At 45.1% G+C, this 285,304-nt stretch overlaps 2 protein-coding genes across 7 annotated transcripts; both read left to right on the top strand.

The window, feature by feature from the left end:
- The first annotated feature begins 57,359 nt into the window (after positions 1-57,359).
- Positions 57,360-277,866, top strand: LOC147609091 (uncharacterized). 6 transcript variants are annotated; one of them, XM_086788802.1, is made up of 33 exons: positions 57,360-57,582; positions 61,692-61,835; positions 82,095-82,250; positions 82,522-82,686; positions 82,799-82,917; positions 92,942-92,989; positions 103,911-104,075; positions 104,177-104,373; positions 104,522-104,641; positions 104,748-105,018; positions 139,176-139,320; positions 157,140-157,216; positions 157,406-157,495; positions 158,756-158,799; positions 159,825-159,891; positions 190,501-190,601; positions 190,683-190,737; positions 202,186-202,281; positions 202,460-202,528; positions 202,640-202,684; positions 202,760-202,855; positions 202,949-203,026; positions 231,695-231,788; positions 248,046-248,125; positions 248,212-248,274; positions 272,854-272,991; positions 273,099-273,187; positions 274,201-274,282; positions 274,359-274,442; positions 274,595-274,669; positions 276,699-276,826; positions 276,945-277,084; positions 277,177-277,866. In XM_086788802.1, the coding sequence occupies exons 1-32, from the start codon at positions 57,525-57,527 to the stop codon at positions 277,063-277,065; spliced, it is 3,360 nt and encodes a 1,119-aa protein (XP_086644928.1). In that variant the 5' UTR covers positions 57,360-57,524; the 3' UTR covers positions 277,066-277,084; positions 277,177-277,866. The 6 variants fall into 6 exon arrangements, with proteins under 6 accessions (XP_086644928.1, XP_086644929.1, XP_086644927.1 ...); XM_086788803.1 differs by having other exon boundaries at positions 104,745-105,018; positions 190,516-190,601; XM_086788801.1 differs by having other exon boundaries at positions 104,745-105,018; positions 277,231-277,866.
- On the top strand, positions 118,349-120,770 carry LOC147609092 (uncharacterized). The gene is made up of 2 exons (XM_086788807.1): positions 118,349-119,887; positions 120,011-120,770. Exons 1-2 carry the CDS (start codon positions 118,467-118,469, stop codon positions 120,633-120,635), a joined length of 2,046 nt encoding a protein of 681 aa, XP_086644933.1. The 5' UTR covers positions 118,349-118,466; the 3' UTR covers positions 120,636-120,770.
- Positions 277,867-285,304: the final 7,438 nt, after the last annotated feature.

Here is a 285,304-nt window from a genome sequence, read left to right as displayed (position 1 = left end):
ATGTGCGAGGGATCAAGAAGACTTATTATTTGTCTCTGCCATTACTAAGGCTGGCTTAGTGGTAAGGATGACAGATGTATCGTTCATGATCATTGTGATGGCAAGACAATCGTAACTTCTGGTACTTTGTCTCATGGCCTTTACAGGCTAGATGTATATGAAAGACAAAGGCATGTTGCATGTGCAATTTCTGCCACAAAGGCAATGGGTGATGCTAAGTTGTGGCATGCACGCTTTGGTCACTTAAACTTTGGCAGTTTGTTGCGTTTGCATAAACATAACATGGCATCTAAGCTGCCACATCTTGAAGCCCCTATCAAACATGTTTGTGAGGGTTGTATTCTTGGAAAAATCCACTGGGCATCATTTCCCAAAGATGTTTCAATTAGGGCTGTCCTAAAATTGCAACTTATACACAGTGATGTATGTGGTCCTATAAGGACACCATTTATTGGGGGCTACCTCTATTTTGTCATATTTATTGATGATTATTCCAAGCGTAACTGGGTATATCCATTTAAATAGAAGTCAGAGGTTTTTATGTGCTTTAGACACTTTGGTGCTATGGTTCAAAATGCTTCTATATGTAAGATTGGTATCCTGCTTAACTGATCGAGAAGGGGAGTATATATTTAAGGAGTTTCATGCATACATGGCTGATAATGAGATAAAACACCAATGTGGTGTGTCTTATACACCTCAACCAAACGATGTAGCTGAACATAAAAACAAGTCTCTCATGGAGATGACACGCATGACCTCATGATTTCTAGCTTATATTTAAGGAGTTTCATGCATACATGGCTGATAATGAGATAAAACACCAATGTGATGTGTCTTATACCCCTCAACCAAACGATGTAGCTGAACGTAAAAACAAGTCTCTCATGGAGATGACACGTATGGTCAAAAGTCTGGAGTTACCTCATGATTTCTAGCTTTGCATACAATTATGCCTTTTGAAGCTTGGAATGGCAGAAAGCCCTCTATAGCCCACTTATGCATTTTTTTGTTGTCTTGCTTATGTACTTGTGCCTGAGCAACTTCGCGGTAAGCTTGATGACGATAAGGCTTTTAAATGTATTTTTGTGGGATACAACTCAGAAAATAAGGGTTACCATCTCTATCATCTTGCTACTACCAAGTAGATTCTTGTGAGTAGAGATGTTGTATTTGTGGAAGATGCAATTCAACTCTTGCTTTCGTGTAAAAAACAACAAAATGTATGTTCGCAGGACATACATTTGACACTCTTCTTCCATTATTCAATGTAGGACTCATTGATATAGAGCATTTGGATAATCCAAGGAATACTGAAAATCAGCCCACATAGGTTACAAATTAGCATATTTTTTAGCCCACAAATCAGCCTATTGATGAGGCAAATGTGGATAATGTAGTTGATAAGGAAAGAAGGAAAATTGTGGAGTCTAAAAGTATGCCAAAATGGCTGGTACAAACACTATGTGATAGCAAATTGGCCACTCCTTTGCCTAGCAGAATACGTGCAGGCTCTCATCATGCATCTCTTGTTGACACATGTTATACTCTTATTACCAGTTTATGTGATGAAGAGAAACCTGACTCTTTTGATGAAGCAAAGGAATCTAAAAAATTGGATGAGTGCTATGCAATCTGAGTATGATTCAATACTCAAAAATGGGATTTGGTAGACTTGCCTCTTGGCAAGAAGGCCATTGGTGCAAATGGGTTTACAAGCTCAAATGTAAAGTGAATGGCAGTGTTGAGCGATACAAAGCTAGGCTTGTTGCAAAGGGTTATGCACAAGAGAAAGGCATTAACTATGGTGAAACCTTTGCACCCACATGTCGTATGACTACCATGTGGACTATCATTGCATTTGCAACACATAAAGGTTGGAATGTACATTAGTTGGATATCAAAACTACTTTTCTTGAATGGAGATTTGCATGAGGAGGTCTATGTATCTCAGCCTCGTGGTTTTGTTCAAAAAAGTCAAGAATCAAAAGTATGCAAATTAAAGAAATCTTTATATGGTCTTAAGCAAGCTCCCAGAGCATGGTCTAAAAAGATACATGCACACTTGGTTTTTGCAACAGCCCACTGATAGTACCCTCTATATTAAGGGGACTGAGGATGTTTTATTAGTCATCTTGTTATACGTTGATTACATGCTACTCACAGGCCTTAATGAGGATCATATTTCAGCTTTTATAGCTAATTTAGAGAAGTCATTTGAGTTGTCAGATCTTGGACCATTGCACTATTACTTGGGCATTTAGTTTTAGCATCGTAATGATGGCATTGTTATGCTGCAGAGGAAATACATAGATGCATTGTTGAAGAGGTTCAATACTGAAGACTGTAAACCTGTGGCTATACATATGGAGCCAAGTTTACGACTAAGTCTTGAAGATGCAGATGACTCTTTTGATTATGGCTTGTATCAAGAAGCTCGTGGATGCCTTATCTTTTTGTGTAACACCAGGATTGATATTTAGTATGTGATCTCAATATTGAGTCCATTTATGCATAGCCTAGACACACACAAAGCATTGGCAATTTGTCAAACTAGTGTTTCGTTAACCTAAAGGGCGGTGCACTATGCACTTTGGGTTATTTTATTCCAAGGTGGGTAAATCACAACTGCATGCATTTACAGACTCAGACTGAGCTGGATGTTATAACCCACGAGTGTCCACGAGTGGTTTTTGCTTTTGCCTTGGTGATTCATGTATATAATGGCTCAGCAAGAAGCAATCCACTATGGCCAGTTCTAGCTATGAAGCAGATGACTATAGGGCAGAGCTTACAACTACAGCTACGTATGTTCGACTCAGAAGCCTTATTATTGATTTGGCTATATGTGAGTCCTCGGCCACAACCATGTTCACTGACAATCATAGCGCTATGACAGTTGTTGCGAGGAATCTAGTTTTTCATGCTCACACAAAGCACATTGAGGTGCACTATCATTATGTCATGGAGAGATGCTTTGCAGGGGAAATCAGCTTCGCTTATGTGCCAACACATGACAACTTGATAGAATTGTTTAGGAAGGCTCTCCCACCACGAGAGAAGTTTGAAGCTTTTCGCAAAGCTTTAATCTTACTTCCCTTTGGGAAATAGTCTGGGATCCCTATCATCACAGTCCAAAGAGCTTGGCAAATCTCTATACTTCTAGTGCCAACTTACCCCTTGTTCACGTCATCACTCCTATAGGGGGGGATTTGTAGCCATCTTTAGGAGGTTTTTTTCCCTTGTGCTAGTATACATCCATCTTGGGGTATACCTATCATCTCATTGTGTGCTCCCTTGAGCTTCTCAACTGTGTGTCTGTGTGTGTGCGCGCGTGCATAGTAACCCTATTTCCAACACTCACACCTTCATCCATGATGAATATTTATATAGTTTCAAAGCTTCCTATTATAGGCATATGTGTTTAGTGTAGCTTCTTGCAACAATCTGTTGTAGCTTTCAAATAACATATACGAAAAAAAACATTTTTTTCAATCTACAATGGATCTTTATAATCTTTTATAGATTGGGTAATTTTTATGCTATTTCTAAGCTCTTCACAAAATTTTAGATTAATTTTTTGTTCATGAATCAATGAGAATGATTCTCACTAATACGTACTTTTTAGGTACCAAAAAATAGGCATCCAAAGGAGAGCTTACTCTACAAAAATTACATGTATAATCTGGTAAAGCTTTCTTCTATATAGTTGTAGAGCACATTGTGTTCTATTGGCCCTTAGTTTTTGTGATTATAAAAAGCTAAAATCAAGAAAATATTAATTCTACAAGGACATGCAATCGTGTGAGAAGTTCCAATTTTCAATACTCAAGTGGCAATATACAAAATTAAAATGGGCAACATTAAACATGCTCATAAGAGTTTGGGATATTTTTTGGTAATACATTGGTCATTATTAAGCTTCTTTCTTGCATTTATTAAAGTGGTACTTAAAACATTAGTTTGATTATGGAGCTTCTTTCTTGCATTTCTTAAGGTCGTACTTATGTTTGAGCTCAAAGCTCTTCATGTTTAGTACCAAATTGACACTCATTAATGTGTCTAGTTTCTTCATGGCATTTATAGAAAGTGAGTGCAATTCATTTCTATTATATTTCACAAAGGATCGATCTGTTCATGGGCTAACTAAGAGTAAAAACTTCCAATTTTTTATTCTGGTTAACATTATAAGCATGTCCATGCCTTTAACTTGCAAATTATTTTTAGTTATTTAAACAGGATTTTCCAAGTTTGCAAGAGTATCACAATCATGGCACTGAGACTGATAAATATTTCCATTATAAGTAATCATCGAGGGAGGAGATGGGCTCCTTATAAACTAGCCCTAAGGTTAGTAGCATTTCTGGACCTAAATTTTGGAAAGTAGTGTGATGCTATGGTGGTGGTGATTATGTGACAGGTTTTCCACTCCCACTTTCACACCATTTCCACTTCCACACTACTTCTACACCTCTTTCATTTCCACTGCCAATGTTGTCTTAGAGCCTACTAAAAAAATAAGTGGAACATGCATGCCATAGAAAGCTCATTTTAAATGAATCTTCATAATAGACTTCACAAAGTTTTTCTTACCTCACTAAAATAACCACAATAGGCTTCTCTAAGTTTTTCATACCTCACCAAATAACCATACTCTCAGGCTAGATATTGAAGGCTTTGAAAGTTAATTTCTAGAGCATGGAAAGATTCTTAACATTTACTTTGTAGAGCATAGAAACATTCTTAACATTTACTTTTACAAATGGAAATGCACTAAAAGCATAAGGTTGTTTTTCTATTTATATTAAAACCATACTAATATATGTAGATACACACATAAATCTATAATTGAATATGGAAAGGAATCGCTGCTATTTCAAAGGATGGTTTACAAATAGATTACCTCCAAGGGCTTACTTATATGGCTTGCATAGTTGCGAATGATCAATACAAAATACAAATTCATTAAAGATATGAAGGCATTGCTACTATGTGAATTTTTATATTGATTACTCTATCCCATTTTTAAAAAAAAATATAAAAAAAACATTCACTTTCCAACCCAATAGTCATGAGTGCAAAAATGGCTTTCTCAAGGTTTGTGGTCCTAATTGCATGGCAACTACACTATTATGGTGGTCCTAATTGTATGGAAACTACACTATTATAATGGGAAATACAAGTCCTATGTTAACCCACTAGATCAACCCATTTCTCCCTGTTCTAGCTATCACCACCTACAAGAGCTAGCACCAGACTAATGGGAGGGTGGACCATGCCACAATTTTACCTACACCTACTCTGCACTCTCTCTCTCTCTCTCTCTCTCTCTCTCTCTCTCTCTCTCTCTCTCTCTCTCTCTCTCTCTCTCTCTCTCTCTCTCTCTCGTCTCCTTCATGTCTCTACTCTAACAAACAACCAATCTAGCTTCTTGAAGTCTTTTAACTTAAGTACTCATTCCAACTAGAAGAGTTAGCACCATACTAATGTGGGGGAGTGGACCACACACACCACGATTCTACCTATGCTACACTCTATCATCTCATCTTCTCCTTCCTACCTATTCTAACCAATAACCAATCCATATACTTTGAGCTTTTTAGCTCAAGTGCTTGGGTGTATCCAAGCTCCATAGTCAAGCCATGCCTAACAACTTAAGTGAGAACAAGAAGTGGAAACAAATATGAAAGTAGAGCATAGAAGCGAAAGCGAAAGCATGTTATTGGGTGTGAAAATAGAAATAGAAGAGGCTTAGAATTGGTGTGAAAATGGAAGAGGTGTGGAACTGGAAAGAGGTGTGAAAGTGGATGTCAAATTGGTAATCGAAGAGGTGTGGAAGTGAGAATGCAAGTGGTGTGGTTATTTACCCAAGCTCTTGTGAAGGCCAATCTTGTTACTGGGCTCTCCTTTTGCCTTCACCCTTAAGAACCATGCATTTGTATGCTTACTTCATCTCCAAGCAACAAAAGGGCATAAGCAATGGATGATTTATCTACCATTGGACACTTACACACATTCTCACGTTTACACATCATCCCAGCACTCCTCAATCTATCTTCTTTTCCTCTCTTAAGCCCAACTCACTCTTCCACTCCTTTTACCATACTCAAGTAGATTCACTCCACTCTAGTATGAGAATTCAATTAAGAGATTGATTATTTACTTAAGAGAACCCTTATGCAAGCCTCCCACACTTTCACAAGCCTTAATCTCTCAAGAGAAAACCACAAACTTATGCAAAAACAACAACATAAAGATCTCATCTCAGATATCAAGTACATAGATAGCTAGAATACTCAGATATCAAGAGAGAGAATCACAAATAAAGTAGTGAAGCGCCCAAAAAAGGAAAGAGAGTAAATACCAAGAGAGAAAATTGCAAATAGACTAGTGAGAAGCACCCAAAAAGGTAAAGAGAGCAAGAATAGTTCGTAATGTTAAAATGGTATATAAAATTCCATAGAGTATAGAGAACTTGACTTATAGGCATGTTGAGTCATGGATTTTCATAGTTATAATGGTATATAAAAGTCTGAGTATAGAGAACTTGACTTATAGGTATGTTGAGTTATGGATGTTCACAATTGTCTACTAGTGTCCATATCTCACTTATTACTTATATATCATCTTAACCTTTATTTTCCTAGCTCCTAAACCATTGAATATTGGCCTAGGAACATCCTTTGCCATCTCTAGTGTCTACTGCTAAAATACTTGCTCTATAGTGGAGATTTAAGTCAACAATAACTTCATGGGTTTTGATTCTTGGGTATTCGGAACCATCTTTAAATGATGTAGACATTCAAAATGACTTACATCATCGTCTTTGACCTTGTTATTGGCATCTTTTAAAATGTGTACCTATATTTTGTGCCCATCCCCAATGACTAGATGGTGCTTGTGTGCATAATCATTTTGCCATTTTTCTAGACCTTGCACATATAAATATCACAGTTGCTCCTTGCCACCTTGGAATCATCGATATCTAATTCCTTTGTTCACCTTTGATTTCAATTGACTCAAACCATTGACTAGGTTAACATCACCTTCTTTCTACTTGACATCATGTTGGATTGCGACTACATGACTAGAGGTGTTGATGATGAGGCTCATAATTTGATTATGTTTGCATGATTACATTTTTACATTTATTTGATAGGTCTAAAACTATTGCACGTGTTGTTATTATGCTTTTCTGAATCCATTTGCCAACAAGAATGATTAACTGATTCGAAGCCCTATTACTATGTGTTAATTGTTATTCTCAAATGTGTTAATTGTAATTCTCAAATGTGACACAATAATGTACTATATCTTTTCCATGCATCTTAGGTATCTCTAATTTTGCACCACAACTTAAGAGAATCTTTGCAAGCTCCATGACTTAGCATCCATTTATGTAATATTTAGACTATCATATTTAGGCTTTACTCATCACAGAGTGCACTGCCATTAGTTAATCTCCAGACTATTTCAAGCTTCTCTTCCAATTATGATGATTGGATGATTTTAATGATGTCCCCTATCCTTGTGGCCCAAAGAAAATGAACACCTGAAAGACCGTCTGGTCAATAGTTCCTTAGCTCCATGGGCCAGCATAAACAACCCATTCTTTGAGGCATGACTAATGTTTTCTGAATTGCTAAAGGCGGATATAGAGTTGCCTCAGTACTTTAAAAATGCAAAAAGAATAAAGTCTATACTTTCTCAAAAACCTCTTTCCCTGGAGCACCCATACACCCAATTTTTATTCTCACAGTAGACAACTGAGGGAAAGAGAGTGCTTCCACCTAGAATGCCACCACCTGCAAGTATCAACACATGGGAATGGAGCACCGGGGAGAATCAGTAGCAGCAGAAGGAGCAAAAATACCTTCTTCAGATAATCCGGAAGAGTACGAGGAGGTTGCCCAGGTTGAGTGGAGACCAATACCAAATGGCAGAAAAGAAGATACTGGGGAAAACCCCACTCAGACCAATGGTGAGAATTTTTTATAAAAAGATATCAAAAGCAACCAATAGGGGTCTAGTCTGTTCAGAAGAACATGCAGACAAGATGAAAAAGATTAAAAAAAGCGCCACCTGCTCTGATGAAATTTACATTTCGGATTACACTCCCCTAGAGATGCTCTTCAAGTTCAAACAAAAATTTATCAAGGGAATTGGTCCAGAAGCAGAAGCTCTATCACATCGGGCATGCCAGGTGTTGTGCCTCATGGTGCAATGGTAGCGGGAGGGTCAGTGTGGCAGTTGGCGGAGTAGTCAACCCAACCCACAACGCAAGACGTGAGCACCACCTTGGTGTCACACGTGTAGAGGTTGAGGACTGTAATCACCTTGGAGCCGTTGCAAGATCAAGAAGGCACAACTTAAAAGAGTGATCAACTAGTGCAGAAAAGAGAGATGGATGAGGAGAGTGTGCTGGTGTGTGTGTGTGTGTGTGTAGACTCAAGGTCTGTGAATTACAGTATAGCCTTGTAAGCTTGCAATATTAATTGTCTTTCATGTCATAAAGCTTGTAATGTGTCAGAGTCTTACAAATGTCTTCTGTCTCACTTGTAATACTTCTAGAATGAAACAAAGGGCACACTTGTTATTACTCTTCCTTTTTGTGTCAATTGCTACTCTGTAGTGAATGATTATGTTATAGTTCTGCTCATGCGTACATGCTAAGTGAGAGCTAAGTGAGGAAGGGAGTGATGCACATTCACTACACTCAAGCCTGCCCACAAGAGAGTAGTCCAGAGAATTCCCCACAACCACTTTAGAGTTGGTGTTTGAACCTTGAACCTCTGGCGAGAGTCTTCATGTCTTCCATGGAATTGCCTGACTAGTCTGCCACACTAGATTGTTGTCTTGCCATTCCACTAATAGGGAAATTAGCAAGAAACAACCATGTTGCTAAGTGTCTCCACCATAGAACCATCACACCAAGTGTCGTGTTGCTAAGTGTCCCCATAGAACTATCACACCAAGTACCCCAACTCTATCCTTGAATAATCTAGTGCCAAAACCCAAATTCATTCCATACGGAGGTACATGTTACAAGTGTGGATGTGAACATGCTCTTAAGGATTATCTCAATGTAGTGACAACAATCACCCTAGTGGTAGGAGCATCAGCCATTTTGGTGAGCCTGAACTTGTTAAGTGTACAAGAAGGAATTATTTATACGGCCCCCCTTAATGCTATCACAAGGCTCTAGACCAAGACAAGGGTGGCTACCAAGGAAACATCTAAGGCATGTCAAAAGAAAAAAGCTCAGGCTTCAACCTTAAAGCCTTTAGCCAAAGAGCCTAAGGCGTAAGCCTCAAAGGTTGCAGTAGTCCCTAAAAAGGCTAAAGGATAAACATAGGTCTAAAAGAAGATGCATCTAGTAGACACATCAATAGGCACTAATATCTCAAGTATCTACATTAATTCTCATCGTTATAGCTGTCCAGGTACATTTCTAGATGGGGGACCATGGCAGGTGCAAGCCTGACCCATACCCATCACCTAGACCTTTCTCAAACCAATAGGAACCCTTTGTGGTCTCTTCCTTGGCCCCACCACCCATTCATCCACATTGCCTCTTTTTTGAGTGCTTGCTAACACTAAATCCCTTAAGCCGCAAAGGCCGCCTAGCTTTTTTTACAACAATTGGTAAAGTCCAATGCTATGCATCAACAATCTAATGATCTTGCTTCCCCAAGAAAAGGGATATCAAGTAAATGTTATAGCTAAATTCCACTGCTATGTATCAACAATCTAACAATCTTGACTCCCTAAGAAAAGGAATATCTAGTAGATGTCAAAGAAAGCAGTAAAGAGAGTTGAAGAAAGTAGTGAAGAGAGTCTAAGAAAGTAGTGAAGAGAGTCGAAGAAATCAGTGAGTTGGTTAAATCTTTCAGTTTAGAGAGGAGTATACACGCTTAGTAGAAACCTTCCACCTATTGCCCATGTATGTGCATATTTCATTGTTGCAGATTTCATGATTATTTTTCACCTTCCACCCATTTACCATGTACATTGTAGGTATCATGATTCATTTCACAAACACATGCACTTGCTACTAACCTCAATCCTCTAAGTATATTTTTGGATGGTGTAGGTATCATGATTATTTTTCATATCTTACACCTCATGATATGCACACACACATGCACTTGCCTACTAACCTCAATCCTCTAAGTATATTTTTGGATGGAGGATCATGGGGGGGGACATGCCTATCCCATGCTATAACCCAATGTCTCTGGAGAACCCTTGATCTCTTAGGTGCTTCAATGTATGCAACCCTCTACTTTTACTCCAATTCAACACCACCACAAACTTGCCCTGGCCGACATATTCACCATGAAGAAGCCTAATCTCTCTAAGCATGACACTGTGAGATCCCTCCGTAATATCCTATCATGCCAAGACATCCTGAAGTGCCATCTACCTATCATGGTGGCCTTTGGTGCTCATTCCCCCATCAGAAGGTGTAGAAAATTTCTTCTACTAACTACCTAGTTTTGATGGCTCCTAGCCATTTACTCAATAGAAGGATGCCTCACATGAAGAACTTCTACATCACCTATAGCTTTCATGCTACCTCCATAAGCTGCCTACCACCATGAGGGCTACCGAAATATTTTTACCAATATGCTCTACATTATCAAACTATGGAGATTGGTCTCCCAAACCATACCACTTAACCTTACAAATTAGATTATAGATTTCATAGCAAAGTAAAATTCTTCACTAGCCATGCAAGTGCTACAACATAGTGACTTTACTTTGCCATGCAAGTACTAGAACAAAAAAAAACCCAAGAATGGAATCCTCTATTATGGATGCTCTTCTCTATCTTAGTGAGCCATGCAGCTTTTGGATTGCATCTTCACTACTTTCTACATGCTTGCCCTATTCCATAACATTACTTGTAGAACAATTTCAAACGGAAGTTGTTTGGCCTCTCACTCCCTCCTCTTGCAAGCTTTACCACTCACGCTTCTTCACTTTGCTTCCTTTACCTGTATGCATATCCAAGTTCTAGAGCCTTTCATTCTCTTTCTATGCTCTCTTTTTATCTTTTTCCCTTTACAATTTTATCATTCTTAGGTATCTCTAATCTCCCACCACAACTTAAGAGAATCTTTGCAAGCTCCATGACTTAGCATCCATTTATGTAATATTTAGACTGTCATATTTAGGCTTTACTCATCAAGAGTGCACTGCCATTAGTTAATCTCCAGACTATTTCAAGCTTCTCTTCCAATTATTATGATTGGATGATTTTAATGGTGTCCCCTATCCTTGTGGCCCATATTTGGATTCAAGCTATACTTTGTAAGCTATTAAGCCTCACACAATTGATTATCTAAATACTTGTCTACTTACTTGCCTATGATTCTTTCCTTTTTAAAATTTGCAACCTTGTATCTTGTTTTTGCTTAAAAGCTCAATTTCTACTTGGCTATGTCCTTGTAAGTGAGAGAGTTTTGATAGGCTACATCTTTCACACCGATTGTTTAACCCTTTTTGTGCAAGGGTCATTAAGGGACTTAGCTTAAAGTCAATTGTTCAACCTCTTAGTCGTGGAAGCTACCCTCAAGCTACTCGTGTTGACATATCCACTCCATTCTCATGGTATCGTGATCCTCATTTTGTTGGGTAAGCAAAAATGCTTGAAAGATAAATTATGACCCTCTTAGTGGAGGCTCTTGTTGGAGGTTGTAAGAGTGAAGTGAAGGAGTTTTGATAGGCTCCATCTTTGTTTAGGCCTTTGTGTGGAAGGGTCATTAAGGGACTTACCTTAAAGCCAATTGGTCAACCTCTCACTAATGTGAGCTACTCATGCTAACATAGCCACTCCATTTGTCACGGTGTCGTGATCTTCAATTCTTTGGGTAAGGAGAAATGCTTGAAAGATGGACTATGTGAGTGCTACCACTGACATATTAATGGGAGCTACTCATGTTAACATATCCACTCCATTGTCACTATGTCATGATCCTCAATTATTTGGGTAAGGAGAAATGCTTGAAAGATGAACTATGTGAGTGCTACCACTCTCACACACACTTCTTGTAATATACAAGAGTAAGAGGAGCACTCTTATCACCTAAACATGGAAGCGATCCCTCTCTCCTTACCCTCTCTCCTTAGAACACTCTATCACTTGAACATGCAAGCAATCCCTTTATACACCATTTAACCTTGCTTAGCACACAATGAGAACATCACACACTAGAACAAGAGAATAAGTTCAAGTTTGGATAATGGGATTGTCTCCTTTCTCATTGGTAAAAATGTATTATATACATGACTACTTTACATGTGTCCATCCATGACTATACACGTGTTTATCCAAGACTATAGGTTTAACATGGTCTAAAACTACTATGGTTTCAGATCTATGCAAGTCAAGAGCTTACCTGCCTTGCCAAAGCATGTGTCCTTGGGTCTTGCCTTAGAGCTGCAATCTGCAATTTCCTTATGCGGATGTACTAGCTCGTCGGTCATGTCCTCACTCTGTTATTACATCAAAATACTCCTTTGCTAATGGAGTAAAGGTAGAGCTCTCTATCTCTAGATGGAGGCAAAAAGAGTTAGTCCTTCGTGATAGTTCTCTCTCACAATAGGTAGGGAATGAAAGAGAAGCTGAAGCAAGAAGACAACCTTCAATCACACCTATCTAGCATGCATCCTTCAAGCAAGCAAGATTCAATGGCATAAAAGTGAGCAAGAAGAGGGAAAAGGAGAGCTCATGAGCAAACTATTACAGGAGAATGATTGTCCACCATTGCTTATTGTAAAAAATGAATATATACAAGTGACTAGTTTTCACACTAGGTTGGCCAAATTTAAAAACGGTCCAGATTCTATTATTACTCCTAAGCAACTATGTACACTAAGTTTGTAGACTTTTCCTCATTAAACGCATGTAAGGTTGCTTTACATGTTCTAGCATTGTCTTACAAAAGTTAAGTGCCTGTTCGAGCCAGTAAGATGGCAAAGCGCCTTACAATAGGTCAGGTGGGCAAAATTGTGTTAACTTGTGCAGTGGTTAACAGACCCCCCATTCCTAACGGCAGTGGCCACATCCGCATCAGCCAAATTGGTGGTAAAGTTTCTATCTAGGTGGATGGTCAAGGATACACCATGAAATTGGCGATTGAGGCTAAATGGTATAGTTTTAGACTGATCCACACTGGTGGAAGGCAAAGTGGTGGGAAGCTTTGGGTAGCCCTCATGATAGGCAGCATGGAAATGTAGAGGTTTTTTGTGTAAGGCCTCTGTTGGTGGTGGAATTGATGTGGATCCTTCAATGTCAAGTGGTTGGTAGAAGCAATCTACACCCTATAATTGGTGTAATGAGCACCAGGACCATGATGGAATCATTTGCATGGATAGATGGTGGTCTGGATCTCCATGGCATGACATGAGAGTGTCTTGATTCACCATATATGATGCTGAGAGAGATGAGGCTTCTTCATTGGCGAAAACGTCAGCTATGGTGAGCTTGTGCTGTGGTGATAAATTGGAGTCAAAGAAAAGGTGACATTCATTTTAGCTATTTGGAGAGTCAAGGGTTCTCCAAGTGATGGGTCATAGCATGGGCCATGCTTATGCTCGCCATGGGCTCCCCATCTAGAGATGTACTTGGAGGGTTGGCATTGTTGAGGTTAGTTGCATGTGCAAGTGTTTGTGTGTGTCGTGATATGTGAGAAGTGGGAAAAATGTGATGTTTGTAGTGTGAAATACACAGGTGGTGTACATGGGTAGGTACCCCTACATGTGTACACTTCTCCAAACAAATACTTTTCCAATTCAACTACTTTCTTCGACTCTCTTGGCTACTTTCTTCGCCAATTACTTGGCATCCCTTTTCTTGGGATATCAAGATCATTATATTATGTTAAGCATGGTAGATGACTTTTTGCATGGCTATGCCTAGAGTTTTAAAGGAGCTGGTGCCCTTTGTGGCTTGAGGATTTGGTGCTGTCAAGCACTTGGATAGAGGCAGTGTAGATCAAATGGGTGATGTGGTCAAAGATGAGGTTTGGGTGATTTGAGGAAGACCCATGCGATGGGTTATACCATGGGCCCATGGTCCCACATCTAGAAATGTACCTGGATAGCCATTGGTTATGTGGTGCAATGCAAGTTCATGAAAGGAAAGTGCCCATGTGTCTATTACATGCAAAGCCCATGGATATATTGTAGGTGGTGTGCATGGGCATTGGGCAAAAGGTGAGCCTGTGTAGAAGCTTCTTTTGATGAGAACCCCTGTGCCTAGAGTTTTAAAGGAGATGGTGACCTTTGTGGCTCGAGGATTTGGTGTTGTCAAGCACTTGGATAGAGGCGGTGTAGATCAAATGGGTGATGTGGTCAAAGACGAGGCTTGGGTGATTTGAGGAAGACCCATGCGATGGGTTGTTCCATGGGCCCATGGTCCCGCATCTAGAAATGTACCTGGATGGCCATTGGTGATGTGGTGTAATGCAAGTTCATGAAAGGAAAGTGCCCATGTGTCTATTACATGCAAAGCTCATGGATATATTGTAGGTGGTGTGCATGGGCATTGGGCAAAAGGTGAGCTCGTGTAGAAGCTTCTTTTGATGAGAACGCTAACGCTCTACTTTCTTTGACACTTTTTATTATGCCTTCTTTGACTCTTATACATGGTTTTAGATTGAGAATTTGTTGTTGATGTTAAACCAGACTAGTTGATAAGATGGGTGTGAGTGAGGTTGGGTTGTCCATGAGAATGGAAGAATATAGGGCACCAAGTATGTCATGTACATTAGTAAACTGTGAGCTCGCACACGGTCGAATGGATCTGGTCTTTTTTTAACCTCTTTTTGAAGTGTTGGTGTCTCTTTGGCCCGGTTCTTAAAGCATGGCAATGTTGGCAGAAATAAGTGAAACATTACAAAGCTTTAATGACTTTAAGGCAAATTCTAGATTATCAGACAATGCCGACCTTGGCATGCAGCTTTGGATTTACCTAGGCAACTCTGCCTCATTTTATTAGCATGGTTCTGGGCATGTTTTGCACCTTGGAGGGAAATGTGGACCCCGATTAATTCTTGGGCTTTCGATGGCTTCAGTTGCGTTGCTAGCTCTTCACCCCAGTTAGGTTATTTTCTTAGTTATCTTAGGGAGGTTTTCATGCGCCCTCTCTCTCTCTCTCTCTCTCTCTCTCTCTCTCTCTCTCTCTTTCTTCTCGTCTTTTCTCCTTCTCTCTTTCTTCTTCTTGTCTTTTGTCTTACTCTCTTATTGAGGGAGTTTTTCATGTGCCTCTCTCTCTCTCTCTCTCTCTCTCTCTCTCTCTCTCTCTCTCGTCTTTTCTCTTGCTCTCTTTCTCATATTATTATTATTATCATTTAAAAAGCTTACGTGAAGATGTGGCACTTTTTTTCCTAGATATTTTTTTGGTAATGACATGGTATTGTGAGCCATTTGGGTGTTGATGTGGCAACATGAGCCTACGTGGTGATGATGTGGGGACGTGGGCCTACATGTGATGACATGGGAAATTTTTTCAAATATTTTTTTTGGATGATGATGTGGTAGCATGAGCCTATGTGATAATGTTTTGGTCTCAAGCTTGTGTGTGTGTGGAAATTTTCTCCAATAGATTCAAAAATATAAGGTAATAATTTTAAAGGGTCTAAGGGGGAGAAAAATTAAAAGGAGCTAAGGAGGGGTAGTTTTTAAGGGGGGGTGAGCATACATGTATACATGTGGGTACACATGCAGGTGAGTGTGGGTGTGTGTATGTACTTGTAAGTACATGTGTGTGTTTTTAATGTTTGGTCGTTTTTAAAGTTTTGATATGTGTGTATGTAAAAATAATAGAAAGTGTGTGCTATGTTCCCTCTACTTTCTTATGTTTTCACTTTCTTCTTTGCCCTTTCTTAATTGCTTTCTTTGACTATTCTTTTTGCTTTCTTTGACCTTTTTAATGAGATTTTGTGATTGGCATTGATCATTATCTGCCTGCTGGAATAGGTGACGCACCTATTTTGGCCGACTTTTGACGAGGCTTGAGAGGGAGGTTGGGGGGGCGGTAGGGAAGTGGGTGGTGTAGGGTCTTCAACTACATCATAGGCTATTGAGATCGAGTTGGAAGGAATATCCTGTCTTAGGTATGTTTGGAGATGGTCATGGGGATCCATGAATTGGTCAATTGTTGCCTTACACTTTACTAGGGTTGCATGTAGGGTTTTTGTGTTGTTGGTAGCCTTGGGTTGCCATTGCCATCTCTCCTTGGTTCTTTTTGTTGTGGCTGAAGGGCTTGGGAGAACTGATGGTGTGACCTTAGGGACCCAAATGCTTATGTTACCTTTATAATACCCTTGGGCCACTAGGAGCATGTCAAGCACCCACCATCTTTAGGTAGCACATTTTTTTCAGGGTTGTCTTATTTGACGATTTGGTGTGAACTACACTGGTTTGAGTAGCTAGAGTTATTTTTTGTCCAGTGTAGTACACTTGGGCCTCCGACAACTCCCTTTTGATGAACTGTGTTTTTAGTTTAGAGTTGGGGTTTAGTGTTGTGCTACGTGGTCCAGTGCGGCTTTGACTGGTGTATGTTGGACCTTTCTCTTGGGCACCCAAATATTCCTCAGCCCTTCATAGTAACCTTGTTCTTGGAGTATTGCTTTTGGTACCCACCACTTGTCGTCGTCTCGCTCTTCTCATTATGAAACATTAGTGTTGTTGGGGACTGATGTCCTGATTCTACAAGGTTAGGTGTGTTAGCAATACTAACGTTTTTGGGTTAATTTTTAGGTATGTGAGCACTACTGATGTTAGTTGGGTTAGTTTTTGGAGAGACCACTTGTATTGGGGGGTACTTGATGGCACAAAGGTTGATCTTGCTTAAGTGAGGCTTTTATTGGAGCTTGGTCACTTATCCTTGTAACCAAGTATAAAATAGATCTCTTTTTAAGTGGCTTGACTGGGTGTGGGGTACCTTTAGATGTTTGATGGGTTGTAGTAGTTTTGTGATAAGAAAATTATGTTTTGGTGTTGAAGTTTGATAAGAAATGAGATCCTCATATGCTATTAGGACAGTTGTAGTTCGTGAGTCCCAATCTATTTGACATTGATTTTTCCCCATCCATCCTCGTTATTAGAGGAGGACTTCGTCATACATGGTACTACATGCATAACATATAACTTCCCTTCTAAGGGTTAATTTCCAATGTAAAACATAGTAGTGAATGATCATATGCATGAGGTTTTGAATGTGTCTACTCCTTTAATTGTCACTTTTGGTGGGTGTTAACAACGGTTGTTGCACTATGTACCAAGTTGCATTGGGACATTGGGTTATGGCTAGCACCCATGTCAAGGAGTGCAAGCCTGTGTTCTAGGCCAATCCTTGTGGTCATGCCTAGTCAGAGTCTAGCGGGCATCACCTCCCAATCTTTCTCTTCTAAGTCAACAACTTAGGCCATGTTAACAATGAATACAATGCATAACTTTTCTTGTCTAGACTTAGCTTCTCGCTGGGCCTCACGTTTTAGTGTGCGTTCTTTCATTTTCTCCTCTTTTAGTGCACCTTTTTTAGTCTTCTCCTCTTTCTTCTCATAAATGGCTTTTGAGGAATTTGCAGGTCAAAGGGACATAGTGGCATCCAAGTTTACAACCCATTGAAGAATCCTTGCATGTCCGCACAACCCACTGAAGTTTACAACCCATTGAAGAATCCTTGCATGTCCACACCACCAAGCATTTCAATTAAGTTCCTTTATGAATCAGTGAGATCACTTAATTTGGATGCTCTCTTGAGATCGTGAGTGACAATGGCACACATTTTGTTAATCAAGTGATACAACGCCTCCTTGCTGTATATAGCATGATTGTAAAAAAATTGAGGCGTAAATAGTGGTTTGATGACCAACTCAAAGATAAAAAAAATGAATGAGGGCAACATGAACCTCGTCTACTGCACAAAAAACCACAAAAAGAAACTCAAATTCAAAGGCTTAGGACCTTTTCTAGTTATTGAGATAACCTCGTAAGGTGCAGTGCACATAGAAACGCTCGATGGCATGGAGATGGCAGGATACTTCAATGGTAGCAAACTGAAACGCTACTATGGCCCACTCACTGATAAGGGCCATCCATGCCAAAAAATAATTAAAAAATAGCATAAAGATATGAAAGAAACAGCCCAACGGGAAGCCAAAGAGTGGCAAGAAAAACGCCAGGGCAAAAACATCATGGTCAACATAGCCCAAGGAGTAGACCTCAAAGAAGAAGATTGGGCAGTGAAACCCGCTTAGTTGTGGTTAAGAATGACCACCCGATAAGTTTCACCCAAAAATTGGCTCTTGTCGATAGAGGAGTTAATCACAACTTAATGTCCTATGACACATGGCTCTTCCTCGGGTGGCCCTCATTAAAAAACACCCCAGCCGCCCCAATGGTCACCACAGTGGCCTCACAATTGACTAACTGTTTAGGCACAATCACAAATTTGTTCCACATTGGCAATAACCCCTTGGAAGGGAAGTTTTACATGATGCCTACTGAAAACATGAATGAAGAAAATCTTCTAGGCCTTCAGGCCCCAAGGCACACAAGGTTAGAGATCTCGCCCCTAGGTACCCAAGAAGCTCCTCATAACCCAAGGATATTATGAAGGTGCTACAACTCTGTGGATCCCCTGCTGATCCACTTTCCAAACTCGCACATCGACAAAACTAGCTCCTCGTACCTCTCGACGGCCCCCAATTCGCCGACAACCACAAGCCCATAAGGTACATGAAAACCACTGGCAAAAACACTTCCCAAGGCTGACCCATCATCGAACACAACCTTGGCCTACTTCAGGTGGATCCCAAATCCTCTACTCCAAGGTTAGAACTTCTATGAAGGCAATCAACAAATTTGGGTCCTCTAACAACCAAGCTACACTATTCCGACCCCGATCATCCCAAACTTATCCACTCTTCGATGGAAGCCCAGGATAGCCTCCACCACTACTGCATGGGACAAAGGGGAAGACAACTTCAAGAGGACCCCTTGACCATCCAACCGCAGTCCACAGTGATATACCCTTAACACGTTGGCTACCCCCCCACCCTTAACGTCCCCTGAAGACATGGCCATTCCATCTTGAAGACACGACTGTTTCCTTGTCAAAAAACAAAGCCACGCCTATATGTTGCTGAAGACACGACCATATCCTTCTCAGCACCCAAAGACACGGTCGTACAATTTTGAAGCCACGTTGTACCATCTTGAAGCCACGCCCGTGTCTTTCCTGGAAATCTATAAAAAGGAGCCCACCACTTTATTTCCCTCACTCTTTTCTCTCTCCCTAGCCAAACTCTTGCTAATTTTTTTCTTGAGCTCTCATCTTTCTCCACCAACCTCTTATTCTCAGCAGCATGGCCGCGCACTCAGACTCGTGTTACAAGGTCCTTCCCCATACCCCCCTAGAAGAAGAAGCACCTAATGGGGGACCATTTTGAGGAATATGGGAAGCACCCCACCTAGTTGTCAACCTAGGTGAGACTCTGATGCGCCAAGTTAGTGGCCACATAGTCCATAGCCTTATGAAGAATAATCATAAGGTGGAGCACACGCTCCTTTACTACATAGGGCCATTGTAGACCCGACAATCGTGGCCTACTTGGAGCAAATCGGGCTTGGCGGCCTACCCACATTGGAACCCTAGGGCTTGGACTTGCTGAACTACCTCTTTTTTATCGAGACCTACTATGACACCAACACTGCCACAAGACAAGTGCTAGATAACGAGGGGCACCCCTAGAAAATCCATCTCACTCTCCACCTCATTCGAGAGGCATTCCATCTCCCGCACATGGAGCAGTCTTATATTCACCTCGCCAATGCCATGCGCCACATTCGTGGCACTTGTAGGGCTCCACCACCAAAAGGACTGGCACAACATCACCCAACAAGAGTTGGTCATGCCCACCCGTGCCCTCTCTTTTCTTCTCACCACCCGTTGGACCGACCATTTCAGTTGGTGCCACCTATCTACTCTCACCTGGGTACAGCAAGGAGTGCCTATGAATTGAGCTGACTACCTCCACAGAGAGCTCCACGCTATCTTTGCAAACCCACAGGGAATCTCTCAGTGGCCTCACTCCTCACACGGAGGTCCTCTATCATGCCATAGGGTGGACTGACCTCCCTAGAGCCATCTAGTTGGAGGGTACCCCCGCCATCCCCACCCTTCTCCATCCGCCTCGCTCCTCTCCCACCTCTCCACCCCCCAAGCGCCATCACCTTGATCCTCTCACCAACAACAATAGGAACCTGCTCCCCCCCCACTCCCCCGTTTGTTGGAACAAATACAGAGGCATAGGTTGTTAAAGCCAACCAAGGCTGCTGAAGAGGAGTAGTAGCACCGCACCGAGTTTTTTGATCAGAATCTATTTGAGACACCCCCGCCTCATGGGACCTCTCTGCCCCCTCCTCACTTCTCTCAAGCCAGTTCCACCTCCCCCGCCTCCTCCAATGCAACACCTTGGGAGCATACCGGCAACTTCCATAAGAGGCATATTTAGAGGCCATCCGTTCCACCCACGATGCAATACCAGATTTCACCCAGGGCTTCTCTAGCTTGGCTCGAGAGCTCATGACCCAAATGTAGATGCTGCTAGCAAAGGCCAATCAGCAGAGCCAGAAGGCCCTCCACAAGGCCACAGTGGCCAACCATAACCTCCGAGCAGCCCTGGAGGATCATGAGTGTACTCTCACCAACACATTGGCCTCCCTCATAGAGCTTCAACACTAGCTCTAGGTTGCCCAAGACGCTGAACAACAAGCTCTCCAGAAGCCCATGACCTTCAACAAAGAGTGGCCCAAGTTGAGGAGGACCACCAAACCATAAGCCTTGCCTTCCAGAAGTATAGGGAAGTCACCGAGGAAGCCCTCTGCCACACAAAGACTCCCAACTCCAAGCCGTCAAGGCCCGGGCCACCCAACCTCCACCCACCCCCTATGACCCAGTGCGGTCGAGAAGAAAGTTGACACATTGATGGACACCGCCACCGAGATCCCCGCCCTTGCCATCCCTCCCCAAACTCCACCCAACTCCTTGAGCTCAACTTCCAAGCCATTTGCCTCAACCTCCTCCAACACAACATCTTTCTCGAAGAGCCCATCTCCCCCGCCACCTTCTCATACATACTCACCAAGCTTCCCCCACCTCCATCTCACTTCTGGCCACCATTTTCTTCCAAGGTTAAATCTCCTTCACCCAACCTGACACACTCTTTGATCTCCCCACCCACCCCCTTTATGCCACCCTTGTTAATTGGGCACACCTTCTCAGGTGTGCGGCCACCAAAGCACTGATGAAACCATTGACCTTGTTGTCCCCGGTGGGCTTTGCACCTATCCCTACTCCCCTGCCTGCACCAGAGAGAGAGAGAGAGAGAGAGAGAGAGAGAGAGAGAGAGAGCATTATAGGAAGCTCAACCTCTACTTCAATGAGAGAGTAGACGAGAGAAGGAGTAGACGGAGGGAGTAGACAAGAGAATAAGAGAGGGAGAAGAGAACATACATCAACACCATCACTCACCGACACAATCCCTAAGCGAGCATTCAACAAAGAAGAATAGAAAATACAGTAAACTTCAATCACAAGAGTAAGAAGACTCAAACTCAATCGTGAGAATGGGATTATGTCTTTTCTCATTAGTCAAAATGCCTCTTATATACAAGACTCTTTTATACAATGCCCGATCGCCAAAGTAATAACCATGGGGCCAATGAGTTGGTCTAGGCTAGTTTCATTACCGGCATTTTACAAGTCATAAGCTTGAAAATTTTCCATAATTGTTTTACCATGAAGCATATTGCGGGGTAAAAAACTATGGCTTGAATTAGTTACTACGTGTTTTGAAGTAATGTAAGCTAATGTGGTTAACATATATATACACACAAATACACATAGTGTGTATATATATACATATATGTATGTGTGTGTGTGTGTGTGTGTGTGTACACACACACACACACACAACTGGTTATATATATTTATATTTAAATGTATAAATATATACAAATTAGATAAATATTTGTATCCATCATATAAAACAACATACATAAGATATTTAAAAGAATATTTGGGATAAAATTTACCAAAATAATAAGCAACTCATCTTATTAATTGTTTTGAACACCTTGTAGCTTGCCTTGCTCAAATTTGGAATAAGTACCAAGAAAAGAAAAATGATCAACTCTCTTTCACTTCTGCTCAACACAATTTACAACATAAAATAAAATGTGTGTGAGAGAGAGAGAGAGAGAGAGAGAGAGAGAGAGAGAGAGAGAGAGAGAGAGAGAGAGTTATTCACACATGCATGCAATATTTACATATAAACATGCATAAATATATCTATACATAAATTCTTTACATCATATACATATATACATACATACATACGTCAGTGTGTGTGTGTGTGTGTGTGTGTGTGTGTGTGTGTGTGTATGTATATATATATATATATATATATATATATATATATATTATGTACACACACACACACACGTGTTCTTTTTATACACACATGAATGTATGCATAATATTTTCTTAACAAAACTCTAAAAAAAACTAATTATACATACATACATACATACATACATACATGAATATAAATATAAATATGTGGTGTTTAATATACTTGTAACAAAATTCTTTTTAAAAAATTTACTAATTCTACTCTTGTCATCCACTACTTATAAGCTTTGCCTTGTAAGGCTAGGCTAGCTTTAATGTGGGACAGTTATGTTCAGGCACATTTCTTAAAAGATGCAAATCTTGGCATTTTGTAGAAAAATATAAACTGTATCTTTATTTCTCTCCTTCTCTTCTCCACTAAAAGTGGGTGCCTTTAAATCTTTGAATACCATGCCCTGGTTTCTTGTTTTGGGACCCTCTTCAATTATGGTTTCATTCAACCCTTTTTCTAGAGTTTTTTCCCTTCCCTCACCAATGTTACTTTTAGATATTTCTTTTGCTCCCAATCCTTCTCATCCCATCAAGGAGCTAAGAAGACCCATCGTTTTTTCAAGTTTGTTTTCCATATTAGATATTTTTTCTTTCATCTCCTTCATTTCCATATCCTCATAATCATTAAATTCTAAATCTTGCATATCTATTTCATTTGGTTTGTAATATTCTCTTCCATATGGAAAGAGGACATTAGGTTTTCCCCCTTCTCACCATTTTCATCCATCCCACCTTGACAAGCCATTTACTCTAACACTAAGCAAAATGAAAAATTTCTTACAAAGCAAAAAAATGCATCACAATGACCTTACTTGGTTGGGTAATTATGAATTGTCCTTAATGATGTGAAGAATAATTCTGCTGATTCCTCCTTGTTAATATTAGCTTCAATGATCCTTCAAGGTTGTCTTGAACTCCACTTGCTCCATGTAGAACTCCAAAGTATGCCCAATTTATTAGGCAAAAGGTATTTTGTATGGATAAGATTTGAGAAATATAGGGATTAGCTTATGAAAATGAATAGAAAAGAGATTAAGGAGTATAGATTAATGGGCATAAGAATAATTAGAGTTAGCAATGAGTAGCTCAATGGAAACATGGAAGAGAAAGAACTTGGCTCTAATACCAATGTATTGCTCCTTGCATTATAAGCTAGAGGATTTGTAAGACTAGTAGTTTGATTATCCACCCAACCATATCCCAAATGGACCCTAAACTCATGATTATATAGGCCTAAATGATGCATGACCTTCCAACTTCAGCCCCTTCACCTTTCATTGGCTAATCATGTCTTTTCATTTAGCCAATGACTCTTCAGCTACCCCTAGAAGGGGCACCCTCTTCTGTGTCTCTTGGGCTTCCATTGTGCACCATTTACTTCCCCTTTTACTTTAACTTTTATGCCTATTAACCATTGCTTAGGTATTTCCTATTATTTAAAATCCCCTGAACCTTATTTATATGCAAACCTTTTGCATATAAATAATCTTTCCTAGTCTTATCTTTTAGTGTTTCTAGTTAGTCTCATAACACAAGCACCAGCTTAGATTATCATCATGATCACAATGTATAGTGTGATCTATTGCCCTGGTGTGTGTAGTCGACGTTGTTGTCATTGGCACCATTGGTAATGTGAACGATATCAAAATCAGCAGAGCAGCTAAGATTTGAGCTTTCTGCCAAAGAAGAGAAATTGAATGACTTGATGTACCAAGTGAATCATCTGAAGTAAGCCATGACAGGGCATCACAGAGTAGGATTGACAAGAAACTCAGTGTAGAGTCACCTTGGCTTCATCACCTTTTGTTCAATCCCCTGGTGCAGGGTATACTAGAGGGGTGTCATGAGCTCCATCGTTATGTGTGTGTGTGTGTGAGAGAGAGAGAGAGAGAGAGAGAGAGAGAGAGAGAGAGAGGAAGGAAGGAAAATAAAGAGAGGCGAGAGATTAAATGACTGAAGAGAGATTGAGACGGAGAAAAAGGAAAGGAGAGAGAGAGAGAGAGAGGAAGGAAGGAAAATAAAGAGAGGCGAGAGATTAAATGACTGAAGAGAGATTGAGACGGGGAAAAAGTAAAGGGGAGAGAGAGAGAGAGAGAGAGAGAGAGAGAGAGAGAGAGAGGAAGGAAGGAAAATAAAGAAAAACTTTGTTTCTCTTGTCTTGAGCCAAGACATGATAAAAGTAATTATCCTAAGTCCCAAGAAGAAGAACTTACCGAGAATGGTAATGATAAGACTAAAGGAAAAATAGTGCACACTTGAATTATTTTCATTGGGGAAAACAATTTCGAGAATCTATTTGCATAATACACTAACATTTGGGCATAAAGGAAAATATATTAGATTGCAAGGAGAGCACAATGTACCATCTTATCCTTTAATGATATGTAATATTGAGCTTCCCAAAAGCTTCATCAAGATAATAAAATAGAACAAATGTTTTTGTGTTATGCAATGCCTCAATTTAAAAACCATCGGAAAAAGTTTGATTCAAGTATTTGTGAAGGTGCAGGGTAGCAACATCACTACCTCTATAATAAAACAAGGGACTACTTTCATAGCAGGTGGTAAGTAGAAGGAGGTAGCCCACCGATAGTCTTGGATGAGGAAGATTGTCGGCGGGCAGGACCTCCTGGTGGGAGGTTAACTCACTTAGGCGTCATGGCCTTAGTATGAGATTATTCTCTTAATCTTGTATTAATGGTGATTATCCCATATCTCAGCTTTATGATCACTCCATTCCAATTGGTATCATATCTCTTGATTCAAAGAGTGATTAGAAGATTAATTATTCTTAAATTATTATTAATCTAGTTTTTAGAATGTATTTTCTTGATCATGATTAGTGATAAGTTTTTTTAGATTATTATTAATCTAGTTTTGAGAATGCATTTTTTTAAATCATGATTAGTGTTAATCATTCTTAGATTAGGGATTTCCACAATCTCAAAATGCATTTTCTTGCATTTTTTGATGTTCTTGAAAATCTTCGTGATTTTCTTGAATGTTGTAGAAATTTTGCATGAATTAAAGTCTTTCCATCAAGTCTTCACACAAATCCCGGTTTCGTGTTATTATTTGCAATATCCTTTGAGTTCTTTGCATTCTTGGAAAGATTCTCGGTTACTGTGTAGTTTTGGTGAAAGATTCATCAAGAAAAGTGTTGATTATCAAAGGAATTGGAGAGAGATTGTAAAGATTGTAAAATATTGGTGCAGTTTCAAGAAAGTGTATAGAATATAGTTGCTGTATAGTTTCAAGTGCAGAATTGAAGAACATTGGAAGATATGTTTCACGATCAGTGCAGAATTAGACTGATTGCCATTTGGGCATCTCAAAGACGAGGCTACGTGCATTTCAGAGAGGAGGCATACTATCGTTGGTGCATCTATCTGAGAGAGGAGGCATACTATCGTTGGTGCATATGTTTCATCACTTTGCTAGAGCCTCATTAGCAAGCGCTTCATTAAACATGCTAGCCTCATCAACGTTGTCGGGACTATGTGCACAACAAACCTGAGAGGGGTCCGAGACACCTTGAAAACATAATCATAAGCATCATGAGATCTATAGGCCATGGCAACAATTTCTATTCAGATCTCTGAGAGAAAAGCAAGCGTTTCATAGTCTTTAGAAAATTATCTTGATTTGCATGGTTCTGATCGAGCTTGAAGCGTACTTTGCTAGCTAGGCAATGCATCACAACTCAGCAACTCAAACAAGAGACAAACTCAACTACTCAATTGCTTCAACAGCATTCATCGTAGACAACGCACACATCGGCTTGTTCTCAGATCCATCATTGAACAAGCTTGCGCTTCATGAGTAAATATATTCTTCCTCAAGAGGTGGCATTTCGTCCAGCGCAAGAAGCCATGCTTGGTGATTATTATAATTATTTATATTCTCCTTCAAGAGGTGCCATTCCCTCTAGCAGCGCAGCCACACATTTGTGCTTTTGTAGCCTTGATCACGTGCATTAGCACATTTGTGTCACACATTTGGGAAATTTTGTGAGTTTGTTTACACACCTTATGCCTTATTGGTGGTTGTTCACATGCGTCTCACTCTTTGAGAATTTTGGATATTCGTATGATGTCGAGGTGCAACTTTTGTGTATGTATGCCTTACGGGCAAGCTATGCGCATATCACGATTATCAAATGTTTAGTTCGAATGAGTAGGCAGCATTATCATACTATTCTGATGAGCACAAGGCTATGTACATGTATACATCTATAAATCCTTTTATATGGGATCAGATGAGGAGCTTTGGTGCCTGCTTGGATTTCATTGACCGATTTGGGACCCTTTCCACACACTAGTATGTGTGGGAGGAGTGGTATGCATGCAAGTATGGGTTTAATCCATATCATCCCACACACTAGTATGTGTGGGAGGAGTGGTATGCATGCAAGTATAGGTTTAATCCATATCATTCCACAGAGGAGGATGATGATGATAATTGTGATCCAGCTATGGATGATTATGTGGGTGATGATGATCATGGTGGTCATTCATGGGATACATTTGGTGAGTTATGGCAAACACTCAAAACCACCCAATGTTTCAGATGTGAATATCTCAAGCTGTTCATGCCGTGGAAAAAAAAAGGTCGGGATTTTCAAGTCATTGGAAACCCTCCCTGATCACTGCACAAACTTGTAGATAACTCATTGCACAATAACAATTGACTCATTCAAAAAGAACAATTTGCAACTTGAGGAGAAAAGCCCAAATATCCAACAAGAGCTATGTCAATCTACTTCAATCTAAAGACACATGAGAAGTGGCCATCATGGCACTTTTCACTACAAAGGATGCAAGGATTGTAGAACTAGAACAATAGTTGACACAAAAGTAAGTTGCAAACCTATTGAGCCAGATGAAAATATGAAGCATCTCGTGGAGTGCACTTCACAACAAGCCTCTTATTCACCAATATGAACAAAAGTAAGTTGCAAACCTATTGAGCCAGATGAAAATATGAAGCGTCTCGTGGAGTGCACTTCACAACAAGCCTCTTATTTTCACCAATATGAACAATCACCTAGCATGATGAGAAAAGAAGGGAAGATGCAAGGGTCGATCTCGGGGGCATGCGCTTGGCCCTATAAGGGTTAACTCCTCAATGTGAAGCACTAGGGGCTCACTTTCCCACCACTTGTGTCACTCAAAAGTGGAGCTTACACGTGCTAGGTAGAGAGAAAAGAGGGAAGGAGCTATGGAAAGCTCAACCTCTACTACCTCAATAACTTCATGTGTGCAAGGAGGGTGAGAGAGATAGAGAAGAAGGAAATGGAGGAGCATAACCTACAAGCACATACACAATCAAGCAAGTAAGCATGAATAAGCAAACAATCTCACAACCATAACCACACAAGAGAGAAAGAGAAAAGAAAAATCTCAAAATGTGATAAGGGGATTGTATGCTTTTTCTTCAAGTCACTTATATAAAAGAGCTCAAGTCATCCAATTGGGGGCCCCAAAAGCTAGTCTAGGCTAATTTCCTAGTTAATGTATACACTACCAGCATTACGTAAGTCATAAGATCAGTTTTGATTATCTTCCTACATTACACATGTCGTAAGCTTGAAGATTTTTCAATCATTAACATGAAGTGCATTATTGTAGAGATTATCTTCCTACATTACACATGTCGTAAGCTTGAAGATTTTTCAATCATTAACATGAAGTGCATTATTGTAGAGTACAAAAAACATGGCTCGAGAATGTTTCTGCTTTCAAAGTAATGTTAGCGAACGTGGTTAACATCTATACTTGGGAGTCATGTGGTGATAAGATCTTTTTTTAGATGTTTTTGCATTTTTATGGAGAGCGATGGTGTGTTTCACTGCTTCTGAAAACATCATAAAATAAGTTGAGCAAAGATATTAGTTCTCCTTCTTATTCAAGGGGGGAGGTCTTTCGCAATTAACATTGGCTATGGTTCTTCAATTGGTCTAGCAAGATTTTCTTGTTTGACCTTAGTGGGGGGGCATCATATGAAGCATGTGGTTCTTTGCCCCGTACTTCTTTGAGCCTTCTAATCAAGTACCACCCTATCCCTAATGTTGTAGGATTTGAAGTATCCGAGCACTTTCCTTAGATCTTCTTCTCGAGGCTCAATGAGCTCTTTACAAGCTAGCATGACCCTTGCATTTTTCATCTTCTTCCCTCATCGTGCAAGGCTCAAGTGTTCCTAAATCGGTGGACATCTTTGGCACCCTAGCTAGCTTAGGACTCATTTTTTCTTGTCTGTTTTATTATTAAATTGATAAACTTGGTGCAAAATGGAGCATGGAGCAACCCTTCAAGTTCCAGTTGCATGTGTGTAAGTAATTAATCTCTCCCATATCCCTTGAATCACAATCTCTTTCTTCTTGCATCTGCTAATTTTTTGAGTTTTTGTTTGTTCTAGGTATTAATCTCATCGTTAAAACTTGTAAAACACCATTAGGTTGCATCGAAGATCTCATTAAGTAGATTAAATACACCATCCTATCAAATCAAAAAACCAAAAAATGCATCATTAAGAATTAGATGGATAAAACCTAGATTTTTTGGCCAAAACTATGAAAATTTCTCTCTAGTTTACTTGCGTATTGTGCTTGATATAGGCTATGAACACATGTTCACAAGTAGTAGGAATGCACGTTCTTACATCTAACAGGGGAAAATTTGAATATTCTCATTAAGAAAAAGGTCAAAAAATATTCTCTCCCCATAAATGGCCATAATGATAAAAATTTGCTAGTCTAGGTTTGAATCTATAATTGTAGAGAGAGGAAATCGTAATGCACATGCATATACATATCAATAATACTTTAGGTTCAAAAAGGATTGAACACTGGAAAAAGTGGGGTGGCAAGGTAAACTTGAGCTTACCCTCGGGTACTCTCTAAAATGAAACCAAATTATATGCTAGAATAAGTTAACTTAGGGAGAATAAATTAGATTGGATATGAAAAGGATAGAGAAGTTGACTTCATAATCGAGGAGTCACGACATCTTGTTAAGCCCCGAGGAGCCGTCTTCATGTGACTTGATTGTGAGAATTATGAAGGGAAACACCTGATGGAATCATCTACATTTCCTTACATAAGGATTATTCTACCTTAGAGAGCTACTTGGATAGCCACGCATTGGGACATTATGATATGAGGCCCCAAGTGAGTCACTCTACCCTTAATATAGTTTTTGCCACTAGATTATTGTGTAGATAAACGGGTAGGTATCTCTCAACTAGTATCAGAGGTCTCACAAACTAGTATCAAAGTCGAGCCATGTTGAGATTTATAATGAAGTTAGCTAAGGTCCAAAACATGTAAATAATGGGCCATGGGCAAGGCTACTATAAATAGGGCCTTGGGTTCATTGTAGGGATCGTTTAGTCATTCATATCTTGGACACCTACATGTACTCTTGGCTCCTTTCATGGAGATGACCTTTCATGGTCTAGGGCTCATGACAAACTTGATAGCCATCCTCATGGTGAGAGGTTAAATCACTATGAACATACCTTCTTGCTACATGTGCATATGGATTTCTTCTATTTTCATCATAATAACATGGATTTATCATATGTTTTTGATGCCCATCAAATGGATGCTAGATTTGGAATTTATGTGTTGATTTCTTGATCTTTGGTCTAGATCCATTTCAGTTGGTATTAGAGCTTTGCTTTTGATCCACTCTTTTGAATTTTCTTAAAAATCTTTCGAGTGTTCTTGATTTTCTCAATGTTCTTGACTTTCTTGAATTCTTGATTTTTTCTTGAAAATTTTCATATTTTCCTTGAAAATCTTGTTTCATGCACGAAATACTTTAAGATGACCTTACAAGGATTAGTGGGTCTAGAGATCATGGAGCTTGACTAAGATTTGATCTCATTTTTGGAAGCATTACATCAAATTTGGAGTAATTTTGATGACCGGGCACAAATCATGGAGCTTGACTAAGATTTGGTCTCATTTTTGGAAGAATTACATCAAATTTGGAGTAATTGTGATGACCGGACACAGTCTGAACCAAAAATTGGTTAGGTTGGGCAAAACTTGAAGGTGTGGACCTGCACATCTCCTTCTCCAATTTCCTCTTCACATTTTTATTTCCATGGTGGAATTGAAGCAAAATTTCTCATCTCTGAAGTCTTGAATCAAGTCATGGAAGGGATTCTCTTGGTTTTGATGCATCAATAGCTTTGAATGGCAACAATTCCATTTACCCACGACTATGTGTTTCTCAGGTTACATTGATGGTGTTGAAGCTTGGGAAGGTTAAGCATGGCCCTAAGCAAGAATAAGCTTTGCTTAAATCATTCCAATGGAGTCTTTTCTTGATGATTTTGACCGTGAGGTTGCCCATGAAGCCGCCTGCGTTTTGTTGAATTTGGAGAAAGGAATGATGGTCATCAACATCTTCATCAATTGCAAAGCCTTCCTTATTATGATATAAGCTTCCATTCAAGAACTTTGTACGATTTCATCAACATTTTGGTGATTTAGGAATTCTCATGAAATTAGGGTTTCACCTAAGCTTTTTCCAAAATTAGCATCAAGTTTCTCTTCTCTATGCTTTCTTCTCCCCGTACATGTGCTCAGTGTTTGATTCCACCCAAGATTTAGGGCTTCTTGGCTCTCTTGAATGATTTGGGGTTTTCTTGAAAATTAGGGTTTCTAATTAAAATTTTTAGATCCAGGGTGTTAATTCTCTTCTCCCATCTCTCCTTCACCCTCTCATATCATTGATTTATAATAATAATAATCACAATTCTAGGGTTTCTTGAGAGAGAAATAGGATTTTGGGAATTGCCTTTAAAATTAGGGTTTGTGGTGGGATTTCTTGAATTTTCAATCCACAATCCTTCTTCCATTGATCTTCTCTATACAATCATGTATTGGTTGATTAATTTTGCGAAGGACATTAGGGTTTTGGGAGTAAACAGGGTTTAGGGAAAGATTCTTGCATATCATGGGATTTTTATCATTCCGCATATAGCTTACATTGCTTTGAAACTCTACTTGCTCTTTATCATTCCCACACATTTCCTCAATCATTTTACCCTATGCATGCAAACAAGACAACAATTAGATTGAAAGAAGAGAAGAGTATGCAATCATTGATACTTCTTGCATTTGTTATGTCTTGGTGAGGGCATTGTTTGTTGCTCTTTTATTGGATGACTATTGCAAGCCTTGAAGCAAAGGATGTTGATGAAGGAAGGGTACAAGGAGCATAATGCAAGCATGATTACATGCTAAAGTTGTAATACACATGATCATGAGTACATGCTTGGATTTGTAAGCCATCAAACACTCTACTCTCTTTACATTGTTAGATTCTCAATTAAATTGTACAAGTTCAATTCAAACAAGTACTAGAATATATCATGTTATGAGAGGGTACCCTTGGCATTAGTGGAGAGGCCAAGGGGGAGCATGGCTTGAACTCTCCTTGTGAGTGCTTTTGGAAAAGCAGCAGGTTAGGTACATGGTATTCAAGACATGGGGCCTCAACTCTTGCATTCGGATTTCAAAATTTGGTAAGAGGAGGGTAGGTGAGAAGGCTTGGCCAAGAGATCGGTAAGCAAGATCTCTCCATTGACTTGCTGCATCGAATCAAATGCAATTGATAATCAATGGGATTTTACAAGGATGCTTAGTTGGTATTATCTTGCTACTACTTAATTCTATGCTCAACTAATGGTGAAATGCTCTCATCGATTTATAAGTATTATTACATACGTTAGTGTTTTAGCTCAATTTGAGCCCTTTTTTAATGGATTTGCATGATAATTAGTGGGATTTGCATAATATTAGCCCTATGTTTTTCTATTTGTAAGGTGTCTAGACTACAAAGAGAGTATGTCTATTTATAAGGTAGACTACAAAGAGAGTAGTCTATTTGTAAGGTATATATACAAAGAGAGTAGTCTATTTACAGGTAGAATACAAAGAGAGTAGTCTATTTGTAAGGTATATGTTTAAGAGTTACGTTCTCTTATAATTCTTTATTTTAGCTTCTTTGTTGACCCTTTGAGTTAGGGCACAAGACATTTAGCGTGTTATATTTACAAATTTTTATCTCTACTACATTTGTGCATTGAATATTTATGGCTCCACCCTCCCATATATATATATACATATATGTATGTATGTATGTATACATACACACACACACACACACACACACACGCACACACACACACACACATACACACAGATATATATGTATGTATATGCATGCATATATGTACGTGTGTGTGTATGTATATGCATGCATATATGTATGTGTGTGTGTATGTGTATGTATGTATATATATACATACATACATATACATCTCATGGTGCTCAACTCCTATTACTCACAACAAGTTCCAATTAGACTAATTAATTAGACTCCTCGAATTAATCCCAACATGATTACGTTCATAGGCGTAAACACATAACACCAATAATACGTATACATGTATATTATTGGTGTTATGTGTTAATGCCTGTGAACGTAATCATGTTGGGATTAGTTCGAGGAGTCTACTTAATTTGTCTAACTGGCACTTGTGAGTAATAGGAGTTAAGCACCACGAGAGTGTTGATTGAGGTGTCCCCTGGATGGTACAAGCATGGTTTGTGGGAGTGCTGATCACGGTGTCATGTAGAGTATTTATGGTAATTTTTAATTTTTTTAAAATTTAATTAACATCGTACTTCAGCATTGATCGGCATTGTATTTGTAATTACAATTTATATTTAGTGGTTAGCATGTCTTAGATGTGTAGAAGATCAATTTATTTATTGTGAAGTTAGTGCATAAGGTGCTAAGGTTGTTTTAAAAAACAAGACCCAAATTTGATTTGAGCAAGCTATTATTAGCTCCATGGGTCTATTTTTGGCAATATAAGATATAAATACTCCATATGGGGAAGGGGAGCTGGAGGGGGCATATTAGACTAATATGACGCTGTGAGTCTTTTTTTATTTTTTTCCTTTGATTTTCTATTGGTTGCATATGTTTGTTAAGTCTCATTATTGGCTCCATGGTTTTGTTTTTGGCAATATAAGATATAAATACTCTAGATGGGAAGGGGAGCCACCATCTGGAGGGGGATGATCGGAACTCATGTGCTATTGGGAGCCTTTCTTCTTTATTTCACATTTCTATTTTTTGTTACCATGTGTTTGTAGGTCAAGTCTCATTTGAGAAAACCACATAGGAAAGCCTAAGAAGTATGTTCTATCCATGGAGATGTTGGCTTGGCTATGTTAAGGCCATGGATTCACATGGTGGATTTACATGAAACCTCCTACACTAACAAACAGTTGGAAGTTGACCTAAAGAAGATCACCCTCCCAGCTAAGGTGGTGGCCAATAATGGTGACGAGGATCCCACGAGCTTTGAGCAAGCCAAGCTTTTCCGAGCCACTATATGCAAGCTCATCAAAATCAAGGTAGAGGCAGAGAAGGAAGCTAAACTCAAAGAGCTAACCCAGCCTCAAGAGGACGATTTGAGGTAAGAACCTGAATACTTGAAGTCCTACAACATTAGGGATAAAGTGATACATGGCAAGAAGGCTTAAAGAAACCCAAGAACGAAGTTTCACGTTTCTTATGATGGCCTAATTAAGGTTAAGTAAACCTCATTGGCACCCTGGTGAAAAACCTAAGCTAGTATTCATTTTCAAAGACCTCATCTATGATGAGTAAGGAGGAGAATCAGTAGCCTTCCCTAAAGAATTTCAAGATGTTTTCACTTGAAAGTACACTAATATGAGTCACTATTCATTGCTAAAGACCTCACCCATATTAAGAAAAAAGAAGAGTTAGTAGCCTTGCTCAACAAATTTCAAGATGTTTTTGCCTAGAGGTACACTAATATGAAGGGAATTCCTAGAAGTACACTAATATGAAGGGAGTTTCTTTGAAAGTGGTGAAACACACTATCCCTCTCATTAAAGGCCAAACCATCAAAATAAAGAGCCTAATACACATGAATTCCAAGTACAAACAAATGGTAAAAGAAGAGCTAGACAACCTCATCACAATGAGATCTGTGTATGAGAGATTAAGCACACCGAGTGTATGTTGTCACTGATAGTCATCATTTCCACAAAGAATGGAACTTAGAATGCATTAATAATCTTAAAAAAGTTGATGCCACCATAGTCGTCGATCACTATCCCCTACCATACACATTGACCACATGTTAGAGATAGCCGAAGTAGAAAAGCTTATAGTTTCTTTGATGGTTTCTTAGGTTACAACCAAGTGACAATCGATCTAACATATTAATACAAGATAACATATAGAATGGGGAACCTATACTTATCGCATCATGCTATTCAGTTGGACCAAGATATTAATACAAGATAACATACATAATGGGGACCAAATTATGCTTATCGCATCATGCTATTCAACTTGACCAATGCCCTCGCCACCTCCAACACTTGATGTGTATAACCTTTCTTCTCAAAACATTCTAGAGATATTCATTGGTGACACCTTTAAGGATCTCCTTCTCAAAAACATTCTAGATATATTCATTGGTGACACTCAAAGTGGATGCTCATCTTAGACTTTTTTTTGAGAGATACAAACTCTATCACATCTCGTTGAACCCACTCAAATGCTAATTCTAGGTGTCATCTTTGGACACATCATTTTCAAGAGTGGCATCTCCACACATGAAAGTAAGATCCATACCACCCATACTACAAGCGAGTATAGAGATTCATTGGATAGGGACTAATGAATGTCAATGGACATACAAAAAAATAAAGAAGGAATTAGCCAAGTGCACCCATCTTGTGATCCCCTAACTAGGAGCTGATTTTCCATGTGCATCATTCACTATTAGTGGATATGTGTTGGCACAATGCCGAGGAGCACAATAGATAGAGGCTTTAGACATGATGTACATTGTAAAGAAATGATTGTAAAGAAATGCTGGTTACAATATTTATTTTCTTTATCAACCATCAAGCCATGCTTTATCTAGTGAATAAGACTACGGGATGCATCACCAATAGATGGTTGCTCATCCTTTTGGAATTTAACTTCACAATCACCATGATAAAGAGATCAATGCATGTCCATGCTAATCATCTTTCCAAAATTGTGAATGAAGAACCCCCTCTAGGACTAGAAGAAGATGATATTCCCAACATTCCTCTATTTCATATATTGATGGAGAACCCTCTCTATGGTGGAAGATGATGACCCTCCACATTGCCCATGTATCGAAATGGAGCAAATCCCACTTCTTGGCCAATGGAGTTTTGATATAATTTCCCATCTAGAGCTAGCTAGCTTTAGGAAGGCCGCGCCCTACCCCCTATCAATTGATAGGGGGTAGCAACGGGAATACTTCAAGATGGAATCTTGAGGAAATGTGTTATGAAGATGACTTCATGGCGTTACTTGATTAAGCCCATTCAGGCATAGGTGAAGAATAATTTGTTTGTAAACACAACAACTTGTAAGGTTCTCCAAGTATGTCTATGATGGTGACGCGAAACAGAATTTCTCAAACACTATTGTGATGAATACCAAAGGTTGCCATGGTCCAAAAGAAGTATCAAATGCCCCTAACTCCTGTAACAATCATTTAAAATATACATCTTAGACTTTGTGGGTCCTATTAGCCCAACCGCCGCTAAGGGAACCTAAGCATGTTTTATCATAGTCACCATAAACTACTTCACCAAGTGTGTTGACGTTAAAGCTACCATCAAGTTCCTTTATGAAAATTTATTTATCTATTTTGGCTACCCACTAGAAATAGTGACTAATCATGGTATGTTTTATCATAGTCACCATAAACTATTTCACCAAGTGTGTTGACGTTAAAGCTACCATCAAGTTCCTTTATGAAAATTTATTTATCTATTTTGGCTACCCACTAGAAATAGTGACTAATCATGGTATGCATTTCATGAACAAAGTATACTCTAAGAATTCCTTGTGGTGTATAAAAAGTTAACATCTTACTACCCACAAGTGACTTTTGGCACCAACAAATTTTGTGCACAATGCATTCTCACTAAGATGGTAGATATGCATAAGCATATGTATATATAGTACACACACACACACACACACACACACACACACACACACACACACACACACACACATATGTATGTGTATATATACATACACACACACACACACACACACACACACATGCACACACATATATGTACATGTGTGTGTGTGTGTGTGTGTGTGTGTGTGTATGTTGTGTGTGTGTGTGTGTGAATATTGGTATTGTAGGTTATTTATTGTGTTAAATTTTGAGCTATTGTATTATTGATGTTATATGTTTTTACCTATGTTGTGATTAATACTAATGAGTAATAGGAGTTGAGCACAATGAGAGTCCTGATTAAGGTGTCGCATGGATGGTGGTAAGATCATGGTGTGTGCAAGTGCCAAACATGGTGTCATGCAAAGTATTTATGGTAATTTTTAAAATTTAAATTTAACATCTTATTTCATATTTAATCGGCATTGTATCTATAATGGCAATTTATATTCCAAAGGCACTAAGGTTGATCGATGGGTCTATTTTTCGTAACATATGATATAAATACTAGCAGATTGAACCCAATACGATGATGTTGTGAGTCTTTTTTCCATGTTTTGTACTTTGATTTTAAGTTGGTTGGATATGTTTTATGAAGTCTTATTATTGCCTCCATGGTTTTATTTTTGATAATATAAGATATAAATACTCCAAATGGGAAGGGGAGCATGGACCCCATGCGATGTTGTGAGCCATTTGTTCTTTATTTTGCATTTTTATTTTGTATTGGTTACATATGTTCGTAGGTCGAGACTCATTTGAGAAAACCACATAGGAAAGACTAAGAAGTATGTTCTCCCCATGGAGATGGGGAGAACATGGCTTTGCTGTGTTAAGACCATGAATTCACATGGTGGATTCACATGAGACCTCTTATACTAACAAATAGCAGGAAAATTGACCCAAACAAGATCACCCTCTCAACAAAGACAATGGTGGGCCAATAACAGTGATAAGGAGCCCACAAACTCTGAGTAAGCCAATAATGGTGATGAGAGGAGCTCACAAACTCTGAGCAAGCCAAGATTTTCCAAGCTACTAGGATGCAAGCTACTAGGATGCAAGCTCATCAAGAGGCAAAGAAGGAAGTTGAACTCAAAGAGCTCACCCAGCCTTAAGAGGAGATTTGAGGTAAGTAGACAAGTACTTTAAGTCCTACAACATTGGGGATAGAGTGGTACATAGCAAGAAGGCTCAAAGAAGCCCATGGGTAGAGAGCCTCATGCCTCTTATAATGGCCCGTTCCTACTAGCACCCTTGTGAAGAGCCTAAGCTAAGTAGACGAGTACTTTAAGTCCTACAACATTGGGGATAGAGTGGTACATAGCAAGAAGGCTCAAAGAAGCCCATGGGTAGAGAGCCTCATGCCTCTTATAATGGCCCCTTCCTACTAGCACCCTCGTGAAGAGCCTAAGCTAGTATTCTTTCCAAAGACGTCATCTGTGAGATGAGTAAGAAGGAGAATTGGTAGCCTTGCCTTGCCTAAAGAATTTCAAGATGTTTTGGCCTGAAGTGCATTGATATAAAGGGAATTACTCTTAGCCCAAAGACCTCACTCATATAATAAGCAAGAAGGAGAACTAGTAGCCTTGCTTAACAAATTTCAAAATGTTTTTTCCAGGAAGTACACTAATATGAAAGGAATTCCTCCAAAAGTGGTGAAGTACACCATCCTTGAGGCAAAAAACCATCAAAATAAAGAGCCTGCCACACATATGAATCCCAAGTATAAATAAATGGTAAAAGAAGAGCCTCATCACATGAGATTTGTGTATGAGATCAAGCACACCGAGTGTGGTTATCACCGACGATAGTGATCATTCCCAAAAAGAACGAAAAGCTTAAAAGAAGAGCCTCATCACATGAGATTTGTGTATGAAATCAAGCTCACTGAGTGTCATTATCACCGACGATAGTGATGATTCCCATATAAAGAACGAAAAGGTTGATGCCACCACAATCCACAATCACTATCCCTACCATACATTGACCACATGTTAGAGAGAGTCATCGAAGTACAAGCTTATAGTTTCTTGGATGGCTGCTCAAGCTACAACCCAAGTGATAATTGATTTAACCAATAAATAGTACAATATAATATTTACTACAAAATGGGGAACCTACGCTTATCATGTCATGATATTCAAAATGAGAAACCAATCAATTTAGCCAATAAATAATATAAGATAATATTTGCTAACCAATTGATTTAACCAATAAGTAGTACAAGATAATATTTACTACAAAATGGGGAACCTATGCTTATCACGTCATGATATTCAGCTTGACCAATGCTACTTCAAAAGATTCAGGTTTTCCATAATAATTTGGCTAGACTCAAAGTTGAAGCATGATATGAAAGAAAGCATATTTCTAGAGTTATAGTCGTGGCTAAACTCAAAGTTGAAGCATAATATAGAAGAAGTCTATTTCTAGAGTAAACTTCTCAATATCTTCATCCCACTATGTCACCACATATATAGGGGTTGGTAGGGTTGACCAAAGTAATACTCCTTATAGCTGAGGTAATAGGTTATGACCATTGCTCTATCATTGGTGGCCATATGCTGGGATGCAACCTGAATGGCTTGTTGTTCCTTAGTGAAAGGCACGTTCCAAGCCATTTGGCATTTTTGTTTATAGGTTTTATTACTTAAAATAAAGGACAAATTACAAACATGGAAAACAAACAAATATCTCTTTATTCCAAGGATTTAATTATGTACATTAAGAAATTTCATCAAGCCATCAATGCTCAAGTCTCGCTCTCATGGACCGATGATACATATGTACGTATTTAGAAGCACACCTAGTACTTGTAATTCTACAAAGTTTCTAATAATCCTACATTTCACAATGGTGAATCCTAAGATTACAATATAGAGGTCCATTAAGTGATACCCCATGCTTACCCTCTTATGATGTCCAATCTTATGAGTATCTTATGAGAGCAATGTTCTTTGACAACCTTTCATTCTAGCTGCAAAGTGCCAAGATCAACTATCCTAAAAACATCTATGTCTCTACTCTTCCATGGTCAAAAAATAGATATGGTCGAAATGTCCCTCTAAGGAAACTTGCTGAACGTCTAGCTGCTTGAAAGTGAACGCTACGACGATGTCTTTCTCAGTTGAAAGTCTACGTAAGGTCTAAGTATCTGTTGCTCCACTTGAAAAAGAAATCTAGTAAAATACTATAAGTTTCAATTTTAGGTCATGAATTGTGCAATGAAATTATATCTTAAGATTGTATTCTGAAGTCTTGAAATGGATCTAGACCAAAGATCAAGGAATCAATACATAAAGTCCAAATCTAGCATCCATTTGTGATGGGCATCAAAGACATATGAGAAATCCATGTGATTATGATAAAAATAGAAGAAATCCATCTGCACATGTTGCAAGAAGGGATGTTTAAGCTCTCACGAGGATGAGGAGACTCAAGCTTGCCCCATGAGCCCTAGACCATGAAAGGCCATCTCCATGAAAGAAGCCAAGAGTACATGTAAGTGTCCAAGATATGAATGACTAATGGATCCCTACAATGATCCCAAGGCCCTATTTATAGGAGCCTTGCCTATGGCCCATTATTTACATGTTTTGGGCCTTAGCTTTTGCTTCATTTACAAACCATCCCTTCCTAAAGTTTCTATCCTCAAAATTATAGGAGATATCTACAATTCAACATAGCCTCAATTGAAATTAATGAGAAGTGGTGAAGGCCCAAAATATACTCTCCAAATGTAAGGAAGTCCATGAATCTTTATCTCCCCCAATGCATATATGTGGGACTATTATGGCAGCCCTTGTTGTAGATGAAATTCTTTGAAAGATTTTTCATGAAAACTCTATGAAATACGCTGCAAATGATGTATACACTTAACCAATCATGTCCCGCATCATATTCTATCATTGTGATGACCAATGAAGCTTGTTGGAGTAGAGCATCGACCCCAACAATGGACCTCACCAAAACTGTCCAAAAATTATAGATGCATATAATCCCAAGTATTACCCATTTTTTCCATACAAATCATGCCACTTGGTCAAGAAATACCTTCCTCAAGTAGCCCATGTTTCTTTCCTTAACTCCCTTGTCCTTTTGTTCACAATCCTTTCCGGCTCATAGATGATCTCCCCTTCTTCATCCATGGGAGGTAGCTCTTCAATCTCTTGTGGAAGAGTGCCCACAAACCTCTTTAGGTTTGACACATGAAACACATCATGAATTCTCGTAGAAGAAGGCAAATTAAGCTTGTAAGCCAAGTCACCCACCTTCTTAACTACCAGGTATGGACCATAATATCTATGAGCCAATTTTGGATTGGAATATCCTTTAAGGATGTTATGACGGCTCTTAGGAAGCTTCAATAGCACATAGTCACCTTCTTCAAACTCCATCTTATGCCTATGCTCATCTGCATTTGCCTTCATGACCTCTCGAGCCTTCTTCATGCTGTCCTTTTGCAAAGTTGAAGAAGCTATCTCATCCTTTCCAACTCTTCCTTGGCCAAAGGATTAACCATTTTGTCCTCACATGAAAGGCAATAGATGGCACATGCACTTGATACACATAAAGAGCCTCGAAAGGTGACATCCCGATACTCAAGTGCTTGCTTGAATTATGACAAAACTCAACAAGATAGATCTACTCATCCCAAGATGTTTGTATATCATGACAATAGTTTCTCAAATACACTTTAAGCCATTTGTTTGTGCACTCCATTTGCCCATCCGTTTGAGGGTAATAGGTTGTAGATGGAGTGATTTGGGTTCCCATGTTCTTATATAATGTTCTCCAAAAAGTTTCGGCCCCATAAGTGATCTTTGAGGCAGTGAAATGGGATGATTTGGTAAGTCTATCCACCACCACAAATATTTGATCCTATCCATGCTTTTTCCTTGGTAGACCTGTAATCAAGTCCATAGAAATGTGAGTCCATTTCCCATCTAGAATAGGCTAAGGATGAAGCAATCCACTTGGAAGTTGATGACTATCCTTATTCTTTTGGCAAGATACACATTCCAACACAAACTTCTTAACATCTCTCCACATGCCTTTCTAATAGAAGCTCTTGTTCACTTTGTCAAAAGTTTTAAGCACACCAAGATGGCTCGAAAGTGGTGAAGAATGCATCTCATAAATCACCTTGCGAATGTAGGATAAGGTAGGAACCAAGTACACCTTATCCTTTTGCCATAGGAGAGCATTAATGAGGGAATTATCCATCATCTCCTTGCTATAATTTCATGTAAATATGGGCAACCCCTTCATTGATAAGTTATTCCTCTTGAATCCCTTTGATCCATTCACTATACACTTTCATAATTGAAGTCATAGTGCAACCCTACATTCTTGACAATGCATCGGCAACTACATTGTCCTTCTCGGGTGTGTAGGATATCTCAAAATCATATCCTTGAAGAGTAGCCAACCATCTCTTTTGTTTGGGAGAAAGATTGGGTTGGGGGAGGAAAAATTTCAGCACCCTCACTTCTCACCTTGAAATGTGTACCACAAAGATAGTGATGCCATTTCTTAATTGCATGAAGTATGGCCAACATTTCTTGCTCATAAACATGCAACCCCATCTCCTTCTCAGAAAGCTTTCTACTCTAGAATGCAATATCACCATTCTCTTGGTATAAAACTACCCCAAGCCCTCTTCCACTCGCATCCGCTCTCACATAAAATGTCTTTGAGAAATCGGAATAGGAGCCGATGTGAGCAAGGTTTTGAGTTCATTGAAACTCTTGTTGGCAATAACATCCCAAAAGAAATCTCCCCTCTTGAGTAGATCAGTAAGAGGTGCCGCTAATAGATGCATAGTGCTCCATAAATCTTCTATAGAAAGAAGACAATCCCAAAATCCCTCTCGATTGAGTTATATTGCTAGGAGTTGGCCATTATTTGACACATACTACTTTCTTTGGATCAGCCCTAATGCATTTCTCTCCCACCAAGTGTCCAAGATACTCCACTTCATTGACCATGAACACATTTCTCTTCTTCGCATAAAGCTTGTGCTTCCTCATCATCTCAAACACTTGTTACACATGATATAAGTGCTCTTCATTGCTCTTACTATAAATCAAGATATCGTCAAAGAACACTAGCACAAACTTGAATAGGAAAGGGAGCCATTATCCTATTCATTAAAGCTTGGAAAGTGGCCGGGGCATTTGTAAGGCCAAAGGGCATAACCATAAAGTGAAACAATCCCCTTTCGGTTCTAAATGTTTTCTCCTCATCACCCTCCTTCATTCGTATTTGATGGTAACTTGATCTTAAATCAATATTGATGAAGAGCTTTGCACCTTTAAGCTCATCAATATGGATTATTGGGTACCTATTCTTGATAGTGACTCTAGTTAAGTCATGATAATAAATGTACATACGAAAGGACCCATCCTTCTTATTCACCAATAGAACAGGTGATGCAAATGAAGATTGTGAGGGTTGGATAAGACCCATGGTAAGAAATTATTATACTTGCTTTGCCACTTCCTCTCTTTCCACCTTAGACAAATGGTAAGAAGGCTTGTTCATAACCTTTGTATTTGGTTCAAGTATAATAGCATGGTCAGTCTTCCTCTTGGGTGGCAAACTCTTTGGCACCAAAGAATGGTCCTCATACTCTTTGAAAAGAGTCACCATATCTTTGTCCATTTGCTCTATGTGCTATCCAATACCATCCATCCCCTCTTGAACAACATGTAACACATAGATAGTGCCAAGAGTCTTGAGTTCCTTCTTGAGCCACTTTGGAGTGATCAAAGAGAACCATTTTGATGTATTTCCAGCAGCCAATACCACTTGTTATCTATCATGTGAAAAGCCCATAACACCTTGTTGAAAGGTTCATGTGGAAATCACCAAGAGAAGTTGACCAATCACACCCCATAATCACATCAACGGGACCCATGTCCAAGACCACCAAATCACTTTCCCAAGTGTATAAAGAAGACAATGTCACTTGTTTAGAGTTGATGAAGCAATGTGTACTCCTGGAATCCACCAAAATGTGTGCAACTCTCCCATTAATGGTTCCCACTAATCTCAAAGAACTTGGGCACTTACACCCCATCAAAATCTCTTGAGAAATAGAGCATACGTGTAAGATTCCTCCCTCCGGCTTTTGAGGTGTGCAGGTGTAAGAACCTCCCCTTCTGATCTTATAATTATTCCCCTCTCTGAAATAAAAGAAAGATCCTGTTTTACCCGGTTTTGGCCTAGAGAGAGAAAATATCTAGAGAGAGATAATTCAAAATTGAGATATTTTTGGATATAAAAATCCTCCTAGTGTCTAAAATGGTTTCCCCTGAAACAGAAATTCAAAAAGAACTTTTCAATGTGTAATTGAAATTAATTAAAAATAGGTATAAAGGACCTTAGCCTAAGGATCTAGATTTTCAGAAATTTTTGAATTATGCTCCAATTAAGGTTCCTATGGACCAATAAGATTAATCCTAATGCAAGGAGGAGATAAATTGAAGAATAAAAGAAAACCCCCCAAGAATGAGTAAATGCTCACATAAGATGAAGAGTTGACTAAGGACAAGGTTTATTAGTTAAAAAAGAAGAGATATTTAGAGGAAATGATGCATTTTTGACACCTGAGTGTGGGGATCTCCCCTTATGAAGGAGGCGCCTATTTCACATGTGTGGAGGAGTTTTAAACTCATAAATAATGAGATATTTTCATCTCTCTCCTCTCCTGTTCAACTAGATCCAAAAAGTAAGCTAAACTGACCCAAAAATGGTTAAAAATTGACCAAATTGATCTGAAAAATTCTAGAATCAGTTTGCTTGGTTAGAGGCTCATTTTTCCTATAAATAAAAGCCACCCCCTTTGTAAAAGGTTAATAATGTTTATGCACTGTTACTCTACTCCTACCCAGAGCCAATTACATTGAATTCACTTGATAATTCAATTGTTTTTGACTAAATCCTCTCCAAAGAAATTGGTGGCCACTCTTGATCCAAACAAGAGTAGAACCCTCAATCCCTCAAGCCAAAGGAAAGCTTACAAAACTCCATGTAAGCTAAAATTTCTACTTTTTAATTTCAAATCTATGGTTTTCTGATTTCCTTGTTTTTTTTATAGTTGATTAAAGTGAATCCTGATGTTATGCCTTGATAAAAAGGCTACCCCCTTCTCTTCCTTAAGAATTCAGCCTTTCTTTATCCTAAAATGAGTAACAAATAAATTGATTAAGCTTTTCTTATTGTTTACTCACTAGAAAGTGAAAATTGAGTAGATTAGAGTACTTTACTTCAAATTGGGGTTAATTTTAAATTGAAAATAGAATGTTAAAAATTGAGAAATGGTTAGCCATACAAAGGAGGTTATGGTAAAATTTTCTTAAATTTTGTGAAAAATAAAGTTTATTTTTATGTTATTCTAAAAGAGTAGTTCCCACCGTTTGTGCATTCTAAAAGAAATATTTTTATTTACTCCATGTACATATTCACCTATGAATATGCATGGATATCATTGATATTAATTATTGAAATTAATTTCCATGCATAGAAAGATACATATTGGAATTTTTTTAATTATAAAAGTGTTATTTTCATTGAATTTAATTTCTATGCATAGAAAGATGCATAATGGAATTTTTTTTATTATAAAAGTGTTATTTTCATTGAATTTAATTTCTATGCATAGAAAGATGTATAATAAAAATTTTTATTATAAAAGTATTATTTTCATTAAAATTGATTTTATGCATAGAAAGATGCATAAAGGATTTATTTTTCTTTCAAAAGTGTTATTCTCATTAAAATTGATTTTATGCATAGAAAGATACATAAATGATTTATTTTTCTTTCAAAAGTGTTATTCTCATTAAAATTGATTTTATGCATAAAAGATTTATTTTTATTTCAAAAGTGTTATTCTCATTAAAATTGATTTTATGCATAAAAAGATGCATAAGGATTTATTTTTCTTTCAAAAGTGTTATTCTCATTAAAATTGATTTTATGCATAGAAAGATGCATAAAAGATTTATTTTTATTTCAAAAGTGTTAAAATTGATTTTATGCCTAGAAAGATGCATAAAGGATTTAATTTTATTTCATAAGTGTTATTTTCCTTAAAATTGAATTTATGCATAAATAGATGCATAAAAGGATTTTTATAAAAGTGTTATTCCCACACTGAAGTTGATTTTTATGCATGAGAATCTTTATATCAAAAAATTAGAATTCTCTTAAATTCTATTCCCACTGAAGTTGATTTTTATGCATAAATAGATGTGTAAAGAATCTTTATATCAAAAATTAGAATTCTCTTAAATTCTATGTTTAAATTCTATGAATAGATGTAATGAGATGTGATGAGAATCAGATAAGTGTGAATGAATGGATGGGTGGATGTGATGTGATGTGAATAGAGGTGATGAGATGTGAGGTGAATAGATGTGATGTGAATCAGATGGATGAATGTGATGTGAATAGAGGTGATGAGATGTGATGTGAATCAAATAGATGTGAATGGATGGATGGATGTGATGTGAATAGAGGTGATGAGATGTGAGGTGAATAGATGTGATGAGATGTGATGAGATGTGAGGTGAATAGATGTGATGAGATGTGATGTGAATTAGATAGGTGTGAATGGATGGATGAATGTGATGTGAATAGAGGTGATGAGATGTGAGGTGAATAGATGTAACAAGATGTGATGAGAATCTGATAAGTGTGAATGAATGGATGGGTGGATGTGATGTGAATAGAGGTGATGAGATGTGATGAGATGTGATGTGAATCAGATAGATGTGAATGAATGGATAAGATGTAATGTCATGTGAATCAGGATGTAAATGGGATGTAAATGGACGATATGGGATATGAGTGGATGATATGTGATGAAAATGGATGTAAATGTATAAGTGAAGAATGGATGTGACTGTATATGTGAAAGAATTGATGTGAATGAGTATGTGAAAGAATTGATGTGAATGAGTATGTGAAAGAATGGATATAGATGTGTATGTGAAAGAATGTGATGTATGTGATGTGATGTGATGGAAAGAGATGTGATGTGTCATAAATATATGTGGATGTGAATGTGATGGATATGAATGAATGTGAATATTATGGATATGGATGTGAATCGGGATAGATGTGAATGAATGAGATGTGAGGTAAAATGAATGAGATGTGATATGAGTGAATGTGATGTGGTCTGAATGGATGAGATGTGAATGAATGTGATGTGATGCGATGTGGATATGGGTAGATGCGAGTGGATGAGATCTGATGCGGATAAATGAGAAAAGATGTGATGAAATGGAAAATGATGTGATGAGAATGGGAATACACATGAAATGGAAAATGATGTGATGAGAATGGGAATACATGAAATAAATGAAAATTGATGTGGAATAAATGAGAATTGAAATGGAAAATGATGTGATGAGAATGGAAATACATGAAATAAATGAGAATTGATGTGGAACAATGTGGAAAGACGACAGTTCGTTATAGAAACTGTATTTATGACCTCTTTTTAAATGGCTGTTTTATGTCAAGAATGTTGGGGAAGCATTTTGACCGTCTTGTGAATGAGAATTGATGTGGAACAATGTGGAAAGACAAGAGTTCATTATAGAAACTGTATTTATGACCTCTTTTTAAATGGCTGTTTTATGTCAAGGATGTTGGGGAAGTATTTTGACCATCTTGTGCATGAGGTTGTGGAGACCTAGTCTGATAAAGTTGCAATAGCTAACGGAGAGTCAATGGAGGACGTCTCGCGTAGCAAGGTCGCCCGAGGTCTTATGACCGATTAAAATGGTGAGCTTCTGATACGGTGGATGAGGGACCAAGAAAGCGGCCTATGAGTGAAGCATTAGGTTACCTACGAAGGATCCTAGAGGATGCTGACCATATGGTGCTCGGGCTCTGGGTCGCCGATGATACCCACGCGTGTGTCGAGGAAGATATTGGAATAAGGAGTAAGAGTTGTTTTCTAAATTCGGGCACGGATCTAGTTGATTGACCTTGCTGGTCCTCAACGGATGAGTCCATGGCTCTTTTATATGGATCCGTTGGTTGACCTTGCTGATCTTCAATGGAGATTCCATTTTGATATGTGAATATATTGCCGGTTACTATGAGCTAGGAACTATCGAAAAGGCCCCTTGAGTGGACAGGTGGTGAGTGTTCTAGTTGCCAATGATGCCATAGGTACACCCATGAAGGAATGATTGGAATTAAGGATTCAACCACAGATTTTGAGGATTATGATCAGTGACTCTATGATTTCATTATGATTGTTTTAAAGATAGCTGATTCTCTAAAAAAGGTAATTTCATATTGGGTGTGTAAGTGGTGTGACTAATTTTAAGTGTGCATGAATACCTGGCTAGGGGGCATGGGAACTCTTTTCCTCCCTGGTACCTGGGAGGACAAAACCTAACCAAATTCTTAATTGGATCCCATCACGACAGTGGTTGGGCAGTTGGCTAACCCACGGGACTGGGCTGGACTAATGGATCCCTAAATTGAGACTAATCCATGGTTGGCTAACCCACGGGACTAGGCTGGACTACTGGATCCCTAAATTGAGACTCAATTCTGTTATGGTACGATAGATGAAGTAAATCCCGGACAAAAATTATTCTATGGAAAAGAATCAATGGTTGTGCCTCTCAATGAGGAAAAAAACGTTGGTATCTATGATCTAAGTGCAATCTTTTCCCTGATCTGACTATGGGACTTACGGGTTCGGTTAGATCAGTTCAGTTAGTTAAGGTTTTTGACTACATTAGAGAAAATTTATCTTGGAGGAATCGCTCGTGCTTTCCGGGCAAGGGAAGATTTTTTCGGGTTCGGTTTTGGAAGAACCGATGGATTAATCTCTTGTTCGGATATTCGTGGGCGAGGTCCCGAGTGAGGGACCTTGCCCCGTACAAGAAGTGCTACTTTTGCTGCTAGCACCCCTGATTTTGTTGCGCGGTGGGGAACAATATGCAAGCTGCATTTTTTTACTGCACTTTTGGGTGTATCACCTCCCAAAATACTTGCATGACTCCCCCACCAGGGTCAAATGGAAACTCAACCTCTTCTTGGATGACAGAGTGATCCTCCAAGGTATCATCATGTGTATTTTCAATGAAATCTTCATTTTCAGTCGAAGGATAAGTGCATCTTTCTGCACCTCTTGATTATTTTTTCCCCACTCTATATATGGAGGCCTTCATGGCTGTTTTTTATTAACTAACAGAAGGATCTTTTTCTTGAAAAAAGATTACACATCATAAGTCCTTTGTATCACGTGGATAGATGTGTGAACTATCATATGGCACATGCATCTTAGCTTTAAAGTAATATAATGAAACCATAGTGATAAACATGGCTTGGTAGGCTTGATAGTGATCTATCATCTCATATATAGAGTATTAAGGTCAATAGAAGATCAAAAGATGAGGCCAAGTTTTTGCAATACATTGACATGTTTATATAGAGATATCCAACATCTTAGATCTTGATGATGATGAGAATTATCTTATATGTTATGGGGTATGCATAGCTATCATGTTAAGAAGCAAATATAGTTACTAAGGAATGACCTTGCTCTTGTAAATTGTGATTCATAGAAGATGGAAACTATGATTTTATTTTATTGCTAGATGTCAATCATAATTTGATGATGACATCATGGCCGATAACATGACTACTAATTCACTTAACTAAGCATACTTACTAAATGGGTGTACAAGTCCTTATGCACTACATGGCACCGCATGCAAATGCAATGCAAGACCTTCACCTCCCATAGACACATCTTAAACAACCTCCATGACATTTATTTCAAGACTAGATAGCTTGTATACATACATACATACATACATACATACATACATACATACATACATACATATATATATATATATATATATATATATATATATATATATATATATATATATATATATATATATATCTACATAATGGTGTCAATTAACCTAGCTCTGTTATGCATACACTACATTGGGCATCTAGAAAGTAGTGCATATATTGCACAAATTCCTTATGTAGTAGAGATGGATTAATTGACACCGGTATATATCAAAATGATCCTGGAGGACCATTTTCTGTTTGGAGACTAAAGGAGGATTCAACAGTAGAAAACAGGGCGTTCTGAGTCAACTGAGAGTTGTTTTGGTCAGCAGGTGGTCAATTGTGGTCTAGGAGGGGCTTTGAGGAGACGAACCAAAGGTGCTAGAGGTGTGTGTTGACTAAAGAGGACAATTGGAGTTGCGGACTAGGCCAAAAAGGGAGGTTGGGAGGGTTCTGAAGGGTCAAGTGAGTCAGTAAGAGCTAAGAGGACAGGTGCAAGTCTGGTTGGAGCCCTTGGGGCATGGATCCTAGCATCCCCTAGTTTTGATCCCATTACTTTTCTTCCTTGTGTGCCTGCTGGTGGTGTATAAAGGCCATCACCCACGGAGACCACACAACATGATAGAATTTCTCAAGCACTATTATGATGAATGCCAAAGGTTCACCATGGTTCAAGAGAAGTATTGAATGACCCTAACCCTCATAATCTTGGAATAATCGTTTGAAATATACATCTTAGATTTTATGTGTTATCCCATTACCACAGTCATTTAAGGGAACCCAAGCATGCTTTATCATAATTGTGATCGACTACTTCACCAAGTGGGCAAGGTCAATCTACACCAAAAGCTCGCACGAGATCTACAACTAAGTTCTTTTATGAAAATTTGTTTACCAGTTTTGGTTACCCACTAGAAATAGTGAACAATCATGGTATGCATTTTATAAACAAAGTACTGGAGTTCTACTCAAAGAATTTCTTGTGATGCACAAAGAGTCACCACCTTACCACCCACAAGGGACTGTGGCCAAGTCAAGAGAACCAATAAAACATTATGTATCATTCTCACCAAGATGGTAGACCAGAAGTGATTAGGAGCAAAAATTACACTGTACTCCATGGGCCTATCGCACCACCTACAAGGTGGTGCACCTTTCTAGCTTGCATTTAGAATTAACACAATCATCATGGCAGTGTTACACTTGGTTCCAAGCCTTTGTATTGTAGTGAGACATAAAATTAAAGGAAACCCCTTCATAGAGAGGTTATTTACCCTAAACCAACTGAGTGAGCAAAGATTGCAATCCATGTATATGGGATTGATGGTTGAAAAACTACGGCTCAAGCAGTGGTTTGACGACCAACTACAAGACAAATACATGAAGGAAGGGGACATGGTATTCATGTATAGTGTCAAGAACACCAAACAAAAACTTAAGTACAAAGGTCAAGGTCCCTACCAAGTCGCACAAATCGCCCCTCAAGGTGTAGTGAAGATAGAGACCCTAGATGGAGCTGAGATGAACAATGGTAGCAAGCTAAAATGCTACTATGGACCTCTTACCCAAGACATGCCCTATAAAATACTCAATAAAAAATAGGAGAACAAGAATTAGCCAATGAAAAATGCAAGGCATGCCTCAAGATGATTACTTTATAATAAAAGCACCAAAGAGGTCAAAAGCACACAAGTGTACATGTTTTTGTACACATGACCGACCTTTATGATTCAGTAGAAACAAATAAAACAATGAAACATGCTCATCTTGAGCAAGAGTTGTTCCCCTAGAAAGATATCTAGCGACATGGCCCGAGTCTTGGTTGACACCAAACATGCCCGTCTTGAGCTAGAGTTCCCCTAGAAAGAACACTTAGCTACATGGGTTAACACCCGAACATACTCCTTTAAGCTAGAGTTCCCCTAGAAAGACTATCTAGCTACACGGCCAACCTTGGTTAACACCGAAATGAATCACAGCACAATGTTTTAGGGAATGTGGACCTCTTTGGCCCATCTATCCCTATGACCATCTGTGGCTACCCTCATTGTAATAACCAATTGCCAATCCATAATTATTGGTTGTTTTGAAGCAAAAATTTACATTGAAACTAACCTCATGTCTTGAAAGTTTTATGTAACCTCCCCCCATAAGTACCATAGAGTCATCCTCAGGTAAAAATAACCTCATGATTGAGTATAGGTAGAAATAACCTCATGTCTTGAAAGTTTTATAAATGCATTACCCCCACGATATTAACATAATTTGGCATGATGCAAAGACAAACAAGGCGCCCCCGAATTATCTAAGAGGGTAGAATAATATTTTAAGAGGGCTTAAAATACATTCTCAAAATAGATATTGAAAGCTTTTCATTGCCTTTATTTTAAAATACATTCTCAAAATAGACATTGAAAACTTTGCATTTCCTTTATCTACCAAAAGTACAGTACCCGTCTCGCGAGGAAGATCAAGTGTAGCGGTTCCTCTTCCTTAACTGATTATGTAATCAATGGTCACAATCCATCCCCTATACTCAATCATTGAAAAAGTTATTTGAAGCGACTTGAGTTCGACTTTACTAGTAAAATATTTACTTCACTTTCTTCATTTCATTTATTTATCCGCTTATAGAAAATGGCTGATTTACCTAGACTACCCACAATGCAAGAGCAATTTTTTGCACTTCAAAGGTAAATAGTACTTGAGCATAATTGTAGGTACAAGTTGGAACGTTGTATCAAAGGTTCTAAGCGTAAATGTGATTTTTCGATTTTGATGAAGACAAAAGTGACCATGTTCTCGATGCACTGTTTAGAGGCTATGTTAAATGTCCAGTGTTCTCAAAAAGGCTTGCGAGTTAGCCAAAATGCATTTACTTTCTAGAATTATGATGAGAGGAAAGACTCTCGTGCACTTATTACTTGGCTTCAGCAACTAGATATTTACTTTTTAGGTAAAAGATTCTTGAAAAAAGACAAGGTTAAATGTGCTTACAATCATTTGATTGAAAGCGTTTCTTTATGGTGGAATGTGACAGGGCAAGCATTAATAGTACTTGGAAAGAAATCTATAAGCTTTTGAAGAAACATTTTCTACCTCTTCTCTACAGCAAGTGGAGGAAGAAAATGTGCAGCTAGTTATACATTGACAAATTATCGGATATTTTATTACAAGTTCAAAGTGATCAAGAAGGTCAAAGAAAGAGAGCAAAGAAATAAATTTATTGCCGATCTTAAGCCTACCATTAGGGTATATTGGAGACATGAACATAACCCTCAAATTATTTATAACACTCATACAATGTGATTAATGAAAGATGATAAAGCAATTTTCCTTAAGTGTAGACAAAAGTGAATTAGGCCCTCTCTCTTAACTCCCCATACCCAAGCTAAGAGAGCATAAGAGATAAGGCCCTCTCTCTTAACTCCCCATACCCAAGCTAAGAGAGCATAAGAGATAAGGAGAAGAATTTCTTGGTTCTTATTAATTAGCTTAGTGTCGAAGGTTGGCACCAAACCAAATGTGTCTCGTGATCCTTTTATTTTTAAGTTCTCTAACTACTTTTTACGGATGATATACCTCTTGGTTTACCTAAGTCTTGCCCTGTAGACCATAAAATTGAGATATTTCCTTGAAACTCTCTGCCATGTAAAGCTCCTTATTGAGTTAACATACTTGAGCATAAAGAGATTTAGAGAAAAAAATTGATCGGACCCAACAATTATCCATTTGGTACTCCATCTCTTCTTGACAAAAAGAAGAACATGACATATCAAATGTGTATCAATTATCATGCTTTAAATAAGATAACTTTTAAGAACCAATATATGATACCTCGAGTAGATGATCTGCTAGACAAGCTCAAGAGAGGACAAGTCTTTAGAAATATCAACCTAAAATTTGGTTACTATCAAATCCGAACATATGGAGACATTTTCAAGACTGTCTTTAGAACCCAAACTAGCCACTATGAGTTTTTCATTATACCATTTGGTTTTTTAACGGTTTGATTATGATCTGGCTACTTTCAACAAAATGATGAATAGAATATTCTTAAAGCATCAAAAATTTATTGGAGTGTTTTTTGATGATATATTGGTTTTTAGTAAGAATCATTTTGTGAACACGAACAACATTTGAAACAAGTGTTCTCACTTCTTTGAGAGAATCAACTCTATGTTAACCATGATAAGAGAAGTTTCTTTCAAGAAGAAATTACTTAGGATACATTGTATCTAAAAGTGATATATTCGCGTGGACCCTAAAAAGATCGAAAGTATTATTACTTGGCCCAAACCACGTAATAAACCATTCCTTTTGTGAACTTTAGAAAGCTTTAATTGACGCACTGATCCTTAAATTTGTAAGTTTAAATAGTAGAGACAAATTATAGTACATATAAGGAATTATTTGTTGTTATTGTACATGCTCTGACACTTTGGAAATAATACTTAACAGGAACTCAATTCTTTTCAAAATATACTAAAAGAGCATTAGCCCTTAATCTTTGATAGACATATCAAAACTTATACAAAGTTTCCAACCACTCAAATAGGCTTCATTTATCCAAAGTTTCTAACCCATGATCCAATATTAACTAGGTAAGGAAATTATTGTGGCAGATGCTGTATATAGACATCCTAGTGTCCACAACATCTAAATGCATCAACTCCCATACATGGGTCATAGAGGTGTTTCTGTACCTTTACAATTAGTCTCTAGAGAATTCTTTCAGCCTTATCTTAAACAAGATGTAGCAAAGCTTGTGATTGAAGCTTCTCGTTATTAGAAAATCAAGAGCTACAATGGTAAGACCCAAGGACTTCTCACACCAATGATACTTAGGAACATATATTTATGGACTTCATTATGTGTTTGCCTACTACATTCAGTCAATAATATGACTGTCTAAGTACAACATACAAGTGCTAAACTAGCTACTCTAAAAAATGAGAAGATCGGCAGAAGTTAGTACTAGAGGAAAGTAGAAAGTTAAAAAGAAAGATGGTGAGACCAAAGAGTTAAGAGATGAGGATCTTGAGAATGAGCAAGGTGATCCAAACAAGGAGGGATCTAGAGTTAAACTTTAGTGACAAAGAAGATGAAGAAGATAAGGATGGAGAGAAGGAAGCACGTCATTATAAGCAAGAAGAAGAGGAGTTGGAAGACATATACTTGGACACATATACCGACCCTTTTACTAACATATATATCGAAGCTTTTAACAACTAAACCCCCGATGAAATGTCCGATGCATATTCGGACACTGGAAAAATAATAGAGCCAAAACGTGAACTCTGGTTTGCTCATTTTTTGGCTTCCCCTATTTCTTGACTGGTGAGTACATCTTGCTTCTTCCTGATTTGCATGTCCTCTCTCTCTCTCTCTCTCTCTCTCTCTCTCTCTCTCTCTCTCTCTCTCTCTCGTGCATCTCTACACTCTCTTACTCTCAATGGAAGAAGGAGATAACTCTTCCAACTCCTTTTCTTCCTGCCTATTCTCAATTGCTGAAAGGTTGTTTGTTATGCAGCATCTCGTGAATGCCATGTCTGAAAATGCTGCAGAGCAGCACAAAAAAAATGATGTGTGGTATGTGGATTCAGGTGCTTCAAACCACATGACAAGTCATGGGGAGTGGTTCAAGGAGATGAAAAACCCGGAAAGACCAGGTTTTGTAGAAACAGGGGATGACACTGCTCATCCAATTGCCCATGTTGGAGATGTGCCATTGTCTATGCAGGTTTTGTAGAAACAGGGGATGACACTGCTCATCCAATTGCCCATGTTGGAGATGTGCCATTGTCTATGCAGGATGGCAAAGTGAAGTACCTTGTAGATGTACTTCACGTTCCAAACATAACAAAGAATCTGGTTTCAGTTGGCCAGATGATTGAGCAGGGTTTACAGGTTCGGTTTAACCCTGATGGTTGTTATGTTGAAGACTTTAAAGTTCTAGACTCCAGCTCCTTCCTTCCAGAGTTATCAGGTTTCTTTCCGCCAAAATCAGAGAAATCCCAGAGGTAGCCCCTCTAAACCAACCCACAGTTTCAATCCAAAGTAATGCAAGACCTCCGCCCCAGAATAGGGGAAGTCAAAAAGAGATGTTCCCCAATCGGCCGTCCACTTCCAAGGTAGTAACGTTGGAAGTGATTGAAGAAGAAGAAGAAGATGAAAGAGATCATACTCCAAGAGCATACTTTAAGGTCTCTAAGTAAATATTGAACTAGGACTAATTCCAAAGGAAGGATTTAGCCTTAAAGGTCATCTAAGTAATAACTAGAAGAAAGTTGGACCAATTTCAAAAGAAACACAAGCAAGCACTCAAGCAACATTGAATTAAAAAAATATAAATAAGATTGAAAACAATAGCAACATTTGAGAATGAGTTTAGAATATACATGGTTAATTGTATGGTTGTGAAGTCGGTCTTCTTGTAGACTTGTACTTGTAATATTGATTCCTCTTCATCGCCTTGCTTCCTCTTGAACCTAAAAAATTCTTCAAAATAATCATAAAAGTTCATCATCAGATAGCCATAACACATATGCTGGATCGGACTCAGTGTCACTAAGCGGACATCTTGGATGCCATAACTATCAACTTTGGGAAGATAGTATAACTTTTTGAGCACATTTGAGTGTGTTAGATGGACATGAGTGATGAGTAGAATGCAACAAAAATAAGAAAGGATTGGGAAGAGATAACACTTTCTTCCATTGTGAAAGGCCATTAGGTAGAGACATCTTGGATGCCATGACTATCAACTTTAGGAAGATAGTACAACATTTTGAGCACATTTGAGTGTGCTAGATGGACATGAGTGATGAGTAGAATTTCATCTTCGGGCTCAAGCAACTTGTGTGACACACTAAATTTTTTACATTTTTACATAGTTAAGGAGCTTCCTTAACTATGGGAGCCAGCAAGTGGAGACAATGCAAGTGGAAGGAGTGGAAAGCAAGTGAAGACAATTTTAACAATTTCTACTGCATAAAACCCTAATTTAGTCCAAAAGGTGGTTTACATAGCCTTATGCTACTCTCCAAGGGCTACGCTTGGAGCCCTCAAGTGCTCTGTTTGCATCTCCAACCAGCGAGTCTCATTACAAGGTAAAAAGTGGGTCCAGTCAAAACCAACAAGGTAAATTTAAGATTTGAGCATGTGGGTGTGTAGTATAAGGCATTAGCTTCTCGACAAACCAAAGAGCTCTTAATCCCAGCACCATTAACTTGGCTAAATGTGACTGGTCAAAGGGATTAAAATAGAGGAATGTTGCCGATCAAACTTGGTCAAACTGTTGACATGGATGCGTAGTACTTGCCTTTAAGCATAAGTGGGAAGCACTTGCCTTTAAGCATAAGTGGGAAGCACTTGCCTTTAAGCATAAGTTGACATGGACGTGTAGTACTTGCCTTTAAGCATAAGTGGGAAGCACTTGCCCCCATCAATTATAATGATTGGTTTGCAATAGTCATTTATTTTTTATTTTTGCATCTACTGAAAATAAAAAATGAAGAACACCATAAAATTGATCCAAATATAATAAAAGGAAGACTTGAGAATTTTCCAAAAAATATGATTACCTTTTTGAAATAATAGTTTTAGAGGGAGAAACTTAGATCCAATATGAGGTTATTCAAATTAGTATGTATTGTCAATATAGGATGGCACCATGCAGAGAGAGCCATTGCCCTTTTGTGGGTTAACATTAGAAATATAGGATGTCATTGGCACTGGCACCATGGAGAGAGCCATTGCCCTTTTGTGGGTTATCATCACAAATACTAGATTGGAAAAACACTAAACACGATCTTTCTCAAGTATAAGTGGTGACACGTATAATTATTGAAGTGTAACTTATTCCATAGCATTATATAAAAATACTCTTTGCTTGACGGGTATTAATTAATATTGCAACGTGTAAGACCATCTTATTATCATATCTTTTTAGCTGAAATATGTGTCTTGTGCTAGAGATCTAAGAGTTACGATATTGAAAAACCAACCATAGTGGGTGCTTTGACTAAGCAATCCATGAAAATGAACGTCGACCTTAGCGCGCGCCCGTGAAGAGAGAGATCGACATTAGATCCGAGCCATGGCGCCCCCCCACGATCGGCAGGAGCAGGGCGAGGCAGCGACGACACCCCCGCTAGGTTCTCTCTCTTTCTCTCTCTCGTGCTCTTCTACTCTTCAGATTCTGTACCCTTGCATCGATTATTGTTGAAAACCAAATGGTTTGGCGATGTGCTCGTTGAAATTTGCAGTAAAAGCGCACTGTGATATGAAGAGTTGTCGCAATTGCTCATCCCGTGCTTTGCCGTGGTTGTGCTGTTATGTAGAGTGCCTTTTCAAATTCCAGTCAAGCTTGTAGTGCCATTATCCATTTTCAAATGTTAACTGACAACTCAGAAAGCCACATAGCGTAGCGCCAATACATAGAAGCTAAATGTCAAAGAGAACTGAGTGACATGTTTGCCTCAATTAAAAAGTTAAGGAGACATAGAAACTCAGAACGTGGAAGTGCAGGTGACGTCTGCACATCGAAGAGAGGGATTTCATCCTGAACTGATATTGCACTGGAAAGCAGCCGGTGCTGTTTGATGAGGCTAATACTTCTTCATGGTCTCAGAACCATATGGGAAAGGTATCGGAGATTCCAATTTCCCGTGCCTTGGTACCAACCCATGCAGGTTGCGGGTCTTCAAGGTCCGCGACAAGGTCCTATTGAGTTTAATTGCATTTTGAAGTCTCATGATTTCATACAAGAAACAGTTGCAGTTCAACCTGTTGGTAATGCCAGGTCATCACAAGCTCGCTCTTTTATAAGAAGCACCCATCAAAACACAGCAAAAGCTCCAAACTTCAGGTGTTCTTCACTCCTCTCTCATGGATACGCAGTAGTGCAAACACTGCTCTACGCACACCCAGCCATGCGATCTTCTCCTTTCATGCAAGGCTTCTTCCTGTCCTTCGTCCTTGGTGTTACATACCACCTCATACCTTGGAAGACCAAAAGCAGCCCCTTGGCCTGAATCCTTGAGATGGATTTTCTCCTTTCCTCCTTTGGGAATTCCTCATGCTTTGGACCAGCAGGTTTGGCTATGATACCAATGTTAAGAACACATACCCCCGAGCCCGAGGTCAGATTGCTGTGAGTCAGCCAAGCCCCGACAGCATACTCTAGTGTCCCTTACCACCAGACCGCCTGCTTGCCTGCAACAACTCTGGCCTTGAGGTCCTGCATGCCTTGGTAGACTTCTCTACTTAGTGGATACCCTAGAATCATCATAAGTGAGCCCAGACTCACTTATATAGTAACCAGGCTATTATTGCCCACCCCTTTTATTATTACGCCTTTAGCCATTATTAGCCTCCAGTGAGCTTTTTATTGACTCTAAGCCAATTTAGACCTCATCCTTGCTAGCCCTTCGATGCCTTTAGCCATTATTAGCCTCACTTATATAGTAACCAGGCTATCATCGCCCACCCCTTTTATTATTACGTCTTTAGCCATTATTAGCCTCCGGTGAGCTTGTTATTGACTTTAAGCCAATCTAGACCTCATCCTTGCTAGCCCTTAGCCTCTCGGGCGATGCCTTTATTTAGCCATTATTAGCCTCCGGTGCTAAGCCAATCTAGACCTCATCCTTGCTAGCCCTTAGCCTCTCGGGCGATGCCTTTAGCCATTATTAGCCTCCGGTGCTAAGCCAATCTAGACCTCATCCTTGCTAGCCCTAGCCCTTAGCCTCTTGGGCAGCCTAACCGTGGGTTACCAATCCCCTTAACACCGGGTTATTGTGACCCCAGTTAGCATTGGTCCTAGCCCAGTTAGGGATGTAAGAGGAAACAGGAAATAGATTGGGGGGCCGAGCAAGGAGGAGGGCAGTCAAGTATTTAGATGGGGGTTCAATTTTGGGGAGATGGGTTTTTCTTTTTCTTTTCAAAATAACAAAAATAATACAGATTTTTTTTTGGGTACAATAATAAGATGATCAAAATGGGTAGAAAGAAGGAAAGAAAAACACCCCCATCAATCTTTGAGGCTAAACCTCCTCAACAATGGTATTAGCTTTGACTAGCTTTTCCATAAGAGAGAAAATAAACTAAAAACTCGGGTTATCGCTCTAGATGAAATCAACTAACTATATTCAAGTAGACCGATGTATATAAATATATCCACATGCGAGGATCGTATCCATTGATATAGAAATACGTGTCTCTAATATATAAGAAGATAAGGTCATGACACAGAGGATAAGCTCAACAGCATCAAATCAGCAACATGAGAACACGGTGGCCAACCTGAGGCCGGGGTGCCTCTCCCTCCCTTGTATCCCCGTGAGACGACTCACACCCTCGTATCCCCGTGAGCCGACTCACACCAAAGGTGTGCTGGAGGGATGAGAGAGGCCCCAAGGGAGACGCACACCAAAGGTGTGTTGGAGGGATGAGAGAGGCCCCAAGGGATTTTACCCTATATACTAAGGAGGTTTTAGACGTTGCGCAAGGTTACACAGGTTGGCCAGGGTGCCTCTCCCTCCCTGGAAGCGACTCACACCACAGGTGTGTTGGAGAAATGAGAGAGGCCCCAAGGGATTTTACTCTACATACTAAGGAGGTTTTAGACCTTGGGCAAGGTTATGGGATTTTCCCTTGTACACGTGTCAGCTAGAGACGAAAGGGTGAGGTTCCATTCCAACATAAAAGAACCATATCCACTAAGGAAACGTACCATCTGACGAATCCATGTAGGCAGAAAGCATACTTTGATAGATCTCTGGCCCTGTATAATATATCTTATACCCATGTGGCAAAACACCAAATGTGCTGATATATCGATATATTACATGAAATGTATCCATATATAAGGAACCGTATCTGCGTCATATCCCAATTCCATGTCATACATCCATTCACATAAGATATCATATTTGCTAATGTGCTCTTCTCAGACAAAGATAGTTTTTTTTTTCCACTTGCGTCGGTGAAGGGCTTCGTAATAATCATGTGGATTGTCTGGAAAACCAAGTTAGGCATGCAGGCTAAATTCCAGAGTCTACGCTCAATCATTTAGACACTCTACGAAAAAGCAAGCAAGCAACCAAAAAGTTTGGTGCTGACATTATAATGCTGAAGCCAACAATCAATCAATCTCCCGGGTGAGGATTTGTTTTTGCTCATGTGAGTAAACCAAAGCTCTGATACAACTGTATTAGGCCACGCGTTCAAGTTGTTTACTCATACAATTCAAACAGCAAAACAATAAAAGAATCAAAACACAGTGTGTGAACATGTGTGCAATAAACTTGAACACAGCACTAGGAGAGACCGGTCATATGCAACCTCGGCCATCTGATGCTGAGAAATAACTCTCATCATAATAATAATGAGCTTTTTATAATGACCTTGCTTTTTCCTCATTTGCTTTTATTTTCACTTTTTCCTTTGTGCTGTTTTCTGGGTCTACGTTTGTCGAAATCAAGCAAGACCGACCATGGGTTGTCGAAGTCATGTCTAGTGATACATACCGTTAGGGCCTACAGTCATTTGGGGGCTATCTCTTGTATATCTTGTTATCTCCAACGTGAACCTAAGGAAGGGTCAAGGCCAAGCTGAATCTTAAAATATCTTTGGTCTTATGTAAACTTAGAGCTTGAAAGTAGGTCCTATGTGACTTGTGACCCTTTACCATACATGCTGTGCTGCTGATGAAAGGTCAAATGCGATGCCTTTTCATTATTCCATTTGAAATTGATGGGAGCCGACTGGAAATAGTTAGCTCTACTCAACTTAAGCTGGGCTAAATGTCAATGCTAGGGTCGAGCTGTAATCTACATCTCATTCTTTCTCTACGCGTTATCATTGTTGTACTAGTTGAATAAAGAAGCTTTGATACGAGGGTGCTCAGCTCTTTGCCTTCAAATAAATATAACATTTTAAATTATGTACCAAGCGTATTTTTGAATGCGAAACTGTTTTTTTCCTTTCATGACATTTAGCCTTTTATTTGAAGAGAGAGTGTGTGTGGGTGGGAGAGATATATAAATATAAATATAATTAGGTAAATATATGAATACGTAAGTGGGATAAAACTGGGCTCTGGCTTGGGATAAATCTTTGTATTTGCATGCTTATTTCTAATTGCTGGTTAAGAAAAAGGAGAACGGAGAGCACTAAAGGCAACACTGAATGCCTTTGTCACGTTTACTGCTTTTATGTAAATTCTTGGATGATTCAAAGTTACGTTTGTACTGGTTTGCAGTTTTTTCCTGGGGTAGAGGAGACCTTGGCCAACTTGGTCTAGGGGATGAATCTGATCGAGACCATCCAACTTTGGTTGAGTTCTTTTCAAAGAAAGACATTGTCCATATTGCAGCAAGCGACTTTCACACTGCTTTTTTGACAGGTAAATTTCTTTGATAGGTTATCATGGCCGGCAAGATTGGTTGCCTGCCCACTGGCCCAGGAATTAATTCTTTGTTGATTGTAGTCATGGACAGACCTATAAATTGGCATCTTAGTAGCAACATTCTTAGTTAATTGAGAAGCACTGTGCCTTTTTTCAATACCTAACCAATCTTCTTCCTCCTCCACCAATACAACTTAGCTTAATGGTGCACCTATATTTCTACCAATTTATCTCCTAGCCACTAGAGACTTGTTCTACAACTGCTTAGCTCATCACCCATGCTAGAGACTTGTTCTATGACTGCTCCCCTCCCGCCCCCCCCCCGCCCCTGTCCCTCCCACGTCTTCCTTTTTCTTCCCTCCTATTTTGCCCCCCCTTTTTAGGGGTGGGAAAACCCAAAAAACAGAGTAATTTTGCCTCTGTACAAAGTGGGGAGAATATATGCTTTATTTAACCAGATAGCAGTTGCTTGTTGGCGTAGGGAAATATGACATTAGCATGAGCAACTGTATCTGGTCATCGTTCTCAAAGGGAACCCCATGATCCTATTTAACATAGAGGGTGCTCTCGGTTGGACTGTTTCTGAAACCTTGACTGGCCAAATAAGAGTGTATCTTCTCATACCGAGCTCTGGGAGCTTGTTTGAGACCATAAAGAGCATTTTGGAGCTTTTATACTTTTCTTGGCTAGGCACCACAAAACCAATGGGTTGAATCATAAACGTCTTACTAAAAGTCCCCATATAGAAAGGTTGTCTTAATGTCCTTATGCATCTTCCATCCATGATGGGCTGGCAAAGCAACAACACATCTGATAGTAGACAACCGTGAAGCAGGTGCAAAAGTCTTATCATAATCTATGCCTTTCTGTTGCGCATAACTTTGGCAACAAGTCTGGCCTTGTACATATCAATGGTATCATTAGACTTTCTCTTGACTTTATAAACCCACTTTGTACCTTGACACAATATGAGGTAATCCCTTGAGGGGGGGATTGTTGGGAATCAAGGTTTTACTTGTGTGTGAACCCACTCCTAGAGTGAGGAAGTATGTGTGTGTTTTTGTGTGTGAACCACCTCTTAGAGGGGTATCAAATAATATCTATATATTTGTGTGTGAGTGACATAAGCAGTGATGTCGGGAGGCAATCTTTGTAAAGGTACCTGTACTTTCATTGAAATAATCAATCGAGTGTCACATCTTTGAACAGGTGCCCCCCAAAGCTTTAAAAACCATTACTCCATTTGAGTCCTGGTATGACAGAAAGCCTAAGGTTGACTACTTTAGGACTTTTGGTTGCCTTGCATATGCTCATGTGCCTCCATAGCTAAGAGGCAAGTTGGATGACAAGGCAGTGAAATGCATATTTGTGGTCTACAACAGTGGTAGAGCAAGGGATACCGACTCTACAATCCATGCAGTCAAATGATCTTTGAGAGTAGAGATGTTGTATTTGCTGAAAATTCAGCATAACCACTGGCTAAATTTAGTAGACATTTCCAAAATGGCTCACAGGATATGTTTGAGGGATTACTCCCATTGGGCATAGATGTCAGAGCAGACCAAGAGACCAGCCACTAGAAATGCCTAATGGAAATCAGCCTATTGCAGATCATGACATAGAGGAAGCAGCAATTCACGAAGAGCGGACAGCTTTGGAAGAGGCTAGAATAGTGCCTCGTTGGCTAGTCCGTACTATGCAGGAGAGTAAACTCTTAGCTTCTCTTCATAGCAGGATACTGACTAGATCCAAAAATGCTATGTGGCCTGCATAGGTAGTCTTTATGACATAGATGAGTCATATATGGATAGGTAGTCTTTATGACATAGATGAGTCATATATGCTCTTTTGAAGAGGCTCAAGAGGATGAGCATTGGCAAGAAGCCATCCAACGCGAAATCAATGCTATCCAAAAAAATAGCACATGGGATCTAGTGGACTTTCCTCATGGCAAGAAGCCATGCTAGTTTTCCTTGTCAATGATGAATAACATGGCTCTAGTTTCACAGCCAGTTATTCTGATACCAAATGTAGGGTTTCAGCCCTGCTATGGTGGTTGGAAGATGCACATGGCTTTGGTTGTTGCATTGCACATAATAGAGAAAGGGAGAGACAGAAGATAAGTTCAATACTAGAGAGAGGTGAAGTACATGACTCAAATTGATGTGACGCTTGATTATTTCAATGAAAGTGCAAGTTACCTTTATAGGTTACCAAGCTTGCCTCCTAACATCAATGCTTGTGCCACTCACACACAAATACCTAGATATTATTTGATACCCTAAGAGGCGGTTCACACACACAAACACACACACACATACTTCCTCACTCTAGGAGTGGGTTCACACATAGGTAAGACCTTGATTTCCAACATGAATGTGAAAGCCGAGGCCAGAGACTGTCGGGTTAGGGCATCCACCAGTGCAATCCTTAGGATCGTCAAGCATGTTGAACTCTCCATGTGACCGCTCCCTACAGGAGGCCTACAGATCGGAAGACAATATACACATATTTAGAACACTTAATTTAACTGTTATTAAACAATGGAAACAATATCAGCAACCAGCTTAGTGCTCAGGATGACTCTAAATCAAATGTGTCTCATGACCCTTTCAGCTCTAAGTTCTCTAACTGCTTTATGGACGACTTACCTCCTGGCTTACCTAATCTCGTCTAGAAGATCATAGATTTGAAATAATCCCGGGTAGCTCTCTGCACAAATACTGGAAATACTGAAAATACAAATGACACCAGCACTGGGGCCGGAAAGGGCCGCCCCCCCCCTCAATACTTTTTGTATTTCTTGGAGTATTTATATTGGTACAAGTGTAACGGGCCTGACAGGCCAGATTTCTCCACAAGAGAGTGAAAAACAACCAAATAAAACTGGTTCAAGTCGATGAAGAGGTGTTGGTCGGAGAAGCCCGAAATCACAGGCTCATTCCCACCTTCACTAGGTGTACATGTGCCTTTCACTGGTCTTCCGGGACCGTGCACCAACAGGCATGCCCGTACTAACGTAGGCCAAGGAGTACACTGCGGAGGGAACGTGGCTTGGTTCTCCCCAATGAGCTTTGCTCCCAAATTCCCTGGTGAGTCTAACCACTGGTTCTCAGAAGCTCTGAGAGCGCGGTTATAAATGACCTTTGCAAGTCGTGAACAATCAATACGGGTCCACATATGATAGCATTCTTGAGTTGCAAGGAGGCATCGTGCTCCTTTGGGGTCCATTTAGAAGTGGCTTTCTTCTTCGTGAGATCATGTAGAGGGGTGGCAATCATAGCAAAATGCCTTATGAAGCGCCTGTAATATGAACATAAACCCAGAAAACTATGTACTTGATGTACATTTTGCAACTCTGGCCAATTCTGAATGGTTTCAATCTTGGCAGGATCCATTCTTACACCATCCTTGGATACAATGTGACCCAAATAGTGTATCTCTGAAAGAAAGAACTCACTTTACTTGGCATTAATGAAGAGTTTATGCTTCCGCAACTCTTCAAACACTGTGGCCAAATGAGTCCTATGCTCCTGCTCATTCTTGGAGAAAACCAAGATGTCATCAAAGAATACATCTCTGAATTTTCGATGGGGTCGGAATATCCTATCCATCATACGATTGAATAAGGTTGGGGCATTGGTGAGACCAAAAGGCATCACCAAAAATTCATACAACCCAAAAGCTGTCCTGAATGCAGTTTTGTGGACATCCTGCACCACTCGTATCTGGCGATACGAGTAACCACTCTTCAAATCAATACGGCTGAAACAAGCCGAGCCATCAAGCTTATCCAAAATGTCATCAATACGCGGGATCGGAAATCTATTCTTGATGGTCAGCTTATTTAGAGCTCTATAAGCCACACATGCAGAATGACCCATCTTTCTTTTGAACAAGAAGCACGGGAGAGCAATAAGGTGAGGAACTCCTTACTCCCAATGCATTATACACAGACACACAAGAGAAGAAGCTCTTTCTCAAACAAATGCAGCCTCCCTCATTGAATAGGGCAGGCTCAAAAATTGAAAGGGATATGTGAGTTTGGATTGAGGCTATGGATGACTATTTCTCACCTGCCCGCTGTGAGGATTATGTTGTTAATCCTGCATATTGTGTACTAATTACTACTTAAGTAATTAACTTAGAACAAGAACCTTCAAGAGAACACTTGAGACAAGATTGAATTGACTTCTTGTTGTTAAACTGAGTACAATAGGTCTCTTATATAGGAGATGAAGAGACACATTTGAAGAGGCATGTCCTTTGATGAAAGGACATGACTCTAGACGAAAGGGTACAACTTTTAGGCTAAGGGATGTGTCCAGTCGATGTAGAGGCACAACCATTCACTAAGGGATACAACCATTCGTCGAAGAGATGTGGCTATTCGATGAAGAGGTACATCCTTTGACGAAGAGTCGCAACCAGTCGAGGGTAGGGGTTCCCTTTGGCTAGTAACTCTTTGCATCTGCAACAGTAATCAGCAATGAAGAGAGAATCTGATATATAAACACGTCACAATCGTGACATTCCCTCCCATTTAAAATAAAACCCAGGGATAGTTGTTGAGACTCTGGAAGAAGGGAAATGATTGAATTGCTTCTGCATCCAAAGCTCTAGCTGCTAGATCCCATGTCATGGCATTATTGTTGACCATAACAATCTTGCACATACCAAACTGAATATTAACTGCATCTGCAACTTGTCTCATCTTTACCGAAAGTATGAGAATCATATCTGGAACTCTTTTGTTAACATCATTGGTAACTTCGAGCTTTGTCCAAGAAAAGACTGAATATTTATCTGCTTCCGGCTGAGAGGCGGCAACCACCTGTTGGATGTCTGAAAGGGATTCCACTGATTTTTCTGGAACACAAAAGTCTTCAAGTGTTGTCGTAGGTTGAGAAGAAATATCTTCCATATGCTTTTCTTTGCTCAGAAAGTTGTTCTCGGGACAAGTTATGTCCAAAGATTCATTTGCACCACTGAAGGTAAGGACTGGAGTCTTCATTTTTGAAGAAGAATCATCATTCACCACAGCGTCAGGTATCTGGTCAGAGACAAAGACTTCGTTTTGCACGGGCGGTGACGAGGCTAGTGCTTCTGCCTGGGTCACGGCAAGAAAAGGGGTTGTGGACATTGTATTTGTCACACATGTACCAGAATCTTCTGAATCTTCAGCTTTCTCAGTAGGTATTAAGGCTTCCAATGTAGAAGGGGGAGGTTGAGGTTGTTTGCTCCTCTTAGACCTCTCAAGGATCCTCTTGCACAACGTGAGAATGAGTAAGTCTTCAACACTGCCACCAAGAGCTTGTAAGGACTTGAATGTAGGGCATTGCTCGCGAGGGGAAACTTGTCCAACGTCGCGACGCTCACGACCGAGTACTTGACTAGGGTCGGACACACGTGCCACTAAGTAAGCCCATCTTGATATGGCTGATTTCTTTCCAAGATGTGATCCTTTGGAAGCTTCATGTTGCTGCTTTGGCTTTTGCTGATAGTGATTCAAAGATGGATCTTTCTCATAACTGTTGTAATGCTGAGAATGTTTGCGATGAGCATGCAGAGGCTCAAACGAAGTTATTTCATGTCTGGTGGTCTCCACAGAACTGTGCTGAGGACAAGAAACCTGTTGTGGATGTTGTACGCCGAGAAGTTGCGGAGCTTGAGGAGGCTTTGGCTCACCACCATGGATCAAGTGTGACGAAAAAGTAGCCAGAGAAGGCTTCAAGAGTAGTTGAAATGCCTTCATTTCATGCTGAGGGAGGCGAGCAAGAAGAAGGCGGCATCCTGACAGCCGGGTGGTGGTTTCCGAGTTGCCCACGGTGGCTGTTCACACCAGCGCACGCCCAGCGCAAGCCCGGTGGGTTACTCACGCCTGTTGGGTGTTTTTGGTTTTTTTTTATTATTTTTTGAAAGTGCGCTGGTCGGCGGCGGCGGAGGGCCTTGCACTGGCGGCCGTTGGGTGCTGGTGCCCGACTGCTCACGTGGCTGTAGGAAGCCACGTGGATTAGAAAGGTTTGAGTGTATAAGCCTTTAACGCAAAACGTTTAGTTTTTTTTAAAAATAAAGTTGAATAAAGTTGACGCTTCGCCGACTTGCGACGCTTCGAAGGGCTGTACACGTTGCCGACTGGATGCGAGGAGGTGCGCCGTTTCGAAGGGTTGGTTGACGTCGGACTGAAGGATGCGCCTCTTCGACTGTGTGCCACCGGCAGTATTAAGGGGCTCACAACCGGCACGCTGGCAGCAAACAAGGCGAAGAGAGGGGGGGTGCTTCCAAATTCAGCAGCAAAGGGGTGCCATGCGAAGAGGTGCCAACTCTTGGTGCCATTGTTCGTGTGAAGGGGTGCGAACCCATGCACGAAGGGGCACAACCCGATGAAGAGGCTCACGAAGGGCTACCAGCAGGAGATTGCTGTATACTCACCGGGTACGCCACACACTCATCTGTGTAGTTGTCTTCTATATGTGAATTGAGAAAGAGGGTTGAGGTTACCTCATACTCGTAGATGCAGGTTCCATCTTTCTTCTGCTTCCATACAACGCCGGGTAGGGGAGTAGAGCGGAGAGGGTGAGAGGCTCACAACCGTAGGCCCGGGAAAAAATTTTGCTCTGATACCACTGTGAGGATTATGTTGTTAATCCTGCATATTGTGTACTAATTACTACTTAAGTAATTAACTTAGAACAAGAACCTTCAAGAGAACACTTGAGACAAGATTGAATTGACTTCTTGTTGTTAAACTGAGTACAATAGGTCTCTTATATAGGAGATGAAGAGACACATTTGAAGAGGCATGTCCTTTGATGAAAGGACATGACTCTAGACGAAAGGGTACAACTTTTAGGCTAAGGGATGTGTCCAGTCGATGTAGAGGCACAACCATTCACTAAGGGATACAACCATTCGTCGAAGAGATGTGGCTATTCGATGAAGAGGTACATCCTTTGACGAAGAGTCGCAACCAGTCGAGGGTAGGGGTTCCCTTTGGCTAGTAACTCTTTGCATCTGCAACAGTAATCAGCAATGAAGAGAGAATCTGATATATAAACACGTCACAATCGTGACACCCGCACAGGAGCTAGAAATCAATCCATGCTTGCTAGGTTTCATCTCACTCGAGATGCTAAATTTTGGAACCAAACCTTTCTCCAAAAGCTCATTAACCTGCTTCATGATCTCTTCTTGTTGTGCGGCACTCACACGATATGCAGGTTTGTTAGGTGGAGAACTACCTGGTAGATCTATGCGATGATCCTCGGGCCTTTGAGGAGGTAATGCTCCTAGCAATGCATCAGCAAAACAATCTTTGAATGCATGAAGAAAATTCAGCCTATCCTGAGTCAAAACCTCCACATTTTCACGACTTGGTTCAATGCCATCACGAACAAAAACCAAGTACGCAGAAAGACTCTTTTTCATTGCTTTATTAATCTGGATGTGAGATACAACTGGGATAGAATCCCCTTCTTTGCTAGCATCAATAATATGCATGCGGTCTCTATGCATAAAGGAAATCTTGTTTGTCTTGTGCTCTTTGCGGGGCTCAAGCCTATGATGCCATGGCTTGCCAAGCAATACATCGCATCCATTCAGTGGGAAACCAAGAAATGCTCATGATCAAGATAACCCTGAATATGTATGTGCAACTTCCCAATAAGTGGGTTAACCTGCACCTCTTTACCTACTAAGGCAGCTTCTGCTTCAATTTGAGGGTCCATGTCCTTAACCTCAATACCCAAGGCAGCTGCCATCTGAATAGAGATGAAGTTATCTGTTGCACAATCATCAAACATAAATAGAGCGGGCTGATCCTTGATTTGACCCCATGCTTTGCATACCATCCTCACTTTTCCATCATGCTTTGTGTTTCCCTGCACATCGGGAACTACATGCACATTTGCCTTGGGTTGCTTGTTCTCATGCTTTGGTTTGCGGTTGGGGCATTGTCTAAACATATGCTCTTTGCTTCCACAAGAAAAGCATTTCCCCTCCTTTGCATATTGCTCCCTTTGCTCGGGGGTCAAGCCAAATTTGTTCTTCTTTGGCCCATGATCCTTGGATGGGGTATTTTTAGCTTTACCACCCTTCTGGACATCTCGGAAGCTCTTTTTAGGTGGCTGTCCACCTTTTTGTAGGTTTGGGACAGCCTTCTCTTTGCCCTTAGAACCCCCTTGATCTTGCTTAATTTTGAGCACCAATTGCTCCGTAGCAAGAGCGGATGCTATAAGCTGCTGAAGAGTGTGTTTCGGATGCAATTCAATACCCGAACGATAAGCTGGTTGCAATCCGGAGCGAAACTTCCTCTTTCTTTCATCCTCGGAGAGTTGCATAAAGGGAGTTACCTCAAGCAACACTTTCCAAAACTTATTGACATACTGCTGCACACTTTTATTATCTTTTTGCTCAAGTCTATCCCACTTTTGGGTGAGAGTTTGCTTCGCATTAGGAGGCAAGAATTGGGCATAAAATTTGTCCTTAAACTCTTTCCAAGTGCAAATGGGATCTTTGGCGGTCTTTTCAGTGATCCACTAATGGGCAGCTGTCCCCTTCAAGAACATGCTTGCATGACGAATTTTGGACTTCTCAGTGAAGTCCTCATCACTAAAAGCAATATCAAACTGGGCCACAAAAGCTAGCACCTTAGAGGCATCATACTCTCCATGAAAAGCATCAAATTTCACGGACTTGTCCCCGGCTTTGAACTCCTTGAGCTTCTTGGGATGTGGTACATGTTCTTCTCTTTTTCTCTTCCTCTTATCCAACGGGGCAGCCCTCTTTGCATGGGCTTCATGGGCAACCAAAGATGTTTCAAAAGGCACAATGGCATGTGCATTATGAATCTGTGGCCCCGATGCATGTGACCTCCCCAAATGATGCAATGTCTCACCACGAGACAACTCAATGGGCAAAGTCTTTCGACTTGCATGCCGACCACTGTCCCCATGATGTACATATTTGGAATCCAAATGGCCTTGAGCATGCATAAATCTATTTCCTCCTGTGCCCTGAGGAGTGGATGCATGGCGGGAGGTGACCGAAACTTCTTCTTTATGCAAGTATGATCTCAACCTTTGAGAGGCTGGGTCTCCATGCTGCAAACGGGGCGGATTCTTGAACATAAGCTGTCCATCCTCTCCCTCTTTAACGTCACCCTTGCGGATAAGGTAAGAGAGTGCCAGCTCCCTTGGCTTCTTACCCACTTCTCGAGCCATAGACTCAAAAGCATAGAAACATGGGACGGGGAACGGGACGGGAACGGGGCAAAAGGCCGTCCCGGGGACGGTGGAAAAAACGGCAATCTGAAAACGATTGTTTTTTTGCAATTTTTTTTAACACACTTGATTTACACTTAGAAACCAAGACATTAAGCACAAAATTGCACCAAAAAGAGGAGAAATGCATAGTCGTATTAGCAAAAAACTATAATGGGGCGCCGATGGCGTGATAAACAAAAGTGAGTGTACAATGATCAATCTAAACAAAAATGCCAAATGGCATAATGAAAGGCCCAAGGAGGGTGTACACTCAAGGCAAAATGACTAAGTGCCAAGATACAAGACTCAAGAGACTAGGCAAGAGGCTGAAAAGGGTGAAGATCAATCGTGACCTCCTCGGTGAAGTCCTCCATAGGCTGGTCCTCAAGTGGGAGGGGAGGGGGAGGTGGGGGGGACAATGCCTCGGGCACAACCTCAAGCTCCTCTAAAATCTCGGCCCTCTGCTGATCAGAGAGATGTGGGTCCTGCTGTGCCTGCTCCCATTCGGTGAAAGGATCGGCCTTCTTTGTCAAGCCCTTGCAAAGCATTCGCAAGTTGGCACTGACAAACACCAAATCATTTGCACGCTGTACACCAAGGCGGTTCCTCTTCTTAGAGGCAATGTGGCTATAAACTGACCAGAGTTGCTCTAGGCAACTGCTACTGCAAGCCTGTGAGAGTACGCGCACAGCAAATTCCTGCAACTTTGGAGTTTCCGCACCATAATCCTCCCACCAAAGTGCAGACCCTACCTTGAAGCGGTCCGCCTGTGCATTTGCCAAACCAAAAGCCCCCCGCTTCTCTCTATAAATCTGCAATTGGTCCTTGATTGTGCGGCGATCCTCCTCACTAGTGTAAAGGCGATCCAAGGTTTGTCGAAGGCCTTTGCTCACCTCTTTGTCCTTGTGTTGCCCTTTGCCTTGAAACTCAGGATCAACAATGTAGGCAGCAGCATGGAGGGGAGAGTGGTAGGCTTGCCATCTTTTCAAACATAGGGATTTGACCTGTTTATAGTGAGGCTTGACTTTGAACATTGCTTTTAGCTTCTCTGTCATGCGATCCATTGCCTCGTACACTTTGCCAATGCATGGTTGAGTGGAATCCACCACCCTAAGGAGATCAATAATCGGTTGCACCATCTCCACAAGCGCCTTGGCCTCCTCCCACCATGCCGCATCATCCGCCCTTTCCCTGCAAAATTTGCCGACCGTCGTGGAAGCCTCTGAAGTGCGTGCAAACTCATCACTGAGGAAGAGTCCCCTCAATGCCCCGCTACATGTACACAAGCGGCCTAGCATGAGAAAGTTGAATGCAAACCTCGTCTCGGAATACTTAAGAAGAGAGAGGCTTGACTTCTTGGAAAACTCGTGCTGCACCCTGTGATGGTTGAGGACAAAGGTCACTATTTTGTTGGCACCCTCAATGACAGGTGCAACCCAATCCAAGGCCCCTATGTCTTTGATAAGGTTGTTGAGGCAATGGGCCATGCAAAAGCACACGGTGATGCGAGGATAAGTTGCTTGGAGAATTGTCCCTGCCGCCCTATTTGCCGGTTCTCCATCCGCACATATGGCAATGACATTCTCCGCCCCCACCGTCTCTAGTGTTGTTGCCCACTCCGCAGCAAGTATCTCGGCACTCTTCCCCGTCCCGGAAGCATCATGGGAGTCGACAAAGTATGTCTCCCCTCGTGAGTAGGCAACAACTCCATGGATGGAGCGCTTTCTAGTGTCACTCCACCCATCAACGACGAGGGTAACACCATTTTCAGCCCATTGCTCTTTCATGTGGTTGGCCGCCACCTCCACGCTTGCCTTCTCCTTGTCAAGGAGAGAGGTGCGGATGGTCTCCGAAGAGGGGGGAACATAAGAGGGTCCATACTCCGCTATCAATTTGCACATGGCCCGAAAGTATGGAGATCTATCCAAAACACCATATGCAAAACACAAACAAAATTCAGATTTTTACCATCATTTAGTCTTTTAAGTTTTAGTCTTTAAAGTTTAGAGCATGATATTTGAATTTTGAATAGTACATGAGCATAGTGCCAAGGACTTACCGTGCCGCCCGAAATGCTATGTGGTCATGAAAGAAGAATCGTGCCACCGCCATGTCCACCTCCTCTTTCAATTGAGGGTTCCAATTCTCATCAAGAGTACTTTGGCGTCCCCGGGAAGCGGATGCCTCTCTTGATGAACGAGGTACATGCGGCGTTGATGTCCTCACAAAGGATGTGGGGTCGACGGCCACTTGAGGATTGCGTTTTGCCAACTCGGCCGCCTCATAAACCACAAGCTTTTCAAGGAGCTCCTTCTTCTTCTCGGCCGAAACCTCCTTGCAAAATTGCACTTCGTTGCCGGGCTCATGCAAGAAGTGAGCACGCACTTTGTGGGCACTGCCGGTTTGCTTGCAGCCGCAAAGCTTACATACCCATGGTCTTGAACCACCCCCTTGACCGTATTGTGAGCACTCTACCTCATCGCACCAACTCCATCGATGTACGGCGGGCCTCCTTCTTCGTGATGGAGCGGGTGTTGAAGTGGTGGAGGCGGCGGCGGACCCGGGTTGAGGAGAGGAAGGGGTTTGAGAAGAGGATGCCATAGTGATAGAGACTAGAGTAGAGCTTGAGATGCATGGTAGAGCTTGAGAAAGAGTCAAGATGGAGAATTGGGATGGAGATGTTGGAGAAGGAGAGCTTGGACAATGGAGAGGGTGAGCTTGGAGAGGGAGAGCTTGGATGTTGGAGAAGGAGAGCTTGAAGAGGGTGAGCTTGGAGAGGGAGAGCTTGGATGTTGGAGAAGGAGAGCTTGGAGAGGGAGAGCTTGAGCCTTGAGCCTTGGGTCTTGGAGAGGGAGAGCTTGGAGAGGAGATGGCTTGAGGAGAGCATGGAGGTCTCTTATATAGAAGATGGGGAGCCATGTGGGAGAGCTTCAGCCTTGAGGAGGAGTTGCGCATCACCAAACGGCTAGGAGAGACAGCCGTTGAAGCCCCGCCAACGGTCAAAAACTGCGCCAACGGTCAGTTTGACCGTCCCCGTACGGACAGGGAACGCCGTTCCCGGAACGTTCCCGGCGTCCCCGTTCCGCTGTCTGGCTGCCGTCCCCGTCCCTCCGTCCCGCGGACGTCCCGCCCCCGTCCCAGGCGTTCCCCGTCCCTAGGGTCCGTTCCCCCCGTCCCATGTCACTATGCTCAAAAGTCATGTCCACCATAGCATCAGCTTTCTTGGCTTCTATGACACTTTGTACATGAGGGTCTTCATGCAAGAATTTCAGCTCTTGCTCTTTTGCTTGCAAGAGCCTCTTCATGTGCTCCAACTCAGCCCTCAATGCATTGGGCTCTTTCTTGTGCATGGGTTCTTTACCACGTGATGGCTGTCCCATGTATGCACTATCATAGACTCTCTCAAGAGGTTTATGCCTTCCATGCAATGCATCGGAATCCCGTGAAGCACTTGATTGGCCCCTCGAATTCGGCACTTCCAATGGGTTGCCCTGGTTGTCCATTGAATTAAGTGTTCGTGCTTGCTTCCGATCTCAAAACTCCGTGTCTCCTCTTGAGAAAGAGAGATGACCGGGCTTTGATACCAATGTGACCGCTCCCTACAGGAGGCCTACAGATCGGAAGACAATATACACATATTTAGAACACTTAATTTAACTGTTATTAAACAATGGAAACAACATCAGCAACACAAATACTGAAAATACTGAAAATACAAATGACACCAGCACTGGGGCCGGAAGCCCCCCCCCCCCCTCAATACTTTTTGTATTTCTTGGAGTATTTATATTGGTACAAGTGTCACGGGCCTGATAGGCCAGATTTCTCTACAAGGGAGTGAAAACAACCAAATAAAACTGGTTCAAGTCAATGAAGAGGTGTTGGTCGGAGAAGCCCTAAATATCACAGGCTCACTCCCACCTTCACTGGGTGTACACGTGCCTTTCATTGGTCTTCCAGGACCGTGCACCAATAGGCACGCCCGTATTAACGCAGGCCAAGGAGTACACCGTGGAGGGAACATGGCCTGGTTCTCCCCAATGAGCTTTGCTCCCAAATTCCTTGGTGAGTCTAACCTTCACTGGCTCTCAGAAGCTCTGAGAGCGCGGTTAACAACACCACACAGGGAAATATACTAGCCACACCAGGAAGAATTTCCTGAACATGGTCAGCATATACATGCCATGCTCCTGCACTACACAACTTAAAGCATTCTCTGAATTTAAATTTGCAAATTTCAGATTTATACAAATGATTAAAATATGAGAGCACCTGGTACGGTGAGTACAATCCAGATACAACCGGTACAATTTGCAGCAGGTACAATCAAGCACGTCAAGAGCTTCACATGTGTGTAGGTACAGTAGGTATTGTTTGTACAATTGGTACAGTGAGTTCAATAGGCAGGTACAATCAGGTACAGCTGGTCCACGTGGGCAGCCAGCAGGTACACAAGGCAGTAAATGAGCAGGTATTGCAGGTGGTACAGTAGGTACACGTGGGCTGCAGCTAGGCAAGTATTGCAGGCGTACAACACTGTGGCAGCAAGTACAACAGGTGGGCAGGAGTCGGGTACAGGTTTTTGAGGCGGGCACAAGAGCAGAATCCAGCCTATGGGTAGCAGGTGATGGAGAAGAGAGATTGCAGGCGATGGAGAGAAAAGATATCTAGCCACCACCCACGTGGGGAATAAAAGACCAATGTTCCATGCAATACCTTTTTCAAAGGTTATAAAGCCTTTATACCAATTTAATACTATGGGCACCATCAAAAAGAAATGTCTAGCCCCTTTTTTAAATGTGTGTGAACACATTAGCTTATAAACATTAAAGTTAACCATAGTTTATGGATTTTACCTTTTAAAAGGGCCAAAATGGAAATACTTACCACCTGTTCACACGCCACACCACCAAGTCAGCAAACAACATTCCATGGTACACTGGGGGCGTCCCCGTCCAGTGTACTGGCATGGCATAATAGGCAGACACACGCAAACAAGTCATGCAAAAACAAATTTATGCATGCAGGCATAAATGCATGTGCACAAATAATGGACGAAATCTCCCTTTCATGAAACTTGTACAAGAGGTTCCTGTCGGGCACAAAACTGATGGGTGTAGAAACAAGGAAAACAAGGAAAAAGAAACAAGTGGCCTTACGCTTGTCATTTCAGCCCACTATTTCCATTTCTAGACCTTGGAACCTCAAACCTATAAATTAAAGCCCTCTCCCTTCATTTTGAGGAAGGGGCACTCTTGCAGAAATTGAGTCTGTATCTGGCTGATTGCTCATATCTCAGTCTACTACAGCTTGTGAAGAATTTCCGCACTACTCCTTCCCAGGTGCTGCAGGCCAGAATGTGTGAAGAAAGAGCCCTTCTCTGCTAGTACTGCTGGTAAATTCATCTACAGAAATTTGGTTCAATCTTTCCCTTTTCTACATGTTGAAGGTTGGATCATTTGATCTACAAGATTTTGTGTGCTCATTTAAATCCTTGTCCCTCAAGACTTGGGCGGTGAGTTTTGGATTTGTTGAGCCCTTAGTTTGAGTGATTCACATGTGATCATCTCGGGATAGGATCCCATTGTGTTCTAACTTCTCACGATGATGAAGGGCCATAGGGTGCAGGTCATGAGCTTTGTTTGAGGTTGTATTCATTTTGCATATGGAAGAAGTGGTAGTGGCAAGGCCTTGGGCTACCCACTATTGCACTTGAATCTTTGCCCCTTGTGGTAATATCAGAAATACCTTATAAGAGGAAGGGGGATGGGGGGGGGGGGTGCTGGACGTGGGCAGCAGAGCTCATCAGCAGCTTAGTAGCTTGGCACATCTGGCATGCTCGCTGCAGCAATGAGACTATTGATGGAGTGACTACCCCACCTGTGGAGACCATCCGAGCCATATGGGTGGATCTCATTCACACTGAGAGGGCGCTTTGAGCGCTCGACCGGTGGCGAGTTGGAGCGCATGTGGCAAAAGCAAGAGGTGTTCCTTCACTCTTGGACTCCCAGACTCTTCCTTTCGAGGAAGGACGGAGTTTTGTGGCATTATAGGGCCTCAGTGTGGCTTCCCCCCCTCCCCCTCCCCCTCTTACGTAACCTCCCCCTCTGAGAGTGGCCAGCCATGGAGGGAGCTCCCTCTTTCATGTTTTTGTATGTATTGAAAGCATTTTGCAGCATTTGTACTCTGCCATTCTGGCAAGCCTCTTCTATGACTAATGAAAGGATCTTCTCTTGGGAAAAAAAGCTGGGTTAGGTCCAGGCGGATGATGCGCTTGATCTTCTGATCATGCGTAACATCATAACTTGCGGTCTCTCCACTTTCCTCCAGTCTTCTGCTCCCAATTGTGGTCCCACAGAGATGCTCCATACATCACCACCGAGGAACCAAAGTATCAATTAAGCAGCATTTGGTACTAGGTTCGTGAAAGTGAGCCTGAAAACACTGTTTGTCCGCTCTTCTCCAGTCCATCGCTCCTTAGTTTGGTCCCCTGAAAACACTGTTTGTCCGCTCTTCTCCAGTCCATCGCTCCTTAGTTTGGTCCCCTGAAAGCACTGTCTCTCCAAATAAGTGAGAGCGGCATATCCATGAAAATGTCATGCCTGGGCAGCTGGGCACATACTACAGAGCGGGCCAATAAAAGTGATCCCCAAATATACATATGATGTGACCAACTCAACCTCATCTCATTTATATGTGAAGGAATGTGTGGCTACAATCGGGTAGGTGTTGTAAAAAAGCATAATCTTGGTCTTCCTAAGATTTACTCTGAGGTCCCTCTCATCACAAAATGCTAGCAATGCATTGAGGTGGTGCTACAGTCCCTTGGTTGGGTCTGAGATAAGGACTATATCATTTGCATATAATGATAGAATGTGCAGTGGAAGAAGGGAAAGTGGAAACACAAGAGAGAGAGTGAGAGAGAGAGATGGAGAGGAAACACAGGTGAGAACCTACGCTCAATATCATCACCAAAAGGAATACATGTCCCTAGCAAGAGGGGAGAACCTCGTATGTGAGGGACTGCAGCTAGATAAGCAGTGAGATATGAGGGAGGCATGCCGGCTATATATATGCCTACATGAAGGCAGCCGACTGGTGATAAAGTGCCTCCACGACCTGGAAAATACTCAAGACCATAAAATAGGGAATAAATATGGGTAAAATATATGTGAGGGGTGACCAGCCCCTCTGACTAACATGGTCAGCCCTGGAGGCTAAAATAGGACACTGAATAGGAAGCCAGCAAGAAGCGGATGATGTCTAACACCCCCTCTCAGCACCGGATGCTGAGTGAACTCCAAGAAGCCAGAGACGTCGTCCTCGATCAAAGATGAAAGACTGGAGAAACAGGTACCAAGAAAGCTCCACAAGCAATCTCCTCAGCAACTCAGCTACAAAAGCAATAGAACAAGCTGCCAGGTACACCGCTCCTCTGGAAGAAAACAACCATATAGGCTGCGACGTGCTGCTCCAAACAATGGTTCTGAACCCAAGTGTAAGAACACTCCCCGAAGTCGAATGTCGTGTATCTAGCCTGGAGAAGGTATGAAAAACCTCATAACTAACCAAGATCAGATCCTGTATATAATCAATCCTGGGAGAAGCAAACTGCTCCTCGCTGGAACCCTCGGAAATGCCTATGATAGATAAGCTGCCCATTTGCATATAGGATTAGAAGGACAATGAGAGCTTGTTGGTTGCACCTTTGTAGGGTTGTCATGTACTTTTGGGGATGCCTTGGCATGCACGCCTCAATCCAAGAAAGGATCATGTGACCAAGAGGATTACTTTGATGGGTGAAGGGGAAGCCTATGCCATAGTGTCTAGAGGTCTAGTGTTGTAATTTGATGCATAGAGTTATGCTTTTGGTTATGTCATGAAACATATGCTTGTTTGAATGGGAGTTTGCATGTATCCCAAGGATTCTTTGTCGACAATAAAGGACCTTTGTGAATTTTTAGGACCCTAAGTTGGGTTAGGAAGAAGCTTGAGATGGCGAGCAGGCATAGAAGAATCCGAAATTGATGTATGTTATGCAAAGAAGGAGACTAGATATGGAAGTCTTACCATATGTTTTATGTGGTCTTTTGAGAGAATCTTAAGGCCCCGTGTTGCTAGGTCTTGTTGCCATGGATCCACAGGAAGTGGATAAGTTCAAGTAGAATTATGAAGATTTGTTTCGAAGTTGGAACTCAAGAATTGCCCTAAGTTGGGTAGTGGCCTATTTCTAACTTGAAGCAGAATGAATTTCATCCTAAGTTGGATCTAGCCTGTAAGTTGGATTAGGAGAGGTTTGTTTCTAAGTTGGGACAACCAAATTCCTAAGTTAAAATTCAACCATTGTCGTAAGCTAGGTAGTGGCATATTTCCAAATTGAAGGATGAGGAATTCAATCTGAAGTTGGATATGGCTTGTTCCTAAGTTGGGACACGAGAAAGTTTGCTCCTAAGTTGGAGTAAATGACATTGGTTTCTAAGTTGAAACTAGAGGCCTGTTACTAAGTTCAAATAGGCGAAGTCTATTGGGGTTCAGAGTCTTGTATGTGTGTATCTGCCTCCTCATGTGTGAAACCGAGTTTGTGATTCTACGTGTCCATGTGTGTGCGAACCCACATGGACACACTGTATGTGTCCATGTGGGTTCACACACACATGGACACGTAGAATCACAAACTTCCACACACTGTATGTGTCCATGTGGTGAGTAAGTGTGTGTGAACCCACTCTTAGAGTGATTAGGATAATATCTAGATATTATACCTGTATGACATAAGCATTCAGATGAGCCTCTAAGGCTATAAAAGCATTGTACGTGGTGAAGTATTATCACATCAATCAATATCATTGAGTTGTGCAACACATCTCTCTCTTTCTCTTGAGTACTCTCTCTCTCTCTCACTATATTCCACTCACCTCCATAGCGTACCCCCCCCTCGCTATATTCCAGTTCCAGTTTCATTTTCTAGGTGCCAGTAGTATCATCTTTATTTTTCATTTTTTGGGTTTTTTTATCCAGACATTGTATCAGATCCACCATGATGTAACTTTTGGTCTCATAGGTCATTATGGCCTTTTGAAGACGTTAATATAACATTTCATTTCATTTCATTTCTCTCTCTCTCTCTCTCTCTCTCTCTCTCTCTCTCTCTCTCTCTCTCTCTATCATCACACATGCACAGCATGGCTCTCCATCAACCACCTCAGAGCTGCACTTGTGTGACTGAGAACATCAAATGGTATTAGAGTGGGGTTGATTCATCATCTAGGGTGTTTTTTTGGCAACCGCCCTTTGCTGTGTTTTTTTGCTCCGTTCCATTCCGCTTGCAGGTTGTCCAGGAGCACACCCTCCTCTGCCATGCACTCACCACCAGCTTCTCCTCTCTGAGGGCCACTCGCCTCCACCTACCAGGCGTCCCTCTGCGGAACCTTGCCTAGCTGGTGCACAGTACTAGTCGCCGTTATGATGCTTGCTGTGCTCCTATGCACTTGCCGTGCCTGAAGCTCTCGTCTTCTTCGAGCAGTCTCAGCCTGCCTCCACAGCTCGACTTTTCCTACAGCCCTTTATCAGTACGTGCTCGTCGTCAGTGTTCAACTCCAATTTGGGGCTTCTTAGAATTAGGTGAAGTTTTCGTCCCAAATTAGGTGGCCTCATTAAATGAAGTGTGGACAGGATTAATGAGGCCACCCTCCCAGTGGGTGGGAAGCCCCATAGACTTGAGCATACAAAGGTAGTGAGCTCTATTAGAAGGGCAACTAACCCATTTCCCTCACTTGCTCCATTGCCTACCGTCAAACCCCAAGAACTGTATGGCCAACTTCTCTTTCCTCCCCTGCTGATGTAGGGCCAGTTTTCCACCTCTCCCATCATCATTCTCTGCTGTACAGCAAGTTTTCCACCTCCCATCATTTTTGTTGACGTATCGCCACCTTTCAATGTTGATGAACGGCCAAGTTCATGCTAATTTGCATCTATCCCCTCTCTCATCTGTGGTACAGTGTGTATGTGGGCTGCTAGCTGCTGTACTGGCCTGTTTTTGGGACATTTGAAGGTGCCCAGGTGTTGGAAGGGCTTGCCCATGTGTTGGAGAAGGGTGTGGAAGGTGTCCAAACTAACGGGAGAACTGTTGTGAAGATTATGAAGACTTTGAAGACATTTTAGGGACTTTGAAGGATTCATTTGAAGCTGAAGACAAGGCCCTTGATAGAGCTCTGGAGAACCAGGTTGCTAAGTTGCAAGTGCGTGATCTATCCTTTTGGAGATCCAGGTTGCGAAATGGCAAGCCTGTGATAGAGCTTGGATTTCTTGTTTGGTAGGTCACCAGAGCAAGGGAATCTATTGGAAGAGCCAACATTGGCGTTGGCAAGTTCTTGTTTCACTATTGTACTTATTGCATATTCGGTCTTGAAATTTTAGTCTGCTGGCTGGAGTTTCCATGGCTTGCATGAAATCTTCTCCTTTGGTAACAAAATACCAAAGAACGGGGGTGGGGTTGGCCGTCTTTGGTCCCAGTGTGGTGTTATGTGTTTTATTTTCGTTTGGTAAATTTCTGGTAGTTAATCTTGTTGTTGATTGAATAAGTGTTGATAATCTCGGAGATCTATGCCCCCCTTTATGGTTGGCAATCCTGTTGGATGGGGTTCATGGGAAAGACAGACTGCATTGTTTGACAACACATGGAGTAAGGAGCAAACTGCAAGGGAAGCTACTTGGAGTTAAGGGGGAGAGGAGCAAGGAGCAGCATGAGAGAGTTTTTTTCTAAAAATACAGGCCAAACGTTCATGCTGCAGAGAAACTAAAACCAAAAAAGAAATTTTGATGGGGTTTGTGTGAATTGATTCTTGCTTGCCACATAATAAATCATGTTTTGGATATGGTGGATTATGGAACTTTTTAACCATGATATCAATAGGTGCTACCCTTTTTGACAAAGACTGGACTCATCTTACATGGACCTTTTCTTTGTATCCTCTTCAAATTTCGCACCAAACAGGCGAAGGCGAACTATACGCCACTGGGAGTAATGAATCTGGTCAGTTAGGGACACACTTACAAGAAAATCAGCTGTCACCTGTACCGGTAGCAGCACTGGACACTCAGATAATTATCCATGTTGCCTGTGGTCAAGGGCATACCGTTGCTGTCACAGGTTAGGTGGAACTTGCATAGCCATACATTTTTCTATGTTCTGATTATTACATGCTTAGTTCATTTATTATCAAAATAACTAATAACTTGGTATGAAGTAAAAGGCTGTAGTTTTTTTTTTGGGGTGTGCTAACAGAACCTCTCTAGAATGCATGAGTGCTACAGAACATACTATGCTTTAACATTTTCTTTTCTACCTTAGGCTTGGATTTCGTGTTTCCTTGTACAGAAATCTTGAATGTGACGTTTCTTGGTTCATTTCTTGGTGCCAGACACTGGTGCCCTTGCATCATGGGGTGCGGCAGAATTTGGTCAGCTTGGACAAAAAGAAGCTGCGGGGGTCATGAATGTTGCGCATCCACGCATTTTAAAAGGGAGTCGTGAGCTTCACTTTGTACGTGCTGCTTGTGGAGCAACCCATACTCTTGCTCTTACAGGTACAATGATGCAGCTCATGAGATTCAAGTTTTTTGCTGCATTATGGTTTACTTCCTGCTTTTGATTTTTTATTTTGATGCTGAAGTATAAAACTCTGTGAACTCTAAACAGGAAGTGGTGGTGTGTACTCTTTTGGTCAAGGAACGTTTGGTGCCCTTGGCCATGGAAACACAGAGAGTTATAATGTTCCTACTTTTGTAGAAGAGCTTTGGGGTTTCGGAATTGTGCAGGTAACGTGTTTGTATCTTCATTCGATTCATTCTTTGTAAGCATGGGTGAATAGTGATTACTTTCCTTTCCTGCTGATGTCTTTTTGAGAGTACTTATTTAGGTCACATCACATCTGCAAACTGTATGAAGGGGGACTCGATAGAAATCAGGGTTATTTTAAAATGGCCTGTCCCACTCGATGTTAGATCCTTTCTTGTTATGTCCTCTTCTTATAGGTGATTTGTAGAGCACCTCGCTTACAAGGAAGATTTTCCCCATCACCTCACATGTAACAGGATACTTTTCATATGGACCTCTAGAGAGACAAAACTTGAGCTCATGAAAACTACATCGCTTATGCCCATTGACTACTCAATATGAAGTATGAAATCATGACTATTTAGTAGCAGCGGAAGGTGAAGTAAGTACTGTACAGAACAGGAGGTTCAATACAAGTAATGCGTGCAGCCATCGAACCAATGTGTCAATGTGCATGTAGTAAAAGCAGAAGGTAAAGTAAGTACCGTACAGAACAGGGGGTTTAATACAAGTAATGCAGCCATGCAACCAATATGTCAATGTGCATTTAAGTTACGTACTCTATGGAACAGGGGATTAAGCTCAAGTACTCTATGCAACCATGCAAGCAATGTGTGTCTGTGCAGCTGTTTCTGCTTAGATGCCCAGTCTTGCCTGGAGTGTCCTTGACTTCGTGGTTTTGGTTTGTGCTGCGTTTGACTTGATTGCTTTTAAATTCTGTGAGATATCAATCTGGCATTTGTGATCGTGGAAGGCCACTATCCTCACCTGCTCAGAATGGGAACGATAGTCCTCCAATTCCAACTTCCAAGGTAGGCTTTAACTCGCCCTGGTTGCCAGCTAGGAGGGACGGGGGGGGGGGGGGGGGGTGTGCGTGGGTGGGGGGGCGCTCCTTTGAGATATGTGAACCGGCCCCCAGGAGATGTACTGAAGGAAGATGGGTCAGCGCATTCCACATCAAAAGCTAGCAAAGATGCTCCTTGTCACTGTTGGGGTAAAGGCGTTATGCCCACCCTTATAGTGTGTACAAGCCCATAAGTTATAGTACATAGTACACTTAGTACTTTTAATGTACTAAGTGCACTATGTGTACTAGTGCAATATACATGTGTGATAGGGGAGTCACACACTCATGCTTTTCATGAGTTGACTTATCCCCACAACTCTCTCTCTCTCTCTCTCTTGCTTCTCTGTGTATGTCTCCCATGAATGAACTCTAACCTAACCCTAATTCAGGTTCCTTCTCCCATCAACTGGTATCAGAGCTGGAGCTGGAGCAGACCCGTCCTCTCTGTTTGATCGAGCAAAGAAACCTCTGTTAGCTGAGTGCTGGGCGTGAACGAAGGCAGCAGCAAAGCAAACGCTTCTGCCAGGTGCTCGTTTCTCAACTGGTCGCAAGGCAAAGCGCCTACATCAACTGGTCGCAAGGTAACTGGAGATGTCAGGCGCCTACATCAACTGGTCGCAAGGTAACTGGAGATGTCAGGCGCCTACATCAACTGGTCGCAAGGCAAAGCGCATAAGCGCTGGGCGTATAGGCGCTAGGCGAGTGAAGCGAACAGCAGCCAGGCGGAGCGTAGTCGGGCGAACACACAACGCGTGTAGCGCAAGCGGCGAAGGCAGCAATACGTGAGCGTAGTCGGACGACTTGACACAAGGCGTGTAGCGTCGGCTGGTCCAATAGCGAGCGAAGGCACCAGCGCTTGGCGAAGGTGTTGGCGCTGGGCGTAGAAGGCACATAGGATTGCTGGCCCTTCAGCGTAAGAGGCGAAGCGTGAGATGTGTTGTGGCATCAACATTCGCAGCAAGGCCTGGCTGAGGCAGCACACGACCATACTCAGGCCTGGCTGTAGCGTGGCTGGGGCAGCCACTTCTGCATCTGAGCGTGGCAGCTGGTAGGCAGGCGAGCATAGAAGAACGCCGTGCATTCAGCTGGTGATCTAAATCTGCAGCGCAGCCAACCTCATCAACACAAGCAGAATCAGTTTTGCCTCCCCCTTTCTGCATCAGTTTCCTGCAACAAAATTCAGAAATCAAGGTATTTGCCTCAATTTTTTTTTGGGGATTTGCAATTGAGCAGGTGCAATCATTAATTGAGCGAATACAGGCGCCGAATTGCTCAATTTTTGAGCAAAATTGGCAAAATTGGGTGACATTGGTCACAATCAGGATCAATTTGCAGGAAATTGGTCAAATCAGGATCAATTTGCAGGAAATTGGATGTCGAAATTTGGGGCTTTTGATGTAATTGTGCAATTAAGCACTCAAACATGCTGTATGATGTGAAAAATCGCACATTTGGGCAAAATTGCAGCAAATTGCAGTGCAAATCAAGGGGCTTTTGTGCCGATTTGGTTGATTTGCATGCAGGCAATCGCATTTGATGCTGTGGATAATGTGTTGATGCCTTACAAGCACTCAATGTGCCTGTAAATCAAGGGGCTTTCATGTATTTGATGTATATGTGGCCAGGGGGAAGCATCGTGAACACTCTGGATGCCTTCATGTGCGTCAATGTACCATGCATGATCAGAAATTGATCTCAAATCAAGGGGCTTTTCAAGTTTGTATGCTTGTTGAGCTTGGCAAAGCAGCAGGCAAGACATTTATGCCTTGAATCCTCAGAAATCAGCTTGCAGTCAAGGGGCTTTTGCCCAATTTCTGTTCGGAACTGTTGTATGCAGTATACAGGACTGTAAAAGTCTGATTTTCACTCATTTGGACAGCCAGGAGAGCATTTATTGCTACTGTACTTGCTGGTACAGATTTGGTACAGATTTGTACATGTTTTGGCATGGCTGTACACTGTTTTGAGTGATCAAAAGGTTCAAATTCAGCTGCTGAAATTGCCGGTACAGGTTTGGTACATCATTGGTGAGCACTTGGTACTGCTGTACAGTACTTTGGAAGGGCAAAAGAGCACATTTAAGGTGCTGTTCAAAATCTGCAGCAACCAGATTTTGGTGTTTTCATCACAAAAAGTGGGAGAAAAGTTGCATTCTTGCTTCCGCAGTGGGAGATAAAGCTTGGGAGAACATTTGTGAGCACTTTGTGTGCTTTGGGTGCAGTGTTTGCACATTTTGGGTGCAGTGTTTGCACATTTGCAGGGAGTCAGGCATTGACAGGTTGCATTTTGCTATGGCAACCACAGGTGAGAGCTCTTCATTGCTTCACATCAAGAAGCTTGAAGGCTCGCATAATTATGATATTTGGCAAACCCAGTGCTACAATGTGTTGCTCCAGAAAAAGCAGCACAAGCCTATCAAAGAAAGGGGTGTGATGCCCGCTTCTCTTACTGCTGAAGAGTGGGAAGATATGGATGAGCTGGCAAGATCTACTATCATGTTGTCTGTGTCAGACTCATTACTTTTCAGCATTCGTGAAGAGAAGACAGCTTGGGGAATGTGGCAGAGATTGCAGGACTTGTATGCCCAACAAAGTGCCTCAAGCAAAGTGTATTGGTTGAAGAAACTCATAGGTCTTCAGATGAAGGAAGGGGCGTCTATGACAGCCCATTTAAATGAGTTTAATGGCATTGTCAGCCAGGTCATTAATCAAAAGTTGGCAATGGACGATGAGTTCAAAGCCACTTTTTTGTTATGCACTTTGCCAGAGAGTTGGGACACATTTAGGACAGCCACTAGCAATTCGAATGCTATGCTGTCATATGCAGATGTTGAGGGTGCTCTTCTTCAAGAAGAGATGAACAGGAAGAACAACTCTGTTGGAAAGTCCAATGCAATGAATGCACGTGGGAGATCCCAGCAAAGGGGGAAAAGCCAAGAAAGGGGAAGGAGCAAGTCTCGCTCCAAAAAGGATTTGGAATGCCATTATTGTGGCAAAAGGGACACATTAAAAAACAATGCTACAAATGGAAAAATGATCAAAAAGAAAAGGGAAAAGGCAAAGACAAAGAAAAAGATGAAGCCAAAGATGTAAAGCCAAAGGGCAAAAGTGGAGTCAAGATCGAAGAAATCAATGTGTCACATGCAGGTGGCAGTGAGGATGAGGTCCTCTTTACGTCTTCACTTGATGCCCATTCACTTCTTACAGGTGGTCATGGTATGCACTCATGGATCATTGATTCAGGTGCCTCCTTTCATGTCACAGGTTGCAGAGACTTGTTTGTCAGGTACACTGCTGGCAATGAAGGAGTGGTTTATTTGGGTGATAACCATGCATGCAAGATACTTGGCAGAGGTGATGTGAGGCTTGTATTTTCAGATGGCTCACAGCTTATGCTCCATGATGTCAGGCATGTGCCTGAGATCAAGAAGAATCTGCTTTCTACTGGACAGCTTGATGATGCTGATTATGTTACCACATTTGGTAGTGGAAAGTGGAAGATTAGTAAGGGCTCACTGGTTGTTGCCAGAGGCTCTAAGGTGGACACTCTTTACTTTATGCATGCAGGTGTTTGTCACCATGCTAATGTAAATGCAACCGAGCTGCCGGAAATCTCTATGTGGCATAGCCGGTTGGGACACATGAGTGTCAAAGGAATGGAGCAATTGTCTCGTTTGGGTTACTTGCCTTCTCTAAAGTTTTCAAGTTTTCAATTTTGTGAGCATTGTATATATGGCAGGCAACTGCAGTGCCCCCACAAGAAAGCTCTTGGACAGAAAGATGCTCAGTTAGAGCTTGTGCATACAGATGTATGTGAGATGCCTCAGCTTTCTTTGGGAGGGGCAAAATATTTTGTGTCTTTTATAGATGATGCCACACGCAAGGTGTGGGTTTATCCTCTTCGTTTGAAGAGTGATACATTCTCAGTGTTTCAGAAGTTTGTTGCTCTTGTTGAGAATCAAACTGGCAAAACACTGAAGGCTTTGCGTTCCGACAATGGTGGAGAGTATACGTCCAAACAGTTTCAGGACTTTTGTGATGCTAAAGGCATCAAGAGGGAGCTCTCTACTCCTTATGATCCTCCACAAAACGGGACAGCAGAGAGGATGAACAGGACCATACAGGAGAAGGTCCGTTCTATGTTGTCACATGCTGCATTACCTCATGGTTTTTGGGCTGAAGCTGTTATGACAGCCGTTCACCTTATAAATAGGTCACCTAATACGAGGCTTGGTGGGAAAGTGCCAGAAGAAGTATGGACAGGGAAGCCTCCGTCATACAAGCACTTGAGAGTGTTTGGTTGCGTTGCGTACGTGCACATACGCAGGGAAATGCGCACCAAACTTGATCCTAAGTCTCATAAATGCATATTCCTAGGATATGGTGACAGAGGTGAAATGGGGTATAGACTTTGGGATCCCATGAATAGAAAGATCATACGCAGCAATGATGTCATTTTTGATGAAACATGCATGTATAAGGAGCCTGGCAGAGTCATCTTTGATGATGATGGACATCATGGACAACAACAAAGGGCTGTAAATCAGCCATTACAGCAGGAAAACCAGCCCTTAAATGGTGCTGAAAATGGTCCAAATGGACAGCCAGATATGGCAGAAGATATCCCTATGGATATACCACAGTTAGAGGATATACCGGGCATGATTTTTCAGCCTTATGGCATGGAACAGGAGCCACCAATGGGTGATATGCAGGCTGGACAGCAACCTGCAAATGATGGTCATTGGGTACGGAGGTCCACTAGACCCTCCAGAGCCCCTGACAGGTTTGTTCCAGGGGTTGACTACTTGATGCTCACTGACTGTGGGGAGCCCTCATGTTATAAGGAGGCTTTACAGAGGGCAGACAAGGCTCTTTGGGAGCGTGCCATGAAGTCAGAGATGGATTCTCTGCATAAAAATGGAACTTGGAAGTTGGTGCATTTGCCTGCAGGCAAGAAGGTTTTGCCATGCAAGTGGGTTTACAGGCTCAAAGTTGCATCAGATGCTAAGCCAAGATACAAAGCCAGGTTAGTGGCTAAGGGCTTTAAGCAGGAATATGGTGTGGACTTTGAGGAGATCTTCTCTCCAGTGGTCAAAATGACCACACTTAGAGCTGTGTTAGCTTTGGTTGCACATGATGATCTGGACTTGATTCAGATGGATGTGAAGACTGCTTTTCTTCACGGTGATCTCCATGAGGAGATATATATGCAGCAGCCAGAGGGTTATGCAGTGAGTGGAAAGGAGAAGCTTGTATGCAAGCTGAAAAAGAGTCTTTATGGGCTCAAACAGGCACCAAGGGAATGGTATCATAAATTTGATACATTCATGAAAACTCAGAAATTCAGGAGAAGTGACATAGATCACTGCTTGTACACCAAGAAAGCTTTGGATGGCAGTCTCTTGATTCTCATTTTGTATGTTGATGATATGTTGATTGCCGGGAAATCTCGTAAAGAGATGGATGCTTTGAAGAAGAGGCTGCATGAAACCTTTGATATGAAGGATTTGGGTGATGCAAATCACATCTTGGGTATGCGGATACTTCGGGACAGAAATCAGCATGTGTTGTATTTGTCTCAGAAGGAATACATTGGCAAAGTCTTGCAGAGGTTCAATATGGACGGGGGGAAGAAAGCTAGTACTCCTTTGCCTCCATATGTGAAACTCAGTGCTATGGACAGCCCACAGTCAGATAGAGACAGGGCTGATATGGCCAAGATTCCGTATGCTTCAGCTTGTGGCAGTCTCATGTATGCCATGGTTGCTACTAGGCCGGACATTGCATTTGCAGTGGGAGTGGTTTCTAGATACATGGCCAACCCTGGCAAGAAGCATTGGGAAGCAGTGAAAGGTGTCATGAGATATCTGAAGGGCACACAGGATTTGTGCATTTGCTTTGGCAAAAAGGATGCATTAGTGCATGGTTACACGGATTCGGATTATGCCGGTCATCCAGATAACCGGAAGTCTACTACCGGTTATGTGTTTACATTCACAGGAGGTGCTGTGTCATGGATATCCAGGATGCAGAAGTGCACAGCCTTATCTACTACAGAGGCCGAGTATATTGCAGCCACAGAGGCTTGCAAGGAGGCATTATGGCTATCTCGGTTAGTGGTTGATTTGGGCTATACAGGGGATATTCCATTGTTGCATTGTGACAGTCAGAGTGCCATTCAGTTGGCAAAGAACCCTGTTTTTCATGCAAAGACGAAGCATGTGGATGTGAAGTATCACTTCATCAGAGAGGTGATAGAGAACAAGCAAATTCAGCTTGTTAAGATTCACACGGATGACAACCCGGCTGATCTGTTGACGAAGAGTTTGCCTCCGGAGCGGTTTGCTCATTGCAGACACTTGATGGGCATTGGATGAGGCCAGTTTCAGCCTTGATATGGCCTTGTATATTATCATGTACATGCTGATTTTTTCTTTTCCTTTACTTAAGGGCACTTTGCCTTTAAGTGGGAGGTTGTTGGGGTAAAGGCGTTATGCCCACCCTTATAGTGTGTACAAGCCCATAAGTTATAGTACATAGTACACTTAGTACTTTTAATGTACTAAGTGCACTATGTGTACTAGTGCAATATACATGTGTGATAGGGGAGTCACACACTCATGCTTTTCATGAGTTGACTTATCCCCACAACTCTCTCTCTCTCTCTCTCTCTTGCTTCTCTGTGTATGTCTCCCATGAATGAACTCTAACCTAACCCTAATTCAGGTTCCTTCTCCCATCAGTCACAGCATGGAGGTGACTTAAAGCGGGTGGAGCTCTAAGTCTCCTAGGCGTAGAAGAGTATCCACAAAGTTGTCCTCAAATGAGGTACTAAGTTTGTAGATAGGGAAAACTAAAGTAGAGCTGAAAGAAAGAAGTGCTTCCTTCACATGAAAGGAACAAGCTGGAGCCCCCACCTGTGCTAGCGACTGCACGCACCCCCCCCCCGGCCGCGCGCACTCTAGCCTTAGCCTGTACTTCCTCCCCTTGTTCGCCTGCCCTTCCGCTTGCCCCCCACATTTCGCCCTTGCCTTTGCACTCTCCACCCTGCCATGGCCTCTTGTGTGCAGCCCTTCCCCTGTTTTCTCCTGCTTTCCCAATACTATATGTGCTGCCCCCCACCACCACCTCCCTGCGCTTCCCCTTTACCTACTAGCCCCCTTGCCCTTCCGCCTGTGCCTGTGCCTGTGCCTGTGCCTGTGCCTGTACCTGCCCCTCCCTGCCTACATTCTCCCAGATCCTTCTTCTGGGAAGATTCTTCCTGACAGGAGCCACACCTATTGGTCCCCAGCTTTCAGGCCCCTTGGAAATCAGGGTGGAGTTGTATGTGTTTCAGTAGGAGAATTGATGACCTCCCAAGTGGTGGACATGGGCATGATTGTGCTTGGACGAGCTCAGTGGCTGATTCTTCAGGTTGGGAGACCAGACTTGGCCTCCTTAACATAGGCACGATAGTCCTTGGACAAGCTCAGTGGTTGATTGTTCAGGTTGGGGAGACCGGACTTGGCCTCCTCAACATCTACGCTCCAAACGGAGCAGGGGATCGGACCACCTTTTGGAGTCAAGTACGCTAGGGTCTACCCAGTGCATGGCAGGAGACTTTAACATGCTAGAGGACCCTGAGGACCACAATGGCGGGAGCCCAGGCCCCACCATCTCATAACGTGACTGCTCATCTTGGGAGGAGCTTGCTTTTCACATGAGAGGCCAACATACCTGGCACCTCCTGGAGTTTGGTCGGATGCCTCACAGTCTCTCCTTCTCCTGCTCTGACCGCCGGATGGACAGCCCCACCTTGTCCCTCCTGGACTGCTTCTATGTGGATGAGAGGGGTTGCAATAGAGGCATCCTCTTCGGCACCACTCTCTCTGGGATTCATCATTTGGCAGAGCCATGGCACCAAGACCGCCAGTAGTCGCGGGTCGTCCTGGAGCTCCTTCTCCAAAACCCCATCATCGTCAGGAGGATCAAGGAGATTTGGTCAGCCTACTCCTTTCCCCACCAGGGTGCAGCAGAGTCCTTAGACTGCGCCATCCAGGAGATTAGCCTCTTCCTCTAGGCAGCAGCCCACGAGCAGCTCTATGCTTTGAAAGAGCGGGAGAGAGGCCTCCACCGCAGCCTTGCCTCCCTTTAGTGCCATCAGGAGCAGACCCCATATAGCCCCTAGGTTGGAGCACAGCTTGAGACAGCCTAAACTTTTCTCGTGGCCTCGAAGGAGCAGAGAGCAGAGTACAGATATCATGTGTGCGCCACCTTTTTGTCTTAGGTGGGGAGCAGAGTCTCCTGTGATTTCTTTGCCACGATTGGACCCCATTATTTCTGTGGCGAGGGTATTTGATCCTTGAAGAGGCTAGACGGAGTGATGGCGGCCACCTCCAGAGGTCTGGGCCGTTGCCTTGGAGTATCACTATGCCTTGATTTCTGCTGAGCCAGACTCCCCCCAGTGTTTGGAGGCCCTGGCATCACATTCAGCCTTGTGTTTCAGACTTCCTCCGGACATCACTGTATCTCCTGAGAGGAGCTTCTGCTTGCCCTCTCAGCAGTCTCTTGCAAGAAGTGTGGGGAAGGACGGACTCCTGGTTTTGCTCTTTGTGCAGCATTAGGACCTCATGACAGCTGGCCTTCAGGCAGATTTCAACGAGGTTATGCAGACTGGCTTCCTTTCCAAGCACATGGCGGAGGGACTCATTTGCCTCATCGCGATTGAAGGAGGGAGGGGACAGACTTGAGATTCATGACTGGAATCCATCACCCTCTTAGGAGATGCTTGCCAAGGAAATAAAAATTGTTTTTTGAACTATTTTGGAAATGCTTCTTAAGCTATGAATCACATATCTGTCTTCACCTCTGTGAAGGTGCTTTTGGTGTGAGTTCTGAAAGGGCTTGCCAGGGGATGAAGCTTTTTGGCATAAGAAACATGCCAAAAGAGTGTCATGAAGGGGACTAATAGAGAAATATTTTGAGGGAAAAGGAGATAATTTACATGGGTGAAAACATCTTTTGAAGTTTTATAGCTCATCAGTGTATATTTTGCATTCTTAGACCTATGACATTTTAGAAAATTTAGCATGATTTTCATACATTATAAGGAGATCAACTGCATTTATATAAGTAAAGTTTATTTTTTGGTATCAAAATTTGTTGTTTTTAATGCAGATAGCATGCGGAGAGAATCATAGTGTGGCCTTATCTATTGATGGCCAGGTCTCTTATCAAATCTTTTGCTCATCTTCTTTCTTTTGTATATCCCACAAATAATACTAAAGTCTTAAGGCTCATTATTTATTTATTTTTTCATCAGATTTGAAATGGTGAGGATATATGTGTGATCTTTTTCTCGTTTGGAATCATGCTATTGGAATACATTGGATGGAATGACTGAAACACAGTTGCCCTCAACAAAAAAGCACAGAAAATAATAATCATGCTAAAACAACAGCCTCTCAGAGTTACTCACGATTTTTCCCCGTCCTCTTTTTAAGGATATAGGATTTTCCCTGTGCTCTTTTTTGCCTGTGCACTAACAGTGCATATATCCACTAATCCTGAAGGTCCGCCCACACTCAGTCTTGACAATATTACCGAATCAAGTTCTGAACAAAGGCAATTGTCAGTTAGTCCCCAGAGTTGCCCTACACATGACCATGAAAAGCACCACCAATAAGTTATGTACCAAGCTGTGTGTGGCAAGGAGCACCTAATTCACCACCCCTCCTCCAGATACCAAATCTAGTCTTCAAATAAAGTGCTTTCTTGTGAAGACTTTTCAAGCTTGGTTCAAGCTGTTGAGTAGTAGCTAACTTGTCAGTACAAGTACCTAGCTGAAGTTCTCTTGGGAACTGAAGCAAAGCCTCTTCAGATTGGATCCTAAGCCTTTGAGGTCCAAAATCTGGCTATTTTTTTCCTGATTTATGATAGCTCCAAGAAGTAGACAATCAATGTGTGATACAGCTCTGAATTGGACAAGGTTCTTGTGCCAAGTGCAAGGAAGGCTACGATGTCATGTGCAAACTGAGTGTCCATGAGTTCATGATCTCCTTTGGTAGTAAGATGGAGGTGTGTTCTTTCGACATAGATTGCTTACAAGAAGTGGCTCATGGCTTGTATAGAAGAGGGGCAAGGTGCAGCCTTGTTTCATTTTCCTAGACATGTGAAAACTCCTGCTTCTACTCCATGTATGAGCGCCCCATTGTGAATTGTATATTACGAGGAAAGAAGTCCTTTTTTATCTCTTTTGAGAAATCCAAAATGAATGAGTGATTTCCAAGAAATGCTAATCTACTTGGTCATATGCCTTCTCAAAATCAAGTACTAGAATGATCATAAAAATCATAATGTGGTTGGCATTCATTTTGAGTACAGGTTTATACCTAGGGTGGGGCAGGATGGGTTGCATAGAGAATGAGTGACTGATGGGATCTTATAGTCAAGGGTTGATGTGAAATGTGCTTTCGTGCTTTATTATTATCCCAAGCCCTATATAAGTGAGTTATTGGCTCATAAGCCACTAGGACGGGCTCCCTAGTGGATCGAGACCCAAGGAAGGCCTTGGCCATGGCTCTAGCCACACACCTCAATGGATGTGCTCCGGTGGCATGGGACTTCAGGGTTTGGGCAGACGATGGTTGTGGTGTTGGTCTAGCTTCATAGCTCAAGGGTGCTTGCTCTAGAGGGAGCTATGGTTGGGTGGTGAGCTGCCGGCAATGTATTCATGTTGGTTTGTGTCTTAAGTTCATCTCACAGGAGCTGCTTCAGAGATAAGTGGATGAATCAGTTGGTATCAGAGCCACTTGGGCACCTTCGTGTGTGTAAGTTTCATCCTCAGATATGTGGTGCTATCTGCTGAAAGTCAATAGTTCGATTCATGTATGAGACGGGCTCTTTTTGGTCTTGTCCCACCGTTTTTGTTGTGGGGAAGAAGTTTGTGCTAATCATATGTGCTACCGTGATGCAAGATTGGCAAACACGTTTATCTTTGTTGAGATGGGTTCATGGACTGTATGGTACAGCTGATATCCAGGCGTAGAAATGGCCTGTGTCAGAGGTGGACCCCGAATCTCTTCTTCTTTCCCGGATACAACCCCATGTGGTTGGTTGTGTAGCAAAGTGATGGGCTACAGCTAGTGTGAATTTTGAGGGGGCTCACATCTCCATACGGTGGCCCACTACGCTGTATGATAGTGCTGACCTTTCCATCGCACAGACCAAGTTGACGCCATCCTATTTTTTTCTTCCCATGACTGGGGCATGTGTATGCTCTTTCGAACCTAAGGTGCATGCCCCCTTGCCAATCAAAGACCTTCCAGTTTCTCCTTCTGTCAAAAGCGAAAACCCTGCTGCCCCTACAGTAATCCAATGAGACGTCTCCACTTATTAAACCCTGCTACCCATGCAATCCCTCAGCGGGACTGTAAGGTCCCCCCTTGACCCAGCCTTGGAACCATCTGACAGGAAACCACGTAGGAGTGAGGCTTAAGGCTCACCTCCCAGCCATAGAGTCCTCAGACTCTCCCCTGAGCTGGAGGCCATAGCTACATCCTTGGAGAAGCTCCCCTGCAGTAAGACCTGGTGTCCCATACCACTAGGTCGCACCCTACAGGTGTCATCGCTTGCAGTGAACATCCCGGATGGGCTATGCTCAATGATGTCAGACTAGACGATTGTAATAACTTATGAGCCTAGGTTCACCTGTATAGGCCAATGGGCTTTATAAATAGCCCGAGTGCTTTTGTCCGGGGAATTGGACTTTGAGATTCCTCACAGATTCCCATGTAGCCTCCCTCTCAGATCTTCCCTTCCACTTAATCAAGTACTCATCTCATAAGTAGAACGTCTTGAATGCCTAGTATGTAGATCCAGAACCACTTCGGGTTTTCTAGGAATATACGTGGTTGGTTCTTCCAGAACTAATTCCTGGATAGGAACAATCATATCGGAATCACCTAATCGTGCTTTCAGTCTAGTGACATGAAAGACATGATGAACATTGATCTCATAGGAAGTTCTAGGCGGTACGCAACAGGACTTATCTTCCTTTCGATCCTAAATGGACCGTAGAACCTGGAAGACAACTTGTAATGTTTCCCTGTTTGCAACAACACTTATCTGCCTTTCGATCCTAAATGGACCGCAGAACTTGGAAGACAACTTGTAATGTTTTCCCGTACGCATAGTACTGGAATCTTTAGGTATCCTCAATTACACCCAAGTACCAACATCAAAGACCCTCGGATATCTTTTTTGGTTACCGAAATTCTTAGCTTGATTTGGAATCTTTAGGTATCCTCAATTACACCCAAGTACCAACATCAAAGGCCCTCGGATATCTTTTTTGGCTAGCGAAAGTCTTAGCTTGATCCTGAGCCATCTCCCTGGCAAGGTTAAGCATCTCTTGCATATCCTGCAAGTAATCTCTGGCTTGTCAGTCTTGGATTTTATTCAATCCTATAGCAATTGGGGTGACTGAGGCTAAAACCATACGTATATAAGCATAAAAGGATAGAAGCTTGTTGCCGAATGCTTATTACTAATGCCAATATACGTTCCCCCTTGACCCTGCCTTGGAACCTTCTGACAGAAAACCACGTAGGAGTGTCGAGTCCTTTTCTCTTAGAAATCCAAGACTTTTCCTGGTTCGTGTGGTAAGGATGGGGGTTCAATAACTTCTACTAGGATCTCTTGATTGATGAGATTATCGTCATCACCTAATTTCTTTTTAGTCTAGTGATGTGAAAAATTGGATGAACTTTAGAGCTTTCTCGTAAAGCTAACTTATAAGCAACACTACCTACTTTTTTAAGTATTGTGAATGGACCACAATACCTTGGAGATAGCTTTGGACTTCTCCCTGTTTTCAAAGATTCGGAGTGTTCGGGAACCTTTAAAAATACTTTGTCACCTTTTTCAAAGACGATTTGTCTACGATCTTTGCCTGCATAATGTTTAGCATGGTCCTGTGCTCTCTTAACATTATCTTTCACGATTTTCATCATCTCCTGGAGATCTTGAAGAAAATCTTTAACCTTTTGTATCTTTTCTTTCTCGAGTCCAACGGCCACTGGGGCTCGTGATTGAAAACCATACATCAACATGAATGGACTAAATCCCGTTGTTGAATGTTTGACAGTACTATAAGTGAATTCTAATATGGGTAAATATTCTTCCCAATTGGTTTGCTTTTGCTTACATATGCTCATAGCATGTCTTCCAGGATTTGGTTGACTCTCTCGGTTTGACCATCGCTCTGTGGATGATCAGCCGTACTCATACTTAGCATGGTGTCCAGTCCCTTGAACACAGCACGCTAGAAATGACTATTAAACTCTGTATCTCTATCACTAACTATATCGGCAGTAATCCATATAGTCTATAGATATGCTCAATGAACAGCCGTGCTAACTCAGGCATAGTCACTGTCGTTTTTGTCGGAATAAACTGACACATTTTTGTCAACCTATCCACGACCACCCAAACTGTTCGTTTTAGGTAATCCAACTATAAAGTCCATTAAGATACTCTTCCACTTGTCATTTGGGATCTCTAGTGGACTTAGTAAACCACCTACTTTTTAGCGTTCTGCTTTATTGACTTGGCACTTTTGGCATTTTAAGACATAGTCCTGGACGTCCTTACTTAAGCTAGACCAATAAAATTGCCTCTTAACTAGTGCATATGTCTTCCGTATTTTAGGATGACCAGCACTAAGACTATCATGACATTCATATAAAATACGGCGCCTAATGTTTGAGTCCGAGGGTATACATACTCTACCTTTGTAAAGTAAGTAACCGTTATCGATGGAAAATTCTTCCAATGATTTCTTTCATCACTCGTAAGTAACATGTCTTCTTGAGACATCTCTCGGGACTAACCCCTAGTGGAAATGTCTGTCTCGTTAACGGGGCTATCTTTGTTTATAGTCAAGGGATCTTTCTTCTCTACGACTCTCCACACGTGGGCATAATGCGGATCATCAACGCACTTTTCCTAAGCGATTCCAGAAAATCACTCTTAATTTGAGTACTAACCATAGGCATGCGACTTAGTGAATCAGCTACCACGTTGTAACGTCCTTTTCTATATCTTAGTTGAAAGTTGAACTCGTGGAGCAACTTTGCCCATCGAGATTTACGTCCTTTCAACTCTCTTTGACTAGATAGCCATTTGATACTCTCATGATCAAGGACTATCTCAAATCTGGCACCATATAAATAATGCCTCCACTTCTTTAAGGCATGAATTATAGCATATAACTTTCTTTCATAAGCTGAATAATTTTGTTGAGCTTTGTCCAACTTTTTACTTTCAAATGCAATAGGTCTCTCCCCTTTTAAGAGGACTGCGTCTACTGCATCGTTACTAGCATCCGTCTCTACCACAAAGGGTTGATTCGGATTGACCACTTGTAAAATGGGAGCCGTAGCTATAGCTATCTTAAGTTTTTCAAAACTAATCCCCCCAAATGAAGGTCTTTTCCTTTCCTTTAAGCTGATCCGTCATCGGAACAACTATCTTAGCATAATCTCGAACATAATTTCTATAGATTCCAGACAAACTAACAAAAATTTGTAATTCTTCTAATTTTGTGGGATGTGGCTATTTCAATATGGCGTCAACTTTCGTTGGATCCATATGAATGCCATCTTCCGAGATTATGTGGCCCAAGTATTGGATTTCTTTTATGAAGAATTCACATTTGCTCTCTTTGGCGTAAAGTGAATGCTTCCTGAGTAACTTAAATACTTGCCGTAAGTGTTCGAGATGTTCTTTCGTAGTGCGACTATGGATCAGGATATCGTCTAGGAAAACCATGACAAATTTTCCTAAATAAGGTTTCAAGACACTATCCATGAGTGTCATGAAAGTGGCCGGAGCATTAGTCAAACCGAAGGGCATGACTAAAAACTCATAGTAACCAAACTAGTTCGAAAAGCAGTCTTTTGGACATCCACTTCCTGAATTCTCACTTGATGATATCTGGATCGTAAATCGATTTTCGTAAAGGACTTCGCTCCTTGGAGTTGATCAAACAACTCATCTATTCGTGGCAAAGGGTACTTATTCTTAATCGTGATTGTGTTCAAACCACGGTAGTCTACGCATAGTCGCATAGACCCATCTTTTTTCTTCACCAATAGACTCAGTGAAGCCCAAAGCGAAGTGCTTGGTCGAATGAATCCACTTTTAAGGTATTCCGTTGACTGTCGTTCTACTTCTTGTGCTTCCTTAAAACTAAGCCGATAAGGAGGCTTACTTACTGGCTTTGAGTGAAGTATTCCTTCGATTGGATGCTCAACATCTCGGATAGGTGGTAATCCTTCCGGTAATTCATTTGGAAACACATCTTTAAATTGTTGTAACAATTACTTCAAGGATTCATTTCTCTCTAACTCAATCTCTCTCTTTCTCTCTCAAGAGTAGTAGTATAGTATAGTATCGATCTATCTCGCTCTCACTAACTCTCTCTTTGGACGCACAATCCAATCTTTGTCATAATGCGCAGAGTATAGTCAACATCTCATTCCGAGAAAGCACCATCAATAGCCGTCCACCGATAACCAGCCTATCGACACCAACATGCCAAAGCCAAGAAGAAGTAAAAGCTAAAAATAATAGAGAGAAGAAAAACATCAAACCCAAGACAAAAGGGGTTGTTCAGATCTCAACTGTCAGTAAGACACTCGTGTTTGAGGTTCCCATAATGAACCATTTGAGCACCTCTCATAGGCTCCCTTGGCTACATCTCTCGACCTTGCAGACGAGTTGCAAGGAGATAGATGCCACCTATTAGTCGTCCTTCTCTTTGGAACAGTAAGGAAACATGGCTCTAATAACACTGTAGCAAGCTGGAAGTGTGAACCAAGAGTATTTGCACTTAAACACTGTAATTAACCATTGAATTCAGTATAAACATCGAAACATCATTTCACAAATATACATTTTAGAAGATTTGCTTCTTTCCATGGCTGGTCCCCTCCCTTAAACTGGCATTTTCATTACCATCAAGGAGTGAAATACATCCAGCATCATCAATGGGCAGCGCAAGGCCCAGCCTTGTCAAACTATCACTTGTTTCCACCATGCAAGCAAAGACAGTAGGAAACAATATCTTCCAAATGACTAGCACTCCTCAGCCCTTCATCACCATGAGAGTAGCATGGGATCCCATCCCCATGTGATCATGCGTGAATCCATCAAATTGAGATGCTCAACCAGTTTTAAATTCATTCACTGCCTTGCCCCTGGCAGAGGCTCAATTGAAGCTTCACTGTGAATGGCCTCTTGCACTTAGGCATATCAACATACATTTCATTTGCCCAAAGAACTCTCACAGTTGAGAGTAGAATCATTGTTTTGCCTCATAGTGTATGAAACACATGAAATTGAATGGCAAGGTGAAAGTTTTGATTCTTACTAATATTCAGCAGTGAATTTTCATCTGCAAGTCTGAAATTAGAGTTTGCAAGCCCCAATTCTTGGACAACACCACATGATAGTGTTCCTCTGAAGAGGGCAGCACACAGAGTCAAAAAGATGTTGAACAACAGCTGAAAACAGCTAGTAATGGGCTGTAAAACAGCAACTTTGGAGATATAAAAATTGGACCCCATTAAGGGTAGGATGAAGATAATTGATTGTATTGGCTTGTAGAGGAGAGCAAGCGATAGCTCCAGGGTTTTTCAACACTCCACACGGGTATTTCCTTCATAACATATGAGCAAAAACTCTCAAAATCAGTTTTCTTAGCCAAGAAAAAGAGAAATATGGATTCCCCACCCCCTCCCTAGAGAGAGTCATAAGGCGGTTCCTATTGTCCAAAGCCCAAATTCTGGGGCTTTCAAGTTTTGTCCGGTTGGGAGGGTGGACATTTGGTGTCTGCCCGGACAAAACTTTGTCCGCCCAAAAATTTAGTGTTGTGCAAACCGGCAACCATTCAATATGAATTAAGGTTTTAAACTAAATACTTACCACCTGCAAAACCCATCAAATGTCCTGCTAGGCAAACAAGTGATGTGACACACTTGTCCATCACGACGTTCCCATCGTTTGGAGATCATAGGCTTTTGAATTAGGCATTGCCCAGGCTTTCAAAACCAGACATACAAATGAAAATCAAATTCACAAGCACTTACGTTTTCAATTTGAGCTCATCAAGGAAAGAAGCCCCATCTACTAATGACGCCTAGAAACATGTCCTTTGCCATGTTAATGGGCTCCCCAGGATCCATCCATAGTAACATGTCAATAGAACACCTGGCATGCCATGCACACATGTCAAATGGTGACCCATCCAAGGCCATGTACATGCATAGGGTTTAATCTTAAGCCTTGGAATTAGGGATTTGTGACATTGGTGAATGAAAGAGGTTTGGGGTGAGGAGGGGTTACTTGTGTGGAGATTATTGATGCGATTGCTCATCTAGGTAAGTGGCAATCTTGTGTGGAGGGTGGTGTGCTGGGCCAGTGATGATGAAGAGCTCTGGGGCTGGAATGCGGAAGCGGAGGGGGGTCCCAAAAAAAGGAAAATTGCGGACAGATGCCAATGTCAAGGGTAGGCAGCACTGGGGCTAGAGAAGCATGGTTTGTGAGATCCAAGATGGAGAGGTTTGTGGGGGTGAAGAGGGTGGAAAGGGAGGGCCATGACTGAAAGGAGGGCTCTTGGAGATATATAAGAAAGCTGTAATCATTGGAGCTGGGAGAGATCTGACCAGAGATGGACGACTGAGAGGAAGATGTGGAACGGTTGGCGGCGAAGAGAGAAAAGAGCACAATTATGGCGAGGAGAGAGAAAGGGGAACACTTTTTGTTTGAAGAGGGAGAAGGGGAACATGTTTTGTTGAAGAGAGAGAAGGGGCACTTTTTTTTGTCGAAGAGAGAGAAAGGTAAAGGGGGATACTTTTTGGATCTTTTGTCAAAGAGAGAGCAGGGACACTTTGGAATCTTTTCGCGAGGAGAGGGAAGGACAGTTTTGGACACTTCATATCGAAGTCACGAGATGTGCATGTGTTGAAGTCTGAAGAGAGAGTAGAGGGGCTGTCAAGGTGAGAGAAGAGGAAGGTGCGGATAGGGAAGCACCTATAGAGTGCCCGGTTTAGGCAGGCATTGAGCATACCAAGCGGGCGATGCAGTTCGGTGACTTGATGGTGGTGAATTAAGGAAGATGGTGTCAAGGAGAGAGAAGAGGGAATTGGTGGGGAGAGAGAAAAAGGGAAAGAAGTTAATCGATGGGGAGTGAAGAAAGATGTGCCTCTGCCTGCCTAGATGGTTTTTAGGCAGGGTGTGGTGCTCTTTTTTTTCCCCCCTCCTTCTTCTTCTTTTTTTTTTTTTTCATTCAACATTTGGGCCTGCCAGGAGATGGAGGTAGATTCATTCAACATTTGGGCCTGCCAGGAGATGGTTTTCAGGCCGATGTTGGAACTTGGAGGTAGATTTTGAGTCTGGACACAATGACCAAAGGAAGGAGCTCATTGGACAGGGTACATGATTGCACTGCGCCTTGTGGCAAGATGTATTGAATCTTGTAGGGGCATGCCCATGCAGGTTACCAGCTTTTGGGCACGTTTAAGGTGAGGAGCCTGATAAAGGAGCACCAAGTCACCTTGAGAAAAGTGAGGGCGACATAAGTGTTGGTTGTGCCATGCCTTGCCTCGGTACTGCACAGCTTCCAGGGCGAGGTTGGCAAGGGCATGGGTTTCTTCCAAGATGGACACATGGTTGATGGAGGAGGAATGAGAGGCACCAAAGTACGAGACGCGGGGGGTGCCCACCCGGTAGGAGCCATGGTTGAATTCAAAAGGGGCTGTGTTGAGTAGTGGCTTTGTAGCCGGTGGGATAGGCCCAGAGTGTGCCGAGAAGAGCATCCGGCCATTGCTTGGGATGCTGATGACAAGTCTTGCGGAGAAGGTGACAGAGCACTTAGTTGGTGCTCTCAGCCTGGCCATTGGCCCGAGGGTAGTAGCCCATCTTCTGGTTCCTCCTATAAGAGTATAAGAGTGCCAAAGTCGATGCCAAAATCTGTTCTGAATCATTGGAGTAATTCCAAAGCTTTCCCAATGTGGCTTGAGGGTAGGAATCCTCTGAATCTGCTCAAGTAGCAACACTTTGCCATTCCATACAGTGTAATTAAAGAAAGGCAAACTCTTCAAAGGGTTGGCTGCATCAATCCACTCCCACTCACGAGGATCCCAATGAAGTAATTTGATGGAGCATCCACCATACAGCCAAAGGCAGCAAAATCCTTGAGTCACAGATTGAGGGAGCAGTTTAATAGACCAATGCTTCCCTGAGCGACCCACTACTGTCATAGGATGGATGATAGTGTTTGTAATAAACTCCTGACTAATGCATCTCATCATTCTCTTGTTGTGTGGGCAGATTCCTTTCTAATATTTAAAACCATTTCCACAAAAAAAAGAGAATGCTCAAAGGCGTCAATTGAATAATAATTATGAAAGGCCCAAAAGGGGGAGTTGTATTAATGGCCACATGGCAAGTGTTGGGCAAGGGGGTTTGTGGCCTAGCATGTGAAGAAGCCTAAATACTTCAAGAGAGTCGTGCAAGCAAGAGGGACCATAATATAAATGGGTGGATAAGCTTGAAGCAAGCCCTCTATTGTTTTTGGGGTCATTCCCTATCAGTGTTAGTACTTGTTAACCTGCTAATTGCTGAAATTAGGGTTTTGAGACCGCAAACCTGTGAGTGATGATACCCAATGCTACATTGAATGCTTTAAAAAACTGCTTCAAACCTCACCTTGATACCTTCAATGCTCTGTTCATGGGGACCTGAAATGTCCATTTACTTGTTCTTGGTCACAAGGTTTTCAAAAGAGAAATATGAGCTTTAGAAAACTGCCGATTCACCCTATTTGACATATGCTTTCAAGACACCTAAAATATCAGGCAATAAAGAAGGTTGCTGATTCAAGTGATTGCTTGTCCTCAGAGGACATTTCACTAGAATTGTCAAACAACCAAAGGATTTTTGTACATGCAATATGTATTATGTACTGATCTTTAAACTGTCTTGTGTCTTGCTGTACCATATTTTCCAGGCTATTTTGATTCGATTATCTGAAGTTTTTCTTGTAGCTGGATTAAGATTCATCATGATACTTGTTGCATAGGTCTTTTCATGGGGACGTGGAAAATATGGTCAGCTTGGACATGGTTTTGTGGGGAATGAAACAAGGCCTTTGCAAGTAAAAGCCTTGGCAGATCAGATGATCATCCAGGTTTTGTGTGGTGGAGATCATACACTGGCTGTTAATAATGATGGAGAAATTTGTACGGTAAATTTTATTGGCTATAAACTTGTATTGTGATGGATGTGCATCCAAAAGCTTTGTAATGGTACAATTTTAATGAACTAGTGGTGGCATTGATTTGACAGTGGGGACGAGGACATTGGGGTCAGACCGGATTAGGAACTCTGGCTGATGTACATACTCCAAAGCGAGTACATTTACCTGAAGACGAATTCGTTGTTCAAGCTTCTGCAGGTGCACGACATTCTGTTGTGTTGACTAAAAGCGGAAAACTGTTTGGATGGGGAGATGGAGAACAAGGTCAGCTTGGAAAAATTGAAAGGTTGTCCAACTTCTTTATGTTGCCTCCTGGGCTATAGCACAGTGATAGCAGCCCACACCTTAATGGACTTGATTCGTAAATTTGTGTATTTTGAGAGTCATGGACTCCTGTCAAGTATTCTTTTTGTTTTATTGGTGCTTGATTGCAGGCGTAAGGTGCAGATATCTCCATTTCTTATCAGTGGAGTCACGAGGAATGGCTTAGAAGCTTCATATGTCGTAGCTGGAGGAGAACATACATTTATAGTATATCAGCATTTTGTTGGGAGGTAAACAAGATTGGCCATGATTTATAGGGATATAGATTAGATCTTTTGATTTGGTGTTTTAAGCACTGGCCTTATCTATTTGGACACTGTCTTGTGTTTTTAGAAGGGTTGATGGCTTAAAAATCTCAGTTCCTAGTCAGCCTGACAGTATGGTGTCAAAAGGAGAGGAGGAGAAAACCACCCCTGATGCTGGTGGCATTGCTGGTGAAGCCAGTTTTTGTGGAGATGACATTTATGATAATTCATGTATGCAAGATACATTATGGGACAAAGGACAAAGCAGCTTGGGGCCATCATTTGTATACTTGCCAACAGACAATGTACATGGTGATGCCCTCAGGCCTGTGAAAATTCCAGCTTTGACCAACATGCTTGAGGTATGCTTCCAAGTTTTTGTGGCTTTTGTATATAATTCGAATCGGCGGATGTGACGTATCAATTCTGAGATTCAATTTCCCAAAATTGCGACTCAGAGAGTGTTTCCTATGCAAGAATGTGTGCTTCTCAGTATTGTGTGTGTGTGTTTAAAAAATCTGCTTCTAGGCAGTCACATCCCTGGCCCCTATAAAGGGGCCTCAGTTGTATCATGATGTTTTGTTTGTGGGTTTCATCTTGCAATGAGGTTTCCCACTGGTATTATAAGAATTACTAAAAGAAAAGTGTGCGTGTTCAAAAAAGGAAACTTCTACCAAGTATAAAACGATACAACAACTTAGATCCTTTTATAGGGGAAGGACATTTAAAGAGTAAGATTACCGCTAGCAAAGCTAAATCAGGAATACTATGACTCCACAAGATACCAGAGTCCAAATATGCATGAAGGTTTCTCAATTATTTGCACATTGCCTCTGCTTGCATATATGGCCTGAGGCCCAGTGTCCATAAGCCAAGCAATCCCATGTGAGATAAAATAGTGCTCTTCGGATATAAGGCATAAGCAATGTGATCCTCTGCCATATTCTTTGAGCCTCTTAACATCCCCAAATGCAGGATTGAATATAGTCTATGTGGGAACCACATCTGGGGTGTGCCAACTCTCTGTTGATGAACCAGTAATGCACCATCAGATATCAGCCATAAGGGAAACATGACAGTGCTCTAACCAGAACTCGTCTTCTCCAAAAGAAGACTTATATATGCCTCGAAACATGACACCTGCTGCTGTTTCGCGTTGCGCGCAGGTGTCATGGATTAATTTCCAGTCCATTGGCTGTGGGAAGTTCTGCAAAAAGTCATGGCCAAGACCGGAGTTAAAGAGGAGCTCGTGAAGGTGGAGGACAAGCTCAGCACAATTATCAAAGAAAACAAGAAGATGGTCGACTCTTCCGTTACCGCAATCATAAACCGCCTCTCCAAACTCGAGAAGGGATTTGACAAAATTCAAGAGCTCGAAGAGAGAACATCCAAGCAAGAGGCTGAGATTTCAGCCTTAAAGGAGGAACTAGTGGAGGCCAAATTGCATGCTAAAAGTCAAGCGGCTGAAATCTCAGCCCTCAAAAGGGAGTTGGAAGCCACTTCAAAAGGCAAGCTTGAGGATGGAAAATTTCAGCCCTCCTTTATTGAAGAGCTGAATACCATCAAGGAACAAATGAGGATCATTCGAGAGGAGGAGGAGCAACATAAAGAGAGGACATCTGCATGGGTGGAGGTGATCACAAAGACACAAAAGAAGATGGACGAGGCGGAGAAATGGATCTAGGTCGCCAAGAAAGGGAAAGGTAAAGAATCGCCACCCATCTCCACTCCCACCATCATCAACATGACCTTTGAAGAGGAGCAAAGGAGGAAGACCCGGGCCTTACATGTACGAGTGTCCGGTCTAAAAGACAGTGATGATGTGGAAGGGGAAACCAAGGAGCTCTTCTCTAAGATGGGCATTGAAGCCACGCACACAAAGGCGTGGAGAGTGGGAAAGAAGAGAGAAGGTAGTGGCGAATCTTCTAAGGAGAGAGCACTTATCATTCGTTTCCCCTCCATGGAAGCGAAGAAGGACTTCTTGAAGAGACGTCCTACACTCAAGAAGACGGGAATATTTCTTGGAGATGACCTCACACTCTCGCAGCTTGCCCAAATGAAAGAAGTTATGCCCGAGATAAGGGCAGCCCGAGAGAAAGGGAAAGTGGCCTTCTATGTCCTGCACTCTCACATTTCAGTTCAGCACCGCTCCATTGGGACAGGTCTCCACACACACTCATTATACCTTTACGAGGGAGTCTGACACCGTGTACACGGATGAGATATACAGACGCTTATGTGCCGAGGAGCCGGGATGGCCATTAGATGAGCTTACTCAGATACTGATAGAGACGTTTCATGCTGCAGCATCAGAGGCATATCCCCATAGTCAGCCTACACGGAGACGACGATCTGGGAACATGCCCCAGAACAGTTGGTATGATGAGGAGTGCAGAGAGAGGTGCTCATGGGTGTTACCACTCACAGACAGTCACGGATTACCTTCCGGCACCTAGTGCGACGGAAGAAGAGGGCTTATCTTGCTCAGTTAGAGATGGATTTGTATCAGTTATTTATGAGTCAGGACTCAGGTGAGGCATGGAGACTATTCCATGAGCATTCACCATCACCAGCCATTACCTCCAGAGAGATTTGGGGTGAGTATGCAGCATCCCTGTACACAGCACCAGGACAGCCGCCCCTGCCAGACCCATCGGAGCCATGCCCATAGACATGTGCTTTCTTTACTGCTGAGATGGTAAGGAAAGCTATTGACAGGATGAGGACTGGGAGAGCATATGATCATGATGGTTTGGTAGCAGAGCACTTTATTCATGCCAGGGATATACTTGCAGAGCTGATTGCTATGATGTTTAACCGAGCCATGTGTGAGGGTTTTCCTGAGACTTGGAATATGTGCACGATTGTGCCTATCTTCAAGTCAAGGGATCCCATGCTTCGTGGGAATTATCGTACCATCATGATTGGTCACACATTGGCATAGATTATATGCATCTATTCTTGAGCAGGAGTTGAGTAGATGGGCAGAGAGAGAGGGCATACGTGCATCAGGGCAGGCAGGGTTCAAGAGAGGTTTCTCCACTCTTGACCATATCTTGACACTCAGAGCTATTATTGAGGAGGGCAGATTATATGGCAGGAGGATTTATTGTTGCTTTGTGGATTTCCGCAAAGCTTTTGACACAGTAGCGAGAGCCAGACTGATGCGCAGACTACAGGAGATGGGAGTGCCCACAGAGCTGATTTGGGGAATCATGGCTTTATACAGGACAGTTGTGGGGCAGGTACGTACTACTCAGGGTATATCTGAGATGGTTCACTCCACTATTGGGGTGAAACAGGGCTGCCCCCTTTCTCCCACCTTATTTGGGATGTATGTGGATGAGGTTTCGGACTATGTAGAGCGGGAGGGTGACAGAGGAGCACAGCTAGCAGGGACATGGATTCCGCTGTTATTGTATGCTGATGATATCATGCTGATCTCAGATTCTCCAGAGGGGATGCAGCGTCATTTGGATGCATTGCACACGTTTGCACAGGACAGTGGATTGTCTGTTAACCTTGGTAAAACCAAGGTGATGGTGTTTAACACCACAGCACAGTGGGTAAGGAGGTCAGTACCCACCTTTACATATGGTCAGGAGACAGTGGACTATACAGATGCATATACTTACCTTGGTGTGGTTTTTAGTCGCCCACTATTTTCCTTGAGGAGAGCAGCGGAGACTAGATTGACCAGAGCTTATGCTGCATTGGGGAGACTAGAGAGGATGTGTTCGCAGGTTCAGTTTCAGGAACCTCGAACAAAGCTCTGGCTCTTTGACACTTTGGTCACTTCAGCCATGCTGTATGGATGGAGTGGAGATATGGGGACCCTCAGTGGATCACCACAGCCGAGCTGGTAGCACTGATGAATGGAGATGTATGGAGAGGCCCTTGGTTTGTATGATTTTCCGGATGATTAGGGCCATGGCCTCTGTACCACATGATATTATCCGTGCAGAGATGGCTGCCCCCCCATTGGTAGTAGAGGCACTCACTCGATCAGTCTCCTTTATACATAGCGCTTGGGCTCTCCCTAGAGACAGATATGCTCGCTTAGCCCTGGAGTCTTCACGACAGTTGGCATCACAGGGAGATGGATCATGTTGGTATGCACAGATGACAGCCTGGTTCCAACTGCATGGCTTTAGTATGGACAGGCTACCTCCATTTCAGTACTCCCTGGATGCACCCTCCCTCTCTCTCACACGGGCAGAGATTACCAGACTTATCAGGCAGGACTTGACTCAGCTGGACACTAGGAGGACATGGATACAGCCAACACACGACCTTGGTGTACGAAGATAGCTTTCTATAGAGATCATCTTCTCCAGCTCACGGAGGATGGGTTTGTGATTAGACCCAGCTACATGGATACTCATCTTTCTCATGGGATACGGTGTGCTATTGGTCAGATGTGCACATCCTCACACCAGCTAGAGATTGAGACTGGCAGATTCAGAGGAGTACCAACTGAGGCCAGGATTTGTCAGCTGCGCCAGATGGAGCCAGAGACAGAGTAACATTACATATGTCACTGTCCAGTATATTATGAGATACAAGGCCGTTTTCACTGCCTGTTTAGAGAGGGTTTCGGACCACTTTCTAGAGTCATGAGATACCCTTCGAGAGGGAGGGGATCAGAGAGGGAGAGACACCTACAGAGGTAGATTACAGACCTATTTCGACCAGAGATTGAGCAGTCAGGCCATCATGCATTGCAGCTAGCCCCAGAGTATAGCTGCACCAGAGGTACACTGATTGATCGGGCTATAGAGCTGGGGCGGTCCAGGCACCCCAAGATGAGAGGCCCATCCCAACACCGACGGAGACTACAAGAGAGGATAAGGACCATACTAGCACGACATGGGAGACGTCCAGTCAGAGTACTCACCATGGAGGACATTGAGGATATCCGCCATCGACCGATGAGAGACATCTTTGGATAGTGATGTGTATGATGCTTACCTTTGTTGTTGGAGTTTTCCTCCCAGATGTTATCCATTAGGAGCTCCTAGTACCTTACTTTTCCTCATAGTTGTTGTTTCAGTTTCAGTTAGTTGTTTAGTTGTTTTTAGCTTTTCTTACACAGACATTGTATCAGATCCACCAATTGTTATAACCTTTTTGGTCTCATAGGTCATTTTGGCCTTCTGAAGACGTTAATATATCATTTCATTTCTCTCTCTCTCTCTCTCTCTCTCTCTCTCCCCCCACCCGCTCACTCACTCCCTCTCCCTCGCCAGCTTGCTCTATCTCTCTCTCCCGATTTGACTACAACACACCCAACCCCTCCCTCTTGTTGCTAAGTGATTTGTCTTCTCGTGATCATTTGTTTCTTGATTTATATTTTTAGCTCGTCGTTCAGAACTACAAGGTCTCTCTCTCTCTCTCTCTCTCTCTCTCTCTCTCTCTCCCACGGCCACGCCACCACAGGAAGATCCGGGCCATCATCTCCCATCATCGTAGGACCTTCTCGCGCGCCAGCTCAGTTTTACCACCTTGAGCACCATGTCACAGCGGTCCATGAGGGATGTATTAGGGTGATATGAGAGCTCTCTGCTCATGTACCTAGATCAGATTTTAAAGTTCTAGATTTTTGTTATCTTTCTTTATTACTATTTTGTACCCAGGATTATGCACCTCATGGATATGATGTAACCTTTTGGTCTCATAGGTCATTTTGGCCTTTTGAAGACGTTAATACAACTTTCTCTCTCTCTCTCTCTCTCCATACAGTTGGCAGAGGATGGAGATACTCATTGTTGGTAGGCTCAGATGAGATCATGGCTTGACCTACATGGTTTGCGGATAGAGGCACTACCACCCTTTCAGTACAGTCTGGATTGTCCATTTTTGGATCTAACCCGCTCAGAGCAAAACCGCGTGATCAGGATGGATATCATCAGAGTGGACACAGAGAGGACATGGACTAGCCCCCTTGAGCCCTTGGGCACGAAAATGGCTCATTACAAGAGCCATTTTCTACACCTCTCACCGGATGATTTTATCACCCGCCCGGCGTACATGGATGTACACCTATCACATGGGATACGTTGTGCCATTGGACAGATCCGGACCTCATTACACCAGCTGCGGATTGAGACAGGGCGATATGTGCATCAGATCGTGGATGACCGCATTTGTCAGCTATGCTACTAGGAGGTAGAGACAGAGGAACACTACATTTGCCGATGTAGAGTCTATTATGAGATCCGAGGGAGATATCACTGCCTCTTCCGAGAGGGTTTTGGGCCGTTACGCAGGGTCATGGAGTTTGAGGATCAGAGATGCCTTGGATTGTTTCTACTTGAGCTCAGGAGAGACACAGAGAGACCCTCTTGGCAGACAAGAGGCCGAGCCATGATGTACCTAGACAGAGGACCCTGACAGATTTCTTCGGCACGAGCACCAGCAACCCAGCCCACACACCTCCTGATACCTCCTCCATTGGGCCATCAGGGCGCCGACCACGCTCCCAGGGAGTCACCACTGATAGAGTAGTTATCTTATGTCGTGCTCGTCGGCCACGCCTACCAGGATCCCGACCACGACATCCTCACCATCGCTAGATCAGAGCCATTATTGCTTGGCATCGGAGGCGCCTACCTCGCTTCTACGACCTCTCCATTCTAGACAGCCCCATGGTGGAGATACTTGATCTAAGGAGAGGGCAACACTTCAACTGATCAGCATACATGGATCTACCTGATATGCATTTTTTAGTATTTTCTACTCAGTATTATCTCGGAGTCTTACAGTTCTGTTCTTATAACTGTAGGACAATCAGTTTATTGTACTTTTTAATCTCATTTAGTTGTTCTCTTTGATGAGACACCAACTTCAGATGTACTCTTAGTTTTGGTCTCATAGGCCACTATGGCCTCTTAGAGACTCTAATATATCATTTCATTTCTCTCTCTCTCTCATTTAGTTTATTGTACTTTTTAATCTCATTTAGTTGTTCTCTTTGATGAGACACCAACTTCAGATGTACTCTCAGTTTTGGTCTCGTAGGCCACTATGGCCTCTTAGAGACGTTAATATATCATTTCATATCATTTCATCTCTCTCTCTCTCTCTCTCTCTCTCTCTCTCTCTCTCTCTCTCATGATTGTATACTCCATGCATATAGCTTTGCATTCTCCTAGTAGTAGAGCTCCATCCCCTGCACACCCAGATTCAGCTTTTTTGTTCAGTACTTTTTCATTTTGTTGGGATGACAGAGGATACCCCATACAGGTACTCCGATTTGTCTCATAGGCCGAGTTCGGTCTTTCTTTCTTTCTTTCTTTCTCTCTCGTCCTATAGGTCAGATGTGGCCTCTAAAGGACGTTAATATAGGTTTCTCTCTCTCTCTCTCTCTCTCTCTCTCTCTCTCTCTCTCTCTCTCGTTTATCCCTAATTAGTAGCTCTTGCTAATTGTCAAGTTTCACGATTTGGCGTCAATTTTACCTTCTTTGTGTCGGAGTAATCTCTCTTCAAGGCACGACCTTGCTTTCAACTTTCCATTGAATTTATTAGTACACAATGGCCAACTATAATGAGAGAGCCATGTCAACAAGCGGATCAGACCACTAGTAGTGATGAAGTCGTAAGAAGGCTACCTATTCTAAGCACTGGAGCGGTCTCCTCAAGTAGGCCTTTGAGCTCTCCGTCCTTTGTGATGTCCAAGTTGCCTTCATTATCTTCTCTGGCACCGGTAAGCTCGTCGAGTTTTCTAGTCCCAAATATGGTGGAGGACGATTCTTGAAGGATTGTAGTTGATGGCGAGGGAGCGTGCGGACTCTGAGGGGAGATTCAACTTGCAACCGTGAGGATGCAAATCCAATGCCTCTCACGATAAGTTTAAACATGTGATGGTGAGATGTAAGAATTCAAGCAAGGAGGTAGTCTACGTACTCAAATTATTTTCTACCGATTGGATCAGGTTAGTCGTTCCCTCTATATATAGACTAGGCGCCACAAGTAAGTCAATTAAAACTCCAAATCCTTTTCAGAATTAGTTCAATAAATTGGAAGCGTAATTTAAGTCGATTTCAATTTTTGAAAAGTAAGTTAAAGCGAAACTTTGGAAAAGATTGTTGTCAGTCAAACCTTAATTTAACTGACAAAAAGATGCCAAATGAAATCTTTACCGTGGTTAACCATCTCTCATTATGGCTAGAGCTGGGGATGACTGTCTGTATTTAGTTTAACCATAACAAAAGTGGAATCTTGTGTCTTCCGTGGATCAAATAATCCTTAAGTCTATGAGAGCTCCCATGGTGTAGGATCTTGCTCGAGGATCACTAGTTTATTCATTGTCTCACATGTGCCGTGAGTGCCAAGTTAAGACCTTAACTGTTAGCCATTGATTTAAAATAAGATTGTTTACTACATATTATAGAGAAGACTGTCTTATATGGACTTCTTTATTTTGGTTTTATGAAGATGTTGAGAAAACTTGGTCTCAAAATGTGAATGATGATGATGATGAATTTGTGAACTAGGGAACTTTTATTAGGGTAACCATTTCGATGAGATCAGTTTGGGATACTTATTCCGATGTGATCTAGTTGGTGATCGGTTTGGGGCAACTGGGCACTCCCCACCCGGGGCAACTGACTCTTGAAATACTTACGAGATCAGGGCAACCGCCTTCGTTGGTTAACCCACCACGGGGCGGGGCGAGGGTTCTTTCTAGTAGTTACAAGCCTGAGCTAGAAAGGTCTTCAGCCCGCACCCCAAGTCTAGGGGGCCCTTGGCCGCAGAGCACCTGATGGATCTTCACAGAGTTGCGGGCCGGTGGCTTTAGTCCAGCTTTTGAGGACAGATTTGCCGTCAGCTTACTCTGAGCTTGGGATCACCTCAGGTTGGCCCTTAGACAAATAGGTCCGACAGCCTCAGAGGAGTGGATGCGGCAGCCACTAGCCTGGATTCCGGCCGCCCTCATGTTTCATGGGGTGCTTTGAGCATAGGATCAGCTAGGTCCTTTGGAGATTGGATAGCACACAGGCATTTACCCCCAAAGATGCAGGAAAGAGACTTGTCAGGAGTCCGAGGTAGAGATAGTCTCAGCATTGACTTCGACTTAGCTATCTCTCAGGAGTGGCTGACTCGTATCCGAGACCCGACTCCCTCGGTGTGCAGTAGGTGTGTTTACTAGACATGTATTCTCATGGCTGTCCATGGTGCAGATGAGGGCAGTGGTCTGCTCACTTTTTCTATTGGATCCCATGGCAGATTGGAGCGATCTAGGCTTCCCTTCGAGGATTTCAGTGGTTGCACCTTCCAGAGGGTGAGGGTGATTGGTTTTCAGGCAGGGGAGTTGCACATAGACCCATCATCTGCCAAGGTGGCCAGGGAGGGATTGTGGCGACTATGGACATGGGAGTGTTGACCTCTCACATGTTTACAGTGGGACTCAGGAGAGTAGACTTGGCATGACCTCATTGATCGGGAGGAGTCTCTGGATGCCCCCTTCTTTGCATATACAGCGCGGCTAGGCCACAGGATCCAAATGCCAGAGATTGATGGCACCCCGGCAGTAGTAGCGCATTGGCAGTCACAGGGCCTCTCACAGCGTTTCCTCTCAAATTTTGGAAGAGGCTCCGGGACAGTTTTCGGCCTAGAAAGATTGCCCTCTTTCTTTGGCTGATGGCACTTGGCTGGCTATTGGAGGTCGGCTAGCAGCTCGCCCGAGGTGCCGGCACCCTCAGGATTCTCAGTGTCATTGTCTTTGGGATTACCCGAATGCTTAGCAGATTTGGTAATGGATTCTCCGCATTTTCACTATTCTTCAACCATTTGAAAAGGGGGGAATTGACTTTATTAGACCATTAGTCCGGTGGCCCACGGTACTCAAGCGTGATTGATCATGGTCTCTACCTCACATACTGTTGTATCAAGCAGGTAGAGGCCCATGTGACCCAAAAGGGTGATGCTACACAGGCAACAACCAAATTCCTTTACGAGGATATCCACTTGAACTAGTAAGCGATAGGGGAACCCACTTCATCAATAATGTAATCAAGTTCTTGTTGAGTGAACTTATGGTCGTACATTACGAATACTCTGTTGAGAAATCAAGCATGATTAAGCTCAAGGTGGATTAGAACTATATGAGAACATGATTAAGAATATCGATTAAGATAATACACAAAATAAGATTAAGCTAGTACTAAGATAATGACAACAATTAAGAAGTACACCATCATAGCTGCATTCCATTAGAGTTGATGCAGGTACATCCTTTTATAGCTCTCATGGAGCTCCCTACTCACAAGATACATATGTGCACCCTTGTGCCACGTTCCTCCTTGGACTTTCCATGTGCTACCTTTTTGACCTTTGACTTCACCTTTTACGAATGATCATACAAATCAACCTTTGCCAATGTTCCCTAAGTCTATTCCTTTTATAATATGCATGATTCTCCCCTTGCTCTACGCATGTTTCACCCTGACACATTGCATTTCTCAACACCTCCCCTCGATGTGATGAGAGCCTTAACACCTAGCTTTGACGTGGCCCACACTCCATACTCATATGGTTGGCGCGGTCTGTCTAGGTTGCTCTATGAGCTACAATGTTGGCTTGGTCTTGACATTTTACACATCGGGAGAGTGGGGTTATAACTAGGTGTAAGGAGCCATGCTCCTCATATCATCTAGAAGAGATGCTCGAGGCCTGATCACATTGTCTTCCTTCTTCGTCATTACATTGGCTTCTTCGGCTCCCTTTTTATGCCAGCAATCCTTTTCTATGTGATCGATTTCGACACTACAATGGTAGGTCTTTGTCCTTGCTCCTTCTCTAGTCCTCGATCCTAGTCCTCTTGAGAAGAGTGCTTTCTCCTCACTTGATATAGCTTGGGTTGTCCTCCCTCGAGTCCGCTTCTCCTCTTCTGCGAGTGTTGCTTCCACTCCTACAATGGTCGGATTTGGGAGGTTCTTCAAAGTAGCCACTAAGGGCTCATACTCCTCAAGTGTCATGCTTTTTAACAGTATGGCTATGGCATCCTCTTCCTCTGCTGGCGCCCCAATGCCAACCAATTGTTGTTGTGTCATGCTCTTCATTTTGTTAAGGTGTGCTGAAAGTGATTCACTATCTTTAATGTCCAAGCCAAAGAATTATATTTTTAAGCTTATTTTTGAATTCTTTTATTTTGCCCCAAAAAATACAGGGCCTCATCCCGGATCATTACATGGGGCACTATTGCTTGGGCCATAGAGGCTGAGATGGTCAAGGCTTACGAGGAAGATGGGGGAGGGTTAGCCCTTCAGCTCTCTCACCACCGCATTTCGCTAGTACCAGTCACAGCCCCAGCTACGGACCACTGGTGACCAGGTCCTTGCCAGAGATGAGAGATTTGCAGTAGCATTGCAGCTTGGCACATTTGACGAGCTAGATGCAGCGAGGTACCCACACTCTGCTTGATGAGTCCATCAAGAGCATTTGGCTTGACATAATTTATACCCTCCGCGGTCAATGGGGGAAGCTACAGGGATGTTTTGATCGCATGCGGAAATGGTTGGAAGCTATCTTGAGACTTTGGAGGCTTGGCCCTTTCCTCACAGATCTAGGTGGCGAGCCCATTTGGCATTACAGACCACCTGTGTGGTTGTTCCCCCCCTCCCCCCCTGTATGAGATGGCCTTCTCCTCACATCGGAGGAGAAGTCTCTTCCGTTATGATCATTTGATTCCCGCCCCATACATGAGGCGAGTTTGTATCTAGCCCATTGTGGCTGTTATTTTTCATTAACTAATAAAAGGATCTTTTTCTCGGAAAAACAAACTTTGTAGTAGAGAACCACCAAGAGTAGAGAGGAGCTGCCTACATGGTAGAGGCTAGTATGCAGTAGTAGAGCTTGCCCAAGTGAAGAGAGAGGGCTCCAATTGATAGATTTGGGCCTCCCATGAGCTAAAATGGCAAGAGAAGGCTATAATGATTAGTGGAGAGCCACACAATAGCTGAAGTGACGAGTGTGAGGCCACTTGTCTCACTTTGATCCACTTTCTTGCCACATGTCCCAATGTAAGAGATGGGTCATCCCATAATCTTTACCTTTAAAAATATCCCAACTGTTAGCCCACTTGTCATAGGTACTTTGGCAACTCTTGGTATTTGCTCAATTCCAGACGTAATGACATGAACATAATTTCCATCGGAGTTCGGCCAAAAATAGCAACTCTTCTAAAATTTTAGGAGTGTGATCCTTTGTATTCCAAGATACTTCCCCATTCCCAAAGCATGTACTTTCCAATTATTTCCAAATATTTAGATGTAGTGGAGTCCACCAGACCCCTTTCTAATTGGGAAATATCCAGGCTGGTGACATGGTATCCCTTGCCAATTGGCCTTACATGATCCTATACACATATGTATTTAACCAACCAAGTCCCTGTTTATGAATGTATGCCAAAGGACATTTCCAGGCAAGTACACAAAGTACCAGACCCAGTGGAAAGCCAATCCTCCGGGCGTTGACGTTTCGAGAGGCAAGTACACGAGGTTCTAGACCCAGTGGAAAGCCAATCCTCCAGGCGTTTTTGGGCATGTTATAAGTCCCAGTGGAAAGCCATTCCTCTAGGTGTTTCTGGGCATGTACACACAGGCACAAGTCCCAGCGGAAAGCCAAGTCCACCAAATATTTTGGGCATGAACACAGTAAGTCCCAACGGAAGATTATGTCCGCACTATCACATGACAGGTGTCAATCTCATGCATAAACATAAACCAATAGCCATGGATGCGAGGCCAGTGCATACACATAGTGAGGAAATCATGTATAACAACAGAGTTCCGATGAACTCACCAAAGTATGAAGTCTTTCGATCACAGTACTACCATGCAGTAAGACCACCACTGTGCGTGTCCCATATCATGCAAAATATTGGTTTGTAAAGCTGGCAATCCGTAGACCCATACTGGCATGATCAATGGAAATGAGTTGTCATACCAAAACATTACCATAACTCTATCACATGCTGCGCGCTGGCCACACACCTTGGAGTAGAGGTAGACTTAAAGTTTATCAACATTTTGGTTGATAGAAAAATCCATAAAAGCATCATATCCATGAGGTATCCAAATATTTCTTCTGTATAAACTCAGACAAATTCGTCCATAGAAATGCTTGCGAAGCCCAATATCTATATAAATCTCGTCCAAGAAAGAAATCTCCATAGTACATCCAAATAATTCATGCACGTGGTCCTGGCGTCATAGCAGCTATAAAACGCGTATTTTATAAAAAATACTCGACGGGACGTTTTTTTGGATAAAAAACGTCCTTTTGAAAAAAAATTTGAGGTTTTTTTTTAATTAAAAAATTTGCCAAGCTAACGTTTAACGTTATGCCTGGGCTTTTTTGTGATACGCGTGCGCTCTGGTGCGCTCTGCTACTTCCCGAACCTGCACGCCCAAGTTCACGTTCGCTTCCTCTTGTCGCCCCCTTTCTCCGGTACGGTACCCGGTATGTCACTCTCTCTCTCTCTCTCTCTCTCTCTCTCATTCATCTCCGCTCCCCCGCTCGCCGCTCCCCGCTTCGTTCGCCGTTCGCTTCCTCGTTGTGCTGGCCGCTGTTACGGTACTCCCTGTCTCTCTCACATCTGTTCGGTCGGCCCCCAAGGCAGCAGCATAACCTTTGCTGTTGGGTCGCCCGCCTTTCTCCACCCACCCTTGCTCAGGCCCCCAAGGCAGCAACATAAATCTCTCTCTCTCTCTCTCTCGTCTCAATACATATTACATACACACTCACACACGCATACTTATTACTACCTACAGGCTACGCAGGTGGCGGCACTCGTGTGAGACGCAACATGGGGAGAAAGAAATTAGCGGTATGGGATGAAGTGATCGAGAACAAGGCCGACAAAAATTGGCGGTGCAAGCATTGCAACATTGTCTACACCGGCAGTGCACCGCGTGTTAGAGCTCACCTTCTCCACATTACTGGCCAGGGAGTTGATGTGTGTCCCAGCGACATTCCCGATGATGTCATTCAGAAATTGGGTGAAGATCCAATTGTTGTTCGTGCCAGAAAGAGAGCCCGAGTTGAGGTTCAAGGTACGGCACCTTCCATCATAGATTCCTCCCAGACTTCACCACAACAGGATGTTCCCGCATCATCAGTTGCCGGTTCTTCTCGAGCTCTAGCCTCTTTTCATCCACATAGCGGTGGTGCACATCCATCTTTCACCCCAAGCCCTCCACCTCCAAATGTGCCAAAGAAGTTTCTTCAACAAAGTTGGGCCAAAATCAAGCATGAGAATGCAAGACGAAGAGTTCGGCAATACTTCTTCGAGTGCAATGTGCCCTTTGACCATGCTCGCAAGCCGGCTTTTCTACACATGCTTAGTGCGGTGGCGGATGCGGGGCCCACATTCAAGCCTCCATCATATGAGATTCTTCGCAGCAAAGAATTGAAGGCAGAGGTCATGGACATTGAGAAGGAGCTAGCACCAATACGGGCGGCATGGGCAAGGTATGGGTGTACTATTATGTCTGACGGGTGGTCGGACACCAAACGCCGCCCTCTCTTAAATATCCTTGTCTCTTGTTGTCTCGGCACCATGTTCTTGACTGTCATAGATGGCTCCGGGGAGGCACATACAGCTGAATTTATCTATGGGCATCTAAAGGCAGCAATAGAACAAGTGGGAAGCGAGAATGTGGTTGCGGTAGTCACAGATAATGCATCCAATTGCAAGGCTGCCGGCGCACTAGTGGAGAGAGACTATCCACAAATCAGTTGGGTTCCTTGCGCTTCGCATTCGATTGATCTTCTAATTGAAGATGTGGGAGCCATACCATGGGTGGCGGATGTGGTGAAGAAGGCTGAGTTTATGGTAAACTATGTGACAAGAAAGCAACGAGCTCTTGGTATCTATCGGGCAAATTGTGAGACGGAGCTCGCAAAGCCTTCAAGTACCCGCTTTGCCTACCTCTTCATTGTCCTCCAAAAATTGGTAAAATGTCGACGTGGTTTGCGGCGTATGATTACGGATGACAGATGGATTTCATGGGATGGTAGCCGCACCGAAAAGGGCAAAAGATTTGAGGATCTCATCTATGAGGCAGTCTTTTGGCATGATGCGGAGTGCATTGTAGCATTCATGGAGCCATTGATCGCAGCACTACGCCTTAGCGACTCGGAGGGATGCACCATGGGCCTCATCTACGAGTTCATGGAGAAGGTGGGCGCGGCCTTCAATGCAAGCAACCTCTTTGATGATAATAGGTATGCTACTTGCAAGTTGTAGGATGTAAGTCGTTCTTTGCTTTTGACTCTTGAGTCTTTTTTCATATAATGTATTCTAGATTTTAATTTATTGTCTTTTGTTCTAAACTTCTATGTCAAAAGGATGGATGAAATCAAGGAGATATGGCAAACACGATGGGATTGGTTTCATCGTCCAATTCATGCTGTTAGCCACATCTTGCATCCACTTTGGAGACAAGATGCTCAGAGACATGATCGCGAGCTAAATGTGGGATGGAGAGAGTACACCACCAAAGTGGAGAGAGACCCAATAATGCAAGATCTTCTCGAGACCCAGCTTCTTCGGTTTCGCGACATGCATGATGTTGATTTTGGCTCACCACGAGCTAGTCTTCGAGATGCCCAGCTTAAACCTGTCAGTTGGTGGGAGAAGTATGGTGGTGACTGTGCCGAGCTACAGCGCATTGCTATGAGGGTTCTCTCACAAGATTGCTCCTCCGGCGCTTGTGAGAGAAATTGGAGCTTGTTTGCGGCCATACACACAAAGAAAAGAAATTGCTTGTTGCCTGCACAATTAAAGCGTCTTGTCTTTGTCAATTCCAATCTGAAGCTTCTTCGAAAGAGGGAAAAAATGAAAGCAATCAATGAGATCAATCCCGACACTTTCAAGGTTGAGATTCGCATGGAGGAGCTAGTGCACCCTCGTGACGAAGAAGATGAAGTGTGGGCTTTCCTTGCAGCAGAGAGAGCCTCTTTTGCACATTAGACTCGCACGAGGACCGGCACCATAGGCAGGGGCAGAGGCAGGGATAGAGGCAGAGGCAGGGGCAGAGGCAGAGCCAGGGGCAGGGGCCTTGAGACAGAGGCAGGGACAGAGGCAGAGGCAGGGGCAGAGGCAGAGCCCGAGCCAGAGGGAGAGGTCAGCATTAGTGATTGGAGTGTTAGTGAGGAGGATGAGCATGACCGTGACCATGGTGGGGATGATTCTAGCTCAGAGTCCGAGTCTTGACTCTGATGAATGACTCATGAGTCACATTTTGTATGCCACATTCCAGTATCTACAGACTAGTGGCTCATTTTTATCATTTATGTATGACATATGTTCATTGTTATTATGTTGCAGCTTCGTCCTTATTTATGTTAGGATTCAGGATTCAAGATTCCCATTTTGTGATTTTAGATTCATGAGTACTCAGTACATTTCATGATTATCTTGTATTCTCTAATCTCTTTAAGCATGATAATGATTCATAACTCAAGTCTCTCCTTGTCTTTCAAAATTAAAGTTTAAAGTTTAAACGTTCATAAGTTCATAAGTTATAACTCCAGTCTTGAGTCTTAAAGTTCAACACTTCAAGTTTCAACTTTAAACATGTATGTGACATGTCTCGACCAAATGTAATTAAACTAGTGTTTTTTATAAAAAAAAAAAACGGCGTTTTTTATTTTGGCCCCGCGAAAAAGACGTATAATACGCGTATTATACTTTGCCGTATTATACGTCCCGTCCCGTACCTGGCTGCTATGCCTGGCGTCCTTCAGTTTTTGGAAAGTTGTCCTTTCTGAATCAGACCAACGAAATGCAACTTTCTTTTTCGTCAAATCATGTAACGGAGAAGCCAAGAAAGCAAAGTGTCGAATAAATCGACGTTAGTAAGAGCATAAACCAATAAAGGTCCTGACGTGGTGAACATTCTAAAGCTCTGGCTAGTCCTTAATAGCTTGAATCTTGCGGGATCCATGTGCACACGAGCTTTTGAAACAATATGCCCCAAATAATGGATCTTTGACAAGAAGAATTCACTCTTCTTTCCATTGATGAAAAGCTTGTGTTTTCTAAGCTCTTCAAAAACAATGGCGAGATGCTCTTTATGCTTAGCCTTACTGTTTGAAAAGATAATAATATCATCAAAGAAAGTTCCTGTGAACTTGTAGTGAGGTCTAAAAATTCTGTCCATCATTCTATTGGAAGTGGCGGGAGCATTTGTAAGACCAAATGGCACCATCAAATACTCATATAGTCCAAATGATGTTCTGAAAGCCGTTTTGTGTACATCTTGAGGTATCACTCTAATTTGATGATAGCCACTCTTAAGATCAATGTAACTGAAACAGGCAGCTCCCTCAAGTTTATCAAGAATATCAACAATTCGGGGAATCGGAAATGTGTTCTTGATTATAATCTTGTTAAGGGCCCTGTAATCAACACACATTCTGTATGTCCCATTCTTTTTCTGCACAAGTAAAATTGGAGAACAATAAGGCGAATAACTTGGCCTTATTAACCCCTTGTCAAGAAAATCATTCCCTTGAGTCATGATTTTCTCCCATTGGGCAGCACTCACCTTATAAGGAGGTCGGTTAGGAGGAGAGCTACCAGGGTTATGTCAATACAATGATCCTCTGGCCTCTCTGGGGGTAATTCTCCTGGTAGGGAGTCAGCAAAACAATCAGCATATTCACTTAAGAAATCAATCTTATGTTGATCTACGGGATTTACATCATCATGCTCAACATTATCACGTACAAAGACCAAGTAAGAACAAGCTGATTTCTTTATGGCCTTGGAAATAGATATGTGGCTTACAATAGGTATGGTACTCCCAGTAGTATCCGCATCAATAAAAAGTCCCCTACCGCTATGAGTAAACATAACTTTCTTTTCTTTGTGCAAAATCTTGGAATCCAAACGATAATGCGAAGGTATCCCAAGTATCACATCACATCCCGTAAATGGTGCCATGAGGAAGTCTTCATGATCTAAATATCTCTGTATTTGTATGCCAAGCTTCCCAATGATAGGAGTGACCTTGGCTTCCTTGCCCTCAAAGGCAGCATCTGCATGAAAGTCCATGCCCAATTACTCGGGCTTTAGCTCAAGAACAACAGCTATTTGTATGGATATAAAATTATCTGTTGAGGCTTTATCAAGAAGGAATAAAGCTATTTAGTCCTTTAACTTGTCCCAAGCTTTGCATAAGATTTTGCTCTTTGGTTCATGTGCAGTGTTGCCTTGAACATGGGGTATAACATTGACACTCGGTTTTGCATCCTGCACATTATTCTTTTTGAGATTCTGGGGGCCTTGAGATTTCATGTGAACCTTGCTCCCACATGTGAAGCACTTTCCCCCTCTCATGGGCATAAACTTAGGTGGATGTCCACCCTTTTTCTGCTCATTTCCAGCTTTGAATTTTCCCTTGTATGAGCTGAATTCTTGTCTTTTTGATGCTCCCTTACCATGCAACTCCTCAGAAATAGTGGCCGAGTATATGAGCTCTTGTAAGGTGTTGTGGGGATACATTGCAAGGCTCTTTTGAATGATTCGTTGCAGCCCTGACTCAAACTTTCTTTTCTTCTCGTCCTCACTAATCGTCCTGAAAGGTGTGACTTTTAGAAGAATCCGCCAAAACTTTGAAACATAAGAGGAAACGGATTCGCCTTCATCATGTGCTAGCCAATCCCATTCCTTTTGTACATCCTTCTCGAAGTGAGGAGGAAGGAACTGATCATAAAATTGCTCTTTGAAAGCACTCCATGTACGGGTAATTGTCCTATCCAAAAGCTTTGCCATCCATCAATCACCTGCAGTCTCTTTAAGATGCATACCCACATGCCTGAGCATAGATTTCTCGGTGAAGTCCTCAGTGCAAAAGGCTATTTCAAATCGCCTTATGAAAGCAAGTACCTTGGTGGTATCCAGCTTTCCATTATAGCTCTCGAATTTGATGTCCTTGTCCCTTGGTTGCAACAGTGCCCCTTAGATTTCTCGGTGAAGTCCTCAGTGCAAAAGGCTATTTCAAATCGCCTTATGAAAGCAAGTACCTTGGTGGTATCCAGCTTTCCATTATAGCTCTCGAATTTGATGTCGTTGTCCCTTGGTTGCAACAGTGCCCCTACACAGACAAGAGGGCCACGAAATCTTTCCACATGTCACTGCTGCTTAAACCAAAAGTAACCTCTTTCGAGGCGCGACAATAAGACGAGGGCTACCTCAGAATCCCAACCTTCTCTTGTGGATAATGACTCCTTACAGCCATATCCAGCATCATATAAGGCACAAATTGTGTAGAAAGCCAAGCTCTCATACCAATGTAAAGGGAAGGGCAACTGTAACATGGACACAGGTGAGGATGTATTTACAATTGTATCGCTATATGCTTCAGGTCCTGTAGGATCCAGACCTGGGATTTTTTTTCTCTGATGAGCATTGATTCTCAAATTATTATGCTTGGTGACTTTAACATGGTGGAGTCGCATCTTGATAGACTCAAATAGATAGGACAATCAATCACAGGACACGGTGGGAGGAATGTAACATTTTTCATGCACTGCAGGATATCGCCACGTTAAATGACTTTACATGGAGCAATGGGAGGACTGACATGTTGGCTAGGAAAGCCAAGCTAGATAGGCATTATATTTCTAATGTTATCAGCCAGAAATTTATGAGATCCAATGTGCAAGTTTTGAAGAACATTGTTCTCGTAGATCATTATCCAATCCTTCTAACCCTCAAAGCTTCCTGCCATAAATTCAAATCAAGGTGGTTCCATACTGACCCTAAGGTGTTCAAGATGCCATCAATCCAAGAAAGGATTTCAAAAATATGGGAAAAAAGCTTCACTTCCTTTTCGAGCTCCTGCCAGAGCTTGGTGCTGTTTACAATAGTCGACCAGCCCTCAATAGCCACAAAAGTAAGCGACCAGTAGCCATACACAAAGTTGGAAATCTCCGATCAATAGGAAACCTGTCCAGATGATTCAACCAGCTCTTCTCCCCTGTTTTATGACCTGACTAGTCACTTTTTAGGGCTGAAAACCAGTCGGCCAGTAGTAGGGAACATCCAAAAGGAATTGGCCAGCATTTGCCATACACCTGTTGGGTTTTTGTCGGGGTAGTTGGCTGTAAACAGCCTGTAGAACCAGTTGACTAGCTCCGAGGCACCTAGAAAAGCAATAAATCTGGAGTCTTTCTCAAGAATAGAGCTCCTTCGCCAATAATAGCTATAAAATGTGCTTTTTAGGTCCAAAAGGGGGCGCCTACTTGAAGATGGCCCAAATATTGTCTAGAGCCCGTCGTTTGGCCGCCACGTGTATTAAATAAGTCCTGTCTAGTGTGTACAGCTTATAAGTTGTCCGGTCGCTTATAAGTGTGTGTGAATCTACACCCATAATTATTAGTATGTGAAATCATAAATCAGTAAATTGGACTTTTTAGGGACACTTACCACCTGCAAAACACATGTAGACCACCTGTCGGTCCCAAACAGGTGTGCACATACACGTCCACAAGGTGCCCAGGTGTCCGCGACCCCATGGACAACGGAGGCGGAAATCTTAGGTGTTGTCCAGGCAAACAAGACAAGTCATCCAAAGGTAAAATCAAAGTCATGCACACGCATGAGTGCAGCTAGATTGGAAGAAACACCCATCTGCATAGTTGTATCGGATAAAATGTCTAGGGCTCATGATCCTTCCGGAACCTTCCCAGAACATAAATACATAAAATCTCGAAGATAGCTAGTCCCAGGGAATCACATCATGTCAGGCTCCACCAGCCATGCATGTACACCATGTCCGGTCCCACAAGCTGCACATGTACTATCATGTTAGGCTCCATGAGCCATACATGTACTGTCATGTCAGGCTCCATATGCCACACAGACACACCATGTCAGGCTCCACCAGCCATACATGTATGTCATGTTAGGCTCCACATGCCACACATGAGCAGTAGAAAAACAGAAGCTGTGAGAAATTTTGTGACACAACATAGTCCAACAGGAGGCAACCATAAAATTTAGCTGGTACACAGGCTGTAGAAATGCCAAGCCAACAATATATTCCATATATCTTCGTTTGGGTACTGATTCTTTCCCAAAAACCACGAGTCTTCATGCAATAGAGCTGGTACAACTCTCCATTCAGCCGGTACACCAATAACATGGGCTGGTAGAACAGGTAAAGAATCTGAAATAGTAGGTACAGCAATCCATTCAGTACGTACATGGGTTGGTATAGCAGATACATCCCTCCATTCAGCTGGTGCAGCCCTCCATTCAGCCGGTATAGCAATTACATGGGCTGGTACAATAGGATCCACTTTCTTACTACATGTCCCAATCTCAGAGATGGGTCCATTTTCCAACAAGTGTGAGGCCACTTTGATCCACTTTCTTGTCACATGTCCCAACCTAACAGACGGGTCCTCCCTTAATCTTTACCTTTAAAAATATCCCAATTGGTAGCCCATTTGTCATGGGTACTTTGACAACTCTTGGTTTTTGCTCAATTCCAGATGTAATGATGCTAACGGAATTGGTGGGTATAAAAGCCGGCATCACGTTGTCGGATCACACCCCTGTGCTTGTCAACTTAGAGGACTCTTGGCTGCCAGAGACACAGCAGAGCATATGCATCTTGGAGAGATTGGTCTAGGGCATGGAGATTAGCACACAAATAGTTGAGATTTGGGACACCCTCCTCAGCTTGAGTTAGGGATCAACTGCAATGGATTTTGACTTTGGGCTGAGAGAGATCTGCTCTCTCCTACTACAGAGGGAAGCCTAGGATAGACTCATCGCATTTCGAGAGCAGGAGAGGAGCCTTTGCAGGAGCCTAGCCTCTCTCTCAAGACTGTAGGAATAGACCCCCGACAACCTGTGGCTGGAGGCACAACTGGAGACAGTCTGCACGGTGATTCGCTCGATTGAGTTGAGGAGGCTGGAGCTCACGTATCATGCCTGTGTATCTATCTGGACCCAGCCAAGAGACGCTGTCATGCAGGATCTTTTCGAGATTAGAGGTCTTTACCACCATCGAGACGGGGTCCATAGGCTGAGTTGTCCAGATGGTTCTATTGAGTCCAATCCCCCACAGGTGTGGGCCATTGTAATAGACTTCTAGAGAGGGCTTCTCTCTGGTCCCCTCACCCCCTAGATCGAGGTAGTGTGAGAGAGTGTGTGGGAGCACACTTGCGAGTTGGTCTTCCCCGGTCTTCAGAGCTGTTGAGCTTGCCTCTATTGAGTGAGGAGCTGAGTGACACCCTTCAGGCCTTGTCTCGTGGCAAGTGCTGTGGAGCGGACAGCGTGCTGCTTTTCATCAATGGGACCTCATGGAGGTTGGTTTTCAGGCTGCCTTCAGTGAGCTCATTGTCACTGGCAACATGTCGGAAGGCCTATCAGAGGGCTCATTCTTCTGGTTCTTAAGGAGGGTGGTAACTGTTTGCAGGTACATCAGTGGTGCCCCATCACCTCCCATGGCAGTACCTACAAAATCCTCTGCAAACCCATTAGCCTCCTCCTTCAGCCTCATTTCCGAGATCCGATTCATGGAACTTAGACAGGGTTCATCCAAGATCGGAGCATTTTGGATAACATCTTCAGTTTTTGGGTGGGGACCACCATGGCCCACCTACGATAGGAAGATATGGTAGTATTGCTCCTGGATTTTGATAAAAGCCTACGCTAGAGTGGATTGGGATTTCCTTGATGGCACCATGTTATGGATGGGATTCCCGTCATGATGGATTTGGGGAGCTTCTTCATTGTATTGCACCGCCCACACAAGGTCATTATTTAGGGGGCCACAGGGGACAGATTTCTGATCACGAGATCAGTTCTTTAGGTGTCGCCTCTCGCCCCCTTCTTCTTCCTCTTTGTTGCGGAGTGGCAAGCATTTTTATGTCTGCTCAGAGGACATGGTTACATGGTCTTCGTCTCCCCATTCAACCTTAGGAGGAGCTTGTAGACTCAGAATTTGCAGATGATATAGCCGCCTAGTTATCAGGAGAGGAGGGGAATCTTGAGAGATTTCCACAGGCAATCAAGGACTTTTACTTGGCACGCAAATCAACTGGCATAGGTCGTGTTGTTTTTGGGTTAGATCATTACCCACCCCAGGTGGCATCTAGTTGAGTCTTTTCAGCCGGTATAGCCCTCCATTCAGCCAGTACAACAAGTACATGGGCTGGTACAGCAGATACAACCCTTAAATCAGTGGACACATCCTTCCATCCAGCCGGTATATTAAGGACATGGGCTGGTACAGCAGATACAACCCTCAAATCAGCCGGTACAGCCCTCCATTCAGCTAGTACAACAAGTACATGGGCTGGTACATTGGATAGAGTGGCTGATACAACAAGTACAAGGGTTGGTACAACAAGTATAGTGGCTGGAAATCAGTATTTCTTCACAATGGAAGCCTTCAAAACAGTCGTCAACAGTCGGTATACTTCATGGGCAGCCTTCATGAGAGAGAAAGAGAGCAGGCAGCATTACGGCAGCCTATAACGATGGTAGAGAGCCATAACTTAGAAGTAGAGAACCACCAAGAATAGACAGGAGTTGCCAACATGGTAGAGGCTAGTTTGCAGTAGTAGAGCCTGTCCAAATGTAGAGAGAGGGCTCCAATTGATAGATTTAGGCCTCCCATGACCTAAAATGGTAAGAGAAGGCTATAATGACAAGTGTAGAGCCACACAATAGCTGAAGTGACAAGTGTGAGGCCACTTGTCTCACTTTGATCCATTTTCTAACAGGTGTGAGGCCACTAGCCTCACTTTGATCCATTTTCTTGCCATGTGTCGCAATCTAAGAGATAGGTCCTCCCATAATCTTTACCTTTAAAAATATCCCAACTCGTAGCCCATTTGTCATAGGTACATTGACAAATGGGCTACGAGTTGTAACAGACTTCTAGAGAGGGTTTCTCTCTGGTGCCCTCACCCCCTAGATCGAGGTAGCGCGGGAGTGTGTGGGAGCACACTTGCGAGGTGGTCTTATCCGGTTTTCAGAGCTCTTGAGCCCGCCCCTATTGAGTGAGGAGCGGGGTCACACCCTTTAGGCCTTGCCTCATGGCAAGTGCCGCGGAGCACCTAATGACCTTCCTTGGCAGTTGCCTTCAAAAATCTTTTTGTCTTCCAATCTTCAATCTCAAGCTACATCATTCTCCAAGGAAAAAATCATATCATCTGAAGAGAGGCAAAGCTTTCAACTTGGGCGCTGACTTAGGTGTGAAGATTCTGAGGAGACATTTCCTACACCAGGCATCTTTCCAAGCCTTCAGGTTTGTGTCAATATCTGTTATATCCTAATGTTTATCTTTGAATGCCTATATGTAATTAGAGTAAAAATATAAGAGAGTCTATAGTTTTAATTAAAAAAAGACTCATCATTGTGCGATATTGCAAGAAAATTCGCACCAAAGCCATTAGCCTCTGCCTTCAGCCTCATCTACAAGATCTGATTCATGGAGCTTAGACAGGGTTCATCCAAGATAAGAGCATCTAGGATAACATCTTCAGTTTCTGGGTGACCACCATTGCCCACCTTTGATGGGAGGATATGGCAGTATTGCTCTTGGATTTTGAGAAAGTGTACGGTACAGTGGATTGGGATTTCATTGATGCTACCATGTTATGGATGGGATTCCCATCAGGATGGATCTAGGGAGCTTCTTCACTGTATTCCACCGCCCACAACAAGGTCATCATTCAGGGGCCACAGGGGAGAGATTTCTGATCACGAGATCAGTTCTTCAGGGGTGTCCTCTCGCCCCCTTCCTCTTCCTCTTTGTTGCGGAGGTGATGATCAATTTTATGTTTGCTCAGGGAACACGGTTACATGGTCTTCGTTTCCCCATTCAACGTTAGGAGGAGCTTCCAGACTTAGAGTTCGCGGATGATATAGCCGCCTACCTCTCAGGAGAGGAGGGGAATCTTTAGAGATTTCCGCAGGCAATCAAGGATCTTTGCTTGGCATGCAGATCCAATGGCATAGGTCGTGTGGTTTTTGGGTTAGATTGTTACCCACCCCAGTTTGGCATCTGGTTGAGTCTTTTCAGTGGATACATTGTGACACCCCGGTTAGATATTTGGGATGTTGGTGGGGATTGATATATCGCCAGAGCAGTAGCTTGTCCCTCTTCTTTTGAGCATTCTGAATAAGCTCATTTACCAGAGTACCACCCGGCTCTCCGTCGTTGGTCGTGTGGTGGTGGCCAACTAGGTGCTTATGGCCGTCATGAGGTACATTACTCCCTGCTGGGCGTTCTTCACGTCATGCCTAGGATAGGCGCAGAGGCTTTTGGGCAATGATAGAGGGTCGGCCTGCAAAGCCCAAGGTGGTATGGAGGGTTATTATTCAGCCTCGACATCGTGGAAGATTGGCCATCATTGATCCACCTATTCATAGTTAAGCCGTTCTTGGCAAGATGGTTGTTTGAGGCCTTCAGCTAGGAGGTGAACTCTGGAAGGCTTTCCTATGCACTTGAATTTCGGCCCGCATCCCAGCTATTGGTGGACCTTGGGCCCCCAGTGTGGGATGGATTTTTCCGGAGGCGTGCTCCCGTGGGCTCAATTCCTATTTTCAGGACCGATTTGTAGCCAAGTTGATTCGAGCTTGGGGTCACCTCAAGCGAGCCCTCACGTAGTTGCCTCTGACCTCTGATGAGGAGAGGCTTTGCTAGCCGTTGACATGGAACCCCGTCTTCAAAATACCCAGTGGCCACCCCTTGGGCACTCGCTCACATTGCATGGGGGCCCATCAGTACAGGACCCGCTCTGTCTTTGGGAGAGTGGGTGAGCTTCAAGAGGCTCCCCCTTGAGGCACAAGACAGACGCCTCACTGTCTGTGGTTTGGGGCTGAGAGCAGATCATCCTTGCCATCCACTCAGCCATACAACCCCCCCAACAACCTACTAGACCCCTCACCCCCACCCCCTCAACCCCTAATTGGTTTACTTCTTACAGGTGTGGTGAGGCTCCTTCACTTGTCATGATATCCCCTTATATAATCTATGACTTTTGGCATGTCTAGGAGAGGATTTGGACTCGGTTTCAATTGAGTATTTAGCTTTTCAAGTACCCTTTGCCAAAAGTGGCTTGTGAATTTTGCATCATGATTACTAATAATGTTTGAAGGCAAACTGTCTAGACTAAAAAACTCCTGTATAGGTAACGGAGCTCCTTGCAAAAAGGTAGATGTGGTCTTTGTAGGAATGAATGTACCATATTCATAAGGAATTTCACAATTAACCCAACAAGCCACATTTTCATAGGCATTTGGCCTTAACGTGGTCATTGTTGATAATTGTGAAGACATTGTTTGATTGTTTTTGCATCTTGGGCAAGTAGAAACTCCCCTGATCAACTCCATCTTCAGTTAGATTCTAGGATGTCTGGGATAAGGGTTGTGATTACTGTTAGCTAATGCCAAGAGTGCTGAACACAATAGTGGGGAGAAGAGAGTGATGATAATCAACAAGATAATCAGCACAAGATTAAGGGGATTGACGAAGTACAAGATGTAGTGGAAAGCATAAATTCATCATAGAAGTAGGTCCTTTTTATAGGAGAGAATTCATTACATATTCTAAGCATATGCTAAGTATGATGCCACATATGCCTTTTAAGAGGCTGTTCCTACACAAGAGACTTGTACATACTAGGGGTTGCTCACACACATTGGAACTGCTTTATTTAAGGCTTACATTTAGTGCTAGTTTACTCAACCACCTAGCACTTGTTCATTCCCACATTAATCACTATGAATATTTAACATTCTCCCCATAGTGATAATGTGGCTAGAAAGCCCAGTCATCTTGGACTATATTTACTTTATCTTTTGGCTGTTGCTTCTTGTCATGAGAGGTAGAAGAAGCGGAATTTGCAGAGTCTTCATCAGCTTTTAGCTTTGCGAGCCTCTTCCAACACTCTTTGATGTGGCTTGTGGCAATGGTGACACTCTCCTTTCTTCTTCTTGGTGTTACCCTGTGTGATGAGTCCACTTTGCCTTTGTCCTTGGAGAAGTATAGGCTTGGTCTCCTTTGCTTCCATCACCCCCATAGTTGTCAGGTATGATACCGTAGGGTTCGTGTGATACGATACCGTATGATATAATTTTTTTTTTCTTATCGTACGATAAAATACAGTGTTTTAAAAAAATACTTATAAACTTAGGTATTTCCAATTCTAGATATGGAGTATTTTAAAAAGGAGGGAAGCATCATAGTACAGAGGAAGCTCAAACAGCCATAGATAAGCAAAAAAAAGACCATTACGTCCCAAAAAGGTCCGTACGAGTCCGTACGATAAGCCGTCGTACGCCTTACGGAAACAACCTTATCACCCTTGGATCTGTTCTTCCTTGTCTGCTCCTCTTGGAGAAGTAATCCAACCAACTCCTTGATATAGGATTGCCTCCTCCTCTCATAGAGAGATTCTGAGAAGTATGGAAACCTTGATAGGACTCAGGTAAGGAGTTAAGAGAGGTGGTGACCAATTTTCTGTTATCAACTACCTCATCTATATTCAGCAGCTGTTCTTTTCTTTTTGGTTTGTTACCTTGGTAAGGTGATTTGCAATGGAATTACCTTCGCTCATGGTCAGGTCGTCCAGCTCCTGCATCAGATACATGACTCGTGCTTCATTACAGGACTAGAACATGGTCTCGAGGACCACCCAGGCAGCCCTTGTAGAGCTGCAAGATCGGATGTGAGGTACAATCGAGCGCTTGACTGAAAGAGCAATCATGGCCATTGCTTGAGCATCACGGGCATCCCATCGTCTTTGGTCTTCAGTGGGTCCAGGAGGCGGTGTTGTAATGCTTGACACAACTTGTGCCACAGTTTGAGTCGTCCTTGATGTTGAGGCGCCAGGGCCCAGGGGGTTGGTGCAACGGGACGAGGCTCTTGCCCCGTGACAATCTCTCATAGCCCCTTGGCAATTAAGAGATTCTTCAGCATGAAACTCCATAATGAGTAGTTGGGACCATCAAGCGATCTTCAGTTGTGATAAATGCACCAAATCCAGACAACTGAGTGGAAGTAGCTCTTTGCGACATCCTCACAGTAGTACGAGATTTCCTAGAGTTGAAGAGAGAGCTAGGAATTAGGAACAGAAAAGCCCCCCCTTGATGTGAGCTCTTGGGAAAATACGAGAAAAAGAGATTACGGAATGTGCACACAATGCGCCGGGATATGATGAGATTGAAGGTGTGACCGTGGAAGTATACCAAAAAATAGGGTGTATACTTGAATGAGCCAATGTAGGCATATGCTCAGTTATGGTAGTGCTATGTGTGAACAGGGCTGAACCAAGGGCACTTTTCCGTCAACGCCCCCAGCCGGCTGCCCAGACCCGTCGGCGGTCAGAACCGGCGTCGCCCCTCCGTCCCCTTCCGTCGACGCCCACAGACTAGCTGCCACGCCGTCCGACGCGCCCCCGCTCCATCACAGTCACCGGTCGCCGTTCCTGCACCGGACGTCCTACTCCGACCGTTCTGCTTGGCCTTCGTCGCCGTCGCCGTCCGTTCTGTTCCGTTGAGACGGACACCCGAACCCGCCGTCCGTCCTGCGCCGATGGTTCCAGGCCTCCCTGCGCCTCAGTCTCCTTCTCGCGTCCCGGCGGGTCCTGCCTGACTCCTGCGCCTCCATACGCTGTTCGCGTCACTGCTCTTGCTCGGCACCAGCGCCTAGCGCCTGAATGGTCCGTCGCCTGCCTCTTCACCTCTGCCTGCTTCCACTACTCGTGGCCTTTGTTTGCCGCCTCCGCCTACCTCATCGCTAGCGACTCCAGCTCGCCTAGCCGGCTCCAGCACGCCTGCTCACCTAGCCAGCATCCGTCTGCTATTCTCCCGCCTACGACTGGCCTGTCGGCTGCCCACAGCCATCTGCTCGCCCGTTTCTGCTGGTCCGCCTTTGCTGGTCCGCCACCGCCCAGAGCACGCATTCGTCCTCTACCCTGGCCCCTGCCTCGTCACCTGTATGCATGTCGTGCAGCTCTGCACGCCTCCGCCAGCTGCCACGTGCATACACCAGCCATAGGGGGGCATCTTTACTTCGTCACATTCATTGATGACTACTCCACGTTTGCTTGGGCTTACCCTTTGAAAGCGAAAGCAGATGTGTTTCCCTGCAACACTCCCTCCAACGCCTCCAGTTGCAACGACTGCAACCGTCTGCAGCTCTGCCCTCCTCGACACCTGCAGCTCTGCACAGCTCCACCGGCTCCCGCCGTCAACTCTATTAGATTGTCTGCTCCAAGCCTGCTGCCCTTGCAGGAAGGTATTTCTTTGTGCACATTTTGGGTCAAATACAAATACAATATTTTGCAGCCATTCCAGTGCAGGTCATATGCAGATTTAGCAGACACTTCTGTGCAAATCAAATTCATAGGAAAATTGCAAGTCCAATTTGGGGAATTTACCAATTTCAGGACAAATTGAAAAAAATTGGGCATTTTGCTTTGCCTGCAATTTGGGGGTTTTTGAAATTGAGGTCAAAATCAGCAAATTGAACTCTCATTTGCAGAAATTTGGGGGTTTTCAAAATTGAGGTCAAAATTGGCAAATTGAACCTCTTACATTTGCAGAAATTTGGGGCTTTTGTGAAAATTGGCCAATTAGATGCACATTGAAGCATTTGGAGTGCATAAAAATTAGGGATTTTCTGATTGGAGCATGTAATTGGGCATTACAGCTGCGATTTGTCGCCCATGTATACACATTGTGTGTAATTGGACAATTTGGTGCAGGTTTACACTTGCTTTGGTTTGTAGGCATACATTTGCACAGGACATTTGGTTGCCTGGCAGTGCACATTGGTGCTTGGTTTGCTTGCAGATATATTTTGTTGACATGGCACAGAATGCTACAGATGTATTTGGTGTGCTCACCCAGGATGACAAGCTGGATGGATCTAACTACTCCCTCTGGAGTTTCATGATCCGTAATTTGCTGGTAGCCAAAGGGCTTTGGGGCATCGTGTGTGGTGATGACACACGCCCACTTACCATAGAGCCAGCCACGCCTCAAAGGGGAGGTGCTCAAAGAGCTCTTGATGTAGATCCTGCTCCCACACAAGAGCAGAAGAGATGGGACTCTAGAGATGCACAGGCCATGTCATTGATAGCCCTTTCAGTGAAAAGGACTATTATTCCACACATTCGTTCGTGCAAGACATCGAAGCTTGCATGGGACACATTGGAAGCAATGTATCAGGTACGCAACGAGGCAAGGGTTGCCTACTTGAAAAGGCAATTGGATCTTCTTTCTATGGATGAGGGTGACTCTATGGCAGATCATCTCACCAAAGTGAAAGATTTGCAGGAACAATTGCTCAACATTGATGAGGTTATCCCAGACAGACAGATGGTCACCAACACTCTTCATTCTTTACCGCCTTCCTACTTGGGTTTTCACACCTCTCTCAACCTCTCAATGAGAGGAGGTGGTGATCCCGTCACTTTTGAAGAGCTCGCGGGTTTACTCTTGCAGGAAGAGCAAACAAGAGCAAACATATCGAGCAACCGTGGTGGAGAAAAGGCATTTACAGCCAAGGATAAGGGTAAAGCAAAGAGCTTTAAGCATGGGGGACAACAGTCTAGCAAGGCTGGTCATGGACAGCCCTCTTCTAGTGGTGAAAAGTCTGACAAAGGGGATGCAAACAAGCCCAAAAAGAAGGGCAAATGTCACTACTGCCATAAGCCTGGACACTACATCAGTGAATGTAGGAAAAGGATTGCAAAAGAGAAAAAGAAAGGAGCAGGCAATGCAGTAGCAGACTCTTCGGATGACAAAGCACAGCAATCAGCTAATGTAATCCAGGAAGAGTACACTTTTTTGTTCACATGCACTAGTGACACACCAAGTGCTTCAGACACTGATATGTCTTGCATTGCATCTGACAGACAGAATGCATCATGGTATTTTGATAGTGGTGCTTTGAGCCACATCACTTCATGAAAAGATGTATTTCAGCACTTGGTTTATGCTTGAAATGGCCGCACTGTATCATGTGCAGATCATACCACATATCCAGTAAAGGGAATTGGTAATGTCATACTTATTGCAGCCAATGGTGCCAATATATGTATGAAAAATGTATTGTATGTTCCAGGAATAAAGAAAAATCTGCTCTCCGTCTCAGCCATAAACGACCAAGGTTTAAAGGTTGAATTTGAAGATGGGAAGTGTTTGGTAAAAGACCCGTCAAAGGGTTATGAAATAGTCACTTCTGGAACACGATACAAAGGCTTGTATAAGCTGGACAGCTATGACAAGCGCACTTATGATGCAAATACAGTGGCTGCCCACACTCCTGCTATGCATTATGCAGAGCTATGGCATGCTCGTTTTGGGCATGTAAATTTTCAGAGTTTGATGCTTTTGCAGAAGCATCATATGGTTGATAATATGCCGCCTCTTGAGTCTCCACCAAGACATGTATGTGAGGGGTGTATTTTGGGAAAGATGCAACGAAAACCATTCCCCAAAGATGGCTCTGTTAGAGCTGAAAGTAAATTACAGCTCATACATAGTGATGTATGTGGTCCAATGCGGACACCATCCATAGGGGGGCATCTTTACTTCGTCACATTCATTGATGACTACTCCAGGTTTGCTTGGGCTTACCCTTTGAAAGCGAAAGCAGATGTGTTTACATGCTTTCGACACTTTGTAGAAATGGCTGAAAATATGTGTGCATGTAAAGTCCAAACACTCCGCTCAGATAGAGGTGGAGAATACATGTCAAATGCATGCAAGGATTATATGCTTCGAAAGGGCATCAAACACCAATGTACTGTGCCTTATACACCGCAGCAGAATGGTGTAGCTGAAAGGAAAAATAGATCTCTCATGGAGATGGCAAGATGCATGGTGAAAGCACAAAAGTTGCCTCACAAATTTTGGATGGAAGCTATAATGTGTGCAACTCATGTGTTGAACAGGTGTCCAACAAAAGCTTTGAAAACCATAACACCATATGAGGCTTGGTATAGCCGAAAGCCAACAATTGATTATATGCGTACATTTGGGTGTTTGGCATATGCACATGTGCCAGAACAACTCTGAACAAAGCTAGATGACAAAGCAATTAAATGCATTTTTGTGGGCTACAGCAATGAAAGCAAAGGATACCGTCTTTGTAATCCAACTACACGAAGGATTTTTGTCAGTAGAGATGTGGTATTTGCTGAAAATTCAGAACAGCCCATGTACAGCTTGTATAAAAGCAATGATACAGGCTTACAAGACATGTTTGATGGACTTTTACCCATTGCAATTAGGGGGGATTCAGATCAGCCAGCCCCTACACAAGAAAATCCACATGTAGAACATGTGGACCAGCCAGCTATTCAGCCCCCTTCTATGGAAGAAGTGGAAGATCTTGTCAGGGAAGAGCAAACAGCCATAGACACAGCCAAGTCAGTGCCAAGATGGTTGCTGAAAACTTTGCAAGAAAGCAAACTTGCAGCTCCACTCACAGGTAGAACAAGGGCTAGTTTCAGCCATGCTTTGAATGTATATCGTGGGGAGTCTGCATTCGCAATGGGTGGTCTCTTTGATTCAGAAGAGCCTTCTTCTTATGAAGAAGCACATGAGAATGAGCATTGGTTGCAAGCTATGCAAGCTGAAATTTCTTCTATCATGAAGAATAATACATGGGATCTTGTGGAATTGCCTAAAGGCAAGCATGTAATTGGCACAAAGTGGGTGTACAAAGTCAAAAGAAAGTCTGATGGTACTATTGACAGGTACAAAGCAAGACTTGTGGCTAAAGGTTACTCCCAGAAAAAGGGAATAGATTATGAAGAGACTTTTGCTCCTACTTCGAGAATGACCACAATAAGATCTGTGATTGCATTGGCTGCCCATAAAGGATGGAAAGTGCATCAATTGGATATCAAAACTGCATTCTTAAATGGGGATTTACAGGAGGAAGTATATGTAAATCAGCCCATTGGTTTTGTAGTTCCTGGTGAGGAACATAAAGTATGCAGGTTGCACAAAGCATTGTATGGGTTAAAGCAAGCTCCAAGAGCTTGGTATGATAAGATACATGCTCATCTAACCAGCCAAGGTCATGAGAATAGTCCAGCTGAAAGCACATTGTATGTGAAGAAAACCGATGCCGATATTCTCATAGTCATCTTGTATGTAGATGACATGCTCATTACAGGTACAAGCAAAGCACGAATTTCAGATTTCAAAGCTGATTTGAAAGCTGAATTTGATATGTCAAATTTGGGGCCTTTACACTACTATCTCGGCACACAGTTTATGCATACAGATGATGGCATTGTTATGCAGCAAACTAAGTACATAAAGAGTTTGCTAAAAAGGTTTCACATGGATGAATGTAAGCCCATTTCTACTGCGGTAGAAGCAGGTGTACGGCTTACTATGCATGATATTGGAGAGCCTTTTGAGGCCGGCATTTACAGCCAGGCAGTGGGATGCCTCATTTACTTGTGTAACACGAGGCCAGACATATCTTTTGGGGTGTCTTTGTTGAGCAAATTCATGCACAGCCCAGGCACAAAGCATTGGCAAGCAGTCAAACGCATCTTTCGTTATCTTAAGGGTATCCTGGATCTTGGTTTGTTCTATCCCAGGGGGGGGCAGCTTGCAGCTTTATGCATACAGTGATTCAGATTGGGCTGGTGATTATGATACTAGGCAATCCACCAGTGGGAATTGTTTTTTTCTTGGCAGCTCATGCATATGTTGGTTGAGTAAAAAGCAACCCACTGTTGCTACAACTACTTGTGATCCTACTTGACTTGATGCCAAGTCTACAAAAGCGGTCTCACAACCATCCAGCCATGTATGGCTAACCCTAGTGTCTAAAAGACTGGGCACTGTTGGGCAGGCGGGCATGCTCAACACAATGGGTACTTCTCGTATAGGAGTCCTTACATAATAGAGCAACCCATCACCCGCATAGTCACAATGACGTGGGGCACAATTAAGGGTTAGGAGTGGCTGCCATCGAGTCCTCTGGAAGGAGAAAGGAAAAAGCAAGGAGAATATCAAGGAAGTGAATGAAAAATAAAAAAGAAGGCTGGACAGAAAGAGATCAGTGATCGGTTTGTGTGAAGGGGTGGACAGACAGCGTGTTGGAGGGGTGGAGTTGGAACAGCCATGCCAGTGAGGAGCCACCTATTGTGGTAAGTGGGAATGGAGCCAGGGGTAGAGTCAGGAGAATGAAAGGAACAGGGGGATGTGCGAAGGCGAGCAAGGTGGGTGGTTTTGTAGGAGGATTCGCAGTGCACAAGGGGGGATGAAGGCCTTTGTTTTAGCTCGCTCTAAGCCTCTGATTGGTTACAAAGCGAAGGCAACAGTTCCCACCTTTTTCTTTGCTATCATCAGAATTTCTTGCTAAAATTATTTTACAAGAACAAGGATTTTTTTTTTGTTTGTTTTAAAATTGGTGTGGCCTGATTATTTTCACTAAGTGCTGGTATGATGTCTGGCATAGGATGTTGGTTACCTCATGTTTATGCTTTTGTGATCTAGGATGGAGCAGACTCGTTAAAAAAGATGAATGTAATTGGTCATGCTGTGGAGGATATATTTTCATCAGCTAGATTTATAATTCTGGCGTTTAAGCATCAACCTTCATTTTGGCAGACTTCTAGCAACTTCCAAAAAGATCATGCAGGTTGAACCTCAGCTAATGCTGGGCATTTCTCTTGTGGAAAATTCAGGCTTCTGGTTGTACGTTTTAACATGAAGCATAAGGTTGATTTCTGCATCTACAAGGCTTGTGGCTGAGCATAAAGAATATGTATCCTCCACTATGGGTGTGCTTAACCCAATTGTCTGTGCTAGGTGAAACAATATTTGAAATAACAAGTGAAGGATGGGTACACTCCAGGGTATGGTAAAACATAAAAAGAATCAGTGAACTAATAATGGATTTACTAAGAAGACTAATTTATGGTTGTAATTAAAGCATAAAATGTAAGAAAAACTAAAATTTCAAGAAACAAAATAAAATCAGAATTACAGTAATTTCTATGTACACGTCCTTTTTATTTGGTTGTTGGTAAAAAGCGATGTTCTATCACTTCACTATACGAGGAAAGAAGCCCTCAAAAGTGAGGGAAACTTCTTCAAGATCAAGAACAGTGGAAAAACAAGTCTATGTCTTGTAGTTTATGGCAATCATATAGGATTGGCGTAGAGACTGTCGAAAACACAAGTACTTGTCAGTCTGTGTAGAGTGAAAAATTAGGTGATTGCGGCCAATCCAGAGTGTCCAAAGAGCACAAAAGCATATCCAAGCAAGGGAACCTGCATAATCAGCCAGTCTTTTGTGATATCTCCCAAAGATCTAGAAATGCTTGGAGAAGCTACATCCTGGAAATTTGGCAGCCAAAGAAACATATAATCTGAGCACCAAATCTCTTGTATCCAAACAAGCCCATAGTAAATGAGAGTCTCGTTGCGATTTGAGCATCTAAAACAAGAGGCATAAGCTATCCTTCTTTTGGCTAGAGTTTCACCAACAAGTAACACTCCAACCAAGCATCGCCAAAGAAAAACGGGCTGCTTTAATGGCAATTTATTAGTCCAAATCTTTTGGAGATTTTGCTTCCACCACTTAGCTGTCTTATCCATATTCCAAAGCTTGTTTAAATGAGCAACAATCCATGGCTCCAGAATTATCAATCTGTATACCTGGGCAGTGTGACCATAGTAACATAAAAACGCGTTTTGCCCTTTCGTAATGCCACGAAATGTTTCTGGCATGAAACATTGCGAAAGAAAACGAAACGTGTCCATTGAAACGGCGTTTCGTCCAAATGTAAAGTGAGGTCAAAAAAACGGGCAAAGTTTTTTTTTTTGCAAATGCGATTTTTGTTGTCGATTCGCCCTTGTTTGCTACCCGTGAGCTTATTCGCGCATCCCATGCTTCTTTCCGGCTGCAGCCCGCCGCTGCTCCTTCGCTTCTTCTCCTCCATGCCTTCTCTTCACTCCTTCGCTTTTTTTGTTCCACGCCTCCTCTTCCCTTCTCCTCTTTCTCTCTTCTCGTCCATGGTCCACCCCTCCCTTTCCCTCCTTCTCTTTCCTCTTCCTCTTTCTCTCCTTTTCTTGCCTTCCAACTTTCTCTCCTTTTCTACTTACCTCCTTCCGTTTTCTTCTCTTGCCTTCCAACTTGTTTCTTTCCTCCTCTCTCTCTCTCTCTCTCTCTCTCTTTCAGCGAATCAATGGCGGAGTAGCCTGTTTTGAGTCTTGACACTGGTGGGAGATTATAGGAGAAACAAGGAGGGCGTTGCTGAATTGAGACAGCCGCCTAGTTTAATCTCTCTCTCTCTCTCTTTTGGCGACTGGTGAGCTGCACACGGATGTAGGAGGGGAGGCGTAGGACTGCACTCTCTCTCTCTCTCTTGTGGAAGGCTGCGCAGGACTGCAGGGTGGCCAGGCTACAGGCAATGCACAGAGATTAACAGGAGAAGGTACAGGAAGGTGCATCTGCGTCAGGTGCAAACAGTAAGGTGCATTTGCGTGCAAACAGTAAGGTGCAGGAGGTACAATAAGGTACATCTGCGTCAGCGTCAGGTGCAAACAGTGAGGTGCAGGAGGTATAGTAAGGTGCATCTGCGTCTCTCTCTCTCTTGTGGAAGGCTGCGCAGGACTGCAGGGTGGCCAGGCTACAGGCAGTGCACAGAGATTAACAGGAGAAGGTACAGTAAGGTGCATCTGCGTCAGGTGCAAACAGTAAGGTGCATGTGCGTGCAAACAGTAAGGTGCAGGAGGTGCAATAAGGTACATCTGCGTCACGTGCAAACAGTGAGGTGCAGGAGGTATAGTAAGGTGCTTAGGCCCCACCCTTGCTCAGGCCCCCAAGGCAGCAACTAGTAGGGGAAGACATGTCTCAATCCCTAGAGGGGGAACAGGATTGTGAGACAACCTTTCACACCCCCACGAAGGCACCAAATGCCTACCGCAGAAGACTGAGGGAAGGAATCATGTCCCTTGGCTGACGAAGGATTACGAAGATGGCCCGACGAGATGAGGCCCTTTATGAGGAGCTACAGCTTCACATAAGGACAGAGATGAACACCATGCGACAGGAGCTTGAAAAGGAATGGACCGAGCAGATGCATGTCCAAAGGAAAGTGATATACGAAACGCTGAAGGAAGAGATATATGTCCAATCGAAGGGAGAAATGCAAGCCCAAGTACGGGTTGAAATGGAATTAGCCCAAGCCTTGATGCACACGGAAATGAAAAAAGAGATGCAGAAATGGAAGGATGACATGCTCCGAGAGATTGGCACAATAGTTGCATCGTACGAAGGCACTTTGAAGACATGTATGGCTGACCGCAAAAAAGACATCACAGAAATGTTGTAAAAATGGGGGAGAGACAAAGATAAAACTGAAACTGAAATGAGAGCAAGACTAGAAAGAAACACAAAGCATAGACATACCTTGAGATGAGTGTAGACAAGACACAAGATTGATACTTTCATTGATGTGACACCTACAATTTATAGGTGAGAAGTACAAGATTGAGTAGACTCACTTATGGGATAAATGTAGAGGTGCCACATGGCACTAGACTCAAGACACAAAGACTGAACTGAAACTAGACTAGAGAAATAGTACACCTAGTGTGCACTTATTTCCAACACCCTCCTTAAGTGGACACTAGGAGGAAGACAAAAAGACAAGACTATGACATGACAAAAGATAAGACCAAGACAGAGAGACTAGACAAGGATTGAGAGACAAGCTAGAAGACAAGATGGACAAGACAGACATAAAGACTGATAGACTGAGAGACAAGACATGAGAGACAAAAGATCCTGAGACACCCCTCCTCAAGTGATATCCTCATATGGGTCCACAAGGGTAGGGACAAGAGTGGATCATAGACAGACAGAGAGAGAGACAATCAGCCAGTAGAGTGGTCCCACAGAGAGAGAGACTTTCAGATAGACATGAGAGAGACTGACAAATAGAAGATAAATGGGGACATAGACAAAAAAATGCCAAGAGAATGTGGGTAGCTAATCCACAAAAGAGAGGCATATAGACTGATAGATAGAGTGTCAAAGACATGTGACAGGATAGACACACAGGATAGACACATAGACAGAGAGACTGACTGATTGTAGATAGACAGAGAGATGGACCTTGATAGATAATCCCTCCTCAAGGTCAATCCTCCTGCTAGAGTGGGTAATGCAGGGGTGCCTCTTGGATAGGGACAAAGATAAGTCCATGTAGACAAATAGATAGGATATTACCCCATGATCTACATCATTGGTGATCAATGGTGGTAGATAGCATGAAAACATAGACAATTATGAGAGAGATGGGAAGGTCTTACCAGATTTGGCAGTGTCTAATCCCGTACAAGATAGAGAAGTAAATGAAATTCAGAACTCTCTTTTTTTTTCTTCTTAAAAAAAAAGAAAAAAAGAAATAGAGAGTAGATTGAAAATAGAACACGACATACACTTGATTTTTGCTTTAAATTTGCTGCTGCAGGTCTGGCTGGTCCAATGGACAGTTAACCCACATGTGAAGATGAAGAGAAAATGGGAAATAACAAAGAGGAAAATGCCTTTTGCACAGATGTTGCAAATCAGGTCCAAAATCAGCATTGGAGTTTACCTTCACAAAAGGAGGTGTCGAGCTGATGTCGAGAAGACCAGAGATCCAAAAATGACGAGTTGTTGCATGAGTTGAATGTCCAGGAGGTCCACGACTTGAGAAGACATGTTGATGAAGAAGAGAGTGCGGGGGTAGCTGCTGCATGTGCAGTACTAGAGGACAGGCCGGTATGCTCAAGTAGAGAGGCGGCAGCACCATGATGAACCCCCGCAGCAGCAAGAAGGAGAAGACGGGCAGTTGTTGGCATGGCGGGCAGAAAAAAGCGCAGCTATGGCTGCAGCAGACTGTGGATAGGCTGAGGGCAGCGGTGGAGAGAGACGAAGAGGTGCTCTTTAGGGCGCAAATGCATTGTAAGTCGGCGGGCGTGTTGAGTACCGTCTTCAAGGGAGAGCAGCATTCGGTCTTATCGGGGGTGGTATCGGTATCCTGAGAGACTGGTGAGGAGAGAAGACGAGCAATCGGCACTACTGTCTGCAGAGTGAGCAGGTGCAAAGAAGAGGGGGAGCAGGGTCATGGCGAAAAATACACAAAGGGCCATCTTGAGACTTCTAGAGCAACGGGTGCAATGAAAACAGCAAGCGCAGGTAACCACCAGTTAAAGCTCTCAAGTTCTCAACGGGCGGGCTACGCAGAAGGGCTGGCTCTGACACCATGTTGTAAAAATGGGGGAGAGACAAAGATAAAACTGAAATTGAAATGAGAGCAAGACTAGAAAGAAACACAAAGCATAGACATACCTTGAGATGAGTGTAGACAAGACACAAGATTGATACTTTCATTGATGTGACACCTACAATTTATAGGTGAGAAGTACAAGATTGAGTAGACTCACTTATGGGATAAATGTAGAGGTGCCACATGGCACTAGACTCAAGACACAAAGACTGAACTGAAACTAGACTAGAGAAATAGTACACCTAGTGTGCACTTATTTCCAACAAGAAATGCAAAACACTTTTGAATCATGTAAGGCAAAAGTGGCTGCTGCAGGTGAGAAGGAAATGCATTCATGGGCTGAAATTGCCAGTGCCACAAAGAAACAAATTGAGGAAGTCAACCCATGGATTGAAGTAGTAAAAAAACAGAAGGATACACCAGTCAATAAAGTAGAGGTGATGAATGCTACATTGGAAGAGGAAGCCAAGAGACGGGCACGTGCCTTACATGTACGTGTAGTTGGGTCGGAAGATAAGGGAAATCCCCAAGAGGATGCAAAAGCTCTTGCAAGAAAAATTGGAGCCACTGATGTACCCATTACCAGAGCATGGCGAGTAGGCAGAGATGAAACCAGGGCGAAGATATTGATCATCAGGTTTGGTGACTTGGAGAAGAAGAAGGCCTTCCTCTCCAAAAGGATGGCCCTTAAGGGGGAAAAGATTTATTTGGATGAGGACCTTACATATTTATTTGGATGAGGACCTTACACCGGCACAAATAGCACACCGGAAGGAACACATGCCACGTGTGCTTGAGGCAAGGAAAGAGGGGAAATGGGCGGTATACAGAGATGGTCGAGTCATCATTACGGAGAGGAGGCCCGCTTGACGGTGCGCGGCTTATGAGACCTTGTGATTCACGGTGTGGAATTGCAACGGAGCCCTTAGAACAGATGCAGGATACTCTGAGGATACTTTCAGACACAGTGATATTGCTATGTATACGGAGACCCATCAGTGCACAAACAAGAGGCTTCCTGACGTCCGGGGTTATAGATGGGAATCAGTTTTCCGCCCTCAGCCACGCACAGTGGGAGGTACCAGAGGATGTGGAGGAGTGGCAATACTTTACAGGGAGGAGCTTCGTGACAAAATACATGTGGTACATAGAGATGCAGATGCGAGGTACATGTGGGTCCGAATATGCAGAGGGGGGCTCCGCGAGCTGTGTGTGGCGGTATGCTACTTTCCCCCAGCCCACTCCAGGTTTGCACCATCAGGAGAGTCGCCCTATATACCACTATATGATGATATCATGAGGTTTGCCAGCATGGGAGACATACTACTATTGGGAGACTTTAATGCACGTACAGGCACAGAGCAGACAGAGTTGTATGATACTCAAGAGGCTATGTACCGGGAGATCGCGGTCGGTAGAGGATGTAGGGTTGCAGAGATCAGCACAGGATGAGGGGGAGATTACAGATTATGGCAGGCATTTTCTCACACTCGGGAGTGCACATGGGTTGGTCATATACAATGGCTTATTGAGATGGCAAGGATCAGATGCTCTCACACACTGGAACTCTAAAGGGGGAGCGAGCACGGTGGACTACTTGATGGGATCTCCTTCATTAATACCTGATGTGCGGGGTTTCACGATTTCCAGTAGGCCCATTGGCATAGCAGCCGATCATGCATACTTGAGTTTCACACTAGTACGTAGATCTCCGAGAGATGGGCCAGCCACTCATCTACCTAGGTACCCGAGATATCAGTTTACACGTGAGACAGTTGGGGTTTATCGGGATGCAGTATTTGATGGCTTGTTCGCTTTAGACCCACATAGCTCTCTGGACGAGATCACGTGAGGATTGGCAGGTATTCTACATGCATCCGCCTCATATGCTTTTCCCTGCACTATGATCCCTTCCACCCACCCCCGCAGCACTGCCCCATAGAATAGTTGGTATGATGATGAGTGTCGTGAGACACGAGCACAACTACATCGTGAGATTTAGCTAGAGGAGGAGATCTACCAACTCTTCCTGGGGAAGGACAGCAAGAGGGCATGGAAGATGTTTCAGGAGAGACAGCCTGGTACTCCGATTAGTGCACCTGAGGCATGGCATACTTATGCTAGAGAGCTGTATGATGCACCAGGACAACCCCCCACCCCCCCTCCACTGGGAGCTAGACCGGCTAGCAGCACCTTTTTTACTATGCAGATGGTGCTAGATGCGATAGACAGGTTACAGAATGGAAAGGCACAGGATCATGATGGGCTAGTTGGAGAGCACTTCTCATATGCACGAGACACTGGGGCTCCGCTCATCGTACATGTGTTTAATCGTGCCATTTGTGAGGGTTTCCCGACAAGCTGGACAGAGCATATCATTGTACGACTTTTTAAGAGTGTGGACCCCATGGTACTAGGCAACTACAGGACGATCATGATTGGTCATTACTTGGCCAAATTATATGGCTCTATATTGGAGTCGGAGCTGAGCCGATGGGCAGAGGCATGGTCATCGAGCACATAGACAGGCTGGCTTCAGGAGAGGATTTACTACCTTGGATCACATACTGACACTTCAGGCACTTATTGAAGAGGGCAGGGCACAAAAGAGAAGGATATATTGCTGCTTTGTGGACTTCCGCAAAGCGTTCGATACCGTACCACGTGCCAGGCTTATGCACAGATTGCATGACATTGAGGTACCCGAGGATATGCAGTGGGGGATATATGCTTTGTATGAGTCTGTGACAGGTAGAGTTCGAGCTCCAGGCGGACTATTTCATAGGGTGACCAGCACGATAGGGGTGAAGCAGGGTGCCCGCTATCGCCCACCCTCTTTGGATTGTACATTGATGCAGTCTCTGATTATGTAGACAGATTGGGAGGCCCAGGGGCATGCCTGGCAGGGGTGTTGATACCCATCTTGTTATATGCTGATGATATTGTTCTAATCTCAGACTCTCCAGAGGGACTATAGAGACACCTGGATGCATTACAGGCTTTCTGTGCGGATAGAGATCTGACAGCGAACCTTGGGAAAACCAAGGTTATGGTGTTTAACACCACACAGGCATGGGTGACGAGATCAGAGCCTCAGTTCACTTTCCGAGGGGAGCTGGTAGAGTACGTCAGGTCATATGTCTACTTGTGAGTTACTTTCACAGGACCGCGTTTCTCCCTGAAGGGGGCAGCAGCAGCTAGATTAGCTCAAGGGCATGCAGCCTTGGGGGCACTTGAGAGGCAGTGTGCACACATACAGTTTCAGGAGCCACGCACCAAATTGTGGCTATTTGATACGCTTGTCACACCGACTCTCCTGTACGGAGCTCCAATTTGGGGGCCCAGTGTACATCACAGATCTCAGAGAGGGACAGATGAGGGATGGAGGCAAATGGAGAGACCACTGATTATGATGATTGCTCGTATGATTCGGAGCAAATCATCAGTACCACATGAGATTGTTCGGGCTGAGCTGGGTGCCCCACCAGTAGTAACCGAGGCCCTATTCCAGGCAGTTACCTTTTTACAGCGGCTATGGGAGCTCCCTCAACAGAGGTACTCCCGTTTGGCATTGACCTCATCCATACAGTTGGCAGAGGATGGAGATACTCATTGTTGGTACGCTCAGATGAGATCATGGTTTGACCTACTTGTTGGGTCGCTGAAGCTCCTGCCCTTCCCCCCCTGCTCGCGCTGCGGCCGCACGCCCAATCCCCCTTCCCACCCACGCGTCCTCCCCCCCCCTCCCCGCCTGCCCTCGCTTGTGCGCCCCCCCTCCGCCTTGTTTTCCTTCGCTGAAGCGCCCGCCGCCCCATCTCCTCGCCTTTGCGTCCCCCTCCCCTCTTCAGCGCCCCGACCCCCCCCTCCGCCAGCCCTCTCTTCCCCCCCCCCCCCCCCCCCCCCCCCCCCCCGCCGTCACGTTGCTTCCACCCTCCCCCTAGGGTTCTTTCTTCGCCGACTTACCCACCCCCCCCCCCCCCCCCCTTCTTCCTGGTTTTTTCCGTCCCTTGGGGGTTTCTTTCCTTTTTTTTACCGTTTTTGTGTGCAGCTCGGTTCTTGCAGGCCTCTCCGCATTCGCTCCGCCTTCGCCATAGCTTCAGACTCTGATGGAGGCTCCTCCCGCCCCACCTCAGAGGGACTCTTCTGCAGCCCCCTCGCCCGCCCCTGAGGATACCCCCATCAGGCTTTCTCTTTCACTAGAAGAGGAAGCGCGCCTCGCCGCAAAGGTGGAACGCCTCCAGGCACATTCCACCATTTGCCGTATAGTCGGCACTCGCCCCAGCAGAGGGGAGATCCAGGATCTTCTCCAGTCCCGTCTTCTTGCAGATGTGGGCAAGATCCTGGACGTTCAGCTACTGTGCCGTGGACACTACCAGATCGAGTTCGAGACTGCCCAGAGCATGGCCTAGGTCCTTGCCATGAGTCCCCTTGACATCAGGGGTGCTCGGGCATTCTTCAGACCTTGGCAGCATGGCTTTGACCCAGCAGCGGCCGAGCAGGGAGAGCGCCTTTTCCATGTTACAGTTTGCTTCCATGGACTCGGCCGCGACAACCTTCCGCTCCTTTCGAGGCTTGGAGCATTGGTGGGCTCGGTGCTTGAGACTGGCCCCACAGCCGCTTTAGTGGTGGCTAGAGCAGCTGGGCTACCTTCGGTCAGAGTTTTGGTTCCTGACATCTCCTCCCTTCCGAAGGTCATTCAGCTACCCAGGATAGGGGGGGGGATGGATTGATCAGAGAGTGGAGTTCTCGGGGCTCCCGAACCAGTGCTTTATTTGCAGGCAGGTACATCCACGAACATTACTCAATCATTGAGTGTGTCAACTTGATGACATCCTTATGTCTATTCATAGAGCTACTAATATCCTTCATTCACAATTATCTTCACTTCCATGAACTCAACATTGCATTCATTAACATTACTCATCATTGAGTGTGTCAACTTGATGACATCCTTATGTCCATTCATATAATTACCAATATTTGTTAAGTTAGTCAAAGATAATAATGGAGACAGAAAATTGGCCAAGGCCTGCGCGCGTAGGAGACCCAGACCCTCACCGTAGCAGCAGGCCCCTGGTGGCCCGCCCACAGATGCGGCTCGGCAGGCAGCCTCCGGGACACCTGCCCAGCCCACAGAGACCTCGGAGTGGCAGCCTGGATAGGGGCGCCGTCGAGGGAGACAGCCACCACAGCAGCACGCCCAGAGACCGATGCAGCAGCAGCCTCAGTCTCAGCATCACTGGGTTCCCGTGAGGAACAGCTTTGCTCCCCTCCAGGAGGAGACCCCAACGCCGACTGAGGACCAAGAGATGCCAGCACCCCCTCCTTCGCCCCCTCCCCCCCCTCCCCCGTCCCACCCTCCCGCCTCGCTTCCACCTTCGCCTCCTCCCGTCCCGCTCCGGTTTTGGCAGCGGCTCCTCCTCCACCCCCTTCTGCCCCCCTCCTCCCCCCCCGCTCGCCTCAGTTCCCCGGGAGGCCCTGGCAGTCCCTTGGCGTTCACTTGCAGTCCAGAGGACATTGAGCACCGACCTTGCTCGAGCACCGCAGAGGAGACTCCCCATGCCGATTCGGGCTTCACGGCTATCCTCTATACGCAGTCGGCTGAGTCGTCTCGACACTAGAAAGCGCTCAGAGGCTTTTGATTACTCCTTCACACGGCTTTTTGGAGTAGAGGGCCCTCATGAGCCAGCACCCATCAGAGTGCATGTAGTGATACCTCCGGCCCGCGGGGAGGAGGCACTTGACTCAGCGGTGGCCTTCTCATTGCCTCTCTGTGTCCCTCGCGACCGGGAGTGGACCATGGATCTCGCTCTTAGCACTTTGAAGACTCAGGCAGTTGAGTTTTCTCATCATGTGAGCGATCTGGAGGTGACAGATGTGATAGGCCGACTATGGGAGTTGGCTCATTTTTTCTTTGATCCAGGGAGTGTGGATGCCTCAGGGATTCGACATTTGGTCATTCGTATAGTGGCAGACTTAGCACGCGACCCTGGATATGTATGCATACACGAGGCTGCTATGTCTGAGCGGGAGGCAGTCGCCATGGGACACAGCCACTGGTGCCTGATCCGAGATTCTTGCAGCACACCGGGTGGGCAGACTCGTAGCCGCTCGGATGGGGACTATTCTCCATCCAAGCCGCTTGCGAAGGCCCGCCGCACGGCTGAGACAGCATCCACCTTAGCAGGTCATCCATGAGGATCATCTCATGGAATGTACAGGGCCTTGGCGGCGCACATTATATACGGTATCGTGGTTGCTTGAGGCAGGAGCTTCAGAGAGCCTGGTTGGGGGCAGTATTGATATTTTGATGTTGCAGGAGCACCATTTGGGTGAGAGTAGGATCCAGAGATATGGTTCGGTGATGCCTGGTAGATGGGACACCTTTTGGTCTGTAGGGTTTGGCCCCTTGGGTGGGCAGGGAGGAGTATGCATGGTCATTGCAGATGTATGGCGGCAGGCCATTGTGGATCGAGGGATCATTGTGCCTGGTAGAGCACAGTATGTCATTCTGAGGACGCATGATGAGCTCTTTGGCGTGCTCAATGTCTATGCGCCAACCATGCTAGTGCCAGAGCAGAGTTCTGGACCCAGGTTGCGGATGCATTACCAGAGAGGCCGCATATTGGTGTGTCGTCGGGGAAGACTTCAACATGCTTGAGGACCCGGCCGATAGAGTGGGAGGCAGTCATGTTACAGTGCACGGCACGGAGCTTGCAGCTTGGGAGCGATTTTGCATGTCACTGAGGATCACTGATGCATGGTAGCATGAGGCCTTCTCCCGCTCTCAGGATAGTCTTAGTTTCTCTCGGTCGGATCGCCGGCAGGGAGGGACTAATCTATCTCGGATCGATCGCTTCTATGTGGGCGACAGGTTTGGGGAGCGAGGGGGCTCAGTTGGCATTCTCGTTGGCACCTCTTTTTCAGAGCACGCGCCAATTATTTTGACACTTGAGGAGAGGACACGGGAGACCAGCTTGCAGTTGAGGATCCCAGAGAGGGTACTTACAAATCCTAGTCTCGCTGAGGACATTGAGAGGATATGGCATGACAGTCAGAGCTCTGACCAGGATGCAGCAGGCCAGTGTGCCCAGGGACTCATCGAGCTCAGCTCTTTTTTGCACGCTGCAGCCTTGACACGGCTGGGAGAGACTTGCGAGCGGGAGCGGCGGCTGAGACGCAGCCTTGCTTCGCTTCAGTGCCTTCAGGAGCAGCAGCCTACATGTGAGTGGGTGGCGTCCCAACTGAGCCAGGCACGCCAGGAGGTTAGAGAGGCAGAGGAGCAGAGACATGAGTTTTACTATCGTCACACCAAGCCTCTCAGTGGACGCAGCTTGGTGATAGAGTGACTGGGGAGTTTTTTGAGATTATTGGACCCCGCCATGCTCGAGCAGGAGTCCGTCAGCTTGGGAGGCCGGACGGATTGGTAGCCACTGAGCCCGGGGAGATGAGAGCCATTGCCACTGAGTTCTACAGGGACCTGCTTTCAGAGGAGCCAGCCACTGAGGCTTGGGATGCTTGCAGACAGACTGTGTGGGCCCATGTGCAGAGGAGGGTCACAGATCGTATGCGTACAGTTTTGGGTGAGCCTCTTTCAGAGGTAGAGCTTGCTGAGGCCTTGAGGGTCCTTCCGCGCCATAGTTGCCCAGGGGAGGACGGATTGACGCATGCCTTTTTTATGCGCTATTGGGACCTTTTGGGGCCAGGCCTCCGCAGAGCTCTTGCATCAGCCAGGTACAGAGGCTGATCAGGAACTTTCTTTGGTTTGGGCGGGATGGTCAGCCAGCCCAATCTAAGGTTGCTTGGGCAGTTATTACACTTCCGTTGGCCCAGGGAGGCTTGGGCATTATAGATCCAGTTGATCAGAGTAGAGCCTTATTGGGGAATCTTATTGTTCGGGGGCTGCTTCCAGGCGCTGAGCCTTGGAAAGAGCTCCTTTTGCAGCGGTTGCAGGCTCGGACTCCCCCAGCAGGGGGCACTTGGGCACCAGAGATATGATGGATCTTCATAAAGATGAGGAGGACAGACCTCAGTAGAGGTTGGGAGGACAGATTTGCCTTGAGCATCCTGAGAGCTTGGGAGTTGCTGAGACCGGGACTCTCTCAGAGACCTCCTTCTTGTGATGAGGAGCGGGCCAGACAGCCTCTCATCTGGAACCCAACGGTTCGCACAGAGCAGGGTCATATGCTGGGTTCTCGGCCTCGTCTAGCCTGGGGACCATTGGCGGCAGGCCCAACACGTAGTTTTGGAGACTGGCAGGCCTTCTGCAGTCTTCCAGAGAAGATCCAGGTGGAGAGGCTGAGTCACTTCAGAGGGGGGCTGATTATGAGGGATGACATTGAGAAGGCACTCACAGAGGAGTGGTTCACGCCTCTCGAGCCAGTGGCCCCATGGTGGATGGGAGCCTTTACACAGTTGGAGATCCTGATTGCTGTCAGAGCTTGCACTGAGGATGGCAGATGCCTCTACTATGAGATCTAGGATGAGGGAAGACTGCAGAGAGTGGAGGTGGAGTCGCCTTTGGTTGCAGAGTGCATCTTTCAGAGGATACGGGTAGTGGCCGGCGCTTCTCAGAGGTGGCATATTCACCAAGACCCTGCAGATGTGGACTCCGATTGGCGCATATGGGCATATGCAGCGCGCCCCTTGGCCCGGCTTCAGTGGGACCCTGGCGCCAGGGAGTCACCACTGATAGAGTAGTTATCTTATGTCGTGCTCGTCGGCCACGCCCACCAGGATCCTGACCACGGCATCCTTACCATCGCCAGATTAGAGCCATTATTGCTCGGCATCGGAGGTGCCTACCTCGCTTCTACGACCTCTCCATTCTAGACAGCCCCATGGCGGAGATACTTGATCTAAGGAGAGGGCAACAAATCAACTGATCAGCATACATGGATCTACCTGATATACATTTTCCAGTATTTTCCAGTATTTTCTACTCAGTATCATCTCGGAGTCTTGCAATTTTGTTCTTATAACTGTAGGACAATCAATTTATTGTACTTTTTAGTCTTGTTCTCTTTGATGAGACACCAACTTCAGATGTACTCTCAGTTTTGGTCTCATAGGCCACTATGGCCTCTTAGAGACGTTAATATATCATTTCATTTCATTTCATTCTCCTTTTCTTGCCCAATTTTTGAAAATTCCCAAAAACCTACTCCCCAAAATCATGAATTTCATACCCATTAGTCTCTAATCACATTATCTCCCCAATCTCTCATAAATTTGGGCATTTTTCATTTTCAGAAATTTCAGATTCCCCCTCGAATTTTTAGCCTTCAATTGCAAGTCCCATCTCTTCCCCATCATGGCTCCTCGCAAATCCTCTAATACGTGTGACATTTGAGGGGATTCGGTGCTCATTCACAAGTATGGGACATCTGACACAATGTGTGGTTTGCAAGTTTTGTGGAGAAGTTCGTCGAGGAGCTGCAACTTGTGTGAAGGCACACTACACATGGGAAAAGTCATAAGGAACACATGGGTGCACTCATGTTCCGGAAGGTGTCTTTCATGCCTACGGCGGTTCACCATCAAAGTTTTCGGAAATACGAGCACTTCTCCATTTGCCTTTGCCTCTATAGGCCATCGATGCAAAGGTGGAAGAAGCCAAGCAAAAGAGGCATCAAGAAGACCGTGTGGGAGCAGCAACATCGACACAAACCTCTCAACAAGGGTCCCTTCATCGCAATTATGCATCTTCTTTTGAAGTTCCTGTCTCTTCCGATTTATCTAACATTGATGAGTCCTTGCCTGATGTGAACTCAAGTGATATGCCGCCCTTTACCATGCCTTCTCCAAGTTCATCGAGCTTTGTTAGTGGTCTTCATTGTGCAAGAAAGCTGATAGAAGAGCTAGTTGGTATGAACAGATGTCAATGCCGTTTGAAGTGCACTCTAAGACAACCACAAGGAAAATGGGAAGAGAGCCTCCAAGATGCCAAATGACGCTCGATGCTAGCTATGCTCCAAAGTTGAAGCAAGAGGCCCAAATTGTTGACCATCGTTTCTTTTATCAATGCAACCTTGCCTTTCATATAGCTCGTTGCTTATTATACTACAAGTTTTATAATGCACTCGTGGCAGCCTATACGGTGCGAGCTACATGCCTACATCTAGTGAAGCCGAGTCTTTGAGGATGACTCGACAGTCTTCACATACACATTCACATCCATTCTTCACATACACATCCACATCCATTCTTCACATACACATTCACATCCATTTTCATCACATATCATCCATTCACATCCCATATCATTCATTTACATCCCGATTCACATGACATCACATCTCATCCATTCATTCACATCTATCTGATTCACATGTCATCACATCTATTCACTCAGGGACCACTTCGTTGGCCCTCGCCCATTGTACCGGAAGCGCACCATTTTTCAACCATACCGAGGTTGGTCAAGACCTGGGCAGGCTTTGCATTAAGTGAGGTAGATTGAGGATGAGTTCATCGGATTGAGAGCTTGTTGGCAACGTTATGGTTGCAGCATAGTGTCAGATGGATGGAGTGATACGATGAGTCACTAACTACCAAGTCTCAACTCTCTGCAACTATGCTTCATGTCAATGTTTTATGAAAATCTTTCATTAAATTTTGAACTTTGTAAATTGATGATCTCTTCTTTTTCTCTAATGCATGGTTTTTCTACGGTTATCGGTGCTGTTCCATGATAAATATTTTGGTATCATCTTGTGCTGGCACCACATTGTTGCGTGTTGTTGATGTATTTACTTCTGGCTTGAGTATTATTAGGGAGTGCATTTATGGCCACATTAGGCAAGCCATTGAGGAGATTGGGCCACAAAATGTGGCCCAAGTTATCTCAGACAATGGCTCTAATTGTGCCAAGATGGGTGAATTTGTGGAGAGAGATTATCATACCATTATCTAGACTCCATGTGCATCCCATTCTTTGGATTTGATGATGAAGGACATTGCAAAGCTAGAGTGGTTGAACTCTACACTTGACAACGCTACCCAAATCATTAGATTCATTACAAGGAAGACTCAAGCACTAGCTCTCTTTAGAGCTTCATGCAAGTATGATCTCATGAAGCCTTCAATGATGAGATTTGGCTATCTCTTCCTCATTCTTCTAGCTTTTTTGGAGAATTCATTTCTTATTTCAATTCTCATTTTGCAATCTTAATACTTGAGATTTAATTTCTTGATTATTTTGTAGATAGTGATGGCGAGAGCTCATAGTAGTGACTCGCGAATGGTTTAGGATTTTTGATTTTCCATGCATGATGCTAGCAGCTTCTAGTTGGCAGCTACTTATTTTAAGATCTTGGGTTTTTTGTATTTGACTGTTGACATTGAGATTTTAGTGAGTGAACTTTGAGACTATCATGTGATTTGATATCGTAGATGCACCTTTTGTCTTGAGTCTTGACTCTTACTTGAATGATGAATCTAGGCTCTTTGATTTTATGCTTCTAATAATGGCTTGAATTAAATTTTAGCTTAAGAAAGTGTTTTGAGCCTACTGTCTCTCTTTTATGTTCAAGTTGATTTCTTGAAATAGATTTTACTTAAAAAATGCATCTTCATCTTTGTGTTGGCTATGTTTCAAATTTGGTATACGTATATGAGAAGTGTCATTTCGAAATCTTTGCGTTTCATCCAAAACAGACGAAATGAATTGAAACGAAACCTTCGAAACGATGAAACGGACGAAACGTTTCATGTTACTATGGCTATGACATAGGTACTTTGGCAAAACCAAGGTCATCTCTTTGCAACATCCAATCTAACGAATCACTTCAAATTGTTGCAAGAAAGCTCTAATCTTCTACCAAACAGGCTTGTAATGCATGCCCAATTTCCATATCCTTTGTGCATGCAGGAATGTTAGTATTCTGTCATCTAGAGAGACAACATCCTGGATTAGGCGTATATTTTTATTGGAAAGAAAATAGGCTTCCCTTGGCTCCTGAACTGCTAGAGGTTCCAAACAAATTTTGCTCTAGTGAATGCTCTCTAATCTGAATGAGTTACCTATCTCTGAAGATCTTCCAGACCAATGCAAGTACATGAAAAAACACACTCTCTCTCACAGACACACACACAAGACTAAAGGAAGAGAAGGAGAAAAGTCGGCTATGAACAAGGGCAACAACCAAGAGGAGAAGAAGACGCCCAACAGTAAAAGAGGATGAGATCAAAAAGAGGGACAAACCCATTGTAGTGGCAGGCGACAATCGTCAGCAAAACTGGAACAGAAGGTGCATAGCAGTGCAGGGACATACGAAAGTGCAAATGACCAGCAAGAAAAAAGTGACGACCTTGAAAAGAGACAAAACGCCGAGCAGAATAGACGAAACGGTTAGTAGAATTGACGAAACGGCAATCAGAACTGATGAAACGGCAGGCAGAGATGAAACAACGAGCTCAGGCGCACCACACACACACTCTACACACACACACACACACACTCTATGTACACATGCACACACATATACACACAAATATTGAAGTTAACGGTTTTTATAGCGGCCAACCACTTTTTATTGCATGTTTTTTTCATTGCTTGCCATTTGGCTCTAAGAAGATGCAAAGGGTATTTATTCCATTAAAGTCACCCGAGGCTTGCAAGTGGCCCTGTCCATGGTGCATATGATTTGGTTTCATTCATAACAAATTAGTAGCCAGCTTTCTTGCAAGCAACGGGTTTTTACTTCCTTGCTAGGCCACCGCACTTGACAAGTGTTGTCGCTAGCCACATATGGATGAGAATATGATTCTTTCTCTCATTAGACAATGCTTTTTCCTGGCAGTAGACCAGAATCGAGATTACACAAGGGTGGTAAGTGGTATAGAAAGGGATAGGAATTGCAATGGTTTGTCATTAGGATGGGTGGGATTGACGAGGGTGGGAGAAGCATAGGAAAGGCCTGAGCTCTCACTCACAATCCAAAGGCTGAGTTGCATCCCAATGGACTGAATGACATGCATGCATTTTTCTTTATTGTATTTTCAATGCTTTTGAATTAAGTCAAAACTTCCAAGCTCCCTTTGAAGTTTGAACATCATTTTGTAAACTCTCATGCCTTCTAACTTGTGTTAGAGTCCTTAATATCTTTTATTGTGCTAATGTGCATGGAGTTACTTAAGTCTGTTAAAGCTAATTGCTTTTATCCTTCCTCAGAGCTGGCTGCACATGGACTTGACATAGAATCAATTCGGAATGTTTATCAACGCATTTTAGAACTCCGTAATCTAGAGGTATTAGCACTTATCTCTTTATTTCAACATTGTTTTACTAAAGGCCTTGTTGTGTTTAACTTAATTTATTAAGTGATTCTTACTAGTGTTATACCAATAACACGCTCTTTAAGTATAAAACTCCACGTGTCACTTTGAAGTCCTCTGAATATCAAAATGCTGACTTCGCTTCAACAAATGTTGGTGCAGATACTAAAGAGACTTGGCGATTCTATCATTCGATTATTCATGGGCATTGAGAAACACATGGATAGTGTGCCAGAATCTCGATGGATAAGGGTACTACACGAGCATAACTTTTAAGCATCGTGCTGAGACCCTCAGTATAGATTTTCTTCTCACATAAAACAGTTTATGGCAGCCAATGAGGTGATAGCTGAAGTGGTGAAGGTGTTTGCCTAGGACCAAGAGGTCGTGGGTTCAAAACCCCCCTCGTTGGCATCGCCTATGGGCGGATAATTAAGCGCCTTCGGGCGGTGAAAAATCAGTAACTATGGGAGGATCTTGGGTTTAAGGCTAGTCGCACCCCGCGCGGGGGGGGGGGGGGGGGGGGGGGGGGGGGGTGGTTGGGGACAGCTTATGGTAGCATTGGGTTACATCATCCTAATTATTGCCAAGCCTTATATCTTCTAGTTCCACGCTCAAAGTTCGTTTTTGTTATTCTCTATTTTTCTTCACCTTGAGGGACTAGGGTGTTTGCATCAGCTCTAAACTTATCTGCTCCAAACCATCATTTATACTCTGGTGATTTAGCCAAACCTATAATACCTCACCAAAGTCAGTTCTGAAGTTGAATTTTGGTTGAGCTTAAAGGAGTAGATAAGATCACATTTTGGACATGAAAAACCTGAATAAGCGGTTATCCTTCAGCCTACCTAACATTGAAGAGGTAAGTGCTACAATACCTGCAGAATCTCAAGGAGTAAGAGGATTTTGGTGTTCTTCCAAGGACTCCAACATTTCGTCGATAGCCATCACATTTTGAGGTAGAATGCATTCTGTGAAGGGACAAATATGCAAAGCGTATGGAAACACCTAAGTTAAGTGTGCTCTTGACAGAACCATCATTAGAGACAGATCTTTAAGGTGATCAAGTTTAAACTGCCCCTGTTACAGTATTATAAACAATGATGTTGAACCTCTGGCAGAGAGGCCATGTTGCTTGAGAGTGCCAACCAAAGAACATTGCTTCAGGATTACTGTGATTAAGTGCGTGACCATTGGACTTGATAGATGATGGTTGCCATTGTTCAGCTTAACAAGGTGATAGATTTTACACAGTAGCTGTGATTGAGGAGTTTTAAGAAGCAAAATTGCTGTTCCAACCATAAGATCCTACTGACAAAGGTTTTGAAGCAATCATGTTAAGTTTCAATGACTATTACCATTTGATGAGAAAACATAATAGGATACGCAAGGCAGTCCAAACAAGGTTTATTGTTTTTTTCAGGCATATAACACTAACAGCAGCAATATCTTTAAATTTCTGGCCTTGTTGGCTTTATTTTTGTTCATGGTGTCTGATGGAACATGGCGCAGGCCTTGCTAGTTGGATTGCAAAGTCCTCTTATTGGAGAGAGAGGGTGAGACATCTTGCTTTGTGAGCTTTATGTGTAGGGAAGATTCCTTGTTTTACATGCTTGTATGATATGATTGTGGTTATAAATTTGTCGCATTGTATATTTAATTGTTAAATGCATAGTAGTGTACGTTTTTTTTCACATAGTCGATTGCATAAATGCTAAGCTGTGGATATGCTTTGGTTCAACTTTACCTAGGAAGAAAGTGCAACTTTGGCCAGCCTTGCTTTCTCAGTCTGCATGCATTACTGTTTCCACCTTGTAACTTGTATGTACCATGTGCTGCCTGCCACATTCATTTTTACTGCCTAATGCATGTCTTTTAGCTGCCTGAGCTTCCATTTCCGCTTCCTGCTGCCAGTTGTGTTTCGGTTGTTCTCCAGCATTTTCCCCACAGCCTCCTTATTGTGTAGCCTTCCCTCCTACAGCTCTTTCTTGCACAGATCGACCCTTCATTCTTCCTGCCCAGGCTAACTTCATGCTCCCTCCTTTCTAGAAGTTTTGGCATAAAATAGGGAATGCCAGAAAGAGTTTTCTTACCATGTGCATTCATAACTTCTTTGGAATGATTCCACAATTCTTTCTTGCACAAGCGAATCTACGAATTTTCCTCCTGTTTCCTTTTTTTTTTTTTCCTTCTCTTCCCTCCTCTCAGGAGTTATTTATGGTATGGTAGCACTGTTACAAATCGTATTGTATGTCTGTGGTCTATGTAATGAAAAGGACTCACAAGCAGATGGTCCATAGGACCAAAAATTGCAAAATGCGTGTTTTTAAGCAAGAGCTTGCAATAAACATAGCATCGGTGGCCCTTCACTCCCACAACCCAGTTGGCCGTGTCTTTAGGAGCGGGCTTATGTGATTCTTCATTTAGTTTATAACAAAAGCACCATCTTAACATGGTTTTAAAAAAAGTGTCATTTAAATCAGCCCTCTTTTCCCTTTCTTCTTTTTGAAAAACCCCCCAGTAAGGTTTCTCAAAGTAATTTAGTTGTTTGTTCAATGCTGTGAATTCTTTTTGGCTGCAGGCTTGGAGACATGGTATCAACAAGAATATTCTGTGTCTTTTCTCGCCTGTCGCCATCCAGTGCAAGGGTATGTGTCTCTGAAGAAACTACAAGCAGCTTATCTCTTTACATTCTCTTTGTTTTGAGTTTTTCTTATTTCCTATTATCATATGGCATGGTGGTTTTATATCAGCTATATGAAGCATTCGTAGAAGGTTGTGCAAGAGCTTGTTGCCTCTTTCATGAGAATTTCTGCAATTAGTTCTTCCAATTACCAATGATGCCATGGTCATGAAGGGACTTGAGCTGATTTATTTACTTTGGTTGCAAATTCTGCATTGCAAAACAGTAATCGTTGACGTCTTTTTCAGGAATGAGACCCAGTCATAGCATTAAGTCAGGCTTGTTGTTTTTTTTGCCCGGGAAAAAGATCCTTCTATTAATTAATAAAAAACCGCCACCAACGGCTAAATAGAACCACAAAGGGCTAGATACAAACTGGCCTCCATGTATGGGGCGGGGATCAAATAATCAAGAGGTGGAGAAAGATGCACTTCTCCTCCAGCTGGCCGCTGTATGAGGAGAAGGCTTATCTCATACAGGGAGGAGGAGGGGGGGGAGGGGGGATATAACCACACAGGTGGTCTGTAATGCCAAGTGGGATCACCACCTCTATCGGTGAGAAAAGGGCCATGCCACCACAGCCTCAAGAAAGATTCCTGCTGCTTCCGCATGCAGTTAGAGCCACCCTGCAACTTCCCCCATTGACTATGGAGGGTATGCATGATGTCGAGCCAAATGCTCCTGATGGACTCCGCATGCGGAGTATGGGCACCCTCGATGGCTTTGTTGCATCTAGCTCTCTATATGTGCCAGGTTGCAATTCTACTGCGAATCTCCCATCTCTGACATGAGCTGGGTCTCCAGTGGTCAATAGATGGGGCTAGGAGTGGCACTACCGAAATGAGACCTGAAGGGCTAGCTCCTTACCTTCCTCTCATAAGGCATGACAACGTCAGCCTCTGTGGCCCAAGCGACAGTGCTCCATGTAATCATAGTTGTCACGGTACGAAAATACGATACTGTATGGGAATTTTTGGTACGATATGAAATTTTCGGATACCGTATGATAAAATACGGTTTTTTTTTGAACACTTACAAACTATGGTGTGTCAAGCTTGAATGTGAGGGAAGGTTGGGAGGGGAGGAGTCTACAGTGCTTGAGGAACCAGAACATGGAATGTGTCTCTCCTAGTCGGATCTCCCAATTGTCTCCAAAAAAGAATCTGTATGGGTAATGCGATACCAAAGGTCTCCCAGTGTAGCGTTTATGACTAAGGGACCGTCCTTGCACAAATACAAGCAGTGCATCTAGGATGATAGGTTTAGGGACTCCTCTCTAGATCAAAATGGCCATGTCCAAATCTTCTCCCTTGTACATAACTTGAGGATCTGACTGTCTAGCCTACCTATACCAGGGATCTCCAAGTGACGTAGCAAGATTCTCTTATCCTACCAATCAAGTGTACACTACCAATCTACCTTGCCAGATTGTTTAGCTCTCTAGCATTTGGAATTTTTTTCTCAAGGTTGGGGGGGACTTATACTGTACGATATCATACGGTATCATATCGTACAGTACGAATGGGTTCGTACTGGTACGAGAAACAACTATGTAGTTGAGGTCTTGTCCATCGTGAGGATGCGGAGAATTCGTTGCCAAACCTGCTGAGCCTTTGGACAATCCCAAAGACAATGTCGCTGAGACTCTTGAGGGTGGCTGCACCTCGGAGAAGCGGTTGGTCGACCACCAATGGCCAACCACGTGCCAACCGCCAAGCTCTTGTGTGCCATTAGCCAAAGAAAGAGGGTGATCTTTCGAGGCCGAAAACTGTCCTAGAACCTCTTCCAGAAATCTGAGAGAAAACGTTGTGAGAGGCCATGTGACTACCAATGTACTGTTGCTGCCCGGGTGCCATCGACCTCGGGCATCTGAATCCTGCGGCCTAGCCATGTTGTGTATGCAAAAAGGGGGGGATCCAGAGTCTCCTCCCGATCAACAGGATCACGCCAAGTCCACTTTCCTCGGGTCCCACTGGAGGCGGTACCTGTACTTAACCCTCCTCTCCTCGATGGGTCTGATGCTACCTGTTTTTATAGATCAAGGCTCCAGAGAAAAAAGAGGATGGTTAATTCATTCTCTGTTGGAAAAAATGAGGGATTGCCAATGCTAAGCTCCTAAGATCTGATATAGAGAGCTGGTGAGATGCCGTTCATTGTCCATGCTGTTTCATGGAAAATGGTGTTTCCCTGAGCCATAGTCACTAGAAACAAGAAACGGGAACGAAAACAGGGAAACGAGTTTTTAGGGGTGGAAACGGTGGTTTCATGTGACGATATCACTCGGGAAACGAGAAACGGCTATGGAAACTGATGGGGTCTTGAAACGGAGAAATGCATTTCTAGGGACTGAAACGGCCGCTTCTTGTGACTATACCCTGAGTAACCATGGTATTTCGTTAGCATCTGCGGTTTGTGTGAAGACATGTGTCCTGTTGAGTAAGTAGTGTGCTGAAACATTGCATGAGTTTGCCAAGGGAAGTCTGCAAGATCATTTGACTTATGTGGTGTGAGAGCATTTGATGTGAATAAGGGGCGAGAGCGTAATTACTTCTTGTTTCTATTTCCAACTCTCCTTCAGGTTAGGGAGATCCACTTTACAATTGACGCATGTTACAGGTTGAATGTAGAGTTGAGTAAGAATTGATGGATGGTATATGCTGAGTGTATTTTCAAGAAAAGGACTTCTATGAAGTATGAAAGAAACAACGAAAGAAGCAAGGGTCAAGGAATCAATACACCTTCAATGGCATGAATAAGCACCTAGGTGGCTGAAAACACCAAGATAAGCTAGCGGAAGACTCCAGAAATAACGGACAATCTTTTCATTTCTGGAGTAAGGTCTTCCTGTTGGCAATTGCAGATCTAGAGGAAGACACCCATACGGCCATAAGGTATGCAGAGTATCAGTCGGGATGCAAAAAAGGGGCCGAGAAGGTAGGATTTGAGTTCTGTTCATCGCCACATTCACTAAACTGATTGATCCCCTTGGTAGTCCCAAGATTGCTCATTTATACAAGTGGTCCAACCACTGTGAGTAGGAGCCTATGGTGAGTAGGTGCACCGTCTGGGCCATACAGTGCCCGTCAGTGAACGTGGAGCGTGATTCCGGTGCAACCTACCAATGATTGCCATATTTGCAAGAGAATGGACTCTTATGTGTGATTTTGCTATTTTCTTGATTTCTTGCATACTTTCTTCCTGTACTTTCTCGATATTGATGGGGAAGACGATGGAAATACAAGATTCATCTTCATTTAGCCATGTTTCAGAGGTTTTTGTGTGAGATTTGGGCCAATTTTTGAATTTAGGGACCAAATTTCTGGGTCGGGAGCAACTTATTAAAAACATTGGACCACCAGAATAGGGGGAAATGTTGTGTCTACATTTTTGCTTCTTCCCTCTTCTTCTTTGAGACTTTGCATGGCTATGGAGCATGTTTAGGGTTAGTTAGCTTCACCTTCTACAACAACCAGCAAAATTCCCACGATCGAGATCAGAGCTCTGAGACCAATTGAAATGGGCGCCCGACTAACGTTAAAGAGGTAAAACATAGCAGGACCTGATGAGGATCCCAAACCTGTACACATTGGGAAGGGTAGGCCTATTTCTTGAAGAATAAAAAGACCTCATTGATGTAGCTACTCACAGAATTCCACGGTTGCTTTGCTTGGAAATATATGAATATGAAGAGCATGCCCCTAGAGGTGGTTAAATCACACCATTCCCATTGTGGAAGGAGTGTGGCCATCAAGGCATAGAGCCTACCAAATGAATCCAAAGTATTCTAGTAGAATGGTCAAGGACTCGGAGATTGACAAACTCATTGAAGCTGGCCTCTCTCTCTCTCTCTCTCTCTCTCTCTCTCTCTCTCTCTCGTTCAGCTCGTCTCTCGCCCCAACATTTCATTTCATTTCTCTCTCTCTCTCTCTCTCTCTCTCTCTCTCTCTCTCTCTCTCTCGTCTCTCGCCTCTCTCTCTCTCTCTCTCTCTCTCTCTCTCTCGTTCAGCTCGTCTCTCGCCCCGCCCTTCCCTGCTCTCTCTCTCTCTCTCTCTCTCTCTCTCTCTCTCTCGTTAGGCGTCAGTTCGCCCCACAGTTCGCGTTAGGCGTCAGTTTGCCTCTCTGCCCGCATTTCGCCTCTCTGCCCAGTTCGCCTCTCTCCCCCCGCCAGTTCGCCATTTTCGCCTTTCTGCCCCCGCCAGTTCGTCTCTCTGCCCCCGCCAGTTCGCTGCCCAGTTCGCCTCTCTGCCCCCGCCAGTTCGCCATTTTCGCCTTTCTGCCCCCTTCCCCCACCAGTTCGCCATTTTCGCCTTTCTGTCCCCTTTCCCCACCCAGTTCGCCACAGTTCGCGTTAGGCGTCAGTTCGCCTCTCTGCCCCCGCCAGTTCGCTGCCCAGTTCGCCTCTCTGCCCCCCCAGTTCGCCATTTTCGCCTTTCTGCCCCCGCCAGTTCGCTGCCCAGTTCGCCTCTCTGCCCCCGCCAGTTCGCCATTTTCGCCTTATTTTCGCCTTTCTGCCCCCCCTTTCCCCACCCACCCTTGCTCAGGCCCCCAAGGCAGAAACATAACTCTCTCTCTCTCTCTCCTCCCTGCCTGAGGGAAGGACTGCAGAGTGATTTGGAGGAATGGCCCCGAGTCTCCAAGAGAAACTCGAGGCCCTCGAGATGGCAATGAAGGCATTAATCAAGGAGAACAAGAAGACATCCGATTCCAACCTCAATGAGGTGGAAAACAAACTACACAAGCACATCATAGCTCTCGAAGCACGGGTCACGAACCTCGAACAAGAGAACACGGCACTCAAGGAGGAGGTGAGTGCATTGAAGGTGGAAATGGTAGCCATCAAGAATGCTGAGAAGGAAGAAGGGGAGATCAATGACAACACTCTCACGGCCATCAAAGAAGAGATCTCCAAGGAGATCACAAAGGACATGGAAGGAAAGCTCGAAGCCAAGCAGTCAGGATGGGTCGAGGTGGTGAAGAAGAACATCCGTAAAGAAGTGAGAGAGGAAACTCAAAGGGAAGAAAACCAAATCATTCACACCACCATTGAGGAGGAGAAGATGAGGCATGCCCGCCGCCTCAACATTCGAGTCACAGGTATAGCCGAGACACCCGACTCCACTCCCGAGAAAGATGGACAGCTTCTATGCATGAAGCTCGGCTACAAGGAAGAGCACCCTCTCCCCTTCACCAAAGCATGGAGAGCCGGGAAAGACTCAACACGCAAGCGAGCCCTCATCCTACAGTTTGCAGGAGAGACGGAGAGGGTCACCTTCATGACGAAGAGGGTTATACTACGGGGTTTAGAGGGAGCTCCTATTTTCTTGGATGATGATCTCACGAGGATGCAGCTTGAGCATAGGAGAACTTGCATGCCACGAGTCTTACACGCGAGGAGAGAAGGCAAGAAGGCCTTCTATCGAGATGGTCGGGTCATCATTGATGGCCGGCCCATGGATTAGCGGTTTGGGGCCTATGGGACACAGACTAGGCCACTGACAGAGATACACATAGCAGTATGGAACTGTAATGGTTCACTATGGGTGCAGCCTGGACGACTGGAGCATGTTATGGTGGGGAGAGACATCATACTTCTGACAGAGACACATCAGAGCCCAGAGAGAGGACTACCTCGAGTAGAGGGATTCCAGTGGGAGTCAGCATACAGGAGGACCACACGCCAGGGTACCTCGAGAGGGTCGGGGGGAGTAGCAGTCCTATTCAGACGAGAGCTACAGGGGAGAGTGAGAGTGGTAGCACAGGATCCAGAGGCCAGATACATGTGGATCAGCTTACAGCTCTCACAGGACAGGGTTATATACATAGCTCTATGTTACTTTTCTCCATCAGGATCCTCCTATGTCATTACAGAGGACATGCCACAGGAGGAGGAGATAGGAGCCTCGCCATACACTTGTCTGTCAGAGGAGATTATGCATTATTCTACACTAGGGGAAGTATTTCTTACGGGCGACTTCAATGCCCACACACAGAGCAGATAGTGTGAGGTGTATGACTATGATGACATGGAGATCCTCCACCCTGTGGATCCAGAGGAGATAGGGGCTAGTCGGGCATCAGAGGACACTGGACCAGACAGAGGACATTATGGGGACCACTTACTAGAGTTGGGAGCCAGGCATCGTCTCGTTATTTATAACGGGATGCTACAGTGGCCGGGATCAGGAGGTCTGACATGCTTCCCACATGGGGGTCATACACGGACCGGAGGCACGGTGGTAGACTACATTATGGGGTCTTTGGAGGCATCACAGCTTGTCACCTCATTCTCCATGCCACCTCGTCCTATTGGGGCAGATCATACATACTTGGCATTTTCACTAGCCGGATCACCAGTATCACCAGCCCCCCACATACCGACGCCACACACTACCATCTACTTCACACATGACATGGCAGACATATACACTGGCAGAGTAGAGGATGGGCTCCTACTCATGGATCCCCTAGCATCTATGGATACCATTACAGCCCAGCTCGCATCACTCCTACACACGGCTGCATTACAGAGCTTCCCACATCGTGTACACTCAGGAGAGCCTGTGAGACCTGGGACTATGCCCCAGAACAGATGGTATGATGACGAGTGCAGAGCCCTATACTCACGACTCCGCATACAGAGAGCCTTGGGAGCCATCATAGAGCAGGAGTCGAGGAGAGAGATGAGGAGACTTACTCGCCGCAAAAGGCGGGCCTTCGCAGAGATACAGGAGCTAGAGATCTTTCATTTCTTCATGAGTAGAGATAGCCCTGTCTCATGGCGGCACTTCAGAGAGCCCCGGACCCCGACACCTATTGCAGACCCACAGACATGGCACACATATGCAGAGGGTCTATACCATGCCCCACAGCAGCCACCTATACCTCAGCCACCACAGGAGCCTCGACCTACCACAACTAGCTTCTTTACCCACTCGATGGTACAGGAAGCTATCCGCCGCCTACAGCATGGACGGGCTGCCGACCATATGGGCCTGCAGGGTGAGCATCTCATATATGTAGTAGATTCTTTAGCTCCTTTTCTTGCACACCTGTTTAACAGGGCACCAGCAGAGGGTTTGCCTGCGGAGTGGACGATGCACACCATTGTGCCGATTCACAAAACAGGGGATATGCTCGATCCGAGCAACTACAGGACGGTTATGGTTGGCCACGTGCTGGCCAAACTCTATGGTGCAGTGCTGGAGCAGGAGCTTAGCTTATATGCTGAGCGAGCAGGTTTACGCTCATCAGGGCAGGCAGGCTTCAGGAGAGCTTTCTCTACCACTGACCATGTATTCACTTTGAGATGTATGATTGATCAGGCCAGAGTGAGGAAGAGAAAGCTCTATTGCTGCTTTGTGGATTTCCGCAAGGCATTTGACACAGTACCACGAGAGAGGTTCTTTCAGCGCCTGCAGTCTCTTGGCATACCAGCAGATATGACATGGGGCATTTATGCATTATATGAGCAGGTTTTTGGGCGAGTCAGATGTCCAGGAGGTATGTCCGAGACTATTGCTAGCACCATTGGTGTGAAGCAAGGATGCCCACTTTCCCCCACGCTATTTGGGTTATACATTGATGAAATGGCTGACTTCATTACACGGGGAGGCGGAGATGGAGTTGATTTAGCAGGTACCTCAGTACATATTATGCTCTATGCTGATGATATTGTATTAGTGTCTGAGTCAGGTGGTCTACAGCAGCATCTACATGCACTCCATGATTTTTGCACACAGAGGGGTCTTACTGTGAACCTTGGGAAAACCAAGGTTATGGTCTTTCATACATCGAGACAGGGCAGGAGTCAGCTGACATTCACTCTCGCAGGATGCCAGGTGGAGGTGGTGACATCATACGTGTACCTAGGGGTTACCTTCTCTGCAGCAGCCACACGCTTTATCATGGGTTCAGCAGCCAGAGCTAGATTGACACGGGGATATGCAGCATTGGCTATGCTAGAGAGACAGTGCCACCAGGCGCATTTTCAGGAGCCCCGGATGAAGGGGTGGCTATTTGACACATTAGTCACACCGGCATTGATGTATGGAGCAGCAGTATGGGCGCCAGGCCTTGCTACCCATTGGTGGACACAGATAGAGAGACCACAGGCCCTCATGATGGCACGCATGATACGCAGCAAACCGTCAGTACCTCATGACATTATCCGAGCAGAGTTTGCTGCGCCTCCTATGATGGTAGAGGCCATATTTCAGACTATATGCTTGCTAGACAGATTCAGAGAGATGCCACAGGACAGATTATCATACAGAGCTTTTCAGGCATCTAGACAGTTGGCTGAGGCAGGAGACAGAGGATCATGGTATGCACAGGTCACACATTGGTTCTCACAGCATGGCCTAGACATGGATCATCTACCACCATTCCAGTATGACAGGGATGCACCACATATCCGTCTCTCTCATAGTGAGAGGAACAGAGTATTGAGACAGGATCTATGGCAGCTCTATACACGAGAGACATGGATATCGCCTACAGAGCCTCTTCCACCGAAGATGCTATACTACAGAGATCACTTCATGAGTATCACTGATGATGGATTTATAGAGAGGCCTAGATACATGGAGGGCTTTTTACCACACGGCTCCCGAGTGGCTATTGGTCAGCTCAGAGTTTCATCACACCGATTGGAGATTGAGACTGGCAGAGCAGCACCGATCCCCCGAGAGGAGAGGGTATGCAGATTGTGCAGAGAGGAGGTGGAGAGTGAGGAGCATTATGTATGCAGATGCAGAGCATATACAACCATCAGAGAGAGAGATCCCATTTTATTCAGAGAGCCACATTCCCTACGCCAGATCTTTGAGGCAGCAGACCAGCGCATACTGGGGAGATACATTCTAGACATACAGCGCCACAGAGAGACATTATTACAGGCTCAGACAGCTCCAGAGGGGGGGCGACAGACACAGATTACTACATTTTTTCAGAGATCCATACCCCTCCCAGCCCCTACACGGCAGGGAATTACTCTCCAGAGAGCAGAGACACTTAGAGCCCGCAGGAGACAGAGGACACCTGGCTTTCGGACACCACGCCTATACCAGAGAGAGATGACAGAGATCAGAGCTCAGTTTCACAGAGAGGGTGCGGAGCGACTGGCTCGCTTCAGAGCACACTCAGGCATGTTCTTCAGGGAGCTGTGGACACCCCCTTCACTGATGTATACCATTTTATACCCCCAGTATGGTACAGGATGGAGCTAGCTAGGTTGCATATCATGATTGTATACTCCATGCATATAGCTTTGCATTCTCCTAGTAATAGAGCTCCATCCCCTGCACACCCAGATTCAGCTTTTTTATTCAGTACTTTTTCATTTTGTTGGGATGACAGAGGATACCCCATACATGTACTCCGATTTGTCTCATAGGCCGAGTTCGGTCTTTTGGAAGACGTTAATAAAATCTTTCTTTCTTTCTTTCTTTCTCTCTCTCTCTCTCTCTCTCTCTCTCTCTCTTTATTAGGGTGATATGAGAGCTCTTTGCTCATGTTCCTAGATCAGATTTTATAGTTCTAGGTTTTTGTTATCTTTCTTTATTACTATTTTGTACCCAGGATGATGTGCGTCATGGATATGATGCAACCTTTTGGTCTCATAGGTCATTTTGGCCTTTTGAAGACGTTAATACAACTTTTTTTTCTTTCTTTCTTTCTCTTTCTCTTTTCTGACGATGGAGTTTCTGTAAGAATACACAGCAACGAAAGTTGGATCAACACAATACAAAGCACTGAATTACAGAAAGAAGTTGAGAGTAAACAATATTACTACTTGCAAAAACGTGATTACAAACTGATAGCGTCCGCCCACCCGTGTGCTCTGGGTAAGGAGCTTTGATGGCGATCTAGATAGACTCTCGACGGAGGATGTCTTGCTTACAAGAGTGCTTGAACATAATGAAATCCATAAATCCTCCCATATATGGTACCTCATATGGTAGGTCGGCCGTTTTACCCTACCTTCGACCTTATGTATCCGTTGACGGGATATATGTACTATGAACTACTATTAAGTATGAACTATGAACTCCCCGCAACCCGAGAACAATGTGTTCTCGGTATAGTTGAGGGAAACGGAAATTGAAACGGAAATGGAAATGGAAACGGATACGGAAACGAAAATTTTGAGGAGAGCCGAAATGGAAACAGAAACGCCATGTCAGAAAAGAGGGCTAATGGAGGGGAGGGGTTGAAAGTTCATGATTGTTTGTATGCACATGTGATCCCATTATGACATGAATTTAATGGTTTATAAGAATAAAAGGGGAATAAAATGGATATCAGTTGTTGTAGTGTGACATTTTCTTACTAGTTCATGTTGATTTGGGTGGAAAGATCTCCGAAACCTGTGGTGTTGTGGGAAACGGCAAGCTGAAACGTTTCGGGCAGCCGTTTCGGTCCCCTACCTACCCTGAAACGTGGTTTGGCCCTCAAAAACGACCGTTTCGGGCGTTTCTTGTAACTATGGTTCTTGGTTTGCTGCCGTGCACCCACATATTATGCAGTCACTTAGTTAGCGCAAGCAAGCATCTTACTTTGTAGAGTGCCACGTTTACATAAGCCGTCTCTTGACCATGTGGCCACACTTGGCCACCATCCATTGTCTAAACTCGGAATTGTCGAGTGCTCGGGTGCTCACCAGAACGGCTACTCCTCACAAAGGGGGCCTCACAAAATAGAGCACATCCGTCACCCGCATAAACATCACGAGGGTGGAGCATTGAGCAAATGCTTTTCAAACCAACCCCCCCCCCCCCCCCCCCCCCCCAAATGTCCACCCGTAGGTGAACTTCCTCTTCGGTCCAATGTCGAGTTGGTGAAGATGGTGCCCTAGCAAATCTTTCCCCAGACCCTTTTTGAAAATGTCTGCACAATTCTCTATCAACGAGCACAATTCTCTACCTTTTTGAATATGTCTGCACAATTCTTTGTCGTCGAGCAATAGACCAGTTCCACCTCTCCATCCATGATAAGCTCATGCATATAGTGATATTGAATCTTACCGTGCTTCATGTGAGCATGAAACATCGGGTTCTTGGCAATAGCCATGCAACTCTGATTGTTGCAGAGCGACACTGTCGCTCCCTTTTGAGCAACATCCATGTCTTCTAAGATCCTCCCAACCAGACTGCTTCACATGAAGCAAAGCATGCTACCTTGTATTTGGCCTCTGTAGAAGAAAGTGCCACTGTAGGTTGCTCCTTGATGATCTAGGATGTAATTCTAGACCCAATAAGAAAACAGTAACGAGAAACTGATTTCTTGTTATCACAATCTCTTGCCCAATGAACCACAAAATCTAGTCAAGGAATTCCTTGATTTGTATAAGTGATGCCATAGCCAATGGTACCTTTGATGTATTTAAACACTTGCATCCCTGCCTTCCAATGGTTCTCTCGGGGCTGATTTGAGAACTTGCTCAGGACACCAACTGCAAAGCTGATGTCAGGCCGTGTGTTGCATAGGAAGATCAAACTCCCCACCCACTTCCTGTACTCCTTCATATCCACCAGTGGAGAAGCATCTTCAACAGAAAGCTTCACATCAACCTCCCATGGGTGTAAGCACTGACTTGCATTCAACCATGCCAAATGCCTTTAGAATTTCTCCTGCATACTTTCGTTAGAGAAATGAAGATTCCATTTGACTCTTGCCAGACTTCTATCCCCAAAGAGAAATGTATAAGCCCAAGGTCTGTCATATCAAACTCTGTATTGAACATCTCCTGTGTCTAGTGGATCTTCTCTTCATGGTTCCCTGCCATAATGAGGTCGCCCACGTATAGGACAATGGTCACGTACCTACCCGCCTCATAGAAAATATACAAATTTGCATCTGATGGGCATTTAGAAAGACAAATACTTACAAAGACAACATCTATCAGCTGGTAGCATGTGTGAGGGGCTTGTGCCTGTACAATGCCTTTCAGAGTATGTACGGCTTTTTGCGCCACATAAACCTTTACCTTGAGATGGCCATTCAGAAATGTTGACTTCACATCCATTTACAATACTGGCCACTTTCCATGAGTGGCCTGTTGGGTAGGAGGGAAGCTAGCCTGCACACACACACACACACACACACACACACACACACACACACAACCTCAAAGCACAGTAGTACATAAATGCATCACCAGAAACGCATGGCAAAGATCATGTGGACATCAACTGCATCAAATCAAGAGGCATCGCATCATACCGCCTTGAAGGCAAGTACCAAGTGCCAAGCTGAACTGCATGTAATCCACATCAATGCTCTGTAACTGCACCAGTGATAAGCATAAGAAGAGGTAGCAGATATACACATGTGTAAAGGCAACAGGATCCAGAAGTCATGCCTGTGAGACATGCAATGTAAGTTGCTAAAGTGAAACTCATCAATGGAGGATCCGATGAGGAAAAATCAGCAATGGGAAAAGCTGAAAATGGGGAGAAAAAGTGGGGGCTCAAGGTGGGCATCAGCCAATGCTATGAGAGGATAGGTAAACTCTCAGCGATGCCATGATTAGTGGCATGTATGGCAAATGTAAAGATGCATAATCGCACAATGAATAATATACATGTGACATGTCAAAACCATGAGAGCAAGCCAACACTGGCCAAGCGTGTAAAAGGCACTCCCAGTAAACATCACATGTGAGAAAGTGACAATGTCAACACTGTAGAAACAATCCCGCTGCAAGGGAAAACAGCATAAAAGGCATCTCCACTAGACATCACATAAGAGAAAGCGTCTAGCATAGACCAGCATAAGGGTCAACAAGCATAAGTGACCATGAGGCATCACCAACTGCATGTGGGCAAGTAGAATCCCCCCCCAGAAATGCATCTGCCAGACAGAAGACATCTCTGCAGGCGATGAAGATGTAAGTGTCAAGGCTGACACGTGTAGACAAATTGGCCTGATCTGCACCTGTGGAAGAAGATGCAAGTGTACTGCACGATGATGCAAATCTGTCAAAGTGTCCACAATGGCATACATATACTGCAACAAACCACAAATGTATACATGTGCGGTGAAAAACACAATGAGCTGACACCTGTAAGATCTGCAAGTGCTCAAATCCTGGCAGATCAAATGTAAATTGGTCAAATGCTCCAAAAATGGGCTCAATGTAGAAAAGCCCTAATTCTTAGGCAACCAATTAGACCACATCTGAACCGGATCTGCACCTGTAAATCTGCTAATGCGATTGTCACCTGCACCAAGTGTTGCAATGCCCAAAAATTGGGGGAAATGCCCCAATGCCAACCAAATGTGCCTTTAATACCCAAAAATTTGGGGAAAATGCTCCAATGTCAACCAAATGTGCCTGCAATACCCAAAATTGCCTGCAAATAGTGCCAATTTCTGCAAAATACCCAAATTTCTAGTGCAATTATGCACCAAATCTGCTGAAATCAATGCCAATGTGTGCCAATGTTGCATTTGCAGGCTCAATGATGAAAAGCCCCAAATTTCAACAGGTAAAATGTGCAATTTCAGGTAAAAAATTTGTAAATTCCTCAAACCTTGCAGATCTGAGATTTGGAGTTGCTTTGGGCAGATCTAAGATGCAGGTACTATTCAGGGCGGCGAGTTGTGAGGCAGCGCACAGATCTGATAGATCTGAGTCGGTACAGGGCACAGGTACAGTCACAGGTGACAGCGATGCAGGGGCAATGAGCGGCGTACGATGCAGGCGGTGCAAGGCAGTGCAGGGCAGATCTGAAGATGACGACGGCTACGAACGTAGATCTGATGGGCAACTCAGATCTGGGCAACGGCGGCGGCGGGGCACGCTGAGCGGCGGCGCACATGGAGGCGGTGGCGCACGCAGAGCGGCGGCGACGACGGTGGCGGCGGCGCACACGGGGCGGCACAGATTTGAGCGGCGGCGGCAGTGCACACAGAGGGTGTACAGTCAGCAACGGCGGGCAATTGAGGACGGTAGGGCGGCTACAGGGTGGTGGCGGCAAGGTGGATGTAAAGGATAGTAGGGGAAACCCCAACCCTAATGCAGGATGTGTGCAATAGGCTGAAGCTCAAGCTCTAAAGGGCAGCAGGGGGCAAACCCTCACCCTAACCCTAACCAGGCTTTGATACCAATGTTGGGTAGGAGGGAAGACATGGCCAAGGCAAGTACTGTTCGAATAGTGCTCAATCTAGCTGTCGGGGTGAATGTCCTCCTGAAAGTTGAACCCTTCGACCTATGCAGAACCCTTTGCGACCACTAGCCTTGCCTTGTACTTATCCTTTGTATCATCAGACTTGTACTTGGCCTTCCAAACCCACTTGGTGCCAATAATCTTCCGTTTTGCAGGAGGATCCACAAGATCCAAAGTGTGGTTTCTCAAAATTGAGTCAAACTCTGACTCCATGGCCTCCTCCGGTTTGGATCTGCTAATGCTTCTTCCAAGTTGGCTGACTCCGTACTTTCATTATCTCAGCTATCAAGGCCATATTGACAATGTGAGTGGAGGCGTCTTCTGCTCCTCTATTGCTAGGGATTTGCGAATAGCTGTTGGCTCTTTTGTCATTGGCGGAGAAGCTTTCCCATCCAAGAGCTGCTTCACCCATTTAGGATATGGCCCCTTAGTAGGTGTTGCAGGCTTCTCTTCTTGATTTGATGAATCTACCTCTTGTGGAGTAAGTATTGTCACTAGTGGTTGTCTGTTGGGCTACTTCTTCGTTGAACGATTGTGGACGGAGCCTTTTCCTCCACCTGATGAGGTTGTTTCTTGAACACCATATCACGATTGACAATTATCTTCTCTGTCTCAAGGTCGTATAGTCGATAACCCTTTGACTCTATACTGCACCGCAAGAAGATACAATTTGTGCTCTTGGAATCTACCGAGGGTTTTTTACCCGAGTAAGCTTCTTGAGGTGTCATGTCCTTCACTACCTTTGTGTAACTCTTGTTAAGGAAAGGATATGCATTGCAGTGTTAACTATGTTGGCCCAAAAAGAATTCTGTAATCCTTTGCCTTTGAGCATACTCCGCACCATCTCCACCAGTGTGCGATTCTTGCGCTCTGCAACACCGTTTTGTTGCGGAGTATCAGCAATTATCAAATCTCTCTTGATTTCGTGTTGCTTGCAATAGGCATTGAACTCACTTGATGTGAATTCTCCTCCTAGATCTGTTTGAAACTTCTTCAGCCTCTTTCCTGTCTCATTCTCTACCAAGCTATGCCATACTTTGAACTTTCCAAAAGCTTCATTGTTATCTCGGGACCCGAAGAAAATACACCCACATCTTCCTACTGAAGTCATCGATTAGTAACAAGTAGGAAGAACCACCCAATGTGGTGGTTGGCATTTTACCACAGAGATCTAGAGGAGCCTTTGCACGATTCTTGCTTTCCTATGGAAATGCATGTTGATGTTTCTTGCCCATCATGCATGCTTCACACAAATCTGACATCTCTGGAAATGTTGGTAGATGTGCCACAATCCCAAAATTTTGCATCTCTTTGAAGACTACAAAATTTAGGTGCCCAAATCTCTCATGCCATAGCTTGCCTGTCCCCGCATCGGCTTGGGCTGTAATAGCCGACAGCTCATACAAGTTTTGCCGGATTCCTTTCCCAAGGTATTGTCGCTCGCATCTCTGATGACTGTACCAGCCTTCTCGAATAGAATCTTCAAGTCATGGTTAGCTATGGCCACAACAGACAACGGATTTTTCTTGATGTTTGGAACATAGAGGACATCGAACAACTTCTTAGTATAACCATTTCTCGAAACAAAAGAAATGGTACGTGAACCCATGGCTGGGCATTCGGCCTCTTTTTCGACGGTTAGTAGGATGGACTTTCCCACAAGCTTAAGGAAGGTATACTAGTCCTTTTGATTGGTCATATGCTGGGATGCTCTGCTGTTCATGAGCCATGAACGAGAGGATGCTGAGGACTTCGGGAACAATGCTACAAATAGCTCCAATTCGGCTTCAAAGTGCCATTCTTCTCGAAGTCCTTCCAAGGCTTCAAAGTGCCATTCTTCTCATCTGCGTCCTTCAATCTACATGCTTTGACCACGTGACCAAGCTTGTCGCAGTAGAAACACTTCGCGTTATATTTCTTCTTCTTTTCAAAAGCATTGGGGTTACCGGAGTCCTTTCCCTTGCTTTCTTTGCATTTGTGGAAAATGCCGCATCGCTACCATGTCTGGCTTTTAAATGCATCTCCTCATCCACCAGCATTCTACCAAACTTCTCTAAAGTAATCGCGGGTTACGCACTTGCGTGTTGAGTGAGGACACCAGACTATCATACCACGGGGGCAACAGTTTGATGCATCTTCTTGCCAATTCTTGAGTGATCTTAGTGATTGGCGCCGCCTCTATGTGATTTTGCAGATTCTTTATCCGTGACGATATGAACTGCTTTGCTGCTTCTCCATTAGAATGTCTTTCTGCTGCAAGCTGATTCTCAAGGTTTTGAATCCTTGTCTCATTCCTCGTCTCATATTGGTTCTTTAGAACTTGCCATGATTCAGAAGGTGTCGTAGTATGCTGAATCAGGGTTGTCAGCGAATTGGTGACGCTGGTGACGATGGCACATAGTGTATCTGCATTCCTTTGATGAACTAATGTATGTTGCTAGGGCTGGAGCTCCCACATATGAGGCCTAGAAGGGCATTTTTTAGGATGTTGGTGCATTGGTCCTTTAGACCGCAGAGTTTCTGTGCATCCATGCTTAGACTTGGAGCCTCTGATCATGCTTATATGCAAGCCTTGTGTGCTTTGTTAAGCCTCTAAATCATGCTTAGACTTAAGCCTCTGAATTGGCATAGAGAACATGTTTTAGTTCTGGACATGGTGCAGTCCGGAGTCCATCATAGAGCACGATGAAGATTATATGAGGTCACTCCACCTTCACTCCGAAGGGGGGTTTGTTGGGATTCTCACTCGTATGTGTGCGTGTCCATCTCCAATGTCCACCAATGTGTAAGTGTGTAGGTGTGAAGACCCCTTATATGTGTAAGTGTGCTTCTATATGTGTGAATCTACTCTTATGAGTAGATAAGATAAGTGTGTGTGTGACCTAAGCAGTGATGTCACCACAATGATGTGTCATTGACTTATGGTTTGTGTGAGTCGAAAGATAAGGTTGCTTGCCCACAAAAGCATGTACTTCGTGCAAGTGATCATATCAATCATAATAAACATCATTGTATGTGCAATATGTCTTTCTATCATTTGAGTTTGTCACATTCTCTCTCTCTCTCTCTCTCTCTCTTACCCAGAGTGGAGTTTCATCCTCCATAGCGAAGTTGCTGCCTAATCCTAAACCCTAGGCCTGGGCTTCACTGACTCCACCACACCTCGCAGGAAGCATTTCAATGGCCCTTTGCTCATCCTTGAGGACATCGTTTATCCTTTCCTTGAGCACATCCTTACATCTTTCTTTCTTTCTTTCTTTTCTTTTCTCTCTCTCTCTTTTTTTTTTTTTGGTTGTTTCCGGAAAAAATATCCTTCAATTAGTTAAAGAAAAAAACAGCCACAAAGGGCTAAGTTCAACCACGAAGGGCTAAAGACAAACTCGCCTCATATAAGGGCGGGAAACAAGTGATCATGAGGGGAAGAGATGCTTCTCCTCCGGTTGGCCGCTCTAGGAGGAGAAGGCTATCTCATACAGAGGGAGGGGGGGGAGGGGGGGGTGGTCACTGCTTCTATCTATGAGGAAAGGGCCAGGCCTCCATAGTGTCAAGAAAGCTTCCCGCCACTTCCGCATGCGGTCAAAACCTCCCTGCAGCTTCCCCCACTGACCGTAGACGGTGTGGATGATGTCGAGCAATATGCTACTGATGGTCTCAACTCGCGGAGTGTGGGTACCCTCGATGGCCTCGCTACATCTAGCACGCCAGATGTGCTTGGTGTTGGGTAGGAGGGCAGCTAGCCTGTACACACACGCGCGCACACACACAACCTCAAGCACAGAGAAACGTGAGAGTGCTGGAAAAGATGTACTCAATAATGATGTGAAATGAAAGTAAAAGTGAGTACTACAAAGCCTAGGCTATGTGCCCAACACACATAAGTGTGTTCACACGGGGAAAAAACCTGTGTCCAGTCACAGGGAAAAAGTGCTCGTGAGTAAGCTGGGTTAACACCTGAACTAGCCGGGAGTGGATATGACCAACAAACCCTCCTCAAGTGAATGGTGTGAACGGGTAGCAGCAGGGTGATAAAGCTGTGAATGCTGCCCTGCACTATGCTCCACAGTAAGAGTGAACTGCAGTGCCAATGGGAAAGGCAAGCACTATATGACGAGGAAAAGAAGAATCCCCAATGTCATAGTGCTAATGCTAGAGCACAGTAGTACATAAACGCATCACTTGAAATGCATGGCAAAGATCATGTGGACATCAACTGCATCAAATATGGAGGCATCGCATAATACCCCCCTGAAGGCAAGCATCCAAATTCCAAGCTGAACTGCATGGCAAAGATCATGTGGACATCAACTACATCAAATATGGAGGCGTCGCATAATACCCCCCTGAAGGCAAGCATCCAAATTCCAAGCTGAACTGCATGTAATCCACATCAATGCTCTGTAACTGCACCAATGATAAGCATAAGAGGAGGTAACAGATATACGCATGTGTAAAGGCAACAGGATCCTGAAGTCATGACTGTGAGACATGCAATGTAAGCTGGAGAGTGATACTCATCAATGGAGGATATGATGAGGAAAAATCAGCAATGGTAGGGTTGATAAAAGAAAAAATTCAGCAATGGGGAAAGCTGAAAATGGGGAGAAAAAGTGGGAACTCAAGGCGGGCATCAGCCAATGCTATGAGAGGATAGGTGAACTCTCAGCGATGCCATGATCAGTGGCATGTATGGCAAGTGTAAAGATGCATAATCCCACAATGAATAATATATATGTGACACGTCAAAACCATGAGAGCAAGCCAACACTAGCCAAGTGTGTAGAAGGCACTCCCAGTAAACATCACATGTGAGAAAGTCACAATGTCAACACTGTAGAAACAATTCCGCTGCAAGGGAAAACAGCATAAAAGGCATCTCCAGTAGACATCACATAAGAGAAAGCGTCTAGCATAGACAAGCATAAGGGTCAACAAGCATAAGTGACCATGAGGCATCACCAACTGCATGTGGGCAAGTAAAATCCCCCCCTAAAATGCATTTGCTAGACAATGCATACCAAGGAGTACAGACTATAGAGCATAGTCATCAAAAGCAACGGCATCAGAAGACATCTCTGCAGGTGATGAAGATGTAAGGGTCAAGGCTGACACGTGTAGCCAAATTGGCCTAATGTGCACATGTGGAAGAAGATGCCAGCTTCTTCTTTTTTTCACTCTCAATACGCTTCCTGCATTCCTCTATGGTGTGTCCTGTTTTCCTGCAATAATTACAACGCTTTTTCTTTTCAGGCTTGTCCTCTGTCTTGGGAGGATCCAATGGGTTAGGTTTAGGCCCAGATCTATTCCCACAAAAGGGAGTAGCCATTGCTGACTTAGCAGACATCATGTTGTTCCTGTTGGAACGAGATTGCTCTTCACTGAGCAAGAGAGTCACAAGGTTGTCAAAAGTGACCGCATTAGGTGCATTGCCAACCAACAACCGCAAAGTGGTCCCAAATGTCCGATAAGAGTCGGGCAAATCAGGCAAAAGTGTCTAAACAAGATAGCCATCTGTCAAGACCTCATCAATGTTAGGGAGTTGCTCTCGTAGGTCTTTCACATGCGTAAGGTACTGATTTGATAGAGTCACCTTCAAGCATGCGGTCAGTCTCAAGCTTGCCTCGAAGGTTAGCTACACGAGCCTCATTGCGACCTGAATACGCCGCCGCCAAGTATCCCAAGCACCCTTTGCAGTTGTGTAGGAACGAATGTGCGGAATGATATGCCTGTGGCACAAGAGAGCAATCAACGCATGAGCATGAGCATCCCTAGCATCCCAAGTACGCTGCTGCTGAGTAGGAGGAAGACGAGGAGATGAACCTGCAGGAGGGTGAGCGGGAATCACTTCACCTTTCGCTTGAGCAGGTGTAAGAGGACGCTCCTCAGTGGCATCCACATATAGCCATACATTCTTGGCAACCAAAACATGACGCATCATATAAGCCCACATAGGGTGGTTATCCCCATTGAGCTTGTCCTCTTGAGATAGCATTCCAAAGAGGTCATTATTATTGTTGGCCATGATAACACAACAAATCTGTTACAAGTCACCACGAGTAGGCAATGCCCAGCAAAATCGTAAGAATGCGGGAGATAAATAGCAGGATAATCAATGGATTGAAAGGAAACTCCTTCACCACAAGAAATACATATGCATGTCCCAAATCTGCAAGTGTACCACACTATGATGCAAATCTGTCAAAGTGTCCAGAATGGCATACATATATTGCAGCAGCAAACCAATGTATACATGTGCCGTGAAAAACACAATCAGCTGACACCTGTAAGAGCTACAAGTGCGCAAATCCTGGTAAAATCAAAGGTAAATGGGTTGAATGTTGCAAAAATGGGCTCAATGTAGAAAAGCCCTAATTTTTAGGCAGCTAATTAGACCAAATCTGAACCAGATCTGCACCTCTAAATCTGCTAAAGCAATTGTCACGTGTACCAAATGCTGTAATGCCGCAAAAAATTGGGAGAAATGTCCCAATGCCAAGCAAATGTGCTTGTAATATCCAAAAAATTGAGGGAAATGCCTCAATGCCAAGTAAATGTGCCTGCAACACCCAAAATTGCCTACAAATAGTGCCAATTTCTGCAAAATCCCTAAATTTCTAGTGCAATTATGCACCAAATGTGCTAAAATCAGCGCCAGTGTGTGCCAATGTTGCAATTGCAGGCTCAATGGTGAAAAGCGCCAAATTTCAACAGGCAAAATGTGCAATTTCAGGCTTGCAAATTTCACAAACCTTGCAGATCTGAGATTTGAAGTTGCTTTGGGCAGATTCTAGATGCAGGTACTATACAGAGCGGCGAGTTGTGAGGTGGTGCAGAGATCTGAGGTGGTACAGGACGCAGGTACAGTCGTACGGCGGTGCAGATCTGTCATAGGCGATGGCGGTGCAGGTGTGGCGCAAATTTGAGGCAGGGCGGCGTAGCGTCGTACGGCGGCGCATGCGAAGGCGACAGCAGAGGCGGCGACTCTATGCACAGATCTGACTGGCGGCGTCGTACAGCAGGAGGTCGTGAGCAGCGTATTGAAACGTGCAGGTCGCCAACAGCAGGGGAGAGAAAACACGACTGTTTTTTTTTTAATAAAAGAGAGAGTGTGGCGTGTATGCATAATAGGGTGAAGCTCAAGGTTGAAGGGTAGCAGGGGGTAAACTCTAACCCTAATGTTGGGGGGTAGTAGGGTGTAACCCTAACCCTAACTCTAACCCTACGATGTACTCAATAATGATGTGAAATGAAAGTACAAGTGAGTACTAAAAAGCCTAGGGCTAAGTGCCCAACACACATAAGTGTGTTCACATGGGGAAAAAACCTATGTCCAGTCATAGGGAAAAAGTGCCCGTGAGTAAGCTGGGTTCACACCTGAACTATAAAACTTGTACATTATGAGATATTGGCCATCCAAGTCCTAGTTAAGTAAGTTTTGGGGCCCAAGTGTGAATAAGGGCCAAATGTATATAAGGCATTTTCTCATAATGAAAAGACACAATCCCGCTTTGTGCTATTGAGAGCTCTTCTTTGTGTCTTGAGTGAGAGCACTCTAGCATTTGTGTCTCTGCTATGCATGTATGATTCATGCTTGTGTGGGAGAGTGGGTGTCAGCGTGGAGGTGGAGCTTGGAGGTTTGAAGCTTAATAAGAGAGCTTGGAGGCCTCAAGGGACTCAAGTTCGAAGGATTGGTAAGTGCCCTACGATAGTTGTGTTCTATTGCTCTTCCTTTAGGTGAATGCATTGAGTTCCCTCTTGGAGGTGTGGTAGCCTATAACATTTTTGGTGCCGTTGCCGGGGAAACATCTTTGTTTCTTCCTTCCTCTTCGAGTTTCAGCTCCCATTGCATAAGATTCATAATTGCCTTTGCATTCTCGTAGTGCATTTTGTAAGAAATGAATGGATAAGATTTGTGTGAAGTAAAAAATCGTGAGAAATTGGTTGTGTTTGTTGTGTATGTGTGTGGTGGAGTGGTCTTATAATAGAGCTTCACTGTTTTTTCTAGTTAATTTTGATATTTGCATCACTCGAATCATCAATGTGAACGAGCAAGTTGTCATTGACTGTGTCTTGAACTTGTATTCCACTCCTTAGACGTGACACAATCATTTTGGGAACTGTTGGATAAGTATTTTGCACCCAGAATCACATTAGTCGACGCAAGAAGTTTCCACGTGAAACTGCAGGAAAATGCTCATGTCGTGAACCGTTTTCTGTAACTTCACGCCGTGAACCGCTCCTCCCAACATCAGCGCCGCGATTAACTCCGCAATTCACGGGATTACCTTGCCAAAAATAGGTAGCTTGATCCTGACACCTCTGAGGCCATGAGATTTGACAAAATTAAGAATTGTGAAAGTGCAGAAAATCGTTCACGAGCTATTTTAGAACTTTTCACGGCGTAAACCGATTCGCTCACGACATGAACCATTTTAGAAACTTTCATGGCGTGAACCATTTTTTGTTCACGACGTGAACCCATTATTTTTCGCGACGTTAAACCTTATCTCTTCACGACGTGAACGTTTTCCTGCAATCTCACGCCTTAATCAAATCCAACTCACGAGCCTTGTATAGTCAAGTTAAGGCTACGAAGGTCTTGAAAAGATTGACACCCATAACAAGGTAACGTGGAATTTTGATCCCAAGAGCCAAAAATTTTGAATACGTTAAAGTGGAGAGAATTGTTCATGACCTGAACTGTTTTCAGACACTTCACTCTGTGAATTGTTCTCTGCAATCTCACGGCCTCAGAAACAGGTCGATAGAATCTGATCAAAACTTAATTGGGACATCAAAGTAGCTTATCAAATCATACATACATGCATTTAAGATTTGGAAAGTTCATCGGAGACGATCTTGCACCTGACGATAGTGCATCAAATTACCTAGGATCTTCCTATCAAAAAAGTGTGGGTTCAGGCCACTTAGTAAGCACTCACTTGATCTGACCACCGTTGAAACTAGTAGTGAAGAGTCCAAGGAAGAAGGGTTGAGGTACTCTGGGTTTGGGGGGAAGAGGAGAAACCACCCTCCACAACCAGATGCAGTGGTATCATTGATATCGCCCGGGGATTTTTTGGTCTCCCAATCATGACGAAGAAGCGCAATCTACGGGCATGGGTTCGTCAACCAGCGTTGGACTTGGTCTAAGGCAAGAAGTGCCCATCCAAACGTCACTGTAAAACACCGGCACCCCCTGAATGAGACGGGACATGGAAAGTGCGGCTAGGATGGGTCAAGTATTCTTCCCCAATTAGAGGAAGTAGAGTTAGATCTAAAAAGGATTGAGGTGGAACGACAACTACGAGAGTTGAGCTTAAGGAAACAAGAGCTCAATACTCGAAGGGCGAGAGCTGAACAAAAGGAGATGGGATGTTTAAACCTACTCCAATCACGGGGTAAGGAGCCGGAACTAGTCATGGAAAGAAGTGAGGGAGAAATTCCAAACTTAGAATCCATAAATGAAGAGCCTAGAGTTGAGGAAGGGTTTATAACCCTAGAAGAAGAGGATAATCTGGCAAGAGTGACGGGTGAAGTGGAGGACCGTTTGTACACCAAAAAAGATATTGAGTAGATGATCAATCATCCTACGTTCCTACAAGACATGGAACTTTTAATTTTGCAAAGGCATACAGAGGCAACTAATGATGAGCCACTCCAAGGTGCAGTGGCAGGACCATTCCATGGACCGGAGATACCTAGAAGAGCCAACACAGGAAGAGCACGAGGTCTAGGTAGGGGGGGAGCAATTCCTCAAAGACCAAGGGTGGATCCAACCATTGATCTTAATGCAGCCACACGGACGGATCTATTGAATATGGCTATAGAAATGGGCCGAGGAATGGTCAGGGAACTAGGTGCTGTTCTAGAATCCCGACCCTCCCAGATGAAGCCACACATCATTTCCAAACTCATCCAAAAATTCTATGGGAATGGAGATCCTATTCAACATGTAGAGATTTTTGAATCCACATGCGAAACCTGCGGGCCTGTTAGAGATGTGACGATGATTCATGGTTTCTCATTGACCCTAGAAGGGAAAGCGCATCAGTGGTTTCGAACCCTCAAACCCAAGGATAAGGTTAACTTCACATGACTCAAGAATGTGTTTGTGCCCAGCTTTGCCAAAAGTGGTGACAGATGGAGCCCTGTGGCACAGTTGCATAATATCAAACAAAAGGAAATGGAGTCGATGAGAGACTGTGTGTCTCGACTTAAGCACTTAAATTCAAGGTGCAAACTACGGGAGAGGTTAACTGACGAGATCAGTTATTGCCTTGCCTGCGGAGAGGAGTTAGAGACCACAAGATGCATGATTATCTGGTACTAGCCCGACCAGCCACTCTAGATGCATGTTGCAAACTGTCAATTGAATATGAAGATAATATACTGGAATTGCCAGAACCGGAAGATGTTAGAATATCTTCGGTAACAACGACCTCTCCTGTTTGGAGTCACCAAGAGATTGAAACTCGGAGCAAGCAAGTCGGAAACATGACTGTGGACGAGCTTAGTAATGCAATAGTAGAGAAATTGAAGGTAAAGGAGGGAAGAGAAACATTTGGGCATGGGCATAACCATCTTTACCCTCGTAGTAGGGAATTGGTGTGGTGCTCTATGTGCAGATTGAATCACACTACCACCGAATGTCCACAATTAAGAGCAAGGCCATTACTCTATGTGCACACTGTGTAAAATTAGGGAATCATGATACTTCAATGTGTAGATATCCAATGGTGAATGGCATGGTATCACCTACCATGAGATGCCCACCACCACGCTTGGTGACGAAAGGCAAAGGATCGACGACAAACTCACACCCGTGCGGGAAGGATGGGCGAAGTATGGTTGCTCTATCCTTTCTGATGGATGGAGTGATTGGACGAAGAGAGGTATCATGAACATCCTTGTTTCATGTGCTCTCGGCACATACTTCTTACGCGCCGTGGATACCGGAAAGGCGGGGCAAAAAACATCATCACATCTGGCAAGCCATCATAGAGGTATGTGGTATGTACTATGTCACATGTCACATGTGCATTGTGATTTAAGTTTTAACTCTCAAGTCTCGATTCTGTAGTTACTAGTATCTATGTAACATGTTCAAGCTTCTAACTTCTAACAATGTCATTGCATTTGCCAAATTGACATTGTGTTACTTGTAGGTCGGGGACATGAAAATGTCATTCAAGTCATCACGGACAATGCATCCAATTGCCGCAAAATGGGGCACTTGGTAGAGGCGGAGTTCCCTTCCATTGGATAGACTCCTTGTGCCTCCCATTGTCTAGACCTACTCATGGAGGATATGGGGAAGCTAGAGTGGGTGAAGAGGGTGGTTTCACAAGGCCTACCCATTGTGAATTTCTTCACAAAGAAGGTAAAAGTGCTCACTATGTTTCGCAAGCAAAGCGACTTGGAGCTTAAGAAGCCCTCTTCCACGCGGTTTGCCTACATGTGGCTTCTCTTGGAAGGGCTATACGACGTGCAATCGAAGCCGTGGTCTCCCCGGATTTCGTCTCTTTGCTAAGAGAGGAGTTGGTGACTAGTGCGGACGAGGCCCGAGCCGTTCAACGGCTATGCATGAGAGAGTCCTTTTGGCGCGATGTGCATGATATTGTCATTGCGGTGACTTCCTTGTATAGGGTTTTGCGCATGGCGGACATGGAGGGATCCACATTGGGGCTACTCATCCACTTCGTGTGAGAGGCTCTAGCGGAGATTCGTGCGACCACCATGCTTGATGAGGAGGACCCCAACACTCCTATGAAGGGGATTAAGTAAACCCATGTCTGATGTTTTCAAATCTCGTTTTCACATCTCTTTCTCGTTTCTTAAAGACTTAACCTTGAAGTGAAAATCTTGCATTCTAGGGATCCCACCGAGCCTCCACCCACTCCGTGACGCTATTCGATCGTGGCGCTTGTGGAGAGGAGGTGGCGATGGATGCATAGACCTATCCATGGTCTTGCAGCCTTGTTGCATCCTGCCTACAAAGTATTAAGGCTCTTCGCCGATGAGGAGCTACTTTCTGATCGGGATGCCTACTTGCCAAGTATTCTTCCCATTCACGAGCAAAGAGACTTTCTCCAAGAGCTCATTCGGTATAATGATCAGAGCGGAGCCGCTTTCACAAACCCACTATGCTTGAGTAGGGAGTCAATGGTCCGGCCACTTTTTTGGTGGGAGTCATTTGGTTATCAAATGGCTCACGTACAAAAAGTGGCTTTGAGAGTCTTGTCACAGGTGACTATTGAATATATAGTGTATACTCTAGAGTCGTAACTACTAACTAGTTCTTACATTCTAATTTCTAACACTCTTATTTTTCATAGGATTGCTCTTCGCGGGCATGTGAGAGGAACTGGAGTTCCTACTCACTCATACACGCAAAGATACAAAACCATCTTAGTACCATGCAGTTAGAGCGGCTTGTATATTGCCGTGCTAACATGTGCACGGTGGAGAAGATGCATGACATGGAGATCTCCAAATAGGTAGAGATCTCCAGAGTTCAAAGTTGGACTCATTAATAACGATTTATAAATGCATGACTAAAGTCTAATAATTTTTAAATGTTTGAACTTTTCTTTCAGGTGAATGTCGACGAGTTCAAGTTGATAGTGGACACTCTAAGAGTGTCCACAAGGAGCGAGATCCAAATGAGGAGGCCATATGTGCCGATCTCTACAGGGAGCTAGAGGAGATTGACTGTCGAGTTTGTCGTACTCGTAGAGGTCGCGCAACTAGAGGTGGCACACGAGTAGGAGGTCGCGGATGCACTGTTTGGCACCCTACTTCGACCCCGGTGGCTAGAGATGTGAGGTGTGGCTCCGGCTCGACTTCGAGGAGCACTTTAGCACATGTTGTTGAAGAAGAGGATGCTCCTATTGCAGGCATCAGAGAGCCCGAGTACGATGACGAGGGCAATGTCCTTAGCGAGGGCAGTTTTGGGTTGGCCTCTGATGATGGAAGCACCTCTAGCAAGGGCATTTCTTCCCCTAGTGATTTCTCTGAGGAGGACTAGAGTCTAGACTCTAGTCTCTAGAGTCTAGACTGTAGACATTTTTGTACTTAGTGTTGTGACTAGTTAGTGGTCACAACACACTTTTTTGTATTTCCTATTGTAGGCCGTGGACCACGACTCTTATTTATGGCATGTTCAGTGTTCATTGTTCATGACTCTTGAGCTTTTGTACTAGTTTACGTCATTTGACAAATTACAACTTCTCTAGACTTTGCCTCTCTAAATGTGTACAAATATCTTTTTGTCAAGTGTTTTTTTTAAAAGTGGATCATACCTCAATCGAACTTATTTTTCAAAATTTAAAAGTCCCGTACCGGTACCGTTTTTTGGTCCCTTCGTTTCATACCTGACAACTATGATCCAAGTGTGGGATGCACATGACACGTGTACACCAACATCTAGATTTGGACACCATTGTGCACAATGTGCCTTAACTAGCATCTCCTCCATTTCTGCTGTCCATGAAGTCCTTGGATACCCTATGGACCACTGTCCATGTAGTGGCCTTGTCATTCAACTCTTTATGAATAATGTCCATGAAACCTTAATGCACACATCCCATGTAAGCACATGTGATAATCTAGAGATTGGTGACAGTGAGAACTTGAAGATACCCAGCTTAAAGTGACAACAATGTCGTACCTTGCTTCAGGTATGTCCTTTTGGCAATGATGGTGCAACCATGCCCAAGAGGGTCTTGTCTTAATCTGTTGAGGGAGATAATGAATGCCGAAGCAGAATCTGAACTTCTGGAGGTTAAAGCAGGCCTAATTCATGGGAGGAATCTCTACCATGCGGCTCCAAAGTATCTCCTCTACCAAGAGACCTTCTCCATCAGGAGGCAGTGATGGTCCGACCGCATTAGGAGTCAATGAGGGTACTGCTCCATTAGAAGTCAATGAAGTTATTGCTTGTGCAGGTGGTCTAGGTGATCCTACTCCATATGAGGATGCCTGTTGGGCATCAGCAGGGGGAGGCTGTTCAAGGACTTCATCCGGTGCATTTTCAGTCCAGCCATCCCTAACAATAACCCTTTGGGAAGGCAAGCGGAACATTGATCGTAGAAGGGTTCCTTTTCTTCCTAGGACGTTTTTTTTTCCTAGGACACTCTTTGGCAAAGCGCCCATAAGTCTACACATGCGACACTGGTCTAGTGTCCCTAATATCTCCATCAATTTAAAAAATAATAATAATGAGCGATCTTAGGGTAGGAGACAATGACCCTAAACCAAGTCAGTCCATTTTCTCTATCAGCCTCACTTGCTGAAGAAGGGATACCTGCTGGTAAAGGAGGAACCTCAATGACCATGCCAAAGGTAGCTTAGGGAAGCAGAGGAAGATAGGAGATGATCTCCTATCTTCCTCCAATGGGTCAAACCCCAAGGAGAATGGCCTATTATGGAACTTAGAGCAAATGGAGTGGCTGCGATCCGCTGTGAACCGAATGGAAGGCAACTTGAAAAAAAATCCTGGCCAAGAGTCAAATGTGTGAAATGCGAGCAAAGAGGTTGGGAGGAAGAGCCACGACCATCCAATCTCTAGCTTGACATCTTGCGTAATGAGATAACGGATGCCACCAATGACAGTGGTGGAAATATTTAACTCAACATCTCCCTTGATCTTGAGCAACTCGTCTTTCTAGAACAAAATGGTTCTCCTGGCTAGTGGGGAAGGTGGATGAGGATTGGCTGATGTGGAGACCATGCGATCAATCAAAAAATGGACGGCTGATTCGAACTTCAATTGAGATCTTTTTGTGTGGTCTGCACTTTCAGGGAGGTTCACGAGAGGGAGAGAGGGCAGAGTGAGAGAGAAGGGGCTTCATGGAGACAAAGGGCAATCAAGAAGGGGCAGGGCAGAGACGGGGTAGGCAGGACCAAGGGGCACCAGGGAAAAAGGCAGGTATCACCAGTGGACATTTATTCCCAAGACCATTGCTAGGAGAGAGGCTCATAGAGTTTTTGTGGTTATTTATGGTGGAGTTTACATCCATGGACAGTTCAGATTAATGGAGTAAAAGCTTGGAGCATGGGAGATTATTCAGTCAACAGTGCATTAGCATTAAACATGTTTGCTTGGAAAATACTGTGCACGTGAACTTGTTTTCCGGTATGAACACTGCGTTGATTTTAATGCATGTAAATGCACACAGGACCGGGGGCGCCTGGACACCCTGTGAATGCATGTGCTTGAACATGTTTAAGGTTTAAGAGGTGAATTTGATGTTTTCTGTGAGTGGTAATAAGTGTATGGAAAATGTGTAAGAGGTGAATTTGATAGGTTCTGCTGGTGGTAAGTGTAAAACCCAGTTCTTTCATTCATTATTAAGGTCTTATGGCAAATGTGTACATGGCAGGCACTACGTTAAAAACAGGGTGGATAACATATAAACTAGGCGCCCCCTTTATAAGAGAATGTGGACTCATGATAAACAAGGCACCCTTCTTATTAATAAAGTGTGCACTTGGTTAATGAGGTCACTCTCCAAGTAGGATTGATTAACTCTTAAAAGATCTGACTGAAATCCCTGCTTAATCCTGACAAAGATTTAACACACTTCTTCCCTTGAGATTCTGCCTTTTGTAAAAATGGTTCTTCCAGATATCATCTCTCAAGTGCAAACTTTCCCATTATGATTAAAAACTGGAAGTATTTTTTTGGGAATCACACGTGCCTTATCACAACAAACAGTTGGTGTCCTATGTTGAAATTCTTTCCTTTTTCCTTTTTGGATCACAAGAGCCTGACTACCGTAAAGCATGGGTTTCTTACACAACACACTTATTTTCTTGATTTGTCGAAGAGCATCAGCCATAAAGTCCATAGATCTTGGTCTATTTATGATATAAAAAACTATAACATAAACTCTTTCCACCCCCTTGAAGACCTGGTACTTTTGGATTCATGGTCTGTCATAGCCTCAAATTGATTCACATAAAACTAGTGGGTCCTTGATGCCCGAAGCCCATGAATGATACCATTAAGTTTTTTCCCCCCTGATTCTAATATCTAGTTTGAGGCCAACAGGCAAGTAGCCTAGCAGTGGGGGTTTGTTCTTGTTTTGAATAAGAAAATATTTAAAAAAATAAATAATTATATATATCTTGTTTGATCATGTTATTGCTTTGAAATTCCACCAGTCGAATGCTCTTGTAAAAGAGCTGTGCCTATTACCTCATTGCAAGACATTTCAGTTGGATTTGATAGCCGTCTCATACTGGCACTTTCTTGTATGTGATGAATTGCTGTTCCTTACCAGTCTACCTATAGATGTTTCACTTTTTGCAAAAGATGGAGTTGTGTTTGTTTTTGTTTTTTTTAGCCTTGGGGGCTTTTCCATGCCTACAAACTTGTCTTAAACTCTTTGTGAAAGCAGTCTGTGTATGTGCAGAAAATCATTATATGGTTGAGGACATACCCTCGAGAGGTTTTTGGTGGCCGCTTTGTTCGTGGTGTTTTGAGATATATATCAAATAGGTACAACTCACATCCCCTTTAATGAATGATACACTGCATTGTTATAGAATTCTAATAGTTCCAGTTGCATATTTTCTGTAGAAAGGACTCCAGCTCGAGAAGGGGGGTTCCCCAAGATGTAACTGCAGCAGTAAAGGTGAGTCTTTACCAAAATGGCTTTGATTCAATATATTGTTTACATACCTGTGGAACAGCTTGTATGAACTACCAAGACCAGTGCAACCTTCTTTGAACCAGTTATCGTTGTTAATACTAAAGAATGCTTAGGTAATACGTGTGATAATTTCCTCAGCACATTACATGCTTAGCCCGTAGAAGCAGTTTCAAAGATACCACATGCCACAGCACACTTACAAAAGAAGATCAGCATAATGCAACCTTCTTTGAACCAGTTATGCATTGTTAAAATTAAGGATGTACAGGTACTAAATATATGCAAAAATATGCTCAGCATGTAACAGGTTTAACCCATGAAATCTTAATAATTCACTTAAATATAGACAATAATGATGCAAGAGATGGGATTTATGCACAGTTTGCTATATATGTGTACATTTGGCAACAGTTTCTGTGAGAGTAAGCTTTCATGCAACCAAAATTGTTTTCATGACCAATAAACAAGTTCTACTTCTCTTGCTTGAACATTTTCACAAGCAAAATGATAAGGAACTTCAATATGCTTTGTCTTCGCATGAAAAACTGAGTTCTTTTCAAGTTGAATACAGCTTTGGGTGTCACAAAATACCGCAGTGGGGTCTTCTTGATTCTCCATGCTCTCTCCTCAACCAATCACATTTGCACACTGCATACATATGCAGACATTGACTTTCGTTTATCAATAAAGCTTGCTCAATTGACGGTATCGTCAAAGTATCAAATCACAAGATGATGTGTACTCAATACCAAAATTAAAAGGTCCTTTGAGAATCGAGATACCTGAGCACACGCCTTAGTCACAAAAAAACCCGTTTTGTCATTTCGAAACCTACGAGACGTTTCAAAGCGGAACGCTTCTAAAAAACCTTGAAACCTTTACGGAAGTTTTGGGATTTTTTTTTTGGGGGCATTTTTGAACCTTTTTTTGTTTTTTGATTTTCGCTTTTTCCTTGAGTAGATCCTTTTGTAGCAACTTGAGTGCCCATCGGTCCTATCCTCCTCTTCCTCTCCTTCCTTCCCATGTTCTTCTCCTTCCTCCCTTCTTCCACTTCCTCTCCTTCTTTTTCTTAGTCTTCTCTTCCTCATCTTCTTTTTTTTCTTTTCACCTCTTCTTCTCCCATCTCTTTTTCTTCCTAATCTTCTTCATCTTCTTGATTCCATAATTTCAATCCCGCATTCTACAATTCCTAGCCGAAATAAAAATGAAAATACTTGGAATGTGTGGGATAACACCAATTTTTTTTCGGAAACAAGATCCTTCTATTAGTTAACAAAGACAGCCTTGGAAGGCTAAGTACAAACTTAGCTCCAAGATGGAGCGACGAGCAAAGAACGAAAAAGGGGAGGGATGCAGTTGGCCAGTTGGCCGGACTATGAGGAGAAGGTTATCTCATACAATTGGGGGGGGGGGGGGGGGTGGTAAAATAGATTGAGAAAAGGACGAGGACGCCGTGCATGGAATCAGATCACCCTCACCCTCTATAACATGCATCCCCTGAAGTCCTCCAAGGGGGGCTCTGCTCTCACTAATCTACGGTGAGGTCCAATCGAAAAGGTGAGCAAAAGGCAGAGCTCTCATCTGTGTGCCATGAACTGCCAGAAGAATATCATGCTTGGTGAATACTCCCCTAGCCATTGCGGGGGGGTAGGGTTGGGAAGCAGGGTCAACCACTTCGGAGGAATGGCATAGTTGATGTCGATGCTGAGTCTGTCCCTGCCTCGGATCCCCGTTAGGCCCCTCTCCTGGGCGGCTGGGGACAGCTATTTGAATGTGAGCCAATCTCCAGGGAACCTCGCACGGCCCGTGCTCAAAGCTCTGCAAGATACATGTGGGCAAGCCCCTAACATGTGACCACTAGGTAGACGTATCAGGGGGTTCTAGATCAGGGGCTGTCGGAGACACTCGTCGGAGGCTACTAGAATAAAGTGCTGAAGAGTCGGACTCAGAAGATCCCAAGCTTGTAGTAAACTGGTTGCATATTTGTCCTCAAAAGCTGCGCTGAAGCCATGAGCTTGCATCTTGATGAAAATCTTTCCAGTGCTTTGCGGCCGAGCCCCCCCCCTAGACTCGGTGTACAGGTTGAAATCGTGGCCAGTAGGAAGTCCTTCCAAGCCTCGTCGCTTGTAAGAAGGCCTCTAACAATCAGCTTGTGGGGTGGATGATCCCCTCTGTGGTGCAGCTATATCATCACTCTCCCGGCTATCTTGGCTAAGGCAAGCCTCCCGTCGATACAAGCCCACATTAAGTTGTGGATCAGCCGTTGAACATGACCAATGCAGCCCCGTGAGAAGGCCCAGCAAGAAGGGATATACCACTTGGTGGTGGCAAGAAGAACTCGGTTCACCACCACTACCCGGCCGTCCAAGGATATAGGCGCTTCTTTCAAATGCTTAGAAGAAGAGGGGCTAACTGTTGCTTCGGCGAAATATTGATGCCCAGCTCGCATCCAAGATAACGGATTGGAGTGCCCCCGGGATCCACTGGAAAGCATCAATTGGACGCCAAGTCTGGGTGGGTAAAGAGCCAACCCAAAAACTACATGTCTTGTGCGAGTTGATTTGTGCTCCAGATGCGTGATAGAATATCTCTATTGCCTCTCCAAATCTCTGAAGGTTCTCCTCGTTACCTGATAAGCATGCTGTTGTGTTATCTGCAAGCCCGGAGTCTAGCAGCTCCTCTTGTATACGGATGGGGAGAGGCAATCCCTGAATCCCAATCTACTCATGGCAACAAACAGAAAGAGATATGGTGCTAGAGGACAGCCCTACCAAACCGAGTGAGAGAGGGGAAATCTGTCACGTCTCGCTCCCTAAATGAGAACCTGGTTGTGGGCGGCCGAGTAAAGTCCAGAAACTCCACGGATCCACTTCTCCGGAAATGCCATGAAGCACATTGTCCCCTCCAGAAATCCCCAATCAACTCTAGCATAGGCTTTGTCGAAATCCAATAAGAGCCTAAAGAGATCATGCTGGCGCATCTTGGCCGAAGCAGTCGCCTGCCTCCTAGAAAGTGAAGATGTTGTCCAGAATGCTCCGATCTTGAACAAAACCTGTCTGTGTCATGAATTCAGTTGGGGAGGAAAGGCTCTAGTCTTCGGCCGATGGCCTTGGCCAAGATCTTGTAAGCGATCCGGAGGAGGGTGATGGGTCTCTACTGCCGAATGCTCCAATCCTGAACAAAACCTGTATGAGTATCATGAATCAGGTCGGGGAGGAGAGGCTGTAGCCTCCAGCTGATGACCTTCGCAAAAATCTTGTAGGCGGTCCTGAGAATTGTGATGGGTCGCCACTGTCGAATCTCTAATCTTGTCATTGCCCTCTTTGGGAATCAACTGGATCAAACCCTCTGATAGTCTCACAGTGAAGAAAATTCTACAGATTGGGTATATTGGCCTAGTATGTATGTTGATGTGCAACATTGGCATGGCACCCGTAGTCATAATCTCGTTGAAGGCTGCTTGAAGGCTGCCTCCCATGAGATCCTAGTGACAAAGAAACAAGGAGACTTATCCACCACTTGTGAGGATATGGGGGCATCCGTTAGAAGGGATCTAATGAAGTCTATGGCTATGGCTCTCACAGGGGGCGGTTTTGAAATGATAGATCTATGCTGACCTTGTAGCCTGCAGATAACATCTCTGCGCTTGTGGGGGACCTGCACTCACATAGAAATCCCCTGCGTCTAAAAGGAAGCTCTGGCATGGTATTTGTACTCCACCCTCCGTTCTTCTATGGATCCGAGCTCAATACGGGCGGGAGCTAAGTGACCCTCAATCCATGGGCTATCTAGAGAGCTCTCCTGAAGTTGTTGAAGAGAAGCAAGGCCTCGGCTGGATGCTTCTCTCTTGCTCACAGAATCCAACCAATCTACTTTGTGCTACCTCCTACAGTAAACTGCTAATCTCACCTAGGCATCCAAGGTGCTGATCTTGAGAGAAAATCCAGCCCCTCCCAAAGCTGCTATCCTGCTGCATATCTCGGAGTCTTGAATGAGACTGTTGGGGATCCGAGTACTCAAGTGCCTGTCCTGCCTCTCCCGTGGCTACGTCCAAACCTTGTTAAATGCCAAGGGTCGTGCCCTCTAAGAGCTAGGATTAGCTCCTCCCAAGTAGAGTACTCTATGCCAGAAACTGTAGCCATGCCTCCTCTGAGTCTATCCTCTGCCGACTCTATCATGTTAAAGTCCCCACCCATACACCAAAAGTTAACCCGTGGAAGGGACTGATGAACTATACTCCAAAAGGTGGCTCTGCTGCCGCTATCGTGCTCGGCGCATATACATTTTAAAAGCCCACACAGTCTTCTCCAATCTTGACGGTCACCCACTAAGCCCGACCAATGTTAATAATGCCCGAGCCTACTACTGCTGGCAGTTGCTACTCATTGACATAAATACATAACCTCCCCTGCGTCCCACGGGGGTCAAAAGAGAGGGACCAGAAAATGTGATTCCTGCCGGATGGTATCCTCTTGCAACAACGGTAGGTACGCCCCTTTGAATGATGGTGCTCCTAAAGGAAGAGGATATCAATGGGTCCCCCAACTGTTGCTCTGTGAAACTCTCGTCTAAGAACGCCACCCTCTGAAAGCACTATGGCCCCTTGAAAGGCCCCTTGAAATCCTGAACGTTCCATGCAATCCACATATGTTATCTTTGTGGGAAGCGGAACTATCAGAACTTCCCTCCACTCGAAGAGTCTTGGGCGTCGGTTTTGACGAGGAGTAGTCACAGTCGGTCTTAGGGCGAAGATATGCCAAGTGGATGTGGATATGCCCTCCATGTGACGCCACTCTGTCCAAGCCCAAGAATAAGCATAATCTAGGTTCCACCTTTGGCAATGTAGGTAATCTGTATGAGGTGGGAAGGGGTACTGAGATATGAAGGAACACAAAAAGTGGCACCTTTAAGCCGGAGGACACCATCTCCCCATCTTGATCTCTATGGCCCGAGCCTCCGAACTCAATCCGAAGCAAGGGCCAAAGATGAGTAAGCACATTGGTGATGGGTGAATCATGTAAATGATGAGAGAGCTCAACTGCCTAGATGGCTCAAACACCGATTCCGTGTCGCATTCCATCCCCGGTGCTGCACTCAAGGGGAAGAAGTGCCACTCTCTGGTGTGGAGGGCCTAGAGTGATGAAACACCACACAAATCCGAATGGGAGCCATTGTCTCCTCGAACATACCAGTTCCTTCGATGGGGAGGCATCAGAAGAAACTGTAATCCATCGGCTACCCCAAATCGGGGGGGGGGGGGGGGGGGGGGTGGGGGGGACTCTTGGCGACTCTGGAGGGGGAGCCCTTTTACCGGAGAGGGAGCGGCTTTGAGAAACGATGAATCAGGCGGATTGAACTCGCCAAGCTGCTTCCGAGAAATGATGAATTAGGCGGCGGAATGAACTTGCCGGCTTCCTCCGCTTCAGGTTTGCGCTGCCAGAGGTTGGTTGGCGGGAATGCTCCAGAGAGGGGTTGGGTGAAGGAAGAGGAGGGGAGGAATCCGCCTAGGAGGGAGGGGGAGGTTGGGGATGCGAGGAAGGGTCAGCCGACGGCTTGGTAGGGCCAGAGGGTCTCGTGGGAATCTGGGAACCTAGAGAGGGATCTTAGTGAGGTTACAGCCTCCATAAAGGAGGGGTAGGAGGTGAGTTCCTCGAGGTAAATGGGAAGAAGAGCCGGGGGGGGGGGGGGGGTGGGGGGCATCTCCATCGAGGGCTGTTGAGATAATGCTCGAAATGGTTCTCTGGCGAAATTGTATCTTCTTGTGCCTTGCCGGGCTAGTGCGTTTGATGGTGCCGCTCTGCTTTGGAAGTCGGCTGACGGCTCCATTTTGGGCCAACGATTTGCCACTCTCCTACATCTGTGGTGGCCATGGCCGGATCCTGGTGCTCTGCTGCCTAGGGACAGCTTCCCTCCCACCCCCCTGAAGAGGATCTGAGCTGGGGCCAAGGGGGGGACATTGGAGGCGGCTCTTGGAGTGATGACCAAGACAAGCTTTAGTGAGATGTCCCATATGCGTACATATGAAGCATTGGCCTGTGAGGCTAGAGTACTCCACTCTCTGTAGAATAGGGGCTTCCCGGAGGCAAGGAAGAGAGATGGCATGAGGCACTGTCTCTGGAGAGGCTACGCAGATATGAAGGGATGGAATACCCAGCGTCCGAGCAAGAACTAGAGTGGTGGTGGAGGGGGATTCCATCTCTCCGGATAGCACCACCTATCACTGGGAGGAAGAGGAAGGTACTCCTTCCTAAGACCTAGAAAGATCAGCTACATGACTATCTGAAGCTGCTGGCGAGTCGAACTCAGCCTTGTAGTAGCTATGCTCCAAAGGATGAATATCAGTGATCTTTCTAGGTGCGCCCAGGAGGCTAGCCTTTAACAGATCCCTGAGCTGTCCGCGCGTCAGGCGGCTACCCACAATCTTACATATGAAGGCCTCTGGAGGCCTCTAATGATGCGATTGTCGAAGCAAGGAGTTGGAGGTCCGCTTTTGAAACAGAGAGGCAAGGGACGGCAGCCTCGATTAGGGATGACAGAGGTGCTGCCATGGAGTCCTCTTGGGGGTTCATGACCAGAAGAGGCCAAAACTTGCCATGGATAAAAAATCTCGAGAACGAAAAACCCATGGATCGGAAAAAGGAAGCACATAGGGGAGGCGGGGAATAGGGTAAGGCGGGGGAGCTAGACTGGTGCCGAGGAGGTGAAGGAGGCAAGGGGGCTGAGGCGGAGAGGGTGGGCGGGAGGATAGCCCCCCTGCCAAAAAGGAAGTGAAAGGGAGGAGGCGCTTGAGAGGCTAGGGTGGGGGGAAGGATGGGGCTAGGGCTGTAGGCGGAAGGGAGGGGGAGGTGGAAGAGAGGGAGGCTGGGGCTGCAGGCAGACGATAGAGGGGGAGGCAGAAGGGAGGACGGGGGCGAAGGCTGTAGGCAGAGGGTGAGCAGGCGGGAGGTAGCAAGAGTAGGCGGGAGAAAGTGAAGGGGCTGGGAAGCTGCGTACAAGCGCTTTGGTGGGGCGGGGTCGAACAAAGCTGCAGGGATAGGGTGAAGGTAAGCGGGAGTTAGGCGCACAGGGGGGAGAGCTCCAGCTTCGCTTGACTTGTTTTGTGTCACACTATTCCTCTAGGACAACACCATGTGCTAGTGGTTTCTGAAAGATATATATAAGTACATCTATATATCTCTGTCTATCTATCTACCTATATATATATATGTGTGTGTGTAATTTTTCGAAACCTGCGGTTTTTTTTTAGCGACAGACGAAAACTTTCAAAAAGAAACCTTCAAAACCTACAAAACCTTAAAACCTGAAAACATTTCTTGTGACTATGGTACACGCTTTGTTGCTCTCCAATGTGATTCTTTCGGATGGATCAGCCATATGTTTACATATGGTACTCACATCATAAACTATGTCAGGACGAGTAATTGTCACATATTCCAGACTTCCAACAAGTTGTCTGAAAAGAGTATTGTTAACACTTAATTCATGTGCAAAAGCTGAAAGCTTTTGATTTGATTCCATTGGAGTAGAAATTGGTTCAGTCGATCATGTCGAATCTTTCCAGTAATTTCTTAATGTACTTTGATTGAGTCAAAAACATGCTTGAATCTGGTCTCGAAACTTCAATCTCAAGACAATAATGAAGTACAGCCAAGTCTTTCATATCAAACTGCTCGGAAAGACTTTTCTTTACTTTGTCAATGAGAATATTGTAGCTACCAGTGATAATAGCATCATCCACATATATAAGAAGTAATACAATGTGACCATGTTTGTGCAAGTGCAGCAGTACCCGACACACTAAAGTGGTGGTTCTCCTCTAGATAGTATGTCTAGAGTCCTCAAAACTCACGACACAATATACACTTAAAAACAGACCAAACAGAAAACATAAGTGTCTAGAGTCCTCAAAACTCACGACACAATATACACTTAAAAATAGACCAAACAGACTACAACATAAGTGTAGCACAATGAATAAAATACTGTAAACATTACTTGCATTACCCTTGAGAAACTGTAACATGCCTCTCACAGCACCGTGCATACCTAGCAGTGGTCACAGTGAGTCGGATGATAGACAGGGTGGAATAACACATTGACTACAGGACTCAATGAACAATACCACATGGACAAGAATGATTCCACAAATGAGCCAAGGAATCATTTTAATGCTTCTTGCAGAGTCGTGGCATCTCCTATCTTTTGTAGATGCCCATCGGGGTGACAGTGTGGTGCCTTCAATGTTGGTGCGTGCACCTCTCATGTATCTGTTGGTGGTGCACTTCAGGAGATCCGTTGCAAGATGGTTGACTGAATGCTTCAGCCAGGAGGGTCCAGCCGAGATAGTCCATTGTGGGCACCCTTAGTGGCTACAGGTCGTCGCCCACCACTAGAGTGCTCACCGTCTTTAGTGAGAAAGATAGAAAAAACAAGAACACTATGAACTAATAAATTTGTATTGAAAGAAAATATGCACTATACTGTCAGTACATCATGAAAGATGGTATGTACAATGATAAAAAAACTAAAGGCTCTCAGGATGGTTTTTGCAGGCTCGCCAGGTGAGATGATGGTGACGTGGGGGGCGGTGGCTTGGGCCACAGACAGCGGCCCGTCCCTTGGATACGAGGACGTCCATGGCACTGTGACCATCCAGGTCTCTGACAGGGCAATGGCGGTGGTTCCGACGCCAGACTTCTCTTCGGCAGTCTCCCAGGAGGGGGACGGGCACAGATGGGAGATGATCAGCAGCATGACGGCTTGGCACATATGGAGAGCCCGATGTAGGGAGGCCATAGACCGCCAGGCGATTCCACCGGCGGAGGTCATACAGGCTCTCTGGGTGGACATCATTCACACCTTGAGAGGACACTGGGGGAAACTTCAGGGCGACTCGGATCGCATGAGAGATCGCCGCAAGGCGTTCCTCCGCACTTGGCAGCCTGGCCCTTTCCTCACCGCGAGGGGCGAGGATGTCACTTGGCACTACAGGCCTCCAGTTTGGCTCTTCTCACCTCCCGCATGTACTACTAGGTAGCCCCCCCCCCAGAGAGCGGCCAGCCACGGGGGTGGAGCTCCGGTGTTCACTGTATATATTATCCCTCCTTGTGAGGTGAGCTTTGTAGCCTTATGGCGTCTTCTCATTAACTAATAGAAGGATCGTTTTTCCAAAAAAAAAAAAAAAAAAACTAAAGGCTCTCATCATGCTGGAGGAAAACCGTGAGTGCTAAGTGACAAGCTGGGTATACCCTAGTTGATGGAGAGGGTTGAGAACGAGAGAAGTGAATGGAGGGAGCTGGGATCGTTGAGAATGAGTGAGAAGTGATAGGAGAGGGTGGAGAGACTGGCAAAGGGCATCTAAGTCCACTGCTTGGTCTCATAAAGAGATGAGCTCCCTGTTCTGTTGTGCCACCTGATCATGGAACTCCAGGACTTCCTCTATGCAGAGGTATGTGAGATCCGATTCTACTTCGTGAAGGCGCTGCTCTAGAGACTTGAGTTTGGAGACCCTGAATTGTGTCCTCCGCCTGTCTAGTGCGATCCCTCTGGCGGCGGGTATCACAGGCTAGCTCGAAGACGAAGTCCGTGAGGTAGGTGGAGTAAATGTGAAGATCAGGAGGGATTATCGAAACCGCAGACTATGCAGCGAACTCAACTAGGATGAGGCAAGGGCAGCCACACTGGAGGATCAGGGAACCACAAGCAGGGTAGATCTCACATGGAAATATCTGAAGCACTGTAAAAAAAGGGAGTCGGGAAGCTCAATGCGCTCTGTACTATCACCTCGAGCAACACGGAAGGTGACCTCATGTGGAGAACCCAAAGTAGGTATGGAGAGAGAGCACCGTGGAAGTGATGGTCAGAGCAGCTGCAGGAAGTGTGATGACCACCATAGTAGTAGGGGGGATGCTTGGAAGGTATCCGGATGACGACTTGCTCTCTGTGCTGACCAGGATAGGGACAGGGTGGAGAGGTTGGAGACTGCGGCAGGCAAGGATGGTTGGCAGCTGGATGATGCCATGCCAATAGAGACCTTTGGGGTGGAAATGGCGGTAGACGAGACGAGGCCGAGAAATCCTGTTGCACCCGAGGTCAGATGCGGGGACACAGGGGGAGAAGAATGGTGAGGTTGGCGGTTGGGCAGCGTGGAGGGAAGTGTAGTTGGCGGCTGTTGCAAGAGGTAGGTGAGAAAACGAGCAGAAGGCCAAGTATATGGTACAATGTCAGGCTTGTTGAGCTGAGCCCGAGGTGACAACGGATGTGGATGGATTCGTAGATGAGATGGTGGAAGGGAAATGGTTGGCCCCACTGGTGCAAAAAGCAATGAAAAGCCTTGGTGTAGTGCCATTTTTCTCGGAGTAGAAAATAATAATGACATGGGATATAGAGGTGTAGGGTACGGGGGACTTGTGAGGGAAGAGGTGGGAACCAGTGCGGCAATCCTGGTAGCAGAAAACTTGATGGTGGAAATGCTGGTTGTGAGAGTATTGGAACGGTGATGGGTAACATAGCTTTCTGGTGGACCAATGATGCGAGTGATGAAAGTGGAGGTCAGCCCCACTGACCATTGGGTATTGACAGAAAGCTGGTGATGAGGCCGGCAGAAAGGGAGGGATCCGCCGTTGCAGGCAGAGCTGGGCTTATCTTTGGCTGAAAGTTGCAAAGCTTCTATCTTTTAAGGGGCCATGCTTCTATTTTCCAGTGGTGATTCTAGAAAAATGTGGGTTTTGTAGAAGTCTTTCCCAGTGAATAGGTCAAAAAAGAAGCTATATTTTTCAATAACCATATGCCTTTTGTTTTAACTGTGGAAGTTTATTCAAGTGATGTATCATCCCTGCTTGATCTGTTGTTTTCAACTTATGTTTCTTCAATCAGAGCAAAGGCTATACTATCTTCAGAACTACTCTATCTTGAGCCATAAAAGCACTTGTCTTCTTTAAGCTAAAATGTGTGCCACACCTTTTTCTTTACTATTGTGAGTAGGAATTTTGGTCTTTTAATTCAGTTGGTCAATTCAAAGGCCTTTCTTTTTCTTCCCAAAAGGACTATAATCCCAACATTTATAGTGACACATGTTAAGCGAATCATTCCAGAATGTTGCTGACATGTTGTGGGAGTGACAAAGAGTGTCATGCATTGTAGCACAGATTTCAGAGTGCGTCACTTCTTACAAATTTTAAGTATCTAATCAAGTAGACTCCGCAAAATCTTGATGGTAGTGTAAAAGAACGCTTGAAAGTTTATCCCCTTAGCAATCATCCCAAAACATGGCACTAGAAAATTTTGGGTCCTTTTTTGGTTTTTATTTCCATGGCATAATTTTCTCCTTGCTGATCTTGCCAACCCTGTTCCTCATATGCCTTGCCTTCTTCTGCAATGAACATGGTAGAGCTTCTTCCTAACCATATAGGGTTTTGATTTCAAGTGTAGGTGCTGTGGCTTTTGCACGAGGCAAACAAGATGGAACAACTTATTCCTTATAACGAGTTTTATAGCAAAGAAATCAGTGAAAGTGCAGACTTACAGGTATGTATAGTCATTCTCGGTGAGCAACAGCCAATTTCAGTCATTGATCCACATGCTTCCATTGTAAGCGATTTGAACCCTGATAATCCTTCAGTGGAATTCACATTGAATTCCTTGTCATCTGATTAATGAAGCATGCAGGTACATATTATCTTTGAGCTTGTGTTTTATAATGCAGGAAGAATATTTGAAGTGGAATCACTATCAGTATGAAAAGGATTTGCATCCATTTGTCTCTTTCTGCCAGGTAGATTTTGCAACAGTAATTTCGCTGTTTATGAAAATTGTGTATTTTTCACCTGATAACTTCTGGTCAGGTTAGTTAGAGCAAATGTGTGATTTGTAACTGTTTTGGCAGGTCCCTTTTATCTTGACACCACAGGCAAAAAGCAGAGTCTTGCAGGTGTTTATTAGTAGGAAATTGGTATTGTTTCTATCTATTTCTGCTCTATAGTAATAATGTTGTCATTTGTCTCAGGTGGAAGCTGATATTTGCAAGCAGAGGATAATGCAAGCGTCCGTTGTCCAACACCTTTTAGGGGATATCCTTGCATGCCCTTTTCTCATACTCAGGGTACTGAATGGGCCACTTTTGGCAGTGTATGTGCATAAGTGTGATTTACATCTGTCAACCTTTCTTTGTTGACGCTAGAACTGCTTCATATAGGTGCGGAGAACTCATCTAATACAGGATACTTTGGGGCAGCTGAATGTGGATCATATCAATTACAAGAAACCTCTAAAGGTTTGATCACGCTATATTTCTACCTTTCTCTTGTGGTTGCACTAAGATTTTTGACTTGTTATAAGAAAAGCCTGTTCAAGATGTGAAACATAGCTGAATCATGTTATTGTTACCTTATAATCATAAGGATGATCAAGCCTCAGAAAATTATTATTAATGATAATCACATGCAGCAACCCAAGCATGCAATCAAGTGCTGTCACCATTTGGCCACCCCACTAGTCCACTCTTGCTTTCTCATTATGTATATACATTGGACTGGTGTCCATGGCAATTACATATGCAGGGGATTGATGACAGTCATGTGATATCGTGGATTTGGCTTTCCATTGGGACTTGTGCCAGTGTGTACATGCTCGGAAATGGCTGGAGGATTGGTGTTCCCTTGCATCTGGTACCTCGTGTATTTGCATGGAATGCGTCTATTTTGGTATAGTCTCATGAACGGGGATTGTCCATAGCAATGTTGCATTGCATAGCATCTTTATGTGCTTGCCTCTGCAAATTAAATGCTTGATATTTGGAGATCTCATGGTTTCTCGCAGGCCTTTAAAGGCTCTTTGTGATATTAGTGACTTTTATCACACGTGTGCCCTTTGTAAGAGGCAAGAGGCCTTGGATTTAGAAAGGGCTATTAGACGTAGACTGGCTGCCTTACAGAAAGTGCATATCCTCATGCTCAATGGGTTTCAGATTCTTTATGGTGGTAGATGCAATATACATTTCTTTGCGAGATGTGGGACAGAGGTTCTATGCCTTCTTCTCTCACTGAGGGGCTTATCTATCTTATCCCTAAGAGTGGGGATAAGACATTGATTGGCGAGTGGAGATCTATCACCTTTCTTGGGATTGCATAGAAGATTCTTGCTAAGGCAGTGAGCATTAGATTGCAGCCAATTTCGCAGGATGTCATTCATGATTCTCAGAATGGATTCTTACACGGAAGGAGCATCTTTGATAATATTTTCTCGTTTTGGGTGGCTGTGGAACTGGCCAAAGCGAGCAACCAACCCTTAGCCATTCTGCTCTTCGATTTTGAGAAGGCCTATGATAGAGTGGATTGGGAGTTCCGTGAGGGTACTCTTAGCCATATGGGTTTCTCTTAGAGATGGATCAAGGGAGTTTCATGCATGTATCGTAATCCCCATTAGTGTGCTCACTTATGGTGATAGGGGTGAGCGGTTTCAGATTTCTTGCTTAGTACGACAGGGTTGCACTTTAGCCCCATTATTATATAGAGGCTATGAGCATCTTCCTCCACTCCACTGCTGGTATTTATGGATTGAGGTTGCCTCTTCGTAGTCAAGAGGAGCTGGTTGATTCTAAGTTAGCTGATGACACAGCCATGTTCTTGAAATCTGTTGGTTTTTGGATTAGTGACTCACCGAGAGTTGCTTGGGGTGCTGAGCTTGGTTTTACTTGGATCGGTAGAGGATGCATTGCTAGATATTTGGGATGCCAGGTTGGGGTTGGTGTTTCTCCTACATTGTAGTTTGCTCCGGTACTCATGAGTATCCAGAAGAAGCTTCTTCATTGGAGCTCTAGGAGATTAGATTTAGCCTCCAGAGCTTTGGTGGCTAATCAGGTATTGCTTGCCTCGGCTTGGTTTATTGCCTCTTGTTGGTGCTTCTCTTGTGCGTGCATTGGTCAATTGCGGAGATTGATCGGCGATTTTCTTTGGTCGGGTTTGGATGGCACCACAAACACTCGTGCTAGGGTAGCTTGGTCACAAATATTCAGCCCAGACGAGAGGGGGAGGGGGGGCTGAATATTATTGATTTGAATGTTCAGTGCAAGGCATTGCTCTGCAAACTTGTGGTTGGAGGTTTCCTACCAGGAACTGAGCCTTGGAAGAATTTTTTCTTGTCTCAAATTTCCAGATGTACAATGTTGGGACAGATTGATTGCCCAACACGGTTTTTGTTCACAGAGGCTGATAGATATTAGGGCACCATCTTCCTCTCTTATGCAGCCATTGTCAGAGCATGGAGAAGCATGATACCATTTTTGCAACAAAGGCTTCCTAGGTCTTTGGATGAGGTTGACCGACAACCTATTATGTGGAACGAGTTTATCAAGGATGAGACCGGTCGGCCAATTGGTGCATCTCGTGACATGTAGTGGTCAGGATGGGAGAGATGTGCATACATAGTTCTTGCTGGGAAGACCTGTAAGAGTCTTCCGGAGGATCAGAGAGCTGCATCGATTCATAATCTTAGGGGCTCTCGCATACGGATTGATCAAATTGATGTAGCTATTCCGCATGAGTGGCTTTCTGGGACCTTTCGTGGAGACTGTCATCCGAGTTGGCTGGGAGTCTTTTCGAGGAGATTTGGCTATAAATGCCGGCTTCAAAAGGTTCACCAAGCCGTGAACCTAGTTCTACTCGAGTAGAAAGCGGCTTGCACTCTTCCGTACATTCAATACATGGGTGAAACTAGCCCTTGTTCTTTTTTTTTTGTTTTTCCGGGAAAAGGATCCTTCAATTAGTTAAAGAGAAAAACAGCCACAAAGGGCTAAGTACAACCACGAAGGGCAGGAAACAAGTTATCATAAGGGGGAGAGATGCTTCTCCTCTAGTTGGCCGCTCTATGAGGAGAAGGCTATCTCATACAGGGGGAGGATGGGAAACAAGCACACAGGTGGTCTGTAGTGCCAAATGGGGTCACCGCCTCTATCTGTGAGGAAAGGCCAAGCCTCCAAAGTCTCAAGAAGGCTTCCCGCCGCTTCCGCATGCGGTCAAAACCTCCCGGCAGCTTCCCCCACTGACCGCGGAGGGTGTGAATGATATCGTGCCTTATGCTCATGATGGTCTCAGCCGGCGGAGTGTGGGTACCCTCGATGGCCTTGCTACATCTAGCACGCCAGATGTGCCAGGTTGCTATGCTACTGCAAATCTCCCAGCACTGGCATGCACGTGGACGCCAAACACGTGCAGGTGGGGCTGTGACTGGTACTACTACAATATGATGGTGGGAGACCTGAAGGGCATGGCCTCCCCCATCTTGTTGGATCTTCTCGAGCTCTTGCATCAGCCAGGTACAAAGGCTGATTAGGAACTTTCTTTGGTCTGGGCGGGATGGTCAGCTAGCCCGGGCTAAGGTTGCTTGGGCAGTTATTACACTTCCGTTGGCCTAGGGAGGCTTGGGCATTATAGATCTAGTTGATTAGAGTAGAGCCTTATTGGGGAAGCTTATTGTTCGGGGGCTGCTTCCAGGCGCGCTGAGCCTTGGAAAGAGCTCCTTTTGCAGCGGTTGCAGGCTCGGGCCCCCCTAGCAGGGGGCACTTGGGCACCAGAGATACGATGGATCTTCATAGAGATGAGGAGGACAGGCCTCAGTAGAGGTTGGGAGGACAGATTTGCCTTGACCATCCTGAGAGCTTGGGAGTTGCTGAGACCGGGACTCTCTCAGAGACCTCCTCCTTGTGATGAGGAGCGGGCCACACAGCTGCTCATCTGGAACCCAGCGGTTCGCACAGAGCAAGGTTATATGCTAGGTTCTCGGCCTCGTCTAGCCTGGGGACCATTGGCAGCAAGCCCAGCACGTAGTTTTGGAGACTGGCAGGCCTTCTGCAGTCTTCCAGAGGAGATCCAGGTGGAGAGGCTGAGTCACTTCAGAGGGGGGCTGATTATGAGGGATGACATTCAGGAGGCACTCACAGAGGAGTGGTTCACGCCTCTCGAGCCAGTGGCCCCACGGTGGATGGGAGCCTTTACACAGTTGGAGATCCTGATTGCTGTCAGAGCTTGCACTGAGGATGACAGATGCCTCTACTATGAGATCCAGGATGAGGGCAGACTGCAAAGAGTGGAGGTGGAGTCGCCTTTGGTTGCAGAATGCATCTTTCAGAGGATACGGGTAGTGGCCGCCGCTTCTCGGTGGTGGCTCATTGACCCAGACCCTGCAGATGTGGACTTCGATTGGCGCATATGGGCATATGCAGAGCGCGCCCCTTGGCCCGGCTCTAGTGGGACCCTGGCGAATACGAGTGGCATGATCCTTATGCATCCCTGGAGGCCAGAGAGATCACCTTTTTCCAGTATACTGTTCGGTTGGGGCGGCAGATTTTGACGGCGCAGAGGATAGTCTCTCGAGTTGCATCGGGGCATTGGCGGCTACAGGGACTCTCACAGGAGTTCCTGGAGGATTTTTGGACCAGGCTCTGGGCTAGTCGACAGGCACGCAGGATCTCGACTTTCCAGTGGCTAGTCGCCCACAGGGGCTCTGCAGTTGGCACCTGGCTTGTCTACAGCGGTCTTCTGGCGGCCTGCGTCCGATGCGGCCACCCTGTGGAGACTCAGAGACATTGCCTATGGGACTGCCCTCAGGCACAGCAGATTTGGCTGCGGATGCTGCGCATTCTGGCCCCCCTCTCTCCAGAGGGTATGTATACGTGGGGTGCCGCTTCTTGGTCGACTTCGTCAGGGCCTGCTATGGGCTATGAGACGGAGCAGGACAGCCAGGCCATCAGATTCATTAGGGGCCAGCCTCGCCTGGTTCCTTCACCGGATTTCTCGTCCGCCAGCTGGACACAGGAGAGGGATCTACGATGGGAGCTCCTCAGCAGCCTCACCATTTGGTTCACCTGGAGGGCCCGGTGTTTCAGGGCCTTTGAGGGGAGACTGGAGCCATTAGCAGAGATTGTTCGGGGGATTTGGCAGGAGTTGATCCACACCCTGCGAGGACAGTATGACCGCATCCGGACTCGGATGAGGCGATCTTGCGGCCAAACCTCTTGACGCACATACAACACCTGTGAGCATAGTTGCAAACATACGTACATACGGCCAGTCGTCACTAAGTATGATACGTCGCAAAAAGTATGATTCAATCCTTGGTGAAGTTTCATACATAAAAGGTTCATACTACAGTGAGTCAGATGAATATCAAAAGCGAGTCATGACAATTACAAATGTTAAAGACCTATACTTCAAAAATTGAAAGTGTACACACCGTAGAGGCCAAAGAGTCACATATCACAACTTTCAATATTGAGACTTTCATAGATGATCGAAATTCAAACGCAAAGTTGAAAGTCTTTAACGCTTGGAAGTGGGAATTTGGGATGAAATGCTACACGAGACAATCATAGAGAAGATAAATCATAAGAGATGCTAGACAGTGGGCACTCAAAACTAGAGTCTAGAGGGTTGAGATAAATTCATAAGAGTAAGGCTTCATTCGTCATTCGTAATCCTCGTTTCCCTCCTCCGCATCAGAGCCAGATGACAATGAAGCATCCTGCTCATCCTCATTTGCCTCGCAATCATGCTGATTACCATGTTGACCTTGGCGAACAACGCATCCTACACGGTTATTCTCTATACCCATATCTTCCACAATCTCTTGAGTTTCGTGTAAGGTAATCAACCTCTTATCATCTTTCTCCTTGTTGACCATTTCCAAAGTCACCTCCATCATGTCAAATCCTCCTTTTTGTGATGTTTTTCACCTTATAAGCTGAGGAAAAAACCCATTTTTTTAAATTGAAAAGTGGCAAGTATGAAACATGTATAACAAACGTGTTTGCTTCGAACGTTTGCACTTTGCTTCAGCCTGCATACGCGTTTGTTTGCAACTACGCCTATGAGGATATGGGGGCACCCATGAGAAGAGAGCTGAAGAGATCTGTGGGTGGCGATGGCTCTTACATGGGGGGGGGGGGGGTGGGGGGGGCGGGGGGGGTATTAATGCATGCATCCTAGTCTGGCAACCTACGGATACCATCTCTTCGCTTGTGTGGGCTTGCAACCTCAAAGAAATCCCTAGTGACCTTGCACCCAATAGAAGACTCCTGAGGCTGCTTCCATACTCTAGAAGATACCAAGGGGGGGGGGGGGGGGGGGGGGGGGGGGGGGGGGGCGGGGTGGGGGGGGGGGGGGTATTAATGCATGCATCCTAGTCTGGCAACCTACGGATACCATCTCTTCGCTTGTGTGGGCTTGCAACCTCAAAGAAATCCCTAGTGACCTTGCACCCAATAGAAGACTCCTGAGGCTGCTTCCAAACTCTAGAAGATACCAAGGGTCCTATCCCCTGAGAACCAAAATCAGCTCCTCCCAAGCAGAGTACTCTATACCAAAACTTTAGCCATGCCACATCTGAGGCTATCCTTTGCTGACTCTAGCATGTTAAAATCACCACCGATACACGAGAATTCTGCCTATGGCAGGGATTGACGAACTGTACTCCAGAAGGTGCTGCTGCTTGCTAGAGCATTTGGTGCATATACATTTAGGAAGCCCACATAGTTCTCTCCAATCCTTATGGTCACCCTTTGAACTCATTGAGTGACGATGGTGCCTGAGTCAAACACTACCGGCAATAGTTGCTCACTAACAAAAATGCATACTCCACCCTATGTCCCAGAGGGGCCAAAACAAGGGGACTAGAAGGTGTGACTCCTGCCCTACACGATCTTCTTGCAGCAGCAGGTACTTCGCTCTGAAAGATGGTGCTTCTGAATGAAGAGAATGTCAATGGGTCCACCAACTACTTCTCTGTGGGGCTCCTCTCTAAGGACAAAGCTCTGAAAGCACTGTGGGCCCCCCAAACCCTAGATGATCCATGAGACAATCCGCATATATAACTAAAATTTGTGGGAAGCGGAATTGTTAGAACTGCCCTCCACTCAAAGAGTAGCCACTATTGTTTCTGGGGCGAAGCTGTGCCAGATGGCCACGAATCCTCCATGTGGACCTAATGTGTTCAAGCCCTGGAGTATGCATACTCTGTACTCCACGTGTAACAGTGCATGCATTTGTAGGAGGGGGGAAGGGGTATTGTCATTGAAACATGAAGAAACACACAAAGCAACACCTCTAGGCTGAGGCTGGAGGACACCATCTCCCCTTCCTGATGTCTGTGGCCCTAGCCACCCAACTCCATCTGAGCCGCACATCAGTGATACACAAGTCATGCAAATGGTATGAGAGCTTTATGGCCTACCCCTGAATAGTAGCGAACATCGACTCCATGCTCCAATGTGTCCCCAATGCTGGAGTTAGTGGAAAGGAGAAGATCATGGCGCCACTCTTTGGGGTGGACGGTTTGGAGTGATATAACACCACCTATATATGAATGGGAGCCACCATCTCCTCAAACATACCGACTCCTTCGATGGGAAGGCATCAGAAGATACTGTAGTCAACTGGTTGCCCAACACCCTCGGGGGCTGCTTATCGGCTCTGGAGGGAGAGCTCGCACTAGAGAGGCAACGATGGTCATTTATCTGCTCCGTAAGACGATGGATCAAATGGCGGACTAAGCTGACAAGTTGCCTCTGAGGGCAGCGGGAATGCTGTTGAGAGGCGGGAGGAGAGGGGAGGTGGGGGTTCCGGTACAGTCGGAGTAGAGGGAGTGTAGGGGGGAGAGTTGGAGCAGACGCCGGTGAAGGGGGGGAGGGGGAGGATGGGGGATGGGCAAGGGCTAAGAAGGGGGGTAGGGGGGGAAGGGTTCAACTACGAGGGTGGGGGAGGTGGAGGTTGCGAGGTCGGGCCGACGAATGCTTTGACTGTTTAGAGAGCCTGGAGGGTAAACGCGACAAGGTAACAGTCTCCAAATTGGGGGGGAGGGCACATCGATGGGGGGTTGCTGAGATAAATGCTCGTAATAACGGCTCTCTAACACAACCGTATCCTCCTGTGTCCTGCACTCCTGGCGACACCGCTCCGCTCTAGAAGTCAGCTGCTGGTTTTGCCTCGGGCTAGTGGTTTGCCACTCTCCTGCATCAAGCTGAACCGAAGTCGGATCCTAGTGCTCTGGTATTCGGGGGCGTGTATCCCTCCCACCCCCCAAAGCAAGATTTGAACTGAGGACGGGGGTGGCGAAACCATTGGAGGCATCCTCCTGGACTGCCGACAAGGACAAGCTCTAGCGAGGTGTCTCATCTGTCAGACAGATGAAACATTGGCCTACGAGGCTAGAGTACCCAACTCTCTGCGAAATAGGGTCTCCCCGAAGGCTAGGAAATGATATGGCATGAGGCACAGACTCTAGAGAGGCTATGGAGATATGAAGGGGTGGAATCCTAGCCATCCAAGCAGAAACTGAAGACGATGGTGGGGGGAGATTCCATCACTCTCAGATAGCAACACCTGTCGTCGGGAGAAGAGGAAGGTATTGGTATTTCTTCCTAAGATGTGGAAAAGTGTAACAACCCAATAACAAAGCAGGTCATCATAAGTAGAGATGTCATCTTTGATGAGACAACCAATTGGTATAAAGGAAGAGAGTGTTTGATGGGTCCAACACATTGAGTGTGTTGACACGGGGAAAAACCCCTTGCTAGCACATGGTAAAAAGTGCCCGTGTGTAAGACTGTTCACACCAGAACTTCCCGGAGGCCAAAGGCTAAGAAACCCCCCTAAAGTGAATGGTGTGAACGTGTACAGGATGTAACAGACTACCCTCGTAGACTCGTAGAGGTAATAAGTTTAAAGCTTTGCAGAAAGCTTCAAACATTTCCCGAAAGAGACTTGGTAAACCCATCTGCTACATTGGCCTATGTAGGCACGTAAGTCAACACTACTTCTTCTGCATGGAGGGTCTCGCTGACATAATGATAATGCACCTCAATGCATGAACAACCGGATTCTGCGCCATTGCTAATGCACTTAGGCTGTCAGTGAAAATGGTCGTAGAAGACGGCTATCTAATACCAAGATTTGCCAATAGACGGTGGAGCCATACGCACTCCACAATAGTTGTGAATGCTGTCCTGTACTTAGCCTCACAACTAGAAGTGGCCATTGTCGGTTGCTTCTTGCTGAGCCATGAAATGCATGAACTTCCAAGAAGGAAACAATTACCACTGGTTGACATCCTAGTGTCATAGCATCCTACCTAGTTACTATCAGTGTAGGCGGTAAAGCATAAAGAAGACGCATTGCTATAAAACAATGCAGAGAGTCCTGAGTGCCTTTAAGGTAACGAAAGACACGCTTCACTACTTGCCATTGCCTAGTGCCGCAATGCATAAATTTGCTCAACTGTGACACGACATACTAAATATCAAGACGGGTAGTGTGCATAGATAAATAAGGCATCCCACAGCCTGCTGATCAATGGCAACATCGAATGGCTCAGAAGAGTCCTCAAGTGATAGCATTAAGCTTGGTTCCATAGGGATCAAGACAGGTTTGCAATCTATCATTTGGAACCTTTCTAAGAGCTGCTCAATGTATCTTCTCTGAGGTAGCATGATGCCCACTCAATTGGCATAAACTGGATACCCAAATATTAATGCAAAAGCCCCATGTCTGGAACATCGAATGCATGCTGTAATTCTGCTATGAAAGCTGAAATTTGCCCCTCATCAGGGCCATCACTAGCAAATCATGCACATAAAGGTTCAGGATTATGAAATCATCCGCTTGTTTTGCAAACATAGGAAGAACTCTCATTAGGGGTATATGAGAGAGCAAGTATGCATGTATCTTTTGATACCAAGCACGAGGAGTTTGTTTAAGGCCATAAAGTGCTTTACGCAATCTACATACTTTTTGCTGTGCACCTTTCTGAACAAAGTTAGGACGCTGTGAGACATAAACCTCTTCTTGCAAATCACCATTCAGAAAAGGTGTTTCGACATCAATTGATGCACATTCCAACGAGTATGTGCAACCAATTCAATGCTTTGATGGGAGATCGGTTCAACACATAGTTGGCGCACATGCCTGCTTCAAGCCAAAATCTGGATTGCAAATCCTTGCTTTTAAGCATCCATTTCGCCATTTCCTTAAGTGTACGATTACGACGCTCAGCCACACCATTCTACTGTGGTGTATAAGGAGTAGTACACTGATGAGAAATACCACGTGACTGCATGAAAGCTGTAAACTCATGTGACAAATATTCCCCCCCTCAATCTGTACGCAATGTCGTGAGCTTTTATGGCTGCAAGCATTTTAAGCCACAGGGAGAAACTGATGGAGAGTTGAAAATGCATGTGATTTAGCTTTCAAACCACACACCCGATAAAACCGAGTGTAATCATCAATAAAAGTCATAAAGTACAGATGTCTTGCAAAAGATGATGCCCTCATGGGGCCAATTAAATCACTATGTACGAGCTATAATGGCTAAGTAGCTCGCACAGTGCGATCCTTTGGGTAGGACTGACAATGCATCTTTCCCAATATACATCCCTCACATACATGCTTGTGTGGGAGTTGCATAGGTGGCAATTGATGAATCATAGACTGACGCTGTAAACGAATAAGAGAAGGGAAATTAAGTTGACCAAACCGTGCATGCCATAGCTCAGTGTCACACATAACCTGTGATGTGGAAGCAACCATAACATCATCACAAGAATCACTACTCCTGTCATACATGCCGATCCTGTAAAGGCCATTGCGCAATGTACTAGATAGCATAAGCACATCAGAATTTGTTTTGTCATAAATGGAGCAACAATGATAAAAAAAAAAGGATTTTGAGACTAGCTTTTGCAAGTGCTGAGACAAAAATAAGATTCTTGCGAATTCTAGGTACATACAAAGTGTTTGCAAGAGTATACGTGTCCCCACTACATGATTTTATTTTATTTTTTTTCAGAAAGAGACTTCTATTAAGTGTGAGAAAAACATACAATAATCACAGCTCTAAGCCGGAAGAGAATAGAATCACCCCAATATGTAAGGTGATTTCAACCACTAAGGAGCATCATGATGCCATGTAAGACCTGTGGTACTAGAGGAAAAGAAGATACCATGGTCCCATTCCCGCATAAATATCACACGCTTCGCCTGCGCAGAACGACAGGGCCCCTGAATGCGAGCCCAAGTAGCCATAAGAGTGTGGATGATATCACCCCATATAGTACTAATGCACTGACACCCAAAAATCTGGACACCCTCAATAGCCTCCGTGCATCTAGCTCTCCAGATCTGCCATGCTGTAACACTAGCAATAATCTCCCAAATGGTGTCAATCCTCTGTCTAGGGGGTGTATAATCAGAGTGAGGAACATCCTGCAATAAACCATGCTGGGCAATACCTCTACGAATGAAAAAAACAGAATCTGTACCACACCTCATAAAAAAGTTTCAGACCGGACTGGGAGAGCCAAGTCACATGCATGGCTCGGCCACTCAATTTGCCCATAAGTTGAGCTACAGGACCCCAAATCTGCTGTGCAATGCTGCATCCCCATAGACAATGTTGTACGGACTCGGAATCTGCCGCACATCTAGGACAGGAAGGTGCTACACCGAAAATTGATCTCCAGTGATTGGTGGGGAGACCACCATGTAAGAATAACCAAAAGAAATGAGAGATCTGTTTCCTTCTGTATGAGTGCCAAAGTCTATGCCAATATCTGTGCTGTATCACTGGAGAAATATCATAGCTCTCCCAATGAGGCCTGAGATTAGGGATCCTATGCATCTGTCGAGTGAGGAGAAGCCTGGCAACGAACAGTGAAACTGAAAAAAGGAAGGCTTTTCAAAGGATCGAAGGCATCAATCCACTCCCACTCTCCTGGATCCCACTGAAGATATCTGATAGGACTGCCACCATATAACCACAAACACCAAGAGCCATAAGTCACTATCTGAGGAGGAGGGTGAATGAACCAGTGCTTCCCCGAGCGACCAACAATCCTCACTGGACTAAGCCTAGAATTCAGTATAATCTCTTCCATACTACATCTCCTCAATCTCTCACCAGGCATGATAGAATAAATGAGGAAATCTATATCCTCCTGGCCTGGTAGAGCAATGACCTGTAGAGGTATGCCTATCCTTGAAAAAACTCCCAGCCAACTCGGATGATAGTCTCCGTGAAAGGTCCCAGAAAGCCACTTATGCGGAATAGCTGCATCAATCTGATCAATACGAATGCAAGAGCCCCTAAGATGCTGAGTGGATGTAACTCTCCGATCCTCTGGAAGACTGTTAAAGGTCTTCCAAGCAAGAACTGTGTATGCGCATCTCTCCCATCCTGACCATTGCATATAACGAGATGCACCAAGTGGCCGACCAGCCTCATCCTTAATGAACTCGTTCCACATAATAGGTTGTCGGTCAGCCTCGTCCAAAGACCTAGGAAGCCTTTGTCGCAAAAAATATCTCATGCTTCTCCATGCTCTAACAATGGTTGCAATAAGAGGGGAAGATGGTGCCCTAATATCAGCCTCTCTGAAAAAAAAAACGTGTGTTGGGCATCCAGTCTCTCTTGACCCTGGGTGTACATCTGGAAATCTGAGACAAGAAAAAATCCTTCCAAGGCTCAGTGCCTGGTAGGAAACCTCTGGCCACAAGCTTGCAAAGCAACGCCCTGCACTGAACATCCGGATTGATAATATTCAAGTCCCCCTCTCTTTTGGGCTGAATAACTGTGAGCCAAGCTACCCTGGCACGAGTGTCTGAGGTGCCATCCAAGCCCGACCAGAGAAAATTGTGGATCAATCTTTGCAATTGGCCAATGCACGCACAAGAGAAGCACCAACAAGAGGCAATAAACCAAGCTGAGGCAAGCAAAACCTGATTAGCCACCAAAGCTTTGGAGGCTAAATCTAATCTCTTGGAGCTCCAATGGAGGAGCTTCTTCCGGATACTCATAAGTACCGGAGCAAACTGCTGTGCAGGAGAAATATCAATCCCAACTTGGCATCCCAAATATATAGCAGTGCATCCTTTGCTAATCCAAGTAAAAGCAGGAACCATAAACTCTCGCAACAAGGGTAGTCTGGACCTCAAGGTCAATGTCGTGTTGAAGAGAGGTGAGCTCGTCTTGTGAAAAATTGATGATTCTCCCGCCCAGTGGGGGTGATGAGAGATTGGCTGTGGTAGAAAAAGCCATAAGACCAATCAAGAAAAGTGGGCGGCCGACTTGAATCCAGATAAAATAGCTGCTGGGAAAACGGGAGCATAGGAAGGGGGGCAAAGGCGGGGAGTAGCTGGGGAAGCAAGGGCAGGCGGGGGCAGCAGAGGGGCAGGCGGGGACTGAAGAAGGCAGGGGGCGGGCAGCAAAGGGGGAGGCGGGGCAGCAAAAGGGGAGCTGGCGGGGGCAGCAAAAGGGGGCAGGCGAAGGCAGGCGGGGGGCAGCAGAGGGGCTGACGGGGGCAGCTGAAGGGCAGGCGGGGCAGCAAAAGGGGGGCTGGCGGGGGCAGGCGAAGGCAGGCGGGGGGCAGCAGAGGGGCTAGCGGGGGGAGCTGAAGGGCAGGTGGGGACTGAAAAGCTAGCGAAGGGCAGAAGTTGGGCAGGCGAAGTTGGGCAGGTGAAGGCAGTTGGGCAGGTGAAGGCAGCAGAGGCAGGCGGGATCAGCAAAGAATCAGGCGGAGGCAACAGAGGGCAGGCGGGGGCAACAGTGCGGGTTCACGTCACTTCAGCACGTCGTCACTTCAGCAGCGCATCCAGTTTCGTCCCATTTCTCTACAAAATCTGAGGAAAACCCTCACACATGGCTCTGTTAAACATCATAGCAATAAGCTCTGCAAGCAAATCTCTGGCATGAATAAAGTGTTCTGCTACCAAACCATCATGATCATATGCTCTCTCAGTCCTCATCCTGTCAATAGCTTTCCTTACCATCTAAGCAGTAAAGAAAGCACATGTCTCTGGGCATGGCTCCGATGGGTGTGGCAGGGGCGGCTGTCGTGGTGCTGTGTAGAGGGATGTTGCATACTCACCCCAAATCTCTGTGGAGGTAATGGCTGGTGATGGTGAATGCTCATGGAATAGCCTCCATGCCTCGCCTGAGTCCTGACTCATAAATAACTGATACAAATCCCTCTCTAACTGAGCAAGATAAGCCCTCTTCTTCCGTCGCACTAGGTGCCGGAAGGTAATCCGTGACTGTCTGTGAGTGGTAACACCCATGAGCACCTCTCTCTGTAATCTGATCCTCATCTCTCTGCACTCCTCATCATACCAGCTGTTTTAACTTTTGGGGCATGTTCCCAGATCGTCTCCGTGTAGGCTGACTATGGGTATATGCCGCTAATGCTGCAGCATGAAGCGTCTCTATCAATATCTGAGTGAGCTCATCTAATGGCCGTCCCGGCTCCTCGGCACATAAGCGTCTGTATATCTTATCCGTGTACACGGTGTTAGTCTCCTAGTGCCTACCATAAAATCCTGAAAAGAGGGAATGAGACTGGGCTGAGCCATAACATAGTCCATTGTACTAGCACCATGCCGATGTGGAAAGCTAGTGAAACCGCCCGATGTTGGGAATCTCTGTAGGCCATTCAGGATGGCCAATCCATGTGCAGTCCCCATGTCTATCAAATACCGCCCATACACGGTATGTTCCTCATCCTGTGAGAGTCTAGATAGGTCCATATCCCTAACATCACGCTCCCTCAATATCTCCTCTGAGGTATCATAAAATACTGTCTGGTTATGGGCGGTCCTGGCATTGAAGTCCCCCAGGAGAATGATGTCACCATCCCTGGAGAACTCCCAAATGTCATCATCCAAAATAGAAAAGGGAGACTGCCCGCTAGGTGATGCATACACTGATGTACTAGGAGCAAAATAGCATATAGCAATGTAGAGATATCTGGCCGTCTCTGCCCTCAGTCTAACCCACATGTACGTAGCCTGCGCATCTTTGCGGACTATATGTATTAGTGGCTGTAGCTCCTCTCTAAACAATACTGCCACTCCTCCTGAGCCCCGTCCTCTATGCTCTGAACGAGTCTCCTGTCTACAAGCTGTCTCCCATCGGTATCCACTAACATGTGGACTGTCCAGGAGCCCGATGCGTCTCACAGTAGAAGAAGATGTCCCTCCCAGTGAAACTATCCTCAAAAGCCCCTACATCAAGGCGTAGAGATCCATTACAATTCCAAGTAGCAACTTTGAGTGTAGTCCCATAGGTCTCGCGCCGTCATGAAGAGCGCCTCTCCATAATCACCACTCTACCATCTCTATAGAAGGCCACTTTCCCTTTCTCTCGGGCTGCCCTTATCTCGGGCATAACTTCTTTCATGTGGGCAAGTTGCGAGAGTGTGAGGTCATCTCCAAGAAATATTCCTGTTTTCTTGAGTGTAGGACGTCTCTTCAAGAAGTCTTTCTTCACTTCCATGGAGGGGAAACGAATGATAAGTCCTCTCTCCTTAGAAGATTCGCCACTACCTTCTCTCTTCTTTCCCACTCTCCATGCCTTTGTGTGCGTGGCTTCAATGCCCATCATAGAGAGGAGCTCCCTGGTTTCCCCTTCCGCATCATCACGGTCTTTTAGACCGGACACTCGTACATGTAAGGCCCGGGTCTTCCTCCTTTGCTCCTCTTCAAGGGTCATGTTGATGATGGTGGGAGTGGGGATGGGTGGCGATTCTTTACCTTTCCCTTTCTTGGCGACCTCGATCCATTTTTCTGCCTCGTGCATCTTCTTTTGTGTCTTTGTGATCACCTCCACCCATGAAGATGTCTTCTCTTTATGTTGCTCAAGGTTCACAGTAAGACCCCTCTGTGTGCAGAAATCATGGAGTGCATGTAGATGATGCTATAGACCTCCTGGAGACTCAGACACTAATACAATATCATCAGCATAAAGCATAATATGTACTGAGGTACCTGCTGCTAGATCAACTCCATCTCCGCCTCCCTGTGTAATGAAGTCAGCCACCTCATCAATGTATAACCCAAAAAGCGTGGGGGAAAGTGGGCATCGTTGCTTCACACCAATGGTGCTAGCAATAGTCTCGGACATACCTCCTGGGCATCTGACTCACCCAAAAACCTGCTCATATAATGCATAGATGCCCCATGTCGTATCTGTTGGTATGCCAAGAGATTGCAGGCGCTGAAAGAGCCACTCTCCTGGTATTGTGTCAAATGCCTTGTGGAAATCCACAAAGTAGCAATAGAGCTTTCTCTTCTTCACTCTGGCTTGATCAATATACATCTCAAAGTGAATACATGGTCAGTGGTGGTAGAGAAAGCTCTCCTGAAGCCTCCTGCCCTGGTGAGCGTAAAGCTGCTCGCTCAGCATCTAAGCTAAGCTCTTGCTCCAACACAGCACCATAGAGTTTGGCCAACACGTGGCCAACCATAACCGTCCTGTAGTTGCTCGGACCGAGCGTATCCTTTGTTTTGTGGATCGGCACAATGGTGTGCATCGTCCACTCCGCAGGCAAACCCTCTGCTAGTGCCCTGTTAAACAGGTGTGCAAGAAACGGAGCCAAAGAATCTACTGCATATATGAGATGCTCACCCTGTAGGCCCATATGGTCGGCGGCCCGTCCATGCTGTAGGCGGTGGATAGCTTCCTTTACCATCGAGTGGGTAAAGAAGCTAGCTGTGTGTTAGATATCCGTAACGCCGCTACGGGCGTTACCACAAGAGGGGACGGCCTCTGGCTCACCACCCAGCCATAGAGGAAGAATGAGGATTGCCCCTCATCCCCCAGGCTATAAAGTGTGTGGCCTGCCGTCCACACTAGCCTGGCCGCCCATGACTCCGCATGGGCATCCTCTCCCATTGAACCCCGGATATGGCCATCCGGTCTGCCGTCGGTCACAGGCGTTACAGCCTACGTGACATTACCCCCCCCTTAAGAAGAGTTTTTTGTCCTCGAAAACAAACTGGGGAAACCTTTTGGAAATTACACTACGGCGTTCCCAGGTAGCTACCTCCTCATCCCTATCTGTCCATTTAACAAGTACCTCCTGGTACACTTTATGTCGGGTTTGTCTGTCACGATACTGTAGAATCTTTTCAGGTTCATGTGGTATCTTTGGTGGCTCTATCAAGTCCACCAAAATCTCTGGAGAAACTGCGTTCTCTAACCCGTGAACTGATTTTTTCAGTTTACTGACATGGAAGACAGGATGGACTTGAGAACTCTCCGGTAACTCAAGTTTATATGCTACGTCCCCGATCTTCTTAAGGATTTTAAAAGGACCACAGTATCTCGGAGAAAGTTTATTACACTTTTCCGTTTTCATGGTTTCTAACTACGCAGGAACCTTGAGGAATACAAAGTCACCTTCTGCAAAGGTCACCTTTCTTCGTCCTTTATCCGCATAAGTTTTAGCACGATCTTGAGCGCTACGAATGCTCTCTCGTGCGGCTCTGAGCATATCATTCATATCTTCAAGGAAATCCTTGACAGATTGAATCTTCTCCTTTTCTAGGCCTACAGCGATCGGAGATCTCGGCTGGAATCCATACATTAACATGAATGGTGTAAATCCAGTCGCTGAGTCTTTGGAGCTGTTATAGGCAAACTCCAATAAGGGCAAGTACTCTTCCCAATTAGATTGCTTCTTACTACAATAAGAACGCAACATATCCTCTAGAATTTGGTTAACTCTTTCAGTTTGACCATCAGACTCCGGATGATCTGCCGTACTCATACTCAGAGTAGTATCCAGCTTTTTGAAGATTTTACTCCAAAAATGACTGTTGAACTTTCTATCTCTATTGGACACTATATTTGCGGGCAAGCCATATAGCTTGTAGAGATGTTCAATAAAGAGTTTTGCCAACTCTGGCGTTTTTACAGTTTTCTTCGTGGCAATAAACTTTGCCATTTTAGTTAACCTGTCCACTACCACCCACACCGAGTCATTCCCTCGACTCGTCTTGGGTAAACCGGTAATGAAATCCATAGAAATACTTTCCCATTTCCCTTGAGGAATCTCCAACGGATGGAGTAGTCCTCCAACCTTAAGACGTTCATGTTTATTGACCTGGCACTTACTGCATTTCAGCACATAAGTCTGGACGTTCGTAAACAAACCAGGCCAATAAAACTGTCTTTTTACTAGTGCATAGGTCTTCTGAATCCCAGGATAACCCGCACTTGGACTATCATGACTTTCTTTAAGAATTTTGGCCCGAAAGTCACCAATAGTTGGTACATATACTCTACACTTGTAAAGTAAGTACCCGTCGTCAATGGAGTAATTAGCATATTTCTCCCACGTGTTCGGTCGAGCTCGACCGCCGCTACGGGCAATCCGACGTGCCATTAACTGGGGAAGTCATTGGTAAGCAAATGTCTAGTAGTACTCACGCAAGCCGTGATTTGGTATTTCAACCAAAACCCCAAGGCAAATTTCATGCCTTGATTTTGCATCATCTCTTATGCCATACTATATCTGCGGGCAGAACATATAGTATGTGGAGATGTTTGATAAAGATTCTTGCACCACTACGGGTGTCTGGAGTTACATCCAATCACTTACAACTCTTTGTTGCTATTACCAGACACATCCCTTCAAGTATTGTCTGGACTCACACAACTATTCGAGTTTATGTGATATTTGAGGATATCCCTCCTTTTCCTCAAGAAAGGTTTTTGTCCTCAAAAACTCTACTCTCAAGCGGACTACGCGCTAGTGTCATAGGTCCAAGAACAAATCTAGACCGTGTTTAATATCATATGTTATATTCTTGAGTCCTTCCAAGAAACTTTTAAACATCTTGCAACGAAGATGTGGTATAGTGTCTACGTACATATGGTGGTACTATTGATAAACTGCTTTGCAACAGATCAGTGGTTTCACACTTGTAACAAAGTGCTTCATTGTTGCATATTATTACCCTTCATAAGCGGTTACACACTTATGAATCATTTGGGTGGGTTGTACCATCTATCAAGAAAAATTCCAAACTACTAATAACCACATTATCAATCCACAGAGAATGACTGAGCTTGCTGCGAAGCCATAGGTTGCTAGATAATTGATGGTAATTACACAAGCCCAATGTCTCATTACATCATACATTCAATATAAATGCAAACATCACAGTACTTCGTGATGATGAACTTAGGAATTTCATCCTATCCCTGTTTGGTGTTGGTATGAAGTATAACTATGAGAACATTATTTGCTGCCTCCTCATTATAGCGGCAAAGCTACCTACCCATCACAGGTGGCAATCTCTACCAAGCTATAACCAATGACAAGCAAATAAACGAGTACTCTTGTAAGAACTTCATAACCATATCTCACACCAAACTCATAATCACTACGGATTAAATACCAGGGCGGCTTGCAAAATTGAATGTTGTCTGATAGGTAGAGGGTATCATCAAACTACGGATGACCTCGACAACTCACTAGGACTAGTGATGTGTAACTTTTAAGTTACTCCACTCTCCTTGCTTATTCCATACCATTGAACAAATCGGTCCCTCGATTTGAGCAACGTCAACATATTTATGAGTACCTCGATACTCATGGATTGTGGTTCGGTAATTTGAAATGTTGATCTAGAGTATCTTTCACTTGAGGATCTTAATTTTATTAGCAGTTATGTATTAGTAGTGAGTAACTACGTACCCACTATCATCACACTAGTAGCTCCATACTAGTCTGTGAGTAACTCCGTACCCAATGGCGTACCTCCCCCGAGTGGGAGTACGATATACAACCATCTATAACAAGATGCTTAAGTCACTTGCTGCTAAGAAGTGACTACACAAATTGACCCCTCCATTGCACATTGCAGTACAATTTCTGGTATTACAACACGAATTTTTGGACGTCCTTATCATAGAGGTCAACTTAAAAACTAGTGCATAGGTCTTGTGGAGTCTCGGCTGACCTAATCACACCACTGGTGACTTCCTACAAAAAATGTGGCGCCGAAGTCACCACCTATGTACTTTAACTCCGTAAAGTACATGGTCTTCATCTATCATCTATGGAAAGTTGTAAAACATTCCTGCGATGGATTTTTATCACCCTAAAATTATTGTGCACTATTTTAGTGTGAAGAGCTTTTTTCCTGGGTACCATGGTTCACCCCAAGCTCATCTTTTGCTAAATTCTCCGATTTAACAAAAGATATGTCTGCCTCCGAACACTCCAGTTCAGCCCCAGACTTTGAGTTTACTTCTTAACACTCCGGTTAAGTCAAAACTCACCAGATACAGTAGGATTTACCACTAAGCTCTCCGGCTTAGCCTCCTATCCTAACTCAGCCCGAGTTTATGTACACTACATATGTCGGATCCGATACTAACAACAACCAGGCTCGTCTGGAGTGAGATACTACTCACTATTGCCATGTAAAACCTTATTAAATCCTAGAAATGCTCCACTCATTCCCCAGGGGTCATACGACTTATAGGGTTTACACGCACATGAACTTGTAAGCAAAATAGCCTGTCATGCAATATTACAATTGCTTATGTAGGAAAGTAATATATTTCCCAAATTCATATGGTAGCAACTAAAATGTGCTCACAATCGCACACTTATGTTGAACATAGGCAAGACTACGCTTGCAAAATGCTATAGGGCGTCCCCCATGCATGAAACTGTCCAACCAAACTAGTCTTACGCTAACCTCTAGATTTAGATCACTCCGGAACTAAATCACTCTGTTAGCACTAGTACACCATCATGGTCTTGCTACCTAGAGCTTCTCCGAACTCTATAACTGGGTTTTATCCCAACTTATGGCGATATTTGGTAATTTTCAAAGTTCAAATTTTATCTTGCACACTTTATCACTACAGACAAGTGTACATACAGACCTGCCAAAGAGTCAAGTTACATGCACAAGCCTTGGCGTCCCATTCCACCAAGACTACAATCGATTCCGTGAGAATTTGATGTCCCATACCATCAAATTACCACCAAACCAATTGATGTGACATATAAAAAGGCTCTTTCCCCCCTCGAAAGATCACCACAAACTCTCGAGCAGTGGGATGTCGACGCATGGCAATAAAAAGAAGAGAAAACCATGCTAGTAAGTTTAAGAACAGTTCTCTTCGTCGATCAACTTCTATAAGGGCATTGAGCATTACATCTCAAGACTATACCCCTTCAGATTTACCTTTGATTTCTACAAATCAATCCTAAATCTGCTATTATTATCTAGGCGTATGCTAATCCCTCAGATTAGTACTCCTAGATAAACCATTCAATTGAGTACTGCTAGCAGCACTGCTAGCCCCTTTATCCCAAGTAATACACACCTTAGGGATTACTTTTACAAGGCAATCTACGTGACTAAATCAAACTAGTCACTACTCTCTAGGCCCAAGTAGTGACACTATTTTGTTACTACCAACAAGGGCCAGCTTGCCTCTACGGGCCAAGGCTCTCTTGTTGCTACAAACAGTAAGCAACTTGTTTGGACACAAGGCATAACCACATCAAGACTACGCTTGTACATGGTTCTCATTTGCCAAAGTTTATCACAATCTTCTAGCATCTGTTAAAAGATTGTGAAGGGTTATGAGCACTACGGCTCAATTAGGCTTACCTTGATTTCTCGTGATAAGCACTTCGTCTAATTTGGGCACAACTGACGCCACTACCGGTCCTCTTAGCCCAAGTAAAACACACCGCGGTTTTAGATTTACACTATAGCCAAACTACGTGACTTTGATGGTCAATACTAAGTCTATGCTCAGCTTAAATTTAGTCTCTCTGAACCAAATGTGTGATCACCACATGTGCTACCCTCAATTCACTTCGAACTAGGACCAAGTCACTCCGGACTAGACCTGAGTGGTGACACTGAGAGAAGGTGTGTCTACAGAAGAACACATTTGTTTGTCACTACAAAACAAACACAAATTTGTCCGAACAAAAACTTTAACTCTAGCAAGACGACGTTCGCAAAAGTGTAAATTGAAATCTGGCGAGGCTACGCTCCCAGAGTCTTCATAACAAAAATAAAAATGATCGAGAGGCTGTGTCTTGCCGGAATTATTTCTTGCGGGGATGATCTTTCCTCCCCATCCGAGAGAGGATTCGTTTGAAATTTTCTCATTTTTTATTTCATAAAAATGAATAATAAAAATATATTTAAAAAAATAAATGGTTTTTTAACCCTTTTTTTTTCTTTTCTTTTTTTTCTCCTGTCGCTGGTTGCCTGCAGCGCTGGTGGCTAGCGTTTTGTTGGCTGCCGGTCTTGGTGGTCGTTGCCGCCATTTGGCTGGCCGCCGCCTGGCCCGCCGCCGCCGCCGCCTGGCTGGCTGGCTGGCCTGGCCGCCTAAGGCTGGATGGCCTGGCCGCCTAGCCGGCCGCCTAGCCGTCGTATCATCATGTCCAACATGGACAACACCGACGCCCTCCATCAGCGACAAGACACGGCGTCTCCACAGCGCGGCCACCTATTCCCAAGAGCCCAAGAGGCCAATGCTCCTCATGACGCCGCTGGTTGGCCTGGCCGCCCTCTGGGTTGGCCGCTTGGCTGGCCGCATGGCCCCCCTCAGACGGCGCTCACGCAAAGTTCGTGCTGGTTTTCGCCCGTACAAACGGCGCATAAAAATAGCGCAAATGGGTGCTTCGCCCCACATCTGCGTTTCAGCTTTCTTTCGTGGGGTTGTCTTCACCCCTCCACGCAGAATTCGTTTAGCATTTCAGCTACGACGTTTAGCATTTCAGCTACTGGTTTTCGCCCCCCACCCCCACACACAGTCGAGAGAAAGGCGACTTCTTTCTTTTAACAAATTCAACGCAGAAAGAAAAAAAAACGAGATGCGTACCTGCGTTTTTGCTTGCTGTGTGTGAGGGGGAGAGAGAGAGAGAGAGAGTTCTTCCCTTCCATTCTTCTGGCCGCCTCCCTCCACACACTCCATTGGAGATAAGGATGAGGAGATGAATGGTTGAAAACCATCGGGTGGGCTCCGGTCCCCCGGTCACGCGCGGACTCTGACGACCCCATCGAACCACGCTCTGATACCAGTGTTAGATATCCGTAACGCCGCTACGGGCGTTACCACAAGAGGGGACGGCCTCTGGCTCACCACCCAGCCATAGAGGAAGAATGAGGATTGCCCCTCATCCCCCAGGCTATATAGTGTGTGGCCTGCCGTCCACACTAGCCTGGCCGCCCATGACTCCGCATGGGCGTCCTCTCCCACAGAGCCCGGGACATGGCCATCCGGTCTGCCGTCGGTCATAGGCATTACAGCCTACGTGACACTGTGGTAGGTCGAGGCTCCTGTGGGCTGAGGTATAGGTGCCTGATATGGGGCGTGGTATAGGTCCTCTGCGTATGTGTGCCATGTCTGTGGGTGTGCAATGGGTGTCGGTGTCCGGGGCTCTCTGAAGTGCCGCCATGAGATAGGGCTATCTCTACTCATGAAGAAATGGAAGATCTCTTTTTTTTTTTTTTCGTGAAATGGTGTTTTATATTATATGTAAAAAATGTACATCAGCCACATGGCTCACACAGAACCTATGGCCCCAAAAAAACCCCCACAAAAGATCCTCTAAAGGATCATGACCATGCAAACCTGTACACTAATAAGAAAGCCTCCTAGCCAAATAAGCATCCCAGCTCCTGTATCTCTGCGAAGGCCTGCCTTTTGCAGCGAGTAAGTCTCCTCATCTCTCTCCTCGACTCTTGCTCTGTGATGGCTCCCAAGGCTCTCTGTATGCGGAGCCGTGAGTATAGGGCTCTGCACTCGTCATAATACCATCTGTTCTGGGGCATAGTCCCAGATCTCGCAAGCTCTCCTGAGTGGACACGATGTGGGAAGCTCTGTAATGCAGCCGTGTGTAGGAGTGATGCCAGCTGGGCTGTAATGGTATCCATAGGTGCTAGGGGATCCATGAGTAGGAGCCCATCCTCTACTCTGCCAATGTATATGTTTGCCATGTCATGTGTGAAGTAGATGGTAGTGTGTGGCGTCGGTATGTGGGGGGCTGGTGATACTGGTGATCCGGCTAGTGAAAATGCCAAGTATGTATGATATGCCCCAATAGGACGAGGTGAGATGGAGAATGAGGTGACAAGCTGTGATGCCTCCAAAGACCCCATAATGTAGTCTACCACCGTGCCTCCGGTCCGTGTATGACCCCCATGTGGGAAGCATGTCAGCCCTCCTGATCTCGGCCACTGTAGCATCCCGTTATAAATAACGAGACGATGCCTGGCTCCCAACTCTAGTAAGTGGTCCCCATAATGTCCTCTGTCTGGTCCAGTGTCCTCTGATGCCCAACTAGCCCCTATCTTCTCTGGATCCACAGGGTGGAGGATCTCCATGTCATCATAGTCATACACCTCACACTGTCTGCTCTGCGTGTGGGCATTGAAGTCACCCGTAAGAAATACTTCCCCTAGTGTAGAATAATGCATAATCTCCTCTGACAGACAAGTGTATGGCGAGGCTCCTGTCTCCTCCTCATGTGGCATGTCCTCTGTAATGACATAGGAGGATCCTGATGGAGGAAAGTAACATAAGGCTATGTATATAACCCTGTCCTGTGAGGGCTGTAAGCTGATCCACATGTATCTGGCCTTTGGATCATGTGCTACCACTCTCAGTCTCCCGTGTAGCTCCCGTCTAAATAGAACTGCTACTCCCCCTCGACCCTCTCGAGGTACCCTGGCGTGTGGTCTTCCTTTATGCTGACTCTACTCGAGGTAGCCCTCTCTCTAGGCTCTGATGTGTCTCTGTCAGAAGTATGATGTCTCTCCCCACCATAACATGCTCCAGTCGTCCAGGCTGCACCCATAGTGAACCATTACAGTTCCATAGTGCCATGTGTATCTTTGTCAGTGGCTTGGTCTGTGTCCCATAGGCCCCAAACCGCTAGAGAGAAAGAGAGAGAAAGAAAGAAAGGAAGAAAGATATATTAACGTCTACGAAAGGCTAAAGTGGCCTATGAGACCAAAACATAGTACACAGCTGATGGTGTCTCATCAAAAGTAAGACAAAAAGGACTAAAAAAACTCTTAATAGCTATGAAAGGAAAATACTCCTACTGAGGTACAACAAAAGTGTATAATATCTACAACTAGCATAAGACTGGTGTAATCTGCTCATCTCAGTACTCTCTCATGGGGTGGTGTAAGATAGAGAAACTAAAGTGGTGGGGCAGTCGTCTCCTGTGGCGGGTGATGATGGCTCTAATCCACCGGTGATTAAGCGGCCGTGGACGATGTCCTGGTAAGCGTGGGCGTCTCCCTTGACAAAGTGCTATGGCTCTGTTAAGGGTGACTCCTCCTGAAGACGTCTGTGGGACGTCTGGCTCGCCGAGGGGGTAGTGGAGGTCCTGGTCGTATCTACCTGGGTGGTCCTGGCCCTGAAACAATGTGTCATGGCTCGCTGGTGGAGTGGATCCTGGTGTGCTATCCTGGCTCGTAGGAGAGCCTCTCGATGGTGTCTAAGCTCCAATAAGAAAAGCCCCAAACACCTTTGATTCTCAAACTCCATCACATGTCGTAATGGTCGAAAACCCTCTCGGAAGAGACACCAGTATCTCCCTTGTATCTCATAGTACACAATACATCGGCATATGTAGTTCTCCTCTGACTCCACTTCTTGGTGACAGATGACAAATGCGGTCTTTTGGCTTCATCCTCTCGTATCTACCAGTCTCTACCCTCAGCTGTTGTGATCTGTCCAATGGCACTGCGAATGCCATGTGAGAGATGGGTGTCCATGTATGTAGACCGTGTCACAAAGCCATCTGGGGAGAGATGTAGAAAATGGTCCTGATAGTGGGCCATCTTCATGCCTAGTGGTAGGGGGGGCTGGACCATGTCCTTTCTGCATCTAGCCTCACGATGTCCATCCTGATCACCCTATTCTGCGCAGAGTGACTAAGGTCCAAGAAGGGGCACTCCAGGCTGTAATCCAATGGAGGGAGTGCATCAATCGTCATGCCATGTAATCTCAACCAGGTACACATCTGGGTGTACCAACATTGTGTATCGCCGTCTGCTCTGCTAACTACTTGGAAGAGATAAGTGCTAGGTGTGGGTATCTCTGTCTGGGGAGCTCCCATATCCTCTGCAAAAATGTCACTGATTGGAACAGGGCTTCGGTAACCACTGTGCAGCTCCCATTTCCTCTGACAATCTCATGAGGTACCGATGGTCTGCTCCGAATCATGCGTGTGATCATAGTCACCAGTGGTTTCTCTAGTACCTGCCATCCATCATAGAAATCTCTCTCTGGTCCGAGCCGACCTAGTCAACAAGTGGCTCCCTCCTCGTGTGGTAGAGGCTGGGTCCCCATATGGGTGAGCCATATAAGAGTGTAGGTGTGACCAATGTGTCAAACAACCAGAGTTTGGTGCGTGGCTCTTGAAACTGAATGTAGGCACATTGTCTCTCTAGTGCCCCTAGGGCTGCATATCCACGTGCCAATCTAGCCTCTGTTGCCTGCTTCATAGAGAACTGTGGTCCGCTGAATGGGACTCCTAGGTACACACATGATCTGGTGTACTCCATTGATTCACCTCCGAAAGTGAACTGATGGTCGGATCTAGTCACCCAGGCCTGTGCGGTATTGAAGACTATAATCTTAGTCTTCCCAAGGTTCAGTGTGAGGTCCCTATCTGCACAAAACGATTGCAAAGCATCCAAATGCAGTTGCAAACCCTGCAATAAGTACAATGTCATCGGCATACAGCAGTATGGGTATCCAAACGCCTGCCAGACTGGCCCCCTGCTGCCCCATCCTGTCAATGTAGTCGGATATCTCATCAATGTAAAGTCCAAAAAGGGTGGGTGACAATGGGCATCCAATGGTGCTAGTCACTGTATCTGACATGCTTCCGGGAGTCCGTTCTCTGCCTAGCACTGCGTCATATAATGCATAAATGCCCCACTGCATCTCCTCGGGAACACCAATGTCATGCAATCTCCTCATGAGTCTGGCACGTGGCACCGTGTCAAAGGCTTTGCGGAAGTCCACAAAGTAGCAATATATCCTCTTCCCCCGTGCTCGTCCCTCCTCAATGTGAGCCCTGAGGGTAAATATGTGATCCAAAGTCGTGAAACCTCATCTGAAACCTGCTGCCCAGGTGCTCTGAGTCCATAAATCTTAGCCCATCTACTCAGCTCTCGATCCAAAATAGATCCGAATATCTTGGCCAAGCAATGGCCAATCATGATGGTCCTGTAGTTCCCTGGTATCATGGGGTCACCACTCTTGAATAGAGGTACAATAGTATGTGCCGACCAACTGTCTCGAAGTACGAGAGAAATGAAATGAAATGATATATTAACGTCTCTAAGAGGCCATAATGGCCTATGAGACCAAAACTGAGAGTACATCTGAAGTTGGTGTCTCATCAAAGAGAACAACTAAATGAGACTAAAAAGTACAATAAACTGATTGTCCTACAGTTATAAGAACAGAACTATAAGACTCCGAGATGATACTGAGTAGAAAATACTGGAAAATACTGAAAAATGTATATCAGGTAGATCCATGTATGCTAATCAGTTGAAGTGTTGCCCCCTCCTTAGATCAAGTATCTCCGCCATGGGGCTGTCTAGAATGGAGAGGTCATAGAAGCGAGGTAGGCGCCTCCGATGCCGAGCAATAATGGCTCTGATCTGGCGATGGCATGATGTACCTAGACAGAGGACCCTGCCAGATTTCTTCGGCACAAGCACCAACAACCCAGCCCACACACCTGATGATACCTCCTCCATTGGGCCATTAGGGCACTGACCACGTTCCCAAGGAGTCACCATTGATAGAGCAGTTATCTTATGTCGTGCTCGTCGGCCACACCCACCAGGATCCCGACCACCACAGCATTCTCACCCCAACTAAGTAGGCTTCACCCACCAGAGGGAACTAGAGTGGAAATTTCACGTGACTCCCATAAACCACCATTGCTATCTTTAATTTCTCTTCTACGTCCCTCGAGATATTGAATTGCTCTGATACCAATTCAGAAATTAAGCAATATATTGAATAATTATCGTAACATATTGAATCACAAGCTTGCGTCACAACTAGAGATGAACAAGCATTACAACATGGATTGATTTCAATGGCTTGGTCTTGGACTTGCTTAGTTACCCGTCAAACCGAATATGAAGGGTCTTAACCTACACACCTCTTCATATCCCTTCTCTCATATAATAATCCTTATAATTGACCATTCAGTGTTTTAACACCTTAGCTAATTGAGAATGTCCTAAGTGCTAATAAGTGAAGATTATCCTTCATAATCATACGACCATTACAAGATGGCTAGAATCCTTGAACCACTTACAGATTCAAATTAAAGAACTTAAAACAAAGACCGTCAGTGAACAACGGATCTATGAGTCCAGGTAATTTAATGCTTGATCGTTAGAAAGAAGTATGGATATCTAGTTTTTCTCACTTTTTGAAAATATCAGAATCTCAAATTCATGACACTTTCCTTGTTAATCAAGATTAGAAAGCTTAGATTCGAATGCCCTAGAAAAATCCAGAAGTCCGTATGTGGAATAACTAAAGAGAAAAAGGAGAAAATTACTTTTTAGAAATCAAGTAGAATTTTTCAGTTCGCTACCATAAAAGAGGTGGCTCTTTGTTGAAAATAAGATTTTCATTTTGTAACCTAAGCTAGAATAGATGCTAATTCTAGTAACGGGAAAACCTATTTAAAGGCATGGAGTATTACCCATCCAGCCTTGTACTCAATCTGGCAAGATTATTGAAATCCAAGACTGGATCTGGGGGAAATTCCTGATTGGGTCCCTAGTGTGCAGTCTTAAGGTTAAGCCCTGTCCTTGTGGGTAGCTAGTACGTGTAGCGCAGGCATGCACTTGCAAGTAGCGATCATGCACTCTTGAAAACGGCCATGCGTAAGAGCTAAAGGCATCTCTTAAATTGAGTTTTTGTTCTTAGTTACATTTTACTTGGTCCCTATTTCTTTTATTTACTTCTTGTTGGTAGATTGGTGCTTTCAGTATATCTTTTTTTACCACAAAGGCAAAAATGATAGACCATTCTATTAAAGTAATGCAGTCGCATTCACAATTGCTAGGTAGTGTTTGAAGGAGAGGAGGGTGTTGACGAAGGAGGTGTAACCAAAGAATTCTTTCAACTTCTGTGTCGTGACCTTTTCAATGTGGATTACGGTAAGCTAGGTTTTTTCTTCATGGTTTTATGGCTCCTTATTTTAAATTTGCATGGGGAACATCCATACTACCACCAAGTGCAATTTGGTGTTGTTTTTAGAAATCTTTGATAAGTCAATATAGAGGGTGCAAGCACCTGATGAAATTCAGAACTCACACTACAGGATATTTGGCTACATGAATCCACTCCCAATCACAAGGATCCCCGTAAAAAAATTAATTTGATGGGGCATCCACCATACAGACAAAAGGCACCAAGGTTGTTGAGTCAGACTCTCGGGGAGCCCAATGCTTCCATGAGTGACCCACTACTCTCACAAGACCGATGGCTCTGTCTTGAATAAGCTCTTGAGTAACGCATTTGATCAATCCCATCTTGCTAGGATAGTGTAAAATACAATCGCCCTCTTGATCCTGGTCTAGCATGGGTAGTACATGTAGTGGTACCCCTATTGTGGAGAAATCATCCAGCCATCTGGGTTGATATTCATCATGGAGTGTGCCAGTAAGCCACTCATCAGGGATAGCTGCATCAATCTGCTCAATCCTCGTGTGACTGTCTCTGAGATGCTGAGTGGAGGCCTCTCATTGATCCACAGGAAGACTTTTAAGAATCTTCCAAGATCCAACTGTCGATATGCATCTTTCCTAGCCTGGCCACACCACTCCATGTAATCAGAAGCACCCAGGGGAAAACCAAGATCATCTCTAATAAGATCATTCCACATGACGGGTTGTATGTCTTTCTCTTCCTCTGATCTTGGAAGCCTTTGCCTGAAGAAAGGTCTCATTGTGCTCCAAGCTCTGGTAACTGCTGACAGAAGCGGGAAGACTGTGTTGTGTACTGTGAAAATAAAGCTTGGACTGGGCATCCAATCTCTACCAACATGGGGCATACATCTGGAGATTTGATATAGAAAGAAGTTCTTGCAGGGTTGAGGAAGGCTGAGATGAGGTACACAATAAATAGCATACGTTATACACATTGTACTTAAGGGAGCATATGGTGTTGAAAGCAGGGCACCAGATGCATGCAGATTTAGGGGCACATTTTTTTAAGAAAAAGTGTTTTTGTAGCGCATATTTAAACAAGACACTAGTTTATTTTTTTAAAGTAAAAAAGCCCAAAGGCCTCTTTATCTTATAAAACAAAGGGCATACGAAGCTTATCTCACTGAGCATTACAAAAGCCAAAGGAAATAGCATGTCGTGTAGATACTCAACAGGGTTCCCGTCAAGTGAAGTTTTTCTGAAATTCAGAATCGGCACATAGCCTTTCCTTGCAATACCTGACACTTATACTTCCTTCACTAGTACTTTGTTGCACTCGTGAACCTGCAGCATAAGCGTTCAGCGTGCACTTTAACCTGCAAATGCTTATGATGCTGGCTCTTCTACACACCCACGTGCTCTGAATGTACCTGCTGTTATTTATCATCGAGATTGCACAGGCTGTAGAGTTGTACGGACCCCTCTTTCATGGATTGATATGGAGTCTATATCAAGACTTAGACCTAATTGGTACGTTTTTAAAAAGTAGACTCCTAATATTAAGTATGAATAGACCATACAAAATCACAGCCGGAAGCCGGAACTAAATACCTCATCCCAGAATGTAGGGTGATCTCAACCAATATGGGGAATCATTGTTCACCAACAGAGAGTGAGCTGAAGCCAACAACCCCCAGCACCTCCCCCCCCCCCCCCCCCCAAGCTCTCCCACCATCTGCACGACCTTCGGATTACTGACATGCTCACTCATTTTTCGCCCATGCTCAGTCATTTTTGGCCATTGGCGGTCTGGCCACCACAAGAATCACGAGGAGTTGGTGTCCTCAAGCTTGGAGGTGCTCCTCTTCATATTTCTTCATTTCTCAATGTCAGTACCCCTCCTCCCCTCCTAGAGATACCTGCACTTTGACAGATGGAACCTAGAGTACGCTTACTCTAGCGCCTGGTTGGAGTAGCTCTTGCACATGGAGGGCAGGACTCGTGCCCAGTCACTATCAGTGTAGGCGGTCAAGCATACAGAAGACGCATTGCTATAAAACAATGCAAAGTCTTGAGTGTCTTTAAGGTAACAAAGACACACTTCATTGCTTGCCATTGCCTAGTGCCAGGGCAATGCATAAATCTGCTCAACTGTGACATTGCATACTGAATATTAAGATGGGTAGTGCATAGATAAATAAGGCATCCCACAGCTTGTTGATAAGTAGCAACATCAAATGGCTCGGAAGAGTCCTCAAGTGATAGTCGTAAGCCTAGTCCCATGGGAATAGAAATAGGTTTGCAATCTATCATTTGGAACCTTTCTAAGAGCTGCTCAATGTATCTTCTCTAAGATAGCATGATGCCCCCCTCAATTGGTATAAACTCGATACCCAAATAGTAATGCAAAAGTCCCATCTCTGTAACATCAAATGCATGCTGTAATTTTGCTATGAAAGCTGAAATTTGCTCCTCATCATGGCAAGTCACTAGCAAATCATCCATATAAAGGTTCAGGATTATAAAATCATCCCCTTGTTTGTTAACATAGAGGGTACTCTCAATAGGGCTATTCTGAAAAACATGAGAGAGCAAGTACGCATGTATCTTTTGATACCAAGCACAAGGAGCCTGTTTAAGGCCTTAAAGTGCTTTACGCAACCTGCATACTTTATGCTCTCCACCTTTCTAAACAAAACTAGGAGGCTATGATACATAAACCTCTTCTTTCATATCCTCATTCAGAAAAGCAGTTTTAACATCCAACTGATGCACATTCCAACCTTTATGCGCAACCAATGCAACAATAGTGCGTATAGTAGTCATACGTGAAGACGTAAAAGTCTCATCGTATTCAATGCCCTCTTGCTGGGCATACCCTTTGGCGAGTTAACGAGCCTTATAGCGATCGAATTTGGCTATCAGGCTTGCGTTTCAATTTATACACCCACTTTGTGCCGATAGCACGCTTGCCTGCAACTCCCATGTAGCATTCTTTTCAATGGAGGCCAACTCCGAACGCATGGTTGTAACCCAATTATCACTCTCCAATGAATCAAAATCAGAAAGTGGCTCCTCATTACATGCGGTAGCAACAAGGGTTGTGTCAACAAAATGAGATGCATGTCAAGAGGCATTGCATGTACGACCTAGCATAAGTGTAGGCAGCTTGTTGTCATGCAAGGTGTCAATGAACCATTGGGGAACTCTTTGTGAGTCACGAATGGCTGTATTCTCTTCAACCAATGCATCACCCACGACATCCTGTTCCAAGTGTGGTAGATCTTGAGAAATAGGGGAAATGTTGGGCTGCTGATTTTGTTTATTTTCAGCAGCAACAGGAGGCTGATTTGGAGCCAAAGCAAGCTCAACAGGTTCAACACTTGTACCAAGTAATGGCAGCAATGTATCAAAAACATATGGGGCATCACTTGATGGCTGTAGCCTACACGAAAGCATAGGTTGGGATGCATATTCATCAAAGATGACATCTGTAGACAGGTGGAAGGTACATACAGCCTGTATCCCTTGCTCTCAATGCTATACCCCACAAAAATACATTTCAATGCCAAGTTAATGTCTTTGCTGTACTGGTACATGCACGTAAGCCAGACATCCCAAAACACGTAGGGATTCTGCCATTCCAAGCCTCATAAGCTGTCATAGATTTTGATGCTTTAATGGGACAACAGTTCACCACATAGTTGGTGCACATGACCGCTTCAAGCCAAAATCTAGATAGCAAATCCTTGCTTTTAAGCATACAATTATGGCGCTCAATCACACCATTCTAGTGTGGTGTATAAGTAGTAGTACACTGATGAGAAATACCATGAGAGAGTGTCAGCAGCAGCTCCTCAAACATCCGACTAATACACACAGGAGCTTAATCTCCAAGAACTCAATCAAAACAACATCTTCATCACAACTAAAACATTAAAACAAAAGACTATATATCCATTCACAGCTAACACAAACCAAGCTTTGATTGCTTCAGATAGACAAAACACAACATTGTCTCAACAGCCCTGAGACTTGGGCACCTTCATAAGAGGAAAACACAAAAGAAACTCAAGGATCCCCACAGGTAGACCCTAGCGATAGCACTTCAAAGCAAAGAGTTCAAATTTCATAGAAATCAGCACTCAATTGCTAACACTCAACAGAGCAATAGTTGAGTAGGAATCTGGACTGGATCATGTCTCTAACAGAGATGTTGGACTGTAGACACTCCCTCTGCTCTAATTCAATCAGCTCCTCTCACTCTACACTAGACTTCTTTTCTGCAAACTTGAAAATCAATAGGAACTCTAGCTTGCAAGCTTAAGTCAAAGAAAACAGACCTGCAGGAGACACTCCACTGCAGTTTTTGTCTGGTGGTCTCTCTTTTTAGTGCTCACTGTCACCACACTCTCGACAAAAACCACACTCGAAAACTTCCTCAATTCTCCCTCTCATAAGCCTGTCGCCGCCTCTAATTCTTCCAGAACTTGCATTGCCCGGTTCCTTCGTTCTCCCATACACCATCCATTTTCATTTCGCGCACCTGCACAAATCCACCCGGCCACACAACGTTCATCTATTTCCTAAGGTTTCAAACATACTCAACGAGCTTATTATCTTTCTGGAGTTTGGGGTAGGTACATCCTTTGAACATATATCTTGGGCACAAAAAAAAACCTATCATAGTTTGCAAAACCCCCCCTTGGTTAGAGCATTCATGCTCAACCACTTATTTTGGCAAACACTCATTCAAACATTGTAGCTCCAACTCTACCTCCTACTATCAGCTGCCTCAGTATGGCCCACTATCGGGATCAAAGACAAAAAGAGGCTGCAATCGATGCATCCTCCTCCCCTCCTAGATCAAAGGGGTATAAAACCGGCATCAAGTTAATGTCTTTGTTGTACTGGTACATGCACGTAAGCCAAACATCCCAAAACACATAGGAATTATGCCATTCCAAGCCTCATAAGCTGCCATAGATTTCAATGCTTTAATGGGACAACAGTTCAGCACATAGTTGGTGCACATGACCGCTTCAAGCCAAAATGTAAATAGCAAATCCTTGTTTTTAAGCATACATCTCGCCATTCACTAATAGTACGATAACGAGGCCCAGCCACAACATTCCGGTGTGGTGTATAAGGAGTAGTACATTGATGAGAAATATCACGTGACTAGATAAAGTTGTCTGGCGGTACACAAAAGAGGTGGTTTCCCCCACTCTGGACTTTCCTACTGACTCCCTTCACATCTTAGGAGCTAGCGGAGGCCTTGATGGCACTCCCTAGGGGCAAATGCCCAAGAGCGGACGAGCTTCCAGTCTCCTTTTTTCTGTCACTGAGATCTCATGGAAGGTGGCCTTAGAGCAGCCTTGAACGAGATTATAACTACGGGTGCCATGCCAAAGAGGCTTTCAGAGGGTTTGATACACTTGATTCCTAAGGAGGGTGGTAACAGATTGGAGATTCGGTAGTGGAGATCCATCACCCTCCTCAAGACCGCCTACAAGATTTTTGGCCAAGGCCATCTGCCGGAGACTTCATCTCTTCCTCCCCAACTTGATTCATGATACGCAGACAAGTTTTGTTCAAGATCGGAGCATTCTTGACAACATCTTCACTTTCTGGGAGGTGATAGCTTTGGCCAGGATCCGCCAGCAGGATCACATCCTTCTCCTTTTGTATTGCGAGAAAGCTCTATGATAGAGCTGATTGGGGCTTTTTAAAGGGGAAGATGTGCCGGATGGGTTTTCCAGAGGAGTGGATCCGTGGTGTTTCCGGACTTTACTCGGCCTCCCATAGTCAGGGTCTCATTCAGGGAGCCAGAGGTGACAGATTTCCCCTTTCTCGCTGGATTTGGCAAGGCTACCCACTAGCACCCTATCTTTTTCTATTTTTTGTGGAGGTCATGAGCAGTTTTCTCTCAACTCAAGAGACTAGGCTCCAGGGATTGCGTCTCCCCATCCGTGCATAGGAGAAGCTGCTAGACTCTGAGTTCGCAGATAACATAGCTGCATACTTATCAAGAGACATGGGGAATCTTCAGAGATTTGCAAAGGCGATAGAGATCTTCCGTCGCACATCAAGAGCGCAAATCAACTGGCACCAAGTCCTATGGATTTTGGGTTGGCTCTCCGCCTGCCCCGACTTGGCGTCTAGTTGAGGCTTTCCAGTGGATCCCAAGAGGCACTCCAATCAGTTATCTTGTATACCAGGTGGGCATTGATATCTCCCTAGAGCTGCAGTTAGCGCCTCTTCTTTTAAGCATTCAAAAGAAGCTTCTAAAATGGAGTTTAGCAAGGCTTTTCTAAGCCGGCTGAGTGGTGGTGGCAAACCAGGTTCGTCTTGCCACCATTTTGTATATTACTTCTTGATGGGCCTTCTCATGGGCTTGCATTGGTCAGATTCAGTAGTTGATCCGCAACTTTCTGTGGGCTGGTAGTAGCGAGACGGGAGGCCTGTGAGCATTCAGAAGAAGGTTTTGTATCGGAGTTTTGTGAGGTTTTCTCTAGCTGGCAGAGTGGTGGTGGCGAACTAGGTCCTTGCCACCATGTGGTATAATACTTGTTGTTTGGCCTTCTTCCGAGCCTGCATTGCTCAAACATAGCAGCGGTTGATCCGCAATTTTTTGTGAGCTGGCAGCGATGGGAGGCGTGCCCGGGCCCCAAGGTGTCTTGGAGAGTGATCATTCAGCCGCGACACAGAGGGGGCGTAGGCATCATCAACCCTGCCATTTAGAGCCGTGCCGTGTTGGGCAAGTTGATTGTTAGAGGACTTCTCCTAGGTGGTGAGCCTTGGAAGGACTCCCTCTTGGCCAGGATTTCAGCTCGTACTCCGAGCCTGGGGGCCCCTTGGCCGCAAAAGCACCAAATAGATCTTCACAGAGATGCGAGCCTGCGGCTTTAGTCCAACTTTTGAGGACAGATTTGCTGCCAACCTACGACGAGCTTGGGATTACCTTAGGCGGGCCCTCCAAGAGTCAGTTTCGGTAGCCTCGGAGAAGCATCTTCGGCAACCCGTGACCTGAAACCCCTTAATCTGTTTACCTAGTGGCCACATGCTGGGGGCCCGACCTCATGTATGGGAGCGTTGAGCATAGGACCTACCAGATCCCTTGGAGATTCACTAGCATTCAGATAGCTTCCCCCAAAGGCTTAGGAGAGAGGCCTGGTTGGGATCCGGGGCATAGACAGACTTAGCTTCGACATCGAATCTCCACAGGAGTGGCTGACCCCTATCCCTGACCCGACCCCCCCACAATGGCTAGGTGTGTGTACTACACATGACATCCTCTTGGCAATTCATGGCGTAAATGAGAGCTGCGCCTTGCTCAATTTTTCGATTGGACCCCATCGCAGATTAGAGAGATCAGAGCTCCTTTTGGATGACTTCAATGGATGCACCTTGTAGAGGGTGAGGGTGATTGGATTTCATGCACATGAGTGGCACATTGACCCCCCTCCGGCCAAGGTGGTCAGGGAGAGACTCTGGCATTTATGGATTTGGGAGAGCCGGTCCCTCACATGCCTCCAGTGGGACGCGGGGGAGTGGACTTGGCGTGATCTTGCAGACAGGGAGGAGGAGACTCTGGGCACCCCGTTCTTTGCATACACAGCACGGCTAGGCCATGGGATCCAGATGCGCAAGGTCAAGGGCACCCGGGCAACAGCAGGACACTGGCAGTCTCAGGGCCTCCCACCGCATTCTCTCAGATTTTTGGAAGAGGCTCTAGGACAATTTTCGGCCTCGAAAGACCACCCTCTTTTTGTGGCTGCTGACACACAGGAGTTTGGCGGTTGGCATGTGGTTGGCCATTGGCGGTAGACTCCCGAGGTGCGGCCACCCTCATGAGAGTGTTAGCGTCGTCGTCTTTGGGATTGCTAGAAGGCCCAACAGGTTTGCCAGTCGATTCTCCCCATTTTTACAATGGACGGGACCTCTACCCCTATCATTTCATGGGGCAGTGTTGCTTGGGCCACTGAGGCTGACATTGTCATGGCTTATGAGGAGGAAGGTAGGGGGCTAGCCCTTCAGGTCTCTCACCTTTGCATTTCGTCAATACCAATCCCAGCCCCATCTACTCATCATTGGACTGGTGCCAAAGATGGGAGATTTGAAGTAGCGTTTTGCAGCCTGGCACATCTAGAGAGCTCAATGCAGCGAAGTCATCGAAGGCACCCACACTCCGCCTGCGGAGTCCATCGGGAGCCATTCGGCTCGACATCATTCATACCCTCCACGGCCAGTGGGGGAAGTTGCAGGGTGGCTCCAACCGTATGCAGAACCGGCGGGAAGCCTTCTTGAGGCTCTGGTGACCTAGACCTTTTCTCACAAATAGAGGTGGTGAGCCCACATGGCACCACAGACCACCCGTGTGGTTATTCTCTCCCCCACCCCCTGTATGAGATTGCCTTCTCCTCATAGAGCGGCCAGCCAAAGGAGAAGTGCATGTTTCTAATACTACCTTGGGACCGTGCTCGCTGAAGCCTTCGCCCCTCACCCTGCTCGAGCTGCCGCCTGCTCGCACCCCCCTCCCCGCCCTCGTGACTTAGCCTCTCCCCGCCTGCTCGCAAACCCCCCCCTCCACGCCCCTGTGTCTCTCGCGCCCCCCGCCCTCCCTTTCGCGCCTGTTGCCCCCTGCCCGCCGGCCCGTCTCCTTCGCGTCCCCCCCCCTGGCCTGCCCCCGCCCTACCCCCCCCTTTCACGTTTTCCCCGCCCCCCCTTTCGTTCCCCGCTGCCCCCCCCCCCCCTCCCCCCATCCCCTTCTGGTTTTTTCCGCCCCCCTCTGTCTCCCGCCCCTTCCCCTCTATCTTCCTCCCCCCCCCTTTGTTTTTCCGCCTTTCCCTCTCTTCCCCTCCCCGCTCCGCTTTTTCGTGCAGCTTGGCTCTTGCAGGACCCCCGTTTATCGCTTCGCCCTCAACTCAGCTTCAGACTCTGATGGAGGTTCCTCCCGCCCCACCTCAGAGGGACTCTTCCGCAGCCCCCTCGCCCGCCCCTGAGGATACCCCCATCAGGCTTTCTCTTTCGCCAGAAGAGGAAGCGAGCCTCGCCGCAGAGGTGGAACGCCTCCAGGCACATTCCACCATCTGCCGTATAGTTGCACTCACCCCAGCAGAGGGGAGATCCGAGATCTTCTCGAGGCCCGCCTTCTTGCAGATGTGGGCAAGATCCTGGACGTTCAGTTACTGGGCCGCGGACACTACCAGATTGAGTTCGAGACAGCCCAGAGCGTGGCCCAGGTCCTAGCCATGAGTCCTTTTGACATCAGGGGCACGCGGGCCTTCTTCAGACCTTGGCAGCATGGTTTCGACCCAGCAGCGACCGAGCAGGGAGAGCGCCTATTCCATATTACAGTTTGCTTTCCTAGACTTCGCCGCGAGTACCTCTCGCTCCTTTCTAGGATAGGATCATTGGTGGGCTCGATGCTTGAGACTGGCCCCACAGCAGCTTCAGTGGTGGCTAGAGCAGCTGGCCTGCCTTCGGTCAAAGTTTTGGTTCCTGACATCTCCTCCCTTCCGAAGGTCATTCAGTTACCTAGGATAGGGGGGGGGGGTGGGGATGGATCAATCAGAGAGTGGAGTTTTCGGGGCTCCCGAACCAGTGTTTTATATGCAGGCAGGTTAGCCACCTGGCCAAGGCCTGCCCTCGCAGGAGACCCCGACCTTCACCGCACAGAGCAGACCCCCGATGGCCCGCCCACAGATGCGGCTCGGCAGGCAGCCTCCCGGACACCTGCTCAGCCCACAGAGACCTCGGATTGGCAGCCTGGACAGGGGCGCCGTAGAGGGAGACAGCCACAGCAGCATGCCCAGAGTCCGACGCAGCAGCAGTCACAACCTCAGCATCACTGGGTTCCAGTGAGGAACAGCTTTGCTCCCCTCCAGGAGGAGACCCCAGCGCAGACTGAGGATCATGAGATGCCAGCACCCCCCCCTTCGCCCCCACCCCCCCCTCCCCAGTCCCCCCCTCCCGCCTCGCTTCCACCTTCGCCTCCTCCCGTTCCCGCTTCCGCTTTTTCAGCGGCTTCTTCCCCACCCCCTTCTCCCCCCCTCCTCCCCCTCCGCTCGCCTCAGCTCCCCAGGAGGCACTGGCAATACCCTGGCACTCACCTACAGTCCGGCGGGCACTGAGCACCGATCTTGCTCGAGCAGCGCAGAGGAGACCTACCATGCCGATTCGTGCTTCACGGATATCCTCTATCCGCAATCGGCTGAGTAGTCTCGACACTAGACAGCGCTCGGAGGCTTTCGACTATGCCTTCACACGCCTTTTTGGAGCGGAGGGCCCCCATGAGCCAGCACCCATGAGAGTTCATGGGGTGATACCTCCGGCCCGAGGGGAGGAGGCACTTGACTCAGCAGTGGCCTTCTCCTTCTCTCTTTGCGGCACTAGCGACCGAGAGTGGACTCTGGATCTTGCTCTTAGTATTTTGAAGACTCAGGCAGTTGAGTTTTCTCACCATGTGAGCGATCACAGACGTGATAGGCCGACTCTGGGAGTTGGCACATTTCTTTGATACCGGGAGTGCGGATGCCTCCGCGGTTCGACATTTGGTGGTTTGCATAGTGGCAGACCTAGCACGAGACCCTGGCTATGTATGCATACATGAGGTTTCTCTCTCCGAGCGGGAGGCAGTCGCTATGGGACACAGCCACCACTGGCGCCTGGTCCGAGACTCTTGCAGCACACCGGGTGGGCAGATTCGTAGCCGCTCGGATGGGGATTACTCTCCATCATAGTTACCAAGCGACGGGGACGGGGACGGGGACGGGGACGGGGACGGGGACGGGGGGTGGGGACGGTGTAGTGAGTAGGAGAGGGTGGAGAGGAAGGTGATGGACCGTGGAGTAGGAGAGGGAGATAGTGGAGAGGAAAGCTTGAGTAGGAGAGGGAGATCGTGGAGAGGAACTCAAGTCTTGGAAGGCTTGAGTAGAAGAGGAGTGGCTCCAAGCCCATTATATAGTTGTGTTGCTCTCTCTCTCTCTCTCTCTCTCTCTCTCTCAAATGGCCAATGTTAACGGCTAGTAGCCGTTTATTTGAAAAAAAATGCCTGAAGATTTAGCTGTTGCAGCCGTCCCCGTCCCCCCTGCAGACAACGTCCCCCCGTTCCCACAGGGGGGAACGCCCGTCCCCTGGTCACGTCCCCTCCGTCCCGTCCCCCTGGCCGTCCCCAGCCCGGTGTGCAGGTCTCTCTGCTCGAGACGGCGTTCCCACGTCCCACGTGGGAGTCCCTCCGTCCCCCTGTCACTATGCTCTCCATCCAAGCCGCTTGCGAAGGCTCGCCGTATGGCTGAGACAGCCTCCACCTCAGCAGGTCATCCATGAGGATCATCTCATGGAATGTACAGGGCCTTGGCGGCGCACACTATGCACGTTATCGTGGTTGCTTGAGGCAAGAGCTTCAGAGATGCCTGGTTGGGGGCAGTACTGATATTCTGATGATGCAAGAGCACCATTTGAGTGAGAGCAGGATTCGGAGATATGGTTCGGTGATGCCTGGTATAGATGGGACACATTTTGGTCTGCAAGTTTTGGCCCCTTGGGTGGGCAGGGAGGAGTATGTATGGTCATTGCGGATGTATGGCCGGCAGGCCATTGTGGATCGTGGGGTCATTGTGCCTGGTAGAGCACAGTATGTTATTCTGAGGATGCACGATGAGCACTTTGGAGTGCTCAATGTCTATGCGCCCAACCATGCTAGTGCCAGAGCAGAGTTATGGACCCTTGTTACAGATGCATTGCCCGAGGCCGCACATTGGTGTGTTGGGGAGATTTCAACATGCTTGAGGACCCGGCCGATAGGGTGGGAGGCAGTCATGTTACAGTGCACGGCACGGAGCTTGCAGCTTGGGAGCGATTTTGTATGACACTGCAGATCACTGATGCATGGCAGCATGAGGCTTTCTCCCGTTCTCAGGACAGTCTTAGTTTTTCTCGGTCGGATCGCCGGCAGGGAGGGACTAATCTATCACGGATTGATCGCTTCTATGTGGGCGACAGGTTCGAGGAGCGTGGTGGCACCTTTTTTTCAGACCATGCGCCAGTTATTTGACACTTGAGGAGAGGACACGGGAGACCAGCTTGCAGTTGAGGATCCCAGAGAGGATACTTACAGATCCCAGTCTTTCTGAGGACATTGAGAGGATATGGCATGATAGCCAGAGCTCTGACCTGGATGCAGCAGGCTAGTGTGCCCAGGGACTCATCGAGCTCAGCTCTTTTTTGCACGCTACAACCTTGACACGACTGGGAGAGACACAAGAGCAGGAGCGTCGCTTGAGACGTAGCCTTGCTTCGCTCCAACGTCCTTAAGAGCAGCTGCCTACATGTGAGTGGGTGGCATCCCAGCTGAGCCAGGCACGCCAGGAGGTTAGAGAGGCAGAGGAGCAGAGACATGAGTTCTACTATCATCGCCAGGCCTCGGACGCAGCTTGGTGATAGAGTGACTGGGGAGTTTTTTGAGATCACCGGACCCCGCCATGCTCGAGCAGGAGTACGCCAGCTCAGGAGGCAGGACGGATCGTTAGCCACTGAGCCTGAGGAGATTAGAGCCATTGCCACTGAGTTCTATAGAGACGTGCTTTCAGCGGAGCTAGCCACGGAGGCACGTGATGCTTGCAGACAGACTGTGTGGGCCCATGTGCAGAGGAGGGTCACAGATCGTATGCGCACAGTTTTGGGTGAGCCCCTTTCAGAGGATGAGCTTGTGGAGGCTTTGAGGGTCCTTCCGTGTCATAGTTGCCGTGGGAGGACGGATTGATGCCTGCCTTCTTTATGCGCTATTGGGACCTTTTGGGGGCATGCCTCCGTAGGGGCTTTCAGTATGTTTTGGACACTGGGGTGATGCCACAGAGCTTCTCAGAGGGCTTGATCTTTCTTATCCCCAAGGGGGTGGGAGTGTCAGATGATATTCAACATTGGAGGCCTATTACGATCCTCAATACTGTCTACAAGGTCCTAGCAAAGGCCTTGAGTTTGAGGATCGAGCCCTTCCTTGGGGAGTTGATTCATGCTACCCGGACAGGATTCGTCAAGGAGCGCAGTATCCTTGACAACATTAAAACATTTTCACCTTTTGGGAGGCGACGGCCCGAGCTAGATTTCTCAGTGAGGACTTGGTCGTGATGCTCTCGATTTTGAGAAGGCATACGATAGAGTCGATTGGGGTTTCCTAGAGGGCACAATCCTTCGCCTGGGTTTTGAGCCAGACTGGATTCGAGGAGTGGCGGCTCTATATTCCACAGCTCATAGCCAGGTGTTGATGGCAGGAGGACGGGGGTCGAGTTTTGAGTTGACCAGATCAGTCCGTCAGGGATGCCCTCTCGCCCCGTTCCTTTTTCTCTTCTTTGCAGAGGCTATGAGCATGTATCTGACAGCAGAGGAGGTTGGTTTGAGAGGACTCTAGCTTCTAGTCCGGGGTGAGGACCTGCTCGATTCTGAGTTTGCTGATGACACGGAATTGTTTCTGCATGGCCACGAGGCCAATCTACAGAGGGCAGAGCAGTCGCTACATGTTTTTGGTGTGGCTTCGGGAGCATTGATCAATTGGCGCAAGACAGTGGCTTTTTGGATCAGTAGCACTCCCGCTCCGGCATGGAGCCCAGACCCAGGTTTTAGATGGATTCCTCGTGGCACAGCAGTGCGGTATCTGGGATGCCAGATTGGACTTGATTTGTCACCTGAGCAGCAGATCGCCCTGCTTCTTCTGAGTATTCGGAAGAGGCTTTTATATTGGAGTACAGCTCGGCTATCCTTGGCTGGGAGGGTGGTGGTGACAAATCAGGTGCTTTTAGCGACTATGTACATCACGTCTTGCTGGATCTTCTCGAGCTCTTGCATCAGCCAGGTACAGAGGCTGATCAAGAACTTTCTTTGGTCTGGGCGGGATGGTCAGCCGGCCCGAGCTAAGGTTGCTTGGGCAGTTAGTACTCTTCCGCTCGCCCAGGGGGGCTTAGGCATTATAGATCCAGCTGATCAGAGTAGAGCCTTGTTGGGGAAGCTTATTGTTCGGGGTCTGCTTCCAGGCGCTAAGCCTTGGAAGGAGCTTCTTTTTCAGCGGCAGCTGCAGGCTAGAGCTCCCCCAACAGGGGGCACTTGGGCACCAGAGATACGGTGGATCTTCATAGAGATGAGGAGGACAGGCCTCAGTAGAGGATGGGAGGACAGATTTGCCTTGAGCATCCTGCGAGCTTGGGAGCTGCTGAGACCGGGGCTTTCTCAGAGACCTACCACTTGTGATGAGGAGCGGGCCAGACAGCCGCTCATCTGGAGCCCCGCGGTACGCACAGAGCATGGTCATATGCTGGGTTCTCGGCCTCGTCTAGCCTGGGGACCATTGGTGGCGGCACCCAGGCCTTTTGCAGTCTCCTGGAGGAGATCCAGGCGGAGAGGCTGAGTCACTTCAGAGGGGGGCTGATTATGAGGGATGACATTGAGGAGGCACTCACTGAGGAGTGGTTCACGCCTTTCGAGCCAGCGGCCCCACGGTGGATGGGAGCCTTTACACAGTTGGAGATCCTGATTGCTATCAGAGCTTGCACTGAGGATGGTAGATGCCTCTACTATGAGATACAGGATGCGGGCAGACTTCAGAGAGTGGAGGCGGAGACGCCTTTGGTTGCAGAGTGCATCTTTCAGTGGATACGGGTAGTGGCCGCCGCTTCTCGGAAGTGGCATATTGATCTAGACTCTGCAGATGCGGACTCTGATTGGCGCATATGGGCATATGTTGCGCGCCCCTTGGCCCGGCTCCAGTGGGACCCTGGCGAGTACGAGTGGCATGATCCTTATGCGTCCCCCGAGGCCCCAGAGATCACCTTTTTGCAGTACACTGTTCGGTTGGGGACGCATATTTTGACTGCGAGGAGGATGGTCTCTCCAGGTGCATCGGAGCATTGGCGGCTACAGGGACTCTAACAGGAGTTCCTGGAGGATTTTTGGACCAAGCTCTGGGCTAGCGGACAGGCACGCAGGATCTCGACTTTCCAGTGGCTGGTTGCCCACAGGGGCTCTGCAGTTGGCACCTGGCTTGTCTATAGTGGCCTTCCGTCGGCCTGCGTCCGATGCGGCCACCCATTGGAGACACAGAGACATTGCCTATGGGACTATCCACAGGCGCAGCAGATCTGGCTGAGGATGCTGCGCATTTTGGCCCCCCTCTCTCAGAGGGCATGTATACGTGGGGAGCCGCTACTTGGTTGACTTCGTCAGGGCCTGCTCTGGGATACAAGATGGAGCAGGATAGCCAGGCCATCAGATTCATTAGGGGCCAGCCTCACCTTGTTCCTTCACCGGATTTCTCGTCCGCCGGCTGGACACAGGAGAGGGATTTACGATGGGAGCTCCTCAGCAGCCTCACCATATGGTTCACCTGGAGAGCCCGTTGTTTCAGGGCCTTTGAGGGGAGACTGGAGCCACCAGCAGAGACTGTTCGGAGTATCTGGCAGGACAGTATGACCGCATCCGGGGCGACTCGGATCGAGCGATCTTGCGGCTCCAGGCCTTCCACACCACTTGGCGCAGCGGCCCCTTCTATACTCTACATGCGGGTACCCCCCGCTGGCACTACAGGCCACGTGTTTGGATTTCTCCCCCCCCCCCCCCCCCCCCCCATTGTATGATATAGCCTCTCAGTTATTTGTACTTGTATTTGTACTTTTTTGCACCTAGGGAGAGTCTCCCTAGCTGCCTTGATTGGATCTCTGCTCTACCTTCTTATGAGCAGGAGAGGGGTTTTGTAGCCCAGTGGGCGTTTTTTTTATAACTAATGAAAGGATCTTTTCTCGGGAAAAAAAAAAGAAGTGCATGTTTCTCCCCCTCTTGTTCTTTGATCCTCGCCCGTACATGGAGGCGAGTTTGTATCTAGCCCTTCGAGGTTGTATGTATCCCTTCGACATTGTTTTCTGTTAACTAATAGAACGAACTTGTTTCCGGAAAAAAAAATGGCACTTAGTCACTTCCAGGTTTTATTAATAAATATTTTTTTAGCATATGGAATTCTCAAGTTTGATATAGACATGGGCGCACAAGTCCTAAACAAATTTAATAAGAGGCATTATGCTATGCCAATCAGAATATGTCTGAGCATTGCCTGGTTCATACTTGGAGGCATTTCAATACTCACTTGAAATCTTAGGATACACAGAAAATTTCATCTTGCTCCAGATAATCAGCCTAAAAAATTGTTTAAAAAATGGTGCTATCTTTACAGATTTCATGTTGTGCTGGTCCTAAATTTGTGACTTGCTGCTGCATGCACAGGAATGTTCTCATACAATGATGAGACACGCAACTTTTGGCTCAACCCAAACTCAATGGAATCTGAAGATACATTTGAATTGGTAACTCAGAACACATCATGTTATCTTAGTGCTGGAAACGTTGATAAGGAAGGCTTTATGTCACCTAATACAGTGTATCAATTCAGGTGGGCATCATATTGGGTCTAGGCATCTACAACAATGTGATACTTGATGTTCATCTGCCTATTGTACGCGCTTCTTTCATATTTTTTTCACTTTGAAATTTTGTTCTCTTTTTTGGATATAACATATGTAGTACATTTGGTACAAAGCTAGTGAGTGCTTTTAAGCTTATACTTTGTGCACACTATCCTTCATGTTTTTGCGATTTTCTTGCTTGTTGACAATTGATTGAATGTACTTGACAATTCATTTAATGCACTAAGTGTTTTATGTCTGAACACAATTTGGAAACACTTTTTTAACACAAGACATTTAATAAATAGTATTCCTTTTCCCATGCTCAGGTCACTCTCAGCAAGCTTTTAGTGTATTGTCTTCCCATTCATGGGGCAACTAAATGGGCTTTCTGAAAAGATTGCATATTGGAGCAAGTCACTGATCATTCATGACATTGTGTAGAACCTTACTGTAGGAATCATATTTAATTTTTCCTGTGTGTGCCACTATCCACATTGGTCACCACAACCCTCCTTTGTATAAAAGAAGGTTCACAGTCCCTATGAGTTTATTATGAATCCAGTCTTCTTTCTCATGTTCAAAGGGTTATTCTTTCATATGTTTAAAGGGAGACCCTTTTCTATGAGGTCTCCTTTGCAGTCTCTATAATGTCTCCACATCCCAAGGTACGCATGTAAAAGGATACAATGTGCAGTGTATATACCAGAGAACACTCACAAGAAATAGGATCTTTTACAGCACAAAACTTGAAAAACTCAAATTGCACAATAACAGAGAGAAAAGAATATTGTATTACTGAAGTGATACAATATATGGCAAATCCCCACACCCGTGTACTCATGTGAAGGGAGCTTCGATGGCTGTTCTGGAACTGCCAAGACAGAGACTGTATGCTAGGGAGTAAACTCACAGCGATGACTGATGATGTGTGTATGTGGGGCACGTAGGTTCATGGTTATAATCGGTTCCACCGTCTGCATTGTAGACTCGGCCCATAAAGATGAACTAAAGACTACAATGTGGTATCCCCATCTCTCTTGGGCTCCGCAATGTTAGGACAAGGTGTCCAAGAGTAAAGTCTACCTATTCCATGTGTGGACGGTTATGAGATAACGAAGTGATACAATATATGGCAAATCCCCACACCTGTGTACTCCTGTGAAGGGAGCGTCGATGGCTGTTCTAGAACTGCCAAGACAGAGACTGTATGCTAATAGAGGCTAGGGAGTAAACTCCCAGTGATGACTGATGATGTGTGTATATGTGGGGCTCGTAGGATCGCGGTCATAGCCGGTTCCACCGTTTGCGTTGTAGACTCGGCCCATAAAGATGAACTAAAGACTACAACAAGGTATCCCCATCTCTCATGACCTCGTCTTGGGCTCCGCAATGTTAGGACAAGGTGTCCAAGAGTAAAGTATACCTATTCCACATGTGAATGGTTATGAGATAACGGTCCAGTGTAGCATGTAGCCTATTTGGCAGTGTACCAAATCTAATCCAAGCCGTCTCTAAACCATGTGGTCTCCTAGGCCACCTTCCCATGTCAATATGGGGATGCCTAGGCGCTCGGGCTGCTCAACCATCGCTACCCCTCATAATGGGGACCGTACAAACATGAGCTAGCGGGTGCTTGGGCAATATAATATGAGGGTGGAGGATTGATATCGAATACCCTTCCTCAATGTCCACCCAAAGGTGAATGATCCAATGTCGAGTCGATGAAGATGCCGCTTCATCTGGTCCCTACTAAGAGCCTTTGTGGAGATGTCTGCACAATTCTCTGTTGTCTAGCACTAGACCATCTCGACCTCTGTGAGCATGATGAGCTCGTGCACAAAGTGATAATGAATCTCGCTATGTTTCGTGCGATCAGGAAACACACGAATCCAAGCAATGGCCGTGCAACTCTAGTTATCACATTGCAGCGTTGTAGCTGCTTCTGCACCACACCCATATTGTGTAGGATTCCTTTTCAACCTCCTCCTCAACCACAATGCCTCACATGATGCAAAGCATGTAGCTTGCAACAGTGGGCTGTTTCTTATTGATCCAAGAAATGCATCAGGAAGCAAGAGAAAATCCATACCTTGTTAATGAGCGCCTGGTGTCCAGAACACCCGCACAATCTGAGTCGCAAAAGCCACTGAGGGTCTTGCCCACAGGACAAGTGATGATGTACTCTTGATGAGTACCTTGAATGCATCTCAACACCCACATACCTGCTCTCCAATGATTCTCTCGGGGCTTGCTGCCCTTGCCTCCATTTTTCATTGTGCTCCTCATCAGTACGTATATTCGATGCTTTTCAAATTTTGAAGTTATAAAGCAAAACATGTTTTTTGTAACATCTAGAAGTGTCTGTATTTAAGGATGAAGATGAGGAGGAGAGATGGCGGATAGTGTTACTTGACATCCCTCACCATTCCATGGCAACCAAGAGATTGCAAAGGGGATTTAGGCTTTGCATGGAACGTATGGCCGAAGGATGTCCTCCCCCACCTGCCCCAAGCCCGATGCCACATGAGATTGAAGAGTTGTTGGAGAACTTGCTCAAAACACCAACAATAAAACTAATGTCTAGTCTAGTATTACACAAGAAGATAAGACTACCAAGAAAATTACATTTGGAGCTGAAGCTCCCCTCCGCTGTTAAACACCTGTTTCACCCAACCCCCTCCGCCCCTTCCGCCTTCACTTCAGCCCCCCCCCCCCGCCTTCCTGCTCGCTTGCTTGTCGTCTCCCCCCTCCCTGCGCGTTCCTACACCAACTCCCCCGTCTCTCTCTCTCTCTTCACCCCACACTCAACCGTCGCCCCCTAGCCCACACCTCTTCCCTTCCCTAATCTACGCCGCCTCCTAGCTTTCCTCCACCTTCCACCTTCTGACCCCGTCTCCCTCCTCCCTCACTGCTCTGCCACACCCCTAATCTTTGCCCGGCCATGCCGGGCCGTCCCGACTCCTATGTGCTTCTGCCTACTCTCTCTCTCTCCTGTGTACTTGAGGGAGATATAGAGTGCTGGTATGTACAAGTAGGCACTTGGTTTGGCATGCACGGTATGCAGATGGAGGCACTCCCCCCGTTCTAGTACAGCATAGAGGCCTCGTCATTTGCTCTCAGCCGCACAGAGCAGAACAGGGTTATCATGAAGGACATTGTCAGACTGGATAGTCAAAGGACATGGAGTTCACCTAGTCGTCCGCCGCTGGGGACGAAGATGGCCTTCTAAAGAGATCACCTCCTATGCCTGACAGAGGATGGGTTCATCATCCGCCCACGCTACATGGACACACACCTATCCTTTGGGGTGAGATGTGTGATTGGCCAGATCTGGACCTCGTCCCACCAACTGAGAGTGGAGACTGCCAGATATGGGCCTAGGGCGGCCGCATCAGAGGACAGGATATGACAGCTCTGTCACACAGAGCCTGAGACAGAGGATCATTACATATGCTGATGCCCTGAGACAGAGGATCATATGCTGATGCTGATGCTGATGCCCTGTATACTATGAGATTCGGGGGAGGTTCCACTGCCTCTTCCGAACTGGGTTCGGACCACTTTCCAGGATCATGGACTTCCCGGATTAGAGATACCTGGGACTTTTTCTTCTAGAGCTCCGTAGATACAGGGAGTCCTTAGTGAGTTCCAGATCAGTTGTACTTGCTCGAGGACCAGCACGGAGAGCTCTCACCGACTTCTTCCATACCAGCACTCCGAGGGCCAATCCACCCATCATACCCAGACCACAGGCTAGTGCAGGAGCTCGGCCAGAAGGTGTGACACTCCACAGAGCCACTAAGTTATGCAAAGCTCGACGCCCCAGACCCCATGGCCCTCGCCCATGGCCACGCTACCACAGGAGGATCTAGGTCATGATCTCCCATCATCGCAGGACCTTCTCACGCCAGCTCAGTTTTACCACCTTGAGCACCATGTCACAGCGGCCCATGAGGGATGTATTAGGGTGATATGAGAGTTCTGTGCTCATGTACCTAGATCAAATTTTAAAGTTCTAGATTTTTGTTATCTTTCTTTATTACTATTTTGTACCAAGGATGATGTGCCTCATGGATATGATGTAACCTTTTGGTCTCATAGGTCATTTTGGCCTTTTGAAGACGTTAATACAACTCTCTCTCTCTCTTTCTCTCTCTCTCTCTCTCTCTCTGTGCAACAGGCCAGTGGGCTGGACTCTCTCTCTCTCTCTCTCCGCTGTTCCGCCTCCCTTTCTCTCTCTTCGCTGCTCTTCGCCTGCGCCCCCCTCTTTCTCTCTCTTCCCTGCTCTTCGTTGTTCCGCCTGCGCCCACCCCTCCCGCTACCTGCCTGCGCCCCCCCTCTTTCTCTCTCTCCGCTGTTCCGCCTCCCTTTCTCTCTCTTCGCTGCTCTTCGCCTGCGCCCCCCTCTTTCTCTCTCTTCGCTGCTCTTCGTTGTTCCGCCTGCGCCCACCCCTCCCGCTACGTGCCTGCGCCCCCCCTCTTTCTCTCTCTCCGCTGTTCCGCCTCCCTTTCTCTCTCTTCGCTGCTCTTCGCCCCCCTCTTTCTCTCTCTTCGCCCCCCTCTTTCTCCCTCTTTTCCCACCCACCCTTAGTCAGGCCCCCAAGGCAGCAACATAACTCTCTCTCTCTGCTGAATCTCCTCTCTTTCCCTTTCCCCTGCATGACTTGACCCCCCCCCCATGTTGCTGCTGTTTCGTGCTGCTGTCATGGATTAATTTTCAGTCCATTGGCTGTGGGAAGTTCTGCAAAAAGTCATGGCCAAGACCGGGTTTAAAGAGGAGCTCGTGAAGGTAGAGGACAAGCTCGGCACAATTATCAAAGAAAACAAGAAGATGGTCGACTCTTCCGTTACCGCAATCATAAACCGCCTCTCCAAACTCGAGAAGGGATTTGACAAAATCCAGGAGCTCGAAGAGAGATCTTCCAAGCAAGAGGCTGAGATTTCAGCCTTAAAGGAGGAACTAGTGGAGGCCAAACTGCATGCTAAAAGTCAAGCGGCTGAAATCTCAGCCCTCAAAAAGGAGTTGGAAGCCACTTCAAAAAGCAAGCTTGAGGATGGAGAATTTCAGCCCTCCTTGATTGAAGAGCTGAATACGATCAAGGAACAAATGAGGATCATTCGAGAGGAGGAGGAGCAACATAAAGAGAAGACATCTTCATGGGTGGAGGTGATCACAAAGACACAAAAGAAGATGGACGAGGCCGAGAAATGGATCGAGGTCGCCAAGAAAGGGAAAGGTAAAGAATCGCCACCCATCCCCACTCCCACCATCATCAACATGACCCTTGAAGAGGAGCAAAGGAGGAAGACCCGGGCCTTACATGTACGAGTGTCCGGTCTAAAAGACCGTGATGATGCGGAAGGGGAAACCAAGGAGCTCTTCTCTATGATGGGCATTGAAGCCACGCACACAAAGGCATGGAGAGTGGGAAAGAAGAGGGAAGGTAGTGGCGAATCTTCTTCTAAGGAGAGAGCACTTATCATTCGTTTCCCCTCCATGGAAGCCAAGAAGGACTTCTTGAAGAGACGTCCTACACTCAAGCAAACGGGAATATTTCTTGGAGATGACCTCACACTCTCGCAACTTGCCCACATGAAAGAAGTTATGCCCGAGATAAGGGCAGCCCGAGAGAAAGGGAAAGTGGCCTTCTATAGAGATGGTAGAGTGGTGATTATGAAGAGGCGCTCTTCATGACGGCGCGAGACCTATGGGACTACACTCAAAGTTGCTACTTGGAATTGTAATGGATCTCTACGCCTTGATGTAGGGGCTTTTGAGGATAGTTTCACTGGGAGGGACATCATCTTCTACTGTGAGACGCATCAGGCTCCTGGACAGTCCATGCCACATGTTAGTGGATACCGATGGGAGACAGCTTGTAGACAGGAGACTCGTTTAGAGCATAGAGGACGGGGCTCAGGAGGAGTGGCAGTATTGTTTAGAGAGGAGCTACAGCCACTGATACATATAGTCCGCAGAGATGAGCAGGCTAGGTACATGTGGGTTAGACTGAGGGCAGAGACCGGCAGATATCTCTACATTGCTATATGCTATTTTGCTCCTAGTACATCGGTGTATGCATCACCTAGCGGGCAGTCTCCCTTTTCTATTTTGGATGATGACATTTGGGAGTTCTCCAGGGATGGTGACATCATTCTCTTGGGAGACTTCAATGCCAGGACCGCCCATAACCAGACAGTATTTTATGATACCTCAGAGGAGATGTTGAGGGAGCTTGATGTTAGGGATATAGGCCTATCTAGACTCTCACAGGATGAGTAACATACAGTGTATGGGCGGTATTTGATAGACATGGGGACTGCACATGGATTGGCCATCCTGAATGGCCTACAGAGATTCCCAACATCGGGCGGTTTCACTAGCTTTCCACATCGGCATGGTGCTAGTACAGTGGACTATGTTATGGCTCAGCCCAGTCTCATTCCCTCTTTTCAGGATTTTATGGTAGGCACTAGGCCGGTTGGAATAGCAGTGGATCATGCTATCTTGTCCTTCACTCTCACATTTCAGTTCAGCACCGCTCCATTGGGACAGGTCTCCACACACACTCGTTATACCTTTACGAGGGAGACTGACACCGTATACACGGATGAGATATACAGACGCCTATGTGCCGAGGAGCCGGGACGGCCATTAGATGAGCTCACTCAGATATTGATAGAGACGCTTCATGCTGCAGCATCAGAGGCATATCCCCATAGTCAGCCTACACGGAGACGATCTGGGAACATGCCCCAGAACAGTTGGTATGATGAGGAGTGCAGAGAGATGAGGATCAAATTACAGAGAGAGGTGCTCATGGGTGTTACCACTCACAGACAGTCACGGATTACCTTCCGGCACCTAGTGCGACGGAAGAAGAGGGCTTATCTTGCTCAGTTAGAGAGGGATTTGTACTAGTTGTTTATGAGTCAGGACTCAGGCGAGGCATGGAGACTATTCCATGAGCATTCACCATCACCAGCCATTACCTCCACAGAGATTTGGGGTGAGTATGCAGCATCCTTGTACACAGCACCAGGACAGCCGCCCCTGCCAGACCCATCGGAGCCATGCCCAGAGACGTGTGCTTTCTTTACTGCTGAGATGGTAAGGAAAGCTATTGACAGGATGAGGACTGGGAGAGCATATGATCATGATGGTTTGGTAGCAGAGCACTTTATTCATGCCAGAGATATGCTTGCAGAGCTTATTGCTATGATGTTTAACCGAGCCATGTGTGAGGGTTTTCCTGAGACTTGGAATATGTCCACGATTGTGCCTATCTTCAAGTCAAGGGATCCCATGCTTCCTGGGAATTATCGTACCATCATGATTGGTCACACATTGGCTAGATTATATGCATCTATTCTTGAGCAGGAGTTGAGTAGATGGGCAGAGAGAGAGGGCATACGTGCATCAGGGCAGGCAGGGTTCAGGAGAGGTTTCTCCACTCTTGACCATATCTTGACACTCAAGAGCTATTATTGAGGAGGGCAGATTATATGGCAGGAGGATTTATTGTTGCTTTGTGGATTTCCGCAAAGCTTTTGACACAGTACCGAGAGCCAGACTGATGCGCAGACTACAGGAGATGGGAGTGCCCACAGAGCTGATTTGGGGAATCATGGCTTTATACAGGACAGTTGTGGGGCAGGTACGTACTACCCAGGGTATATCTGAGATGGTTCACTCCACTATGGGGGCTACATGGATACCCATCTGTCTCATGGATTGAGGTGCGCCATTGGGCATATCCGCACCTCTTCACATTAGTTAGAGATAGAGACAGGCACATTTAGAGGCATACCTCTAGGGGACACGATTTGTCAGATTTGTTGGATAGAGCCAGAGACGGAGGAGCACTACATCTGTCGCTGCACAGCATATTATGAGATTCGAGGGCGCTACCATTGCCTTTTCAGAGAGGGATTTGGACCACTGGCTAGAGTCATGGACTATTGTGATCAGCAATGCTTGGGTTTTTATCTCCTGGAGATCCGCAAGCTCAGAGAGTCCATTATCAGGAGTAGACGCCCGACTGGCAGGGAGTCCACACAGAGACAGATTATTGACTTCTTTAGAGAGACTACCCGGGAGGACACAGAGACGACAGCCTAGCAGTGGGCACCCCGTGGGACTCTAGTTGAGAGAGCTATCCAATTGGGCAGATCCAGACACCCGAGGGCTCCCGGATCCTCACATCAGAGACGGTGCCTACACCGGAGGATTCAGAGCATCATTGCGAGGCATCGGGCTCGTCCGACCAGGCATCTCACTATGGCAGATATCCAGGCCATCCGGCAGAGACCCATGCTAGAGCTCCTAGGATGATTACCACTCCAGCCATATACTGTTGTACTCACTGTCACTTTTGTACTCCCCCATATTCATGTATTCATGTATCCATGTACTCATGTACCCCATTTTGACTAGTAGCATTAGCTTCCCACTCTCCCTAGTTGCTGCTTCTGGATGCTCCCTACTGATGTATTGTAGGGCTAGATACTTACCTTCAGTTCTTTCTTTTCTTTTCCAGACAGTGTATCAGATGTCACATGGTTGTAACTTTGGTCTCATAGGTCACTTTGGCCTTTTGAAGACGTTAATATAACATTTCATTTCTCATGACAGGAGATCAACTGGATCATCCGGTTAGATCTACTCTACACATACTCCAGACATGGGTGTCTTCGTCACAGATTGGTAAGAAGTGGGAGTTCTACAAAGATCACTTCTTGAGACTCTCCGAGGATGGATTCTTTAAGATCTTAGGATACATACAGTTACACATGTCACATGCTATGCGTATCACGATCGGCCAGCTCAGGGTATCCTCCCACCGCCTTAAAGTAGAGACTGGCAGAGCTGAGGATATTCCACATGAGGAGAGGACATGCACAGTATGCACCACAGGAGTAGTAGAGGATGAGGCCCATTATATGTTGAGTTGCCCTGCCTACTACGAGATAAGGGGGAGATTCCACCGCCTCTTCCGAGAGGGATTTGGACCACTCACACAGGTGATACAGTTTGAGGATCAGAGGTGCTTGAGCATGTACTTGATGGAGTTTAGACAACACAGGGACGTAGTGTTGAGGCAGCAAGCTAAGAGACAGCCCTGGCTCCGACGGGACACCTCACAGAGAGCCATTACAGATCTCTTTGTGGTACACACATCCACATCGGAATTCAATTCCGCCCAATAGTTCCTCTACTACATCATAGCTCGATCCATTCTCTGCGAGCCAGATGTCCCCGACCCAGAGCATCAGGTCCCTCCACCACACAGAGACAGATTCATGAGGTTTCCACCAACATGACATGCTCCCATCATACAGGCATGACATTCACTCCACCATCAGATCGGTTCTGGCCGAGGCGGGTACCGTCATTAGCTGATCACAGCATATCTCACTCTACACAAGATCATCTGTTGATCGCATGTACTGTCAGATGTTTTCATCTTTCAGTTTTCTATGGCTCAGTATATCCATGGTACCATTGTATTACTTTTGGTCTTCCGTAGACATTAATATAACTTTCTTTCTTTCTCCCTCCACACCCCCCCCCCCGCCCCACCTTCCAAGTCAGGTGCTTATTGCTTTTGGGGTTTTTATCTGTGGCAAGTTTCAGCATCTTATGGTCTTGAACCCCTAGGAGGACTCCACGGCAGGCGCTCCATCATCTCCAACCAAGGCTATCGTCCCTTGCCTCTCCTTTTTTGAAGAGGATCTCCAAACGCTTCAACAGTTGCTTCTTTGGAGGCCTCCACCTTGGTATGCAAGATTGTGGGTAGCCGCTTGGCATGCACACAGTTTAGGGATTTGTTGCAGGCAAGCCTTCTCGACGCGCCTAGAAAGACCAGTGGCATTCATTCTCTAGGGCATGGCTACTACGAGGTTGAGTTTGATTCATCTGCAGCTCTCGACAAAGTCATGCAGGTGAGCCCCGTCGCACTGCATACGGCCCAAGTCTTCTTGTGCGAGTTGGCAGCACGGCTTCAACCCGATGTCCGACCTTTTGGCTAGCGTCTCAGGCTTTCCTGGGAGACAGTCTGCTTTCCATTTCTTAGGAAGGAATGCCTTCCTCTCCTCCCAGTGATAGGTGGTGCTATCAGGAGGATGATGGAATCCCCCCCCCCCCCCCTCGCCACTTGAATTCTTGCACGGATGGCTGGGATTCCATCCCTTCGTATCTATATCGCCTCCCCAGACTGAGTGCCTCACACCATTTCGCTCCCTAGTCTACAAGGGGGACCCGATTTTGCAACGAGTTGAGTACTCTAGACTCCCAAGCCAATGTTTCATCCGTCGCCAGATGAAACACCTTGCTAGAGTCTGCCCTTGTCAACAGTCCCGGAGGCCGCCTCCAATTGTCCCCACCCCCCTGGCCCCAATTTAGACCCTCCCCATGGGGAGTGGGCGGGACACAGGCCCCCATGTACCAAAAACGGACTAGGGCATGCCATAGAGCTTTTGCATTATCTACACGACCTATGTATTACTGATGTGCTTACCCGCTGTGAGGTGAAAACAAGAAAAAAGACCATGCCTCCCAAACTTTGATACAACAACTACAAAAGGGGGCACCACCAGCCACCGGCTGGAACACTTCTCACTGTTCACCACACCACCCACACCATAAAACTTTGGGAAATCCAGTCCCATCTTCATCACACTTCAAATAAACTCAGCAATTACACCAAAAACCAAGACTCTGGCTTGGATTTACTGCCAAGGGAATTCACCCTTGCGTCTGACAGCCAAGCCTCAGTCTCCCGGTCTCTGCTCCTCTTGGCAAAACTGTTGTCCTTCCTTCACGGCTTCATTGCCAACCACCTCTTGTCTCACTGCTTCCAGCTCTGCACAGTCAGCTGTCGTAGGCGAGTCCCACCTGTCTCCAGCCCACACATCACCTCTACTGTCTTCGCCTGCAGCCACAGCTCCTTCAACGTCCAGCTTCCCTCTTTAGCTGTCCAAAGTCAGCTCTGCGCCAGCCTCTCTGTCTGGTATCCTTACCAGCAGCTGCACCAACCACACAGCCCTTCACCTCCCAAACTCTGATACAACAACTACAAAAGGGGGCACCATCAGCCACCGACTGGAACACTTCTCACTGTTCACCACACCACCCACACCATAAAACTTTGGGAAATCCAGTCCCATCTTCATCACACTTCAAATAAACTCAGCAATTACACCAAAAACCAAGACTCTGGCTTGGATTTACTGCCAAGGGAATTCACCCTTGCATCTGACAACCAAGCCTCAGTCTCCTGGTCTCTGCTTCTCTTGGCAAAACTGCTGTCCTTCCTTCACGGCTTCACTGCCAGCCACCTCTTGTCTCAATGCTTCCAGCTCTGCACAGTCAGATGTCGTAGGCGAGTCCCACCTGTCTCCAGCCCACACATCACCTCTATTGTCTTCGCCTGCAGCCACAGCTCCCTCAACGTCCAGCTTCCCTCTTCAGTTGTCCTTAGTCAACTCTGCGCCAGCCTCTCTGTCTGGTATCCTTACCAGCAGCTACACCAACCACACAAAAACCGGCCACTTCTCTCTCTTGAGAGGGCGCCCCACCAGCAACCCCCGACTTCCCTAGCCCGTCGCCTGTGTGTGTCGTGACCAGCAGCCTCTGTAGCTCTCTTCTCTGTTGGCTCTCTGCACACGCTGTCCACCAGCGCTTCACCAAGGCGACTTCACCAAGGCCGTCGCCAGCCCTCCAACGCGCTGTCCTAGGCGGCTCCCTCTGCAGGTGGTCCACCTCCCGGCGGCCTCAAACCCAGAGCCCGTCGACGTTGCCAGCCATCTCCAGCACCTGCAGCAGCTAACCCAAGGCGCTCTCCACACTGTCAGTAGCCCTCTCTTTGCTGCATCGCGGCTGTGCCAGCAACCCTCCGTCCGGCTCTACTCCAGCCCCTCTCTCACAAGGCAGCAACCACACTGTCTGTTTGCTCTCCACGATCCCAGAGAGTCTCCCTTCCCCCCTAGCTCTCCCACGCTGGTCAGAGAAGAGTCTTCTCGTACAAGGCGGCAACTCCACCTTCTCTTCCCGACTCACCAGCCTCAGTTACCCATCTAGGCGGCTCCCCCAGCTACAGTGCCTAGCCTTGTCATCGCCTGCAGCCCAGCTCTCCCACGCACACCAGAGCGCCTGCAGCTGCGCCTAGCCACGCACAAACAAAAGGCCACCTTCCTAGCGCTGCGCCCCAGGCTATCTCTCGCATAAGGCGGCTACCACTTCTCCTACGCCTGTGTCTGCAGAATCACCCGAGAGCCTCATCCTGGCACACGACGGCTACCTCCTTTCAAAAAACCCCGACTCGCCCTTCGCCAACCTTCCAGAGGCGACTCTCTGGCAGCAATATAAACCTCCACGTGGTCCTTCAAGCTGGCCACTTTGATTGATATTTATTATTTTATTTTCCTCTAAAGCATCAATAATGGCCACAATACTAAAAAGGCCCCTTGCTTCCTCATGCTTCAGGTGAACATACTGCGCCCACGACTTTCCTTCCAGTGCAATATCTGCCCACAGCTCGTAATCAGCAGCATCATAACTTACCAAAACCCAACCATTCCCCAAGCTCTGCCCACGTCATCACATACTTGCTAAAAATGGAGCGCCATCTCAGCATCCAGAATCAGCCCATATTGACCAACCATCATCACATTCGGGGTTCCCGTAACACTTTCACATGCAAGCATCACCAAGAGCTCGTAAAAAAAACATAAAACCACCCTCTCTGTACATTTGCCAGGGCATTCAGGGCAAAGCTTTTTCACCTGCCATGCATCCCATATGTACACAAGCCCAAAACACTTCTCAGATTTTTGCCTGACATACTTTGCCAACCCCCCAGCCTGCTAGAGCATTCATGCTCAGCAGAAAACAAGAACTTGCATTCATATTCCTGGATCAAACGGCCAAAGTTGTATCACCCAACTTAACATCATAGCATACCACATTCACCCACCTGGGTCAAAGAGCATCCTTTTAAATTCACCATGCCAGCATAAAGGCTCTTGAAAGAACATGGACTGATCAATACACTGCCACCACTTGAGAAGATGAGCACCCTCAACATCTGCATGCAAACCATGTCCAAAACGCATAGACCACCATTCAACTTTAACATCCAAGAGTACCTGTTTTGACTTGAGCCAATCTCTAGCATCACTCTTCAAAAAGATCCTCAAAAGTTTCAACACCTGCTCTTCATTATCAACAAGGTTGCTAATGCACGCAACCTCGAACCTCTCAAGAAAATCTGCTACATCTTCATTAGAACCACCAGAAAACTCCGGATACGACATCATTTTTATCCCTTTCACCTTCAGACCAAGAAAAACACTGGAAACACCTTCCTTCAATCTCTTACTCTGGGGCATACACCCTTGTAGTAGGCAAGAGATATATACCTGAGCTCTCCTCGGTGGGGGCACCAGAAAGCATGTGAGGTGAAAACAAGAAAAAAGACCATGCCTCTATAGCCCTTCACCCCCCAAACTTTGATACAACAACTACAAAAGGGGGTACCACCAGCCACCGGCTGGAACACTTCTCACTGTTCACCACACCCACACCATAAGACTTTGGGAAATCCAGTCCCATCTTCATCACACTTCAAATAAACTCAGCAATTACACCAAAAATCAAGACTCTGGCTTGGATTTACTGCCAAGGGAATTCACCCTTGCGTCTGACAACCAAGCCTCAGTCTCCCGGTCTCTGCTCCTCTTGGCAAAACTGCTGTCCTTCCTTCACGGCTTCACTGCCAGCCACCTCTTGTCTCAGTGCTTCCAGCTCTGCACAGTCAGGTGTCGTAGGCGAGTCCCACCTGTCTCCAGCCCACACATCACCTCTACTGTCTTCGCCTGCAGCCACAGCTCCCTCAACGTCCAGCTTCCCTCTTCAGCTGTCCTCAGTCAGCTCTGCGCCAGCCTCTCTGTCTGGTATCCTTACCAGCAGCTGCACCAACCACACAAAAACCGGCCACTTCTCTCTCTTCAGAGGGCGCCCCACCAGCAACCCCCGACTTCCCCAGCCCGTCGCCTCTGTGTGTCGTGACCAACAGCCTCTGCAGCTCTCTTCTCTGTTGGCTCTCTACACACGCTGTCCACCAGCGCTTCACCAAGGCGACTTCACCAAGGCCGTCGCCAGCCCTCCAACGCGTTGTCCTAGGCAGCTCCCTCTGTAGGTGGTCCACCTCCCGGCGGCCTCAAACCCAGAGCCCGTCGACGTTGCCAGCCATCTCCAGCACCTGCAGCAGCTAACCCAAGGCGCTCTCCACACTGTCAGTAGCCCTCTCTCTGCTGCATCGCGGCTGTGCCAGCCACCCTCCGTCCGGCTCCACTCCAGCCCCTCTCTCACAAGGCAGCAACCACACTGTCTGTTTGCTCTCCACGATCCCAGAGAGTCTCCCTTCCCCCCTAGCTCTCCCACACTCGTCAGAGAAGAGTCTTCTCGTACAAGGCGGCAACTGCACCTTCTCTTCCCGACTCATCTAGGCGGCTCCCCCAGCTACAGTGCCTAGCCTTGTCATCGCCTGCAGCCCAGCTCTCCCACGCACACCAGAGCGCCAGCAGCTGCGCCTAGCCACGAACAAACAAAAGGCCACCTTCCTAGCGCTGCGCCCCAGGCTATCTCTCCCATAAGGCGGCTACCACTTCTCCTACGCCTGTGTCTGCAGAATCACCCGAGAGCCTCATCCTGGCACACGACGGCTACCTCCTTTCAAAAAACCCCGACTCGCCCTTCGCCAACCTTCCAGAGGCGACTCTCTGGCAGCAATATAAACCTCCACGTGGTCCTTCAAGCTGGCCACTTTGATTGATATTTATTATTTTATTTTCCTCCAAAGCATCAATAATAGCCACAATACTAAAAAGGCCCCTTGCTTCCTCATGCTTCAGGTGAACATACTGCGCCCACGACTTTCCTTCCAGTGCAATATCTGCCCACAGCTCGTAATCAGCAGCATCATAACTTACCAAAACCCAACCATTCCCCAAGCTCTGCCAACCTCATCACATACTTGCTAAAAATGGAGCGCCATCTCAGCATCCAGAATCAGCCCATATTGACCAACCATCATCACATTCGGGGTTCCCGTAACACTTTCACATGCAAGCATCACCAAGAGCTCGTAAAAAAAAACATAAAACCACCCTCTCTGTACATTTGCCAGGGCATTCAGGGCAAAGCTTTTTCACCTGCCATGCATCCCATATGTACACAAGCCCAAAACACTTCTCAGATTTTTGCCTGACATACTTTGCCAACCCCCCAGCCTGCTAGAGCATTCATGCTCAGCAGAAAACAAGAACTTGCATTCATATTCCTGGATCAAACGGCCAAAGTTGTATCACCCAACTTAACATCATAGCATACCACATTCACCCACCTGGGTCAAAGAGCATCCTTTTAAATTCACCATGCCAGCATAAAGGCTCTTGAAAGAACATGGACTGATCAATACACTGCCACCACTTGAGAAGATGAGCACCCTCAACATCTGCATGCAAACCATGTCCAAAACGCATAGACCACCATTCAACTTTAACATCCAAGAGTACCTGTTTTGACTTGAGCCAATCTCTAGCATCACTCTTCAAAAAGATCCTCAAAAGTTTCAACACCTGCTCTTCATTATCAACAAGGTTGCTAATGCACGCAACCTCGAACCTCTCAAGAAAATCTGCTACATCTTCATTAGAACCACCAGAAAACTCCGGATACGACATCATTTTTATCCCTTTCACCTTCAGACCAAGAAAAACACTGGAAACACCTTCCTTCAATCTCTTACTCTGGGGCATACACCCTTGTAGTAGGCAAGAGATATACCTGAGCTCTCCTCGGTGGGGGCACCAGAAAGCATGTGAGGTGCAAACAAGAAAAAAGACCATGCCTCTATAGCCCTTCACCTCCCAAACTTTGATACAACAACTACAAAAGGGGGTACCACCAGCCACCGGCTGGAACACTTCTCACTGTTCACCACACCACCCACACCATAAAACTTTGGGAAATCCAGTCCTATCTTCATCACACTTCAAATAAACTCAGCAATTACACCAAGAATCAAGACTCTGGCTTGGATTTACTGCCAAGGGAATTCACCCTTGCCTCTGACAACCAAGCCTCAGTCTCCCGGTCTCTGCTCCTCTTGGCAAAACTGCTGTCCTTCCTTCACGGCTTCACTGCCAGCCACCTCTTGTCTCAGTGCTTCCAGCTCTGCACAATCAGGTGTCGTAGGCGAGTCCCACCTGTCTCCAGCCCACACATCACCTCTACTGTCTTCGCCTGCAGCCCACAGCTCCCTCAACGTCCAGCTTCCCTCTTCAGCTGTCCTCAGTCAGCTCTGCTCCAGCCTCTCTGTCTGGTATCCTTACCAGCAGCTGCACCAACCACACAAAAACCGGCCACTTCTCTCTCTTCAGAGGGCGCCCCACCAGCAACCCCCGACTTCCCCAGCCCGTCGCCTCTATGTGTCGTGACCAGCAGCCTCTGCAGCTCTCTTCTCTGTTGGCTCTCTGCACACGCTGTCCACAGGCGACTTCACCAAGGCGACTTCACCAAGGCCGTCGCCAGCCCTCCAACGCGTTGTCCTAGGCAGCTCCCTCTGCAGGTGGTCCACCTCCCGGCGGCCTCAAACCCAGAGCCCGTCGACGTTGCCAGCCATCTCCAGCACCTGCAGCAGCTAACCCAAGGCGCTCTCCACACTGTCAGTAGCCCTCTCTTTGCTGCATCGCGGCTGTGCCAGCCACCCTCCGTCCGGCTCCACTCCAGCCCCTCTCTCACAAGGCAGCAACCACACTGTCTGTTTGCTCTCCATGATCCCAGAGAGTCTCCCTTCCCCCCTAGCTCTCCCACGCTGGTCAGAGAAGAGTCTTCTCGTACAAGGCGGCAACTCCACCTTCTCTTCCCGACTCACCAGCCTCAGTTACCCATCTAGGCGGCTCCCCCAGCTACAGTGCCTAGCCTTGTCATCGCCTGCAGTCCAGCTCTCCCACGCACACCAGAGCGCCAGCAGCTGCGCCTAGCCACGCACAAACAAAAGGCCACCTTCCTAGCGCTGCGCCCCAGGCTATCTCTCCCATAAGGCGGCTACCACTTCTCCTACGCCTGTGTCTGCAGAATCACCCGAGAGCCTCATCCTGGCACACGACGGCTACCTCCTTTCAAAAAACCCCGACTCGCCCTTCGCCAACCTTCCAGAGGCGACTCTCTGGCAGCAATATAAACCTCCACGTGCTCCTTCAAGCTGGCCACTTTGATTGATATTTATTATTTTATTTTCCTCTTAAGCATCAATAATGGCCACAATACTAAAAAGGCCCCTTGCTTCCTCATGCTTCAGGTGAACATACTGCGCCCACGACTTTCCTTCCAGTGCAATATCTGCCCACAGCTCGTAATCAGCAGCATCATAACTTACCAAAACCCAACCATTCCCCAAGCTCTGCCAACCTCATCACATACTTGCTAAAAATGGAGCGCCATCTCAGCATCCAGAATCAGCCCATATTGACCAACCATCATCACATTCGGGGTTCCCGTAACACTTTCACATGCAAGCATCACCAAGAGCTCGTAAAAAAAAACATAAAACCGCCCTCTCTGTACATTTGCCAGGGCATTCAGGGCAAAGCTTTTTCACCTGCCATGCATCCCATATGTACACAAGCCCAAAACACTTCTCAGATTTTTGCCTGACATACTTTGCCAACCCCCCAGCCTGCTAGAGCATTCATGCTCAGCAGAAAACAAGAACTTGCATTCATATTCCTGGATCAAACGGCCTAAGTTGTATCACCCAACTTAACATCATAGCATACCACATTCACCCACCTGGGTCAAAGAGCATCCTTTTAAATTCACCATGCCAGCATAAAGGCTCTTGAAAGAACATGGACTGATCAATACACTGCCACCACTTGAGAAGATGAGCGCCCTCAACATCTGCATGCAAACCATGTCCAAAACGCATAGACCACCATTCAACTTTAACATCCAAGAGTACCTGTTTTGACTTGAGCCAATCTCTAGCATCACTCTTCAAAAAGATCCTCAAAAGTTTCAACACCTGCTCTTCATTATCAACAAGGTTGCTAATGCACGCAACCTCGAACCTCTCAAGAAAATCTGCTACATCTTCATTAGAACCACCAGAAAACTCCGGATACGACATCATTTTTATCCCTTTCACCTTCAGACCAAGAAAAACACTGGAAACACCTTCCTTCAATCTCTTACTCTGGGGCATACACCCTGGTAGTAGGCAAGAGATATATACCTGAGCTCTCCTCGGTGGGGGCACCAGAAAGCATGTGAGGTGAAAACAAGAAAAAAGACCATGCCTCTATAGCCCTTCACCTCCCAAACTTTGATACAACAACTACAAAAGGGGGTACCACCAGCCACCGGCTGGAACACTTCTCACTGTTCACCACACCACCCACACCATAAAACTTTGGGAAATCCAGTCCCATCTTCATCACACTTCAAATAAACTCAGCAATGACACCAAAAATCAAGACTCTGGCTTGGATTTACTGCCAAGGGAATTCACCCTTGCGTCTGACAACCAAGCCTCAGTCTCCCGGTCTCTGCTCCTCTTGGCAAAACTGTTGTCCTTCCTTCACGGCTTCACTGCCAGCCACCTCTTGTCTCAGTGCTTCCAGCTCTGCACAGTCAGGTGTCGTAGGCGAGTCCCACCTGTCTCCAGCCCACACATCACCTCTACTGTCTTCGCCTGCAGCCACAGCTCCCTCAACGTCCAGCTTCCCTCTTCAGCTGTCCTCAGTCAGCTCTGCGCCAGCCTCTCTGTCTGGTATCCTTACCAGCAGAGCTGCACCAACCACACAAAAACCGGCCACTTCTCTCTCTTCAGAGGGCGCCCCACCAACAACCCCCGACTTCCCCAGCCCGTTGCCTTTGTGTGTCGTGACCAGCAGCCTCTGCAGCTCTCTTCTCTGTTGGCTCTCTGCACACGCTATCCACCAGCGCTTCACCAAGGCGACTTCACCAAGGCCGTCGCCAGCCCTCCAACGCGCTGTCCTAGGCGGCTCCCTCTGCAGGTGGTCCACCTCCCGGCGGCCTCAAACCCAGAGCCCGTCGACGTTGCCAGCCATCTCCAGCACCTGCAGCAGCTAACCCAAGGCGCTCTCCACACTGTCAGTAGCCCTCTCTTTGCTGCATCGCGGCTGTGCCAGCAACCCTCCGTCCGGCTCTACTCCAGCCCCTCTCTCACAAGGCAGCAACCACACTGTCTGTTTGCTCTCCACGATCCCAGAGAGTCTCCCTTCCCCCCTAGCTCTCCCACGCTGGTCAGAGAAGAGTCTTCTCGTACAAGGCGGCAACTCCACCTTCTCTTCCCGACTCACCAGCCTCAGTTACCCATCTAGGCGGCTCCCCCAGCTACAGTGCCTAGCCTTGTCATCGCCTGCAGCCCAGCTCTCCCACGCACACCAGAGCGCCTGCAGCTGCGCCTAGCCACGCACAAACAAAAGGCCACCTTCCTAGCGCTGCGCCCCAGGCTATCTCTCGCATAAGGCGGCTACCACTTCTCCTACGCCTGTGTCTGCAGAATCACCCGAGAGCCTCATCCTGGCACACGACGGCTACCTCCTTTCAAAAAACCCCGACTCGCCCTTCGCCAACCTTCCAGAGGCGACTCTCTGGCAGCAATATAAACCTCCACGTGGTCCTTCAAGCTGGCCACTTTGATTGATATTTATTATTTTATTTTCCTCTAAAGCATCAATAATGGCCACAATACTAAAAAGGCCCCTTGCTTCCTCATGCTTCAGGTGAACATACTGCGCCCACGACTTTCCTTCCAGTGCAATATCTGCCCACAGCTCGTAATCAGCAGCATCATAACTTACCAAAACCCAACCATTCCCCAAGCTCTGCCAACCTCATCACATACTTGCTAAAAATGGAGCGCCATCTCAGCATCCAGAATCAGCCCATATTGACCAACCATCATCACATTCGGGGTTCCCGTAACACTTTCACATGCAAGCATCACCAAGAGCTCGTAAAAAAAAACATAAAACCACCCTCTCTGTACATTTGCCAGGGCATTCAGGGCAAAGCTTTTTCACCTGCCATGCATCCCATATGTACACAAGCCCAAAACACTTCTCAGATTTTTGCCTGACATACTTTGCCAACCCCCCAGCCTGCTAGAGCATTCATGCTCAGCAGAAAACAAGAACTTGCATTCATATTCCTGGATCAAACGGCCAAAGTTGTATCACTCAACTTAACATCATAGCATACCACATTCACCCACCTGGGTCAAAGAGCATCCTTTTAAATTCACCATGCCAGCATAAAGGCTCTTGAAAGAACATGGACTGATCAATACACTGCCACCACTTGAGAAGATGAGCACCCTCAACATCTGCATGCAAACCATGTCCAAAACGCATAGACCACCATTCAACTTTAACATCCAAGAGTACCTGTTTTGACTTGAGCCAATCTCTAGCATCACTCTTCAAAAAGATCCTCAAAAGTTTCAACACCTGCTCTTCATTATCAACAAGGTTGCTAATGCACGCAACCTCGAACCTCTCAAGAAAATCTGCTACATCTTCATTAGAACCACCAGAAAACTCCGGATACGACATCATTTTTATCCCTTTCACCTTCAGACCAAGAAAAACACTGGAAACACCTTCCTTCAATCTCTTACTCTGGGGCATACACCCTGGTAGTAGGCAAGAGATATATACCTTAGCTCTCCTCGGTGAGGGCACCAGAAAGCATGTGAGGTGAAAACAAGAAAAAAGACCATGCCTCTATAGCCCTTCACCTCCCAAACTTTGATACAACAACTACAAAAGGGGGTACCACCAGCCACCGGCTGGAACACTTCTCACTGTTCACCACACCACCCACACCATAAAACTTTGGGAAATCCAGTCCCATCTTCATCACACTTCAAATAAACTCAGCAATGACACCAAAAATCAAGACTCTGGCTTGGATTTACTGCCAAGGGAATTCACCCTTGCGTCTGACAACCAAGCCTCAGTCTCCCGGTCTCTGCTCCTCTTGGCAAAACTGCTGTCCTTCCTTCACGGCTTCATTGCCAGCCACCTCTTGTCTCAGTGCTTCCAGCTCTGCACAATCAGGTGTCGTAGGCGAGTCCCACCTGTCTCCAGCCCACACATCACCTCTACTGTCTTCGCTTGCAGCCACAGCTCCCTCAACGTCCAGCTTCCCTCTTCAGCTGTCCTCAGTCAGCTCTGCGCCAGCCTCTCTGTCTGGTATCCTTAGCAGCAGCTGCACCAACCACACAAAAACCGGCCACTTCTCTCTCTTCAGAGGGCGCCCCACTAACAACCCCCGACTTCCCCAGCCCGTTGCCTCTGTGTGTCGTGACCAGCAGCCTCTGCAACTCTCTTCTCTGTTGGCTCTCTGCACACGCTATCCACCAGCGCTTCACCAAGGCGACTTCACCAAGGCCGTCGCCAGCCCTCCAACGCGCTGTCCTAGGCGGCTCCCTCTGTAGGTGGTCCACCTCCCGGCGGCCTCAAACCCAGAGCTTGTCGACGTTGCCAGCCATCTCCAGCACCTGCAGCAGCTTCTCGTACAAGGCGGCAACTCCACCTTCTCTTCCCGACTCACCGGCCTCAGTAACCCATCTAGGCGGCTCTCCCAGCTACAGCGCCTAGCCTTCTCATCGCCTGCAACCCAGCTCTCCCACGCACACCAAAGCGCCTGCAGAGCTGCACCTAGCCACGCACAAACAAAAGGCCACCTTCCTAGTGCTGCGCCCCAGGCTATCTCTCCCATAAGGCGGCTACCACTTCTCCTACGCCTGTGTCTACAGAATCACCCGAGAGCCTCATCCTAGCACACGGCGGTACCTCCTTTCAAAAAACCCCGACTCGCTCTTCGCCAACCTTCCAGAGGCGACTCTCTGGCAGCAATATAAACCTCCACGTGGTCCTTCAAGCTGGCCACTTTGATTGATATTTATTATTTTATTTTCCTCTAAAGCCTCAATAATGGCCACAATACTAAAAAGGCCCCTTGCTTCCTCATGCTTCAGGTGAACATACTGCGCCCACGACTTTCCTTCCAGTGCAATATCTGCCCACAGCTCGTAATCAGCAGCATCATAACTTACCAAAACCCGACCATTCCCCAAGCTCTGCCAACCTCATCACATACTGGCTAAAAAGGAGCGCCATCTCAGCATCCAGAATCAGCCCATATTGACCAACCATCATCACATTCGGGGTTCCCGTAACACTTTCACATGCGGGCATCACCAAGAGCTCGTTAAAAAAAAACATAAAACCACCCACTCTGTACATTTTTGCCAGGGCATTCAGGGCAAAGCTTTTTCACCTGCCATGCATCCCATATGTACACAAGCCCAAAACACTTCTCAGATTTTTGCCTGACACCACCTCTGGCCTTTGGCTTGGATGGAGTTGGGCGGCTCCGTCCTTAAGGATCAGGCAAGGGAGATGCTGTCCTCCAACGTGGAGGTGCTTCTTTTTGTGTTTCTTTAGGTTTCAGTGGCAGTACCATCTTCCCCCTTCTACAGATACTTGCATTGTGACTAATGGAGTCTAGAGTATGCATAGTCTAGGGCTCGAACAGAGTGGACCACATGGAGGCCAAGATATATGCCCATTTGGCATAGCTCCGCCCTAGGACCAACAGCGACTACTCTCCATCGAAACTCATGCCCAAGACTCTTGGAGTGGAGGGCAGTTCCGATAGATCTACTCCCCAACGCTCTTAGCTATGTGGATTGTCTCATGGAACATCCAGGGTTTGGGGGGCCCACATTGCTTCCAGAGGCGTGGTGTCCTTAGAGAGGAGCTCCATTGAGTGGCTATTGGTGGACCCACTGACATTCTCTTCTTACAAGAGAGCCATCTTTCAGAGGGACGGACCCGTGACTGCGGCAAGATCTTGCAAGGCAAGAGTCACACCTTCGAGTCCCACTCTTTTGGCCCCTCCGGGAGACAGGGTGGAGTATGCATTTTCGTCAGTGAGCAACTTTTGCCGGTAATGGTCGACTCAAGAACCATTGTCACTAGATGGGCTCAGTGGGTAATCATTAGGATACTAGAGAACAATGTAGGCTTCTTAAATGTCTATGCGCCGAACGCGGCAGCAGGTAGAGCCACCTTTTGGAGTACAGTCCGTCAATCCCTATCACGCAGGCAGATTTCTGGTGTATGGGTGGTGACTTTAACATGCTAGAGGCAACTGATGATAGACTCGGAGGTGGCATGGCTACTATATCAGGTACAGAGTACTCGGCATGGAAGGAGTTGATTTTGGCTCTCATGGGATAGGACCCTTGCATCTTCTAGAGTTTGGACGTAGTTCCGGGAGTGTGTTTCTCCAAATCTAACAAGAGGAATACTTGCCCTAACTTATCTAGACTCAATCGGTTCTATGTTGATGTGTGGCTTGTGGGCGTGGCAGCATGATTGGTATTTTGGCTGGCACTACTTATTCCGACCACACACTAGTTATTCTCTTCTTGGATGACCCCCGGAGACAGGACAGACAAGTGAGTACCCGGATTCCAGATAGCCTCATTCAAGGCCCAGGGATCTGTAGTAGTAGGACAGAGGGGATTTGGGAGAGGCTTGATTTTCACTCAAGAGTAGCCGCAGGAGCCGTGGATGTAGGCCTTAGCAAGATTAGTAGTCTTTTACAAGAGGCGGCACAGAGCAGATTGGTTGGCTTCCGAGAGCAAGAGAGGAGTATTCGTCGCAGGGGTCTTGCCTCTCTACAATGGCTCCAGGAGAGTGCACCAAATAACCCGTGCATTGAGAGTTAGCTGGCTGCCGCCTGTACAGCGCTCAGGTCCATAGATGAGCGGCGGGTGGAGTAGAGATACCATGATAGAGCCTCTTTTTAGACACACACGGGAGAGAGGGTCACAAGAGATTTCTTTGAGATTGTAGGCCTAGACAAACGGAGAGAGGGTATCCGCAGGTTGCGAAGCCTGGATGGTTCCATTGTTACAAACCCCTCACATGTGAGATCCATCGCCACAGATTTCTTCAATACTCTTCTCACCAGTGCCCCCATTTCCTCACAGGTGTGTTGGATGCGCGTGAGCGGGTGTGGCAGCACATGAGAGAGGTGGTCCCTCACTAACGACTTTCCTCCTAACCCCCTTCACATCTAAGGAGTTGGTAGAGGATATGATAGCATTACCTAGGGGCAAATGCCCGAGAGAGGATGGTATTCCAGCCTCCTTATTTCTGTGGCACTTGGATCTCATTGAAGGCGGCCAGAGTGAGCTGGAACCCAGGAAAACAACTATGAGGGTGGAGCATTGATTTCTAACAAATGGATTGTGTAGCTCATAGCATGCCAAAGGGAGCACCAGGTCAGGGCAGAAGCGTCCCTTGAGTTCCTGTATATCATTTCTATTCTCTAGAATAAAATGGCTTCCTTTTTTGTAGTTTAGAGCAGGCATGAATCCATGTAGAGAATTGTTATTGAAAATTCTTGGTGGATGGAAGTTGTCTACTCATGCATGTTTTTACTAGTAAAGTTTCGAAGTTAGAGAATGGCCTTCAAATTATTGCCTGTATTTTACTGTGGTTTTTGTGCAGGTCATCTACAAGAAACTGCTGGGCTTGAAACCTCATCTGGATGATCTTAATGATCTACAGCCACAGCTTGCCAGAAGCTTTCAACAACTTTTAGATTTTGATGGTGATGTTGAAAACACATTTGCCTTAACCTTTCAGGTAAATATTTTTTTTTAGTGTTGCCATTCATCATAAAATATTGAGAGGTAAGTTGTGCAGCTGTTTTTTCAAGTATGGGATCTCCTTAGTAGTATTTCTAAATCCAGGTTTCCTATGATTACTTTGGAGATGTGAAAACTTATGATCTTCAACCTGGTGGAGGTGACATACCAGTGACAAGTCAGAACAGGGAAAAGTAAGTAAACCTGTATTGTTTTGCTATGCCATTACATTCTTTTTGTTTTTGGTTTTCCATTTTTTCAAGGTTCATTGATCTATTGTTGAAGGTTGAATGTAATTTTTTTTTTTTTGGGGGGGAGGGGGGGGGGGGGGGGGGGGGGTGGTTGGAGGGGTGGAGAGGATACAGTAGTAACTTTTATTAACCTCATCAATCTTTATAGTTGATATTTGGAATTTCATATCTACACAAAATAAATTCCCACTTTAAGATCCACAACATTGACAAAGGTATTTTGTCAGGCTCTAGTACTCGGGGGGTTTATAACGTGAAACCCTAGATAGCACGTGCATTTAAGCTATATTACAAAAACCTTTATCTTTGAAGTTTGATATTTTAATCACACCCCTTCACTAAATTTGGAGCTAAAAGAACTTTCCATTCATTATTGGATGAAAGCTATGGTGATTGGGATCAGTGCATGGAAAGAACTTTGCAGACAACATATAAAATGAACTATGGTTCTTTGTTACAGGCTGATTCTGAGGGTGACAATCAAATGTGAGGCTTAAAAAATATCAGAGAACTTAGCACAGTATTCATTCTTTTAGTATTGGCATTTTGTGCTAGTGAACATCCATGAGTAAATATTCCAAATGTTCTGGGAACTAAGCATTCTTTTGTGCATGTTTTTTGAATAATCTTGTGAACTTCCTTTCTTGCCAAGAACTGTTGCTTCCTGGTTAATTTTTACTTTAAAAAGCATGCACAGTATCAAATGTGAGGCTTAAATAATATCAGAGAACTTCGCACAGTATTCATTCTTTAGGATAGTGAACATCCATGAGTAAATATTCCAAATGTTTTGGAAACTGAGCTTTCTTGTGTGCATGCTTTTTGAATCATCTTGTGAACTTCCTTTCTTGCCAAGAACTGTTGCTTCATAGTTAATTTTTACTTTAAAAAGCTTGTAAACTCTTTGAATCAAATTGTAATACAATTCTCTTGCTTGGAAAAAAAAAATCGGCCAGGTACATAGAGCTATATGTAAATTATTTACTGGAAGAATCCATAAAAGACCAGTTCTCAGCCTTCAACAAGGGTTTTCAGCAGGTTCTTCCTCAACATGTCCTTCCATGGTCCTTGGATTTTGCATCACCAAAAGTTAATTCTATGTTGACTGCTGCAGGTATGTGGGGGGCATGCACTTCAACTTTTCCATTACGAAGAGCTGGAATTGCTCATATGTGGACTCCCTCATTTTGATTTTGATGTAAGTTCTTTTGCTTTGAATTATGCAATAAGTCTCTCCTTTGGATATTCAAGTCTCACTTCAAACTTTTTGAGTTCTTCAAAATTCGAATCTATATCAAAAAAGTGTTCACAGTTAAGTGCTGAGCAAGCTTTGTGAATTTGTACTGGCAGGCACTAGAAAAAGTTACTATCTATCATGGAGGTTACACAAGAGACAGTGAAATCATTAAATGGTTTTGGGAATTGGTAAGCTGCAACTAGCTGTATGTCTATCATATCATCATCATTAGCAACATCATCATAGTGATGGATACATGTGCAAATACATCTCCATATCTCATGCGTTTGTGGTGTCATCCTCATCCATCCAGAATATCTAGCGTAGGGGAGTCTATTACTCCGTCAAGAGGCTCACCTTGTCCACCATGAGTGGGGAGTATTCATGTCGTTGGAGAATCTTCCCAATCTAGAGCTGCCATGTGGAAGGCTGCCACCAACCACAAGCCCGTGGATGTATGGTGTTCTGTAGCTGCCCGGCGTGGTCCAAGGTGACTCCAGGTGGTCGAAGTGGTGGGCCGAGGATCGGTGCAATATGTTATCTGGTCCTCCTGGGTGGGTCTATAGGCTCATGTACCTCTCTGGGTTGCCGACTTGTGAGGCCATCCTGTCCTTTTAAAAGCTAGTAATGTTCAGTTGAGGTGTCCCGAGGCTGGACTGTGCTACCTCTGAGGAGTGACTCTCTGTGCCAACTGAGCTCTATCGCAGCATGATCCTAGACAATGGACCAAATCTCTCTCGGAAAGGCAGTGGAATCTCCCCTGCATGCTGGGCATCTGCAAATGTAGTGCTGCTCCGTCTCGACCTTTGTAGAGCAGAGTCTACAAATCCGGTTCTCTCTAGCAATGTCACTCTCCCTCTTGGAGAACTCCAATGCTAACATCGGGAGGTGGTCTCTATCCAAAGTGTACACGTGAAATATGTAGATGATAGCCTGAAACAGTACATGGGATAGTATTGGCTGAGTTTGAGGTGACACTGTTGGCTCTTGATGCGGTACCAAAGGCTTACACCTGATCATGTGTAAAAATATCATCAACTCACTCTCTCTATCCTCCTCTCCAAGAACAGGTCCCCAAAAAGAAGCACCATACATCATAGTAGGCGGCACCAATGTGCCAAAACAACATCTCTAAGGTATTCGGTTCCTGGAAGGGAGCCTAGAAACACTCTCTTCAAACAGGCTTAGGCAGCATATCCCCTCGCTACACGGGCCTAGGCAGCTGGCCGCAAAGGGAAAGATAGGACTGGAGAAAGTAACATTCAAAGTAACTATTTCGACTGCCTTACCATTGTATGAGAAGGAACCCGATATGATGTGTTAAAGAGCATTATCTTGGTCTTACCAAGATTCACTATGAGATTCCTCTCAACAGCATCAAGGTTTCTTTTATCCCTTCTATATAGTCTGATACGAGCACTATATCATCGGCATATAAGAGTACAGGCACCACTGTCTGGGCTAGCTGTGATCCTGTTCCCCCCCAATCAGTTAGTAAAATCAGAAATTTCATCAATGTATAGACCAAAGAGTGTAGGATAGAGAGAACAACCATATTTGACCCCAGTAGTGTTGCAAATAAGATTCTTGCTAAGGCAGTGAGCATCAGATTGCAGCCAATTTTGTTCCGGCTTATAGATGTGATTGTTGCATGTTTTTTTTCATACTTAATAGAAGTCTCTTTCTGAAAATATATATATCTATATATATCACACTTGACATACCCCCGCCCCAGGTGCTCGGACCCACCTGGTCACACTCTCTTTTCCCATGGAGCATCAACCCACGCCCACACCAGGGATGTAGCGCATGACATCAGCCTACACTTGCAAGCCATTGTTTGCCAGGAGCCCATACAATGGTGAGTCATGTGGGGGCTGAGGATGTGATATGGTATGTTGAAGGTGCCCCGGCCATGGCAATCACAGAGTAGTTTCTAATCTTTAGTTTCCACCTATTTGGAGTCAACAGTTGAGTGTGCATATCATCCTCATAAGGAAAAATCACATATGGATGCCAAGTCTGTAAATCTTTGTTGGTCAAATGAGAAAAAGGAGGCCCTAAAATACGTTCACATATGTAATGTGGACAGTCAGTTCCTTATCTCGTAAATTGTTCTTTGCTGCTGCACCTATTTTGCATCTATTTTTACTCAGTAGTGGTTACTTGCTCAAAGTTGCGGAAGGTCTTTTAACACAGGATTTTGCGTTGTCTCAGGTTAAAGATATGCCATTGGAGGAGAAAAAATCGCTTCTGTTTTTCACGACAGGAAATGATAGGGCTCCAGTTGGAGGTTTAGGTAGCCTTCAGTTTATTATACAACGTAATGATGGCGATACTGACAGGTATATGCAGCTTCACCCAACCTTTTCAGGGTCTGTGAGAGCCAATACAGGTTTAAGGCAGCTGCATAAATGTTGAACCACAAACTACATTATTGAGTTTTATTCTCTTGATGGACAGGCTGCCAACATCACATACATGCTTCAATGTCTTGCTATTGCCAGACTACAAGTCTAAGGCAAAGCTAGAGAACAGGTTGAAACTGGCCATTTCTAACTCAACCGGTTTTGGTCTTCAATAAGGACATCACTTGTGTAGAGGTAACCCAAACCGCTTTGTTCGATATTGAATAGACTACTTAGATATGGCCTTACTTTCCAGTTTTGGTGGTGTATGTGTAAATTCACACCAGGTTCAATGAATTGCACCAGACATGATCAAATGCCTCCTTGCTCTCCCAAACCAGGTGAACCCTTGTATTGGGCAGTCTTGGTGTATGGAACACCAAGATCGGCTACTGTCGTCTGGCCAACCCATTGTTTATGGCCCGGCCCGTTCAGATGTCTGCCCTGCCACGAGCTGATAGCATGAAGTCTGACAAATTCAATGAATGACGACCAGTCCGCAGAGAGGGCAGGCTCCAAGACCTTGTGATAACTGGCGGGGCTGGACAGGTTGGTGTTTTTGTGTGTTGTGAACCCACCCTTACTCGTGGTTCTGCGAGCTGCAATGGGAAATCAAGAGAATCAATCTCTATCTCTCCCTCTCTCTCTCTCTCCCCCCCCCTCCATATATCTGCATGTATATACATACGCAAAAAAGAAGTGGGCACACAAATATAAACCCGGTCGCTTGGACAGCAATTAAGTGATCCTTACAAGTATGGAACATCCTCTGATATAGTGTGTCAATTTTCTCAAGTCACTGCAAACTTGACTTACCAACAGCTGCCTTCAGCTTTTTCTGCTGGGTTGCAGTGTACTATTTTTTATTCTTGCCATTTAATACAGGCTATATCCTCTAGCCCATCGCTGTGACAGCAGCCGACATGGAGATTGCTTATTAGATACTTGGTCAATTAAAACTTTGATTTACTGTGCAAGTTGTTTTTGCTCTTTTCAAGGGGTTGGATAAGTGAGTTATGCACTAAACTATCAGCAAGCTAGAACACACGACTAAAACTAGATGCACGACCCAGGTCCTTTCTCCTAGTCAACCAAAGAGAGGAGGTTAGTTGAAAAATGCCTATGATTTAATGTGATCAAATCAATCCTTATTTATTGTCCTATGCAACTTCTTGGTCTTGTTATAAGATTATCCTCTTTGTCAGCTAAGGGGGAAGATTTCTAGAAGTGTTAAATGTGGGAGAAAAGATGTGCCTATACTTAGGGTAGGGCTAATCATAGAGTAGCTCAAAGCTCTGAAAAATGGGGATTGAGTTGCAAATCTAAATTCCTTCTTTTTCCCAAAAAAGAGAATTCTCTTAAGTATGAATAAAAAATTACAAAAAGGGAGATTTCAAACCAAGTAAGGGGGAAATCTCAACCAATTGGGTGCCTTGTGCCGCGAGCAAGGCCCCATATGAGGTCGAGCGAAAAAGATGCCATTCTCTCATAAATTGGCCACATTTCCTCTCTGCGGCTCTCGAAGATCCCTGAATATTGGCCCAAGTGGCCATGAGCGTGTGGATAATATCACACCAGATCCTTTGAATGCACTGGATATCATAAACCAAACTGCCCTCCATGGCCTCGGTGCATCTAGACTTCCAAATGTGCCATGCTGTGATGCTAGCAATAATCTACCATGCAGTGTCCAACCTCTGTGCTAGAGGTACGTAGCCTGACTTTGGCATATCTTGAAGAAGACCCCGCCGACCCATTCCGTGGGTAACCTACATGATCATGTCTTTGTCGTTCCCTTCAAACCTAATTTGCGGGCCCAACTATGTCAACCAAACAATAGCACCAAAACAAATGTAGGCATCTCTCCTCATCCTTCTGCCAAACAAAATCCAAAATCTCGTTGATTTGTGCCAATTAATGGAGGCGCCTGCTGCCAAACACAATGATAGCGTTGGCTAGGCCTCTCCAAGGCCAAAACAAGCCTCTCGGGGATCAGGATGATCACAAAGCCTGCAAATCTCTGAAACCTCCAAGGAGGTCTCTACATCCTGATAGAGAGTGTCTAGGATGCGCACGCGGTACACCCTTCTGGTTCCCTAGTTCCCTAATGCACAAGACAATTGGGCAATGATCTGATTTGGTAGTACCTAGTAAGATGGCAATAGAGCCTCCTCTATCCAACCCCAGTCATCCACATAAAATCTATCCAACCATGCAAAGATGCATCCATCCCTGCTTCTACGGTATGCCATGAGTAGGATAAGGAATTGGGCCTCCTCTAGAAATTATCCTCTGTCCAACAATCCCTGCCATAGAAGAAAAAAACATAAATCTCTCGTAAGAGGCTCTCTCCAAGGAGTGTGTTCTACACTCACGGCCACCCTTTTTGTCAAATGGCTACTCATATTGAAGTCTCCTCCAACAATCCATTGATCAGCCAAGGGTAGTAGATGTGTGATGGTGCTCCAGAGGGCCACCCTCTCTCCCCGTACATTAGGCACATAGATATTCAAGATACCTAGCTTTAGTCCCTCCTTCATAACCATAATCCACTGTACACCTGGCAGGTATAATAACACCATGGCCAATAACATGAGGCAAAAGTGATGCTAACACTGAAATGCATACCCCACCTTTGGTCCCTTGTGCACCAGACTAAAAAGTGTGTCCAGAGAGGATCTTACTAGTCTTACCACACTGGAACATATCCAATTTGTCCTCCTTTAGAAGCAACACATCCGTAGGTCCACCTATAATTACAGGGTGAAGTTGATCTTTAACAAGGCACTTCCTATTGTGTGTGGGAAGCCTCCTTAGACCCTGCACATTCCATGAGATAATCCTCATGGTAAAGAGAGTGGGTTTTGATTCCAGACCTAAGTAAACACTTGGCCGGAGTCTAGACCCGCCTCTTGTAATGTTGTAGAAGGGAGTAATCCTTGGAGCAAAGTCCAATGTCAACATGTTCACTCTGTCCTAGACTCTACACAATCTCTGCATATGTCCGCTGCAATGCATGGGTGCCTTGCGGGACACCGTGACCTAAATCATGTTGCACATCTTGCAAGGCCTCATAAGATGGCATTATATTCTGTGAATCCATACCAAGTGCATTTTGCATATTGTCCATCCCAAGCAAGGGGGACTCAACATAGTCATTCTGTCATGTCGTGATGCGACATCCTTTGTGAGGATGACTTTGCAAACTCATCACTCTGATCTAATCCATCATCATTGTGTACATTGTCTTTGGGGAGGTCCTCATCTTGTGCCCCAGCATTCCCACCTGGAGGGCGGCCGTGAGAGATGACTCGCCACTCCTAGTGAAAAGCTGGCCGAGGTAAAGCAATAGGCAATGTCGCTTGGGGAGCATGTTTGCACCGCCTCCTGCCTAGGGCAATCCCGCGCAAAGTGGCCCACGTAGTGACAAACCCAGCATTGGTTAGGGCTACCTCACGTCTCCATATGTTGCTTCAAAGAACCATTAGGTCCCGAAAACATCACAAAATCCTCAAAGGGCTCATTGTCACGAGTTAACACCATAACCCTGGGAAGAACATTAGCCGAGGCAATGATTGCTTGAGCAACAGAAGTGGGAAAACTTGGGATGGTGGACACTTGTAGGACTAGCCCAAAGGCTGCCCCAATGGCCTTCAATAATGGCCAATAAGCATGAGGAAGACCAGGAAACCTGAGTGTGTGAAAATATTCCTTGGGCCCAAAGGGAAGGGACTGCACTTGAACACATCTCAGGTTGCCTCCTCTGCATCAAAGTCCGTTTGGAAGAATCCTCTCCCAAGTATCGTCACATCTTTAAAGTGGAGTGTGGAGTCGAAAGGCAACGTCGCTAGGACCAAGTCGTGGACCTGGATCCGGGAGGGATGAGAGCCAAAGATTTTTCCAATGAGTGTCGTCTTGTAGTCTTTGTCAATTTCGGGGAAGAGGAACTTGTGAAAAATGGAGAAAAATGGATGGTTTGCCCGGATGGAGGGGGTTGATTAGCCATGAAAGGCCGACTTGAAACTTGATAAAGAATATTCCGTAGCAGGAGGGGAAGGGAAGAGAAGGGAGACGGAGGGAAGGGCAAGAAAGGTAGGAGATGGTAGCGATAGAAGCAAATGCGGGTAGAAGGCCTCCCTTGGAAGGAACCTAGTCTGATGTCATGAATCACATTATGTAAGATCAAGTGCAACCTTACGCTAATTAGGATCGTACGAACTATCTATGGCGGCGAGAAAAACACCATATTCCATGAGAGATCCTCATAAGACTATGACTGCAATGCCTCGATCCGCAAGGAGGGAGTACATCTCGCATAGGTAGCCACCTGCACAGAGGTGAGCGTAGCAATGTCTTGTGGAGAGAAGATTAGAGATGCAAATTCTCCCTCCCATTCGTGGGAGAAGCCCTTTCTTCTTCTAGGGGAAGAGGCAATGCGCTGAGAACTTTATCCCATCTCTGAGGAGTCTACATCATGATCGGCATAGGGGTTGGGATGTTGGACAGCCTGTGGCTTCCGGACTCCCGAAATCTACTTGAACAAAGCCCTCGACCAAGCAGGCGTGTGTCCTGAAAGTGCTGTGGGACCAATGAGTATCTCATTCTCATGGTCGTGTTGGAGCAAGAAAAATTAATTGTTTGATGGGATTGTTGGCTTTCGCGGAGGCCATAATAATAATAATAATAATAATAATGCCAATCAATACGTCCGGACGGTCGGCTTGAACAACAAAAGAAAGACGCTGAAGAGGGCAGGAGGAGGAGGACAGACAACGGCGGCAAGGCAAGAAGAATTGGAGGAGCCTCCATGCTACGCCGGTAGCATGGAGGCGGGAAAAAAGGCGTAGCAATAGAGGGCCAGTTAGGCCTTGAAGCTTCCAGTAGCTTTATTAGCTTTAGCTTCGTCCTCTTTTTTATTGAAGTCCTCGTCGAAATTTGATGAGGCATCTAGCTATTTACTCATAGAAGCTCTTGTGAGAGTGGGGAAAAAATAATAATAATAATAACTTAAGAAATTTAATTACATGTCATGAAGAAAACCTTTAGATTTTGGAGGTATTGGGTTGAAATTGAAAAAGGTTTGCAAACTTGTAACATATGAAGATACAGAGAAAGCACTTTGAGTTCCATCACATACCCAAAAAAAAAGGTTAAAATGTAGAATGTATGTGCATGGTCATGGCATTATCCTAGGGAGCACGTTTGGTAACTCGGTGAAGTTACCTCCCAAGACTACCACTTGGGATGTTACGATTGGATGTATAACTCGATCAAGCTACCTTAAAGGTGTTCCTTCCTCACGTCATGATCCCAAAGTGAGGACCCTTATTGTACAACCACCCAAACTCACTCGCTAAATTTTTCTCACCTTGCCTCATTTTATCTCATAGTTTCATTTAATTTAATGTGCCAAATTTACGGCACAACCAATTTTTTCATTCAATTTACACTTCGCATTTACACACAAATCCATTGTATAAACATTTCTCACATAAAAATAATGATCAATAGTATTGTACCACTTAACTCTATCTGGTATTTCCAAATTATGCTCGAAAAATACATAACTTTACCCCTATCACGGAGATGGCGGCATGCATGCCCTCCCCAGCATCGTAGAGGTAGGCATTCCCACTCCCCTTGAAAGTCCCCTTTTTATACTCTCTGTAAATTTACAAGATAAGTATACATATAATTGTCATACAAGAAACTAATAAAAATACTAACTCGACTTAAGATAGCATTGATCACGAGCTTCAGGGGAATCGAATCTTAAGCAAAGCCATCATGACTTACCCACCAAGAAGTCCCCCTCTCCAACAACTAACAAAGAAGTATTTTGGTGCTTCTTTTGTTAATCGATGGGGGCATCCTAAATAATTTGCAAGCAAAGATACACAACACAAAAAAGAACTACTAGTAAGCATGCCATATAAAGACACACAAATAAAAAAGAACTGGCAAGAATATATATAAAGACAAAACCACTAATGAGAGAGAGAGAGAGAGAGAGAGTATCTTTTAGGTTTAACCTTACAATACAACAAGGACTGAAATCAGTTACCATGAACAGTTATGCATCATTTTCTTGTATCCTACAAGAAGATAAAATAATAAATCTCTTTAAACCAAAGGACAAGCATGCATAACTACTGAAGAAAATGAATAGTAATACGGTTTACCTTACACTCTCTCCATAAATGTATTAACTAGTTTTAGCACCTTTAGTCCATAAATGTAATGACTAGGTATACGACTGTCCTCCACAGTGAATTTATAGTAATTTCCAGCAAGTTAATTCACTGTTCATGACCCTTGTTGGACTTTCAAAATGCATCCAATAACCCTTCAAATCTTTTCGATGTAGAGGCGGGTTGCCAAGAAGCTTCTTCCTTAGGTATCCCTCGCCATTTGATTAAGTACTCCACTAATGTACGGTTGCGAGATGAAGGACTCTTTCTCTTATACCCAAAATTGCTTCCGGCACATAATCATTCCCTCCTCATCCACTAGAGGCAATTCATCTTGCACAAATACCTCCAGTCCAAGATAAGCTTTGAGATGTGATACATGGAACGCATCATGAATCTTTGAGGTTAATGGAAGTGACACAACTGATAAGCAACTTCACCAACACGCCTCACTACCTTGTATGGCCCATAGTAGCGATGAGCTAGCTTGGTATTTGTCATGCCCTTGAGAGAACCATATCTTGTCTTGAGAATCCTTAAGAATACCCATTCACCCTTCATGAATTCCAATGGGCTCCGATGAGCATTAGCATAATGCCTCGTCCTTTTTTGAGCTTGCTTCATATTAGCTTTGCATTGTTGCAAGAGTGCATCCAACTTTTTCATCTCCTCTTTTGCATTAGGATTCACCCCTTCTTGCTTTTGAACCATCATTGGCATATTCACTTTGTACCCATAAAATGCTTCAAAAGGTGACATGCCAATGCTCTCATGATGCGTGCTATTATGAGCAAACTCGACAACTGGCAACCACTCATCCCAAACACCTTGTGTATCATGGCAATAGTGTCTTAAGTAAGTTTTTACCCACTTGTTCACCCTCTCGATTTGCCCGTCGGTTTCAGGGTGATAAGCAGTGTTAGGTGTCAAAACAGTCCCCATAGTCTCAAACAATGTCCTCCAAGATGAACTCATAAACTTCACATCTCACTTACTAACAATTTGTTGTGGCACTCTATGCAACTTGAACACATGATCCACAAACTGTTTTGCAACCATAGATGCTGTAAATTTGACTTTGGAAGGAATAAAATGTGCCACTTTTGTCAAGCGGTCTACCACCATATATATGATATCCCATCCCATCCTTGTATAAGGAAGCCCCACATGGAAATGTGTGTCCATTTGCCATCGATAATAGGCAAAGGCTGAAGCAAACCACCAGCCTTATGTGTGGGATCTTTGTTTTGTTTGACAAGGCAAGCAACTTGTCACAAAAGTATATTCATCTTTCCACATTCCCTTCCAATAAAAACTCTTCCGCACCTTCTCAAAGATCTTAAACAACCCCAATGCCTCTTGCACATACATCGACTTGAACCACAAATGGCTTCGAGAAGTTCGGGCATACAAGTATAAGGGCTGATATGAGCATCTCCTTGAGCTCTTAAAAGCTCTCACATCAGCTATAGCATCCCAAAAGAAAGCCTCTTTCTTAAGCTTGTCGGTGAGAGGTGCGGCAATATGAGCATACATGAAGCTCCTATAAAATGATGACAAGCCTAAGAATCCCCTGAATTGAGTGGTATTTGTTAGCATGGGCCAATTCTTAACACACTTAACCTTCTTAGGCTCCACCATAATGCCTTCTTAGGCTCCACCATAATGCCTTCTTTGCTCACTATGTGACCAAGATACTCAATCTTTTGTGCCATAAATGTACATTTACTTTCCTTTGCATATAAGTTGTTGGCTCTTAAAGCATCCAAAATAGCCCTTACATAAATCAAGTGCTCCTTCTCCCCTTTGCTATATATCAAGATATCATCAAAGAATACAAGCACCCATTTGTAGAGGAAAGGTCCAAGCACCTTATTCATTAGAGCTTGAAATGTTACCGATGCATTGCATAACCCAAATGGCATAACCAAATAATGGTAGAGATCCAAAATGCCGTTTTGTACTTATAACCTTTCTTGATTCTCGATTGGTGATAGCCCAATCTCAAATCAATCTTGGAGAAGAAACATGCACCTTTCAACTCATCAAGCAAGTCATCAATTCGTGGAATGGGAAATCTATTCTTGATTGTAGATTTGTTCAAATCCCTATAATCCACGCACATGCAAAAAGTGCCATCCTTCGTCTTTTGACCAAGAGTACGGGTAATGCAAAAGGTGATTGGCTAGGAGTAACCTATCCCATATCCATAAGCTCTCACACT

This window comes from Cibotium barometz, chromosome 52 (assembly GCF_041138505.1).
Source record: "Cibotium barometz isolate CiBa-2024 chromosome 52, ASM4113850v1, whole genome shotgun sequence".
Classification (NCBI taxonomy): Eukaryota; Viridiplantae; Streptophyta; class Polypodiopsida; order Cyatheales; family Cibotiaceae; genus Cibotium; species Cibotium barometz.
Note: the sequence above shows the minus strand (reverse complement) of the source record. Positions and strands in the feature narration are given on the sequence as shown.

Excerpts from the sequence above, each read along its gene's own strand:
- LOC147609092 (XM_086788807.1), top strand. The coding sequence starts at position 118,467 with ATGGGGAGAAAGAAATTAGCGGTATGGGATGAAGTGATCGAGAACAAG. Across the intron at positions 119,888-120,010 it reads AACCTCTTTGATGATAATAG|GATGGATGAAATCAAGGAGA; the intron begins GTATGCTACTTG and ends CTATGTCAAAAG.
- LOC147609091 (XM_086788801.1), top strand. The coding sequence starts at position 57,525 with ATGGCGCCCCCCCACGATCGGCAGGAGCAGGGCGAGGCAGCGACGACA. Across the intron at positions 202,529-202,639 it reads CATTTGTCTCTTTCTGCCAG|GTCCCTTTTATCTTGACACC; the intron begins GTAGATTTTGCA and ends CTGTTTTGGCAG. Across the intron at positions 248,126-248,211 it reads CTGAAGATACATTTGAATTG|GTGGGCATCATATTGGGTCT; the intron begins GTAACTCAGAAC and ends GTATCAATTCAG.